At 36.9% G+C, this 282,700-nt stretch overlaps 20 protein-coding genes, 2 long non-coding RNA genes and 1 other non-coding gene across 46 annotated transcripts; 10 read left to right on the top strand and 13 right to left on the bottom strand.

Moving 5' to 3' along the window:
• Window positions 1-81,236: 81,236 nt before the first annotated feature.
• Window positions 81,237-83,017, top strand: LOC6580332 (probable cytochrome P450 6a14). Its single transcript, XM_032730177.2, has 2 exons — window positions 81,237-82,430; window positions 82,497-83,017. The coding sequence occupies exons 1-2, from the start codon at window positions 81,314-81,316 to the stop codon at window positions 82,910-82,912; spliced, it is 1,533 nt and encodes a 510-aa protein (XP_032586068.1). The 5' UTR covers window positions 81,237-81,313; the 3' UTR covers window positions 82,913-83,017.
• Window positions 83,018-84,563: 1,546 nt separating this feature from the next.
• LOC6580331 (cytochrome P450 6a22) lies at window positions 84,564-86,411 on the top strand. The gene is made up of 2 exons (XM_002006143.4): window positions 84,564-85,757; window positions 85,816-86,411. The coding sequence occupies exons 1-2, from the start codon at window positions 84,692-84,694 to the stop codon at window positions 86,238-86,240; spliced, it is 1,491 nt and encodes a 496-aa protein (XP_002006179.1). The 5' UTR covers window positions 84,564-84,691; the 3' UTR covers window positions 86,241-86,411.
• A 621-nt stretch (window positions 86,412-87,032) lies between these two features.
• LOC6580328 lies at window positions 87,033-94,448 on the top strand. Its single transcript, XM_044011232.1, is given in 7 exon segments — window positions 87,033-88,141; window positions 88,203-88,623; window positions 90,249-90,592; window positions 90,595-91,347; window positions 91,406-91,827; window positions 92,561-93,662; window positions 93,726-94,448. Coding segments are annotated over 7 exon segments (4,542 nt in total). The 5' UTR covers window positions 87,033-87,060; the 3' UTR covers window positions 94,145-94,448.
• A 76-nt stretch (window positions 94,449-94,524) lies between these two features.
• Window positions 94,525-96,359, bottom strand: LOC6586905 (probable cytochrome P450 6a21). Its single transcript, XM_002012471.4, has 2 exons — window positions 95,206-96,359; window positions 94,525-95,149 (listed from the first exon to the last, which is right to left on the bottom strand). Exons 1-2 carry the CDS (start codon window positions 96,299-96,301, stop codon window positions 94,731-94,733), a joined length of 1,515 nt encoding a protein of 504 aa, XP_002012507.1. The 5' UTR covers window positions 96,302-96,359; the 3' UTR covers window positions 94,525-94,730.
• Window positions 96,360-96,762: 403 nt separating this feature from the next.
• On the bottom strand, window positions 96,763-98,594 carry LOC6586903 (probable cytochrome P450 6a21). Its single transcript, XM_002012472.4, has 2 exons — window positions 97,458-98,594; window positions 96,763-97,401 (listed from the first exon to the last, which is right to left on the bottom strand). Exons 1-2 carry the CDS (start codon window positions 98,551-98,553, stop codon window positions 96,983-96,985), a joined length of 1,515 nt encoding a protein of 504 aa, XP_002012508.1. The 5' UTR covers window positions 98,554-98,594; the 3' UTR covers window positions 96,763-96,982.
• Window positions 98,595-98,728: 134 nt separating this feature from the next.
• LOC6580326 (probable cytochrome P450 6a21) lies at window positions 98,729-100,661 on the bottom strand. Its single transcript, XM_002006138.4, has 2 exons — window positions 99,482-100,661; window positions 98,729-99,413 (listed from the first exon to the last, which is right to left on the bottom strand). The coding sequence occupies exons 1-2, from the start codon at window positions 100,575-100,577 to the stop codon at window positions 98,995-98,997; spliced, it is 1,515 nt and encodes a 504-aa protein (XP_002006174.1). The 5' UTR covers window positions 100,578-100,661; the 3' UTR covers window positions 98,729-98,994.
• A 1,872-nt stretch (window positions 100,662-102,533) lies between these two features.
• Window positions 102,534-104,980, top strand: LOC6580325 (probable cytochrome P450 317a1). The gene has a single exon (XM_002006137.4). The coding sequence runs from the start codon at window positions 103,020-103,022 to the stop codon at window positions 104,589-104,591; it is 1,572 nt and encodes a 523-aa protein (XP_002006173.2). The 5' UTR covers window positions 102,534-103,019; the 3' UTR covers window positions 104,592-104,980.
• A 1,227-nt stretch (window positions 104,981-106,207) lies between these two features.
• Window positions 106,208-146,977, bottom strand: LOC6580324 (KN motif and ankyrin repeat domain-containing protein 1). 7 transcript variants are annotated; one of them, XM_002006136.4, is made up of 12 exons: window positions 146,388-146,977; window positions 144,173-144,593; window positions 126,618-126,661; window positions 120,130-120,401; window positions 119,529-120,048; window positions 111,851-112,263; window positions 109,588-111,020; window positions 108,070-108,537; window positions 107,265-107,511; window positions 106,986-107,198; window positions 106,667-106,867; window positions 106,208-106,599 (listed from the first exon to the last, which is right to left on the bottom strand). In XM_002006136.4, coding segments are annotated over exons 2-12 (3,975 nt in total). In that variant the 5' UTR covers window positions 144,175-144,593; window positions 146,388-146,977; the 3' UTR covers window positions 106,208-106,437. The 7 variants fall into 7 exon arrangements, with proteins under 7 accessions (XP_002006172.2, XP_015019667.1, XP_032585442.1 ...); XM_015164181.3 differs by lacking the exons at window positions 144,173-144,593; window positions 146,388-146,977 and adding an exon at window positions 129,803-130,270; XM_032729551.2 differs by lacking the exons at window positions 126,618-126,661; window positions 144,173-144,593; window positions 146,388-146,977 and adding an exon at window positions 121,415-121,511.
• LOC116804049 lies at window positions 135,495-136,173 on the top strand. The gene is made up of 2 exons (XR_004364057.2): window positions 135,495-135,969; window positions 136,044-136,173. It is a non-coding gene; the product is annotated as an uncharacterized LOC116804049 (long non-coding RNA).
• A 2,837-nt stretch (window positions 146,978-149,814) lies between the features above and the next one.
• Window positions 149,815-153,665, bottom strand: LOC6580322 (alkyldihydroxyacetonephosphate synthase). The gene is made up of 5 exons (XM_032729705.2): window positions 153,138-153,665; window positions 152,933-153,019; window positions 151,629-152,817; window positions 150,482-150,586; window positions 149,815-150,409 (listed from the first exon to the last, which is right to left on the bottom strand). Exons 1-5 carry the CDS (start codon window positions 153,254-153,256, stop codon window positions 150,002-150,004), a joined length of 1,908 nt encoding a protein of 635 aa, XP_032585596.1. The 5' UTR covers window positions 153,257-153,665; the 3' UTR covers window positions 149,815-150,001.
• A 514-nt stretch (window positions 153,666-154,179) lies between these two features.
• LOC26528180 lies at window positions 154,180-155,023 on the top strand. Of its 2 annotated transcripts, none has more exons than XR_001449281.3 (3): window positions 154,180-154,576; window positions 154,629-154,806; window positions 154,876-155,023. It is a non-coding gene; the product is annotated as an uncharacterized LOC26528180 (long non-coding RNA). The 2 variants fall into 2 exon arrangements; XR_001449283.3 differs by having other exon boundaries at window positions 154,864-155,023.
• A 1,883-nt stretch (window positions 155,024-156,906) lies between these two features.
• LOC6580321 (protein lap1) lies at window positions 156,907-161,142 on the top strand. Of its 2 annotated transcripts, none has more exons than XM_044011159.1 (6): window positions 156,907-157,313; window positions 157,452-157,700; window positions 157,759-157,894; window positions 157,952-158,241; window positions 158,302-160,263; window positions 160,326-161,142. In XM_044011159.1, exons 2-6 carry the CDS (start codon window positions 157,545-157,547, stop codon window positions 160,500-160,502), a joined length of 2,721 nt encoding a protein of 906 aa, XP_043867094.1. In that variant the 5' UTR covers window positions 156,907-157,313; window positions 157,452-157,544; the 3' UTR covers window positions 160,503-161,142. The 2 variants fall into 2 exon arrangements, with proteins under 2 accessions (XP_043867094.1, XP_002006169.1); XM_002006133.4 differs by having other exon boundaries at window positions 157,433-157,700.
• Window positions 161,143-161,965: 823 nt separating this feature from the next.
• Window positions 161,966-164,095, bottom strand: LOC6580320. 4 transcript variants are annotated; one of them, XM_032729707.2, is made up of 3 exons: window positions 163,899-164,095; window positions 162,757-163,840; window positions 161,966-162,575 (listed from the first exon to the last, which is right to left on the bottom strand). In XM_032729707.2, the coding sequence occupies exons 2-3, from the start codon at window positions 162,788-162,790 to the stop codon at window positions 162,037-162,039; spliced, it is 573 nt and encodes a 190-aa protein (XP_032585598.1). In that variant the 5' UTR covers window positions 162,791-163,840; window positions 163,899-164,095; the 3' UTR covers window positions 161,966-162,036. The 4 variants fall into 4 exon arrangements, with proteins under 4 accessions (XP_032585598.1, XP_032585597.1, XP_002006168.2 ...); XM_032729706.2 differs by having other exon boundaries at window positions 162,757-163,843; window positions 163,899-164,093; XM_002006132.4 differs by lacking the exon at window positions 161,966-162,575 and having other exon boundaries at window positions 163,157-163,843; window positions 163,899-164,048.
• A 129-nt stretch (window positions 164,096-164,224) lies between these two features.
• LOC26527206 lies at window positions 164,225-165,259 on the bottom strand. 2 transcript variants are annotated; one of them, XM_044011160.1, is made up of 2 exons: window positions 164,926-165,259; window positions 164,225-164,865 (listed from the first exon to the last, which is right to left on the bottom strand). In XM_044011160.1, the coding sequence occupies exons 1-2, from the start codon at window positions 164,984-164,986 to the stop codon at window positions 164,309-164,311; spliced, it is 618 nt and encodes a 205-aa protein (XP_043867095.1). In that variant the 5' UTR covers window positions 164,987-165,259; the 3' UTR covers window positions 164,225-164,308. The 2 variants fall into 2 exon arrangements, with proteins under 2 accessions (XP_043867095.1, XP_015019662.1); XM_015164176.3 differs by having other exon boundaries at window positions 164,225-164,871; window positions 164,926-165,243.
• A 9,978-nt stretch (window positions 165,260-175,237) lies between these two features.
• LOC26527535 lies at window positions 175,238-177,425 on the bottom strand. Of its 2 annotated transcripts, XR_006357906.1 has the most exons (4): window positions 177,266-177,425; window positions 176,499-177,210; window positions 175,848-176,439; window positions 175,238-175,789 (listed from the first exon to the last, which is right to left on the bottom strand). XR_006357906.1 is itself a non-coding variant. In XM_044011161.1 (3 exons), exons 1-2 carry the CDS (start codon window positions 177,321-177,323, stop codon window positions 176,660-176,662), a joined length of 609 nt encoding a protein of 202 aa, XP_043867096.1. In that variant the 5' UTR covers window positions 177,324-177,421; the 3' UTR covers window positions 175,519-175,789; window positions 175,848-176,659. The 2 variants fall into 2 exon arrangements, 1 of the variants encoding a protein (XP_043867096.1); XM_044011161.1 differs by having other exon boundaries at window positions 175,519-175,789; window positions 175,848-177,210; window positions 177,266-177,421.
• A 137-nt stretch (window positions 177,426-177,562) lies between these two features.
• Window positions 177,563-180,235, bottom strand: LOC26528547. 2 transcript variants are annotated; one of them, XR_006357938.1, is made up of 3 exons: window positions 180,124-180,235; window positions 178,261-180,009; window positions 177,563-178,198 (listed from the first exon to the last, which is right to left on the bottom strand). XR_006357938.1 is itself a non-coding variant. In XM_044011221.1 (3 exons), exons 2-3 carry the CDS (start codon window positions 179,268-179,270, stop codon window positions 178,589-178,591), a joined length of 603 nt encoding a protein of 200 aa, XP_043867156.1. In that variant the 5' UTR covers window positions 179,271-180,009; window positions 180,124-180,235; the 3' UTR covers window positions 178,525-178,588. The 2 variants fall into 2 exon arrangements, 1 of the variants encoding a protein (XP_043867156.1); XM_044011221.1 differs by lacking the exon at window positions 177,563-178,198 and having other exon boundaries at window positions 178,525-179,157; window positions 179,237-180,009.
• A 4,627-nt stretch (window positions 180,236-184,862) lies between these two features.
• Window positions 184,863-187,782, top strand: LOC6580319 (fas apoptotic inhibitory molecule 1). Its single transcript, XM_002006131.4, has 4 exons — window positions 184,863-185,456; window positions 185,566-185,631; window positions 187,180-187,500; window positions 187,575-187,782. Exons 1-4 carry the CDS (start codon window positions 185,319-185,321, stop codon window positions 187,764-187,766), a joined length of 717 nt encoding a protein of 238 aa, XP_002006167.1. The 5' UTR covers window positions 184,863-185,318; the 3' UTR covers window positions 187,767-187,782.
• A 2,591-nt stretch (window positions 187,783-190,373) lies between these two features.
• On the bottom strand, window positions 190,374-216,962 carry LOC6580317 (atypical protein kinase C). 7 transcript variants are annotated; one of them, XM_044011168.1, is made up of 10 exons: window positions 216,643-216,962; window positions 215,171-215,530; window positions 214,979-215,099; window positions 196,386-196,436; window positions 196,219-196,304; window positions 194,271-195,227; window positions 194,016-194,210; window positions 193,066-193,187; window positions 192,119-192,245; window positions 190,374-190,524 (listed from the first exon to the last, which is right to left on the bottom strand). In XM_044011168.1, exons 2-9 carry the CDS (start codon window positions 215,378-215,380, stop codon window positions 192,158-192,160), a joined length of 1,830 nt encoding a protein of 609 aa, XP_043867103.1. In that variant the 5' UTR covers window positions 215,381-215,530; window positions 216,643-216,962; the 3' UTR covers window positions 190,374-190,524; window positions 192,119-192,157. The 7 variants fall into 7 exon arrangements, with proteins under 7 accessions (XP_043867103.1, XP_043867104.1, XP_043867101.1 ...); XM_044011169.1 differs by lacking the exon at window positions 193,066-193,187 and adding an exon at window positions 192,369-192,484 and having other exon boundaries at window positions 216,643-216,960; XM_044011166.1 differs by lacking the exons at window positions 214,979-215,099; window positions 215,171-215,530; window positions 216,643-216,962 and adding exons at window positions 200,347-201,316; window positions 202,403-203,085.
• A 443-nt stretch (window positions 216,963-217,405) lies between these two features.
• Window positions 217,406-238,800, top strand: LOC6580316 (mastermind-like protein 2). Of its 3 annotated transcripts, none has more exons than XM_002006128.4 (6): window positions 217,406-218,022; window positions 226,088-227,123; window positions 234,600-234,833; window positions 235,772-236,020; window positions 236,186-236,665; window positions 236,749-238,800. In XM_002006128.4, the coding sequence occupies exons 2-6, from the start codon at window positions 226,140-226,142 to the stop codon at window positions 237,673-237,675; spliced, it is 2,874 nt and encodes a 957-aa protein (XP_002006164.1). In that variant the 5' UTR covers window positions 217,406-218,022; window positions 226,088-226,139; the 3' UTR covers window positions 237,676-238,800. The 3 variants fall into 3 exon arrangements, with proteins under 3 accessions (XP_002006164.1, XP_015019654.1, XP_015019655.1); XM_015164169.3 differs by lacking the exon at window positions 217,406-218,022 and adding an exon at window positions 220,169-220,516; XM_015164168.3 differs by lacking the exon at window positions 235,772-236,020.
• Window positions 238,801-239,876: 1,076 nt separating this feature from the next.
• LOC6580313 (SH3 domain-binding protein 5 homolog) lies at window positions 239,877-254,809 on the top strand. The gene is made up of 5 exons (XM_032729597.2): window positions 239,877-239,976; window positions 240,288-240,520; window positions 252,460-252,522; window positions 252,585-252,762; window positions 252,818-254,809. The coding sequence occupies exons 2-5, from the start codon at window positions 240,479-240,481 to the stop codon at window positions 254,032-254,034; spliced, it is 1,500 nt and encodes a 499-aa protein (XP_032585488.1). The 5' UTR covers window positions 239,877-239,976; window positions 240,288-240,478; the 3' UTR covers window positions 254,035-254,809.
• On the bottom strand, window positions 243,329-243,410 carry Trnal-aag. The gene has a single exon. It is a non-coding gene; the product is annotated as a tRNA-Leu (tRNA).
• Window positions 249,648-255,554, bottom strand: LOC6580314 (SAM50-like protein CG7639). Its single transcript, XM_002006127.4, has 5 exons — window positions 255,383-255,554; window positions 251,307-251,863; window positions 251,133-251,244; window positions 250,130-250,688; window positions 249,648-250,066 (listed from the first exon to the last, which is right to left on the bottom strand). Exons 2-5 carry the CDS (start codon window positions 251,798-251,800, stop codon window positions 249,915-249,917), a joined length of 1,317 nt encoding a protein of 438 aa, XP_002006163.1. The 5' UTR covers window positions 251,801-251,863; window positions 255,383-255,554; the 3' UTR covers window positions 249,648-249,914.
• A 389-nt stretch (window positions 255,555-255,943) lies between these two features.
• LOC6580312 lies at window positions 255,944-257,454 on the bottom strand. 2 transcript variants are annotated; one of them, XM_015164167.3, is made up of 3 exons: window positions 257,304-257,454; window positions 256,800-257,242; window positions 255,944-256,738 (listed from the first exon to the last, which is right to left on the bottom strand). In XM_015164167.3, exons 2-3 carry the CDS (start codon window positions 257,037-257,039, stop codon window positions 255,989-255,991), a joined length of 990 nt encoding a protein of 329 aa, XP_015019653.1. In that variant the 5' UTR covers window positions 257,040-257,242; window positions 257,304-257,454; the 3' UTR covers window positions 255,944-255,988. The 2 variants fall into 2 exon arrangements, with proteins under 2 accessions (XP_015019653.1, XP_002006161.1); XM_002006125.4 differs by having other exon boundaries at window positions 256,800-257,454.
• Between the last annotated feature and the right edge of the window lie 25,246 nt (window positions 257,455-282,700).

Here is a 282,700-nt window from a genome sequence, read left to right as displayed (position 1 = left end):
TGTTGCTGCTGCTGTTGCTGCTGCTGTTGCTTTTGCTGTTGCCGTAGCTGTGGGCGCAATGCGTTTAGCTTTTATTGGTATTGCGGCGTATGTCATACCATCTATATGAATTGCCTCAGTTGCTGCTGTTGCCAATGGATTCAATATTGCTGCTGCTGGTGTTGCTCCTGCTGCTGCTGTTGCTGCTGCTGTTGCTTCTGCTGTTGCTATTGCTGGCTTCAGTTTGTTGGCAGCTACATCAGCTGTCGTCAGCACTTGACCCTTTTGGGTTTTTATGGCGTCTGCTGTTGTTGTCGCTGCATTCAAATTGCTGCCGGAAGCGATTGCTGCCCACGCAGAGCTTTGACTTGTAGCTGCCGCTGGCTTTGCAGTGCCAGCATTCACACTTGGCAGCAGCAATAATTGCTCGCCGGCACTGCTGTTGCTCGATTGTTGTTGCTGTTGCGCCTGACAGCGCCAGCAGCAGGCCAGCAGCAGCAGCAGCAGCACCTGCATCAGCACACCTCTTGCCACTCTGAACAACATGTCGGCTGTTCTGCTCACTCTCACTCTCGCTCCGTCTCTCTCTTTCTCTCGCACTTTCTTGCTGTGTGTGTGTGAGTGCTCAATGTGACGGCATTGGCAACCGGAAAAATAAAAAAAAACAGGAGAGTGTGAAATGTGACCAAAAATTTCTTTTCGTCGAGCTGCTAAATAAATTGCAATTAATTTCAACAAACAACAGCTTAAAATTGCTGTTGGGCAACGACTTTTAATTAAGTTGCCTTTGCCAGCTGAAATTGATGTGTCCGCTAATTCCGCACGATGTTGCTGTGGTTGTTCCTGTTGTTGTCGTTGCTGTTGCTGTTGTTGTTGTTGCTTCTCTTGTGGGCAAGCATTTTAAGGCATCTCAAATTTGTTGTCGCTCCGGTCGCATGCTGTTGTTGTTGTTGTTGTTGCCGCTGTTACTGCAAATAAAACGCAAAACTCGTTGAGTAAGGCAGCAAATGGCAGGAAAAGAATGAAAATAAAATAAAAAATACTAAAAAAAGGAGACGCACAAATAAATAAGCATTTTTAAGTGAAACTGAATTATAAATGTTGTGCACTTAAGCAAATTTAATGAACAGTAAAAAAGCACATCAAAATGAGCCAAACATTTGTTTATTTCCCATTTCACACTTTGTTGCGTGCTAGAAATGTTTACAGCCAAACTAAAGTCCGGCCTGAGACTGAGACTCTGCCTCAGCCTCAGTCCTCATTGCCTACACTCAAACGAACCTGAGCACGTAGTGGATGCTGCTCAGCGTGGCTCAGCCCTATGAAGAGTAAATGTGCCCGGAATTAAAGCTACAAATTTTGAGCATAAAGCTACCTTGAATGACAGACTATAAAAACATTATGGTAGCTCGTAGTTAACAAGAAAAAATTGTTAAAACTGTTTCCCTTTTTTGCAGCAATCCAAATTTTAACGAACTGCATTTTTTACAATTGCCTTCATAAAACAAAATATATATACGAAATTTTTTTTATGAATAAAAAAAAAATATATATATATAACTATACATCAAATAAGTAAACAAAAATTAAGTTATATAACAAAAACAAAAAATTATTAATAAATAATATGAATTAAAAATAATTATGTTAAATTATAATTTATGAAATTTATTGCATATTATAAATGATAAAAATCAACAATGAATTTCCTTGAAGACCATTATTTTAAAATTTAATAAACTTTATGAAATATAAAAATTTATAATAAAGTTCGTTAGTACATTTTTTTTATTTTATGCATATAAATCTATATAAATTTATATAATTTATAGTATATTTATGAATTCATTTATATTTTAATAAAATCGGTTTTAGTTTTGCATTTACTTAAAAAAAAAAAAAAAAAAAAAAAAAAAACAATAAAAACAAAAAACAAAAAAATTTAAATTTATTATAAATTAATATTTTATTTTTTAATACAAGATTAAATATATTATTATTGTATATTAAATTTTTATACAGGCATTTTGAATAGTTTTGTACAAATATATTTACAGTATATATTTTTTTATATAATAATAATTTAGGAAAGAAATATTTTGAAATTTTCAGTATATACATGAATACATACAACTTTTAAGAAATTGCACAGCATAGCAAAATCAAATATACAAAAAAAAAATGGAGACTTAGTTAAACTCACAATTTATAGCTAGAAAACATCGTTATTATTTAAGAAATACTTAAATACTGTCAATAAACTTTTGGGAAACTGTCAATAAACAATGCCCAAAGTTAACGATAACTGCAATATAAAATAGGATTCCATAAATTTGTCATATTTTCTTAAGAGACGTCTCATAGTCAGTCGAGTGTTGACAGGGCTCATAGCAATGCTGACACATAATGTGGATAATGTGGATACACATACGTAAAAAGAGTGCTGAGTGGACAGGATGCTCGTTTTCAAATGGAGCTGCCTTAGGCAAATGCGGACATCCCCTTTAGGCACTAATATGAAATGGCAGAGGTCTCTAATAAACCAGCAAATGCGGGACCCCAACTATCGGGCCGGAAATGTCAGCAGGAAGAGCCACAGCAACAGGATGACAGGACAACCTTTGCCTAGTTAAGTGAATCAATGCCAATAATAGATGGAAAGCCTGTCGCTATGTGTCACCTGATATTGGCCAGGTGACATAATCGCGACGGAAGTCCAATTACAAGCCAATTAAAACACGATATGCTCATTATGCTGGCTAAATAATTAAGAGAGTGCGCAGCGGCTTAGTTTCGCATTCAAGGCCTTGTCGCGTTCCCCATTTAATTAACTTCCCATAAAGGCTAATTGCTGTTCGATGGGAGTTTTGGAAGACATTAACATCGCATAAAGATAAAAGGTGTTCGCTGGCCTTCGAAATTTACTGTTATTAGTGCGTAAAAGCGTAAAACTTTCGCACTCTGCATTCAGCGATACGCGCAGTGGCATAAAGTGTAGCCTACTTTTAAGGGTCGTCTTAAAAATGCCAGCGATTAACAGGCCATATCGGGCGGTGGCACGCCCCTGGCCTATGGCCCTTTGGCCCCTGAGCCGTAGGGGAATTGCCCACATATTTTTGGCACACAATATAAAAATACCATTGGCGCATATTTTTGGCTGGGCTCTGACATAATCTTTAATACAACCACCCAGCCAGCCACCCAGCCACCCAGCCACCCACCGGCCGACTGCCCGCCTGCCTTACTGACTCACTGTGCTCTTATCTGGAATACCTGACATGCCTGTGCTGCTGCTCTTTTGCCCCAGCCTCGCCAGCCAGCGGAAGTATTTTTGTTTACTCTGCACCCGAGCGAAAATAGCGACGGACTGCGCCTCCCCCTCCCCCCGTGCCATCTTCCATACATATATTCCGTGTACTAATACTCTCTTTATTGAAACGATATGGGCAAGGTCGTATACGTGTAGGCGTCGACTGGCGTGTGCGTCTACAAATCGCCGAGACGTGAGAATAAATTCCATTTTCTGCACGTGTGTGAGTGTGTGTGTGTGTGTGTGTGTGTGTGAACTAATGAAATATGTTGCCTTCAAATGGCAACTAATGAAACGCAGTGGCCATCGGCCCAATTCCTCATTCATCCATGTAATTTTAATTAAACTTGACAATTTTCCTACTACTGTTGGCTCTGTCAGCCGCAAGTCAAACAATTGACAGCTGTTGGCCATTGTGCCATGGCGACCAGAAACCACATTCGTCTGCCACACAAATGCATATACATATATGTATATGATATGCGATACAATGTACCATATGCACGATGATCCACACTGATTGTAGCCGGAGGCTCTGTTGTCTGTCAATCAGCCGTAAATGTCTGCAGCAACAGCAGCAGCAGCAGCAGCATAGCAAAGCAGAGCAAAGCAAGCTTCTGATAATATGATGCATGGCATAATAATGAACACGCGAGATGTGCGCGTGGCATCCGCTTCCCTATTAACCCATTGCACTGTCAAAGCAAACACTGAGCTACAAAATCGTTGAAGTGGGACGATAAAATAGTGTAGTTTCATGTATAAAAATTATATAAAAAAATATAATTTTTGTCGTTAATAAAAAATAGTCTTGTGCATTAATATAAAATTAACTAAAAATAAAAAAATAAAAATAAAAATTAAATGAACAACAAAATGATGTATAAAAAAAAAATATAAAACATATTAATATTAATATTCAATTTAAAAATTTTTGGTTGACAATATAAAAAAAAATAAAAAAATTAAATAAAAAATATAATAATGTATAAAAAATATTTATTGATTCTATAATTTTTGATTGACATTTATAGTTATTGTTGTGAATTAATAAAATAATAAAAAAAAAATATATATAAATAATATATAATAATATAATATATATATAAATAATATAATAATTAAGATTAAATAATATAAAATAATAAATATCTAATTTTTACCAAATATATTTTTTTACATTGATTAGCCACACAATTCCCATAATTAAATCAAATAGCAATATACATTACTATTATCATTATTATAAATATTTCTCACATAAACATAACATATATTTTCCTGTAGGCCAGTGTAAGCCGAAAAGTTTTTGCCAGCTCAATAAATGGAAATTCAAAAGTTTTGTCTGGCTTCATGCCAATTAGCATAAGCGAGAATTGATTTGTAGAAATTTACACAATTGAGTGAAATGTTTGTCGTGTTCACATATTTGCCATGCGATTAGCAAAAATCAATTAAAAATCTATGAATAAATGTTTAAATTAGCAAAGCTTTGAAGTACTTGTTATATAAATACCAATTAGTGCAGTCAGCAGAAGCCAACAAGCTTAACATGGCATAAAGTAAAGCCCTTTCAGCTCTTAACGGTCCCCATTGATGCAGCAATTACAGCAGCTAATGGCCAAAACGAGATGCAGTTTATATTAAAAGTATTCTGTTTTATTTTTTTACTTTTCTTTTCTTTTCTTTTCTTTTATTGATTTTAAGGCTGCTGGAAAATGTTTGAGATGTATATATATGAAAAGTGCGGACGTCGAACTTATAATTTGGTGTAGCGAATGGGTATGTGCACGCAGACACATTCAGGTAATGGAGTCGTAACAGTTTGGCCATGTTTTTTTATGCGAAAATTAAGCAGAAAGTTCAGTTAGCTGTCGAGCGAGAAAGGACTGGAACAGTGAAAAGGCTGCAGCAAATGCAAAATTAATGCGCCCGCTCCATTAAAGGCAGCCGCGTGGCATAAAACAGCCGCGCCACAGACATCATCATAACGGCCACAGGCCACGGGCCACGGGCCACGGCTCGAGCGAGCTCATTTAGCCGTTGCCTCAATTATTGAAATATTATTTATAAGCTCAACCCAAAGCAGTTACCTTTTCGCACGACGGCAAAAGGTGGAGGAATCGGGAATGACGATGATGATGTGCGAGAGGCTGGAGGCGGGAGGTCAGATGGACCTCGGTCAGCTCGCATGACGTATACGCCGCGTAATGTGTGGCACGTGACCTGGGAATAGAGCGGTCAAAAGGGTCGCTCTCCTCAGAGCATTGACCACTTAATGCATGATTATCTCTAATGAATATGCAATGCGCATAAAAACAGTTTTCACCCGCAGGCCTTTGCCTCTTTTTCTCCACCCCCTTTATCGCTGCTCTATCTGTGGCCGCTCGCTGCGGCTGAAAGTAATAAAATTCATATAAAATATTTCTGTAGTGCGGTAATTTGTCATTTTCAAATTGTCGGAGGCGGCGCCGGCGACGGTGAGATGAGCGGCGCCTGTGAGAGGCGTCAAATGCTTTATATCTACATATAAATAAGCACATAAATCAGTGACTAAATGCTGTTGACACGCAGCGCGGGGCTCAATGCGAAATGCTTGTAAAATTATAATTAAAAAAAATTAATTTTAATTTATGATAAATGAGTTAAAGCGACGCCTAGGCTACAGTTTTGTTTTAATGAATATTAAAGCATTTTCGCACTGCGGTTTGAAGAGTAGTGAAAGAGGATAAAGTTATATAACTTTTATATTTTGTTAATATAAAAATTATTTGAGTGAATATTATAGATTTTTGCTTATTTTATTTTACCGCTTATTAAAAATTGTGTATGTGAAATTACATAATTGATTTATGGTTTATGAATCTCTTAGTAGTGGCAGCTCTGACCTTCTGTAAAGTCCTTATATAAATTTATTTATCAACTAAGCGTATTGCAGTTAGATAACAAACAAGACAAGTTCAATAGCTTTGCTTCTAAGAAAAGTACAATTAAATGCTAGCTCAGAGCTTTTCCCAAGTTGAGAGTCAGGAATAAGTTTAGGCTCTCAACATGTAATTTCTTCTCAATTAAAAATTTATTGGACTTTTTTTTTATCCACTATTCCTTCCTTGAGATCCAATATATAGTATTAAAACATATTCTACGAAATGAAATATTATTTATCTGCCATCTTTAAAATTGATAAAAAAAAAAGAAAAAAAATTTATATGTATTATTTATTATATATGTATATAATATACAATAAATTACTTAAATACTTGAATTATTGTGGACAGACCACAATTATCGTCGAATTGCTATCGAATTTTGGACTCGGGCAAACTTTAAGCAAACATTTCTCTTGCTTGCGTTTTTTTCCATTTAATTTCATTTGTTATCAGTTTTATTGTTTCTTCAATTAAAAAGTTTTCATATTTATCTTATTTGCTTCCGCTGTGGGTCGGCCACTCGCTGTTGCGAATTTAAGGCACAGTTTTAAAGCAAATTTGGGCAACTTCCGCTGTCAGAATGGCGACACAACATGCAAAAAAAGAGAGAGAAAAAAAATGGAAAAGTTGTGCGAAAAGTTTTAATTAGCAGCGGCCAATAGGGAGTAGCGGCAGCGGCAACAGGAAAGTGAAAATCCCCGAGGAAATGGTGCCAAAAAGCAGCATTAGCCGCGCATTGGGTGAGGAAACACCTGCTTCAGAGCTCAACTCAATTTTCAATGCGTAAAAATAATGAAAATGTCGGCAACACAGCTGAGAGAGTGAGAGGGAGAGAGAGAGAGAGAGAGAGCGAGAGCTTGAACTGTAGTTGAAGTGTTGCAAAAGTTGCGAAGCGTCAAAAGTTTTCACTAGTTGCGGATTGCGTTGGCAGCTGCGCGACGCATTAGGCGGTTGCTTATTTGAATTTGAGAGATCAATTTCGGCTGCCAGTGTCAGCAAAGAGTCTGGAGAGCCATTGCCACTGCCTTGCTATGCAAATAATTGAGACCCGAGCTAAATTAATTTTAATTTTATAGACCAATTTGAAGCAAACCGTGCACGCTTATTGAAATGTTAAGTAAGTAAGTTTTAATTTGCCCAAAGTTTTCTAAACCGAGCAGCAGCTTTACATATGCTTGTGGTAAATTGTTTTTCTAGGAATAGCAAAGTTATTTTGGCAAAATTCTATGTACCTTTCAAGGTTTGGAAGAGCGAATTCGTTGTTATTATGTTTTACCTTAATTTTGAGGCATTGCCAAGTTTGTAAATTTCATAATGGCTTTCTGGGAACTAACTCCTTGATAGACTGCATAAGTTGCCTATAAAAGGAGCTCAAGTAAATGTTTGATAACTCAATCACCTTTTCAATGAACTCACTCAAGCATATGCATGTCGAATAGACTCTGTTTAACGTATGTATTATCAGTGAATACATGCAGTTCTCACTTTTTCATTGTGTCAGCTCGACAATATTTAAGATATTTAAGACAAGTTCTAGCAAAAGTAAACTTGAATTCTTAAATTCTAATACATTCAACTGCCACACACAGAGCCCATAGTCGACGGCCTATGCATCGATACCTGTGATTTACTCACTCCTCTTGCTTCCCCGACACACACACACACTCACACACACACACATAGATGACATACGCATTATATCAAGCGCTGACAGTGTATAGGAGGATATATCGTGTGCCGCTTCAAGCCATAAACTGCCAAATACTGACACTGGCGGCATTCCGTTGGCTGGCTGCCCGATGTCTGCTGCCTTCGGTTCGCTGTGTAGTAAACAAATTAATCCAATTTTCGGAAAGCTGCGCCTTGGTCTGGGCCGGGGACTGCAAACTGGAACTGAGACCCAAAGGAAACTGGCCTCGGGCATAAATTAAGTAATTAAGTGCGTGGGCCGACGCATTTGCCTAGATGTTCACTTTGTTAATTGATGCTGCGTCAAAGCGTTTATTTAGTGCTTAAGTGCGCATATTTTGCTAATTAAATTGTTGTTGTTCAGCTTCGCATTATATTTTTGTTTGTTTTTCAATGTATGAAATGTGTAACAGTCCATTCCGCATGATTGATTTGTTTGTAAACAACAAATGTGTCGCAAAAGTTGGCAAACAAGTTTAAATACATTAAGAGTTTTATTCATTCAATTTTTTTCCTTAAGATGAAAGGGAAGCCAAAGCAAAGTGGCAGATGAAAGAATGTTCAAGAATTTCTCGCGGCAGGCAAGGAAATTTAATCAAAATTAATCGCATTACATAAATGGATTTTAAAGAATATGTTAAAGCACTCGACGATCCTGAGACTCTTTCCATAATCATTTCTTGTTTAATAAATTATTTGTTCAGAAAACCGACTAGACTAACTGAAAGTCTTTCAATAATTTTCATTTCATGATAAATTAAATAAGAATTTACAAAATATTGTTGATATTGATTTTAAATATTTAATAATTATAGAAAATTTAATTACATTTATTTTCATTTAATATTTAACTTTGTTTAAAATCAGTGAAGGCATTTATTATTATTCATTTATTTTCAATACAATAAAAAATATATATAAAATTAAAATATATAACTAAAAATTTGATTAAAAAAAAAAAAAAAAATATTTAATTCACCAAAATTAAAAATATATATTTTTTAAACATATTTATTACTGTTAAAAAAAATATAAATAAATAATGTTGAAAAGATTAACAGAAGTTATTTAAAATGAAATACTATATTTTTGTTTACATTTTTATTATATATAGAGTTAATTTCAATTTCTCAAATAATTACCAAGACTTGAATTCGTGAAAATTAATTATGCAACGTGGGCTGTTCAAACGCCTTTCGTCTGTAATTTGAAAACAGTTCCCGGACGAAGGCACAAACGAAAATTTACGCATTTGCCAAGTTGACATGTGTGCGCACATGTGATATGATTGCTTTTTGCTCAGACACGAACTCAAATGAAATTTCGAATTTCAAACACTTTTCAGCGAACGTCGACTTTGTGAAGAGCACGCCGAACTCATTACGGAAATTACTCAACACAGAGCAGGAGTCGGTCGGACGGTGGAAGGTAAACGCTTTCTGCAAGAGTCGGGAGGCTCCATGCAAATGATAGGCCCATTGAAGTGAGCCTCAATGTCGGAGCTAAGTAAATAAACAAACGTTCCCCCATCAGCAGGCGACAAGCAGCGAGGGTCACGCCCACCAATTAGTGCCACGACAAAGACGCCAAAGGACGACGCGCCAGAAGCATATGGGCAATATTTGTGGAAGATGCTGCCACAGTTAACGAGCTCCGCCTGCAAGCAGGAGACAACGAGCAGCGACTCCCAGAATGCCAGCGACTGACTGATGGCTGGGCAAGTGGAAGCCACCGATGCGGCACAGTGGCCGAAATTTATTAAATTTTACTAAACTAGATAAATTCTTGATAAGCTTGATTAATATTTGATATTGTTTTGTAGGCAGTTGAGAGAGGCAATTGAGGGAAGTCGACTAGGGAATACGCTTGTGGGGAGTAAAAAAATATTTGTATATATATAAAGCATAGAAAGTATTATTCAATATACATACTAAAATAGTAAATATTCATACATGTAAATATTAAAACAAAAATATTTGGTTATGTAAATAAAAAATTAATAAAAATGTAAATAATAAAATTAAAAAATAAATTTCTGGTAACCAAAAAAAAAAAAAAATCTTAAATATTTTATTATGTAACTAAATATAATTTTAAAATATACTCTTCTTCTTCAAAAAATAAAAAATAAATAAATAAATAAATAAAATAAAAAATAATAATATTAATAATAATTAACTAAAATAAAAATTATGAAATATACTGAATATGTAAACAAAAATATTTGGCTATGAATATAAAAATAAACAAAAATTTAAAAAAATTTAAACAAAAATAAAAATAAAAATTTATGGTAACAAAAAAAAAAATCTTAAATATTTTATTATGTAATTAAATATAATTTAAAAAAATAAATAAATTTTTATGCAAAAAATAAAAATATAAAATAATATAATAAAATAAAAAATAAATAAAAATAATAATAATAATAATAAATAACTACAATAAAAATTATGAAATTTACTGAATATGTACAAATTAAAAATAATGAAATATACTATATAAAAGTATACAATAATACAAATTATAAAAAATATTTTTATATATTTTAGCAAATATATTGCTAACAAGATTTATATATCATAAGAATTGCGGCAGCTCAAGGATATTGCATATCACCTATATCTACCTCAAAGCATTCCACACTTTCACTTCCAACTTTCATTCACAAGCTAAGTTTCTGCTCTACATTTCTCTGCCCCACCCCACTGTACTGCCGTGGCCTCCGCTGCAATGGCATTTATATGACAGGCGAGGTAAGTTATGCTCGATTGGAATCACTGTCGCATGCCACAAGAGGCAGTCAACAGCGAAATCGCTCTGCACTCTTCGTGCTCTGTGCGTTATCAATTTTTAATTTACAAAGACTCTGTCAAGGACTTGCACTCGCCTGCTCTCGACTGTCTCCTGCCGGCTGTCTGCTGAGCAGCTCAAATTGTGGCCTGTTTCACTAACACTACTGAGAGAGAGAGAGGGAGAATTTGAGTCCTGTTTGTTGTTTGTTTGTTTGTTCGCACTTATCGATTCGGTCTCGGCGCTGCTCAAGCGAACATGCTAAAGTAGATTGGCGCTGATAATATTGAAATGATATACACGGCACATTAAATGGATTATTTAATGTTGTCACTCTTCCGTATGCCTGGCAAATGGTGCGTACAGCTGATAGCTGTAACATGGCCAAGTCCCCTTCACCCCCTCGCGTGCTGCCACGCATCTGCTGTTCTGGATTTTGTATTAAAGCCGCAGCCATACTCTGGATTACACACGGGGGAATCGTTCTTATTTTTATTTGTCTTGTGTTTTTTTCTCCCTCTGCCTCTCCCTCTCACTCTCTTCTTTTGTTGTTGTTGCTGTTGACGGGTTTGTCGTCGGCATTTGCTGTTTGGTTTGGCTTCAGGGCTTCAAATGAAGGCTAAAGTTGATTGTGCTTGAAATTGGGCCGCTCGTATGGCATGTGCGTGCCAGTTGCTGTAATTGCTGATATGCTCTTTACTCAGCCAAAGACAGAGACAGTGTGAGACAGAGTGAGAGAGAGAGAGCAGCAGGCAGCTAACAGACACAGCCACAGCCACAGCCTGTTACATGGCTTGTAATAATAAATTAGGAAGCAAAGTTTGCGAACTCCGACTGCGGCTGACTGACTGCCATTCAGCCTACAGCCAGCATTCTTGTGGTTACGCTTGTTTTTGTTGATTATGTTAAGGTGATAAGCACTTGGCAATCCCCTGGCATTAGCAAAATAGTCGCCCACCTGTGGCGCTGCCCGCACCTGCCGCACCTGCCCGCACCAGCGCTTAGTATATCAAAATCCGACACGACACTTGATTGCAGCTGTCAATGGCATTAGCCAGCGTTCGAGTGTATTAGGCATGATTGCTCAGTGACAGATTAAATTAGTTTTAGATTAAGCAATTTGCATACTCTCTCAGTTGGGCGGCTGCTCATTGGATCAGAGCATTAACTTGGCCCCGGAATCAAAGAAATTATTTATTCCATTCCGGGCAATTTGATCGGTTTTCTTGCCAATTTATCACTGGCTCAAAGCCAGCGTGCGACCTTTGACCTTGCACACACACACACTCAGAGAGAGAGGGAGAGAGCGAGAGGGAGCATCATTTGTAATCCGCTTGCAGATATGTTTGCTATGCGGCACGCATGCTCTGCCCTGCCATGCCCTGCCACGCAGCATAATTAACCATATTATTCAAGTCTATCAAGTGTAATTCGAATAACAAACTCTGTCATTTTTCAGGCTTGCTCTGGCAGGCAAACAAACTGAGCCACTGAATCACTGAGCCACTGGGCCACTGTGCCACTTGCCCGTGGCGTGTGTGTACTTAGCGTCTGATCTATTTATGACCCTGGCCAGGGGCGTCCTTATAAATTATGCAATTTATGGCACACACACATGGCTAATGCGAGCTCTTTAGCCTCGGCTTGGCTAAAAGTGAATAATAAATTGTGGATAAAATTCAAATGCGACAAAATAAAAACATTGTGGAAAGTGTCGCAGAAAAAAAAATAAATAAATAAAAATAATATTTATAATAATAATATATTTAATGTTTAATATTTCAGGTTTTCTTTTTATTTCTTTTGCCAGCTCAAAGAAAACATTTGGTATTTCCATTGAGCACTCGCTGCAATTTGTAGGCTTTTACACTCGACCACGATTCTGTGGCCAAATTCAATGCAAATAATTCGCCAGCTGCACAATGGGAACAGGACATTGGCATTAGGTCCTTTATTGTTATTGCTGAGCTGCTGGCTGTGCCGAAACAACACAAAGCCACACCCAGACACGCCCACATTCAACTAAGTTTGGTTTATTCAATTACATTGAAATGCAAATGCAGCCATAAGCCCGAGAGCCAGCTGGCTCGCCGTTGACTTGAGCTTAGCTTAAGCTGTCTCTGCCTCAATGGCCATCATCGAGCCACATGAATCTGATTTTTACTACACCTTCGCCAGCTGTGTTCCGGCGAGTTTTTAAAGTTGGTGCTCCAAGTTATTATAAATGATAATTGTGATAGATGTGCGATTCTCAGAGCACTTAAATTTCATGAATTTTGTGAAATATGTAAATTTACCAAAGGTTATTACATATGTCTTTTAATAAACGATTTGTTTTAAAAACTCATATAGAGAATCAAAGTCATGCTGAATACTTAAAGTTAATGGGTAAGAAATGCCTATATATATATATATATACTTGTATTTCTATAAAACAGCTTAATTTAATAGCTTCCATTAATGTAGAACAAGTTTTTTTTTAGCCCGAAAGTAGCTGCTATAAATGCTGCCTACAAAAAATGCTTGACCAACGAAATCGAATTATTTCTGTTAGTTATTTTATCTATTCTTTTATTTTATTTTATTTCATTTTTTTTTTTTTATAAAGCTTTATTTGCCTTGAACATATTGTTGTTACTCATGTTTTTATTTTATTTTATTTTATTTAAAGAAATTGACAAAACTAGAGTCAACTAAAAGTATTCAAATTAAACTATCAGTATTTAATTAAATTTTATGAATTGATTTGAATTAAATTATTATTATTGAATTATAATTTTTTAAATTAATTAAATTAAATTATAAGTTTGAGAGACTTTTTATTTTCATGTGGAACAAATGAGCTGCAACATGCATAGGCAAGGTATTTCCCTTTAACATAATTTCTTTTTGTAAGATGCCGCTACTATATTTTAAATATTAGAATGTAACTAACTGATTATTAATTGACTAATTCACTGTTATACGGGCTGGTGCTATTAAATATTATTTAAATATTTTATTATTTTATAAATTAAATTAAATTTTGTATCTATTATTAATTAGTTATTATAATTTAAATTATTCAATTTTATTTGGGCTGGTGCCATTAAATATTATTTAAATATTATTTGTTATTAATTACTATTATAAATTATATTTAATTTGTTTTTTTTTATAAATTAATTAATTAATTAAATCATAATTTAAATCATTCATAAGTTGACTCTCAAACTGCTTGTTAATTAAATTATTAAATAATATAAAATATCTGCAACATTTGGTTTTATTGAGAATATGTTTATGCAAGCTCAACTATTAAAAAAAATTCCTAATAATTAAGCTCCTTATTAGTTAATCTCATAGCATTGTCAACACTAAGTATATAGAAAACAATCGGCGATCAATAATTATTCAATGCGCTATAGATTTCATCGAATAAGCGTCCGTTATTTAAACTGTATTTTATTTAATTCATTTAATAAATAGCAAATTATAAATCATTAAACAGATATGCTTTACCAACGACAGCAGAAAAATGAATAAAATTCTTTTGTTCATGCCAAACATTTCTTTCTCGCTTTTTTTTAATCAAGTGAACTGAAACATTTTCCCATTGATTCCCGCATTTCACACACATTGTCACATTCCGGCATAGCCACGTGGACTGATTGGACACAAATTTAATTAACATTTCGATGCGTGGGCAGCTGAGGGAAAGTTTCACGTCCCCGAATTGGGATTGGGGATTCACTTAGTGCCATTATGGTCCATTTATTATAACATTTTCAATATTTTCACTGGCTCTTGTGATAGCTGAATGGCAAAACTGCTGCTTTTCACGTCATTAAAATATGGCAGCCACGTGCTGGGCTTCGCTGAGCTGTGCGCTGTGAGCGGGCGTTAATCTGTGGCAGGCTGCTGTTAAATGCCGACGGCGGGCAACTTTAAAGTGCCATAAAAACGGATGCCATAATAAATATTAATGGGGAAGGAGCGAGGCTGAGGCGTAGGAACTTGGGCTGAGGCCGACGCTTCGGGTAGGCAAACTAACTGTGGCATTTGCGTTCCGGCCTAGGCTAAATGTGAGCTTCCGTTTCCGGTCCCGAAGGCTGCCCGCAGGTCCCCAGCTCCCGCTGCCACTGAGCGGCGCTTTCTTCGCCTTTGTTTACATTCACCGTCAAAAATATTTATTTATTTGCCGAGCATACAAAACGCGCGCCCAGGGCATCATTTGCATTGAAACACTTTCATTGTTGTTAATCTTTGGCAGTCGCATATAGAATTTAATTAAGGCAATGGGCCCGCATTATTCAATTCCTGATGGATCGCATCACTCAAGCTCAGGCCAGGGCTAAAGAAAAATGCGTGCGCCCAAGTGTGACCAGACTTTTTTGCTGCCTACGAAGACCCACAGCAAAAGGTTGCCAAGTGATTCCTCAGAGTTTGCCCTTTGCCCGAATTCAAATAAGTATGCACTTGATTACGATGTGGCAAACGAATTGTGCGTGTGAGATTCGACAATGAGTGAGTGATTTTACTTAACTTACAAATACACACTCACACACACATACACACGCACACAATCGAAATCAAAACCCAACTGCAACAAGAATAGCCTTTTGTAAGATAATATTCGCAAACCCAAGCGAACGACCAAGCGGATTTAATTTTCTCAACATGCTTAAATATATATACATCAATATATTATATCTATATATATATCTCCAGTCCTAAGGCAAACCGCTTTAAGCTATGATTAAGATATAATGAAGAAAATAAAAGTGCGAAAATTTCACATCCGTCGCCAAAGTGTTTGACAAACGAATATACGAAAAGTAAGCAAAACGAAAGATGAAAATCATTTAGATATTTTCCCAGTCGGTTTCTTGAACCCTTGAAGTTTGCTTTTCATTTCTATTTATACTTATATGTTGGCAAACTTAAATTTAAGCATAATTTAATTGGTTGGTTAACTCTTTAGGAGTTAGCTCTTTAAATAAACTTTAATATTTTAACAAGTTTAATGGCAATGAAAGGGAATTCCTTTTTTTTTTAACTTTAGAAATTTAATTTAAATGATTGAATAATGAAAAGCTGGAGTAAAATATATAAATAAATTAATATAGCAAATAAATGTGAAAATTAATATATATTGAATATATTCAACATTGAATAAATATAAAACAAAATATTTAATTAATTAATCAAATAAAAAAAAAAAAATAAAATAAAAAAATATAAATAAATATATAAATAAATAAAAAAATAATATAATATTTAATATAATATTTTTCTTTATTTTTAAAACAGTGTATAAATATATTATTAAAATTAAAATCGAATCGAAATATGTTAAAATAATAAATAAATAAAAAATATATATATTTTTCTTTAATTTATCTCTTCATGTTGAGCTGAAAATAAAAAATATATAACTTAAATAAAACAAAAGTAATAATAATATATATAAACGCACATACATGAAGTGCCCCACAAAATAAAACAAACCTCATTTCAGTAGCAGCTGTTCGCATTCAGCCTTCATTTTAAAGCAATACAAATATTTCGTGCATTCCCCAGAAATATATGTATAAGAAAACTTTTGAGAGCAATATTAAAAAATCGTTTCGTTTGGCCAAACGACTGGAGCTTCAAACATTAATTTCGAGTAAGTCTCAGCATAAACTCTCGCTTTAACATATAATAAATTGGGAGCAGAGGCAAAGGCATTAAGAATACTTTCGGCTGCTATCCACACGTAGGCAGATAAAGTGGCAGAAACCACTTTAAATCCATTTTCACGGCTACTTACACCCACATCAGAGGCCGGTCAGCTCCAAAACTTATTCCACACACACACACAGCTATAACATACACACACACATAGAGCAACTACGTGGAGCTCCACAAGTTTGATGCGACAAAACTTTTAGAGCAACATCTAGAGCGGGTTAAAAGTTATTAACAAGAATTTACCTCTTAGCTTTAATTATGCCGGGGGCTGAGTGAAACTTAAGTCGGCTCTGAGCTAACACCATCTCTGTTCCTATATGTATGCCAGAAATGTACTACGTGCATATTAAGATCTGCTCTCGCTATTAAAATGCGTTCAAAAGTGCTGAAGCAACAATTTGGGTCTTAGCTTTGGCTTTAGCTTTGGCTTTGGCTTTGTCGTAGCATTTGTGTATCCACGGCTGACGGCTTCGCAGCCGAACGATTGTGAACTGCCCAATGGCCCAAAACTAATGGGCTGTCAATGTAGACCTGCGTATGAGAAAGCCCGATAACAGAAGAACACTGAAGCCAGTTGTCAGTTGCTGCTCAGCTTTGGGGATACCCTGTGGCCTTAGGAGACCAACTTTATAAGAGAACTGAATAGAAGTTGGGGTCAAGTCTTATATCCTTTGGACTCTGTGGATCTATTCGACTATAATTTATAAGAGAACTGTAGAAAAATTTTAGTCAAATCGTATACCCTGTAGACTTAGTTCACCTGATTTACAAGAGAACTGAATAAAAGGTGGAGTCAAATAAAAAAATTTTTTGCAACTTTGTAGAGTCATAGGATATAAATTTATTGAAGAGCTAAATAGAAACTAAAGTTTATTTGAGTTATTAATATTGAACTAAATATTTAACTATAATTTTGAAAAAATTTGAATATTAAATATTTATTTAACAATTAGATATTAGACTATAATTGTTTTGTATTATTATTTTTACTATTTTTAATTATTATTATTATTTATAATTATAAATTATTATTATTATTATTATTATTATTATTATTATTATTAAATTAATTATTATAATTATAATTATTATTTTATTGTTATTTTTTATGTAATGTAATAGCTTTCATTTAGATCTTTTAGTATTAAATTCTAAATAGCCCAAACTGTATAGCCAAGCACAAAGCTTCTTTTCATTTATCGTAACTCATGTTAAAATAACAATATATTTAAAGCTTTATTGAAATAAATAATTTTCCAAGCTGCAATAAAAAATTTTATGCTTCGAGAATTTACTATAAAATCATAAATTTCAATATAAATTCTCTTTAGAAATTTTGTGGGATCAAACGTTAAGAACAATCAGGCTGGAAAAAATAAATAATCCGCTGTAATAAATAATCCAACTGCTTACTCACACCTACAAAAAATATGTTCACAAATAAAATAAAATACATAAACTTAAACATTTTCAACTTTCTAAGGTGCAAGTTTTAAAATAATTTCAATAGCAACTTTAAATCCTGATACGCATGCATTTATTTTTCTTTTATTAGAGACTATTCTGATCTTCTTAATCCTTTTTGCTTGTTTTACAGGGTATAATTCATATAAAAATATATATGTGTAATATATAATATATACATATATATACATAAAAACATGAAAAAGCTGATTGCTGTGAAAAATTGCATAGTGCAGCGGGACAATCAGTGATGTGGAAATGCTGGTACTTAAAGCAAGGCGCAAATGGCTGGGTAATAAATTTTAGTGGCTTGCGCGTGACAAACTCATTAGGATTGACAACGAGGGGCGGCCAAAGGGAGGCGTGAAAGGGCCAAACGGGGCTCTTGCTCTTGCAGCTCGTTAACCCAAAAAGCAGAAAGCGCTCTTGGAGAAATTCACACAAATTTCGAAATTAAGAATGGCGCCGGCTAAAGGCAAAGGCCTATGAAATATCTAGTTGAAGTGAGTACATAAGCTAACATCGCCTATGCCATATGCTCCTCAATTCGCCTGACCCACAAATTGTTGCTGGCCTGCTCCAATTAACAATTCGCTGGCGCATCAATCATAAATTTCATCAGTATTCAAATTGTTTGGCTGAAAAGATATTTGCATAAAGCATTCCATCGCAGCCGCTGATAAATTAATTTCATTTTTTACTCTCGCACATCTATCATATCACATCCACGCATAATTCTAAGCCGGAAACAATATATATGTATGTATATATGAATGTTGGCTCTGCCGTCTGCCTAAGCATTCCTTCAATTTGAATTGCCATAAATCTGCTCCTACGATGGAAAGCCAAAATTAATAGACCAGAATTTATTTTACTTGTCGCACGGAATGCGTGGCAATCTTCAAAGAAATTTGGCACCAAATCTTAAATATCAATCACGTTGGTCACGAAACGTGTTATTTAGATTAATATATTTTTTGCGGCTCTGTGACTAATTAAATACGTGATTTTAATCATGGCTCATTAAACAGCAAATCCTGATAAGCATATATTTATTGTATTGTATTATACGGACTTACCGTAAATATTAAATATCAAATGTTTTTATGTTTTAATTAAACGTATGATTTATTCATATTTATAAAAATCATTTTTTCACTCTGCAATAAATATTCATGGCTTTAAATTCAATTTATAATTGCATTTTTTTGCCTTTTTATTGAATATTAATTATTTAGTAGCAACTACATTAATGAGATTTAATTAAACGTGCCAAACGCATTTTGCACTTTAATTACAATTTATTATCTCTTAATAAATTTTTTTTTGATAATATATATATATTTTTTTTCACTATTATTTGTTTTATTTTATTTGCTAAATAAATTTGGTTTTTGATTTATCAACATTTATTTTGTTCGCACTTGACTTAATTTTGTTTAATTATTTTTTTTTTTTTTTTTTTTCACTATTATGATATTTAAGTTCTGCTGTTCGTCTTCAACTTCATTAAATTTAATATAATACAATAAAGTAATATAATCCAGGACCCGCAACACCGTTCGCCTTCGAATCGCGTTCAAGACTGTCGCGGTCCTGTTAGATAAAGCGAACAGCAGCCGACGACGCTTCGTCAGCGCTGCTGTTAACGTTTGTTTTGGGAAATTTTAACAGTGCTGTTACGAACCACGAAGCTGTAGTCACGATTGGCTGATAACAGTGAGTGTCTTAACAGTGGCTGTAGCAATGCACTTTAACATAAAAATGTAACAAGCAGCTAGACTAACATTGCTGTCATTTGCTTGAACTTTGTATTTACATTGTGAGCCTACTTGAACTCAGATAACATTAAATAGAGAAAAAAACAAAAGCTGAGTTTGTTTGATACATGACAATGTGACTTCAACAGACGTTTGCTATTGTGGAACTCATTATGATTAAATACTCCATCCAGCATCTGCATAATGCCCATCACTCATACGCAGCGTGCTCTGTCCAGTGTGCGGCAATGCAAATCAACTTACACATTAAATGGCCGCGTTTAGCATTAACGCTGTTAACGTCAAACGGACATGATATATACATACACATACATATGAACATAATTGATGAGATCGGGATAAGCGACAAATGCGTGCGAGCCATTCATCATTGCTGGGCCGGAAACTTTTATGTTCACCAAAAAGACGCGGGCATAAATAAAATGGCTTCTCAGCCGGCATCACAGTTCGCTTGAAGTTCTCAAACAAATGATATATGTGTGTGTGAGCTCGTGCCAAGTCTGCTTAAATATTTACGAACTTACAAGACGACTGCGAGCTTCAGCATTGAATTATAGTTGAAAGTCTTTAGCTAAATGGCATCAAATATTTAAAGGCTCGCATAAATTGTTCAATTTGGCTGCTTCCTGCTGGGGCGAAAGCAATTGAATGCTTTACTATAACACTCATGCAAATTGTATGGCGAATAGGAAAAATCTTTTTAAAAAGCATTATAACTGTGAATTGCTTTTGCAAAATCTCTTTTGAGTAAATCAAATTTAATTGTTGTTTTCTTATGCTTTTCATTGTGCGCAAATTGCGAATCCAAGTGATAATTTGCAGTCCATTCAGAATTCTGTTGCTTAATAATTATTTTGCCATTGCACATTTCCACTTTCCACTTGACAAATGCAGTGGCGGATCGGTGAGGGGCAGCGGGAGGGGGAAGAGAAGAATGCTAAAGAATGTTGAATGCTTAACGCGCAATTAAGCAGGCAGACCGGGTAAAGTGCGTGCCAATAAACATTAAATAAATATTTACCCAAGGCATGCCAGGGAGACCAGCACGCAGACTGATGGACAGACAGACCAATTGACAGACGGACGGACGAGGCTGGCAGTCAACCTAGCTGTGGCGCGAACGTGCGCGGCGTTAAATACTTTTGCACGTCGATGTCAGGCACGAGAGCCAGAACAACTTAAGAGGGCGACAAGCAGCTGATGATGACTCGCACCAGAGGCAGAGGCAGAGGCAGAGACAGAGGCAGAGGCAGAGTCAGCCTCAGTCGACTGTCCATCCGTGATGTGCTTTTTGTTGACAGCATAATTACGACGATGACTGCGAACTGCTGGGACGCCGGGCGGCAGTGACGCAGCCAAGAGCGAGCCGAGCCAGTGAACAAACACAGACAAGAACTTCAACCTGAACTCGGACATTGAACATTGAAGCTGTCAGGGGCCATTAGAGGCTGGCTGACCGCCAGCACTTCGCAGTTCATTTCTTTGCATGTGTGGCCGATGCCCACCTGCGGTACACGCAGGAGCTTGTGAGGCTGCCAATTTATTTGCTGTCGCGCACAAAGGTGTGCTTCAATTGTCTACATCGAATACGAACGTTGACCTCAGTACTGAGCATATGTAATAGGGCATCAGGGCATCAATATGGCAGTTTAACTGATCTTTGCGTAGAGCTAGGCTAAACATTTAACACAAAAGAGATAACTTTAAGTTTAAAGTAAAGACAAATTTACCTGTTGGACAACACAGAGACAGAGAGAGAGAGAGAGAGAGGGAGAGAGTGAGAGTGAGAGAGAACTTTTGGGATAGTTACTCCTATGTGTAAATTTAATGCAATTTGAGCTTAAATAGCTTAAAAACATTTTAAATTCAAGTAAGCAAATACTAATTTTTTTAGCTCCAAAGTTTTAAAAATATTTACATATATTTTTTTGAAATATATTATAATATTTTACAAAATAACGTAACAAACCTATTGTAATTTTATGTATATAAATATAATATAAAAAATATATTTATATATTAATATTATATATATTAAAATTAATATCTCAATAGGTTTGTATTTTTTGTGTTTTTTATATTTGTATTATATTTAAATAAAAAAAAGTTGAGATTGAGATTTTGATTAGTATACGATTATTTTATAGAAAGTTCTATAAATAAAAATATAAAAATTATATATATAATGAATTACTAATTACCATATATTTCAGTGATTTTGCATATAATTTTATGATAACATAATAATACTTTAATTTCATTTCATTTAAATATAATATATACTTTAAATAAATTGCCAAATTCTACTTTATTTTTTCTCCACAACAAACTTCAATTTTTGCCCATTGTACAATGCCTATAAATGTGTGCATATTGTTTAGCATAGGCAAATAGCCACATTACAAAGCAAATAAAAAAGCCCAACAAAGCCAAATAAGCAAAATTTCCTGTATGATTTTTAATAGCTGATTGCAGTATTTACGAGCCGCATGCTCAATAGGGCAAAAGGATGTCAATTTTTTAACCAAACACAATCTCCCTTGGGGCTATAAACCCTAATATATATATTTACATTGGGACACATTTGTAGAGATTAACCCACAAATTATTTATAATTCGCTTTTCATACTAAACTCTGGAGTGAGTGACTAAAATTTCTCCATTCTCTGGAAAATACTCAAATTACATAATTCAAAATGTGCTATTAAATATCATTAATTTGCATATAATATATATTGCATATTTCAGCACTCATTAAAATACGACATTTATTATTGTTGCTGATTTATGGCTTATAATTTGTTATATTGATGTTGCCCAAAAATGTGTGTAACAGACAAGAGCAGGTATTTTATAGACTGCGAATGTACTGCTAGTATTACATTCAACTTAAAGCATTAGGTAACACTCAGACTCCTTTCAAAGGCATCTGCTGTTGGGTCAGCCCCAACGGGAGCAATCTTACTTGTTTAATTTGCAGCTCGTAAAGCGCCCACTACTCAAGTAGCCAGTTGCATTTGTGTGCGAGGTCAGCAAGTACTATGTGTGTATGTGTCTCGGCACTGTGCGGCTATCTGGGCAAAGTACAGACAATGTCCAAGCCACGAAAACATGGAGAAAAACGACCAACAAAATTCGGAGTTGTGTGGTCAAAAGGTTAGACATGTCCTGCTATCAACTAACAAAGGGACCCTAAACAAAAAACTAAATAAATAAACTGGGTACTACTTAGACACACACACACACATACACTCACCCTTTCATATGAAATTCTGTGTATGCGCGACCTGGTGCAAATGACACACGAAAAGTTTTTGTGGGCAGCGTGGTAAAAGTTTGTCCGGATCGTCGGGCAATAATCATAATCGCAGACTCATGAAGCTAATGCAACCGTTGGGGCGTCCGCCCTAGCTGTATGCCACGCCCTCGCAATCATGATTGCAACGAGCTCCTGCACACGCTGCACAAGGACAACAGCCGAAAATAATTGGGCACCGTCTAAAAGTTATTAATTATAGCTGCGCTGCCCTTTGAGCAATGCAAATGCAGCTCGTTTGGCTGCTTTGGGCCAACTCTTGTTCGCTTGCAATTAGAGAGCATAAGGATAGGGATAAAGGTTTCTATTGTGCATAAGCGATGTGTGGGTGAGGGGGCGAGGGTGTGAGATGTGGATATACATGCTAGTAAATGTGTGTGTATGTGTATGTATGTGTGTATGTGTGCCCATAACAAGTACAAATAAGACAAAGTCCTTTGGCAATTTAACACACTCAATTTGGCAAAGCAAAGTCTGCATTAAGGGAGTACGGTAAAGATTTTATAAACAGAATTAATAGTAATTAAAATGGGCTAAGGCTATATGAAATGGCTTAGCCTCTTTTTAGTTGGTACTGAAAGCAATTTAAGTGCCCTTATGATAATAATCATCTGAAATAAATATTATTAAATATTATATTTGAATCGTTTGAAAATAAAAATGTGGATCAACGCTAGTATACAGATTGATAGATAGTATTTAAATAAAATTAAATCTGAATATATATAGAAAAACATTTAATTTAAATATCGTTATTTATCATTCAATCCATATGCAAAAAAAAAAAAAATGAATGAATAAATAAAATAAATGAATAAATAAAATAAAATAAATAAATTAATAAAAAAAAAATAAAGTAAATAAAAATAAATATATACCAAAAAAATATTAATAAAAAATAAAATAAAAAATAAATAAATAAAAATTCAATTAAAATATCAAAGAAAAAATAATTAACAAACAAAAAAGTTACTAATCAGTAATGTTTTCTTATATTTATTATTATAACAAATCGAGTTAATTTGTTTATTTCGTGCCCAATTTCTACCATTCCCAAAGCTATAAAAAAAACATGCTAAATCTAAATATTGTACATCTAAAGAACCGTAAAACTTAAAACCTAATCAAATTGCCAATCTTTAACTTAAAAGCTCTATTATATATATATACACAATCTCAAATACTCTCAACTTCTCAACTTTAATCTCCAAAACAAATGAAAAACTCAGCCAGCATGAATCATTTTCAATTACTTACACTAATTTACAGGCAGATTTCGAATTCAGTTTCGGTAGTTGAATTTCATTTCCGCACAACAATTATCGTAAAAAGCACTTAACAGCTGCACATAATAGAATGTTGCACTCTGCATTTCAAAACATTTTGCACAAATGTTTTTATCCACATTTTGTTGAAATTTTACCCAGCTGAATTTTGCATATGCAAATGCAGAATCTTCGCTCTGTTTGCCAGCTTGATTATATTATGCATATATATACATATATATGTATGTATTGCAAAAGTGAGGGTATATGCAGCTCTTGTAAATTAAATGAAACAGCTTGGCATGGCAGCTGGACAGACGCAGCGACAGTCAGTTGTTCAATTTAGCCAACAGCCAGTTGAGGCTTCCTCTGTTTCGCTCTGTTTTGAACTCGTTAGAATCTAAGCGGCAGCCGGAACGTGTCTGGAATTTTGGCAGCTGGAGTCGTTGTAGCCCCCAATCTACCTCTCTCTCTCTCTCTCTGTCTTTCTATGTCTATCTCTGTCTGTTATTTTTGTTTTTTTTTTTTTTGTTTTTTTTTTTTTTTTTTTTTGAACTGAACACAAATTCTTATATTTTAATTTAAATTTTAAAATTGCGCGTTTGCTGTCATTGCAACTATGGCCAAAACTGTGATTTCTGCAAGTTATTTATTTTTAACCATAGAATATATTGAATGGGAGTTTTAACTATTTAATATTGTAAACTTATCAGTGTCGTATAGATATACGCGCATAATGAAATTTTTCCAATTTTTTTTTATTATATTTAATTGGACGGCACAAGTTTTCCAATTTAACAATGAAGCCTAGCATATTTATATATATTGTTCATCTTTCTATGTATATTTTTTGTAAAGGTGAAGCACATCATATAACTGCTTTATATATTCATAATAAATAAATAAATTCTCATATTTATAAATCCCTTCTAATAAAAAGAAGAAAGCCGCCAGTTGCTTTCTTATGAAAATTGTGTGGAAAGCTGCCATGGGAAACTTGGTCTTATTTTTTAATGGAAATTTCAGGAATGTTTGAGCATGTTCGAAATACTTTTTATAGAGCATGAGCAGTAGATTTGCTATATAATCCTGCTCAATCAGCAGAGCTTTACTGCCTCAGCTTTCGCTTTTAAGACCAAAATTCCTTAATAATAATGATTCATAAATTTTTTTTTTTTATCCAAATTCTTCTCTCTGCATCAATTTTTCTATAGCTGCAGCCAATAAATTTAATATAAATTATGGGAATACTTCAAAAATCAGAAACAATTTACTTCCAGCTCAACGTTTCATATTCACTCATTATTATTAGCATAAATTTCAGAAAATTTGTGATCTCCATTAAAGTTCTATTTGCCATGAATGAGGATTTTCGTGTAGCTTTAATTTGCTGAACATGTGGCATTCTGTTATCTTCCAAAAATGGACATCGCGTCGAGTTGAACCTGTGCACCGACGCTGTCCCACGCCACAGCATTAGCTGCCGCTCGAAAGCTTGTTATCATTTGCATAAATAGCCCTGCAGAGGAGACAGAGAATACAGAATACAGAAAACAGAAACAGGTCAGCGGACTGACCAGAGGCAGCCAGTCAGCCAGTCAGCCATACAGCCAGCCGGCCGACCGGTTGGAGGCTGGGGTCAACTCTCGGCGCTCGACTCTGGTTTAGTCAACCCAAATCACAAAATATCCTAACATATGGAGCCATCGGCTTTAAGCTTATATTTGCTACAAAACTGGCGCCAGAGCGAACTGAGCTTGGCGAATGGGTGAGGCAGAGGGAAGGAGCGAGAGAGAGAGGACTGCTCCTGTGGTAGATGAATGTGTGGCGACAAATGCTTGGGAGGCAGGACACTCAGTTGTCATAAAACTGTCAGCTCGTGCAGACACAAAAAGGCAAAATCTGCGATAGGTTCAAAGATATGCTCAGAGCAAACATGCGAAACTAGATAAAGATTTGCATATTTTAAAAATGAAATGTGTCCTTAATTGCGACTGCTATGAAAAAAAAAAGAAAATAAAAAATAAATATGTGGATATATATAAAATATGAAAATAAAATATATTTATGGATATATACATTTTTTTACGACTAAAGGAAAAGCCCTGCTTGTAGCTAAAGCGAGTAAGAGATTGGGTATAAGGAGATATACTTTAAATATAAAATAAAAAAATTAAAATAAATAAAATAATATATATGTACATTTTGTACATTTAAAAACAAAAAATTATTAGAAAATATTCCCTATTGTTACAGTATCCACTTTTTTTATTAAAAAAAAAAAAAAAAAAAAAAAAAAAAAAAAAAATAGATGTAGCACAATATAAAAAAAAAAATAAAAATAAAAATAAAATTAAGATGGAGCTCTGATGGTTTAGCTTTTATTTAGCTTTGAGGTGGAGTGTAAAGGGGGCGCTAACCTGACGACGCGCAGTGTACTTGAAACAATTATAATAAGCCGATAATAAATAAAAAAAAAAATAAAATAATAATAATATAAAATAAACTTAATAACAAAAATAAATGAAACATAAATCTAAAAAATAAATTAATAAAAAATCGGTAAAATAAAAAAAGCTTTGCTCAGGTTTTTTTTTTTAAATTTAATCTGTTAATACTGTAATTCATTTTTCAGTAGCTAAATAAACACTGAATAATATGTGGAATTGTTTATTGAAAGCAATTCGAGTTTGCAGAACAATATCTCTGCATGCGCATATATATATATATCCATTTATTTATGCATGCTTTGTAGCATGTCAGAGTTCTTACAAAGAAATAATTTGCATTTAATCCCGTTGCCATAGAATAGCTCCCTTTGATATTTAACTTGTATGCCAAGTACTAAGTATTTAGTTTTATTTAATTTGCGTTTGTTTTTTATTTACCGTAATGCAGTCGCTCGCGCGAAACACTCTCATTTCGCCGGAGTTTCGGGTGCCCGAAAACTTTGTTGCAAATTAATTTGTATTAATTGTTTTTTCGTTTCTCGTGCAAAGTTTTTGGTTTACATTTCGCTTTACGAGCCAACACTTTGGCCGACCGAACTAACTCCAGCAACAATAACAACAACAACAACAACAGACATTTTGAGCAACTAGGAGAAAAACAAGAGGAACTTTCATTAGAGCACCGCTCGTAGATGGGGCTTGTGGATTGGGATTGGATCTGGATCAGGGCGGTTTTAGTGTGGTTTAGTGGCAACTTCTAATGAAATTCGCTCGACTTGTTTCCTGTTTATGGCACGCCCGCCCACAAACTTTGCACATTATGCAGTCATTGTTTTTGTTTTCGTTTTTGCGGCTCAGTGGAAATGATATTGGGTGTGCTCCCATCCGGCGTGCAGTGGGTCCAGCTCCGGCTTGTCTCTGTCACTCAAATGATTAAAGATTTCATTTTATGACTGCTGCCTGGCTGCGTTTCGCTCAGCTTACTCTCAATTCGCTATTGGATGTTGGATGTGGCCTGTCGTCTGTCGTCTGGTGTCTGCTACTTTTTGCAACAATTTATCAACATTCAAGGTTGCCCGCAGCAGTTGTAAAAACTTTGCCATTCGCCACTGTCCCGTTCGCATTAAATTTCGAATTTAATCAACTAACACTTTGGACGAGCGTAGCGCAATCCCACTCATATTTCATTGTTGCCGTGACCTTTGAATATTCAATCGAGTGGAGCAACTCTTCTGCTCTAATCGAAGGTCACGGCGTAGCCCAGCGGGAATGATTGATGTGCGACATTTCAGCACAGCTAACTGCGCTCAGTGCGTAGGCGGCACAGCAACTTTTTAGACAGCCGGAAAAGCCTAAGCCTACGACTTTTCCACTTGCCAGTTGCCACTTTTCAGTTTTCACTCGTCACAATAGTTCGAAATTTGACAAGAGCACTCGGGCAACATTGTTGATAAGTCGAGAGTCTCTCCACTTTCAATGGCCCCCGGCTCGGGGATTAATTATGCCACATATTCCCAAGGCTCTAAGCCAATACAGAGACAACTGCGCTATGCAAATGTCTCAGAGTTCCCATTTATTACGGCTCTACTATATCATGAATCATGTTTCATGTTTTAATGAATCCTCGAACACAGAGCAATATAATCATTGTGACTCGCAAGAAATTGCTACGCTCTGCGAAAGTTACCGAAGCGTTGATAATTTGCTCGAAGTCAGATTAAAATTAATACCTATATTTGTATTTGTTGAGGCGAGTCCTTACGTTAGCCTATCCTGAGGGCTTGAAAGTACTTGGAAATATTGCAACTAATGCCAAAATATGAAATCCATTTGCTTATTATTATATCTACATATATATATACTCTAATATATAGTTTTAAGGATATGTATATGTAATGTTAATTATTATTCATGAATACATTTGTTTTCATTTGTCGATACACAAATTGACAATTTATCTTGAGGGTTTCGAGTAGTTGCGAATATTCAAGGAGTAGCTGATGTGATTAATGTCAGAAAATGAAATGCATTTACTTATTAGGATTTCCATAGACAATATCATAAATATGTATATGTGCTTGGGAATGTTGTGTTAATTATTATTCGTGAATACATTCATTTCCACTTCGATGAATATTTCTTGAGGGTTGTTAGTGCTTAAATATCTTAAGAATGAGTAGATGCTGCTATTAGGAGTCTAGTTAAGGATTTACTTGTTCTTATATCAGTCTATCAATGCACCCACGTAGCTATTAACCCATCTACTTATACATCAATCCATGCATGTATTTACCTAACTACATTTCTATCTACATAGTATATATGTATTTATTTATCCATTTATTTATGGATCCACCTATTCGTCTGTATCTGTCTATCCATGGATCCACCTATTTATTTATCTATCTTTTTAGTTATCTCTCTATCTACATATGTATTCACTTATACGGCTATGCTTATCTTTTTATCTATCTATTCATTTATTTATCTCTCCATTTATAAATTGACTTATCCCATTAACACTTTTTTAAATTCATTAAATATTCTTAATTTCTAAGTTCTTTAAAAATATATTCAACCCAAATTACCATGTCTTATAATTCATTATCTAGAACATGTCTTTAAAATTCCCTTTCATTAATCAACGAAAATCATCTCACTGAAACTCTTCGAAATTAAATTGCAATTTTTGCTTAAAAATTGTTAATTATCTTGAGCAGATTGTAAACAGCTTTCTACTTCTTTTTTTTTTTATCGTAAATTGCCTCAATTTTGCCAGTGCATCTGAGCAGCAAGCAATTAATAAAGTTAAGTGAATGGGCCCACTTTTTGCCAGTCAAGTTTATGGGCAATACTTTGAGCACGCAAAAACGGAAACTTTTGTCAGTGCCCTAGCAACATATTAAACTCCTGCTCCCCGGCTCATCAGTAGCCTCTGCTACGGCTCTACTGTGCCCATCTCTCTCTCTCTCTCTCTCTCTGGGTAAACAACTTGAGGCTGACTAGTTCATAATTTCCGTTCGGAGATGACGAAGTGGTTGTTTGAAGCTGCTTCCGTGCATGCATGCAGTTGAGCTCCATAACAGCCTACCCCACCATAGCTCGGCTGCAGTCAAAACTTAAATTACATAATTTTAGTTATATGACTTAACATTTATTTTTGGTTTCCTGTAAAAGCAATGCCTAGATCAAAGTGTGGAGCCAGCGCAGACACAAATATTTATACATATGCATATATACATACATATATGCATGTACATATATGTTAATGGGCAACATTTTGCAGCAAGACCTTTTAATGAGCAGCTGAAGGGAGCTGAGTGCTGGGACGTGTCAGCCAGCTGAACGAGCAACTTGTTGTCAGCGTTCACACCCTAACGGAAATTCATTGTCTCTGCATCATCTGCATGTTGGCATTGCATTTGTCTTCTGGCACTCATTTGGCAGGGAGTGCGCTCTACCTCCCTCCCTCCCTCCCTCTCTCTCTCTCTCTCTCTCTCTCTCTCTCTCTCTCTCTGTGTGCTTGCATACATTTGACATGGACGCCCTGTCGGATGGTGGAGCTGTTGAACTGGGGCCACAACACTGGCTGCTGCCAAATGAAGACAAATTCAACAAGCTGGCTGGCCGGGTCGCATATGCACCCATTTTTATGGACTTGCCGTACACCGAGGCGGCTACTTAATATGCGCATCCAGCACGTAAACACGGCGGGCAACAGCTACAGGGGCTGCACATTGAATATCAAGGGTCGGTTTAAGAGCTGAAGCTATTGCTGAATGTATACAAAAGATGTTTAAAAGATTTCCAGCAGATCTCTTTAGTTCGCACTAGCTAAACAGATTTGTTGGCCAGCCAAATGCAGAATTTTAATCGAATTTATTGGCAACCGACTTAAACTAGCCTGCACATATATATATATGTGTGTGTGTATATATAGGTGTGTGTATGGCTCTGTATGTCAGTCTCCCAACTGAGCCTTAAGACACACCCGCTGGCGCTTACCGTTGCGCCATATGCATAATGCACCAGGGCCAATGCTGCGTATACGTAATGCCAATGCCAGCTCAACTGAAAGTGTGCGTGAAATGAAAACACCAGCTTCACTTTATATATATATATATATATAATTTTTTTTTTTATATGTGTGTGTGTGTGTGTCTCAGACGGAAAATGGAATTTTCCATTACATTGGCTTTTGCAATCATATTGAACGCTCTGTGCGCATAAATTGAATTTGCTCGCAGTCACTTATATACAATGTGGCGAGTGCAACAATTGTTGTCACTGTCCTTTGAGCTGCAGAGCGCATCTGGTATTTGGTCAAGTCTCGCTGCTGCAGCCGCAACAGTTGTGGATATTAATCAGCTAAAGGACTCGCTGGACTGCCTGCCAACCGAGCAGCGTCTAGCGGCAGTTCGGCAATCAGCCGAAGTTGACTCTTCCATAAAACACTGCACACGCTGTATAATATTTCTTGGCGCACATATGGTGAAGTGGGTTTATGGGACAACATGTCTGTTGCATTATGTCACATGCCAAGCGAACGACGACAGTTCGCTTTTGACCTTTGACTCTGCATGTGACACACATTTTAACACAGCTTCCTACAGACCGATTGGGAATTGGCCAAAAATGGCTTTACTGCGCGCAGCTCCATTTTCATTTTCATTTTCCTTTCCGCTTTACAAGCAATTTTTTCCGCAATTTATCAAAGCAGTTAATCTCAACTAAAAATTGGATGACTAAGCGCTGAGTCTTGTTGCTTAAATACATTTTTAAATTTGTAAAGAATGATTTTGGTTAGATTTTTTAGTCTATTTAATATGAATATGAAATGTGAAAAGTACATAAATTTTTCATAATGCAATAAATATTAATTTAAGTAATTAATAAAGATATATTTATTTTATTAAAATTAAATTTATAAAAGTGCCTAATATGTTTATATTAAATTAAATGTTAATTTTTAAACTAAATTTAATTATATTTATATAAACTAAAATTTATTTAAATTTGTTTTTTATGTGCAAAGCAAAATATACTTTATTTGCTCATTTTAAATATTAATATTGATTTTGGAGCTTAATTTAAATATATAATAGAATATACAGTTTCGTTTTAAAAATCCTAAAATTTATAAAATGTCAAATAACAAAATACTAAATTTTTCTTTTAATTTTAAAACTTAACTTACAATAATAATAAAAAGAAAAAAATACAAAAAAAAAGGTCCTATATATACATAAGTATTAAATTCTTTAGAACTACAAGTTTTCACCTCAATGTTATTTTTTGAAGATTTTCCACTTCCACAATCATGCAAATCGAAACATTCTGTGTATATCCTAGTTGCCTGCCCCAAATTTAAGTAAACTGAAATATTGCTTTAAGGCATCAAACTGTGAAACGAAAATCCCAATTTCGAAATCTAATTTCGTTGTGTCAGCTGCACTAAAAATGCCAACCAATCACACACTGGTTTTTGTGCTTTAAAGGAAGAACACTTCTATAAATAAACTCCATATAGAAATGTGAATATTCAAAGGAATTCGCTTTATAAAACAATACAAGCAAAAATTAGCAAAATTCTGTTATACAAAACAAGCTGAAAACATACAATGAGAAAGAACGTGACATGAGCATAAATGCATTTTAATTGATCTGAACCACAACTGGGTTTTATTTTTTTGTCAGCAAATAAAATGAGAAAACTGGAGTAGGCGATTAAATATTACTGACTAGCTAGTAGATACCCTGCAAATAGTTTTAAGCAATTGTTAAATATTATTTATATATTTATTTATATTACTCTTCTCCCTTTAATTTTACTCTTTAAATATTTACATGAATTTTAACCAGTTTGTTAACAACATTTTTTTAAGACTTTTAAAAGTAAGGATGTGAAGTATATAGCTAAATCTTCCACACACATTGAAGATAGCTAGGCTTATAAATTGCCTACGCTTAGAGAGGAACACTGCGACAGTTCCTGCAGATTAAGACATGTTTTATATACTTTGTAACACCTTTGGCCTGCGGCAGTTTATGTAAATAAATCGACGAACATAAAATGAAAGTCTGATTTATTAACCCGTTTGTAAAACAAACGCAGCTCAACCTGTGCCACAAATCCAAAGCCTGAGCCAGAGCCAGAGCTGGAGCCAAGGCTAAATTTGTTTCGGCTTCGGCCAACCACAAATCGAACACCAAGAGGGATTCTTCAATGTCAAAGCGAATTGATGTCTGGCAAAAAGCCAGCAACGCAGCAAAGATTAGGCCACAAGCGGAACGTGTCAAACAGTATAAAAAAGGCAAACAAAATAAATAAATAAAACAAGCAAAAAAAAAAAAAAAAAAAAAAGAAGAAAAAAAGAAGGTAACTCTGCTGAAATTGAAGGCATTTGTTGTTATTTGTGCAGATGCCAGCATCAAATATTTATCATTTTTATGGCTGCTCAATGGCAGCTCTGCTGTGCAAACAAGCGCATGCAAATGTTGTGCATTCCATATGCTCTTTATTCATGCATGCAGCACAACTATTTGTTAAACATGTGAAATGTATCGAAATCCGTGCACATTGCTGCAAAACTAATTCAATTTTCTCGCCCAGCTGAAGCGAATGCATTTAATTACGTGTCAGATTTTATGTTCATTCAATTATGAGAGTAAAAAGGTAAATGGCAATAACAGAACCCGAATTTGCATTAGAAATTTCACTTAGTGCATTCACTTAATGGCACAGCTATCTATGATTACAGCGTATCATGCAGTCAGGCGGAGCAGCATTAGCATTGGAGTTACTTGAAATATATATATATATATTTTTGTAATAAACAGCTGCCCATGTTGTGGGTTTCAAATTGCTGTTCATTGCATTGACATTAGGATATTCAAATATTTTTAGACAGCAAGACAAATTGCGATAGCTCAACTCGGTAATGCCAAACAAATTGCTAACAAGATTTCTCATCTACAACAACAACAACAATAACAACTGAGGCACTCAAAATTCAGCTATGGGCCAAAACAAACATCTTGATTTTTATTAGTTCTGGGATTTGTTTGCGGCTGCCCAAGTTTAATTAACTTTTACAGCTGCTTTGCCATCGAAATGCCAACGATCCAATTGAACAATCAAAATAAAAACATTCAATGCGCCGAGCAAGATAAACAAAGAAATTCATTCAAAAATATTGACAAAATGGAGAATTCAAATTGCATTTTCAAGCGCAATCAAATGAGATTCAATTTAATTGACATTCTCGTTGAAACTCTGCAGAAATAATAGAAATTCAATATAAAAAAAATATATGTATAATTCTTTCTATTTCTTTTATTTCAGTTCATAAGCAGCTTATGTGCATGCGAGCTGACCTTCAAGCATCAATCAAAGCAATATGATTTCGATTTGATTAAAATATCGTGCATTAATCAGGCGCACGTTCAAATATGCTCTTTGAACAAAAATCCTTTTGTTCCTCGTGTTGTTAATAGCACTCAGCAAATCATTATCTTGACGTTGTCTAATGTGTCATTCATAATTCAGCAGCCTAACGGGCTCTCTCTTCTCATAAAAACCCAACCAGATGAGCTCCCAAACTGAATTGAATTGAATTAACAGCGCAGCGCTGTCTTAGCCGCCTTGAGCCCGAATATGTCAATGGGCTGCCTGGCCTAAGCCCCAGAACTCATTTATGCTGGCAAGCTTTTGAATATTCATAATTTATGGCCGGTAAAACGTAGCAGAAACAAGGATTCTACGCCAAACTGAAGACCAAATACTCTTTGTTAAAGTTTGTCAGATCAACAAAGTTGCATCTGTTATATTATATATATCTAATTGCTGTTGAAAGTTGAACAAGCTGGAAATGGAAATTATTTTCTATTATTGTAAGTGCGCAAGAAAAGAAATAAACTGGAGTACTTGAGCTCAACGACTCTCATTACACTGATTAAATTTGTGTCATCTGCTCTTATAGCCACGCGTATATCGTTAATAAATTTTATGAGCATTTGACGATCTAAAAGGTTTATGGCAATATCAGCTGCCATTAGACATCAGATGTCAATTCACTTTGCGAAAATTATTGTGAGGTAAAAAGAATTACATTTTTTTATGGCCCATTAACTGGAAAATATTATATTGTTCTAAATATAAATTTCCATTAGTATTATGGAGTACCAAGTGCTTGTTCGCCACAAAATATTGCACGGGCCCAAGCTAATTTCATTATTTTCTTTATATAATGATTTAAAAAAATTTTAAGTACTATAAAAATTAAAGTTTAATTTACTGGAAATTTTTTTAAATATTAATATAAAGAATTATTTATATTTTTATTTATTTTTAAAATTTTTGTATTTATTATTTTTTATTATTAAAATATATATTTGTATTTTAATTTTTATTTATATTATTATTAATTATTATATAAACAATATCAATAAAAATCTAATTACTAAAGAGATTCGATTGGTCAAACTCCTTTCTAGATATATAGAAAACATCACTATTATAAATATTTATATTTTATTATCTTCACTTTCGTCAGTACAACTCTCACACACAGCAACCCAATTAGTCAAGCATCTTTTATAGAGAATTCTATATTCTCTTTATACTTAATATATAAATCTTTTTGTTGGCCTTAGCTGCTTAGCGCTTGATAACATTTCTGATTGCTATAAATATCTACTTACGTATATTGTCAGCTATTAGTGCGAAGATGACGCAGTATACTCGATGCACTTAACTGTTTGGTAAAAAGAAAATGATGCATTAGTCCAGAAGTGTAAAGGTGAATGAAAGTTAATAAATGAGAAAAAATTACAAGGAATCAGACAGAGAACAAATACGACAAATTGTAAGTGTATTAAGTTCTTTAAGTATAACAAAATCTGAAGTTTAATTCGTAAGAATCTCGTAATATTCTTGCCTTACTATGAAACTCCTACGAATTGCACTTTGGATTATTAATAATAAAATAATTCCGAGATTTTGTCATTTCCTTTGAGGCTCAGAAAACTAACTATGAATCGCACGAGTTCTCATCGGATCGAACTACGAGTGCCGACTTAGCTTGATCAAGCCGATGTGATGTGAGAACGAGAGAGAAGCATTGGGAGAAAAATTCGTGTATTTTTTGTTCTTCTATTATTATGGGCTGTTGAATCAATATCAACAGCTCAATCAGAATAATAATATTTGTGTACCTTTCTCTTTCTCTCACTCCCACTCACATACTCCCTCTCTACGTCTCCCACTCAATAAATCTTTAGCAAATCGAAAAATTGAAGGCGAACTTCCGCTCTGAAACCAAAGTTCTAAGCATAGCTCTGGTTACTGCTCCCAAATGCAGCAATATTTTAGGATTACTTCATTTTATTTATAGCATAAATAATCATACGTACACAAATACACAGACACATAAGCATGTGTACATATATTACATGATAAATATATTGCATACTTTAGTGCTTTTGGACTGCCAAATAAATATGGTTGGGGCATGAGCTAGAATTGCATTCTTGTGGACATATTGCATTCTCTGCTATTCGCTTGTTTGCCCTGAATAATAATTTAATACATTTTAGATAATTTTACATATTTTGCAAAATGAATTTTCTATTTATCGCTCCTCTGAAACTGTTTCTACTTTGTGAAAACAACTGAAAAACACTTGAAAAATTCTCTTAAAATTTGTCTGTGCGCTGCTCACACTTGACTTAATTCATCAGTTAGCCAGTGAGTGAGTCAAACTATTTGCACTTTTAGTTCCAGAAGTGCCAAAGCCACGCCCTTTCCTATAAATCTAAACAGCCCTATGCTCACTCCTTCTGCATAGTTTTTGCTGTCGACCAGAATTATGCTTGCAATAAATCTTTGGCTGCAATCTTGAATTCCTGTGCTGCTCGCAGTATTTATGACCTGCATACTCTGTGGCCAACAGCACGAGTGGCTGGAGGAGCGGCTTGTGTGTCTGTTAGTGGTGTGTTAACAAGGTTAACAGCTCTGTGGGTATCGGCTAGCAGGTGCACATGCACAGCCCGCACAAAATTAGGTTCAATCAGACTTTTGTTGCGGCAATGGCTGAGCATTGACTAATAATGTTTCATTTGTGGAAACTCTTAATCTGTGGGTCGCAGAGAGAGAGAGTAAAAGAGAGAGAGAGAGATAGGTTTCTATACATATGCACAATTTATCTGAATAACTGCCCGACTAAACTGTGCTACAGTCAAGCATTCTAGTCTCATGCTTGCTTAAATTAAATCGGAAGAGTAAACATTTTTTATCGAAATCAACAAGCATATGGATTACGCAAATGGAGGATGCAGTTTATAGACGCATAACTGTGCATCACACATAACAGTTGTTCATAAGCGCTGCCGTGCTGCTGTGTTGTCAGGCAACTGCTAAACTACTAAGCACAAAGTGGCATGAATAACGAGCGTTAGCTGAAAGCCCATACACAATATCAAACTGTCGACTGCACACGTACACAGGGCACACACGCACACATAGGCAGGCATACATGCGCTGCAGGCGTTCATGTGTAAACGTTTTTTGTATGCAGTATTCCACAGTTTTGTCGGGGCACAACTGCCATAACGAGGCCCACACATATACATAGATGTATGTATATATACATGTATGTATGTATATAAATTTATATCAGTGACGTGTTTGACTTTTATGAGCTCATATTGATATGATGTAGAAATTATTTTCATGGTCGCCTGACTTTCAATGCAAATGGTCTGTATGTATTTGCCAGTATTTGTACCATATATAAGTAGGTATATTCTATCTTTTCATAGACTAGTCATATAGAATTTAAGTACAGCAACGGCCTCTGCTCTGGCAGATAAGCTTCCGCTTTGTTATGCTTGCCCATTGGCTGCCTGCTTATATGTGATTGACTGCGTTTCGAGTTGACAGCGCAGTGAAGCAGAACCGCCAATTACTATGATAATATACGTTCGTTTTGACACACCCACGTACACACGCTCACACGCACACAGACACGATTGGGTGTTGGCATTGTCTGTTTCCGTTCTGCAAAGATGGCACTCTCTGGCAACTCGGGCAACAGAAAGTGCCCCAAAAAATGGCGTCGCATAAAAAAGCATCAATTGGCGACACGTTACACTGACAAATTGCTGAGCTATACCAAGGCGCATGTCAGACACGATGGCTAGCCAACTACAGAGCCATGTTCTCACTGTAGTTGCTGTAGTGGCCAATGCTGACTTTAAATGAGCAATATGAATCGCGACTATTGTCTGGCAGGAATGGACTTGAGAAGTCACAGTCCATTTGATTTCAATGTCATATCAACGATTTGCTGCTTTCTAGTTGAAGCTTTAAGAGTGTCGATTAGCGCTAGAGAGAGATTATATAACAATCACTATGCTGAAAGAGTTGGAATTTATTTGATCTATTAAATAACTAATAGCATGATTGGCTTTATTAATTTTATGTTTTGCCAACAGTCATATGTGATATAATTAATTTTTAATTGTATACAAATAAATTATATAAATGTAGGGTAAACAAAACAACTAGCATATTGGAATCGCTTATTAATTATTTAACAAATAACTTGATTTATATTTTCGATTATAACTGTTATTTTAATATATAAAATATTCACAGTTTTATTTTTAAAAATTCTTTTTTTTTTTTCTATATTGCCTGAATCACAATCGATTTTCAACAATTAATTGAATGTTAAGTATTTTTTTTTAATATCCCCAATAAATATTTTACAATATTTCATGAAATTATCATGTAAACGTAATTAATAAAATTTTTATTTATATTATTTTTTAATGCAATAACAATATTTTTTTAATATTTTTTATTTTATAAAACTAAAATATTACACTTTTATTAAAAAATTCCTTTAAAAATAATATTTTAATATTTTTTAATATTAAGTTTATTATAATTATATATTTTTCCACTAATAATGAAAATTCCCTTAGCATCCTTAATATTTATGTTAAATGTAGAATATCAAATTAAATTAGGTGAACAACATTTTTGTTAGCAAATTAATGGGAATTACAAAAGCATCGCTGTGCCAACGAAGCAAATAAATTCTAATGAAATTCCCAGCAAGATTTCGCTTAATTCCTGGCAACATTTCCAGCGAAGCAGTGCACATAAATTGCCTTAAAGTCTCAGCATTCGCCCGTCGATATCTATGTCAAGCAAAGTACTGGGAATGTCAGAGCATTTCCAATCGAGCTGCTGAATTGCTGTCAAATGTGCTGCATGGAATTTAATGCGTCCCCCAGGAAAGTGTATCACTGCTGTGAGTTGTTCTTTCGCTCTCTTCACTCTTGATATTCTCTTCCGTGTCCTTTGTGCGACACGTAGCCAGCTCTCCCTGTGTGTGTGTGTGTGTGTATGTGTGTGTGTGTCTGTGTCTAAGTTGTGACTTTGTGCAGCAGTTTATGGCAATCACAGAGTCGCAATTGTGTTGCAGTTGTAAACTAAAAGATTTACAAGCTGACAACACAACTTTTAAAATGCTCAACAACAACTCGTGTTTGGCAGCTTGACCTGAATACAACAGACTTTTTAGAGTGTGCCAATGGTTATTAGCTTATGTATATGTATGTATAAATTAAGCTTTTTTGCTGTAGTTGTTAGATGTTAGTGTGCGGTGTTGCACAAAATGAGTAGACTTCAATAATCCCGTGGCGACGACCGACGTTCTTTATTATCAAAAATCAACTAAAGTACAGTGACATAAATTCTTATATCCAAAGCTAGCCCTAAACCCTGATTATGCTGACATTGCATATTTACGCGAGGCATCGCATTACTTCGGGCAACAACATTGTTGCGCGTTGGAGCCACTGCTGCTGTTGTGCAATATCCGCTGGGAACGGCTACATTCATGCTGACGGCGCGTGATCAATCTGAACATTTATGTTTTGCTGGTCGATTGTGTTAACTCCTCCCCCACTTAGATGAATGACGTCCTCGGCTTTCTTGAAACTGTTAATTAATGTTTGAAGATCACGTTGACGTTTGTTCCTCTGATGTCTTTGATAGAGTTTCATCGAAGCGTAGCAGGAGAGTAAAAGGATGGCCACGGTTAGCCCAGATACTATTGGCCTTCTTACTAGCCCTTCCTCTAGTTGAGCAATATCCCGCAGATTTTTTATGCTTATCTTCTGCAGGTATGGCAGGCTTGGTATCTCTTGGTGGTCTGTTATATTTAAGAGCGCAGATACCGCTGGTCCCGGGGATTTCCTCACGTAGTTTTTTGGTTTTGGTATACGGTGTTGTTTACCTTTATCTTGTCGTCAAAGGTAAGGAGGAACGTCCCTTTTACCATCTGCTCGTTGACTGTAGCTGCTCCGTCGTTGATGATGATTACTCCATCGTCGACTATGGTTAGAGGTTCGAGGTGGCTGGGCCGAGTTGAACAATGTGCGGTGTCACCTGAGTGTAGCTGTTGAGCGCATGTTGTGTAGGGTGACTTCTTGCAGAACGTTATTGTGAGGGGCTGTACTACAATTTCCTATTGATATTACATGATTTCCACAGTCAGCTAAATTGTAGTCTTCGGCGAAATTTATTATGATGCCGTTGTGTTGGACAGGGTATACGGTTAATTTTTTACATACTATGCTAGGCTTAGGATATCTTATAATGAAATGTAGAAAATTTTCGCTTAACAAAACTTTAATTTGAGATACTTCCATTAAGTCAGTAATAGTGATATTTATAGAGTGTTCATTAACAATGTTTTTTAAATCAGTGGAATCCAAAATGGAGGGGTTTACAATTCCAACCTTTGCAAGTGTTACTGATAGTATTAAGGTTTTTAACTCTGAGATAATTATTCTATTTCTTGTTAGCAGCGTTTCATATAAATGCTCTGTGTCTACTTGTTTTACTTTTGTGTTTTTTACTAGGAGGTTTACGGTGTCAGTTAGCTTATTAATTTGTTCCTGCATTTTTGTGTTTATGGTTATCTGCCTATTTTCTGACTCTACAAGTTCATTCTGTGTAAATTTTAGTTTCTCGAAATCATCATGGTCTGGCGTGCCAGCTACGACCTTTAGAACGGTGCCTAGCATATTGATACTCCTAGCATGTCTATGGTGGACATTTACTGTAGCTATTAATGTTTCTATATGTTGTATGTCTGCGTCTAATAACATTCTCATATGTGATCGGGGGAAATGGTTTGCTAATTCTTTCGTATTTTTTACTATTTCTGAGTATAGGGTAAGGTTGGTTGAGTGCTTCAAGTATTGGAAATCCGTCCAAATGGTTACGTATCCGTCCAAGATCGGTATGTAGTCCATGTTAGTATAGTCAGTCAATTTCGCTGTTATCGTTGTAGCAAAAAGAAGTATAGTCCAAATCCTAAAAAAGATAAAAAAGGGAATTTAATGTTTTGCCTATCTTAGATTGTCCTTGTGGACCACCCTCCCTTTTATTAAGACTGTTGTCCCCAAGTCTGCGTCAATTTTGCCTTCGTTGTATAGTGGTGTCAGTTTGTTCCCTAAGCGTCTGTTTGTTTTTTCCAAAACTGTGTCGCCTATTTGGAATTGTCTATTGTGTCTTGTTTCGTTTACTCTATTTGTTAGGAGTTGTTGTGCCTTTTGAATTTTATTTCCTATCTCTATTTCGAGTTCTGGGGAGGATGAGTGGATTATATCGATTGGTCGTTTGTCCGTTACTGAGTGAATTGTATTGTTATATTCGATAGTTGCTTGAAGTATCGTTTCAACAGTGTCAGTAATTTTCCTTTGAGCTGTTAGGCATCTTGCAATGTCACCGAGGGTGCTATGGAATCTCTCGACTTGTCCGTTTGATGTACTATGGAGTGGTGGGGCATTTACGATTTGAATGTTATATTGATTGTTTAGCAGAGATTTTATTGTTTCGGACTTTATGGAGGGCTCGTTATCGCAATAGATCGTCTTGGTATGCCGGTAAAAATTTACAAGTTGTAAAATTGCTGATTGTATGTCAATTATTGTCCTTGAAGCGATGGGTTGAACAATTGCAAATTTTGAAAATTTATCTATGCACGTAAGGGAAGTATTTTTTATTGGTTGAGTATATGTCTATGTGTAGTATTTCGCCCATATAGGAAGGTATGGGTGTTTCTCCAAGTATTTGTTTTTGTGGGTGACGATTGTACTTAGCTGTTTTACAAATTTTACAATTTGAAACAACTTCGTTCGTTAATTTTGTCATTTTCGGAAAAAAATAGTCTTGTAAAATCTGCTTCACATTTTCTTGGGCTGCTCTGTGAGCCCGATTGTGTTCTGTTGCAATTATTTCTTTCTGTTCGTTTTTATCAAAAATGTCATTTACTATGTACTTTGTATATCGAAATGTTGTTGTTGGAAAAGTTTCTATTAGTTTATGTTGTATGAATGCTAATATTGGTAACTCGCAATGGATTGCATTTACGACATCTTTTTTGACTACATCGCAAACTCTTTTGATTAACGAGTCTCTGTTTGAGAAATGAATTGTATGTCGGATTTTCTTACCAAATAGGATAACTGTACGATCAGAGGCTATATTATTTTCTTCTATTATAATTTGGTTTTGGAAACAGTTGATTGGTTTGTCTGTTGTGTCTATGGTGTATGTGAGCGATATTTCGCTGTGAATTGTGGCTCTGTCTGACTGTACATCGTCCTCTAGGGCATGAATATTATGCCGTGACAGTGCGTCCGCAACGTAGTTCTCCTTCCCTGGCTTGTAATAGATGTTTGCGTTATATTCATCTATAAAAGCTTTCCAACGCCTGATTTTTGCGTTCGGGTTTCGGTCGGATACTGCAAACGTCAGAGGCTGATGGTCCGTAAAGATATTTAAATTTTTTACCCCATATAGATAATTTCGGAGGTTTTTTAAAGCCCAAACTATTGCAAGTAGTTCCCTCTCATTTGTTGCAAAGATAAGCTCTCTATCCTTTAATGTTCTTGATATCATGGTGATTGGTTTTCCACCTTGTGACAGAACTGCCCCAAGACCAGAGGATGAAGCGTCCGTTGTTAAATCAAACGGCTTCTTGTAGTCAGGGTAGAGCAACATTACATTTTCGGATGCAAGAACCTCTTTTAGCTTCTCGAATGCCGCATGTTGACTCTCGTCAAATTTTACTGGAATTTTTTTGGATTGTCCGGCGCTCACTTTGCCATTTTGGCCTTTTAAGATGTCGCTTATAGGTTTTGCTATAGACGCGAAGTCCTTGATGAAACACCTATAGTAGCTTGCCAACCCAAGGAATGATCTGACGTTAAACAAAGTTGTTGGTACTTCATAGTTACGAATCGCTTCAACTTTACTTGGACATGTCTTTATACCATTACTTGAGACTACGAAACCTAGGTATTCTACACTTTCTTTGAAAAAGTGCGACTTTTCTGGTGAAACTCTCATGTTGGCCTCGTATAGTTTATCTAGGACCCAGGCGATATGCTTGACATGGCTTTCCATATTTTCAGAAAAAATGATTACGTCGTCTACGTAAACATAACAAGATTTTCCAATTTGCTCTCTGAGCACATCGTCAATGGCTCTCTGAAAAATACTAGGTGCATTTTTCAAGCCAAAAGGGAGCCTGCAGAACTCATACTTTCCGCTTCCTACAGAAAAGGCTGTTTTTTCTCTATCTTTTTCGGCAAGTAAAATCTGGTGGAATCCGGATTTTAAATCTAGTGTTGTAAAGTACTTTGCTGTGCCTAAGTTGGATAAAATGGAGGCTATATTGGGAATGGGGTATTTGTCATCTATTGTCTTTTTGTTTAGTTTTCTGAAGTCTATAACTAAACGTTTCTTTTTTCTTCCCTGCTCGTCGGTACCTTTTTTATCTACAACCCACACGGGGTTATTGTATGGTGACTGGGACGGACGTATTATACCGTTTTCTAACAGATCTTGAGTTTCTGTGTTTACGAATTCTGATACGCCCATTGGGTATGGATATAATTTTGAATAAATGGGATTCTCGTCCTCTGTTCTAATAGTTGCAATGACATTTGTATTATACGGAAGCGCTTCATTTGGTTCCGCAAATACTCCTGCTCGGGCTTTGAGCATTGTTTGAAATTCCGTTGTTATAGCCTGAGGGGCTTCTATTTCTTTGACACTTGTGAAATTTACGGCTGGGCATTTTAGAAAGTTAATGGTCTCAGAACCATAGTTTGTTGTTAGTTTCTTATTTTTGAAGTCTAATAAAACGTTGGTTTGGTTTAGTAGGTCAAGTCCGATTATACCATCGAATGTCGTGAGGTTTGGTAATAAGAAAAATGTTGTCTTGGTATTAAAAAGGTGCATTATGCATTTCTTGTCAACTACGTTGTGGCCATGGATTGATTTTAATCGAAAGGGTTTTTCTACCGGCGTAATATTTTTTTAGTTCTTTTAATGGTCTCACGTAATTCTTTGAGGCTCCGGTATCTATTAGCAACTTTATGGTTTTCCCTGCTATCGTTCTCTCTATGAACGGGAGCAGGGATTTATTCCTAAAAAATTGACCTGGTCGTATTCGTCCAATTCATTGTCAACGTCTTCTGTCTCGGTTTCTGCGATCGCTTGGTATTCGCTATTGTCCTGCTCGTATTCTGTATCTTCTGTTCCTAGGTGGTTAACTCTTTGCTGTTTCGGTCCTGTGAACCGTGCGCTACCGCTGTTTGGTCGTTTGTTTGCCTGTCCCTGGTTATTGTAGTTTTCGTATTGAGTGCGTCGTTGTTGATTTGGCCACTGAGTCTGTTTCGAGAAGGTCGCGTTTTGTTGGTGTTGCGTAGCCTGTCTGAAGCGAGAAGATGAGTCAACGTCCATTGGTTCTACCTGTTCTTGTCGTGGTGAGAATTCTGGTCTTTTGTAGTGTGGGCTTTTTCCTGGTTGGTTGTGTTTTGGGTCTTGAGCTAGAGTCTTGTCTCTGACTTGCTGTCTTTGTTCGATCTTCTGCGCTTTTTCTTCTATACTGCGGGCGAAATTTGTGGCGAACATATAACGTTCATGATTTGACTCAACTTCTTGAGCCAATGCCAATGCAGAGGGAAGATCAATTGGTCTAGCTGAGAATAGGACATCACTTAAGGCCTTCCTGGTTCCTGAGATGAATACTCGCAGGGCGTCTGCTCTATATTTCTCATTTAGCGAAGAGGCAACGGTGGTGTCGTAGGTCATGATTGTCTTATTTATAAGTAAAGTCAGTTTCTTTTCTACCTCGTCGTAGTACTGCAGTAGTGTCAAATTTCCTTGGCGGAGTGTTGACATCTCCTGTTCAATTAAGTATATCGGTCGTTTGTCGGAGTACGTGAAATCTAACCGATTTATAATGGCCTTAAAATTTAGAGGAGTGTCGAAAGAAGAGAGTACCATATCAGCAGCGTTCTTAATTTTGTTTCTTAATATTCCCAAAGCTTGATAATGCTTTGAGCTACCATCGTATTTCTCATATACCTTGTATGCGATATGCGCAGCCTTTCTCCAAGATACATAAGTTTCGCTTTTTTCCTTCAAAGTCCGGGAGGGACTTCATGATGTCAAGGGTTTCGTTGCAAATAACACCTATTTTGATTTCTGCCTCCTTGAAAGTTTCTACCTCGGGTGCGCTAACCTGTACTGAATTTATACGTTGTTCAATTTCGTTTAATTTTCTATCAAAGCTATCTTTTTGAGCAGCTAAAGCGCTTGCGACTGCGCCTTCTACTATAGCTTTTAATTGATCTGAATTCAAAGCCATTTTTAAATTTTCTGTGTTGTAAATTTTTCGAAAATTTGTTATTAAATCTTGTATTTCACTATCACTCATAGGGCAAGTAAAGACAGGGAATTTTGCGTGCTGCGTTTTTTGTTATTAATAATTAATATTTAAAGGTTGAAATTGTATTTTTATTTGTTTTTACTCCTTAATTTCTTTTTTTGAATGAACACTCTACTCACATGTTCTTATATTATGTTAGTAGACTGTATGTTGTGTGTTTCTTCGCTGATGAGCCGCTTCGTGGTGGGTGTCTTCGCTGCGTACTGCTTCGTCTAATGCTGCTTTCTTTTTTTCTTTTTTTCGTTTTGGTTATGCGTTTTAGTTGTCTTGCTGTTTTTTTTTTGCACTTGTGGGGTATTTATCTCACTGAATGCTTGTTTTAATCGAAGTTTTAATTTCGTTTTTTTTTTTTTTTTGTTTTTTGGTTCGTTTCGGTTGGGCGCCAATTAAGCTTTTTTGCTGTAGTTGTTAGATGTTAGTGTGCGGTGTTGCACAAAATGAGTAGACTTCAATAATCCCGTGGCGACGACCGACGTTCTTTATTATCAAAAATCAACTAAAGTACAGTGACATAAATTCTTATATCCAAAGCTAGCCCTAAACCCTGATTATGCTGACATTGCATATTTACGCGAGGCATCGCATTACTTCGGGCAACAACATTGTTGCGCGTTGGAGCCACTGCTGCTGTTGTGCAATATCCGCTGGGAACGGCTACATTCATGCTGACGGCGCGTGATCAATCTGAACATTTATGTTTTGCTGGTCGATTGTGTTAACTTATATTTACCATGCGGATGCCAGTCAGAGGGCGAGCTCAGAATAATGAACTGTTGTCTCTTGAATTGTGGCGGAAATTGTTTAATGTCAGCAAGCAAAATAAACCACAATTTGTTGCTCAAATGATTTAAATTTAAATTTTATAAAGTGATTTAAAAATGATTACTCATGCTTAGAGTTGAATAAAGGAGTTATTCAGAGACAAGTGAACCACATGGAGGCGAAGACTATTACAGCTAACCATAATATAACTTATTCAAAGTTGATAGTTTATATATTTGTCCACTAACATTTTATAATTTATAATTCAATTTGCAAATAAGTTTGTAATAGATTAATAGAAATTATTTTACAACCCTATCTTCATTTACAATTCTGATTAATCAAAGTATATATACTATATACATATATGTATTTTTATTATACTCATTCATTTTTTATTTTATTTATTTATTTTTGTTTTTATGTCTGTTACGAATTGACCGGGCTACCTAAATTCAGCTTCTCAATCACTTCCTTTCTATAATATATTAATTTAATGTCAGCATCCATCATCCGCGCTGTCTTCTACATTTTTACAAAAAAAAAAAAATAAATAAAATAAAATAAAAATAAAAAATAAAAGAAAAAAAAACTATATTCACTTTTATGCATTCACAATAACTTCCGACTCCATTGATTTTCATAAAATGGAATGAATGCATCTAATATTGACTGCAGCTGTAAAGGGAATAAAATTCCAAGGGCGACATTAACATGAAATTGCTCAATTCATATCATGCAGCACAGCTCAATTAATTTTTATCCAGTTACTGCTATAACTGTGTTTGTTCAACTATTAAACACTAATGAACGCACAATTCAGAATGCACTGCAAAACGCTCAGCGTTGAGTTTCGCCATGGTTTTACACCATGGATTTTCATAACATGTGATGACATTTTTGTAGCTCTAAAATGGCCAAATTTGCTTCGTTTCTATTATTTCAATCAAATGTTACAAATTTTGTTGGCAAATTTGCTTGCATAAAATTTAATTAAATAGTCATACTACAGTTTGCTATTGAAATATTTTTTTGTAATTAAAATATACTTTTGTAAGTAAAAATATGTAATAAATTCAATATAAATATGACGAGAGGAAAGCAGAAAACTAAATGTTTCGATAGCGTAAAAGGGACTTTGAAAAGAAAATCTAATAAAAATTTCACATAAAATGACTATCAAAACCATTTTCGATTCGCTAGATGAAGAAGCAAACAAGCAATACGAATGCTGTCCACATGTATGTCACTCTTTATAGCTCTTTTAAGTGAGCGTATTAAAAGCTAGATTTGACGGGAGAAAATTGAATCGGATATCACTGTATCCGGCGTGTTGAAGTTCCCAGAATATGTTCGTGCTTGATTGAGAGCATGTTTTTCAAATAAATTTATTTATGCTCGGTTTGACATTCATACACACACACACAGACACAGCTTGTACTTAGAAGCTGACGATGAATGGCTCATTGATGAAATTGAAATAGTTAAGCTCTGGCTGCGGCTCATTTATCATGATTTGGTTTAAACTTTAAGCAACTGTCGCCTTGCAGTCGGGGGGCTGTGAGCTGTGGAGGGAGGCGGTAAGGGCGGCAGCGAAATCTATTGAAACTTATCGCATTTGGCTTATATTTCGAACTTTGCTCTCTGATGCCGAGAAACTGATTGATTCGCATTGTACCAAATAAAAAGTGGCCAATGACCAAAGCGAGAACTTTGACTTGAATGCTGAAATTGATTAACGATGCCCAGGCAGGCAGTCAGGCCGACAGCTAGCCAGCTAGCCAACAATATTAAGGCAATTATAATGCAGTCAGTCGAATCGCAATATAATAGCATTAAATGCAATTACATAAACGATTTTACGCCACAAACTGTTGCTACAGCTTGGCCTTACCCATTGCAATACATTTAATTGCAGTAATTAAAATAAGTTGAAATGAAGAAGCTAGAGGAGAAGAGTTTAAAGTTTGAATGTTATTTAAGATTAATTATTCAAGTAATATATATATATAGAAATATCCGAGTATTGATGGAAATAATATAAGCTATATTAATTGTATACTTAATATTTTATATTTTATGTTTTATATTTTGTATTTTATATTTTATATTTTGTATTTTATATTTTATATTTAATATTTAATATTTAATATTTAATATTTAATATTTTATATTTTATATTTTATATTTTATATTTTATGTTTTATATTTTATATTTTATTTGAAATTTTTTATTTTAACATTACTTTACTTATATATTTCATATACTACACATATTTATTTAATAGGTCCACCTTGCATTGTTTTGCCTACCACAAGCACAGTCTATTTAAAGTCTGAATATTTATTCGCAATTTTTGCATTTGAATGTCACTTGTCAGCCGGGTCTTAACAAATGTGCAGCAAAAACAAAAAACAAGGAGCTAACAGTAAGTCTCAATTTGCACATTTAAGCCAAGGTTCATGCCAACAAACAAGCCAAAAACATGAAAATGCGGCACTTGGAGAGCTTAGCACACATTTGCCTGACACTCGCTGTGCACCACAAAACGATTTAATAGGAAAGTTTTGTTGCTTTCGTTTTAGTTTTCTATTTTTTATTTTATTTGCCATTGCAGTCTTCGTGTTGAATCCATTTCGCCACAATGCAAATTTAATGAGCTGCACACAATTGCATTTGTACTATTTGGCCAATCTGTGTGTGCAGCAAAAAATTGTAAAATGAGCTGCTGTATAAAGGATTTGATGACAATAGTAAGACTTGGGAGCTGCCATAAATTCATGATTTGATTCTATCATCGTCTGAGCTATGCTACGAGGCAGAGCAGACTACAATGAACCCTTTTCTGAGAAAAAAAAAAGTATACCAAAATATGAGACGATTTTTACTGATTATGTTTCTTGCAAACGAAAAATATTTCTCAGAAAATTGCAATAAGATAATGAACCTTAGCTAACTTATTTGGCCGTCTGTAGGAATAGTATTGAATGCTTGTTCAACGAAATTGTAATTAAGCATGTTTTAAACATAATAAAATATCAATTACTAAAAATTCTCTTGTATATTTGAAATTAATACTTTACCGACTAATTTAAAAAAAAAAAAAAAATAAATAAATAAATACCTAAGCTGGTGAAAAATATATGGCAAAATTTATGACAAATAAATATTTAAAAATAGAAATAAAAATAATAACTGTCAAAGCTAAAATATCTAAGCCGCAATATAAAACTACTGTTAAACTGTTTATTTAATGAATCATGAATGAAGTTTAATCCATTCGCATTCCTTTTTCAATATTTATTATATAGTTGCCAATATCTAACCAAATCTAATCTTTAAGAAAAAAAAAAAAAAAAAACATTATGCAAGGTATAAATATCTAGCATCTCTCAGACTGCTTTCTGTGTATCGCTCTGTAAAAGAGATTGAGGAATGATAAAAATTACGCTCGATGCCAAGCGATGCATAAGCAGGAGCAACATACGCCTCGACTGCTTTGAAAATGATACAAACTGCATTCCATGCGGCAGTAATGACAAAGCAGCAAAGTTTGGAATTTGAGGCAAACAAAAATGCAAAAGGAAAAAAAATATTTGCGTATGTCAAAGTGGAAAGCAAATATGGCATGCGAATCTCTGGCAAGAGAATATAAACTGCAACAGACGACTTTTAACTACTCACACACACAAACACACACACACACACATATGCGAAGCGAGAGTGTGAATGTTTGTGTGAGTTTCAGACTTTATATATATGCCGGCACTAACAAGAAACGGTGGGCAGCAAAACAACTGGCATGGCATGGGAGCTAACAGCCGCTGTTCACATTGTTGTCATTTGTTCAACATGTGCTGCAGAGCGCACCACAAGACTGGCTAGCCGCAGGAGAAGGGAAAAAACTGTGTCAGCATACTGCCAGAAGTTGCCGCTGTGAACATGCTAGGAGAAATGTGCTCTGCCCTGCTCAGCAGGTATGCACGAATGCACTGATTAATTGAGAGCAAAACCCAAATATTGTGAAAATTTCGAAATAACTTTAGTTGAGCTAGTCTCTACTCTCCCGCTGTGGCCAGGATTGTCAGGATTGCTATGGCAACCATTTGATCGACGGCCTGTCAGCGCAAGAAAAAAAAGCTAATTAAAGTTCACATAAAATTAAGTCCAAGAATCCCTTAGTCATGCTGTCCAGGCAGTAACAGCACAAAAGTCAAGAGACAAAAATAGCCAGGTCTATTAAAAAGTCATTGCCTTTACGAGCCAAGCGTGGCCATCTTGGCTGATGATATAACAGGCATGCATGGCACTCAGACATACGCAAATACCCTTTATTAGCTGCTCGTCTGATTGCCAATTAAATTCAAATTATGCTCTAGACGACTTTCTTGAACCAAGCACGCAGCAAAGAGATCAAGAAATCTAGCTTTAAAGCCAACACACATCCGAGACATTACTTATCAAGATGAGTTCTCATCTAGTTTAATAAAATTTAAATACCCTGGGAGAGTGTATAAAATGCTGTAAATAGCCACAACTTTTCGACAAATTGTTATTTAATTGTGCGTCACAAAATGACAAAATCTGAAAGAAAAAAAAAACAAAACAACAACAAAATTAAAATGGAGGCACATTAAATAAAAGATAATTAAAAGCAGCGTAGCAAGGGAAGGACACTGCCACAGGATTAGGTGGTAATGGCCGGTACAGAAATGACAACTCCTGCTGCTGCTGCTGCAGCTAAAAAGGACACTAAAATGAATTAGGGTGACTGAATTAAAAAGCAAAGACACAACTTGACCAAAAATTCATTACAGACCCGAAAAGAGACCCATTAAAATCAAAATATATTTTAATGCCATTTAACGACAGTAGCTGAGAGTTGCTGAGAAAGTTTTAGTTAAAATAAATAATTAATTAATGCAATAATAAATAATGCGAGGATATATAAAAACCTGATGCTGTGCTAGTTACTAGACTAAATGAATGAGTTGGCATTTTAGGGAGAAGTCGCGTGTGTGAGCGAGAGAGAGAGAGCGAGACGACTATAAACTGTTACGGAGCGTAGTCCTGGGTGTTACTGAGTGAAAGCGAGAGAGCTGCTGAGGTGCTTCGCATGGGGTCGCTTTGATTTCGATAAACGAGAAGAAAGCGCCCTGTTATAGAGAGTCAGACAAAAGAGATCTGGAAAGGAACCTAGCCCAAGATTGTAGGAGAAGTAAGAGCATTTTAGTAAATGAATAGAGCGACAATCTGTAAATAAAGAAGACTTATAATAGAAGGGGGTAATACTAATACATATACTATACAGCTACATTTGTATTTGGGGCATAGACAAGAAGTCATTATACTTCTTATATATTATGTATTTTATATATGAGCATATCCCCTAAAAAGTCTACATTTCTAGTAATTATTTTAATTATCTAAAAAAAAAAAAAAAAAAAAAAAAAAAAAAAAAAGTAGCTTTTTTTTAATAAATATTGAGGAGTTGTCCTGGCATAAACAAATAGACAGTTCATTATTCTTTTTCTTATATATTTAGTAACTGTTGTATAGGAATGAAGTATAGACAAGAAGTCAATTCATTTTACATCTTCTTATATATAGTATAATTTTTGTATATACTTGAAGTAATCCTTGCCTAGATAAAAAGTCAATTCATTATCCTTCTCATATATAGGCATTTTTATTTATATGACTTCCAGTGTAATTTATGTAAATTCACTAATTTTTATAGAACTGCTGGGTATCTGCCTAGCCAAATATAAATGTCAGATAAATGTTTGCACTACTCCGCAATAGCTGAGTTATTTAACAACTTTTAAAAGCTTAAATGTTATGCTACACTTAACATTTAATTAAGGTTTAACATTTTTGTAGAATCATTTAAGCTAAGCAAATTGTCGAAATGGCATTTCAAATAATTTCGAAAATGCATTTTGCGTAAATATGCAGCATATTTGTTAAGGCAAATTATGAATTATTTTGCTGCATTGGCCAACAATTAAATGCTTACCGTTAAATCAAGTGTAAAGCCAATATAAAATTGACAATTTGTATTTACAGAATTGATTAAATCAATGACAATAGCAAAACACTTTGAGCTGCGCTGTTCAAGGAGCAGTGCAAAAAGCCAGTAAAAAATTACATATATATACACATTTCTAAATATATTTATATATATAGTTTATGTCTCTGTCTCTTGTTCGGGTTGACTGCCTGTTTGTTTATTCTAGCTTGTCTGGCTTCAGTCGCTGCAAATTGCAAACCGCTTAACGACAATTGTCGCGCCAACAATGAACAATCATTGCATTCAGGGCATTAAAGCCAGATAGAAGACATGAACAATGTCCTTGGCCATGGCTGTGCCGGGGATTTGTATGTGAAATGTCTTAATCTGCGCATTTCTCTTTTAGCACTCGCCCATGGAGTGAAGCGAGCAGAGTATATTTGTTTTGTGCACCAGCCATTTGTCTATTATAGCCGGCTTACCGCTGACCTCTTTGGACGGATGACGCTGTTAATTATATTTATTCCAAAGATAGATGGCTAATAATTAAGCTAAGCACTTAAGCGCTTAGTTAATTTCGCAAGAATTGCATTTGATTCAAAGTTACGGCCACAAGCCAAATAGAGCAACTCAATCTAACTGAGATTTGTCTAGAGACTGAAAGACAAACAAATAAATGTTTCATAAGCACTCTAGTTTCAATATTTGCTGAGCTTTGTCAGGCTGCGGCTACCACGTCGTATGAGCAATATAGCAAACTACAATTTTAATTAACCGTAGCAGGAAATGGTTTATGGCCTTCATGTGGTTATCTGCAAGCTCAAGATTCTAATGTATATTAAATTATGTATAGCATATTCTGTTTAATTAGACTGAGTGCAAATTTGCATATGCTATGGCAGCAGCAGCTGTTGCCCTTGGAATGAGTGAAGGAGTTTGAGAACAATGCACTAGGGAATATCCTCTGCCTAGGGGACATATATAGCTATTTTATGAATTACACATTTTAATTAATTTCAAAGAAATTACAAGTTAAGCTGAATCAAGAATCTTATAGATGGCAATAGATATATGAATATATTTCGAACCTTTTCATTAACTCTACATACCTATAAACCTTTTTAAAGGTCTGATTTAGGTTTCTGCTCGACAGCCAATTTAGTTATTGTGCTAATCTTAATGTGCTTTTAGCACAGTGAGTACAAGCACTGCATCTGTTTATGCTCTCCCTTGAGTTGTTAGTCACAAATTAGATTTAGCCCGCATCAGATTCCAATTTATGTAACACATTTAGGTTGCTGGCAGGTACAGAGGTCCTGCTACTCCTGCTGCTCCTGCCGCTGCTGCTGCTGCTCCTGCTGGACCCTCAATATGTCAGTGCTGGCAAATTTATTCACCTGATATGAGAGAGCCTTCTGCCAGTCGGACTAATATAATGCCAAATAAGCGAGCATGGTCAAACAGTAGAGCGAGCAGCGAGCATTGACTAAAACCTGCTGACAGAGTCGAGGCCCAGGCAACCAGCTCACCATTGCAATGGATTGCTGGGCTTGGCGTAGGACGAGGCAGGCATAAATTAAGTTGCCCCAAAATCCACATCTTCATGATTTACGTACGCACTTTAGGTGCACATGTGGGCTATGTTTGCCTTAATTGTTCATATTGCACCCAGTTCTGTTCACTTTTGCCCCATAATCACATGGTTAATTCTGAGTGTGTGTGTGTGTGAGTGTGAGAGTAAATGATTGTGAGTATAGTGTGAGTGTGTGCAGTCACCACTATTTACACGATTCAGTCGCTCTCAATTATGCCTATGCGGGCCTTACGCAACTCTATCATGCAACGCCATGGGCAACTTGCCACATGACTAATCGAGCAACAAACTTGAAGCAGCAATGACAAGCAAACACAAATTACTTGGGCATTTAAAGACTTAAACATCAATTGAAATAGAGTTTAAAAGGAAATGAATGAGCTGAGACTGCAGTTCGTTTGGCAGATCAATTTTAATCAGTTACAGTTATACATTTTTTAGACCAGAATATACGTATCTCTAATTTTTTTCTGCGTAGAGAACATACATTTTTATCTAAGTTTGAAGTGCCTATAAAGATCAAATTTGGCATATTTTGAGGTGAATGCATTAAATATTGAATATTTTGTAATCGTCTGATGAATGCTTTAATATTTAAATATTTTAAATAAAATAATCTTTACTTAAATTATTTGAATAAGAAATCGTTTAACTTAAAGCAAATTCTACTCTGAAAAAGATATGATCTAAAATCTAATGCTTCCAAATATTTGCATATATTTAAATGGGTCCAGTTCTATTTGAATATTTTAGAAAGCACAAAATCTTGTATATAAAGATATCAAGTCTTCAAGTAAATTACTTAAACTGAGAATGGGAACAGGATAAAAAATAAATAATATTTGTATATAGTTTAAGTTAAGGCTTTATTTAGTAAAAATGCCATAATTTTTTAATTTATTTAATAATATTTTATTTAGTAACAATTTGAAGAAATCTCTATTTGTCATATTCCGCGGTAAATGCTTTAATATTTAAATATCTTAGAAAGCAAGAAAACTTAAGTTAATTGCTGTGAAATATTATTATTTCTAATTAGAATTTGTATATGTATTTATTTATATATAAGAAAAAAAAAAAACCTTGTATGAACTACATATATAGCTCACCATTTTATTTGAGCTTAACATAATATTACGCTAAACGAGCAGAGCAGCTTATGTCTGTATTTTGAAGGGTAACCTTTTAAAACAGCTCGCACTTGACATGTGAAAAAGGTTCTCAGTGGACAAGTGTCAATGCTACTCCCAATCCCAACGGCACACACACACACATACATAGAGAAAGACAGTGTGCGATGCGGCAGAGATTTATGGTAAAGCGAGTGGTGCACGAATTTGGGTAAGTCTGTGTAAGCATGAAAGCCACAGCTTGCTGGAAAATCTCTTGCTTGCCAGCTCAGCTGAGTGAGCTTGTGTGTGTGTGTGTGTGTGTAGACAAGTCACGCACTTGACGCAACGTGCAACTGGCGCAAATTACATGTTTATGTGGTATACTTTTCAGCTTAAATTAAAAGTGGCACAGCTTTGAAGCCAACTCATGCTTAGCAATTAAAAATGCCGGAAAAAAGACAACCACAAAAAAAAAAAAAAAAAAGAAGCAACCAAAATGTTGACAAAATCAGTTTTGGGCTGTGAATTCAACGGCCGCAGCTCCAACACGTACGACCATAAAAATGGCACAAAATGATCATCAACTCTCCCCCAAATGGCGCATTGTGGCATTTACTGCGGGCTAAGAGACATGCATAAACCCAAACCCGAACACAGATCATGCAAATCATGATGGAAATAAAATTTTTGCTGCTCGCCCGACACACAAACAATTTAATAAAAACTCAAGTTGGGTAGGAAATTTACATGCTTCACAGCACTTGCCTCACAGATACTTGGCATACCCAAGTCGACGTCCCCAGCTGCATTGAAAACGTCTTCTTTGTCTGTTCTCCAGATTACGACAATAGTTAAAGTTTGTCTCCCACACACACACACACACACACACATACACCTAAGTGAGGCTGTGCTAGTGTATACGTTAGCTTTGTCTCTTGTCGCTTAACTTTTGTGATAGCATTGTCTAGGCTGCCCTCAATGTCTGCTCTCTCCTTCTCTCTCTCTCTCTCTCTCTCTCTCTCTCTCTCTCCAAGCAGGCAGCACATTTTCATTTTATTTGTGCTCTCAAAATCGAATTTGTTTCACAATTTCGTTATAGGCTGTGGCTGCTGCTGCCAGACAAGTGCTGGCAACCACGACGAACGGTTAGCGGTCTAAATAAATGTTAATAAGCTCAAGTCGTTGTACTTTTCGGGACTAAGACTCTTGTCAAATCCGATGAATGCAAATAAATTATACTGTTATTCAAATCAGACCCAGTTAGCTAAACAGCCAGACAGATTTGGCTAAACAGTGTTTGTCTACGCAGCGCTTTAACTTTATCGAAACATTTCGAAACACTTAATAGAAAAGTTGATGTTTGGAATTTGAAAATTGCTAAAATTGCGAAAAGTTAATTGCCAAATAAATGCTATTCAGTTGTTTTCGTTTGCTAAATATTTAATGGCCATTTGTTGCATATTTTACAAGTACAAAGTTAACTTAAACGGCAATTTATTAAAGCACAAATACTCTGATATTTGCTATGTATAAACACTTTTACGGTTTTCATAAGCATTTTTCGTTGGTTTAAAGAAAAAAAAATGTAAGATACCTAAGATTAGATTTAATAAAATAAAAATTAAATAAAATTAAAAATACATATTTTTTATTTATTTAAAAATTTAAATACATCTACATACTTTATTGTATTAAAAATAGTAAATTAACAAATAATTAAAAATGCATAAATGTAATGAAAACTTTTTTTTATTAAATTATAATATCTGTGAGAAACTATTACAATTATATAAATTAATAAAGAAATTAAAAAAGACCAAATTCTATTATTAAATATTTTATATAAATTAACAGACATAGATAAAAATTAAATTGAATTTATTATTGAATTAAATATATTATAGCTTAAATATGTAAATGAAAATGATTCAACACTTTGAATTTAAGTTAATACTTAATTATTATTATTTTAATTATTATTATATATTGATATTAATTTTTATTTAAACACAAATATTGTGCATATAAATTTTGTTTTTATATTTTGCCTATTTAATTACAAATTATTTTTTGTCTATTTAGCTTGCTTAAAAACCAATTTTTGTTATTTTTAATCCCTTTGCAACATTTTTAACAAAATAATTACTGCAATAACTCTAAAGTCAACTTTATTTTATTTGAAGATGAATATATCAGAGACCAAAAACAAATAAATTGTAGGACTAAAGCATGAATAATATAAGATTTGTATATTTAACATGAACCGAGAGCGTTAAGGGAGAGAGAGAGTAAACTCACTTTAAAAAAGAAAGCAATTTTAATGAATTGGACCATTCAATAAAAAAAAATTAATGAGCTGAACAGTTTAATGGGATCTGCAATAATTGTCCCTGAAAATCAACGAAATAACATTCATGTCTGGTCTATAAATATAAGTTTTCCAATTTACCCATTTAAACGAATCAGCATCAAATTAAGGATATCAGCAGACAACTTGTAATATGCAAATTATGAATCTTTCAAACAACAATGGAATCATATTAACGCAGACTATGTAAAGCGGACAGCAACAGCCAACAGGCAACAGCCAACAGGCAACTGCCAACTGCCAGACCAAATTTGAATTACACAAGGGTGATATATTACACCTGCGGTGAATATTTCATCGTGACCTCATTGGCGACTGGCGGAGTGGAGGGGCAGAGGGCGGCGAACAGGGCAAAGTTCATATCAAATATACAATTTCTTGCCCGACCAAAAAACCAGAAAAAAGCAATCATTGGCAAACATAGGCGGGGGACGGGCGTGAGGCAAAAAAGGTGCGAAAGGTAGAGATAAAATATGAGATAAATGTTGAATACATTTAGATTGAGTGCGAAGAGCCGAAGGAGGGGGCAGGGAGGCGTGCAAGATATTATAGCTGGCTGCGCTATATAGGCGCAAATATGCGTATAATCAGCTTATTTACGCATGTTTATTATATGTTTACAAATATTCAATTTGTAGAGTTTTGTAAATTGAATTTAAGAGGATAGTAAACAAATTTTTTATTTTTATTTTTTTTTATGGCGAGCAGCAAGCTGTTTGCCGACTTATAACTTTAAGCTCAAATTTAATGCAAATTTCCAGCGCGCCAAATTCACAATTATAAACGTCGACTTCTCATCGTGAAATTTACATAAATTTTCACAACTTTATGCGGCTCAGACCCGCCGGCCTTCCTCTGTCAACCCTTCACTCAGGGAGCTTTCAACAGCAGCACTCAACCCCAACTCCCTCACTCACCCACTCTCATGCACTCTTTTACCCATCCTCTCCTTCTCACTCTCGCCGTCTGTCATTCTGTGTGGCCATTGTCCTTGTTGCTCTTGCTTTTGACAGCCTTATTTACCGTGAAAATACAAATACTTTTTCTTTTCTCTCTGTTATTTGAGCAGCGCCAACTGGCATCACTTTTTCCCCAAGTGGCTTGTTTGCTTATAGAATTTACAATTTTTTTTTTTACACCGACCCAGCTCAACTGTCTTCCAGCTGAAAGCAAATGCTGCACGGCAGCTTAATGCTCAACAGTGCAGCAACTGCTGCAGCTACTCCAGCAGCGCTTATAAATCAGGTTATTTTCCCCATGTATTTTAAGGAATTAGTACGTGCTACCTGGGCGTATTCGCAATATGCATTTGTACAGAGGTATATATACCATATACATATATATATATATATATATATATATGATATAAATTTTCAGACAAATTAAAATGCTTAAAAAGGAAATTAGCTACTAATCTGCTTACTTTTATTCATGTTTTTATTTATATAAAAAATTAGAAATATATAAAAAATTCAAATCTGCTTATTAATAGCAAAGTTAAATAAATTTCCACATGATAAAAATCTAATATTTATATTACGATGTCGCGATTTCTCTTTAAATGCTTACATTAAGTCGTATTGCTTTGTAAAACTTGAAGAAATTATCTAAATTAGATTTTTGCCCTTTTTTGTTTTCCTTTCATTTTCATTACATTAAATTTAAGTACAAATTAAATGTAAATTATGAGACGTTTGTTTCTCTTCTCTTTATACCAATTATCAATTTTTTTTTTTCTATTCTTATACTTATTCTTCTTCCCTTCTCTATATAAATTCGTCTTGTATTGTAGTTGAAAATAATTGAAATCGATTTTTTCTTTTCTATTTTGCTGAGAGTAGCTTAATAAATTGATTGTAGATTTTTAATATAAGATTGTCCCATGTGAACCCAATATGACTTTTTCCGCCTATTACTTCTACTTGACTAACTTGCGCATCCTTTAAATCTGAATGCCGGAAAATCAAGCTGTAATCAAATGATTTGAACGTGTGTTTTGTTGTCTGTTTCTCTATAATTTTATACTAGATAACAAATTAAGTCGAGTGTCTGCAGTTAATTTAAAGTCATTTTTTGTGCGCGGACAAGCGTGACAAGCCCGGACCCGGTCCGGTCCGACCCGGTCCGGCTAATATTTTCGAGTAGTTTATTTTCGCGCAGCAATTAGTGCGCCGAGCATGGGAAGCTGCAAAATAATTTCACGACTGATTACACCGAGGACACCAAAACAGCCGGAATATTCGTAATTGGAAAACGATGTCAAGCAGCTGTCCGTTCCGTTTTCCAGTTCCGGCTGCGAGCGACGAAGGGGACGCTGTTCAAGTTGAAGTTGTTTCTGCCACTCCACACTCGACAGCTGATTAATTAACTAAAGGCAAATCAAGCAAATGGCAAAATCATGCGGCAAAAAAAAAAAAAAAAATCCAAGGAAAATGAGCAAAACATGAAGATAGACAGAGCTAGACAGATCTGGACAGGGACATAAAAGAGAGGGAAGATTTGTTAATTAATTTAGCAAGTCTGTGGCACTCGCTCACTCAGCTTCACTACTCGCATGCAGCTGACATTGTTCAAACTTCATTTTTGCCTTTAAAGCACAAAAAAGAAAAAAAAAAGAAATAATAATAATATACCCACACACCAAGAGAAAAACCGCAACAGACTGTAAAAATTCAATTCAGCAATGAAAGCCAAGTTTTTCCTGTATTCATTCGCCCTAATGGCAAACAAAAGCATATCAAGGCAATGAGCATGTTCAGGCCTTTAATGTCCAATGCTGCCACCCGCCCCAACTAACACACATACATACATCTAGCCATTTGATAGTGTTCATTCTTGATGTGTGCGTGTGTGTAGGCCTTGGCGCCACTTAAATGTTGCGTATGTGGGCTAATATAAAAAACGAGCCATATAAAATATATATAAAAGTGAATATATGGATAATGCAGTGGCGTAGCTCTTGCTCTAAGAGAGCATACAGTCAAAGGGGATGGATATGTATTCATGTGTATATACATACATTTGCATTAGCTATTTACGTATATTACATATAATAAATTATATATACCCCATTAAACATTATTACTTATTGGGTAACGGAATTTTTTTAACATTCCGAAAACTTTTTTAAATTATGTTTTAACAACCATAAATAAAAAAAATATATTCAAATATTAAAAAATAAGTAACAGAAAATTAATATATTGAAATAATAAAAATATATATATATATATATATATATATCTTTAATGTTCATTTATTATTTTCTATGTATATAAATTAATAACTAAAAACTTTCGCCTTATCTACAATAAATGTATTATATTATGAATAAATGTATTATATATGCATTTAATATTATTTTTATAATTTTTGTATGCATTTATTTATTTTATAATATATATACTTTTTAATCATATGTACATTTTTATTTTTATATATTATTTATATATATTTAATTATTTATATATTTATTTATAACTTCCATTTTTGTTTTTATTTATATTCCATTAGGCAAACCTATATGGATTACTAATTAAATAATGGAAAATATATTTATTTTAGAAATTTTCTGCTTTGTCTATAGAAATTCAACAAATCCAGCTGAAGTGCCATTAGAGCTCTACTATAAATAATTAAAACACTGTGCTAATAATTTAATAAACAGCTTTCAGGCCAACTGAAAATCGAATGAAATGAAAAATTAATGACTTCCCAAATTAAAGTACAAAAATTAAAGCTGAGCCGAGATAACGTTTCCACTACACAGCTAAGGCCCAGGCGATTCAGACGCTTCCCCACTGATAGAGCCCCCCCTTGAGGGTAGCTAGCACCCCACGCTTGGCGCTGGCGAAAACAGCATTTCCCATTTCCCAGGCTGACTGTGGGCATACTTACACTATACATAAGTGCCGCATGTTCAGCATTTGTATGCTGTTTTATTGCACTACGTTAAAAGGCAAAGCAAACGAAAACGAAAACGAAAACGAAGCACAAGAAAAAATCCAGGCCGTGACCATGGCTCCAGTCTCTCTGGTTATATAGGAGTTGCTCGATGCCGCAATCGTATTATGTGCCACATTTAACGCCCAAACAGCTAAACATTTCACTCCGATACTATCATTTATTTTGCCATCCACTCGCGCAGTATTGTTGTCTCTGTGCGCTGACTATATCTCAATATTCTTTAGATTCCAATTTCAGTTGTTCGACGTTGCGTATACGCATACGTGTAACTGTCGCTTGGCTATTTTATGCAATGCAATAAAAATCAAATGCTTTGTGTGTAAGCCTTTCGAATTCGCTTTCGCTTTCGCTTTCGTTTTCGTTTGTGCTTTGACTCAAGTTTCGATTGTACCTGCGGTTGACTGCGACGCCAGCTGCAAATCGATGCGCAGTCGTAAAATGTGCCAAATTTACTGCATACTTTTTTGGGCGACTCTATCTGACTGTGTGGGTGCCTGCTTGCCACATTTTTACACCCTTTTGATTGGCCTTCGTGCAGATTAAAGCCATATAACGAAACGCGTAAATTTTACGCTTGTCACGGCGTAAACGTTTAACAGTGCGTATGTGTGATTGGCGTGCCAGCTCTGCGCTCTAATTGAGTTTGCATTAATTATTTGCCAATGTTACAGCGTGCTGCCATGCAGTGTGGCGGATTATGCAATGCCCGAGCGATGTGGCCGACGACTGTTTAGTAGATTTCCCTTTTATTTTTTTAGAAAATCAGCATAGCTCAACGCACAGTGGGCGTTTTGCAATTAAATGTTAATCAAGTTAATTACGCGTGAATTTAATGACGACAAGCTGACCGAACGAGTGCACAGCAGCGGATCAGAGCAAATAAATAAGGCAAGTACTTTTTACCTGAGCAAGCGACTTTGTCTGTGACTTGGCAACGGTAAATAAGCTGCAATGTGGCGGGAATTTATTAAAATTCCATTGCCCGAAATCAGAGCAATGTAGGAGCGTTAAATTTTACGAGCAGCCATAAAAAGCAAGCAGAGCCGGTCAGCAAATGCCTCACACACACACACACACACACACACACACACGCGCATACCCATGCAAAAGAGCAGCTCAGTTGGCTGAGACTCCTGTTGCAAGTGGGAGTGAGGCTCAGTGGGGCGTAACACAACAATAGCCAAGTTGAGGCTCTTCAAGCCCAGCCAGAAGTTGGCCAACTCTCGAGCGACGCTGGCCAAACAAACAGCCAACAAACTGCAGCTGCACCGACCAGGACCAGACACTCAATGCCTCCTGCACTTGACATTCAAGTGCAAGTGAATCGAAGCGCTGAAATGGCTTTAGTGTCGAACCGATTTAGTGTCTAGCAGCCCAGCGCCTGACCCACATTCATTGGCCAAAAACTTGCTGCCCCAATCCCCCCGCAGGCACTCAGACCTCGATGTGAAGCACACAAAAATTAATGAAGCTTTGCATAAAGTTTACTTTTCTCTGTTTTCATCCTTTTCACTTGCGAAAGTCTGTCTGCGGCCTTGGGAACTTATCCTTGTTAGTTGCATGGCAAAGATTAACCTTTTTATTTACTTTAGAGAGTATTCCATCAGACAGTATAATGGACGGCATTTAAATCGTAGAGCAATTTAACGTGTGCTCAAGTCTTTTAATCGGGCTTAGTTTGCGTTGCAGAGTTAGTTAGAGTTAGTATAGTAATTAAATGAATTCGGGAGCTTATAGTAATACGGTTGATACAGTTCGGGTTACATGCGGTGCATTGTTTAGGGATAATTAAAATCAACTAAATAAGCAGCTTGGCTTATCTTAAAGTTTTCAACTATTGGTGACTCTGCTTAGTATAAATTAATCTACTCTTTGTTTACTTCCCATTAATATGCATTTTAATACGGAGTGAAGATTTAAAAGGGTCTACTCATACTTGAGGCGTTCAGCTGTAAACTGAATGGCCTACGTGTTGAAGCCATGATGAAGACCGTCCTCAAGTTGATTGAGCTGTTATTTATTTTATAATTATTTAAGAGCACACTGCTGCTGTATTGTAGAATAATGAAAGAAAATAAAAATTAAAAAAAATAAATAAATAAATAAATGTGAAAGTACAGAAATTATATAATAAAAATACAAAATATATAAATGTGAAATGAAAAAAAAAAAAATAAATAAATATATGTATCAATCAAAAATCAATTATGATGCTAAATCATTTGAATAAATTAAAATAATAAATTTAAAAAAAAATAATAATAAAATAATATATAATATATAATATATGTATATAGTATAAGTAAAATAATATAAACACAAGATTAAGAATATATAAAATATATTGTTAATCAATTAAATTATATAATAAAAATAAAAAATATATAAATGTGAAATGAAAAAAAAAAAAGAATTATATGTGTATATGTATAAATCAAAAATCAATTATGGTGCTAAATCATTTGAATGAATTAAAATAATAAATAAAAAATAAATAAAATAATATATAATATTTATATAATATATGTATATATATATAATATATTGTTTAATTAATTGAATGCATTATATACTAAAAACTATTATAAGCATAGCTCGCAAATAACTGTTAATGTAGATAAACGGAAAAATACATACACAGTACCCACTCGCTCTGAGCGAAAACATTCGTGTTTTTTCCGCTTTCGTCTTTGGTTGAGTTATATGCGTGATGTTCTTTAAAGAGCCTCATTTGGTGAGTGAAACGATTAGCGCTCGCACGATAGTACTCAGTGAGTAAGAGATAGCTTTCACTTTCGCATACATTTGCACACACTCTCACTCACGTAGGCTGAGCAGAACCCTCGCTTGCATACCAACACATACACAAAAGCCCTTTTGCTGCATTGAGCTCTTAGAGTAAAGAGAATGGAAAAGCCGAAAGAACCCGACTGAGCTTGATCGATCTCGTTGAATGTAAGTTGCAAAACCGTCGCACTCAGAGTATTTTGTCAAGGAGAGAAAAACTTTATATATACTAGAGAGCTCTGATTATAAATAGGAAAGGCCGCCTTTGGAACTGGATCAGTAATTCAGTGCTCGCTGCGCTAGCTCTCCCAGTGCTTCTTGATTGATTTTTGTATTAAAATTATATATATTAAAAAATTAATTCATATTATAGTATAAATAATAAAACTTTTCCATAAATATAACAACAATTCTATATTTGCCACACTTCTTATTATTTATTTATATGGGACATTTTATTCTTAATCAATTTATTATTTATTTTGCTTAGCAGTAATTTTGTTAATTATAATAACAAAATTATTCATTAAATAAATCAATATTTTTTTTTATTTGCTAACGTCAAAGTCTTATGAATTAACTATAATATTTCAAATTTATATAGTTCATATTTATTTATTTATTTATTTTTTTTTTTTTTTAGTATTATTATTAACGAACTCATTTTGGCATTTCATATATAAATTGTTTGTGCAATGTGCAGAATCCGTAACCGGATTCTACGAAATTCTCTCTGCCATTTCCCCACACACTTCTTTCCACATTCAAGCTATAGCTGAGTACGTGCCGCGCTGTAATCATGAATCTCGATTGGGTTGGCCAAACTGGCTGCACGAGCGCTAATTGTAAACCTGTCCATGCTGTGGCAAAGGAATGCGACTGAGATCCTTTCAGCGCTGTCGCAAGTGCGGCAAACATTACACGGCACGGAAATGCAAATATTTACCGTTTGTGAGGGCGGGCGCACTGCTTCAGATTGCTTCTTCGTCTCCGGCTGCGATTGGAATTGGAATTGGAATTGTATGTGGAATGCCGTGAAAGGCGTGGCATGACAACGCGCTCGGAAATCACGCAGCTCGTGTACTACATTGAATTTTAAATGAAGCCGCGACTCATGCAGAGTGCACAAACAAAGGGAATTATTGCAATCGGGTGGGAGTGACTGCATAATACTCGCTTGTATTTGCTGTGTCCCTTTACAGATCCTATACAATTTATGGTAATCAATGAAAGTCTTTTGGCTAGCAGTGCCATGTAAAATTTTTGTAAATATTAGTTCCAAAAGCGTTTCATATCTTGCCAAAACCAATATACTCTCTCTTTTGTGAGCAGCAGAAAAAATCAAAGGGACGCCGCACGTGAATCCGTTCGAGTCGAGGCTCTCAGACCGTAAACTGTGCTGGAGACAGCGAAAAGCACGCACGGACCACAGCCCCTGCACGTCAAATGATATGTTTACGGAAGTGCAAGACAAATCGGAAGAACGGCACAAGAAACAAAACAGAAAGTCTTTGCCCGCTGTTTGAGACCACTCAAGCCAGCAGCACACACATACACTCACACACCCACTCACTCTCCCTCACACACACACACACACAGACATCCCATGACCACATTCAGGACATAATTGGCGACGTGTGCGCGTTGCCGTTGGCGCCGCCTGCACATTTAATGCTTATGAAATTCTCAGCAGCACTTTCAGCTGTATAGACATACATAGTACCATACAAGGTCTGCCGCCCCTGCAACCAATAAGCGCGTCCTCTTGCACAGCTGAGCCAAGCGCACCACCAAATTATCAAACACATAAAATTATGCCAGCGAGGACGGACGCTGTGAGAGTAGACGACTAAGAGATACTATAAGGAAAAGAGATCGGAGTAAATTATATTTCTTGTTAGAAATATTTGCAGAAAAAGTTGTTAAGTGATTGAGTTTTATAGTAAAAAATAAAATATATATATTTAATATATATAAAATTTTACGTAATTATATTCAGAAATTGCTAGATGGGAGTTTAGGCTAAAACTAGTTTCTAATGAGTTTCATTTATATTTAGATAGTTATTAATTTAGTCTAAATTCATATTTTCTTTTTGCTCATTTATATTCATTTATATTCCCTCGATTCACACTCTTCAGCCAATAGACTCACTCCCTATTCAATCACACAGGGTACAACTGCAAACCCATAAGCAAATTTTCTCAAAAGAGGAGCCAAAAATGTTGCACACATAATATAAAATTTATTAAAAAACAAGTATGAGTGCCACACGCCAAATTGGTTGACTAAGAGATATGCTCGACCTCATTGAATTTCTGATTTCTCATCTATGTTAAACATTAAAGCAAGTCAACAGTTATATAGTTATAAAATAAAAACAAACTTTACGCAATGTTCAGCACTTTGCCAAAATATTTTCTCTTGATTTTTTTTTATTTTTTTTTTTTTCCAAAAATTAAATTGTTTGACTCTAACAATATTTGCACACACTCGCTTCAGTTAACTTAAGTTATGCTCACAGCACAATGTCCATGCATTGCATTTACTTATTCTGAAAAGAAAAATGAAAATGCAAGTACGGCCGGAAAAGTTTTTGAAAGAACAGCAGCCGGCACTCAGTGCGGCAAGTTCCATTTCATATTCTGTTGCTCGACGTTATGCGAGTTGCTGTTCAATTTGTAATTTTTACGAGCTGCTGGTGCAGCAGCTGCAAGTTAGCTGCGATGAGGCAACACATGATGAGGGTGTTGCACTGGTAGTTGTGGAAAGTGCACTACTATCACGTGACAAACGACAGCAGCAGCACAACAATAACTCTCAAACATGTGCATACTTGTTAGGATTCACTCATGTTACACAAATACTTTGGCTAACCAGGATATCAAAAACAAAAAAGAAAGAGAGGGAGAGAGAACAAGAAAAGAAAGAGTTGCACAATTTCGTACGTTGGCACTTGTTACCAGAAAATTGCATTTTAAATGCTCAAATAAATGTGAGTGAGCACAGACTCTGAAGAATTTTAAGCATAGTTGAGTAAAAAGAAAAAATAGCAGAAACTAGAGGGCTCTAGTCGGAGGTAAGAAATTACTCAGACTCTGTATGGAGCTGATTTTACAATTATTATACAGAGAATAAATAATACACACACTTAAGCAGGGGTTCAGTTTGAGCGTCTATGTATGTGCCAAAGCACACAGCCCTCTTCTATTCTGAGCGTAATTACAAGATATATTAATGAATAATAAAAAATACTAGCACTCAGTACATTTATTACGGAAAAATACCACACAATAAGAGGGATTGATTATGTAAATTAGAATTTTGTTTGGTATTTTAATTTTTCTTATATGTAAATGTAGCTGTTTATCTCTTATATATATTATCTACATATATATTATCTATATATACTACATATTTTATCTCTTTATATATATTACATACAGACTTTAATGAAATTGGCTCGCCTATTACAGCAATTTTCATCAAATTTGTTTACGCTTTAAAAACATTTTCAGTGAGTTCAGGGTATAAAGACAAAGGCAAAACAAAGCAAGCAAGAGCAAAGCCTTCGACGCACAGTAGCACAGCAAATATGCAAGTGAGCAAACGAAATATTTCGAAATAAAGGAAAAAAAATAGTTGAGTGCTAAGAGTCAGGAATATAATTCGTGGGAAATAAAACTATAAGCCTCTTAAAGTTAACGTCTCTTACCAAAAAAGGCATTCCTTTTTTGATGGTTCTTCGAGAGAGAAAGGCGCTGACATAAATCCGTAAGTCTTTCAAAATAATGGTAAATTCAACAAAGAATGAAATTGTTTTTTTTTTTTTTTTTTTTTTTTTATTTAATTTTTCAGCAATAAGAGCTTATCTTTAAAATTATAATTTTTTATCATTTTATTGCAATAGGAATATTTTTATTAGATTCAATTTCAATCGAGTTAAGATAGAAAATCATTTTTTGTTATTTAAAAGCTTACAGGAAAACTGTGCACTTTTAAATAATTTTCTGAGAGCTGAACTTTGTTATTCAACAGTTTTGTAATTGAGCAAAATATCCCAAGCAAACAAAGCTTTTTCTCATTTACTTTCATGTAATCCTTCTAAAATGAAGTGAGCAAAATATTTTCAGTTGTTTTCTGCTTCAGCGTTCCGAGCTGAGATAATTTTGTTTGGTTAGATAATATTTTTCTAGTTCACAATTTGATTTATTTCCTTTTAAATCAACTCTTAATGCATCTGTAAGCCCTCTGGCAAAGTTTCAAATTGTGAATAGCTGGAAATGAATGCGTTTTCTGCCTTACTACTAATTGAATTTGCATTCGCATTGTTCCTCATTGCAGTTGTAGTAGTTGCTAATTAGCAGCAACCGTGCACTAATGGAATGCGTTTCTCTAAAGTTGCAGTCAGAAACAGGCAGATAAGACGAGAGTAATATGCATTTGATTAAAGATAATAAGGGGTCATGTTGGATAATGTTAATTGCACAGAATTCAAATTAATAGTATATTAATGCTACTATGTATTATTATTATTTAATAATCAAAATATCTTTATTTAACTTTTTTTTAAGAGCATATATACAAAAAATATATAATATACATTTTTAATATAATTTCGGAATTCTATCTCAATTATTAAATAAACTACATACTATAATTTTAGCATTATACAATAAAAATGAATATCGTATTTTTATAATTAACAAAGTATGCTATAATGATAAAAAAAAATTATTTTTCATTCATTTCACAATACATTAAAATCAAATCAAGTATATGAATAAAATACAATAAACAAACAAACAACAAAAGGCCGACGATTCCTCTGAGTAATCTTACTTTATTTAATAGTTGATGTATGTTAATATATAATATATAAGGATATGTTTATACAATTTATATAAGCTCTCAATTTTCAGCCAATTAATAAATTAATTAAAAATCACTAAAACTAGCCAGTCTATGTTATTGTAAGCTATTCAATTTATTTATTTTAATTTTATTTTTATTTATTTATTTTTTTATTTTTTATTTATTTTTTTTTTTTTATGTGGCTTGTTCATCTATTAAGCCAATTTAATTTAACGTTTTATTATCAGGCAATTTTCTTGGGATATAAACTTCGACTTTCTTGAAATTCAATGCAGCAGCCACAAATAATTCCAATATGCTGCCCAAAATTGACTTTTTATTAAGGCTGGCCTAATAATCTGAAGTGCTCGACTATACTATATGCGAAAGCCAAAATCTCGATGCGCTAAGTCAATAACAATAAATTCGGCTGCCTCACATAAATTCCAGCCCTGAAGCACGCAACCAAATATATATATTTTCTTGTATACATAGTATATATAATAATATATGTCCTATGTCTATGCAATACATTAGAGCTATCAATAGTAGCTACCACTCGCACGTGTTCGTCATAAATTCATCTACACGCCCTTTCCAGGGCCGCCTGTCTCTCGGTGCACTGTGCAAAATGTTTTACACAGTACCAAATTAATTGTGGGTAAACAACAAAGTGTTTGACTGAATGAATGAATGAATATGTTTATGTGAACAAATGCAAACAACCCCAAAACAAAATATTATATATTTAAATAAATATATTAATAATATAATATATTGTATTATTCAACGCTTTTCAATAAACCGCAATTGGATATAATAAAAAAAAAAAAAAAAAATTGTTGTCATGTCATGTTTTTAGATACGCTTCGGGCTTACATTTGATATCCCTAGACAAAAAGAAATTTTTTGCAAGAGCATATATTCCATATATGTAAAAACAACTTTTTGCTTCAATTCCCATTTCATATTTTTCAAGTTGTTTAAATTTGTCAGAGAGATATCGTTTGTTGCGAGAGAGATGAGCTGAAAACTGGTGGTAAGGTCAGCTGTGCATTAAAATTCACAGATTAAAAAAATACTTAAAATTTAATAGGTTTCTTGTTGGGACCTCAGTATGATTCGGTTTATTTATAAGCCATCAATCAATCATGACACTAAAGAGAATTTTAGGACTTTAAACTCTGTCTCTTGCGGCACTCAAATTTTGATTAGCTTAATCATTAATCATTGCACAACAACATTTATTCATTCATTCGAATATCATAAATCCAATAAGGGGCTTTCAAATTGTAATCAATAAAAGATTACTAATTACCTGCTCAGAACTGTCAGCTAAAGACAGCAAGACTACAATTCTGCATTTTTAATATATGAATTCTTACAGATACAGATACAGATACAGATACAGATACAGATACAGATACAGATACAAATCAAATGGCGAAATATTTTGTATTCATGTTGCAACAAATGTCTACATAAAATTAAAATAAATTTACACTAAATTACGTTGATGTTGCCAAATGAAAATAAATATAAAAAAAAAAAAACAGTTGCACAAACAAAATATAAATTACTGAGCATAAAAAACTTATGGAAAATAAAAATTCTTCGATAAATATTAAAAGCAAAAATTAAAAAAATAAATAAATAAATAAATAAAGACGAGATTGATTTTAAATAAATAGAAACTTTTTTATATAATTTATTTACGTATGTATAAGACATTTGAAATGAAATGAAATTATTTTTTGAATTATTCTATGATTATTCCAAGGACTTACCAAACTCACAAAAGAATGAATTTAAGAAGCTGGAGCACTTCAGCAGTTAATATTTTTATTTGATTTAAACTTATTATTTCTCTGCAAAATTATCCACTGTTTGTTTACCCACTGAACTCACTCACTTTGCTGTCGCATTTTTTGACTGGTTGTTCTCAAATTTTCGAGCCTTTAAAACTTTAAGATCGCCCGAGGACAATGAGCACAAAATATCTTTGCATACAGGGAAACGCACAAAGGATAACGCATCATAAACATGCCGCCTCGCAAGTGGGCGAAGAAAAAAGACGGCGCTCAGCGCTTTGCTTCATGAATAATTCCATAGGCCCGGTTTTGCTTTTGACAGTATTTGCTTACGTCCTTTTGCATAGGAATACGTTAATACGAATTACGAAAACAGCGCTGCGCTGCGCTTCCGTTTCACTCTCACACACACACACGTCAGACGATCACGCGGCTACGCTGCATACTGAGCGGCGCCGTGCGCAAGTGTCCCGACTCGACTGAGCTGGGGGGAAATTTTAACAGAGCTAGCAAAAGTGAAAGCCATGCAACACGTGTCCGAGCTAACAGCGTGGACTGTTAACAGCCGAGCCCTAGCAGCTGTAACCCACTGACTTACATTACAGTGCGTGCGCTCTTAAGTTTTCAACAGACTCTTGTGGCTCTTAAGGATTCGCTCTGTTAGCATCGCTGACAGGCAAATACATTAGCACATTTATTTATTAAACGGAATATATTTTAATGAATGTTGCAACAGTTTTATGTCACATACATGCATAACGCATCACCTCACACGCACACACACACGCACTCATATAGTAATATGCAGAGCCACATATATTATCTCATAAATTCATGTCAAAAAGGGCCAAGGCTGGCACAGCCAGCCTCAGAAGCCACAGGTGTGGCAGCTGCAAATTAAGTTGCACATATAACTCAGCCACCCGTGTCGCAAGCCAAGACACCCTCAAGGAAATTGCCTGCTTCCCTGTGCGTGTGTGGGTGTGGCTGTGCGTGAATCATATATCTACTGCCACCTCCTGCTCGTCGCCTTCTGCTGCTTCGCCTCACTACATCGCTACAATTTGTGCGTTAAAAGTTGGCTCGCAAAATATAACGTATACGACCCATGTCATGTACTTTACAATTGTTGCTGGCTGCGTTTGTCATTATAGCAAACGACTTTGACAGAAAAAGCATCGCACATAAATTACTACAAAAAAAAAAAAGAAACAAAAGCAACAGCAGCAGCAACAACAGCAACAAAAAGGGACAGCAGCTGGCCGTGAGGCAGCTTGTGAGATCCGGCGAGAGGCCGCTGCCAGGCATTGTCTAAAGCCTCTTAAATTATGCCATTACAGTCGAGCAATGTCAACGACTCTCTGCGGCGTGTCAAAGCAGACGGCGACATAACTCGCCAGATAATTCAGTTATAACGCGCTGCACTCTAAATGTATCTGCAGTGTCAACGAACGTGTTATCCACATCCATACGACCCAACCGGACTCGCACGTCCATTCCAATGTCAATGGAGCTGAGTGGAGCTCCTGCAGGCCAAATTGCTGATATGTCTCTCTAGAGCTCTAAATGATAATTGCAGTGAATTGGCAACTTAATTTGGCTTATCAATTGCATACGCAAACATCCAGCCAAAGGCAGCGACATACAAATTAAGGCTTTCGGCTTTGGGCTGTCTGCTCGACACATTGCCAATGTCCAATTTGGCTGACAACACGCACAAAACACCAGAAAGGTGACACAAATATGATTTAAATATCAAAGCCTGACAGCACAGAGCAGAAAGTGTCAAGAAAAAACCCGACAGCGAAATATGCGACAGCTGAAAGCAAATACATAAGAAGGAATATGAAAAAAATTAAATTAAAAAAAAAATATATATAAATAATCATATAACATATATAAGCTGAAAGCTGATGAAGTTTAGGACATACTGTGAATATATGAATATACATGCCATATATTCAAATTAATATATGTCCACCTATTTATATAAACAAATAAATCTTGAATGGGTTCCTCTCCAACTCTTGTAAATATCTAAATTTTATAAGCTATAGCTCCATTACAATACAAGTCAACTTATAAGTCAGAGTATAAAAGTCGAGCATGACCAGCAGCCGCTGACGTCTCCAACTTAAGAAGCGATACACAGTTACTTTGCTGTCAAACTTTGGGAAAACTGTGGAATATACAGCTTTCTCATGCTAGGCACTCCCTTAAGTGGCGTAAAAAAGTTTTCAATAAATCAATAGAAGAGGTCAACAGTAATTCAACTAACAAATTTGCTGGCTATCAAACTTTAGAGACTGCAACTTTAACAACCGATTGTCAAGCTACCTATTGTCCTAGATATATGTACGGGCATATTATTTTTTAACTTGAATGTAAAGTGTTCTTATATTCAAGTCACTAGCTGCAACAGCATCTACAATATTTGCTTTTAGACAGACAAATGGACGAATAGCAAGACGACAATTGCAGTGAATCAATATGCTATATATTCAAAGAACTATCAAAGAGCCAACCATACTTCGAAATCAATTGCGTCAAAGTAAATATAAATTGACTTTGTTTCGATGAGAGCAACTTTTGCCTTGACTGTGGCTTTGACAGCAAGTAAATTCAAGTTTAAGCTATTGGTACTATAGAATATGGTAATACCAATGATGGACTATTTTTTAACATACAGATAAAGGAGAAAATACAAAAATGAGAAAATACAAAAATGAGAAAATTCAAAAACGAGAAAATACAATTAAACGGGCAAATATAAAAATTATTTTTTATTTAAAATTAAGAAGACCAATCCTGTAATGCAAAAAGAAAAATAATAATAATTTAATTAATATTTAAAAAATATATATTTATAGACTTATGTAGACATATATTAAAAAAACATTCAATTAAAAAAAAAAAAAATAAATAAATAAAAAGAATTCAAGTGAGAATATAAAAGATCTACATATTTTATATATTATATAATAAATATAATACATAATTATAAAATATTTAAAGTATATCTGCATAAAAATATAAAATAATTATATGATGCTAAAATGTCTTATATACATATATATTTATATCTATATTTACCAAGATTTCGCTTTTAAAATTTTTATATAAATGATGTATATATATATGATATTTGTCTAGACTTACTACTACAATTACAATTACTACTCACATTCAAAATTTCAACGTATAAAATGCAGCAAAAATTGCAATTGGTTCTCACACAAAACGTAAGGAAAAAAGAGAAAAACAAAAGTGTAATATATGCAGATTTTATCTGGTTCTTTGTTGGTAACAGGTTTTGGCTGCTCGGCATGCATATATTGATATGCAAATCATAAAAAATATGAAGACAGCTCGAAAATATATGATTGCAGTAAAGTTTTCTGCACGAATGCGAGCAATTTCATTTCATTCCGGAAGAGAAAGAGCTGCAAACTAAAAGTAGAGATTGCTCATACGACATACATACATAGAACTGGCTGAAAGTCCTATAAAATATTGAGCAGCTAAAGCGGCACGTGAGCTGTCTGCCTGGCATGCATAGCGAATTGGCTGTCCGGGTCTTTGGATCGATGTGAGCGCGGCTGCTGCACAGGTGAGCGGGAGGCGGAACGGGAAGTGCAATTGGTGCACGGCCGAGCGGGCTTTGGGCTGAGGCAAACCTGACATAATGAGCACAGACAGACGGTGTGAGTGAATTGTTTTAGCCACAAGCCAATTTCGCCACTCAATTGAGCGCAGCGAGCCAGAAAGTCAACAGAGAAGCCAACAATGTGACTGAAGACTCGACCGGATGGCGGCATCAAGGTGTTCAGCCAGTAATAGTCGCCGTCTGATGGCCCATTGGCAAATTGGAGTGCATTAGCGACAGCTTCTGGCACTGCTGCCATCCTGGCATCCTTTCGAGGCATCTGTGCGTGGCAGCAGCAACACGTGCCGCACTGTCGATGACAACTCTTTCTCGCTGCTCGCGCTGACGATGGCATTGTCAACAGCTGCACTTCAGCTGGTTCACGTGCCCGTGGCAAGCAGCCAATGCATACAAAGCGCCAAGTTGCGCATACGCCATGCATGCCAAGCCGAGCTAAGTGCCAACCCATCAACTCATTAATCAACGAGCGACAGCAACGGCGACAGCTGGCAATGGCAAACGGCAAAGTCACAGCTCATTCAGTCTAAGCCTTGACTGACACTGCCAAAGGATCTCTGCCAATAGGGGCGACGTGACCTGCTGCCACGCCTCACCCACCCACACACACACACACCCCATTATTCTCATTCCCACTGACATTTGCAAAGCGCACTTTCATTTGTTTTGGTCCCACACACGCACCCTGCATGAGTTCATTTGACAGCCTAATGCGTGGACAGCAAACGATTTGCAAAATTGATTGTGTTCACACATTCATTTGCCGACTGCCACTAATCTAAGGCGATTCGGGTCAAGCTAAATGCTTACGCAATCAACAATTTCACAACTGCGCTAGATACCCTGCAAAATAGAGTGGCAGCAATTTCAAATATATTTAAATAAAATGCTGAATGTTAAATTTTATCAGACATCACTTTTTATTATAGAGAGTATAAATGTTAAGAAATTATTATTTGTAGATAGTTAAGAAAGTTTAATGCAAACAGCATTTTTGACTATTTATGATAAACTCTGCAATAAAATTAAACATACATATACAACATATTTTCAACATAATTATCAGATAAATAAAATAAAAAACATAAGCTAATTCGAACGCTAATAAATTCCCAAAATAATAATAATTATACAAATTCCAAATTCAAATCACAATCCCTACCCTTAAGCCCGTATGCACAGTGGACAGGGTATGTGCTTAAATTAAACATGTTGTAAACAAAATTACCATAAATTGAAAACACGTTTATATCTATTTATTTTAATTTTTTTTTCTCCGCTGTAGCTGCCAAATGCCAAATATTATTGTTGGCGCTTAGTTACGCACAATTTGCCAATGAAATAAATGCATTCAATAAATTTTGCAGAAATAATATTGGAAATAATGAAATTGGAGTTTAAATCGTGTTTTAAGCGAAACAAATTACAAAATGTTTGCCCAATTCACTGTGAACAACAATAAACGATGACAAAGCAGAAATGCGAGAAAGTGTAATAAATTATATGTTGCCGAAAAAGTTTCTATACTACTTTTTATACACTTTGACAACGAACAAAAAACTTCGCTAGAAAAAGTGTAAGAAAAGTAAGCAGACATTGAAAAGAAAAAAATTGATTTGTTTAAAGAAAGACAAAAAAAAAAAAAAAAAAAAAAAAAAAAAAAAAAAAAAAAACTTGATGAGACTTTGCGCATCATTTAATATAAATATTCAGAATATATATATGCAGAAATAAAAAATTAATTTATCATCTATTTCACGAATTTAAAAAATTAATAAAATTTTTGTATATATGTATATCATTATAATATTAAATAATAAGCGTATTAAATCTACCTCGAAGTACACAGAAAAACCAAATCCTCTACTTTTGTTTTCCTTACTAAGCCATTTTGTTCCAGTGGACTGCGCATCATGGCCAGGTGGAAATGAATTTCGCTGTGTTTTGATTTTGCATTTCATTTTCAATGGCTCGCGTTTTTCTCTAGATAAATTGCTTGAGGCAACCCAATAAAAAGCATAAATAAAGTGCTTGATAAGTTTACAAAACGCTTTGTCAGCTTGAACTTGGCAAATTTGTTTCTTTTCCCCATTTTTTCACCCATATTTTTTGTTGTAGCTGGACACCTTTTCCGCTCAACTAATTAGCAATTTATGCAGTCTGGCTGCCAGGCCATTTGTTGGCCAAAGCACCGTCCGTGGATCGTAAAAATGAACACCTTTGCCGTTGGCCATTCTCGCCCGGGCTGCCCGGAAAAGTATGCTACGGCAAATTGGTATGCAGAAAGACCAAGTGACTCTCAGCTAAGCATAATGAATTGTGACCTAAGCATGATTTATATAGACACAGCCCATAAATCTCGGCTTTATAGCGAAATACATAAGAATAAGTGTCAAGTGCAACGACTTCATACTACCCTAACCAGGTCAAGATGATATCTAAATCGTGAGCTAAATACATGCTAATTGGACAGGTTAAAAGAAATGCGAATTTAATTTTTCGTTAGTTATTTTATTTATCTCATATATTTGCTGAGATACTCCTCTAGCTAAAATAGCTGTGCACAAGCCTAATTACCTACACACTTTACACAGAGAGTCTTGCCGAAGTCTTTTGCTGACCACAAACTGGATTTTGACCTTTCGGCCACAATATAGGCTCATTAGTCAATGTTTGGCAATTTGTTGGGAATCAATAATAAATGTAAATAACATAATGACCTGTTCTGGCTCTCTTCTATCTAATAGTGATGATGATGATGGCATCTATGCTGACGATGATGATGATGATGATGTCATCAACGCCTGTGAAGTAATCGAAAATTGGAATTGTTGCAAGTAAATTATGGCCAACTGTAGCTGGACACGCGCTAGTCAAATATAATTTAACGCCACATCATGGCAGCTGTTCGCCGGACAAGACAACGCCGCCAATTGGCCAAAAATCAATGGAAGTGCTCGCTGCCCACAATAGCTGCGGCTGCTCTGCCACGTAGCCAGCATCATCAGTGGCTGAAATTCTGTTTCGCTCTTCGTTTTCTGTTTGTTTTTTTTTTTTTTTTTTTTTTTTTTTTTTTGCTGCCTATTGACAGATGGCCATCTGCCATGTTGCAATTATTTCGCTGTCCGCAAATGGAACTAAAGCACGAACTTTAAATCGCATGTTACTGTATTTCACTACATTTTCCAGAACCAAATGGAACTAGTTCCGCTGGTTTTGGTGTGCTGCTCGCAACATATTTATTTGGCATTTCATGCTGCTAATTAGTGCATTTGTTCGCTTACAAACTTTGCTCTCCTGCTCCGTAATGTAGCGCCCTTAGGGCTAACACATCCGTGACTGCACTGTCAAATTGTGCTGCAAAAAAAGTTTTCTCGACTGCTATATTATCCTAAACTCTCTCGCCGAAATAGCTCCGCCGACGCGCACAGCTGGCTGGCAAAGTTCCAAGGGCTCTTCTGGACCACTTTATGGATGTAACACGAGAGATGAACAAATTTTGCAGTTGCATTTTAAGTGTTTGACTTCAATTTGCAAATTTATGTTTGACTTTTAAAGTGCTTAAAGCCAAATAATAAAAATTGATTTGACTATAAAATATGAAATATAAAATATAAAATATAAAATATAAAATATAAAATATAAAATATAAAATATAAAATATAAAATATAAAATATAAAATATAAAATATAAAATATAAAATATAAAATATAAAATATAAAATATAAAATATAAAATATAAAATATAAAATATAAAATATAAAATATAAAATATAAAATATAAAATATAAAATATAAAATATAAAATATAAAATATAAAATATAAAATACGAAATATAAAAGAAATAAAATAAATGCATACAAATATATATCACATTGTAACGCTCTGTGCTCGATGAGCCCGAATATCATGTTTCATTTGAACATATTGTCATCTGCGCCTTTGCGTGCTCAGATCAATATTTGGAGCAGCCTCAGCCATTGACCATTACTTTGAAGTGGTTGTTCAGCTGGGCAAGCGAAGCCACCACCAATTTCGCACCACAATTCAACGGAGCAAGTGACACATTAAATTGCTTTTGGCGTCCCATTGGCTTGCCTTTGTAATTTCCCCAACCAATTTTATTGGTTACACCCAGGCAGAACTAGGAAGCGTTACACAAAATAAATTATCTCTACACAGAAAAAAAAAAATGTTTTTATATATAAAAATAAATAAAAGTTAAGCATGGAAATAAATGTTCGCTAGTAACTAACCGAAACGATCTAAATAAAAATCTTGTGCTGCAGACGGCTTTAAGTGCACACAAATTGGATTGTCAATTGATGCCAAAGTCTTTACTCGCACACTTCTAGAAAAGTTTTTTCGGGCAGCAATAAGCATCATAAAAACCCAAATATTGCCAACAAATAAATAATTCATGGGCAATGCCCTCGGCTATTGGGCTAAAGGCTTAACGAGTGCGAAAATTTTATTTTTCCTCCAGCAGAAAAGTTGGCCAAGCTCCGTTGGCTGAATCTTTAATCAGATTCATTGCTTTCAGCTTCGTTTAAGCTGTAAAAGCGGAGTCTTTTATGGCAAAGTAGATACAAATTTGTTAAGTGGCTCTAAAATTACTAGCAATTACATTTATTCATTTTAATTTTTCATATAATGAATTAATTTTTTTATTGCATTATTTTTATATAATTTTTAATATAAATTAAATATAGATTTTTTCATATCCTTATTTATCATATTCTCATCTCGGCAATTAAGCTTGAGTCATAAAAGGGCTTCGAGATGCCCCAGATATATTAAATTGGGGAAATAAAAAAGATTTATTAGTATGCAAAAAAGTTGATATTACTTAGAGTTTAATCCGCATACGTGCTGCTATATAACGGCTCATAAATCATACACACATTTTCCCCATTTCCATTCCTCAATTCGATTCAATAAATCATTGCATTAGCCGCTTTGTCCAGCCTCGTTATCGAGGCTTCAAACATTTTGTAGATTTTAGTTATTGAAATTATGAAAATCCAACTGGCTTCTCGCCTCAGCAGCTGCAATAAAAAATTTGGCGTCTAGACACTGAGCTTAAAGCCATCCTCAGATTGCACGCTTTACTTTCGATTTGTCCCGCTGTGAGTCTGATGCGACCCACTTTATGGGCAGTTTGGTCAAAACGCAGGGCTACACTTTTTTTTATGTCTATTCGAAAATGGCTATGGCGCATTAGCAGCATAAAACAGGCACTGGGCATTAGGCCAAATCCTTTAAGTACCAATACACTCATACACACACACACATACACACATAATGTGGCACACACAACGGCTTTTTATTAGCGTGCACGTGCGAGTAGCAGCCGGACGCCCGACGGGGGGAGCGCGAGCCACTGAAATCAGCGGGCGCCGCTCGAGCTTCCGGCGATGCTGCCCATCAAAATCAACGTTTTATAGACCTCTAATCGCTTTCGCATAAATTTGCGCGCGATTTTGTAATAAAGCCGGACACCCCGTCTCGCTGCTGCCAGTCAATTGGCTCCACCTGCTGTGCCGTTGGCGGACTTCGATTCGCAATTTAATGTGAGCTTCATAGAGTTCACGGAAGATTTGAGTTACCACGGGACAAATTTAATTAAAACAATACCGAAAGCCAACACAAGCAAGGCAAACAACACACGGCACAAAACGAAATCCAACAGATTGCTGAAAAAAAGCAGCAGCTGTCATTTCAATTGGAAAGTCGCAAACCAAACAGACTTTAATTAAAAAATGTCATCCGTCTCTAGCTCGATTACCAATTATTTACCAATAGACAATCAAAGGTGGACACACCTGAAACGGTGTGAATCCATAAGAAAAGCGAAGAATTTTGCATACAATTGAAAGTGAAAGATAAAGTTATTTCATTCGAAATTTTCTGTCTCTTTCTTTCTTTTGCAAGTTCTTTACATTTTAGTATGAGTAATAATTACTTAAAACACCATAATAATTACAACAGAAAACACTTTTGTGTCATATCTTATGCGAAACTGGACTAAGACCTACAAAGTTAATGTTCATGATTGACTAACTTTTCGCTTTCCCATACTTAATCTAATCATAACAGTTGTATTAAATGTTTGAAATGAAAAGTACAACAAAAACTCTAAGCAGATAAGTCCTATTAGTTAAGTCCACACCTTGTGCTTCTTATCTGTCTATTATAAAATTTCAAAAAAATACATATGATTTCTACATTTCATATATATATGTATTCTTTATTTCATAGTATTTAAAAGTATTTAATAATATATAAGTATTTTTAGGTTATTATTTAGTAGTATGCATATATACTCTAAATTTAATAAATATTATGCATTAAATAGTATTTATAATAATATATTATACATATATAACATATATTAATATTTATATGCATTTAGTGATATTAATATTTATTTATACATTTTATATTTATTATATATTGTATATTTTTTTATTGCATATTCTACATTGAATAATATTTACATGTCTTTTCTAAATATAATTTTCCTACTCTTACTATTTAAAGAGAAAGAACGTAAGAAATTTATCTATCTCTCTGCCTAGGCATCTGAACCTTACTTCCACACTTAGCGTAAAGCTTCCAAACCGGTTTCGCCCCTTTATAAATAAAAGGGTAAACAAATCAGATATTCATTTCGAATTCCGCTTTATAGAGAACCTATGAGCTTCGAGTGTTTGCAAACCGCACTCTCTCGAAGCTTATCAAGCTGTGCTATGCATAAATAGAACAAAAAGCTCGTATATGAATTCAGTTCTCACTCGACGCGTGCCTAATTCACTTCAAACTGTAATTAAAAATATTATTATTATACATTCGCCATGCTATTCCTAACGATCGCGCTGCTGGGCGTGGTGCTGGCGCTGCTATATAGCCTCTATCAAAATACGTACAGCTACTGGGAACGCATGGGGGTGCCATACGAGCAGCCACTGCCAATAATTGGAAATATGAAAGGCATCGGCTCAAGGCTCCATTTCCGCGACATCAATCAGCGGATCTATGATCAGTTCAAGGGCAAGACACCGTTTGCCGGCCTATACATGTTCTTCAAGAGGGTCGCCTTCATAATCGACCTGGATCTGATCAAGCAGCTGTTGATCAAGGACTTCAATGTGTTTCAGGATCGCGGCATTTTCAACAATGTGCGCGATGAGCCGCTGACCGGCCATCTCTTTACGCTCGAGGGCGACGAATGGCGCTCCATGAGGCACAAGTTGACGCCTGTCTTCACGTCCGGCAAGATGAAGCACATGTTTGGAATAATTGTGGATGTCGGCCGTCATCTGGCCGACACAATGGACAAAGAGGTAGCGGCAGCAAGCGCTGAGAAGGGCGATGTGGAGATCAAGGAGCTCTGTGCTCGCTACACCACAGACGTGATTGGGAGCTGCGCCTTTGGCCTGGAGTGCAACAGCTTGGCCGATCCCTTTGCCGAGTTCCGGTCCAAGGGCCGTCTGATCTTCGAGAATCCGCGTCATCCCCAGATTATTCAGTCCTTCATCTTCACAAATCCGAATCTAGCTCGAAAGATGCATTTGAAAGTGCTACGCGATGATGTGGCGAACTTCTTCATGACGGCTGTGCGATCGACGGTCGATCATCGCATCAAGAATGGCATCAAGCGCAACGATTTCCTCGATCAACTGATCGAGCTGCGCGCCGAGAACGAGGAGGCAGCACGTCAAGGCAAAGGCATTGATCTGTCCCATGGTCTGACCATCGAACAAATGGCCGCCCAAGCCTTTGTCTTCTTCATAGCTGGCTTCGAAACCTCCTCCAGCACAATGGCCTTCTGTCTGTACGAATTGGCACTGCAGCAGGATATACAGCGGCGACTGAGGGAAGAGATCGAGACGGTGCTCAAACAGACAGCTGATGGAGAGCTCACCTACGAAGCCGTTAGCCAGATGAGCTATTTAGAGAAAGTGCTTGCAGGTAGGAAAACTAAAGATCAATCCCATATTCTACTTTAATAATCGATCCCTCATCATTTTCATTCAGAGACTTTGCGTAAGCATCCCATTCTGCCCCATCTGATGCGACTAGCGAAAACTGATTACCCAGATCCTGGCACAAACCTCGTCATCGAGAAGGGCACCTCCATAGTGATTCCTGTGCATAACATTCACCACGATCCTGAGATTTATCCCCAGCCAGAACGCTTTGATCCAGAACGCTTTGAGCCAGCTGCCATCAAGGCCCGTCATCAGTTTGCCTATCTGCCCTTTGGCGACGGACCTCGCAACTGCATCGGCGAGCGCTTCGGTAAAATGCAGGCTAAAGTCGGCCTAATCTCCCTACTGCGTCGATTCAAGTTCAGTGTTTCCGAGCACACTGAGATTCCATTAAAGTTCAATAAGCGTAACTTTTCGTTGTCCACCCAAGATGGAATTATTCTGAAAGTAGAGCGTATTTGATGAGCCGCGATTTAACCTCATCATATTAATCTGACTATAATTACTCGCTGATGTTGAACTTAAACTGAATAAAATCTTAATTTGTTCATAGTGGTTTAACAACAATTCAAAATGTTTGTGTATTCGCGATGAGTTTGCCAAAAAAAAATATTAAATAAACAAACGGAAGATAAGAAAACATGAGTAAGAAACCTGTGGGGGCCACAAATTAAATAGCACAGATAACGACTTAATACCAATAAGAACGTTGACTGTGCGGTAGGTGCATATATAATTTTTATTTTGGAAAGAAACAGAGGAGAATGTGAATAATATAATACAAATAAGAAACTCATCAGATTTGAATGTATTAGTGAGAGTGGATAAGAATATTTGCTCTGAGTACAACCAACGGATCTTTAGGACAAAGCCCAATGCGGCTCTTAAAGAATACTCTTCATGCTTCAGCTCCATAGCTGCTCTGACATAGAGCGCCTGGAATGAGTTGATAACATATTTGACACTACCATCAAAATATTTTGGCCAACCTACCAATTGCGATTCTCGTTTTGCCACTTGCCAAGCTTTTTGCCATTTCGTCTATTACAACTAAAGCTACAGCAAATAACTTGGACTTCAATCTTTTTACTCATAAGTTTCGTTTTCAATGGAATTCAGAATAATTGTTAAAATGTTGCCATAGGTCAGGTACTAAGATAACGGTTATTTGCAATACGCACCAAATTGATGAAATATAACAAATTGTTGTATCCACGCGAACTCAAACTTTGCAACTAAAAATAAACTTGATAAGCGAAAAAGCTCAATTCGAGCGCCAGCACTTGACGAACCTCATATTACTCGCTTTGTTATTGCTTCGTTGTTGCTCTCTGCTTCTTACTCTCATTCACTCTCTCTCTCTCTTTCTATCTGCCTACGCTTGTTCGATATTCGTCGAGAATAAATGAAACGTGTAAACGACTTTGTGCATTCATGCCGACGCACACACACACACATATGCATATGCACGCCAATAGAGTGAACTCGCAGCTCAATATACCCTGTAGATAAGTAAAAATGGGCTTGTACTCATATTTAATTAAATATTACTATAATCAAAATTTCTATTCAATATTATAAGCTATAACTTGCATTTTATTAAAATATAAATATTCGACAACTCAATTTAATTATTTCCAAACTTTTGACATATAAAAATAATTAAAATTAAAAAAAATAAATAAATTAATACGAATGTAACAATGTAATCAAAATAATGTATAATTATTTACATCAATAAATTGCATGCAAGTCCGATTTATTAATAAGTATGCATGTATAAGTAAAATAGAGGGTATTTACTAGCTGACCCCCGCTTTACGCGATTGCCGCCACAAAGCGAATGTAACTGTAATTCATGGCATTAGTTCTCTCACCCGGCGCCTTGTGTGCAATGCCGTTATTGCAATGCCATTATTCAAGTTGAAGGCGCACTTTTCAGCTCTCTCTCCCACTCTCTCTCTCTCTCTCTCTCTTTCTATTCGCTCATCACTCTCACTGTCAAATGGAACTGCTGAGAGCCAGCCATTTCCAGTCACATACATACATACATACATTCACGATCATCGGCAAGCGTCGCTCTTCCAGGGCGCCAATTAAACGAAGCTATCTGCCATAGAGTTGTTGTTTACATTGAAACGCACTTTGTACTCTGCTCAGAGCAGCTGATTAGGCGCTTCTGCGGAGAACAGATTCCGACTCAGACTCAGGCTCAGATCAGTTGAAAGTGAAACGCACAATATGTTGGACGTAATTGCCCTGCTGCTCGTGACGCTTGCCGTCAGCTTCTGGTTCGTGCGCACACGGCTCAGCTATTGGGCACGACGTCGTATCAGCCATGTGCGGCCCAGCTTTCCCATGGGCAATCTGGAAGGCTTTCGCAGCACGAAGCACTTTAAGGACATTCTGACGCCGCTCTATGACAGCTTCAAGTCCACCGGAGCACCGTTTGCGGGCTTCTACTTTATGCTGCGACCAGTGGTGCTGGTGCTTGATCTCGAGCTGGCCAAGCAGGTGTTGATCCAGGATTTTGCCAACTTCGAGGATCGCGGCATGTACCACAACGAGCGCGATGATCCGCTCACGGGACATCTGTTTCGCATCGACGGCCCCAAGTGGCGGCCACTGCGCCAGAAGATGTCGCCCACCTTCAGCTCCGGCAAGATGAAGTTCATGTTCCCCACCGTCAGCGCCGTGGGCGAGCAGCTGGCGCAGGTGTGCGGCGAACTGGCCAGCAATTCCATTTGCGGCATTCTGGAGATCAACGAACTGATGGCCAGGTACACCTCGGATGTGATTGGCAACTGTGCATTTGGCCTGGAGTGCAATGGACTGCGCAATCCGGAGGCCGAGTTTGCCGTGATGGGACGACGCGCCTTTACAGATCGGCGCCACAACAAGCTCATCGATGGCTTCATCGAAAGCTTCCCGAATCTGGCCAGACGCCTGCGGCTCTGCCAGATACACAAGGACATCACGGACTTCTACATGCGCATCGTCAGCGATACGGTCAAGGAGCGCGAGTCCAAAGGGATTGTGCGCAACGACTTCATGAATCTCCTAATCGAAATGAAGCAACGCGGCGAACTCACGCTGCCCGAGATCGCGGCGCAGTCGTTCATATTCTTTGCCGCCGGCTTCGATACCTCCGCCTCGACCCTGGCCTTTGCCCTGTACGAGCTGGCCAAACAGCCGCAGATCCAGGTGAAGCTAAGAGAGGAGATCGAGCTGGCACTACAGGCACACGGCGGACAGTTCACCTACGAGTGCATGCAGGAGCTGCGCTATATGGAACTAGTTATAGCAGGTAGATCATATTTGAGATATGAGAGACAGAGATATTAATTGATTTTCCATTACCATAGAGACGCTTCGCAAGTATCCCACATTGCCGCATCTCTCGCGCGTCTCCAAGAAGTACTATGCGGCCAAGGGCAATCGACACTTTTATATCGAGCCCGGCCAGATGCTTTACATACCCGTCTATGGCATACATCACGATCCGGCACTATATCCCGAGCCGCACCGGTTCATACCGGAACGCTTTCTGGCCGACCAGATGGCCCAGCGACCCACGGCATCCTGGCTGCCCTTCGGCGATGGACCGCGCAACTGCATCGGCATGCGATTCGGCAAGATGCAAACGAGCATCGCCCTCTTCCATCTGCTAAGACGGTTTCAGTTCAGTGTCTGTCCGCGCACAGAGCCCAAAATTAAATTTCAAAATTCGAATCTATTGCTGTGCCCAGCGACGGGCATTTACTTAAAAGTTGAAGAGCTTAAGAAATAAATTGTAATGGATTTTGAATTCCCATAAATACGTTAGCTACTTAAATACATTTATTTTATATAGTACATTATAGCCATAACTATATTGACCACTGCCTGATAATGGATAATGTTCTTTAAAAAATCTAATATTAAAAACATTAAAATAAAACTAAAATAGAATTTTCTCTGACTTTTATATGTTTTTTATTGATTCTACAATATTAATGTACTAAAACATAAGAACATATACATATGTATATATGTAAGAAAAATTTAACCTAAATATACATATAAAACTTAAAAAATATATATAATTATAAAAAATATAAAATTTGAATCACGTTAAATTTTTAATAATTAAATAATAACAAAATAAGTATTTTTCTTTAAGATACAAAAACAATGTACATTAAATAGTTTCATATTTTACGACTAAGTAAGATTTTGCTAAATTCATTTTCCAAATACAGGAATACAATTTCAATTTCAACTGCTCAGTATAATATTGCGACTTTTCATACTCTGAACCTAGTTAGATTAGATAAATTACTGACAAATACAAATGTAAGCTTACTATGTACGAATATAATTAAGTCAACAATTATTGAAAAACTAGTATTAAGTATATAATCAAAATTAGTTTTCTAATAGTTCGCAACTTTATCATATTCTCTAAAGTGCACTTTATGATCAAATTACTCTCTCTCTCTCTCTCTCTTCCACTCCTTCTCACCCTTTGCTCATTGCTCATGGGAAAAGCTTTTTGAGAAATAGAGCTTTTGCCAATAAATATCGCGTGCTCAGCGAATCATTCACTCAGTGTGCATCGAGGTGTAGAAATGTCGACAATTCTAGTGCTGATCGGAATCATTGTTACCCTGCTCTATTATGCAGCTAGACATAGGCACAACTATTGGAATCGCCGTGGCATTCCACACGATGAGCCTAGGTTCCCGAAAGGCAACATTGCCGATTGGCAGACGAAGCGCCAATTAGGCGTTATCTTCAGAGACTACTATCTGAAGTACAAGAACAGAAATGCGCCCTTCGCTGGCTTCTATTTCTTCTTCACGAAGACTGTGATTGTCACTGATATGGAGCTGGTGAAGCGTGTATTAATAAAGGACTTTAGTAACTTTGAGAATCGGGGCATATTCCACAATGAACTCGACGATCCTCTGTCCGCGACACTGTTCAGCATTGAGGGTCAGAAGTGGAGGCAGTTGCGTCACAAGCTGACGCCCACCTTTACCTCCGGTAAGATGAAGAACATGCAACCGATCGTTCTCAAAGTCGCCGAGGAAATGGCGAAGATCTTCAAAGAGAAAGCGTCCACAGCCCAGGTCCTTGAAGTTACCGACTTGGTGGGACGCTTCACGGCCGATGTAATTGGCAACTGCGCCTTTGGGCTCGACTGCAACAGCCAGCGTAATCCCGACGCGGATTTCGTTCGCATGGGCAAACGGGCTGTGACGGAACGACGATATCGTGGCATATTGGATTTCTTCATATTTGGCTTCCCAAAGCTGGCACGTCGCATGCATCTCAAGATAACAGTGGAGGAGGTGGAGGAATTTTATTTACGCATCATTCGTGATACCATCAAATATCGCCTTAGCATGGAGGAGAAGCGTAACGACTTCATGGACATGCTCATCGAAATGTACCAGAAGCAAAAGGCGGGCAACACAGAGGAGGGTCTAACCTTTGAGGAGTTGGCCGCACAGGCATTCATCTTCTTCGTAGCCGGTTTTGAAACCAGCTCCACAACCATGGGATTTGCTCTCTATGAGCTGGCCCTGCATCAGGACATACAGAACAAACTTAGAGCGGAAATCAACGAGGTGTTGAGTAAGTACAACAATGAATACACCTACGATAATGTGAAGGAAATGAAATATCTGGAACAAGTTGTCATGGGTAAGTAAAATCATATATCTTTCTATAATAACCTGAATACAATTGGAATATTTTAATGCAGAAACTCTACGAAAGTACCCCGTGCTACCCCATCTTACCCGAAAGGCCATCTCAGACTATTCGCCTGGAGATCCAAAACATTATATTGAAAAGAACACCTCAGTTGTAATACCCGCTTTGGGTATACACTACGATCCCGACATCTATCCGGAGCCGGACAAATTCAAGCCCGAACGCTTCACAGAGGCGGAGATTGCCGCTCGGCCAGCCTGCAGCTGGTTGCCGTTCGGTGATGGTCCACGCAATTGCATCGGCTCACGCTTTGGCATGATGCAAACGTCTGTGGGCTTGGCCCACCTGATAAGGGACTTCAAGTTCAGTGTGTCGCCACAGACCCAAATACCCATGAAGTGGGTCACTAAAAATATACTCTTGTCAGCTGAGAACGGCATTTACTTAAAAGTGGAAAGAGTATCAATATAGAAGCAGAGACTTAAGTTTAAGGAATTTTACTCTGTTATATGTTCAACAGCAATGTTAAAACTTTAACATCAGTGTTATATCTTATAATAGCAATATTTTATCTATTTTTGTCATTACTTTTGCTCCCTTCCAATCTAATCTTGCAGACAGAAAGGTATCAACTAATTGTAAAGCTCTAACCTTATTCATTGATAAAGTTCTTTTCTTGTTGCCATACATTTTTTTGCTTGTTAATAAAAGCATTGGTCCTTAACAGCTGTGAAGAATCGCATAGTATTGGGTAGCGAGAGAACGGCGAGCAGCAGAGCGACACAGCCTGGCGTCGGACAGGAGCAAACGGACACTGACAGAGAACAACACTGAGAAATCTAACGGTGCTCATCCAAGGTAACGGAGCCTCTCTACAGCTAGTGAGCCAGTCTAGTGGCTCACTCATAGCAACACGGCACATGACATACGGACAGTAAGAACAAGCGACACCATAACTCGCGACAGCAACAGGTAGAGAAAACATAAGAAACCACAGCAGCAGCGCTCACATTAATGCACCGGCAGAGGAACAGTAGAGAACAGCGCACAGAAAACTAACGGCGCCCCTCTGCAGCTGTCACACGTCACACATACTGCAATAATACGGACGGCAACAGCTTGGCGCGCGACATCAAGAATTATTGCATAGACGAATGCAACGATCGGCTGCGCAGAGCAGAGAGAGAGAGAGAGAGAGAGAGAGAGAGAGAGAGAGAGCACAGCAGCAACACAGAGCCCAAGGCGCATAGCCACGCAGAGAGCTGAAGCTCACTCACTTTAACTCGAGCACGCGAAGCGAACGAATGATAAAGACTCTTGCCTCCTGCTGTGGCTCGCCGTGATGAAGGGAAGGGAGGGAGGTATTTGTTGGGCATGCGTCGATGCGAGGGATAGTTGGTGCGAGTAGGATGTTTGGGATAGCAGAAAAGTAAAAAAGTAAAGTAAATCAGTGAAAAGCCGTGATTATTAATAAGTGAAGTGGGCAGGTGTCTCAGGCCTCTATGATGCACAACAGATCCCTGAGACCCTCTCTGAGCTTTATATTATATGTTTTGTTAAAACATTAAATTAAGAAGAGTGCTATCCGTAAGAATAGTAATAGTTACTTAAAATTATTTATTAGATATGAAATAATGTATATTCGATTGCTTGTACTGCTTGTGCTGCTACGCCTCCAAGGAGTCGAACCTATTTTTAGCTTATTGGTAGAGGACGCTACCAATACTCAATTATCCGAATTTTTAACATGTAGAAGGGTACATTCTTAAAAAAAAAAAAGGTAAATCAAAAACGATGATTTAATACTGATGTGGGCACTTGGATGTGCGTTTAATAAACTAGTATGCGCAACCGTTTATTCGTAGAACTCTCAGTACACTAAGTTACAGAAAACTCTAGGCAAGCGCTGTTTTCCTAAAGTTAGACGAATGAGTGTAAGCAAATAATGCAATGAGTCGCAAGTAATTAGACTGGTCCCGAATCTAAAGAACATATGTAGGTATAAAACTTCAACTTAAACTTAATATGAGCGATTTTGACCCAACACAGAGCTTTTGCTCATAAATATCCCGTGCTCGGTGCATCATTGACTCAGTGTGCATCGAGGTGTTGAAATGTCGACAATTCTAGTGCTGATCGGAATCATTGTGACCCTGCTCTATTATGCAGCTCGACATAGGTACAACTATTGGAATCGCCGTGGCATTCCACACGACGCGCCTAGGTTCCCGAAAGGCAACCTTGCGGGCTGGCCGACGAAGCGTCAAATGGGCGTCATTTACAGGGACTATTATCTGAAGTACAAGATTAGAAATGCGCCCTTCGCTGGCTTCTATTTCTTCTTCAGGAAGACCGCGGTAGTCACTGACATGGAGCTAGTCAAACGTGTGTTAATAAAAGACTTTAGTAACTTTGAGAATCGTGGCATATTCCACAATGAACTCGACGACCTCTGTCCGCGACACTGTTCAGCATTGAGGGTCAGAAGTGGAGGCGATTGCGCCACAAGCTGACGCCCACCTTCACCTCCAACAAGATGAAGAACATGCTGCCCATCATTTTGAGCGTGGCCGAGGAAATGGCCAACGTCTTCAAAGAGAAGACGTCCACAGCCCAGGTCCTTGAAGTTACCGACTTGGTGGGACGCTTCACGGCCGATGTAATTGGCAACTGCGCCTTTGGGCTCGACTGCGACAGCCTGCGTGATCCAAACGCGCATTTCGTCCGCGTGGGTAAACGGGCTTTAACGGAGCGACGGTATCATGGCTTGTTTGATTTCTTCATATTTGGCTTCCCAAAGCTGGCACGTCGCATGCATCTGAAACTAACAGTAGAAGAGGTTGAGGAGTTCTATATGCGCATCATTCGCGATACCATCGACTATCGCCTGAGTACCAAAGAGAAGCACAACGACTTCATGGACATGCTTATCGAAATGTACTATAAGCAAAAGGCGGGCAACACAGAGGAGGGTCTAACCTTTGAGGAGTTGGCGGCCCAGGCATTCATTTTCTTCGTAGCCGGTTTTGAAACCAGCTCCACAACCATGGGATTTGCTCTCTATGAGCTGGCCCTGCATCAGGACATACAGAACAAGCTGAGAGCGGAAATCAACGAGGTGTTGAGTAGGTACAACAATGAGTACACCTACGATAATGTGAAGGAAATGAAATATCTGGAACAAGTTGTCATGGGTAAGTAAAATAATATATATTTCTATAATAACCTGAATACAATTGGAATATTTTAAAGCAGAAACTCTACGAAAGTACCCCGTGCTACCCCATCTTACCCGAAAGGCCATCTCAGACTATTCGCCCGGAGATCCAAAGCACTACATTGAAAAGAACACCACAGTTGTAATACCTGGTTTGGGTATACACTACGATCCCGACATCTATCCGGAGCCGGACAAATTCAAGCCCGAACGCTTCACAGAGGCGGAGATTGCCGCTCGGCCAGCCTGCAGCTGGTTGCCGTTCGGTGATGGTCCACGCAATTGCATCGGCTCACGCTTTGGCATGATGCAAACGTCTGTGGGCTTGGCCCACCTGATCAGGGCCTTCAAGTTCAGTCTGTCGCCACAGACCCAAATACCCATGAAGTTGATCACCAGAAATATATTTTTGACACCTGAGAACGGAATTTACTTAAAAGTGGAAAGCGTATCAAAATAAAAAGCGGCAATATTATGTCTTTAACGGCAATGTTATAACTTTAACATTAGTTATATATTTATCAGTCACGTCATGTAGCTATCACTGCTGTGTAAAACTCTTCTCTTCATTACTGATCTATGTAAATAATGTATGTAAATGTATGTATATTCATATAGAGTGCATATATACTTAGAATTGTAGAGGCGTTTGCTTTAGCAAATACATCAAATTACTTTCTGAAAATCTCATTAAGAAAAGGCATATGGGCTTTAAACTGTAGAGGGTCTGCTTTAGCAAATACATCAAATTAGTTTTTAAAAGTTTCATTTAAAAAATGCATATGGGACCGAGGTCGATCGTACTTTTACATAGCCCATAACCATAACTCATATCCAAGCGCACACATTAAAGTACTGGTCAGGGTATTTTCTAGTCGTCCACTGCTGACAAGATCATGCATACTTGTTTACTTATAACTTATTACCATAAAGAATTTTGGTTTATGTATCTCAAGTATTTTGATAACTTAAGTTCAAAGTTTTCTATTTACAAATATTTTCCTAATAAAATTCGTTGTGCCTATGTAAAAACTCGCTCGATTTGTGTGTTTAGCTAGCCGAGCATTATATATAAAGAACTTTAGATGAACTCAGTGGCCAACATCATAAACTTATATGGGGATCCTGACCCCCTAAACGTGCCGGAGCAGGCGCTATAAATGCCACAGAGTTATAGCTCTGCTACCTAGTCTAAACTATTTCTTCCAACTGATATGTCCGCCACAATTTCGCTCATCGCATGCGTCCTGGTCGCGTTCTATCTGTGGATGCGGCACCGTTTCTCCTATTTGAAACGACGCGGCATTGCGCATGAGGATCCCCGGCCAGTGTTTGGCAATGTTTTCGGCTGGCGAATCACTCAGCACACCTCGCAAATGCTGCAGAAGCTCTATGTGAAGTACAAGGACTCTGGTCCGCTGTTCGGCATATATTTCTTCATGAAGCCCGTGTATGTGGTTACGGATATGGATCTGTTGAAGCAGATCTTCATCAAGGACTTCAGCAACTTCGACAGCCGAGGTCTGTTCTACAATGAGCAGGACGATCCCCTCTCGGCGCATCTCTTCGCCATCGACGGTCCCAGGTGGCACAATCTGCGGCCACGCCTAACGCCCATCTTCAGCGGAGCAAAGATGAAGCTGATGTTCCCATCGGTGCTGCGCATTGCCCGCGAGCTGTCCAGAGCGGTGCATGAGCGGTGTGCCGGACACGTTGCCGCCTTGGAGGTGACCAAGCTGCTGGCCTGCTACACGATGGACACCATTGGCAGCGCCATCTTTGGCCTGGAGTGCAACAGTTTGCGCGACGCCAAGGCGCCCTTTGTGCAGATGGGCCTGAACGCGATGCTGAAGAAGCGCATCGACTACCTGTTCTGCTTATTCTTTCCCGAGCTCAGCCTCAAGCTGCACATCAAGCGGACGCCAGCCGACGTGGAGGCTTTCTACATGCGGCTGGTCAAGGACACCATCAGTCACCGGGAGGCGCACCATATTAAGCGCAACGATCTCGTTGACATCATGGTGGAGATGAAGCAGAAATACGAGCGAGGCGACACAGCCGAGGGCCTGACCATCAACGAGATCGCCGCCCAGATGTACGTCTTCATTGTGGCGGGTTTCGAGACGACGGCCACAGCTCTAGTCCTAGCCCTGTACGAGCTGGCGCGGCATGAGGACATTCAGTGCCAGCTGAGGGAGGAGATTGAGGAGGTCATTGCCAATTACGGAGAGAACGGAGAACTCACCTACGAGGCCATGCAGAAGATGAAATACCTCGAGCAGGTGATGTTGGGTAAGTAGAAGGGAAAGGAATATTTAATGTCATTTTCTCCATTATCACTCGATCATCTCGCAGAAACCCTTCGCATGTATCCCGTTGCCTCGGAGCACCTGCGCCGTGTCAATGAACACTTTGAGGTGCCCAACTATCCCAAGCACTATTTACCAGCTGGATCTCAGCTGATCATACCCGTCTATTCCATCCATCATGATGCGACCTATTATCCGGAACCGGAAAAGTTTCAGCCCGAGCGCTTCACCCAGGAGGCCATACAGCAGCGACCCACCTGTGCATACCTGCCCTTCGGCCAGGGGCCTCGCATCTGCATTGGAATGCGGTTCGGCCGCATGAAGCTGGCCGTGGGTCTCATCACGCTGATACGCAATTTTCGCTTTAGCCTAGCGCCCGACACCCCGCAGCCGATGCAATTCAAGAATCACTCATTCCTGCTGCACCCCAAGGAATTCCGGCTGCAGTTGGAGCCATTGAGCTAGGAACCACGGTTAAAATTTCTAGTTATCTAGTTTATTTATTTTACCATTCATCTATTTTTATAATTTTGCTTTATTTTTAAACTTTTCTCTAAACACTCACGATTGATAAGAACAAATCAAGCGTAATACTAAATTTAGCAGCCAAACTGGTTTAACATGAATGCTGATACTGAAATCAAATAGACGCAACGTTCTAACGATCAGAGCGAGAGAGAACGAGCGGGATAGAGAGGCAAAGCGAGAGAGCGAGAGTAAAGCTCTTAAAAGCTCGACACTTAGCTATTCATTCTCTCCCACTTCGCATACAAATTGTGAATGAACTTTAGCTACTGTAGATACTTAAAATTCCACACAATGACAATAAAAAAAAATCATATGTTTATAAACAATAAAAAATATTTGTTATGATACGACGCAGTTTTATACAATTGTAAAAGTGACATCATGCATGTTATTTTAATAAGAATGTTAAATACATTCTCGGATCATATTCATAAATACTTCCAAAATTGCTATACAATTATAAAATATACTACCATTATGCCTAAAAAATAATAAGCAAGTCTGATTTACTACTTTTGCGGCATTACACTCGCTCTACTTTCAGGTAAATGCCAGACTCGCTTCCCACCAGGAAGGTCTTCTTGTTATATTTAATGGGAATCATTGTCTTATCGCACACTGAAAACTTAAAGTGCTGTATAAGCATTGCGAGACCAATGCGAGCCTGCATTTCTCCAAATCGCATTCCTATGCAGTTTCGTGGTCCATCTCCGAAGGGAAGCCACTCCACAGAGTCGCGGTTCTTCACTTTTTCCGGCTCAAAATTATCTGGGTTGAAGCGATTCGGTTCCGGATATAGCTTCTCATCACGATGCATAGCTGCAGACGGTATGACAATTGTCATACCCTTCTTGATCACATAATTTGGATATCCAGGTACCACGAAATCCTCTAGGCACTCCCGATTCAGAACTGGAAGAACCGTGTATAGTCGCAGGGTTTCTAAAAAGAAGTCAAATTTATTATTAAATATTTAGTTATTTTACAGTCTTGCTTACCCGATATGACTTGGTTCAAATACTGCATATCTTTGATACACTCATAGGTAAGATCCCCATTATGCTTGGCTAGAACTTCTTTGCACTCCTCCCTCAATCGATCCTGTATATCAACATTCTGGGCCAGTTCATAGAGGACGAAGCCCATTGTCGTAGAAGAAGTTTCAAATCCAGCAGCAAAGAAGACAAAAGCCTGAGCAGCGATCTCCTCAATTGTCAGACTCGTGTCCTCTCCTGTTTCGGTCTTTAGCAATCGATTATTTTTCAAGTCAATCAGTTGATCCATAAAATCATTGCGACGAATATTATTTTTCTCCCTGAAGTCAACAGTTTCTCTAACGATTCTCATAAAGAATTTTTCAATGTGTTCTGGTGTCATTTTCAAATGCATTCGTCGAGAAAAATTCGGAAAACTATTGAGGATCGCAATTCCCAGGGCTCCATGGCGCTGATCGCTTAATGCACTACGACCCATGACACGGAACTCAGCTTCAGGATCCTTAAGACTGCTGCACTCAATGCCAAAGGCGACGCTACCGATAACATCCGTGGTAAACCGAGCCAGCAGCTCTCTCACCTCAATCACCGAAGACTTGTCTGCCATATCTCCAAAGACCTCGACGAACTCGTGGCTTATCTTCACTACCGTGGGAAACATGTACTTCATTTTGCCAGACGTAAATGTGGATGAAAGCTTATTCCTCATAGATCTCCATTTATGGCCATCGAGTAGAAATAGCTGCCCAGAAAGTGGGTCATCCTCGGGGTTGCTAAAGAATCCTCGATCAGTGAATTTATTGAAGTCCTTTATCAGAATGTGTTTCACCAGGAAGGGTTCCAAAATAAATGCAGCTGGACGCTGGAACCAATAGAATCCGGCAAAAGGTCCAGTTCCTTTGAATTTCTTATAGTACTGCATCCAAATGTCCAGAAATGATCGTTCAGTCTGCACGCCCTTAAGGTTGCCCATCAGAATGTGGGGCTCCTCGCAGGGAATGCCCGCATTTTGCCAGTGCTGCATATTGCGATGCATTCGCAAATACAGATAGCCCAAGAGGGCAATCACTGCCGTAAGTAATAAAATTCCGATAGCCATGGTCGTGCCCGTTGCAAGCTAGCACTCACGATAAACTGAGAGCAACAAAGCTGGGTTTTCATATTAAATGCCCGTCCGAAGCTTTCATTGTGTACATTACAATACCAAATACGGGTAGCAAAAATAGAATTCCGACAGTAAAAGCTTTTTTATTCAAGTATATCAATTGTAATCTTATACATGCTTGTGATATATATAATGCAAATATTTTTTGATATTGTTTATATCATATTTAATATTTATATATATTGTATTAAATATAAATATTTCATGCTGCACCCATTGTATAATACTAATTATCAAACGGCATAAATCCGGGTGCTTATCTATCATTGATTGCGCTCTGGGTGTGTTGTATTGTACGCACTGCCAATCGTACAGTGGGAGCTGTTAGGATTTTGAGTTAGAAAGTTGAGTTATTTTATATATGTAGAATTAAAAAATTAAAAAACCGACTGCCATGCAGAAATTATATATATAATTTATATAGTAAATGTAAAAATATAAATAATAATAAAAATACAAAACAAAAACATCGATAGTTAACCATAATACCATTCCCTTTAGTCTCTTATTGGCCTACTACACTTAATACACCAAGAAGTTCACATGTATGTCTTTTATAATTTCTACAAAAATATTTTACTTTGAACAATATGCTTTCGCTGCCAAACCTGCTGCTTAAACTCGCTCTACTTTCAGGTAAATGCCGCCCTCGCTAGCTATCAAAAAGCTTTTTTTGTCATATTTAATGGGTATCGTTGTCTTATCGCACACTGAAAACTTAAACTGCTGAATAAGCATTGCAAGACCAATGCGAGCCTGCATTTCGCCGAATCGCTTTCCAATGCAATTTCGTGGACCATCTCCGAAGGGAAGCCACTCCACCGAGTCGCGGTTCTTCACTTTTTCCGGCTCAAAATTATCTGGGTTGAAGCGATTCGGTTCCGGATATAGCTTCTCATCACGATGCATAGCTGCAGACGGTATGATAACAGTCATACCCTTCTTGATCACATAATTCGGATATCCAGGTACCACAAAATCCTCTAGGCACTCCCGATTCAGAACTGGAAGAACCGTGTATAGTCGCAGAGTTTCTAGAAAAAAGTAAAATTTATTACTACGTTTTCAGTTATTTTACAGTCTTGCTTACCCGATATGACTTGGTTCAAATACTGCATATCTTTGATACACTCATAGGTAAGATCCCCATTATGCTTGGCTAGAACTTCTTTGCACTCCTCCCTCAATCGATCCTGTATATCAACATTCTGGGCCAGTTCATAGAGGACGAAGCCCATTGTCGTAGAAGAAGTTTCAAATCCAGCAGCGAAGAAGACAAAAACCTGAGCAGCGATCTCCTCAATTGTCAGACTCGTGTCCTCTCCTGTTTCGGCCTTTAACAAACGATTGTTTTTCAAGTCAATCAGTTGGTCCATAAAATCATTGCGACGAATATTATTTTTCTCCCTGAAGTCAACAGTTTCTCTAACGATTCTCATAAAGAATTTTTCAATGTGTTCTGGTGTCATTTTTAAATGCATTCGTCGAGAAAAATTCGGAAAACTATTGAGGATCGCAAGTCCCAGGTTGCCATGACGCTGATCAGTTAGTGCGCTACGACCCATGACACGGAACTCAGCTTCAGGATCCTTAAGACTGCTGCACTCAATGCCAAAGGCGACACTACCGATAACATCCGTGGTAAACCGAGCCAGCAGCTCTTTCACCTCAACCACCGAAGACTTGTCTGCCATATCTCCAAAGACCTCGACGAACTCGTGGCTTATCTTCACCACCGTGGGAAACATGTACTTCATTTTGCCAGACGTAAAGGTGGATGAAAGCTTATTCCTCATAGATCTCCATTTATGGCCATCGAGCAGAAATAGCTGCCCAGAAAGTGGGTCATCCTCGGGGTTGCTAAAGAAGCCTCGATCAGTGAACTTATTAAAGTCCTTTATCAGAATGTGCTTCACCAGAAAGGGTTCCAAGATAAACGCAGTTGGACGTTGGAACCAGTAAAAGCCTGCAAATGGTCCAGTTCCTTTGAATTTCTTATAGTACTGCATCCAAATGTCCAGGAAAGTTCGCTCAGTTTGCACGCCCCTTAAACATCCCACGATAATGTTAGGTTTCTCGCAGGGAATTCCTGCATTCTCCCAATGGTGCATCCGTTGGTTCATTCGCAAGAAGAGGTAGCCCAAGAGGGCAACAACTGCCGTAAGTAGAATAATTCCAAAAGCCATGGTCGTTTCCGTCGCCGACAAGCATTCGTGGCATACTGAGAGCCAGACTGAATGCGGGTCGCTTTTTATCGGCAGATAGAAACTTTCATAGTCTGCATGACAGTACAAAATGCTGGTAGTTATGAAGTATTTTTACTGCGATTAGCCAAAATTATCAATAATGGAAATGTATGAATAAGTTTATTATCTATAGTACAATAATTTTATTGTTTTATTTAAGTGTTACACGTGACACTGGGTCTAATAAAAATAAACAATGTTTTGGTATACTTATGACTATAATAAGTGATCAATTACTAAAAAGAATTTAAATTTTTGTTTCTATGTTTGTTTGAAGACATTCACTTATCCATTTAGTCCATTGCTTCCTATACATTTTATTTATTGCCAAAGTCTTTTAAGTAATCTTTACTATTATAAATACATTTGTGAACACACTTTTTAGACTCGCTCTACCTTCAGGTGAATGCCGCCTTCGCTGGATACCACGAAGTTCGTTTTGTCATATTTAATGGGTATCACTGTCTTATCGCACACTGAAAACTTAAAGTCCTTAATAAGCATTGCGAGACCAATGCGAGCCTGCATTTCTCCGAATCGCTTTCCAATGCAATTTCGTGGTCCATCTCCAAAGGGAAGCCACTCCACAGAGTCACGGTTCTTCACTTTTTCTGGCTCGAAATTATCTGGGTTGAAGCGATTCGGTTCCGGATATAGCTTTTCATCACGATGCATAGGACCGGCAGGTATAATAACCATCGTGCCCTGCTTGATCACATATTTCGGATATCCAGGTACCACAAAATCCTCTAGGGCCTCCCGATTGAGAATTGGAAGAACCGTGTATAGTCGCAAGGTCTCTGAAAAAAAAAAAAAAAAAATTTATTATATATAACAAAGTTTTTATATAATTTACTCTCCTGCTTACCTGATATGACTTGGTTCAAATACTGCATATCTTTGATACACTCATAGGTAAGATCCCCATTATACTTGGCTAGAACCTCTTTGCACTCCTGCCTCAATCGGTTCTGTATTTCCACATTCTGGGCCAGCTCATACAGGGCAAAGCCCATTGTCGTTGAAGAAGTTTCAAATCCAGCAGCAAAGAACAGGAAGGTCTGAGCAGCTATCTCCTCAATTGTCAGACTCGTGTCCTCTCCTGTTTCGGTCTTTAGCAATCGATTATTTTTTAAGTCAATCAGTTGGTCCATGAAATCGTTGCGACGAATATTGTTTTTCTCTCTGAAGTCAACAGTTTCTCTAACGATTTTCATGAAGAACTTTTCGATGTGTTCCGCTGTCCCTTTCAAATGTAACCGTTTTGCAAACTTTGGAAAACTAGTCAGTACTGCGATTCCCACTAAACCATGGCGTTTATCAGTTAGAGATTTGCGACCCATAACGCGGAATTCCGCTTCAGGATCCTTAAGACTGTTGCACTCAATGCCAAAGGCGACATTACCGATAACATCCGTAGTAAACCGAGCCAGCAGCTCTCTCACCTCAATCACCGAAGACTTGTCTGCCATATCTCCAAAGACTTTGATGAACTCGTGGCTTATCTTCACTACCGTGGGAAACATGTACTTCATTTTGCCAGACGTAAAGGTGGATGAAAGCTTATTCCTCATAGATCTCCATTTATGTCCATCCAATACAAAAAGCTGCCCAGAAAGTGGGTCATCCTCGGGGTTGCTAAAGAATCCTCGATCGGAAAACTTATTGAAGTCCTTTATCAGAATGTGCTTCACTAGGAAAGGTTCCAATACAAATGCAGCTGGACGTTGGAACCAGTAAAAGCCCGCAAAAGGTCCAGTTCCTTTGAACTTGTTGTAATGATGCGTCCAAATATCTATAAACGCTCGCTCAGTTTGCACGCCCTTCATGCTTCCCATTAGAAGGCTGGGTTCCTCGCAGGGAATGCCCTTTCTCTGCCAATAGTGCATGCGTTGATGCAGTCGTATGAACAGATACCCGATCACTGCTATCAGCGCAGTAAGTAGTAACGTGACGACACCCATAATGAAATGAAATTTGCTGTTCTTCAAAATTAAACTCAGTGCGTGTAGTGTAAGCAAATGCTCGTACACCACTGAACTCAAATGGTTGCCTGCACGGCTTTATAACTCGCTATCTCTATTGTCACAATGATTTGTATTATGGTATCGCGTGAAGTATTACTGGTCACACACAACGATCATTACTTTGGCCCACCTTCACGGGAGTCAATGCTTACTCATTTTATTCTTAAGTGTTATCAGTAGACATTTTGAAGCTTTTTTTTTTTTTTTTGTTTTGTTTTGTTTTTGTTTTTTGTTTTTTTTTTTTTGTTAAAGTTGGCTAACTAGCCAGACATATTAATGAGTTAGCAGCGCCATCTTGTGGCAAGTAGTGGAAAAAACTTTTTTAGTCTTACTTAACAAAAGTGGTTTGGGTTTGCTTTTAGTATGGAGCTGCTTGATGATTGACTCACAGTTGACATAAAATCCGATTTGGCTATTTATTGAGTCTTAGGGACAGCAAACTGATTCTTTTTAATTATCTATCTAACAATCTTAGATAAATAAATGAAATCAAAATTGTCAATTAACTATAAAAATATCAAAACTGTAATAGTAATAGTAATAAGTAATATTTTGAAATATTGTAAAAATATACCATTTCATTAATAAAAAAAAAAATATAAATAAAAAAAAAAATTAAAAGAAAAAAACACTTAATAATCATTTATCTTACATTTTTTCGAATTTACTGACTGAGAGCACAAATTCTTTTCTTATCAGCAGCAATATAAACGTTACGCTAATATGGAATGCTAGGCTAGGAATGCTCATCAAAAGCGAAGCAAGCTCTGCTAGCTTCATATCTGATTACTCACGATGCACGTCCGACTCCTGTGAATAATGTATACAAGCTCTATAAGGCAGTCAATGACAGCATTTCTCGTTAAGCTACGCGCTCTATACGTTGCGTAGATACGGAGAGCCGGTGCGATAAGTTGGCCAGGTGAGGCTAAGTTTTTTGGCTCACTGTGATATATGTATGTTAAGTCATTTAAGTACACACAATTGTTATATTTACCTACAGTGATCCGGCAACGCTGCCAGTATTTACTTTTTGTCGCATTTTATTTTGACATTTGATTAGATTTCAAGTGCGGATAACACAATAATAATGGCAGTAAATGAACTAAAATAAATTTCTATATTGTTTATTTTTGTTGGCAACATCTATATGAATTTTTATAACAGTGAGTAGGGTATATTTTTAAACATTAAAAACTATTTTGTTAAGAATGAATAAATTAGATAAATATATTTATTTCATAATTTTAGAAACCCCAAATTATTTTACCTAATTTTACTAAATATAGTTTAGGATACCTCTTAGTCGTTCATCTCCTTTGCTTTTGTTGTAGCATTAAAGCGCTAATTGAATGTTAAATTCAGCAGGTCACCTGAACAAGTACATCGCGAGTAATTTCTAGAGAGTAATTTTTGAAGAGCACTCGAATAAGTTTGCTCAGATTAATCTAAAGATTTGTAAAATGCAGCTAAAATTAATATAGAGACCATGACTAAAGTTAAATTACATTATAAATAAATAAATACTAAGGAATGGACATTCTTCGAGTCGATAAGCTAAATTTTAGCATTTATTTGGCTTTGCTCATCGTCATCAAATAGCTATTTGACTCGGTGCAATTAGTTTATTGCTCGACTTTTAATTGAGATAACCCCACCTCAAAGCGAAATTTCCAAAGGTAACAACTGCTCTTTTATCTATAACAAAAGCAACAAAATAAAAGGTGTACAATGAAGCTGATAACAAACGAAAATGAACTTTAAATTGATTTCTGTCCGCGCTGTCGCACAGACTGACGAAATACCCTACACTGAGAGACAATTGCGCTGAGCTAGATTATTTGTGCTTTATTATATGTTTATTTTTATTTATTTTTTCTCATGCTCGACTCATGGATTCATCCTACACTCGGAGTTACTCACATTGCGACTGCGATTGAGACTGGCCTCACTCGAACGCCCACTCGCAGCGCATTTAAGCCAAGTCAGGCCATAAGCAGCAATGGCTGTAGTGTAGCGCACTCCAGGCCCCAACACTCACTCCCCCCATTCCCTCCTCTCAAATGAAAAGCTCACTACGGCGCGGAGCGTATCGTAAATATGTTTTACTCAATTGCACTCAGTCGAACGGCGCGCTTTGGTAATGAACGTAACAGATTCAGCTTGTCGCTGAGAACGCGTTCGCGACTCGCATTAGATCATTGACGGATACGGCTTCCGGCCCCGAAAAGAGTCACTGGCCAAAATTGTGATATTGTGATATAATATACATATATATATATATACATATATATGTATCTGATTATAGCTGTGTATAGTGCGTGTCTATATGTATTTGCGGATCGCTAATTGCCGTGCACAGCTCAAAGCGCAGAAAACATGAAAATGACGGACATGTGGATAATTTTTATGATATTAGGCCTAATCGTGCTCTGTCTGCTGATACTGCTCGTCATGGCCGCGCGTTATCAGCGCGACTACTGGCGCTATCTGGACATACCGCACGAGAGGCCGAAGAAGCTCTGGCCCATCATCAAGCAGCTCGCCACGCAGTCCCTCAGCACCGACGACATGAAGGTCGCCCACTATACGAGCATCTACAACAAGTTCAAGGGCAGCGGCCCGTTCTGCGGATTCTATGCGCTGCTGCAGCCGCGTGCTCTGGCCCTTGATCGCGAGCTGATACGGCAGATCATGATCAAGAATTTCTGGAATTTCAATGATCGCGGCATTTACTGCAATCAAAAGTCGGATCCGCTGTCGGGCGATTTGTACGGCTTGCGGGGCAACAAGTGGAAGGAGATGCGCCAGAAGCTCGATCCCTGCTTCGAGCGAGACCGCATGGCCTGGCTGTATGACAGCCTCTACGAGGAGGCCGAGCAGCTGCTGCTGACGGTCAGCAGCACGCTGATGAAGCAGTCCCACTCGACGCTCCACATACAGAAGCTAATGCGACGCTACGTGCTCTCGGCCCTGGCCAGCTGTGTGTTCGGCGTGAACGCCGAGCAGCGGCAGAAGTACTCGCTGGACGAGTTTGAGCAGATGACGGAGCTGGCGCTGAGCACACGCAAGCACGGCTATCTGATGAATCTGCTGATGATACGCTTTCCCAACGTCTGTCGGAAGCTGCGGCTGCGTCAAACGCCTAAGGCGGCCGAGGACTACTTTCTGAGCCTGCTCGAGGATATTGTGGCGCAGCGGGAGGCGGCGGGGGAGCGGCGACAGGACTATCTGCAGCTGCTGCTGGATATTAAGGCCGTGGAGCTGACCACGCACGAGTACGAGGCCGACAAGGAGCTGAAGGCGCATCTGCAGCACGAGCTGGCCGCCCATGCATTTGTGTTCCTCAAGGCCGGATACGAGCAAACCGCCAATACGTTATCCCTTGCTCTCTACGAGCTGGCGCTCAACCCGGAGGTGCAGCGCGAGTTGCGCCAGGAGCTGAAGGAGGTCATGGCCAAGCACCAGAACCAGCTCAGCTACGATTGTGTGCAATCCCTGACGCTAATGGGCCACGTCATACTCGAGACGCTCCGGATGCATCCCATCACGCCGTACATAATGCGACGCTGCCTCAACGACTACACGGTGCCGGATCACATGAAGTACACGCTAGCCAAGGAGATATTCGTGATCATCCCGACGCACGCCATACACAACGATCCCGAGTATTACCCGGAGCCGGACCGATTCAAGCCCGAGCGCTGGGGCAGTCCGCGCGACTCCTTCAAGGAGCAGAGCACCTGGTTCGGCTTTGGCTCCGGGGTGCGGAACTGCATTGGCATGCAATTCGCAGAGCTGCAGCTGCGCGTGGCACTCGCTCTGCTGCTGCTGGAGTTCGAGTTCAGTTTGAACTCGAGACGCCCTCTGGTCAGCCTGCAGGACGGCATCGCGCTGCAGCTGACGCCTCTGGGCGTGGTCGAGCCCGGGCTGGAGGAGCGTGCGGTCTAAAAACGAGTGTGACTACGAATAATGAATTTAATATGTGAATAAAGTTTAGTTGGACTTGAAGAACTCCAAGTGAAGGAAATGAAGGAAGAGATGACGATCAAATGAAAAATAAAAGCAGATTAGCAAAAGCTTAACGATATTTAAAAGTAAACAGTGGATATAATTTATAATATTAAATAAATGAACTAACTATATAAAGAGTAGATGAATTTAGGAAATCTAATGATATTTATATTTAAAATGGTTGTAGAGTTTTAACTATTAACGACAATATCGAAATATGAAACTATATGAAAGTATTCAGATAATTAACTGGGATTAAAGAATAAGATATTTAAAAAGTCAAATTATAATTTCATAAATAAATACAAAGCATAAGCAAAAAGTATTAAATAACGTTAAAGTTCTTAGAATATTCAAATGAAAATTCAAAGAAATAACTTCACTTAAAAAATAAAAATAACAATAAAAATATATATAAATATTATAAATAAGAAAACAAAATTTGCAAAACAAAATTGAAATGTTTAAAAGGCATAGAAAAGCTGAAGTGAATATTTTAAAAAAAAAAGTGTATAAAAAATGATTGCATGGAAATTTATAAATGAGATATTCACGCAATTACTCAAAGCTAAAAATAAACATCAAATTAAAAATTGAATAAAAATATCAGGAAGTAAAAATTTCAGTAAATTACAATAAAAGGGAATATATATACATATATATTAATTATATACACATATATATTAATTATATACACGAGTAACATACAAATAAAAAAATTAAAGAAAAAATAATTTGAAAGTTAAGTAAGATTAAATATGTATTGGAGTGAATATTCAAATAAATTACCAAAATTATAAATATCAAATAAATTCACTGTGGAATTCAATAGTATTATAAAATAAAATAAAATAACAATTGGAATCCCCCTTGCTATAAAATCCGAACTCCAGTTAATATCCGTGAAAAGAGTTGATTGCAGTTAAGCACAAACTAAACATAACATAAATTTTATTTATTTAAAATGCTCTAAAATATGTAGTTGATCGTCAAATGAATACATATACAGATATATATATACTATTAAATACAATATGCCGCATTAAATTTGAATAGACGTATACTTTTTGACTAAATTGGTGCTACGCTTGGGTAGCTAAAACTCCCATAAATATTTATTTATCAACCACATTTGTATTTTTATACATAGATATATTATATTTTTAAATTTTATTGTAAGTAGCTCTGCAAAAATAATTTAATTACATTTTAATTTATTGTTTACAATTGTGTTTTGTTAAAGTTTTCCTCTTTTCGTTTCTTGCATTGTCGTTTGCTGATATGGTTGCTTTATGGCTGCTACTGTATGTAGCCCAGGTTAATGTAGTAATTTTTTTTTATTTATATATATTTTTTCATATATTTAGTATTTTCTTAAGAGAAATTGTAAATTATTGTATACATTAATTAATATTTGTAATTAAGTTTTGACAATTTTCCATTTGATTTTAGTTGCATAATTATAAAACTTAGATTTAATTATGTAATTCTTGCATATATTATTTTAAGTTGTGAGCTTTTTAGACATTAAACAAAATTAATAAGAGAATAAATTAAATACAACTTAAAGTTAATATTAAAAAGTATTGTTTGCGCCTTTCATTTGTTTGTGTGAGTGTTAACTATTAGCTAAATTATGAACAGTTTTGTTTGTTGGAATGGTTTTTTAGCTACTTTCCCTAGGCAGCGCTACGAAATGCTAATTCAAAATCTTACCACTAACGTTTTGTTCGACATTTTGGCCGCTAATACAAAAATGGCTGCCCGGCCCAGCCGCTGCGCCTCACTTTGGCTGCTTGGGGCGCGCGGGCAAGGGCAGAGACTTGCGTACGGGCTCCCCACGATTGGGCAGCTTGCTGCGCAGCATTTGCTCGTGCACGTACAGCAGCAAGCCCACGTCGCGATGTCCGGCCTGCCAGGCGATCTTGAAGGCCGTGCTGCCATCCTGCATGGGAATCAAGTGGGAAGTGATTGAGCAAAGGAATTGCTGAGAGCAGACATTGAATACTCACCACATCCTGAACCAGTGAATCGCATTCCGGCTGCGACAACAAATGCTTCACAATGTCCACACGGCCGTGCTCGGCGGCGCACATCAGCGCCGTGCTGCCATCCTCATCCTGGATGTTGATATCGGCGCCGGCCTCGAGCAGCATTTCGACCATGTCGCTGTTACCATGCGACACAGCTAGCATCAATGCGGTTTGGCAGTGCTGCAAGAGTTGGTTTGGGACAAAGGATCGGGCATGAGGTGAGTTAGTGGGTGGAACAATCAATAGTAACGTATGAGTGATGCAATGCCAATCGACCAGGTGACAGGCCTTTACCTACCTTCTTGGCTCGTATGTTGACATCGGCCATCTGAAACAGTCGCTCCACGACTGTCCGATGCGCCGCTTGCTTCAGCTTGGCCAACGAGACGAGCATGACGCACGTGTATCCCGCGTTATTCATTTGGTTTACGTTGCAAACCTTGGAATCCAGCAGTATGGATACGACGTCAAAGTTGCCATGCGAGACCGCATAGTGCATGGCCGTGTTGCCCTGAGGGAGAAGAGGGAGATTATATTAATATTTGAGTTAAGGTCGCACTGAATTAATCCTGCTCACATTGCTATCGGAGAGATTGACACAGTACTCCAAAAGTGGCACCGACAGAGATTCAAAGTAGTCCAAGTAGTCCTCCACCTCGTGGGGATTGGATGTGGCCGTGCTGGATATGCGGAACCAGTGGTCGCTAATGGTGGCCTTGGATGCCTTCAGGCTGAACGAAGTGATTGGCCGAGAGCCCAGCTTCTTCAGCAGCGAATCATTGATCACTTTGAGGGCCTCCTTCAGCTCCTTGGCCAACTCAGATCTGAGGGTGAATAGAAATATATAAGTATATAAATACAATGTTACAAGAGAATATTAATAATTAATAGAGCAATTAAATAAAATTTTAAACTAAAAAAAAAAAAAAAAAAAAAAAAAAAAAAATCATAGAAACATAATTTTGATATGTAAAAATTTTAAAATAAAATAATAATAACAATAAAACCAAAATATATACATATATTTATAAATTAAATTATTGATAAATTTATAAAAATAAAAGAAAATAAATAGCTACAAAATAATAAAAATAATTTATATATCAAAAATTAATGATACAAAATAATAAATAAATAAAACAATAATTTAAAACTAAAATTATAATAATAATGAAACAAAAAATATATATATTTTTAAATTAAAAAATTGAGAAATAAGAAAAATAGATTAATAAAAAATAATAAAAATTATTTAGATATAAAAAAATAAAAAATTTAATTTTAATAATAATAAATAGAAATAACAAATATTTACAGAGAAATTAAAAAACTAAAATAGTATATAAAACAATAAAAATGTACATCTCCGTTCCCAAACTCACTTTTGCCTGGGCTCCGTTGGCGCCTGGGCGAGCTGATGCAGCTGTGCCTTGGTGGGCGGCCGCTCCTCTTTTGTGCTGTTGGGCTCCGCATCCTCTGTCTTCCGCTCGATGACGGTCACCTGGGAGCCCTCGCTCTGACTAGACTTGAGGGGCGTGCTGGACTTCTTGCGCGCGCCCTGCGATATCTCGCGCTCCACGTTGGAGTCACTGGACGCTTGCTCCGGCGAGGCGGACTTGGTGCTGGTCGTCGTCGTGGCCGACGATGTCATCAGCGGAGCTGGCGAGGCATCGCGCGACCAACTAATGCTGACACGCTTCTCCTCGCGCACAATCAACTCGTCGTCGCCCATTTGGGTGAAGTCCAGATCCTTGGACGTGGAGGTTGACTTACTGGACGGCTGTTTGATAAAGCTCTGAGACTCCGGCGACGCGTCCAGCGCAGCGCTCGGCGGCTTCTCCTGCAGCGAGCTGTTGACGGAAAAGAAATGAAGTTAATGAAAATATTGACAAATTCGAGCCAAGGGCGACGCACGTTAGGAGCAGCACGGAGCAGCCGCTGACCACCAGCGGGTAGCAGGTGAAGCTGCTCAGCCCAGAAAACATTGAAAACACCATGGGAAGAACGAAAAGCCAAACAATAAACAAAAAAGTCGATAAACGAGGCGAAGCTGCAAACGCGCCAAAGCAAAAGCGAAAACTGTGCCTGAAGGTCAATGCGACTGGATTGCCACATTTCGGGAATTCGGACTCCGAATCGGAATCGTTGCCCGCAGTGCGCATGACACGCATTTGCCTGTGCTTGGTTTGTGACTTGGCTAAAAGCTTGCAGTGCAAGCTTTTGTGTGATACAGTGGAACAAATGTTGTAGCTAGGCGGAAAAATCTAGCCAAGTGGAACAAAGCTATTTGAATGGTAATTATTTGTTAATTTGTTATTATATTTTGTTAAGCGAAATTTACGGCGGCCAAATAGTTTTTTTTTTTTTTTTTTTTTTTGAGAACGAGAGCAATCACTGAAATTTGCGGCACAGTGGAACGATACATGTTACTATTGTTGCTCTAGAACAATTAGTAACAAATAAGAACGTTGCAACCGGACGTTACGGACTACGGTACCAGCTTAATTTTACAATATGCCACGCCCCCAATTGGTAAGTCTATATAGTTTATAATTTAGCAAAACTATAGAAGCTATCGGTAAATTTTGAGTTTCTGACTTTGACTTGCAGTGCGCCTACGCGAGAAGTTAAAAATCAGAAAATACATTTTCCAAATTGCCACGCCCCTCGAAATTTTTAAAAAGTCAATGAGAGGGTGTACGAGGAGGAAGGCGAGATGTATGAACGGAGGGACGGAAGGAGAGCGAGACATAAGGCGGAACGGACGAGGATTGAACTTACACATTTCCCTCTTCAATGAGTATAATAAATTGAATTCTCCTACTTCTACTCATACTCGCCTTACCCCTCTCTCTACCCCTTCCCCTACCCATCCCCCTTACCCATTTCCGCTTACTCACCTCAGTAGCGTTTTTCCTTCCGCCTTTGGACTCTTGGGAGTCGCTGCTGCTCCTGCGGCCGTTGGCAGCGTGTAAGTATTCTGCCGCTGGAACTGCTTGCGCACCGGGCTGGGACTAGTGAGATGTTTGGGGCGCGGTATGCGTGAGTCCGCCGATGAGGAGCGGCGCACCGTGGAAGTGGTGGAGGAAGCAGCTGTGGGCGTAGCTGCTGCAGCTGTTGGGGAGACGGGAGCCAAGTCGCTGGTCTCCGCTTTCGAGAAATCCTTGGCCAGCACCTGGATGGCCTCCTTGCAGGAATCACAGTAGTTGGCCGCACAGGCGATCGAGATGTGCGGCTTGACGATGTCGCCACAGCCGACGTCTCGCTTGCGCACCTGCTCCGTGTTGCAGGCGGAGTGAACCGTGAGGCGCTCCGGCTTGACCAATGGCGACGGCTCAGTGTTGCTGCCGGTGTGGCAGGTCGTGGGTCGCACGAGTGGCGCCATCAGCTGCTCGGCCTTGACGCTGCTGCGTGTGAGTCGCTGCAGGCCGTTGGTGTCCGTCTGCCGGCTGGTCGCCTCCACGGGCGCGCATTGGGTGGCCATCTGCTGCTGCTCCGGCATGACCTGAGCTCCGGTCGAGCGAACTGTGGCCGTTGTGGTTTGACTCGATGCCGAGTGGACTGAAGTGGAGAGCGTCTGACAGCCGATGGCCTTGCGCTTGATCGCCAGCTGCTCGTGCTCGCCGAGACTGAAGGTGTTGCTGCGTCCCGGCAGCAGCTGAGCTGGCTTCGGCCTCTCCAGCGGCTCCTCGGTGCCGCAGCTGACGCTGACGCTGCGCTTGGTAATGGCACACTTCTCGCAGAGCACGTCCGTGATGCGGTGCTCCGAGCTGCCCACGCTGCGCACTTCCGGCTGGCAGCTGGTGAAGCTCTCCCTCGTCGCGGGCTTGGCGCTGATGCTCACATTGTGCTTGAGCACCGGCCGCTCCGGCACCGTCTGCATGCCCTTCTCCCGCTGCTCGCGCTGCGGCACATACATCTGGGTGCCCACCGAGATGAGCTGCCTGAGCCGCTGCTGCCTCCGCTCGCCGATCGCCTGCTCGATCCTCTGCTTCAGCTCCGCCTGTGAGTAGATCGCCTCCGCCTGCTGCGTGGCCACATCCCGTACGCTCAGCTTGGCGCCCACGGCCGCATCCCGTGTGGCTGTCACCTTGCCCGCTGCCTGCGTGGCCACATCGCGTCGTATGATGCTCGGCGAGCTGGAGCTGCTGCGCATGCGCGCGCCCAAGCTCTCCAGCGAAACGGGACTGATGCGCTGCGGCGTAAACTGCACGGGTGAGCCGTTCTTGACGCCCGGACTGGGCGGCGACGGCGTCTGGCGCTGACTGCGCAGCAGCTCCTCGTTGCGTCGCTGCAGGCGCTGCTTCTCAGAGCGGAGCGAATTCAGCTCCAGCTGCAAGAGGAGACAGAATTTATTAGTTTATATATGTATATGTATATCCATTGCAAGTCTGCATGATTACATTTATTCCCAACATCATAGTACTGTACTAAAAAAATGTATTCTTTAAAATATAAATATCACACTTTTCCTTTTAGTATAGCATATTTAAGTAGTTTAATATTTTCACTGACATTTACACTGACAGTAAAATATTGTTAAATTTGTATACTCATTCACGAAAGTGAAATGAGTACATTGGCTTTTTTTATTTATTATTATTTTTTTTTTTTTTTTTTTTAATTATTATGCTTTTGATATATTGAATATTTATTTACATATATGTATATATTTTTATTATAATTATTTAATTAATACTTAATTTTGTATATTTATTAACCTTATGATTAAATTAATAAATATATTTGTTTCATTTTAGTACATATTTTTTTTATTTTATGTATTTTTTATGTTTTATTTATTGATTTGATGTATATTTATTTATATTTTTATTATTATATTTTTTATATATTTTATTAATTTTATTTTTGATATTATTACTATTTATATATTTTTAAAATTATTAATATTTTACTTTTTTTTTTTAATTTATTTATATTATTATTTTTAATTTTATCATTTTATTATATACGTACCTATTTAATTGTTCTATATATTATATATATTTTATTTATTTATATTCATTTTTGTGTATTACAAATTATTATTATGCTATTATTATTTTTATTATATATTATATATTATATATTTTTTATATTTTTCTGTATTTATTTCATACAAATTTACTTTATTTATATTTATTTGATTTATATTCGACTCACCTCCATGTCAGGTATGACCTTGACCTGTTCCTCTAAGTCCTTCAGTCGCTTCAGGCTCAGCGCCATTTGCTCGCGTATCTGGCAGAGTGCCTGCGCATCCGCCGTGGTCTGCCCAGCCTCGGAGCTGGCGGGCGACTGCAGCGGGCTGGCAGAGTCGTGTCCATTGGTCTCCTTGGTGCTTTTGGGCGTGGCCGTCAGATGATGGCGACGCGGCGGCGGCGGGGGTGGCGCGGCCTTGACCTGCTCCAGCTGCTCCACCGGCGACTTGGCATTGGCCGCCACCGTGGCCAGCACATAGCTCTCGTACTGCACCTCGCCGGGACTGGGCCGCTGCTGCAGAGGCAGCGTGTTCGAGCGCTGGAAGAGGTGCGGAGTGCTCGAGCGCGGCGAGCGGTTGCCAGCCATGCAGGAGTCTATAAAAAGATGCAAATACAGTTTAGACCACGGCTCACTTTTGACTAACTTCTCGGCAGGTTACTTGCTCTGTCTATGGATTTGCTCAAAACAATTTTAATTTGCAGACTTGCCATAGACGCTCACAGTTTGCTACTGAAAGCGCGACGGCCGAAGAAAAAAAAGTCACTCGCTTGCTATTTTAATATTTTAATATTAGTGATAAAACAATGTTAATACATATCTATCGAAACTGTGCCACAGCGCGCATAATTCGCACACACAATGAACGAAGCGAAATAAATAAACAAACTGCAAACTGAGTGTAAATGCCAAAAGACAGAAGGCAAAAGCCACAAGCCAAAAGCCAAAAGAGACTTGGCCGTCTCTCTCCCACTCTCTCTCTCTCTGTCCTGTGTGTGCTTCTGCCTGACTGCTGATAAGTCGGGGCGCCGACTGTTGTCGCTATTATTATTCAATATTGATTTTACCTACATACAGACAATTTATTGCACTCGTTTGTTTATATAAGCGACATCGTAGCCTCCCGCCCGACTCGGGCACTGCCCGACTTCCATTTCAATTGATAGTGGCAAATGCTTATCTCCAACTAGTAGTATCATATATCTACGATCTGGCCATGAATCGCTGACAAATGCAAAAAGTGTAAAGTTGAAGTGTTGTAAGTGTTTACCAATGAATAAAAGTTAGTTTTTTTTTATAAATTTTGTGCATATATTTATTTTTATATATTTACCTGCCTATAAGTAAAAGAAAATTTCGAAATGTATGTAAAGCTTCTGTCTTTTACAGAGCACTGAAAAAACATTCCATTCTAAATATATACATTTATAGCTTTTCAATTTATCATAGTTCGATATCATCTTCTCGTTAGATGATCTGTTAACTGAGGTACATTTGCATCATGAATAGAACAATATAAGTGAATACTTCTCCCATTGTAAGTCTTCCATTTTTAGAATTTCTACTTCAATATAGTTTGACTAGATATGTTACGAGCAGTTGAGTATCTTTTCATATATTTATATTATATTTATATTTTTTTTACAAGACTTTTACTTTTAACTTTAATATATGATTGTTGGAAGAAGTCTTACAATAGATTATTAGCTCATTGTTCAACTTATTTTTTTGACGGTGCATGCTTTCTAAACTTTGATAAAATATATTAAATTAAAATCTACTCTCAAATAGAAAAATTACATAAAAAAAAATAAATAAAATAAAATAAATAATAAATAAATTAAATAAAGATGTAGTCATGAATTAGAAATTAGAATTAGAAATAATCAATAATTTCGTAATGAACATAATATAATACTGTGAAGGTAATAATAGACAAATTTTTAAATAATTATTGATCGAATATGAAGTTTATATTTGTATTATGCAGCACTACTATTTTCATGACCTCGAGTGTATATGTATTAGAGAATTTTACAGAACATTTGAAGGGTATGTTGGAAATCTAAGAAATAAATTAGCAAATAATTCATATTCCACAATTGAATTACTTGTCTATGAAAATATCAAAGTTAAACCCAAAATATAAATAAATATATATAATATTTATATATATGTAAATATTTTAGTTGAAATTGCAAGGTAAATATTGCTGTTTATGCATAAGTCCTAAGCACTCACAAGCCAATATGCCGCAGTAATAATTCAAATTGAAACAAAAATTCTTGCTGCGTGTACGCATGGCTTTCTCAGGCACTGTCTTTCGACAGTTGTTACTCATCGCTTTTGCCGGCTGCCAAGTCTTTTTTTATTGTCGCTGCTCCATTTGCTACTATTACTTAATTCTGTGCTAAGCGAGCGACTTCTGTGCACTGAACTCTGGCTAAGAAGATTTAAATACAGAAAACAAAAACAAAATGAAATAAAAATAAAATAGCAGAGAAGATTTCTATTTTGTGCGCGCTGTGCGCTGCCAAGTTGGCTCAGCTGTCGAGAAAGATGGTCAAGGCAAGGCTGGCCGCAAGGGGCGCAAGTCGCGTGTTTGGTAGCATTGACCGGGCCATAATTAATCAGTTTTTATGGGCCAGAAAATTAGCGAAATGAAAATCAAAATGCCGCCCAGCTCTGCCCAGCTAATGTCCAATTTAATATAAATATATATATTTATAGTATCACATTTGGATTTCCCCCTGTGGCTAATCAACCTACAATCATTCCACCAGGTTTTCAATGGACTTTGCCTTGACGTCGTCGACTTTGTTTTGATCTTTCGAGTTGTCTCCTTGTTCCGCAATGTATCGCTAGCTGTGGCAAACATTGTTGTTGTTGTTAGAGTTGTTGTTGTTGTTGTTGGTTGACTTTGATTTTTAGTTTGTTAATAGCACAATTATTTCGAACAAAAGCAGCTACGCAATTAAGAGCACATTCAGCTGGCAGTCAAGGCGGCTGCCATTGAACTTTGTGTTAATGCGCGAAAAATAAAATACAAAAAACAAATAATAATAATAATAATAAAAATGTAATTTATTAACAATTTTATTGACGACCTGGTTTGCTTTTTCGTTCGCTGTTAATTGAAGCATTGCGGTATTAATTTGATTTGATTTCTCAGCTATCAAGCAAACGGCTGGCACATTCACATCACAAATCGATGCGAATCGTACGGACGTCATGCGTTATCTTTCACAGTGCTGCACAGAATTCTGTGCACCACCATTCGCAACTCACTCTGCATGAATTCATATTTGATTCGCTTCAAAATCGTTAGCATTGGCATTGCAAGTTGAAAAAACTGTTTGTCGAATTTATGCATGTATTTTTTTTTTTTTTTTTTTAATTTATTATTATTTATTATGTTGTCTTTTTTCTCTTTTTTTTAGATTTTTCTCTTTGATTTTTTTTCTTTTTGTATTTTCCTCGATTGATTTATTTTTATCATATATTTTCACGCAACTCCTACGCAAATTCGTGTATTTTTTTGTGCTCTCCTTTGATCTCTATTAGATTATTCATCGTTTTCCGGTATAAAATTAGAATTCAGTTATTTACTGTAGTTTAATTGCTTCGATTACACGTAGAGTTAATCAGAAATTAATGTTTTTTATCAGGTTGTTCTATAAATAATATTTTGGTTCGTTGGTTTTTCGGCGTTTGTCGATGCTCGTACTTTTTTTTTTTAATTAATTTTTTTTTTTTTTTTGTCCGTCCTCACGTTTCTCGCTGATTAGTTGTTAATTGATTTGATTTTAATTATTTTTTATTGCACTTATTTTGCATATTCTAATTTAATTACATATCTGGCTACATTCGGTTTGATTAAATTATTCGTTTAGATCATTTCGCTGGTTTAATTGCTTTTTATTTCGCTGCTAGACACATTTTTTTTATGTTTTTCGTTCGAAAGTCGTCGACAAACTGCGCTGAGATTTTCGAGCTGCTGGCAGCAGCGTAAAAGCAACAAAATTTATTTAGCAACAGTATTTTATTTTGTTATTATTTAACAGCTCTTGTGGCAGAGCAGCGCAGCGCAGCAAAGCACAAAAAAGAAAAAGAAATAAATTGTTATGTATTACTAACAAAAAGGAAAAACAGCGAGAATAGTATATTATACTGAGAGAGGCTCGCGAGTGGAGAGCCCCAGCGATAAGGTCGACGCACGCTCAGCAAACACAAATTGTACAACAGCAACAAATAGAAAAATAGAAAAATCAAATAAAAATAAGAAAACAAACTAGACAACAGTTTGCAGATAAGCTAAATGCATATTATTAAATGATAATGCTGATTATTATGATGACGCGAAGAGAGTATTTGGCAATACATATACTTGTTCATATATTGAGAGAAACATATATATACATATATTTAGATTTACACATAAGAGCGGGGCCACTGCGTTTCAAGGTGGATCTTCTCTTTGGGTTGCCTCATCGTTTTACAGACAAATATTAACACGTTTTATTTGACTATTTGCCTATCGATTCGTGTTCGTATTCAATATTTGCCTTGCATAGACTTGACATATCATGCTTTATGGTTTCAATGAAAAAACGCCCCACAAATTTGTGGGGCAGTCAATCGATCAGCTGTGGGCAATCGATCAATTTATAAGCAATTTGTTATAATTTTAAAATTTGCTAAAATGTGTAACTAAATATAGAGCAGCATATAAAACAAGATAGCTCGAATATTGTTGAAATATAGATAAGCCTATATAAGCTAATGTTTGTTTCTACTTATGAATTTTTTGTTAAAAAGTATTGCACACTGGGCAGGGCTTAAAAATATTTTCAAGAGCAGTCCATCACTCAGAGCGCTATATTTTGCAGCTCCTGCCGAATGATCAATGATTAAGCAATTTCTAACTAGCTAAAAATAAATTTAGTAATGTTGCTAATAATTAATAATCATAAGAAAAATATATCTAAATTTGATATACCAAAGAGTAAATACTTTTTAAGAAATCGGCAGTGGAATGAAGATTTTAATGAAGTCATTTATCTTTCAAATTAATCAGCCAAAATGTAGCTAAGGTCTAAGCAACAGCAACTCTTTATAAATAATAAAAAATATATATGCTTCTTAAAAATCAATATTATATAAATTTATAATTATATAATCTGAAATAAATTTTACTATTTAATTAAATACATTTATTTGTAACAAAATACATTTTTTTCAGAGTCTTTTGTAATTTTAAAAAATATAAAACTGTCTCAAATTTGTCTACATACTTATTATTATACAAAATATATGTATGTAAAATAAATATGTAACATGCATATATATTTATTATATTTATTATATGTATGTAAAATAAATATATAATATTCATATACATTTATTATATTTATTTTTTATCTAAGTTTCATAAAGAGCTTTGACTAATTATACACAGAACATTTATAATCTATAATTTTTCTTTCGTGAGAGTATCTTGAATCAAACTTTGCAAATTTTCAATTGTTCTCGATGTACTTGTCTAGACTTGCTTTAGGCCTCAAGGTTAGCATGTATGTACATGATATCTCATTTTAACATTTTGGCATTTGGTTATTATTAGATAGTTTGCTGGGCTCGTCTCTCAGCTCGGCGTCAATTGTCAAGATTTCTTTTCTTTTTTTTTTTTTTGGCAAGCAATATTTTGGCAACGCGTATTTGATTAAACGCAATTTATAAGCCATTTATTACGAGCCTATGCAAACGCTATTAAGGTGCTCATATATCACATATACAAATATATATATATTTATATTTATACAACAGTTATCATTAATCAATGTCAGCTCTATGCTCCTGGGCCAGCTGAAAGGTCCGCGAGCAAAAAGCGACAATTTGATTTGTTTATGTTCGGCTGAATTTCTTGCATTGCGTTTTGCACACTTTATGGCAAATTTATGGCATAAACAAATACAAGAAAAACGAGCTAGCAGCTTAAAACACAAAACAAAACAAATAAAAGAAACAACTGAATAACTACAACAACAACAACATTAGCAGCATTTGCATGCAAATTGAGCGCCAAATGCGCATTTCAAAATTGATTTAAGATACGAACGCCTCGAATCGCCTTGAAGTTGGTTGTAAACTCCAATTGAGTTTGAAATGCCAAAGATGCAAAGCGATTGTATCTGCACTGGCCATAAAGTATCTGTATCTATGTATCTTTGCCTATGCAGCTAGCTCGACGCTTTATATGCAGCTTAATGTCTCCCGATTGGAGGCAGACCAGACACTTTTCTGGGCGGGGCCCGACGCAAAATAAAATTGAATTATGTCGTGGCAGCTCGCTTTTTGGAAGCACATTTAAATATTGCTTTGATCTGAGCTGTTTGCGTGTCGAGTTGACAGCTTCATGCGTTATGCAGCGCTATAAAAAACATGACTGTACGATGGGATGGTGAAAACTTCACTCAAATTAGTGGAGAGCATAAATTAGATTGACGGAATATATTCTAAAGGATTTTATATATGTTTGACCTGCAGATGTTTTGCAGTTTTTAATAAAAATTAATAAAGAGGCATTTTCTGTTTGAATTTAAAAAAAAAAAAAAAAAAAAAAACAAAATAAATTTTAATAATTATCATATGAAAATAAATCCTATGTAGAAAATATAAACGTAGAAAATTAAAATGTATATTATATATTCAAGTTATATAATTTATTTTTATATTTATAAATTAAAAAAAAAAAATTATTTAATATCTTTTAGCAATTAATATTTAATATTTGTAATCTGTCTATGCAAATATCTATTTTTTTAGTATTGAAAATACTTTGAATTAAAAAGGAACATAATAATAATAATATATGAATATAAACATGTTTCGATATTTTTAAATGTAATAAATACTGTTTATATAAAAATTATAAAAAGAAGTAGACCAATTTTTTGATTTTTTTTATTTATTTATTTTTTATTATTATTTATATTTTTCATTTATTTATTTTTTTTTATTTATTTATTTGTTTTATTTTATTTTTTATTTTTATTTTATTTTTATTTAATTTTTTTTTTTTTTTTTTTTTTTTTTTTTTTTTTGAATAACCATAATTTCAACAAATTATAATGCCAGAAAAGGCATCATCATATTAACTTTTGTGTGAGATCTCTTTATTGCATGAAAAGACTTTTATTAAAAATATATTGCAAGTGAAATAAATATAATTTAGCAGCATATGCTAAGATGTTTTTACGAAAATAATTAATAATATAAGAAATACTATTGATCTTCGAATATATACCTAAATATATAGAGGTACTAATCCCACAAGAGAGATCTTCGTATTCATACTTAAATATGTTTATAGTGGTTGTAGTCAGACAATCAGACCCAAAAAACCCGCTAGTTAATTAAAAACATAGCCAACTAAAATTGAAGGCAATTATTTCTTGCGCTTGAGCGCAATTTCTGCTGTAATTGCAATTGTTTCATATAAGAAAATTTCAATTAAATTCATTGCACGACCACTGTAGGCCATATTTTTAATACAATTACTCATTCTATTCGCTCCATTGTGCAGGATTTCGACAGCTTGCAACAGTTGTTCAAAATTTTTCACACTTTCATGCGTTCAAGTGTCACACGCGCGGCGGCGTTGCTAATTGCTAAGAAAAGCAACGGCAAACGCAATCGCGAAATAAAAAGCAAAAGTATCTTAGAGATACAAGTGAAGTCGTCTGCCGACTATGAATCATGCAGCATTGGAACCGAATAGAGCAGAGCGAGCAGCCATGAGTATTTCCTCGTCTATTTCGAGACGCTAGACGCGAGCAGATATTCAGAGATATTCACTCACCTGCGGCGACATCAAAGTAACGATCCCACGTGCTGTGGCCCATGCGGCGTTCCTTGGCCTCCTTGGAGCCGTAGCCATTGTTGAGGCTTAGGCTCAGGCTGAGACTGTTGTTGTTGCGATCCATGGGAGTGGAGTGGGAGCCGCCGTTGGCATAGCTATAGGCGCCCGCCTTGCGCCGCTTGGTCGAGGCCCGCTCCAGCGTTCGCTCGAAATCGCTGCAGACTTCGTCGAGTGCCTCGTGGAGGAAGGCGCGTCGTTCCGGCGGACTAACGGCCGGACGGGCATGTCCGTAGCTGTGATTGCTCTGGCTCCTCGGTGACGGATAGATGCCCGCATCGCTCTCGATGCCGCCGCGCAGCGAGGAGCAGGTGGAGGAGGCGGTGCCGTAGGGCGACTCGGGGCGCGGTGCCAAACTGCTGCTACCGTAGCTGAAGCGTGGCACCGACGCCGAGCGCGGCCGATAGCCGGCCGACTGTCCGGCAGCGGGGCGTGGCGAATCCGGTTCGCTTTCATGTGCGGCCTGTGAAATGTAAACAGGTGACAAGTTAATCAAGTGCGAAATGCGCCTCGGGCAGATCAAAGCCCACCAAATTCGACTCACCTCTATTAGCTTGGGCTGCACACGGCCTTCCGGCTGCCAGTCGCTGCCAAAGAGACTCTCGAAGCCCAACATAAACTCCATCGACTTGCGCGAGCGTCGACGATCGCGTCGCTGCAGCTCCTCCTCGCTGGGCTTGGCATTGGCCAGGGCCTCGCAGTAGCGCACAAAGTCCAGGTCGATGTGGTAGCCATACGGACAGCAGTTGCAGCTGCGCACCGACCTGGTCAGCGTAGAGTTCGGGGTGCCACTATCACTGCCCGGCAATTGACGTGCTGCAGAGAGAAAGAGAGAGAAGCAGTGAGACCGGATGAGCAGCGCAAACAAAAAAATTGTATCTGAAATGCAGACAACGTGTATCTAAATGTCACTATCAAGGTCACGTCCGTCTGAGTTCGTCTGCATCTGATTCTTGGTATTGGCAACACACACACGCACGCACAGCCTCTTTGACTCTTTTGGTTTCTTTTCTTCTTTTTTTTTTTTTTTTTGTGTATTCTGTCTGCGTCTGGCTTAGTTTTTGTGTTTGGCAGGCATTTGGTAGTCCCTGAGCCACACCTGCCGCTGCTCTAAAACACGTTTCAGCTTTTTGGTAATCGGAGCCGCAGACGCAAACACAAACGCAGCAGCGCCCAAACGCAGTTCCCAGAACAGATTCGTCTGTTTGGCTCTTGTCTGATTCGTTGGCTATATTTATGCTTAATTGCGTCATATAATAACTAATTTTGCTTAATTTAGATAACGAACTATGCACGCGAGTCAACAGCAATTTGAAAGCCTTGACTTGCCTTTTATGCGGGCCCATTAGCTGCGCTCCTAGCAATTTTCAGTAATTTTTGTTTTTCAATTAAACATGATATTTATTAAAACCAAATGAGAAATTATTTCATTTTCATTCCATAATTACTATTATTAAACTGAGAATAGAGAAACTAAAGAACGTAATTTTACTTACGTCATTTACAAGATTTTTTATAAAAAAAAAAATAATAATAATTATAAATATTTAACATTAAAATAAATGTTCAATAAATTAAATTAAGAAAAAAAAATAGTAAAAAAAATATATAAATGAATAAAAATTCAAATAAATAAAAACTTAAAAACTGAGATAACGGTGGATTTTTAAATCTTTGCTGTAAATGAAAATTTGTGTCTCACTATAAAAAAAAAAAAAAAAATTATCTATTATTTCTATATAAGCAATTCCAGCCACACCTCAAGAATATACATATATCTAATATACATATATTTTAATTTATAACTTCACTCTCCCTGCCACACTCACTTGCGTCGCATAGGCGCTGCCGAGGCTTTCTTGCCTCATAGAACAGCCAGAGTACCGCAAACCATAAGAAATTCCAAAGCATTATCTATTGACCTTCGTCCAGTCGCGAGCCCCAAGAAAATCGATAGATTGAGAAATACGCGTAGCAAATGCCCAGTTTCGATTGGCCGACCATTTGGTGTGCACGTTCTCGACCCAACTGGATCGGAAAAGAATCAAAATTCTTGGTGTGCTCATCACTCAGTTAGTTGTAATTGGCGATAAGATACGCAGCATTTAGAGCGCTTATCAGGCAGCTAAACAGCGCTCGCATATCAAGCGCTCTTCACGGTGTCGTGTGGCGCCATCTATGTGTGACGGCTGCAAAGCTGAAATTCGATTTCGGTTTCGCTTTCAACGGCACTCAGTGGGCATTCATTCATTCATAAAAAGCGTGCAGCTCTTTGCCTGTGTGGGCGTTCTGTGGGCGACGCTTGTGAAAGTGTTTGGACAGGTTGCTCCAGTGCTAACCAGGCCAACAAACTGCATATTGATGAGCTGAGTGGCAACGCTTGTTTTACTGCTAATTAGCCACAGTCACGGCCACGGTCGATCGCAGTGGTGGGGGCGTAGGCCTAAATGAAGGCGTGGTGTTAATGACGCTGCTTACCGGCTTCATTATCATCGCTGTATTGGACACCCACACACCCACACACACACACACACACACACACACTGAAATCACAGCTGTTTGAGTTGAGTTTGGCATGTGCTGCGTTTGCCTTGTGGGCGTCGAGGAATGCAGTCTGCCTAATGTCGCCTAATTGGTGGCCAACAACGGCTCGTCTGGCTAAGTGCTTGTCTATGTCGCGTCAGCGTGTTGGCCGTTTTCAATTGCAAAACATGGTCGCCACTTGATTGACTGTTGTAAATGCTGTGCCTCGGCACGTGTAAATGGGCATGTGAAACGAGCTGAGTGCAATGCTTTTTATTTAAATACTAGCCATATTTCTCAAGCAGCACTTACAGCTGCTCACCAGCCCACAAATAATTAGCACTTTCCAGAGATGTGTACCTTGGCCGGTGCTAACAAGAAAACACTAAAAGTCGACAAAAACAGTGAAAGTTAAAGTCTTGCTTAGCTCATGCCAGCATAGCTGACAAATAGAAGCGCTTAGATCATCGGCTTATATATATATATTTGTATTCAAATTCTATGCATTTTATATGTGGCAGATATTAGCATATAACACAGAATAAACAAATCTATATATGTATAACAACTTTTGCTTTGACTGACTGATGACTGATTTATAATCAACTAATAGCGCCAACCGCAGAGTCAACCAAATTGAAATTTTCATCAGGTTTCGCGTTCCGAACTGTATGGTAATAGTGGCGATGAATAGTAAATATAGAAATATATAAATATTTTTTTATATAAATATAGAAAAATATAAATATGTATAAAAATATACGTATAAGTATAGAAATATATATCAATAAATTTGACTTTAGGCAATTTCAGAACCTGAACGTACGCATATTTATATGTGTGTTTTTTTTTTTTTTTTTTGTATATACAGTAGAATCCCGATAATTCTAAATGGGAAGGGGATACGATTTTGTTCGATTTACAAAGAAATTCAAAATTTCAAGAATTATTCAGAACGAATTTCTTTCAAGAGGATATAATTTTTTTCGATTTATCGTTATATTTGATTTAGCGGGGTACGAATTATCGAGACTCGACTGTATATAAATAAATAAATGTATGTATAAATGAAAATACAATATATATGATTATATATATTTCTTCTAGTTATGAAACAATTTAATAATTTTCATATATACCCTTATGAAAATAAATTTATAATTTTTCAATCTAAGTCTTATAAACTTGTATTGTTTTTATTAATTTCATGTTTTATGAGCATTTAAAGCTGAAAAAAAATAAAATAAAATAAAATGATACAAAAACTTTATGTTTACGAATACCCTATATAAATGTATTATCTAAAAAACTTCAGTATAAATTATATACTACTCTTCTCTGCGATTCTCATAGAATAATTTCACTGCTTGATTTTGTTATCTTAGGCAAACTTGCAAATCAAGAAATCTTTCAGTATGATAATAATTCATTTCCAAGATTAACTTAAAACTTAGCAAATCCTCTATTCATCACCTTTTTCATACGAATGACTCATTTCAAAAGTAAATAATCCAAAAGCCAGCTTCGGTTGCCCCTTCCATCAGTTATCGTTACATTGTGTGCTGGCCAACGTGAACAACTTTATTTACACGATTATGGGGGCACCATAAAAGGCGCCTATTTATTCGTACAATGACATAAATCGCGCACTCGGCACACATAAAAATTAAGAAATTAGCCCAATGGACAGGCAACAAACTGAGCTGCAAGTAAAGGTAAATTACGAGCATGCCCAGGCCTCTGGCCAGGCACGTAGACAGACTCTGACTCCGACTCCGTCTTCGACTCCAATTGGGCATCGATATGGCTGGCTTAATGGTGACAGCGAAACGTATTCAAGACAGACCCCGAAAACGAGGCATTATCATCATTATCACCATCGCCATCATCATCATCGAGTTGTAATGACTAAATCTTCTGTGTGGGCGTCTCGGACCCAGACCAAGACGTCGTCGTCTGCCCAGCATACGAAATGAAGCCGGCTTGTGAATGAATTTTCGACCGACAGCCAAGAGACAGCCACAGAGAAAAGGAGGCAGCAAAAAACAAACTGAAATTAAAACTGGTTGCCCGACTAATACATATGTCCGACTGATACATACATCATCCAATTTAGCCACATATGCTGGAGCAGTGGGGCTGACGCTGTGTCTGGGTCGGTATTTGTAGTGGGTAGGCGTTTGTTGCAGCTGCAGCTAATGAAGCTAACGGTGCAATGCCAACCACAGCAAAAAAAAAAACACAAACCACAACAGCAACAACAACAACAACAAATTGCCGTAAAGTGCAAAAATTTAATTATGCTAAACACGTGCAACCGCTGCACAATCTAATTTCCATGCCGCGACTCGAGTGACAGCAGCAGGAAAATAAATTCAGAAAATGCTACAATAATTTATTTTTATTGATACCTAGTGAAAATGGTCTATGTAAGCAGTCGATGGTAATTTATTTATTTTATTTATTTTTATGATTTTTGTTTTTTTTTTTGTTTTTTTTTTTTAAGAAAATTTGAGCAAAAGAAAGGAATCTGAATTTTTATGGCTAATTATACTAATTAACTCAAAGGCAGGTCGTTACTGTATAGGACCTAAAGTTCCCTTTTTTATCATTCTATGGCAGTGAATTATTATTTATCATTTATTAAGATTTATTTTCTAATTTACTAAAGATTAAAAATATGCTATATTGTCATTATATTATATTCTTATATCATGCTTTTCTTGGAATTTTAAGAGACTTGCGGCTTTCTTCTTCTGATATTAGGATTCACAAAATCGCAACAGCGTTCTACTTAACAGTGCCTTCAATCAGTAAGTAATCAGAGAAACAGCGAGCAGAGGGAGAGCAAACACAAGGAGGACGAGCAAAGGCAGCTCAGAGAGCTCAAAGAGCGATAATTACCTCCTTAAAAGTTCCATTACATACATATATACAATATACAAATGAGCTAATGAATTAGGAATTTTAGGAGCAACCGAGAAGGAAGAAATATATAATAATTTAATGTAAACAAATACTTTGATCAATGTAGATGTGGATTATCTAAATTGTGCGCAAATCAGAGTTTATAGCACTTTAATCAATAGTCAATCAAATTAATGACTTGGAATATACCATGAATATATAAGAATATCATATCTTTTACAAGAAATCTGAATGCTAATGTTCTTATATGAAAGCTGATATAAAGTCTGGCTTACATGTATATAAAAGATATAAAGAGTAATAATAATAAATAGGCTACACAGACTATACAGCATAGTCGTAGACATCACATAATTATAGGCTTCTTTTAAATCATTATTTAATGGCACTATGTTTACTTCATATCAACTCTTAAATAATATAAATAAAAAACTTCACATAATAAATAAATTTCGTTGGCAACAGTTAAGATTTTATAGGCGCCCAACTATAAAGCTGATTGGTCAACCAAAAGCCAAATCAGACGTTGATCACCCACTTTTATAAGCTCATATAACAGTTAAAGGAGCCTATAAAGACCTTTTAAAAAATAAATAAATATCCTCATGATCTGTCAATTTAAATGACTCTCTCTCTCTTTTTAGTGCATCAGCTATTTTTGCTTAATTGCTGCAGTTGTTCGCCCAGGTCTTCGCTTTGATTTGCTTTAAAGTGCTCCCCACGGAACGACTCGGTGGGCCAATTTATGGTTATTTTCTATGCATTTGATTATCCAATTAATGCACGGCTTCTTGGCTCTGGCTGCTATTATTATTTTCTTGATTATGATTCTCCACGTGTCATAAATTTTATGTGTAAACGCAACGAAATGAAAATGTAAATAAAAACGAAAAGAAAAAGAAAATACTAAAAATATTGTAAACTGCGTGTGGCTAATGAGCCCAATTTGGCACAGACTTGGCTCGTACTCGGCTGGCATTTACATTTCGTATTTAATTGGCTCAATTAACGCCTGCAAACCGGCCACGCCCACACACCCAAAAACGTCAACTCACATCCGCTGTCATAAGTTGGCCATAGCCAAATGAATGAATGAATAATGAATAAACTCCATCTATATCAATCAGAGCCCAAAAACCGGCTCTGGCTCTCGGGCTTAATTAAAAGTCAAATGCGAATTTTTGTGCGGCCAAATTTTGTGGAATTGCAAATATCGCCTGGAGGCGTAATCGACTTTGACTGTCGTCAAAGCCAGCTGACTCTCTTTCACGACACTGCCAATGGACACTGGAAAGTGCCTTGATTCCTGCATGTGCAGCCGATGCCAATCTGAGAGTTGCAGTTTGCCGCTGCGGCTGCTGTTGTTGTTGCTGTTGCTGCGACAAATTGACGCAGAGCAAAGACATTGCCATTTTTATGAACGGTGGGTGGGTGTTGCCGCCGTCATCGCCAATCTCTGTGCTCTGTGCGGGCGTCAAGTTGACCCACATTCAATTCCACCAGAGTGGCACTCATGTGGGCTTAAGCCGCGATTTTATGGCCAAATAAAAACCCACGCCCAGCCCCAGCCGCTTTACGTACCATTTTCCTCAATGAAGGCGCGTTGACTCCGCAAAACGAGTGACCTGCAAATGGAGTAAAGAAAAGAATTTATTATGGGAAATGCAAAATAGAAATAAACTTTTAGCAATTGCAATGATAGTTTATTTACTTATATAAAGCTAAATAATTAGCTCATGTAAACTGAAGTGATTTGATTTTAAATAATATTAAATTTTAAAGCTACCCTGGAAAATATAGTCTTAAAAATAAGATTATTATAAATACATAATTAAAAAAAATAATTAAATTAATTAAAAATAAAACAGTTAAATAAATATAAATGTAGAAAAGGCCTATTTCTCAGTCTAAACTCTTAAATTATTGTAAAATACCATTCACAAAAATCTGTAGTTAGTGAATTAAATTGAAATTGAAATACAATTTAACGTGTTAAGTCCGAAGTATGAAAATCTTAAACATATAAAAGCAAAGTCATCACGGATTGCATTATTTTATTCGCTCCAATAACCAACCTAGAAATAATTTTAGAAATTCCCATTTGCATTTTATATTTTCTATATATGCCAAACAATTTTCTTAACAACAATTTTCACTTAGGAAAATACATTCAACAATTTTCTCTTACATAAATATTGCATAATCCAACTATTCGAAAAGAAGAGCTAATAAAAATATATTACAGACAGACTTGGATTTGTGTTTATGCTCCGATATGACGTCTCGACATATACACAGAGATTTTTCCTCCTTCAGAGAGTCTTAGTCGATTGCTTGACAATGTTGTTATTCCCCCAGCTCGGAGGCAAAGACAAATTTATGTGTAAGCATAATGATACGTGTATCATAATCATAAACACACATATTAATTTGGACTGCGCTCCAAAAATAAGCGACGCCGTCGTTCGTCGTTCGTCGCTCGTCGCTCGTCGCACATGGATGCAACTTGACAGACTGGGCGAGGGGGGAGTAGCTGATGATCAGCTGCGGGGGAGGCGGCCTCTATGGGTCTGTGGCTCTATGGCGATGTCATGCATGCGATACGGAAAACCGCATAAATCAGTTGACGCATAAATTTTCATTTTACATAAATTTTGGAATCGAAATAAGCGCAATGTGAACAAAATTATGGCAGCAAATCGCAAGACGGCTTTCAACATGATTTGTTTATTTTATTTTAATATTCAGCAAACATTGTTGTTGCTGTTCTGCTTGTTGTTGCTGCCGAAAGCGTGGAGCAACATGACAGGCAATTAATTTAATAAGATATGCCCGCTGGCTGAGTCTACCCCCCCTTCACTCACATACAAGTCCCATTTTTGGGACTAATTGCATCAGGTTAGAGGACTTGGCCAAGCCAAAGTAAAAACAACAAATTATAAATAATTGCAGCTTCCGTTGAAACAAATGAAAATGAGAAATGCTGCACGCATGTACAATTTTCCAGGAAAAAAAAAAAAAGAAATGTATATGTATATATTCTAAATGGTGGGGCTGCAGCTAAAGGGGAGAGCGAAGTTCACTAATGAGTGCCTGAAATGATGAAATAGTCGCAGACCCTTGTGCTTGATGGCATGGCAAACAGATTATTGTGGATTTTGTGGCACGCATAGTTTCAAAGATGTTTCAAAATACCGACGACAACAGCAACAACAACACCAACAACAACAATGACAACAATGAGAACAAAAGGGGCCGCAGGCAAAACTCAAAATGTTGACAGCTTGATATATTTTATTATAATTTTCCTGTGTCGAGCAACTGCTGCAGCAGTGCACCCAGTGTGCAAGTGTGCTCAGTGTCTCAGTATCTGTATCCGTATCTGTATCTGCGCCTCAACTTAGTATCTGTGTATCTACGCATCTGCACAGCGCATTTTTGCTGCATTCTATGCGACAGCTGCCTTCAGCCCCTTGGCTAACAAAGCCAAGGCATTGATTTATTTATAAATCGTATAGATAAGTTCTATTTGAACAGTTGTCAATAGCCAAACAAATATTTGTGCACCAGAGCTTACACGCGTTTCCTGTGCGTTTTACACGCGTTCTACGCGCGTTTTCACAGGCTTTGCTCAACTTTTTGCACGCGGACCAACAAAAAATAGTTGATTGACAGCTTCTGTGGTATTTCAGTACATATGTTCAATTACAAATCAAAACATATTTTATGAGAAACTTTGAAAATAATATAGCAAAAAATACATAATTGTCAAATTCGCATTCAATGTTGTTATTATTTCTAAAAAAGGTTAAAAAAAAAAAAAAATTAATAAAATAAAACAAATTTAAATTAAATAATGTCTTAAAGTTGTTTGTAAAAAAAAAAAATTACAAAATGTATTATTCATTTTGCAATTTTATTTATATGACTTTATTTACTTTCAATAGTTTTTCATTTCGAGCAAAGTTTTTTGCTTAAATTTGTTGTTTCTTTTTTTTACAAATTTTATATTATATTTTATTATATTATTTATTTATTATATTTTTTACTATTATTATTTTTAATAATAATGTATTTCATGTAACTTAAATAATTATATTCTTTCCTTATTAATGCTTACATAATAATACTAATTTTTTAATAATAATATTTTATATATCTAAACAAAAATTGTTTACAACAAAAAGTTTTATTAGTTATTTTATAAAATATATATCAATAATTTCAATAAAACATAACAAATATATCAAGAATTTCATTCAAAACAGTCTACAAATTTTTGTTTATATTTATTTATTCAATTTTCGTAGTTTCATAAAGCTGTCAAAACCTATTTTAAATCCAACATACGCTGAAATGCTTTTAAAAATTGCATATTTTAAAGTCTTGCTTGATTTTGATAAAAAAAAAAATCTATTTAAGCAATCAATTTATCAAAGTTTTTGGCATTTTGCTTTAAGCCGCATAACAGGTTTTTCATTATCACCTCTGAGCAATTAGCTTGGGACTATGTCACATTTGATTTGTATGTTTAAGCGGTTCGCTTTGTTAGCCACATCTTGGCACTTTTGTGGGTCTAGTTTGAACTCACACTCACACCTTTAACTCACACCCACGTGGAGAGGCGTCGCAGCCGCCACATTGAATGTGTCTAACGAGCGATCTTTAATCTCTAAACAGCGCCCAATTAATTAGACTTTCCGGCCTCAATGTGGACCTAGTGGGGAGACCAACGCACAATATATTTATCTGCTTATCAGTATTACCTCCAAAAACGCTTGACGGCTTCCTGTTCCGTGGGTGTCAGGTGCGTTAGCTTTTGGGCAAACTTTGACTCATCGTACGACAGCAAATCGCCAGGTAAACTACCCACTCCGATACCAATATCACCAAGACTCACACTCATGCTGAATGGCTTCGCTTCGAGTCAGCTGGCTAATTAATTGGCATGCACGCTATTCTTGGCCAAATGGGAATTCTATGCCCGAAATTAATTAAATTTGATTGGCAGCGAAACGCCACGCCATGGCGACAACGTTCACTTCAGATTTGAATGCGAATCCGGGCACTAGAAAGCACATTGCATGAACTATTATTATTATTCACTTGCTGCACTCTCGGCTGACTCAGCGCCGTTACACACTTCACAAACACAAAACGATTTATTTTGTAAAAATGTTTTTTCTGCTTTTTTATATTATTTATTTAGTGTTATTTCGGTTTTAGTTCAACGTGAACGAGGCAACGCAACGCTCCGCGCTCGAAAATCGCTCGAATCGAACTGAAATGCGGCAGAGAAAAACTTTACGAGTTGCCGCTAAACTTTATGCTCTGTATGCATATGTATTTGTCTTGTATCTGTGTGTGTGTGTGTGTATTTGCTTTTATATATTGCTTTTTATTTCTATTTCTTTTATTTTGCTTGCTGACGGCCACAAAGAGCAGCACGACAGAACTTTGTTGTGTTTTGGTGTTTTTTCTTCTTCTCTCATTTGATTTTTGCTTTTGAGCCAACTCGAAGCTCAGCTCACAAATGGTAGAATTATCGATACGATAATTAATAAATATAAACAGCAGCAGCAGCAGCAGCTCAGCAAACCAGTTGAACAGTTCGCCAGAGTCGGCGTCGTCGTAACCTGTTGGAAACACCTAAACAAGCGTCATGCCCGATAAGCGCTTACAGCTAGCTGAGAGTATCTATATATCCCCCACTCTCTCTTTCTTTCTCTCCCTCTCTCTCTCTCCCTCTCTCGGTGTGCACACCCATTTGAAAGGCTGGCCACAGAAGCGTCGATATGGTTGATTCTTTTGCGCCTTCAATGCACATAAAAATGATTGATGAAGCCAAAAGGTGTCGCCTGCCTGTCGTAGGGCTGGCAACGGAGCCAGAGTTCACTTTGATGTTTCATGTTGCAGGCCATGCAAAGTCATTGCGTTTATATATATCAGCAACAACTCAAAATTACTATTTGTTAGAGACAATGTAACAGCATAATTATCGAGTCGCTCAATTTTAATTAGCAAAGTCATCAGACAACTTTGTCTATATCATACATACATACATATGTGCCATGAGTAAATATTGCTGCAAGAATCGAGTGCATTCGCCCACTTTGTAAACAGAAACGGCAAAGTAAATCCAATAAAAACAAGAACAACAAGAATTGACGCCAACTACTTCCCAATGCAAGCGCTCGACAGCAAAATGTTATTGTTGCCCCCAAAAAATAAAAAGCATGTGTAGCACACACACTCACACAAACACACACACACACACTCACACACACACACACATGACAAGCAGCGATAAGATAACACCCAAACACTTTCAGTCATTACAAGGTGTCAAACTGCATGTCATGCAGTCTGTCAGTACACGCACTACAATAGACACCGTTAACATAACAATGTGCCAAGAGCCCTTGATGTTTACACATTTGAGGCTGAAGAACAACTTTGCATTTGAAATTATATTTTAAATAAATGAAAATATTTTTCTTATTTATTTATTCACATAAATATAGTAAAGTCTTCAAAAACATATTTTAAATATATGTAAAAAGAAAAAATTTTTTTAGATATAAATATATACACAAAACAAAACAAAATATAATATATATATATTATATACAATATATGCGTAAAACAAAAATAAATATACACGTATAAATATAGCAAAATATTCAAACATATATTTTAAATAAATTTATTTTTTTTAAATATATATATACACACATTAATATATCAAAATATATTCCAGCATCAAATAAATATAAATTTATTGACTACTAAAAACAATAGAAACAATTAATATAGACAACAAGCACTTTGACAGTTTATTTTCAAATTTCATTCATTGATTAAAATCAGTTTGGAAAAAAAGATAACCGACATTGTTATTAGCTAACTGACATATTGAGCTCTTATGTTATTAAAATGTAAACATTTTAGGAGCTATTTATAGCTCAGTAAAATGTTTAGTAAACAAAGGAGCAGCGCAAATTTTCACATCGTAGCTGATTGTATTTAACAACTCACTCAATGTTTATCAAAGTAAAAAAAAAAAAATAACAAAAAGATCTTTACATCTATATTTATTGCAAAATTATTACTTGAATGAATAAAATGTATGTTTAATAAAAAATCGTTTAAATAATGAATAAAAATATTATACAAAGAAAACAAAATTGTGGTCGCTGTTGCTATAGCCAATGTGTACTGTATTATATATAATATGGGTAGATTATATATATTTTGACTCAGGCATAAATGAAACCTTTTGGAATATATTGTTATATATTTATATATATTATTATATATTTATAATATTTATATTTTATGTCAAAGTAGCGTTAACAAACATATGGTTAAATTTAAAAGATTTTATGATTATTTTAAAAACAGTTCATTTTTATTAAATCAAATTACTACTAGAATTAATAAAACGGCAATAATAATATTTAGTTTCATATTAATTACTATTCATATTAAGCCCAGCATCATATTGCTATTCGAAGTATTCATAAGCAACTTTAATATATTGACTTCCTATAAATTACATCTAGTATTTTCCTCTCTATGTAAATATCTATAAATAAAATACTAAGACAACTTTCTGTTCATCTCGTCGGACACAAAGCCTCAGCTATGTCAATTTCATGTTCAAATTGTAAATGAAACTGAATTGTTTGCCTACAGCCGCAATAATAATTATCAATGAATGGCTCATTATGGCTCTCTATTTACACAATTGCCGCCTTATAGGCGATGCTTAATATTTCCAATAGATTTCCATGTCACGTCGGTTATCAGCTTGGCGTCTATTGAACTGCAACTAGTCCATGAAATTGTTTTTATTTCTTCATTATTTGAAGGCAAACGCTTTAGTCAGTTGCATATTGATTTATGTGTTTGTTTTTAAATTTATGCTAATGTGTTCGTTCGATGGAAGCACGTCGGAATGAATATATTAAAATGCTTGAAATTTGAAGTTGGTTCGCCGAACTGTTAATGAGCTAACAGCAAAATTTCATGCTCCATGAAATTTCGTTGCTTATTAATTGTCGCGACCCTCGAGCCGAGACGTAGATACAAATTAGCTGCGACTTATTGGCAGAATAAATATTAAAAAAGCACAGAAACCCGATTCGAAAGAGATAAGTGAGCCGGTTATAATTCGCATTCATATATCGTATCGTATCGTATTTTTGGTATATGTATCTATGATTTCATAAACAAGTTTGGCCTGCGGACTTCGTGGCTTTTAATTATGCGTTAGAGATTTCTGCACATGGAAATCTCATTGCGGACACCGCAATAAATGTTTCAATAAATGACTGCAATTATTTATGCGTCACACCCAATCGATTTTTCGCCATGATAGCTGGCTGAGCCGGTGCCCGAGGCCTCTGCGGGTCTCAATTCTCCAGGTCTCAAGCTCTCCAGTTCTCCAGATATCGAAGTCAACAAGAAAATGTTTTATTGATGTGTTGTGGATAATGTAATTTTGTATTGTTTAAATTGTTGCCGCCTTGCTTGGAAGTCATTAATTTTTTTTTTTTTTTTTTTTTACTTGTTGGTTATTTTTTTATGTGCCTGCTTGACCGCCGGCGTGGATCACTTTTTTTTTATGGCGTTTGTCATTTTTAATTTTTTTTTCTGTTTAGATTTTACAACTTGTGCGACTCGACGTTTTTTTCACAGAAGCCCCGCAGAGCAATGGACTACTGTGTGGCTTGTAAGTTAGCTTGGGGCTTTAATAAAGTTGTCCAGCGAATGTCAACTGAATGACTGTCGCATTGAAAAAGTTCTTAACAAGCAATATTTTTATTAAAATTTTATATGTCTAAATAATTAATATTTTTCCCTATAATACAATTTATTACTTAGAGACTTTGCTAATCAGAATAATAATAAGAATAATAATGCTAAAATAATTTTTCAATAATAAAAATAAAAAAAAATACTAAATTATGAATAATAAAATTAAAATAAAATATATATAATAATGAATAAGAAAGCTAAAATTAAAATTTTTCAAATTTCAAATCATACAAAAAATTATACCTTTCAATGGTTTATAATTCAACAGAATAAATTAATTATCAAATAGAATTTTTGCAGCTCTAAGCAAAATAACAGTAGACTCTAGAAATTTTCTTTAATTTTATATATCAGACAAGGATTCAAAAAAGTATATTCCATAATCAGTCAATTCCAAAGAGTCTTTAAATGTGGAATATGTTTTCTCGTTTTATTGGATTCACACAATTTGAAAGAGGCCCCTTATAAGCTAGACAGCTCTTCAAACGTTGAGCCAGTATTAAACAGTCAATCACATCCGATTGCAAAATGAATTCATATGCCCTTATCTGATGGGGAAATCCCAATCAGAATCTAAACCGGTACTAATCTCTGATCGCATCTCATATAAAAGTCACAGCTCATGCGATCATTTCAGTAGTTCAACTGCAGCAGCAACAGGAAAAGCAACATTTCACTTCAAGATGAACTCTCTCAGATTTTTAGCCTTATGGGCTTTATTCCTGGCCATAAACATGGCTCAAGCCTATGCAAATTGGATAAACGATATTGGTGCAGAAGTTGTAAGTAGAATATATATAAGAAGTCTGTCAACATATTTCATGAGAACATTTTAATACAGGAAAAGTCAGGCAATGAAGTCGATGATATGGGAAAAGATCTCGTAAGTTATAATTTTCTAAATAGATAAATAAATAATCTCTAATAAATGCATTCCAGGATAAAATCTTTGCTCAAGATTTCTTTTCGCAGAACTAAAAAGACGAATCTGACTTGATGTTTGAAGTAATGGAAATTTATATAAATATGTATATGTACAACTTTTAGTTATTAAGTATTTGGTCGTCGGGCATACCCAATATGAACAACATTTCTTATAAAAGAAGCAACATATTAAGCTGATTAAGTATATATACATATACACATACATATATGTAAAGCACATTTATGAGCAATTGCTGTACTCTGCTTTGTTTGCTAATGGAAATGGAAGACAAGAATGCTGGAGTCAAGTTTGGAATAAACAACTATTAGAATGATACACTGCAATAGCATAGGAGACTATATGTGCATCATGAAAATGCCAAAGCTTTAGTTGTTGAAAATAATGTAAATATTAAATTAAATGTATATTTTTTTAAAACTATATTTAACTTTTATTTTCATTATTTATTATTATTAATATTATTATTATTATTATTATTATTATTATTTTTATTTTATTTTATTTATTTATTTTTTTTTTTTTTTTTTTTTTTTTTTTTTTTTTGTTAAATAGAAAATTTAAGTTGTTGAAAATATTGATTATTATTTATTTTTAAGTAAGCCAGTTAATTTTCATTAACTGATTGCTTCAAATAATAATAATATAATAATGAAAATAAGAGTTAAATATATTTTTTGTAAATATGCATTTAATTTAGTATTTACATTATTTTATAAGTATTAGCTACTTTTATCTCAAGCTTGAGTAGTTAAAAAAAAATGATTTGAATTATTTTCAATATTTATTTTATTTTAAATCTTTAAACAAGTTTTCAAACTCTTATTCAGATTCTTATTTTATCTCGCATTCAGAGTATTTCATATTCTATAAATCTAAAACACAAATTCTAATTTTTTTTTTTTTTTGGCAAATTGAGCGTTATCAGCTGCGTTGCGTCTGTAAAGCTACTTATTTATACGCCAACCAGATAAGACGACAGTCGTATAATTCCAGCAGCATCTGCATCATCGAAAATTGTACAAAAAAAAAAAAAAGAAAAGAAAGAAGTAAAAGCGCGATTTCAATATGAATTACAACGGTTTACTAATTTTAACGGTTATCCTGTTGGCTGTCAATGCGGATGTGGCCAACGGTGATCTATGGGACAGTATTAAGGATACCTTTGTAAGTTGGCATTCAGCATAAACCATATAGAATATATATACTATATAAAGATATTTAATATATATATTTTTTAGAACGATGCTGTCGACGCAGTTAAAGATTTGTTCTCCTAAGCTCAAGCCAAATGAATTGCATTGAAGGGAATTAAATTGTAAAGTGAATGTTTTGGTTATTGAAATAAATCAAATGTAAATTTCTCGTCTTTTTCATAGTTTTTTTGTTGCAGGCATTTAATTTGTTTGTGTGCACAGTATTTACGCTTGTTTTCCGCACAAGTGTGAAAGGCAGCTCCATCTTGATTTCCACTTAGAGCGATGTCTCGCTCTTTTGGGGTCATTTCAATCAGCACCTGTCACACGGTTCGAGCGTCGGCGTGTGAAGTATTTCGAGTTGTTGTCTGGCTGGCTGCGTCTAGACGACAGAGCGGCTCACATCGTTGTTGGAAATTAATTAAAAGAAATTGCTTTTGGCCGCTGGGCGGCTGTTGAAAACGTTTTGCTAGAACATCACTCAACACTTTCGCCCGCTAGACCAACGAGCTGGGATTTGCTTCGTTTTTTCATTATTCATCTCTCTCTCTCTCTCTCTCTCTCTCTCTCATTTTCATTTATGCCCGCGTTTATTTTTTTGCATATCGATAAGCGTCTAGTCGCGGCCCGTTGCAATCATAATTTATAATTTATACGTTTCGGCGCTGTTTATGGCAGGCTAACAAATTTCCTGCTGCCGCCCCATGTGGTCAGCAAACGGCGGCCAGCGCGATACAAGATACAAGATACAAGATGCAGGCGCAAGATACAAACGCCAAAGGCGGCTGCCATCAAGGCCGGCGACCCAATCGCCAGCTTATGACTGCCAAATGCCATGAGGCGCATAATCGAAAACAGAATAAACGCGTGCGCTGAGGCCTGACGCCTGCCCGGTTGCCCGGTTGCCCGGCTACCCTGCAAAGCCGTAAATTATGATATGCTGTACAGTGAAGCCAGCTGCGACAGCCGTGGGGCAGGCGGCATAAATATAGTATTCGAGTTGATTACAATCGAACGTGGACTAGGCTAGCAAAAGGTGAACAGCTCTCCAGCTCAATCATCTCAGTCATGATCATCGCTCGACCTGCCCACCCACAGTCGGAGCACATTTGCCAGCTCAGCTCAGCTCGGACTATTTGTCAATTATCGCATTGACCGATCCGCTGCCAGTTCAATCGCACGCCTCTGGACTGTAAAGCAGAGACAAATCCGCTTATTGCATCATGGCACAAACAATTTAGCACTGAGCGCTGATTACAGACAGCCACAAAGCTGAACTAAATGCTGTTACACTCAGCTACGGCATTTGGCTAACGCTTTGAGCTGCGGGGCGTATACGCTATTTGCATATGTCGCAGCTTGTGATGCGATGACGCCGCTTCATTAGGCACGGCACATGCATTGCATACACTTACCTTCAGCAACTCCTTACTCTCTGTTGCTCTGCTCGCCTGTGAATTTTATAACTAGTTCCCATTAAATTGTTAATAGATGATGCACGTTGTATATAATAAAAAAAGTTTATATATTCGCATTACGCTATTTGCTAATTAATCGATTTCGAACATGCTGACAATTCAGATGACTAAACTGCTAAATGTCAAATATACAGGGTATTTGAAGGCATTTGGAGAACAAGAAAAGCTTTTTCATTAATTTATTATTAATAAAACCAACAATTGCTAATCTAATCATTTCTTATATTATTAAAGTTTCTTTAAATATGATAAAACATTAATATGATTTTAAAATTGTTCATCAAAATGTTTATTAATTCATTTTTTTTTTTTATAAAATCTTATATTATTAATATAATTTTTAAAATATTTAAATTATTATTTAATTATTAAAATTATTATTTTATTACATTTATCAAAATTTAAAATTGATTAATTATTTAAAATTATTTTAATAATAAAAAATATAATAAATTATTGAAATAATTTTAGATAATTAATTTATTTAAAATTTTGATAATAAAAATTAATAAAACGATTGAAATCAAATAAAATTAAAATATTTTAAAATTATCAAAACTTTTTTATAGGTCAAAAAGTTTTTTAAAAAATAAGTCGAAAAATAAAAAATTTTAATTTTTGAATTAAAAAATTTTTGAAAAAAAAAATGAATGAATAAAAAAATTGCCTCAACTGCAATGCAGTAATAGTTTCTTTATATAAGTTTCATCTATACTCATTACTGCTCAATTACTGGATAGCTCCTAGTCGTGTATACCCGTTTTGCAAAAGTTGCATTTGGCTTTTGCCCGCTTGCCGCCAATTAATAAACATTTACGCTCTTTGCATTGATTGCCCGCCGGCGATAAGTTGAAGCGACTTTTAAGACCTGGGCGTACTGGGCTCCGTAATTGAATTTCAAATTTCAAATGCATGTTGGTGAAAGTGAGTTGCAAATTTCAATTGAGAGGTGCCGCGGCAATCGATGACGTCGACTCCAGAAAATGTGTTTTTGCTTCCTTTTTTTCATTATTACCGGCCAGTCGTGAGGGCATAAACAAAAGCAAAAAATAAGAAATAAAAAACTAAATTTACTCATAACAATTTCCGAGTTGAAATCGATTTTTTGATTTGTTATTTTTTCTGCTGCTGCGCAGTTGGCCAGCTTAGCTTGAGATCGGCTTATTGAGCAGGTGGAACGTTTCTAGAGGCCGTCAATAAATAAATACGTGTTGTATATGCAAATATTTGGAGGCCAAACGAATTGCCCCGAAATGGTGACAACTTGTAAATATTTTAAACGCCAGTCGTCTTTGGTCATAAGACACGCTCAGAAAACAAAAACAGAAAACATAATTTTGTTCAGCTCTGTGGTGGAATCTGGAAATCGTATTTGTGTCATATGCAAACGAGGCAGTGAGAACAGAACCGAGCAGAAATAACTGAAATTCGATAGCCCAAAAATAGCAACTATGTCGAGTGTAAATAATGAGTTGTGAATACGTAGAACCTCGTTGACAGTTCGCAGTAAGTCCGAAAACCTGTTCCACACAGAGGCGTAGGACAAAGGGATGCATGCCATGATATGATATCAAAATATCTGATCGTCAAAGAGAATGAGTTTCCCATAAGGCATTTGTACCTTTTCAATATGTCTAAAGTGCTGTAATAGATACTTCCACTCCTAGAACTAGAGCCTCAAAGCGCATGCAAACACTTTGTACATAATCATCGAGACACTTGACCGCAACACGAAATGGACCGCAGGCAAAACTGAAGTATTTTTTGTTGTTGTTTTTTTCAACACTTGGAATTGGGCCTGGGGGCATTATAATTATGCCATTACGGTTACGAGTGCTCATTACACTGAGCGAATTTCACGACAATGGAGCGCAGCCTTCAGTCGACCAATTATAAATGGACATTAAGCTGATGAGTGTAGAGTGCTATTCCGACATATGTATCTACACAATAGACAACGCGTCGACAAGTGACTCTCACAATTGGCACTCACTCGCTGCCAAACAACGGAAGTTGTCTCCAAGGCCACCTCGATTTCATTCATTCATTCATTCAAACAAACAACAAAATAAAACTCGACTTGAATTACTTGCAAATTGCTGGCTCAAAACATGGCAGGGCAGCTACTGAGATATTATTATATAAAAAAAAATAAAAATAAGACAATCTCAGGCAGCTGCTGTATACGAAATGAGCATCAATATTTATGCATACATTTTGGCCAGCTGCTGCCACAAATATGTGCAACTCAAGAATAATTGGGAACCCATTTAACAACTTTCCCACAACATATCAAAATTCAACAAGTGCAGCATCAAGTGGATTTCATATCATATAAACATACAAAACTAAATCAGCCAGAAATGCAAAAAAAAAAAAAAAAATGTTTATTTAAATAAAGACGTAATTGAAATGTAGTCGACGTATAAATACAGTTTTATAAATATTTAAATAATAAATTATTACATCTAAGATTGGACAATAATTAAAAAAAATATATATAAATAAATAAATATAATATATAAAATTAAAGACCAAATTGGAAAATAATCGTCGTAAAAATACAATTTTATAAATATTTAAATTCATTTCTGTATAATTATATTGTGTCTAAAATAATCATAAAAGAAAGAGTATATAAGATTCTAGACGTATGAATGCACTTTTATAATAATTTTAAATTTATTTAGTAGTATGTCCAAAATCATATGCAAGACATAAAGAGATCATAAATTATTTCATTAAAAAATTGAAATATTATTATTTTAATAATAAATTTTAATATTTAAATAAGTTATGCAATAATTAAACACATATCAGCTCTATTTCCCACTTCACACACAAATTTTCACATTAAAAATTTTACAAACAACATCTGTAGCCCAATATACCCTTTTGGTTAGGGCAAGCGCAACAATTTCTGTTGCCAACTGCATAAATCAAAATGAAAGCTCGAGTTACCAGGGCCAGAAACTGCAGAGGCAAGCGTTATTCCTCACGATGGCACTGATGATGGAACCGGCTGGCATAATAACAGAGAACAGAGCACTTCTTGGGCACGACGCAAATAACTTGCAGCGTGACTGGATAAAATGCCAAGCCAGCCAAAGCCAACCCAACTCAAGACACAGTCAATCGGACCCCTTTGGACCCCTTCGGACCCAGGCAATGGCGAGACACATCTGCCCAAGTTCCAAGTTTCCAATCGTCGCCGGTCGGCAAAATTCAAACAAATCGCTCAAACAATGCATCAACAAAAATCGAAAATAAGAAAAAGTACAACAACAACGAAAAGAAATACTATAATAAAATACAAAGCAATTTTTGACACGACTCGCGCAACTTTAGAGTTTTGTTGTTGTTGTTGCCTCGTTTTGTGTAACTTGCGGCGGAGATATTAGAAAAACCAAAAAAAAGAAAAAAACACACAATGCGTTTTTGGCTCGTCTCAGATTTCAGTTAATTGATTAGAAAAACGTGTGCATTTAGATAAGCTCCCCCAACACATGATGCTGCATAAATAACTAAGCACCCAGGTTTTAGTGAACATGTTTCAGATATTCTTTGTTTGTATTTTGAATACATCAAATATATCGACAAAAACAATAGTCTTGCTCATCTTTGGCTTATTTCAACTACGTCTTAAATACATATTAGGCCACTTGGTTGGTTTGGCTATTGACTATCTTACTATTAGCATATTTAAAGCTATTTAAATTTTGTGCCATAAAATGGGAAGTTTATTTGTAATTAGAAATGTGTTAATTCGTTTTTTATTTTGTTTTATGTTAACAAATATATTTTTTATAATTATTTAATTTTAATAATTTTTATTCCAGTAAAAAACTCCACAAAATTTTGCAAATTATATAAAATAATTTTTTGTAATTCCAGCTCTAGTTATTTTAATCACATTTAATATTTAGATTTTAAAGAAAAAATGAAAATTATTAGATTAGTAAAAAAAAAAAAACTAAAAAACAAGATATTGCAACAACTACAAATTTTCATATATTTTTTTTTTTAATTCAAATTGAATTTAATTTAATTTTAATGTATTTTTTTTTATTTGTTTTTGAAATAACTAACAAATTCAATTTCACATATACATATATGCAAGATATTTGCAATTTTATGCTCAAACAATTATTTTTAGAAAAACTCGGAGATATATGAAATGCCCATATTTTAAATATGTAGTCAAAGAAATAATATTATTTTCAGGTAGTTGTGAAAACCAATTTTTTTTTTTTTTTTTTTGCTTGCTTTAAGCTTGTCAAATTGGAATTGAAATTTAAAAAAAAATTAAATAAATTAAAAAAAAAAAATGGACGGTGGAATTCAAGCCAGCAGATTTATTTAATTTAATATCATCCAGGCAACCATATATATTATATCTGCAACTCATTTAGTGTCTCTTATTTATATGCACTTCAAAATGTTTTTCATAATTAATCTATTAGATTTTCTATGTGCGCCCGCTTTTCCGCCAATACCACTTGATCGCCGTGTTTGTAAGACCTGCATAAATTTGTTAGCTAACTTATTTAATCTACTCAGTCCGGGTAGCTCGTTGCTTTGCCGCTCATATTTTGGCTAATGGCTGACACTAAAAAAAAAAAAAAAAATGCTAAGCGACCCCGAGAACAACATAAAAAGCGGCAGTAGCAGGCACTGCAGCAATAATTGTTGTCGTTGTTGTTGTTGTTGTTGTTGGCTTGACTAGCGCACAAATTTGTTCACATTAAACTCAACGTTAGATTGTTTTTTTTTTTTTTTTTCATTTTTGCTTCGTGTGGTGTTTCTATTTAACTTTATTATTATGGCCTTTTGCACTCTAAACATTTATTGGCCGCTTGTTTATGATTTTGTGCTTGTTTATTTGTTTACTTTGTTAGCCAAGTTCGTTTGAGACAAGATTCCCAGTTGACCCCCAGCGTTGTTGTCGTTATTGTTGTATTGTTAATTCAGTTGTACGAGGCGTGGCAAATAGCCTGATGGATAATGCCACTCAGACGAGCCGACGCCGCCATTGCAGCCATTGCTCAACCACTTTAAGCCTATTAACAGCTAAGCAACTCAGCCAATGTGCAATGCGCTCGCCGCACACAGCTTATAAAAGATACTTTTTCAAAACTATGCCAACAACGAACCAAATGGAAAAAAAAACTCTTTTACTCGTAATGTGCGATCGGACAAATTGCCAAATAACTGAGTCTGAGCATAAAAAACCAATACTCCAAGTCGAAACCGAAGCCCGAGATCTTTGCATCAAAGTAGTTGCCGCCATTCAATGGGATGAAATGTGCCTTACAGTGGGTCAGAAATGAGAAAATAATGAAAATCATTCCCTAATAAACAATAAATATGTTAATTTCAAAGCACTCAGCTTGATGGCGCAATAAATGTTGTACGAAAGGGATGAATCAGTGAGGAAATTTAGGTGTTTATTAAATTAACATTGAATATGTTAATATGAGAAATTTTACATTTTAAAATAGCTAAAAATTCAGTTAAAATTCTGTTTAAATAAACGTTGTCTAAAAAGAATAGATGAAAACATTTAATCAAAATTAAGTTGAGTAGTTAAGAATTTTATACATTTTTCTAAAAACCTTAAACAACTATCAATATATTTAGTTGTTTATTAAATAAACATTACATATGTTTTTATGAAAAATTTTACATTTTAAAATAGCTGAAAATTCAGTAAAAATTCTGTTCAAATTAAAAAAATAAAAAAAAGTTGTCTAAAGAGAACAGATGAAAACATTTAATTAAATTTAAGTTGAGTAGTTAAAAATTTTATAAATTTTTGTAAACACCTCACATAATTATTAATATAATAGTATATCATTTTTTATGTTTTTATTAATATATAAAATATTTGATTATTATTATCTAACGTGTATTTCTGGAGATATAAATTTAATCTTCAATAAAATACTTTTTATATCAAGTTTCTCTTCATGCCTTTCAGATAAAATCTTAACAGAATTTGCTAATAATTTATTGGGCAGCCCCGCAGTCTTTTCTTTTTTTTTTCTTTTTTTTTGCAACTTCAGCATACTTTATGTAGCAGCTTAACCCATTGTGACCCATGGTATGGGCATTGGCACGCGATGCGGAGCCCCCGAGAGCCGCATTTTGTCTGCACATTGTTTGCGTGCCGCCTTCAGCTTATTATTTTTTGTTTGCTACTTAAGCAAACATGCAACATTTTGCCGGGCCAGGCAAAAGTATCTCTGAGATACGCGGCTGGCTTATTAAAATGCAATCAGCGCAGGAAGCAGTTACTGCTCACACACACATACATAGTTTATAGGTATATATATACTGATTTTTTGTTTCCCCTCTTTTGTTAACTGTTTGCTGGTTTTGACCATAAGGCGCAGTTGTTCCGAACCGCCTTCAAAACTATGCGCGGCATTTGTGTCAAACACGCGACCCAGTCGCCGTGGTTCCCCAAACAATTGTCGGGAGCCAAGCGACAATGAACAACTGGCAATGGCTGTTACCAGTTGCCAGTTGCCAGTTGCCGAGTTGCCTGTTGCTAGTTGTTGTTGCCAAAACAGCCGCCTGCCATTGCACCAAATTGGCAACTGGCTTAGAAAGTCAACAATTGCTGCTGCTGCTGCAGTTGCAGTTGCTGCTGTTGCAGCCTGAAAGAAAGTCAAATGCCATGTTGCTACTTACATGTTGCCGTTGCCAAGTTGCTGTTGCTATTGCCAGTTGTTGGTGTTGCTGTTGTCGCTGATTTTGTCGTTGCTGTTGCTATCGATGATGCTGCAACGGTTGCTGTCGCTGTGCGCTTTAATTAGCTGCTACAGGGCACAGCTGCACAACTCATCTTTAGCCTTTGACTGATTGGCAAAGTTTTGTTGATGTTGCTGCTGTTGATGTTGCTGTTGCTGCCTACCGGCAATTTTAGTTTCTTTTGATAACTGTGATTGCGCTCTTTGACGTGCTGTTGTCGTTAGCCTCTCGCCGTTGTTGCTGCTGCTTGCCTGTTGCTGTTGCTGTTGCTGTTGCCAATTGCATGTTAATTAAGCGCACCTTGAATGCATTTGCTTTCAGCTGCTGCTGTCGCTGCTGTTGCTGCTGTCGCTGTAGTTCACTGCAAATGTAAAGTTGTTAGAGCGATTGTTGCGGTTATTGCTGTTCATGTTTCGTTATGCTGAGCAGGCAGCTTTATACCTAACATTTGTTTTATGTCAACTCGATGAGCAGTTCAAGTATCCATTAGATAAATTACTCAAGCGACAGCCTGCATGACTCCAAAGACGTGAACATGAATCAATAATAAAGTCATGCACTAGACTGTGCAGTTAGATATTTGCTTTTCCTAGAATGTTAAGACGCTGAGATCTCATTGACTTGCAGTGATTAATAATTTAATAATACTAGATCATAAGCAAATTTTTATTTGCAGTAAAAAAGATTGTAAATTAAAGTACTTTAATATTTTTTGTAAAACAGAAAATGTTGTATAGCTTTTTTAATTTGTTTATTATTTAAATTATTTATTTGTGTCCATCACACCTAAGTTTTTAAAATCAATAATATTTGTTAAAATTACAATAGTTATAAGTCCATATTATATATTCATATATTTGCCAAATAATTGTTTTCATTTTCAAATTGAGTTATATTTTTATTTCCTTTTCAGCTTTACGACTCCTGCCTAAAATAGTTTTTTCTTATTTTTTAATTCAAGGCGAAATTATATTTGGATTTTTGAAGCTCCAAGAACTTTTATATCTTTTCGATGACAAATAGTTCGGATAATCCCGCAAAATGAATTTGATTTGTGATTCGTGTGAATATTTACATTCTTTTGCTGTTCAATCAAATTTTTATTCCAACATTTTAAAAATCTAAGCCATAAATAACTTCAAAATTGAATAATCAGAAAAAATGCATTATCTTCTTAAAATATCTTCATCAAAGCAAAAAATATTTTCAAGTTTTACGAGCTAATAAAATATATATGTATTCTATCAAATTTATTGGTGCTTTCTGAAATTTTAAAATTAGAATTTAACAAAATAAAGGCATAAAGAAGACTGGATTTTTTTATAATAAAATTATTGCTATATCAAAAAGTATAAAGTTTCTTTATTGCTTGCAACTTCTAGTTAGACGCAGCAGAGCTCCATTAAGTGCCTTAATCTTCCAGCCCACACAACGAGCGAAACGATGCCAACTATTTTTCAATTACAACAATTAAAAGTTTGCACTCATATCATGGCATTTGATTAACGAACATTTGGCCATTGCGCGTTTCGCCGCTTAGTAGCCTTAGTGGCCATAACTTGGCCAGGCAAATTGAGCCCACGCATAAAAGCCATAAGCCGAAACATTAAGAATCAAGTATTTTGCGTTGGTGTGCTGGCCAATTCAAGCGATTCTTTTAAGCCAAGTCCAATGCCTCAACAAATCAAGCAAACTTGAGTATGAGCTAGTAAATTTGTTTTTTTTTTTTTTTTGGCTTGGTCGTAAAAGTTCGAAAAGCACACGATATATAAAACACTTGAAAATGGCGTGGGTACGATTTTAGTGCGAATCGCTCTAATGACTCAGTGCGGAACAGGTCGAAGCTGAGCTCTAGGGGCAGAGATCACTGTAGTAGTCGCAGCATCTTCACAGTGAATGCATATGGTTGGTAAATTTTCTACCAGTCATTGCAGGTGTTCTGACCACTACAGAATTTCCCTTGAGTTTCTGCTGCTGTTGTTGTTGTTGTTGTTTATAATGCATTTTTAATGATTTAATTGCTTTTATATGTGTTTTACTATTTTTTATCCTAAGCTCTACTCGTTTTATAGCTGCATTTGTAATGGATATTTGTTTTTGTTTTCATTTTATTTTATTTAATTTTTTTTTGGTAGGTTTTCATGCGTCGACGCACCTGTTTCACTGTTGGTTGCTCTTAAAGGCAAAACAAAAGCAGCTGCCGCCAATTACAAGCGCCAAAACGTTTACAACTAATGGACACACATTTTTGTTGCATTTTTTCCCACACACACAGTTACACACAGCACAACACAACACAACACAACAAATGGAAGCCGAAACGGAAACCGAAAAACAATTTGATGTTGCAAGCGACGCGCACGAATCGTAACTGTTGCAGCCAGGCGATGAGAAGCTGCAGCTAGCTGCTGTCCGTAGTAGATCTTGATCTCACACACACACACACAGACGCAGACGCAGTCGCAGACGCACACAAAGGCACAGGCATACACGTATGCACACACTCCCGCGCTCACGCTCTCACTTTTTGTGCTCCTTGAATTCTCGACTCTCTATCTTTCGTTCGTACGCTCGCTCTCCCTCTCTCGTTTTACTTCGCCCAAACGAACTCCACATTAAGTTCTAACTCATCTCAAACAAAATCGTAACAATAACAAAATTCTAAGCACGTCGCGAATGCGATTGGCTTTGCCTTTGCCGTTTGCGCTTGCGTTTTGTTTGCCGTTGTTGTTAGCTCGCCGCGCTGCCCACAACTGAGCGCCAGGTGCTACGGCAACTGAGCCGCAGCCGCAGCTTAGGCGCGCGCTGCCGTCGCGACAGCAACGGCGACGCTGCCGGCCGCAGCAGCGCAGTTGTCGCGCATTCATGTGTGGTAGTTGTATAGGCTTCAATGGGTTAACTAACATGTTGTTGTTGTTGCTGTCGTATTATTGCCCCGTTTGCCTGCGCATGCGCCGTGTGAAACGGCCCGTAAGCCAGAATACACTGTACAAAAGTAATGTAGCTTTGCAGCGATTATTGAAGTATTTTGTTAAATAAAAACATTTTAATAAATGCAAAAAATGTTGATTTAAAAAACTAAAAAAATGTTAAGACTTTTTTTTAAATAATTATATATACATAACAAAATATAATTTAATGGAATAAATAAAGTCGAATTTTCGCATATTTGTAATCTCTTTATTTTTGTCTATTTCTAATCCTAGATTCCAGCTAATACAAACTAAAACTAGCATTTTACAAAATAATGTTCCTTTCGAATGAGCCACCCAAATACCTGTCACAGGTATAAATGAGCATCGGATTACAGCCGTAAGAGTCATCCTCTAGCGCACCTATGCTAATTTGAGTTAGCCAGCGCACAGGTAGACAAATCCTTAGCTCACAGCGTGCTGCACGCATCTCGGCAGCTCAAGGTTTCGCCGAGTTGTTCGTCAAAAACCAACAGAAATGGAAAAATGGGACCAGAACAAACCGGAGGCTGAGTAATGTGACAGTGCACGATGTGAATGGCCATTATGGGCATATGAATGAATACGTCTCTCCGCAGGGTGGACCCGGCCAACGTCTCTCTGCGCAGGACTGCAACAGCGTTCCGGACTGTGCCATAAATTTACCAGCTTGATTGTGTTTGACTTGAAGGCACTTTGTGGCATAAATCACAGGACACAGGCAAGCGTTGCCGGAGAGCGAAAGCAAGAGAGCCAGCCCCAGACTCTGAACACTAGAGACTGACCCAAAGGTTAATTGCTGACAATTTCGCTGAGGCTGGCACTCAAAGAAAAAAAGGAGAGAAACACATAAAAAGAGAAGAAGAAAACTTAAACAGCTTAGAGAGACCAGGCTTAAGTTTTGCACACTTCTCCGATGTTAATCTTAATTTATAGGTCTTGCATGCGTGCTGCCACATGTGAGTGTGTGTTAGTGTGTGTGTGTGTGTGTGTGCGTGTTGAAAGTCTTTTCGGGGAGTAACTAACATTTGCCATTGGCACGGTAACAAGACAAGACAGTCCGACCATCAATAAGCAGCTGCCGGCTGCTGACTGCGCATGCGCCTCATTCCTATTCCCATTCGCCTATTAACGAGCGCAAGGAGCTGGCCAAAAGAGATTTGCAAGTCGTTGTTGTTGTTGTTGTTGTTGCCATTGGCAAGCTAACGAAGTTGACAACTTGATGACATTTGATCTCTGGGCCTGAACGATCGCAACAACGACGCTGCAGACAGGCACAAAGCAAAGCCTAAGCAAAGGCAAACCGCAAATGACAGCGCAATGATCAGATGAGACGTTCAGAAAATCAGACGATCAGACGGGCAGACGGTCAGTTGGCTTGATTTTGGTCTCGGCACGCACAGCACAGCATTCAGATTGGATTCAAGTTGGATTTCCAATTGGAGTTAGAGCTGCAATTGGATTGCATGCACTCAGCAGGGGCGCTACACTATAAATCCTTAAGCAAAGAAACTACAGTTAAACGAGTTGATTTAAATGCATGATGAATAAAGTAGGTGTGGAATAAACTAGGTACTATATTTATTTATGTGTATATTATATTGTACAGCAAAAGATGGTCAATGATAGACTGCTATATGACATGATTTTATTAATAATATAAATTATCAATTTCATTTAGCATTTTTTTAAATTTCTGTAGAAATGTACGTCACGCGCTTGATATTTCAAATAAAGACGAAAATAAATGTAAATAGAAAAAGTCTTCATATCGATTTCAGAAACTGAAATATTTTAATGGTAAGAACGTGAATAAAATATAAATGTTTATTAGAAAAATTGTTACAAAAAATAATTAAGAATTGCATCAAAACCTTTCGTATTTAATTTAATAAAGCAATATGTTTAAAATTGTAGTTATAAATAATATATACTATTTTTTTAATTTAACAAAACATTAAATATAATATTATTTATAAAAATAGTTTCATATATGTATATTTTTAAATATGTAAAAAAAATTTTAATAAGTTTCCTGCAGTCGTAGCCCTCAATCGATATAATATTATTTTAAAAAAAAAAAAAAATATATATATATATATATATATATATATATATATATATATATATATATATATATATATATATATATATATATATATATATATATAATAAAAAAATAAAAATTAAGAATGAATAATATATATCACTTAATATTTGTTAAAATAATACCTGTATTTATAGATTTTTTGTATGTTGTTGTATGCTTCATATATAATTCCTGTGCAATAACTTAAAAGTTCATATATGATTTACATTTATAATGTATTTTACATACCACAATTGAGCATTTTCTGTCAGTCGTTCGGCAAGCCTCTCAGTTTCTTAGAAGCTCCATAAGCTTCAAGTGCCCTACACAACCGCCAGATAGTCATTTAGCCATTACCTCAAGGCTAACGCACATGCCGCTACACTGACACCGGCTTCGCAGACGGGTCTCCGGTAGAGTCAGTTGCTCTTTGTGGTTTGGCGGCAGGCAAGAGGCCAAGGCGGAGACCACCGGGCACAGCAGAGGGAGCAAGGATCAATGCGAACTCTAGTTATCTGTGGACTGTCAAAGTGCCAGCGATATTTCGTTATACAAATATTCCATTTATTTATCAAAATTGTAACACCCATACAAAAGTGAGCCCGACTTAAATTGCAAACCAAATGCGAATGGTTTAAAGCAGCTAGAAATGTTTCGAAGGTATTTGTTAAGAGATTTTGACTAGTATTCCTATATATGTATCTATATATAGATATCTAGAAATATACTCTAAAGTTTGGCTTTCAGAGCAGCGGTTGCTGCCGTAGGAGTTGTTGCTACTGTTGCTGCTGGCTTCTTCAGCTTTTCCAGCGCTGGCAGCAGATTCCCTGCCGCGAAAATGTTTCGTGGATCCAGATGCTGTTTGGCGGCACTGTAGAGCGCGCTGCCCGTCTCGGTCACCGCATTGCGATACCAGTGGCTACGTATTTTGCCTACACCATGATGATGCGACAGGGAGCCGCCGCAGGCCAAGATCTCCTCGCGTGCACAGTGCTCGATGGCCTCGAATACCTCCACCGGATCGGGTATGTTCAGGTAGCGGAATCCAAAGTAGAAGTATATGCACGCACCCGCATCGTATGTCTGCGTCACTCGCGCCGAGATCGTGTAGTGCACAATGTTATGCCTGGCACACTCCTGCAAACAAATTGAGTATTTGAATAGAGAACATAGTTGGAAAGGGGAAATTGTGAATTGTTTTCTACTAACCGCAACAACGCGCTGCTTCACACAGCGACACAACAAACTGCAGCGATCCCAGGGCACAGAGGTCTCAAATGATTCAGCCACAATGCCCTGATGCAGAGCAAAGTCCTGTAAAGAGTAGAAAAAGGATGTATAATAATTGAAGTAAAAAATATCTGGGATATCCTATTTTTGTATAACATATTAAAATTATATAAATTATAAATTCATATAAAAATAACAAATAAAATTATAAAATTAATTAAATAATGATTGAATTATAAATAAATATAGCATGAATAATAAAAATAAATAATAAAATAAAAATATAAATAATAATGAATTAATATAAACCTTAATTAGACAAAAAATCATTAAATCAAAAACAAAAGAAAATTAAATAATTAATTTTAAATTAACAATAATAAATAAATCATACATACGTTTAATGTTTAATATTATTTAATATTCTTCTTTTTTTTAATACCCTCAATTATATTTTGTTATTAAAAAAATTCTATAAAAAATAAAGTTTTTATGAATTTATGAAATAAAAAATCACAGCAAAAAATACAATTATTTCAGTTTGTATTTTAATTTAACGCCATTCGATTTATATCATATTTATGTGTAACGAAATGCTACAAATATAAAACTTTTAAATTTAGGTTCAGCAGTTAAAATTTAATTCTAATAAAATTAATTTCCTATGAAACATTTCCATTTCAAATATCAAGTTATACTAAGAAAAATCCAAAGTACTTTGACAATTCGCAGAACTTCATATGTACGACAACATTTCTAAAAACGTAAAGCCATAAATTTGAGTAAATGCAAAATATACAATAAATATAACAAGTAGATTCAAAGATTACACAGACTTTGTGGACATAAAATGTTATTTGCAATAAACATTTTTAAATATTTCATAACACTTACGCCACAGCAAGGCGGCAAATATCAAAGTTGAGATATATATCAACATAATAAAAATTTTAATTGTTGCCCAATGCATTATTTGCTTGTTAAGTAAAAATTGGGCGGACAAAATTACGTATAGACTTTCAAGATCATTTCAAATATATACCAAAAATTATATCGAATTTTGCTTTCAACAATACAAATCAACCAAGCATATATATAGAGCAGATTATATCTGCCAACTACTCACCCTAATGTAGGCAATGACAAAGGTGAATAAGTAGCCGCGCTCTCCGTTCTGGCCACCTGCCGGAAATCCCTTGTAGCGTGCGGCGATTTCATAGATGAGCGCCTCCTGGCGCTGCACATCCTTCTGCTCGCCCTCGAAGAGCAGCGTGGCGGCGCAAATGTGCGTCAGATCAATGCCCTTCCACACGGTCACATAGCGCTGCTTGATCGCATCCAGGCAGCTGGCCAGCCAGCTCTTCTCGGGCTTGAGCGCCTGGCCGAATAGGAACTGCTCATTGTCCATGAGACGCACCGAGGCGGGCTGGCAGCGACGCCGGGCCACCTCGCGCATAAACAGCACACCCTGCTCGAAGTCGGGAAACACCAGGGAGCCGTAGCGCTGCACTGGCGGCACTGGACGCACCTTGAGCACGACCTCGGTGATGACGCCCAGCGTGCCCTCGGAGCCGAGGATGATGTGATTGAAGTCCGGGCCGCAGCTGACGCGCGGCGCACTGCACTCCCGCTCCAGGGTGCCCGAGGGCGTGACCATGCGCACACGCACCACCAGATCCTCGATGTTGCCATAGACATTTTTCTTCATGCCCGAGGCGCGCGTGGCCACCCAGCCGCCCAGCGTACTGAACTCATACGAGTCCGGCTCATGGCCAACGGTCAGGCCCTGCTCGCGCAGCACGCGCTCCAGATCCTGACCCACGATGCCCGACTCAAAGCAAACGGTCAGATTTTCACGATTGAGCCACAGCATGCGATTCATCTGCGATGTGTCCAGCACACAGATCATGCGCTCCTCCTTCTGCGGGCAGGTGACGGCCCCCGAGACACTTGTCCCCCCTCCGAAGGGCAACAGCATCACATTGTGCTTGTGCGCCAGCCTCACCAGCTGCACCACCTCGTCGTGGCAGCGCGGCCACACCACCAAATCTGGTATGCGCTCAAATTTGTTGTGCCACAGGCTGTATATATCGTTCAGCGTCTGGCCGTGACTTCGCACCAGGCGATCCACACCCTCCTGGGAGTGCTCCACCTTGGTGCAGCCACGCAGCTCATTGAGGAAGGGCGCATTCTGCACGGGCTTCGGATACGTTTCCGGCAGCTGTGGATACGTCCTCTTGGCATCCAAATCCAAATTGAATTTACTTTTCACCCAATTCGTAAAGCTGGGCAACTCACAACCAGACAATGGGTATCTGAAATTAAAAGGAAATGGATTACTAAAAGGAATACAATTTTTAGAATGAACTACTGTTAATTGGTATATTTATTAATGAAAATATGACTCATGGACTCATGGATCTTACGTACTTGTCGCCTTTAAAGCAGATGATGCCCTGCTGTCCGTAGAACTGGGAATCGTTGTAGCCCCAGCCGTACCACTTGAGCGCCTCCTGGCTAGAGTGAGCAAAAACAAAAGAATTATAGAAGAATGACAACGGCAAATAGATGACAAACATACAGACATACATATGTAGATATGTATGTATGTATGTATGTTTCTATGCACACTCACCGCTTCTTGGGTATTACACTCTCCACGTGGCGGGAGAGCCGTGTGTCCAGCGCCAGGGACGTGCCCTCCGGCGGGGTCTCCGGTATTTGTGTAGTTACCGTATTACGCTTGGCTGCCATCTCACTGTGATGTGGACTAAGGGATTGCTTGATTGTGCGATTTGTATTTGCTTATTTGGCTGAGAGACACTTTGAACTAATAATATGAAATTATTGCACAGCCCGTTCGTTGTCAACTTCGTCGCTGAACGCAAAAATCGATAATTTGTTTTGATTTCAGGAAAACACTTGGCCTGCTATGTAAACGCAGCTGAGGTGCGGCCAGACTCACATTAAATTTGCTATCGATTGGTTAACTAATAAGAATTTAGTTAATACAGTACTTTAGTGCTAATATTTGCCTGTACTTTGCAATTGACTAAAAACTAAATTAAAATAGAAATTTCACTAAAAAAGAAAACACTCTGCGGCAGCTGCTGCACGCCCTTTGGTTTCGGTATCTCGACCACGTCTGTCATTCCCAATAAGAGAGCCAAAGTGAGAGCGCGAGAGAGAGAGAGAAAAAGAGAGAGAGGGAGAGATGGTTGGCATTGCTCTCTGCCAGCGATGCCAGAGAGCGAGCCGCAGCTAAAGAGAGCGCCGCCCCCCTGGGGGATGAGGCAGAGCGAATCGGTTATCCAAACGGTTACGGCTAAATAACCAAAACTAACAAATATAGAAAGCTATAGTCGGACTATAGTTGGGGTTTCAAATAGTTTTTATCTAATAATAATCCTTAAAAGCAGATGTTAATAAAACTTTCAGCGTAAAAAACATTATAGTTAATTAAATAAAATATTACCAATATCGAATTAAATATAATATAAATATTATTTAATTAGCTGTCAAGATTATAATACCTTGATTTGCCATTTTCAATGGGTTCAGGATATAAAAACTTAAAAACTTAACAAAATGGAATAGAAGCCCAAATTTCAAAGCTAAGCAATCCATGAACTTTCGAAGCACAAATTTTTGTAGGGTACTTCAGTGTATCCAGAAATTCATTCATTACAAAATTTTGTGAGCTACACTCCATTTGGCCTGTCTGATTTTTTTTTATTTTTAAATTTCCAAATTCATGTGATTTTTCGTTTCGTGTTCTATTGACAATATAGTGTTTTATCATGCCTGGAAAAAAGCGAAGCTCTTCGAAGAAACGGACTAGTTCCGCTGCCAAAGAGGGGGAAGCTAGTGCCGCTACGGCTCCCGAAGTTTCATTGGCAGCTTCACCCAAATTGTCCGAAATGACCGAGGCGAAGAAGAGCCGTACCAAGAGCAAGACGAAGACCAAGAACAAAAAGGAATAGACTCAATCCGACAATCACCAGGACAAATGATAAGCACCAATTATATTGAAACAGATGCATAGCAGCTCTATGGACACCAAAATCAGCTCAGGTATTATCTATTATGGGTATAAATTATATTTATTTGATCAACACTATTTCAGAAAAAATAACAGCACGATATATGGAAAAACCTAGAACAAGAAATTTGATTATTGAAAGCGTAAATGCTCTCCTCGAGAGCTGGCTTTATCAAAAATAATATTAAGACATTCTGGCCAGAAAGAGGTCGCCTATATCAAGGGAAGCCTTAAGCATTAACGGTAAAACCAACAGAACAAGGTGAATATCATATATAAAAGTTAAATATTTGGAATTAATCTTCATTATTATCTTAAGACACTGAAACAGTATATATATTTGACCAACATAGAATATCGGATCACAATATGCGTATTGAGTAGAACCCTTCAAGCATATGACGAAACACTAGAAGAAATTTAACATTGGAAAAAGTAGATCTGAACTCACATTAAAAATATAACCGGCAATCCACAAACCGTTACCGTCTTTCTCTTTCCTCTCTCTCTCTTTTCATGCTCTCTCAAAGCACATATTTTGGGGGTAGTTCTTGCCCATGTGTCAAAAAAGGGGGTGGCAGCTGGTAGCGTTGGAGGGGGGCTAAGTTCTCTTTATGTGAGTCATGTTTTATGTGTAGAAGTTTAAACACGGCGACAGGTGGTTTAAATTATGCATTAGCTGCTTTGCAAGCCAACAATCCGCTTAATAACTATGACCCCATTGAACCTAAAATAGGTGGAGCGCATCATAACTTATTTATTGTACGGGGGAAATATAACAGATGTATGTTAATGTGAAATTCAAATAATCGATCCCTATATAGACATAGTGTACATTGTAACTGATTTGACAGCCATTGTGCTCATTGTTGAAAATGATTCTAATTGCTTTCAATTACGTGTTAAAGTTTAAAGATAAATATGAAATTGCTCTCTAAAGCATATTTAGCTATCTTTTAAATAGAGTTTTTTTTTTTTTTTTTTATTTATTTAATTATAATTTTTTAATTTTAAATGTACTGTTTTTATATATTTCCTTTAACAAAATTTATTGAATACAATTTTTGCCTCTTACAAATATTTTTAAAAAATATATGGCCTATATTTATTTTAGTAATTTGTTGTCTTTTTGTTTATTTATTTATTATTTTTTAGTTTATTTTTATTTATTTATTTTTTATGTTTTTATTTAGATTAGTTTATTTATTTATTTTTATCTATAATTTTCAAAGATTATTTTTTATGAACTGCGTAATTATTAAATTGTTTGTTTTTTTTTTTATTTTATTTTAATTTTTTTCTTTTAATTCTTAATTATATTTGATTCATTTTAATTTTCTTTAAATTTTACTCTAAAATTTTTTTTTTCTTTTAATTCTTAATTATACTTAATTCATTTTAATTGTCTTTTAATTTTACTCTACAATTTTATTTTATTTTTTTATAATCACTATCTAATGGCCACAGTTTTCCTGAATCTATTTCCACTATTTAACGGACTTTTATTTAAATCTCAACTGCAGCGCGCGAGCTGAAAAACGAAACTGAGGCCCCGAAATCCAAATGCACTTTACCATCTTGTCATAGCGGTTAGTTAGTACATTTTTGCCTCTTTCGAATGCCAACGGCACGGACAACAACAATAATGGCAACAGCAATGTTTATTATGCGCTTATTGACACATCGCCATACAATTTTTTCAATTGTCTAAAGTGTAAATTCGTCAGAGGCCGCACGAAACGAAAAGTGGTCGCAGTTTGTATATTTTTCGCACTGCGCGCGCGCTTAAAGGGAGGGTCAAAGTTTTTAAATAGTGTTTCAAGTCTCGGTTTTATTTTCTATTTTTATTTTTTTAATTGTCGGCTTGGTCAAAAACCTGCAGTCGATGTGTTTGCAATCGAGCTTGAAACGCTCAATTTGCACTTCCTTTATTTGCACAGTTTTTGTTGGCACTTGAGATTAACAATATGCACATAGTGTTGCGCAGTCAGGAAGTTAAGGGTAAATATTGATTTGCAAATACCGATCAATTAGCAACAGCCACTGCACAAAAGTTTATGTTTTTCTTACTTGTCATTAGTTTTCTTTTCAAAGTTTAAATATCAATAATTCGTGATGGCGACATCTAGTGGGAAATATTAACATTACTCAACCTGCTTTTCAACACTGTCCGCATATATTGTAAATTGCTGTAATGTTGAAATATGCGATTCATTTATTAATATTCTGTTTATAAGTTATGAAAATGCTAACTAAAGTAATTACTGAACATACTTTAACAAACTTATATAGCAAATAATACACTTACACAATAGCGCGCACTTGACCAGCCATATATCGATTACCATCGGCACATCTATCGATACTTTTGTTGCTGTGCATTCCTGTGCACTGTGGCTGCTGCCAACTCGCAACTTGCCTTCAAAGCGAAAAACATTACAGAAAATCGAAATCAAGTGCGTAAATAAACATAAAATACAGGCAGGACGCGTAAATAGCGTAACGTAGCAACCGCTAAGGCGTGCAAGGTGCCGGCTGCCTAAGCAATCGGCTCCGAGCAGACGTAGCCTTCTTATTGTTTGGGCTTGTGCGTATGTATAAATATAAATCTATATGTATGCGTGTGTGTGTGTGTGTGCGTGTTGTATATGTGCTAGTATTGAAACAATAACAAGCCCAGCAAAATGCCAATGAATTATAACGGAGCAGCGTTCAATGCGGCCGCTGCCTTTGTGCTGCTGCAGCAGCAGAAGCAGCGATGATTCATAGGTAAGTTATGCGACGGGCTTACCGCATATTTAATTCTATATATGTATGTATGGACATAAATAACTCTATGTGTGTGTGGGCCTGGCTTACCGTACGTACGTACATATGTTTATTTGTAGCCCGCAATAATTGTTACAGCAACAACAACAACAATAACAACCGTGGCCGTGCCTTAATATAATAACGTAGAGCAATAAAACATAAAACAAACCATTCACACGAAACGGTAAAATGCCGCTGCTGTCCAAATGCTTCCCTTGCTTTAAATTTAAACGCGAAGAGGTCATCGACAAGCTGGACTATAGCAATACACCGCTCCAGGATGCCTTTCCCGAGGTGTGGCAACACGAGCGCACTCTCGAGGAACTGCATCTGAGCAATGCGCGGGTGAGTTGTAAACTAATAAAAAATAAATATTCATCTCATAATTGATTTATCATTTCAGCTGCAAACATTGCCACCGCAGCTGTTCTACTGCCAAGGACTGCGAGTCCTTCAGGTGAACAGCAACAACTTGGAGAGCATACCGCAGGCAATTGGTTCGCTGCGTCAATTGCAGCATTTGGATCTGAACCGCAATCGTTAGTTGTATAAATGATTATGTAAAATGCATCTATTAATGTAATTTCCCTTTGCAGTAATTGTCAATGTGCCGGAGGAGATAAAGGCGTGCAAGCACCTGACCCACTTGGATCTCAGTTGCAATAGCCTGCAGCGTCTGCCGGATGCGATAACATCACTGATATCGCTGCAAGAGCTGCTGTTGAACGAAACCTATCTGGAGTTCTTGCCCGCCAATTTTGGACGTCTCGTCAATTTGCGAATCTTGGAGGTGCGCCTCAACAATCTCATCACGTTGCCCAAGTCAATGGTCCGTTTGGTGAATCTGCAGCGACTTGATATTGGCGGCAATGAGTTCACCGAACTGGTAAGCGCATAATAAAGTAAAACTCAAATGCAAGGTAATCTAATTTTGCTTCTATTAAAGCCGGAGGTCGTTGGAGAACTAAAGTCGCTGCGCGAGCTATGGATTGATTTTAATCAAATACGTCGTGTGGCTCCCAATATTGGCAAACTGCGAGATCTGCAGCATTTCGAGGCCAATGGCAATCTACTGGACACACTTCCCAATGAGCTGAGCAACTGGCGGAATGTCGAGGTCTTGTCCGTGTGCTCCAATAACCTGGAGGCGTTTCCCTTCAGCGTGGGCATGCTCAAGTCTCTAGTCACCTTTAAATGCGAGTCGAACGGCCTCAGCGAGCTGCCCGATAGCATCAGCTACCTAGAGCAACTGGAGGAGCTGGTGCTAAGTCACAATAAGCTGATGCGTCTGCCCAGCACGATTGGATCGCTGACCAAACTGCGCTTCCTCTTCGCCGATGACAATCAGCTGCGGCACCTGCCCGACGAGCTCTGCAGCTGCAGCCAACTGAGCGTGCTGAGCGTGGCCAACAATCAGCTATCTGCGTTGCCGCAAAATATCGGACACTTGGCCAAATTGAAGGTGCTCAATGTGGTTAATAACTACATTAATGCGCTGCCCGTTTCCATGCTGAGCCTGGTGAATCTCACGTCTCTGTGGCTCAGCGACAATCAGTCGCAGCCCCTGGTGCCGCTGCAGTATTTGGATGCAAGCAGCAAGACGCAGCTGACGTGCTTCATGCTGCCGCAGGTGACATTCAAAATGCAGGCGCAGCAGCAACAGCAGGTCCAGGATCAATACGAATTCGTCTACGCGAATCATGCGCAACAGCCGCAGCATCCGTCGAGCCCATCACGTCGCATTTGCTTCGCCGAAGAGGCGACCATTCTAAGTGCCGGCGGCACCAATAGCAATAGCAACAACAACAGCAACACGAACACCAACAGTGCACCACATCCCGCGCCCAGCTACCCCGCCAGCTATGTGACGGCACCGCCCACTCCAGAGCAGCTGCCCGCTGGCAGCTCGGTGCGTCTGATGCGTTCGCCCACGCCCTACCCCAAGGAGCTGCGCCAAATGGCCAAGTACATGCGACAGGCGCAGGCGGCGAACGCAGCGGCAGCGGCTGCGGCGTCAGCGTCATCGAGTGAGGTGCGCGAGGCGCGTGTCGTGGTGCCCAATGGCCAAGTGGCCATGCCACACTGTGATAGCAATCAGGACGCTGTGGATCACACAGCAAGTGCAATATATGGCGTTGCGCCCGAGGCGGCCCACATTTATGGTGTCTACCAGCCGGCGCAGCAGCAGACGCCGCAAGAATATTATGGCATGCCGCTGGTCAATTACGATGCGCATTACCAGCAGCTCTATGTGGATGCCAACACTTTGCCGCTGCCAACGACGCATTTGTCCAATGGCACCGAGGAGAACTATGAGCTGCAGCCGCTGCAACAGCCACCGGCGGCGCCACCACCACGCATGGAGCCGCCGCCCTATCATATAGCGCGAGTGTATACAAAGAAGACGCCGGAAGATCTCACGCTCTACGAGTCAATGCGACAGCGCAAACACCAACAACAGCAGCAGCAACAACAGCAGCAGCAACAACAAATGCAGCAGCAACAACAAATGTCGCCAACACAATCGCTTTACGAGCAGAGCAACCAGAGCTATCAGGATGCACTAAACAGCAACTTCAAGACGACGGCAATCGGTGCGCAATCTGAGGAGCTGGACTACCAAAACAATATCAACATTGAGCAGCTGGAACTGCAGCAGCAGCAGCTGGAGCAGCAACAGGAAATTGATGAGCTGCAACAGCAGCAGCAGCAGCAGTTGCAGCAGCTGCAGGAAATGGATGACACGTTATCGCAGCACTCAGTCAACTCCACGGCCACCAACAATACGTCCAGGGGTGGTAAAAAGTCAACCTGGATATTTGGTGTGCACAAGAATCCGACTGTTAAGCAAGTGACCCTCAAATGGGAGCACAGCATTGGCTTCGATGTTGCCGAGCTGCTTAATCAGGTGAATACTTGCTGTAATATTATTTGGAGCTTCTAACTAATCATTATTCGGTTGCTTTTCAGGTGGGGATCTTTGTGAGCGCCATAACGCCAAATTCGAATGCTGCGCGGCTGCTGAGCCTCAACGATAAGCTGCTGGAGATCGACGGCTATGACCTGACCAATGCCAATCTGAGCGATGCCAAACGTGTTCTGCATAATTGCGGCACAGTTATTAACATAATGCTGTCACGCAAGTGACCACCCCATCCATACCCCACTCCCCCCATGCCTCTATATACCGAGACCGAAGACTTTTGCGCATTTTTCTAAAACAATTTTGCAATAAGCTAATTGAAATTTAGCGAACCATAAATATTAACAAATGCATTTCCAAGCCATAAACGTCCTTTGCACTGGCGCCTTAAACTTATAGTAATTAGAGTCACAGACGACATAACATAACCAGCTTCCAGTTGATGCATTTCATTTAGTTAGATACGATTTCGAATGTCATTTAAGATACGCGGCGAAGCGTTATGTATGTGTAATTCTCACCATTATGTTCTCAACAAATTGTATTCTCTCGTTGGTTTAAAACACATTGATTATATTATATGCGAAACGGTGGTTTATATTTAGGTATTCGAACTGTAAATTAAGTTAAATGTATTTCCCTTTTTCGCCTCTGAAACTGTTTTCAAACTTGTTACTTGATCGTAAATATTGTATTAAACTTGATAGCTTAAGTATTGATTAAGAATGAATTAGTTTTTCGTGCGGAGCTTCAAAGTGAAATAGTACTCAACTGGTATTCAAAGTAAAGCAATATATTTTTGTTTCTTTTCGGTTAATATATGTATATTTCTTGAAAACATTAAACATATTTATTTGTATCAAATTCGTATAGTCTATATTATGTTGGAGTCTTCAGTTAATATATTAATATTATAATAGACACATATACAAATATAGAAAGGTCGCTCTAAGTTTAGTTTTTATCTAAGAGTAGGCCTCTATTTTGACCGCCAGTGTAATTCATAGCAAACATATAGAACATTTAATAAATAGTGCAATTAGCGTTGATAATACGTACATACAATTACGAGTACCACATAAACAGCATTTACAACCACACTTAAATACATATATATAGTATATATATACATACAATATTTACAACTAGCGCCTATTTTACGCCCAGCGTTGTTTAAATTTGTTCCAAATTGAAATCAATATGTGCTTAGAATAAAGTTAAAAATATTAGCTGTTTATGTTAGTTGTTATGGAGCAGCAATATAAATTCGATATACATATATAAATATAAATCTATGTATTCTATATTTATTGTCTAGAGCAATCATTTTGTCTATGTAAAGTTATTCACTTCTTGAACAAATTGGCGTTGTGAACAGTATTATAATTTAGCAGATATTATCAATATCAAATTATGCGAGAGTTGAACATTTCTATATCTTTATAATACATTAATACATACCCACACATACACAAATACGGATAGCTTTAGGACGCACGTTACAAGAACAAAAATGTTATTTCTACGCGCTACAACAAATCATCCAGAAAAGAAATTTAAAAAAAAAAGAAGTTTATTCATAAAATAAAGACATGAAATTTTCACTTAAACTAACGTTCTGAATTTTTTTAAATAGTAAATATAAAAAATTTAATTGATTAAGATTTATAATTAAATTAATTATTTTAAGTCTTCCAACGGATTTCAGTATTCTCTATCTAAGTTCCTGAGTTAAAAACAATGTTACAGGTAAATGGCTTAACGTCTCCGATTATTTTCTACACGCTGCCTGTGTAAATAGAGCAGATAAGGAAATATCACTTCGCTTTCTTTCAGCCTTTCGGCTCGAACTGCCCTATATATAGCATTCATAATATAGGATTCTTCGGAATTATAGGCCCAATCGCCTACATTGCCTCTGAGAGGTCCAGTTACCACATACTTTGATATCCAACGTTCCTTCTTAAGAACTTGTCTAACATCACGCATTAGGGCACTTGCATTCATTGTCTGGTAAAATTTGTCTAGGTCAACATTCTTAGGCTCGGTTTTCTGAGCGCTCAAACATATAAATTGATAAAGAGTTGATTTATTTTCTCTCCTAATGACTTCCATTCCAACCCATTCCAGAGGATACTCGCCATTGACAACTTCCATTGGACTTGGATTTCCCACTAGAATTAAACTCAAATAATTCATGTAGTTCATCTTGATGGCATCTTGTTCCGGCTTTTTGAGATTTACGCCTTCTGTGGGATCCTCAATGAGCAATACTTTTGCTTTCTGCGTTGATAGAGCTTTTAAATGGTAAATAATTGGATATTTATTTAGTTATTGTTATTTTTTTTTTTTTATTCTCATTTATTTATTTATTTTTATTATTATTATTATTATTTTTAATTTTTTTTTTATTTATTTATTTTTTTTTTTATTTATTATTATTATTACTTTTTTTTCCATATACGAAATCTAACTTACGTCTTTCACCTTCAATTTCCGTTTCTTCATTCATAATTATTTAAACTATATTATTTTTCTTTTTTTTTTTTGGCAACGTTTGTATTGACTCTCTCTCTGGCTTTGTTATTGGCAACAGCCTTCGATGACGCTATATACGCAGCCAAATACTAAACATTAGTAATTTCGCAAAACAGTCAAAAGCTCTTCGAGAAAGCTTTTAGTTCCATCTAGATAAAGCTGCAATTAGCATGCTTTTTTTCTGTTATCTTAGACTATAAGTATATATTTTTATATTTAGAATCAGAATATGAATATAATTATTGATTGAACGTTTTCCATTGATACAAAGAAAGAAAATCCGGCACAGCTGACTGACTGACTATGACTTATGCCCAAAACAAAGCTTTACGAGCAACTCTTCTGTACAAAATATAAATAAATAGTATTTATTGCTCAACATAAATTTAGATAGGTAAAAAATACTTGTATGAGTAAAAGTTAATTAAGGTAATTAATAAAATAATTAAGTATTCCTTATAGAGCTTAATTCCTGAGTCAAAGGCAACAATGGCTTAACGTCTTGTATTATATTTTGCATATTGCCTGTGTAGATGGAGTAAATAGGGAAGCAATACACCCGATTCTCGATGCATTTCAGCAATCAGTGCATCATAGACTGCACGTCGAACATACATTTCCTCGTCATGGCGAGTTGGGTTAAGTTTGCCTTTAATAGGTCCAATCATCTCATACCTTGATATCCAACGTTCTTCCTTAAGAGTATTTCTCACCTCACGCATCAAGGCCTGTGCATTGATCGTTTGGAAGAAGTGAAACGGATTTGCATTCACGGGCTTTGTTTTCTGTGCGCCCACGCAGTAAAATTGAAAGCGAACGGGCTCATTTTCTCTTCTGAAGGATTCCATGCCAAACCATTCCAATAGATACGTGCCATCGGCTTCGTCTTTGGGCTTATGATTTCCCATTAGGAGTACGCTAAAATAGTTTTTGAACTCAACTTCCAAATCTTTTAATGTCTTTTCAGGCTTTTCCTGGTTGGAGTCTTCCGTCTCGTCTCCTATTGCTAATATCGTAGTGCTTACTGCTGCAAATATGTTAGATGTTAGCTTATATTTTGAGGGACATGAATTAACTCTTACTTGTATCCATATCTGCTTTATCGTTAGCCATAATATTGTATTTATTTTTTTATTTTGCTTTACTTCTGCAGATTATATCTTTTGGGTAAACAGAGAGACTAACAACAGGTCTCTCTCGTTGCTGCTGTATTTATAAACTGACGCTAAACATATGATTTCATAATAAAAACTTTGAAAGCTCAGCAAAAGCTTTTGGTAAAGTTATTCAAAACATTGAAGACTTGTTATAACAGACTTAACTACATATGTATGTAGATATGTACATATATACTATGCCCAAAAAAGTTAATCAAATTGTGACTCATGCAAATCAATTTAAAATCAAGTATTGTTATAAAATATATATCTGTTATATCTTTAAATACTATTAAATGGAAAACAACTTAAATCAAGCAATTATACAGAAAATTTTACGGTTGTTGAAATCTCTTAGAATGTAACCTATCGTTTACATATTGTTTGTGTAAATAGAGCAGAAACTGAAAGACTTTCAACTTTTGTTCACAGAGAATATCAAGGGCCAGATTGTGAACGTAGTAATCATCCTCAAAACAAGGGCGCGAGCGAAAAACTTTCGTTTTCTTGGGAAATTCCAATACATTCTTTGATATCCACTTTTGGTCTTTCAGTCGCTTTTTCAACTCGTGCATTACTGCATCAGCATAAAAAGTCTGGCCGAATACGCCATGCATACAGTCCATGTATATACCCGGATAGGAGCTGGGCAAACACTGAAAATGGTAGCGTCTGGGTTGATTATCTTCTTCAATTGTGTTCATTTCCAACACGTCCATCATAAAACGATCATTGGGCACACAGTTTCGACTTCCCAATAAGAGTTGACCAAAATGCTTCTTACAGTCATCATAAAAGACTTTTTTATCAAATACGATTGCAGGCTTCGTTGGCTTGGAGCATTCTCTCCGATCTCCAATGGACAATACTTTCACTTCTGACGTTAATAAAGCTACAACTGAAAATAGTCAACTTTAATATTTACAACAAAATTTTAAATCAATTAACTTACTTCTTTCTGCTTTTTTATTATAATCATTATTCATAATGGATTCAGGTTCAGTCTCTATCATTTCTTCGGTATTATATATCAAAGCTGACTAGCAATTTGGACAGTTCTGTCGCCGGTATAAATAAACAAACTGAGAGTGATATACAAACATTTCACAACAAATATCAACAAATCTATTCTCGATTGGAGCTTTTTAACATGGCTGCGTTATGAAATGCCGAAACAAAGCAGCACGAAGCACAACTTGTGACGTCACAATGTAAACTTGATTATAGTTTCTATATATATATATATGTATGTAGATTTTAAATACTTTTCGAATTTGACTTAAAACTTGTCGATCAACTATACAGCTTTTAAGAATTTAAATTTTCTCTAGATATATAATAAGAATATAATAATATAAAAATAAAAATAAAATAAGATAAATAGATCTTAAGCTTTGACTGAAAGGCAGTTCCAAAACGTGAAAAATAATGTTGTTTTTTTTTTTCAGTTTTAATTTAGATAATTAATCTATAAATGTGTTAATCTATTGATTTTAACAAATTATTATCGATGCTGCGTATTATGTGCATGTTCTCTGTGCAAGTACATCAAGTACGGAAGTACCTTCGCTCTTTGAATATTCAAGGCTTTGAAAACAAAACCTAAAATATAAAACTCCTCAGGCTTATAGGCATTACGGTATACGTCTCCTTTGAGTGGACCTACTATAGCATTCTTGGATATCCAATTTTCCTCCTTCAGGAACCGTCGCACATCACGTAAGACGGCATTTGCATTAATTGTCTGATAGAAGTAATTTAGATACGTATGCCTGGGCTTTGTTTTCTGTGCGGGGTAACAGTAAAATTGATAGCGAGTGGGCTGATTCTCGAAGGCGAAGGTTACCATTCCAAACCATTCAATGGGACACAGACCACTGACATCGTCGACTGGCGCTGGATTTCCCATCAAAACTAAACTCAAATAATTTGTGCAGTCCACGCTGAAACTATTCTCGATCGTAACTGGCTTAGCTTTTCTGCGACTTACGACTTCCTTCGGATCTCCAATGGCTAATACCTTTGTTGTAGAGGTCAGTGTCGTTAGAGCTTTACATGTGTAACAATTGGAATTTTCTTTATTTTATTATTGTCTTGCAATGCTCGAAATGTAACTTACTTGTGTCATCTTCTGTCTCCTGTTCGTTGTACATAATTATTTTGTTATATATATTATTTGTTGTGGGTTAAGTTTGAGTGCCTTGATTTTATTATTGTCAAACGTCTTCAATGCACTGCAGACTGCAAAATGATAATCATTAGTAATTTCACAAATCTAACAAAAGCTATCAAAGAAAGCTTTTAGTTCCAGATAGAAAACAACTGCAGTTTGAATGAAAAGCTTTTGAATGATTTTATATATTGTAATATTTATAATCAGAATATCTGGAATATTAATAAATAGGCTTAAAATGTTAATGTAAAATAAAAAATTTTGCAATATTTATATTATGATTAACTTTATCAGTTGTTAAAAAGAAAATACAATTGCAACACAGCTGACTAAAAAGCAAGGCTTCAAGCAATTAGCAAATTATACTATACTGAAATACTATACTATACAAAGTAATTATTCAAAGTGTTTCTTCTAAGTGTTTCCTCTAAGTCTTTTTCTCTATTTCTTCTATGTCTTTCCTCTAACTATTTCTTCAAAGTATTTTTTTAGTATTTTCCTAAATGTTTCTTCCAAGTATTTTCTCTAAGTTTTCCCTCTTAACTTAGCTGAACGATCATTAAATATTTACACACACTACTACACTTCACTTTACTAAGCACAACTGACTCCCACCAGGCCTGGACGACTGAAGAAATGCTGGAGCTGCTGCCCTTTATATAGGGCGACTCTCTCACACACACTACGACGCTCTCAAATGTTGAGCCCGGCGACAGGTAGAGATCGTTTTAATCGAGATCTAAATGACCAATGGGAGCAGTCGGTGCTGCTGCAAGCATTCTAGCTTCGTTTTACTTGAATACGAAACGAATACCATTGCATACATAACTTCGGTATCTCTTCGTTTCCCTTACTCTTGGTATGCAGACAGCCAAAGAGCGGAAATTTTAGCGGGGGGCTCCGACAAGAGCTTTATGGCTTGTTCCTATTTAACATACATTTTATAAAAAATATAACTTAAAAAAGTCTTTCTTTATTCTTTTAATTATCTTACCTAACTAATTTAATAAACCAATACACAAAGAAATAAATTAAAGATTTCTAAGAATTGTGCTTATCGTTTACATATTCCTTGTGTAAGTATAGCATAAACTGAAGTGCTCTAAGTCTTTGCTCATGGAGAATGTCGTGAACTATATTCTGCACGTAATACTCGTCTTCAAGGCAATAGTATGAACGACCAATGATTTTTCTTGGCATTTCCAGTGTATTCTTCGATATCCAATTGTGGTTTTTCAGTCGCCTTTTCAGTTCGTGCATTACTGCACTGGCATACAGTGTGTGGCCAAATATGCCATACTTCATAGAGCTACCCGGACAAGCGCCGTGATGACACTCAAAGTGATATCGTCTGGGTTGATTATCATTCTCGATTGTGTCCATTTTAAACAAATCCATCATAAAAATATTATTTGATACAAATGGAGTTCTATTCCCCAATAAGAGTTGGCCAAAATGCCCCCTACAGGCATCTCCAAAGATTTGCTTATCAAATTTGAGAGCTGGCTTCTTTGGCTTCACGTATTCTCTCCGATTTCCGATGGACAATACTTTGATTTCTGACACTGATAATGACATAGCTGAAAATAATCAAAATTTATTATTTTCAAATGGCAGAAACGAAATTTTAACTTACTTGTTTCTGCCTTATCAGTATTGTTATCCGCAGCTGGTTCTCTTGTTCTTGCAGTCTCTATCATTTCATTGGTGACTAACTCTACTCGGTTGAAATGCAATTAGAAAATGCCAAAAGCCCTCCGCTGCGCCGACAGAACTACTAAACTGAATGAATGTAATACAAAGATTTCACAATGAATGTGTTGAAAGTTTACATAAAGCTTTTTAGTAAAGTTACATTATGAGTAAGGTTCCATTATGAAAGTCCTGAACACGACAGCGCGATTCACAACCTGTGACGTCCCAATGTAAGCTTTAATATTGTTTTGAACATACATACATATATGCTTTAAATACTATTATTAGGATATATGTGTGCTTAATGTTAGTCTTAAGTCGTTTAAAGTTGTCTTATATTGCATGATTCATTAAAACCCAATAAATCAGAAATATAAAAATTTTGACCTGCTTTTGCTCTATAAGATCTATCAAACAATATTAATAGTCACCATACATATACAAGTTAACACAATCGACCAGCAAAACATAAATGTTCAGATTGATCACGCGCCGTCAGCATGAATGTAGCCGTTCCCAGCGGATATTGCACAACAGCAGCAGTGGCTCCAACGCGCAACAATGTTGTTGCCCGAAGTAATGCGATGCCTCGCGTAAATATGCAATGTCAGCATAATCAGGGTTTAGGGCTAGCTTTGGATATAAGAATTTATGTCACTGTACTTTAGTTGATTTTTGATAATAAAGAACGTCGGTCGTCGCCACGGGATTATTGAAGTCTACTCATTTTGTGCAACACCGCACACTAACATCTAACAACTACAGCAAAAAAGCTTAATTGGCGCCCAACCGAAACGAACCCAAAAAACAAAAAAAAAAAAAAAACGAAATTAAAACTTCGATTAAAACAAGCATTCAGTGAGATAAATACCCCACAAGTGCAAAAAAAAAACAGCAAGACAACTAAAACGCATAACCAAAACGAAAAAAGAAAAAAAGAAAGCAGCATTAGACGAAGCAGTACGCAGCGAAGACACCCACCACGAAGCGGCTCATCAGCGAAGAAACACACAACATACAGTCTACTAACATAATATAAGAACATGTGAGTAGAGTGTTCATTGCAAAAAAAGAAATTAAGGAGTAAAAACAAATAAAAACACAATTTCAACCTTTAAATATTAATTATTAATAACAAAAAACGCAGCACGCAAAATTCCCTGTCTTTACTTGCCCTATGAGTGATAGTGAAATACAAGATTTAATAACAAATTTTCGAAAAATTTACAACACAGAAAATTTAAAAATGGCTTTGAATTCAGATCAATTAAAAGCTATAGTAGAAGGCGCAGTCGCAAGCGCTTTAGCTGCTCAAAAAGATAGCTTTGATAGAAAATTAAACGAAATTGAACAACGTATAAATTCAGTACAGGTTAGCGCACCCGAGGTAGAAACTTTCAAGGAGGCAGAAATCAAAATAGGTGTTATTTGCAACGAAACCCTTGACATCATGAAGTCCCTCCCGGACTTTGAAGGAAAAAGCGAAACTTATGTATCTTGGAGAAAGGCTGCGCATATCGCATACAAGGTATATGAGAAATACGATGGTAGCTCAAAGCATTATCAAGCTTTGGGAATATTAAGAAACAAAATTAAGAACGCTGCTGATATGGTACTCTCTTCTTTCGACACTCCTCTAAATTTTAAGGCCATTATAAATCGGTTAGATTTCACGTACTCCGACAAACGACCGATATACTTAATTGAACAGGAGATGTCAACACTCCGCCAAGGAAATTTGACACTACTGCAGTACTACGACGAGGTAGAAAAGAAACTGACTTTACTTATAAATAAGACAATCATGACCTACGACACCACCGTTGCCTCTTCGCTAAATGAGAAATATAGAGCAGACGCCCTGCGAGTATTCATCTCAGGAACCAGGAAGGCCTTAAGTGATGTCCTATTCTCAGCTAGACCAATTGATCTTCCCTCTGCATTGGCATTGGCTCAAGAAGTTGAGTCAAATCATGAACGTTATATGTTCGCCACAAATTTCGCCCGCAGTATAGAAGAAAAAGCGCAGAAGATCGAACAAAGACAGCAAGTCAGAGACAAGACTCTAGCTCAAGACCCAAAACACAACCAACCAGGAAAAAGCCCACACTACAAAAGACCAGAATTCTCACCACGACAAGAACAGGTAGAACCAATGGACGTTGACTCATCTTCTCGCTTCAGACAGGCTACGCAACACCAACAAAACGCGACCTTCTCGAAACAGACTCAGTGGCCAAATCAACAACGACGCACTCAATACGAAAACTACAATAACCAGGGACAGGCAAACAAACGACCAAACAGCGGTAGCGCACGGTTCACAGGACCGAAACAGCAAAGAGTTAACCACCTAGGAACAGAAGATACAGAATACGAGCAGGACAATAGCGAATACCAAGCGATCGCAGAAACCGAGACAGAAGACGTTGACAATGAATTGGACGAATACGACCAGGTCAATTTTTTAGGAATAAATCCCTGCTCCCGTTCATAGAGAGAACGATAGCAGGGAAAACCATAAAGTTGCTAATAGATACCGGAGCCTCAAAGAATTACGTGAGACCATTAAAAGAACTAAAAATATTACGCCGGTAGAAAAACCCTTTCGATTAAAATCAATCCATGGCCACAACGTAGTTGACAAGAAATGCATAATGCACCTTTTTAATACCAAGACAACATTTTTCTTATTACCAAACCTCACGACATTCGATGGTATAATCGGACTTGACCTACTAAACCAAACCAACGTTTTATTAGACTTCAAAAAATAAGAAACTAACAACAAACTATGGTTCTGAGACCATTAACTTTCTAAAATGCCCAGCCGTAAATTTCACAAGTGTCAAAGAAATAGAAGCCCCTCAGGCTATAACAACGGAATTTCAAACAATGCTCAAAGCCCGAGCAGGAGTATTTGCGGAACCAAATGAAGCGCTTCCGTATAATACAAATGTCATTGCAACTATTAGAACAGAGGACGAGAATCCCATTTATTCAAAATTATATCCATACCCAATGGGCGTATCAGAATTCGTAAACACAGAAACTCAAGATCTGTTAGAAAACGGTATAATACGTCCGTCCCAGTCACCATACAATAACCCCGTGTGGGTTGTAGATAAAAAAAGGTACCGACGAGCAGGGAAGAAAAAAGAAACGTTTAGTTATAGACTTCAGAAAACTAAACAAAAAGACAATAGATGACAAATACCCCATTCCCAATATAGCCTCCATTTTATCCAACTTAGGCACAGCAAAGTACTTTACAACACTAGATTTAAAATCCGGATTCCACCAGATTTTACTTGCCGAAAAAGATAGAGAAAAAACAGCCTTTTCTGTAGGAAGCGGAAAGTATGAGTTCTGCAGGCTCCCTTTTGGCTTGAAAAATGCACCTAGTATTTTTCAGAGAGCCATTGACGATGTGCTCAGAGAGCAAATTGGAAAATCTTGTTATGTTTACGTAGACGACGTAATCATTTTTTCTGAAAATATGGAAAGCCATGTCAAGCATATCGCCTGGGTCCTAGATAAACTATACGAGGCCAACATGAGAGTTTCACCAGAAAAGTCGCACTTTTTCAAAGAAAGTGTAGAATACCTAGGTTTCGTAGTCTCAAGTAATGGTATAAAGACATGTCCAAGTAAAGTTGAAGCGATTCGTAACTATGAAGTACCAACAACTTTGTTTAACGTCAGATCATTCCTTGGGTTGGCAAGCTACTATAGGTGTTTCATCAAGGACTTCGCGTCTATAGCAAAACCTATAAGCGACATCTTAAAAGGCCAAAATGGCAAAGTGAGCGCCGGACAATCCAAAAAAAATTCCAGTAAAATTTGACGAGAGTCAACATGCGGCATTCGAGAAGCTAAAAGAGGTTCTTGCATCCGAAAATGTAATGTTGCTCTACCCTGACTACAAGAAGCCGTTTGATTTAACAACGGACGCTTCATCCTCTGGTCTTGGGGCAGTTCTGTCACAAGGTGGAAAACCAATCACCATGATATCAAGAACATTAAAGGATAGAGAGCTTATCTTTGCAACAAATGAGAGGGAACTACTTGCAATAGTTTGGGCTTTAAAAAAACCTCGAAATTATCTATATGGGGTAAAAAATTTAAATATCTTTACGGACCATCAGCCTCTGACGTTTGCAGTATCCGACCGAAACCCGAACGCAAAAATCAGGCGTTGGAAAGCTTTTATAGATGAATATAACGCAAACATCTATTACAAGCCAGGGAAGGAGAACTACGTTGCGGACGCACTGTCACGGCATAATATTCATGCCCTAGAGGACGATGTACAGTCAGACAGAGCCACAATTCACAGCGAAATATCGCTCACATACACCATAGACACAACAGACAAACCAATCAACTGTTTCCAAAACCAAATTATAATAGAAGAAAATAATATAGCCTCTGATCGTACAGTTATCCTATTTGGTAAGAAAATCCGACATACAATTCATTTCTCAAACAGAGACTCGTTAATCAAAAGAGTTTGCGATGTAGTCAAAAAAGATGTCGTAAATGCAATCCATTGCGAGTTACCAATATTAGCATTCATACAACATAAACTAATAGAAACTTTTCCAACAACAACATTTCGATATACAAAGTACATAGTAAATGACATTTTTGATAAAAACGAACAGAAAGAAATAATTGCAACAGAACACAATCGGGCTCACAGAGCAGCCCAAGAAAATGTGAAGCAGATTTTACAAGACTATTTTTTTCCGAAAATGACAAAATTAACGAACGAAGTTGTTTCAAATTGTAAAATTTGTAAAACAGCTAAGTACAATCGTCACCCACAAAAACAAATACTTGGAGAAACACCCATACCTTCCTATGTGGGCGAAATACTACACATAGACATATACTCAACCAATAAAAAATACTTCCTTACGTGCATAGATAAATTTTCAAAATTTGCAATTGTTCAACCCATCGCTTCAAGGACAATAATTGACATACAATCAGCAATTTTACAACTTGTAAATTTTTACCGGCATACCAAGACGATCTATTGCGATAACGAGCCCTCCATAAAGTCCGAAACAATAAAATCTCTGCTAAACAATCAATATAACATTCAAATCGTAAATGCCCCACCACTCCATAGTACATCAAACGGACAAGTCGAGAGATTCCATAGCACCCTCGGTGACATTGCAAGATGCCTAACAGCTCAAAGGAAAATTACTGACACTGTTGAAACGATACTTCAAGCAACTATCGAATATAACAATACAATTCACTCAGTAACGGACAAACGACCAATCGATATAATCCACTCATCCTCCCCAGAACTCGAAATAGAGATAGGAAATAAAATTCAAAAGGCACAACAACTCCTAACAAATAGAGTAAACGAAACAAGACACAATAGACAATTCCAAATAGGCGACACAGTTTTGGAAAAAACAAACAGACGCTTAGGGAACAAACTGACACCACTATACAACGAAGGCAAAATTGACGCAGACTTGGGGACAACAGTCTTAATAAAAGGGAGGGTGGTCCACAAGGACAATCTAAGATAGGCAAAACATTAAATTCCCTTTTTTATCTTTTTAGGATTTGGACTATACTTCTTTTTGCTACAACGATAACAGCGAAATTGACTGACTATACTAACATGGACTACATACCGATCTTGGACGGATACGTAACCATTTGGACGGATTTCCAATACTTGAAGCACTCAACCAACCTTACCCTATACTCAGAAATAGTAAAAAATACGAAAGAATTAGCAAACCATTTCCCCCGATCACATATGAGAATGTTATTAGACGCAGACATACAACATATAGAAACATTAATAGCTACAGTAAATGTCCACCATAGACATGCTAGGGAGTATCAATATGCTAGGCACCGTTCTAAAGGTCGTAGCTGGCACGCCAGACCATGATGATTTCGAGAAACTAAAATTTACACAGAATGAACTTGTAGAGTCAGAAAATAGGCAGATAACCATAAACACAAAAATGCAGGAACAAATTAATAAGCTAACTGACACCGTAAACCTCCTAGTAAAAAACACAAAAGTAAAACAAGTAGACACAGAGCATTTATATGAAACGCTGCTAACAAGAAATAGAATAATTATCTCAGAGTTAAAAACCTTAATACTATCAGTAACACTTGCAAAGGTTGGAATTGTAAACCCCTCCATTTTGGATTCCACTGATTTAAAAAACATTGTTAATGAACACTCTATAAATATCACTATTACTGACTTAATGGAAGTATCTCAAATTAAAGTTTTGTTAAGCGAAAATTTTCTACATTTCATTATAAGATATCCTAAGCCTAGCATAGTATGTAAAAAATTAACCGTATACCCTGTCCAACACAACGGCATCATAATAAATTTCGCCGAAGACTACAATTTAGCTGACTGTGGAAATCATGTAATATCAATAGGAAATTGTAGTACAGCCCTCACAATAACGTTCTGCAAGAAGTCACCCTACACAACATGCGCTCAACAGCTACACTCAGGTGACACCGCACATTGTTCAACTCGGCCCAGCCACCTCGAACCTCTAACCATAGTCGACGATGGAGTAATCATCATCAACGACGGAGCAGCTACAGTCAACGAGCAGATGGTAAAAGGGACGTTCCTCCTTACCTTTGACGACAAGATAAAGGTAAACAACACCGTATACCAAAACCAAAAAAACTACGTGAGGAAATCCCCGGGACCAGCGGTATCTGCGCTCTTAAATATAACAGACCACCAAGAGATACCAAGCCTGCCATACCTGCAGAAGATAAGCATAAAAAATCTGCGGGATATTGCTCAACTAGAGGAAGGGCTAGTAAGAAGGCCAATAGTATCTGGGCTAACCGTGGCCATCCTTTTACTCTCCTGCTACGCTTCGATGAAACTCTATCAAAGACATCAGAGGAACAAACGTCAACGTGATCTTCAAACATTAATTAACAGTTTCAAGAAAGCCGAGGACGTCATTCATCTAAGTGGGGGAGGAGTTAACACAATCGACCAGCAAAACATAAATGTTCAGATTGATCACGCGCCGTCAGCATGAATGTAGCCGTTCCCAGCGGATATTGCACAACAGCAGCAGTGGCTCCAACGCGCAACAATGTTGTTGCCCGAAGTAATGCGATGCCTCGCGTAAATATGCAATGTCAGCATAATCAGGGTTTAGGGCTAGCTTTGGATATAAGAATTTATGTCACTGTACTTTAGTTGATTTTTGATAATAAAGAACGTCGGTCGTCGCCACGGGATTATTGAAGTCTACTCATTTTGTGCAACACCGCACACTAACATCTAACAACTACAGCAAAAAAGCTTAATTTACATATTAAAGTTCCCAAATTATTAGCAATGCAATAGTGAGTGGCTCGTAGCTCATTTATTTATTTTTTACATGCTGCCTGTGTAAATAGAGCACATAGGGAAATATGGCCTGCCATCGTCTACGACTTTCGGCTTGATATGCCCTATAAACTGCGTTCCGAATATAATTTTCCTCGGGACTATAGCCCCAACCATCTAAATTGGCTTTCAAAGGTCCAGTTAGCACATATTTTGACAGCCAATGTTCATTCTTAAGGATTGCTCTAACCTCCCGCAATAGGGCATATGCATTAATTGTCTGATTGAAGAAATATAAATTGGTATTCGTGGGATGAGTTTTCTTTGCGGGGAAACAGTAAAATTTATAAAGATTGGGTTGATTTTCCCTCCTAATGGTTTCCATGCCAAACCATTCAATTGGATACTCGCCATCTGCCATGTCTTTAGGTATTGGATTTATCATTAAGAGTTGCCTTAAATAATCTTTATAGTCGGCATTCAAATTTCGTATGTTATTTTTCATTTTAGCCCCTTCATGTTCTAAGGCCTCCGACTTATCTCCTATAGCTAATATCGTTGAATTCATTGCTGTAAATATGTAAGATGTTAGTTAATTATATTTAGAGAAACGTTCATTAATTCTTACTTTCATCCATTTGTACTTTTAATTTAGATATAATAATTAATATATATATATTTTTAATCCTTAGACTATATTTGTTGAAAATGAACACAGAGGTTGACAACAGGTCTTTATACTTTGTGCTGTATTTATATACTAAATTTGCCGCAGAATATATGATTTCATAAGAAAGCTTAGAAAGCTCAATTACAGCTTTTGAAAGAGATACCTTTGTACATACATATATACATTCTAATATCTACTCTGCGATTTCTCAAATTAAGTTCAAGTTCAACATTTTTTACTTTAAGCCCAGAAAATAAATTTAATACTAAATTGTTCATATATATCTACGAACAGAGTATCATATTGTATGCAATTGTCTTTAAATTTATCTTGTTCAATAGTTGTCACTTCAAACAAATCCATTTTAACGTTTGTATTGGCCGGAGCCAGAAGGTGCTCGATTTCCCAATAAGAGTTGACCAAAATGCTTTCTACAGTCATCCAAAAAAAACTTGTTTATCGAATTCTATTAAGGGCTTCTTTGGCTTAAAGTGTTCTTCCTGATTTCCGATGGATAACACTTTCACTTCTGATGCTAACAAAGCTACAGCTGAAAATAAGTTAACTTTAATATGAGACAAATAAATAAAAAGAGAAATTTTAGCCTACTCATTATTGTTGTCCATAATTGATTCAGTTTTAGTTTCATCCATTATCTTGGCATTATGCATCGTTTTCAATACAGTTATATTTCTTTTTATATAATATATCTTACAAAGAGCATATACTATTGGATGGAAATGCTTATATAGAAAATAATTTTACGGTTCTTAAAATCTATTCTTATGCCTTTCACGTACATATTCTTGGTGTAAATATAGCAAAAACTTAAATATTTTGAATTTCTGTTCTTGGATGATGCCAACAATCATATTGTGAATGTAATATTCGTCTGCAAAGCGATAGGTCGACCGAGTAAGATCCGTTCTCCTTGGCAATACCAATGTATTCTTCGATATCCACTTTTTGTCCTTCAGGCGGCTTCTCAATTCGTGCATTACTTCGTCGGCATACAGGGTCTGGCCGAATACGCCATGCTCCACATACTTACCCGGGGAACCACCAATATTACACTCAAACTGATATCGTCTGGGTTGATCGTCTTCCTCAATTGTTTTCATTTCGAACAAATCCATTACAAACCAATTATTGGACGCAAGGGGCGTTTTACTACCCAATAAGAGTTGACCAAAATGCTTCCTACATTCATCATAAAAGATTTGTTTATCAAATTCCGTTTCCATCGGCTTTTCTGGCTTCAAGTATTCTTCCTGATTTCCAATGGACAACACTTTGACTTTTGACGTCACTAAAGCTACAGCTAAAAGAAATCTAACTTTAATATTCTAAATTGGAATATAGAAACTGTAACTTACTTGTTTCTGTCTTATCAGTATTGGTATCCGTTAGTTGTTCTTCATCAGTCTTCATCATTTCTTCGGTATTATTTATCACAGTTAGCTAGAAAAGCACTACGATAATTCAGTATCATTCTCGTTCGCCAGCATAAATACACTGAATGAATGAAATACAAACATTTCATAAAAATGCGTTGAAAGCTCCTACGAAGCTTTTTTGCATGGTTGCATTACGAAGTGCCGAAACGAAAAAGCGCAGATCAGAAGCTATGACGTCACAATGTATGAATATATTATATATTACATGTATTTAAGAAATTATATATTTATTTACAATAGCTCAAATATAATCAGTTTAATATAGTATCAAGTTTTGTACAGAATTGGTACTTTTTTAAAATAATTATTATTTATTTTACTTTACTGAAGGTATTTATTTATGCCTATTTCTATGTAAGAATTGCAGGAACCTAAAGAGTTTCGGCGCTTCTGTGTTCAGAGCATCCGAAACAACTTGCTGAATGAATTGATCGGAGCTGTGGTATAGACTACGATCGAATTTAGTTCTGAGAGGTGTTTCAATGACGTTTTCTGATATCCAATTCTCACCAATTAGTCGATTCCTTACAACCTCCATGATTGCCTTTCCATCGAATACCGGCTCAGAGAAAATATCACCCGGCTTGTAAATATTCCCATGCACCAGATAAAAATGATAGCGCCTGGGTTGTTTATCTTTTTTAATACTAGTTACTCCAAATCTATCCACTCTATTCCAATCTTCAACAACTTCGATGGCTATTCGGCTCCCAGTTAAGAGCTGGCACAAATGTTTTCTGAAACTCTCTTGTAAAATATCCGCGTTACGATTCTCAACAGATTTTTCACTCGCTGTGCTTTCGTCATCTCCAATTGATAATACTTTTTGAGTATATGTCAATTTAGCTATGGCTGGAAATGTGCATCATAAAAATCAGATATCTTCTATCTATCTTCTAAAATGCTCGTATTACCTGACTTTTCTTCAATTTCTGTTTTATTGATTTCCATGTTTACTTTTCGCTTACGTTTACACATATGCATCTCACTTTGAAATCGTATTGCTATTTATTCGTACATGTACATATATATATGTATGTAAGCTACTCTCTTAAAGCTTTTCGTATCATTATTATTTTTTTTAAGTTTGTTGTTTACATCCAACAGCTGTTCGCTTGAGCTTACAGTAATGTTTTCGTGTAGATATATTACGTCCTCAGAAATGAGAGATCTGTAAGTTTGTTGTTTTGCTTATATTAATGAAAATTTTAAAATATACATAAAGTACAGCTATTATTTAATTTATTTACGATACTTCTTATTTTGTACATGTTCTCTGTGACAGTACAACAGGTACGGTAATGCCTTCCTTCTCTCAATATCGAAGGCCTTAGAAATAAAAGTTTCAATATGAGTTTGCTCAGAGCTAAAGGCACTAGGAGTTAGTTTTGCCTTCAGTGGCCCCATTAAAAGATGTTTAGACATCCAACGTTCCTCCTTCAAAAATCGCCTAACATCGCGCAAAATGGCATTTGCATTAATTGTCTGGTAGAAGTAATATACATTAACGTGCTTAGGTTGGGTTCTCTGTGCGGGAAAACAGTAAAACTTATAACAAGTAGGCTGATTCGCTTTGCGGATAACTTCCATTCCAAACCATTCAATGGGACACAAGCCGCTGACATCGTCGACTGGCGTTGGATTTCCCATCAGAACTAAACTCAAATAATTGGTGCATTCCTCTTTAAATTGTTTTACCTTGTTGGAATTATTATTATTATTTTTAGTATGTTCCGGGCTTGGGCAATTTATGACCTCTGTCGGATTTCCTATGGCCAAAACTTTTGTAGTCGATGTCTGTGTCGCCAGAGCTTTAAATGGTAAACAATTGGAATTTTATTTATATATTTACTTTTTTTCTTGTCTTGCAATACACGAAATTTCAATTACCATTTTTATCTTCTATCTCGTTTTCGATATTCATATTATTTATTATTATTGTAATTTTGGAACTGCTCGGCTTGACTATCTGTAGCTTTCTTATTGGCAACAGTCTTCGATGACGCTATATATACACTGCAGCCGGCCAAATACTAATCGTTAGTAATTTCGCAACTGTGGCAAAAGCTTTCAATTAAAGCTTTTCGTTTCAGCTAGATAAAGCTGCAATACACTTTTATGCTATCAGATTGGTCTTCATATATTAGAATATTATCGATAATTTCTGTGTAAAAATATTATGAAATTAAGCAACCTTTTCCATTCTGCATCAAGTGCTTCCGCAACAATATTTTGAATATACAAATCGGATTCGAGGCGAAAGCCACCATTACCGTTTGTTTTCAGTGGAGCTTCTATGGTATCCTCAGATATCCAGGTTTCCTCTTTTAGTCTATTTTTCACATATTTAAAAGCATCCTTTGCATTGAATGTTAGGCCAGATATAATCATATGAGATCTCCAATCGTTGCCTTTTAGACAGTAAAAACGATATTGACTGGGCTTATTATTTTTCATAATACGAGCCGCACCAAAGTTATTCACTGAACTCCCTATTACAATAGGCTCGAGGGGACTTTTAATACCCGTTGTTAGTGCACACAAACGTTTTCGAACAGCATCATGAAATGAGTTTTCCTTGTTTTCTTCTGACTTGTCTCTAATTAGGTCTTCGTCATCTCCAATTGACAGTACCTTGGTCTCGGGCTTGATTGCGGCTACAACTGCAAATAAAACAAATTAGATGTGATGAATTTGTTATACAAATTTCAGTTATTCATCAAAATGTATAAGCAAGTGTATTGATAGAGAATTACTTTATTTTACTTTCAAATTACCTGAGGTCTCTTCAATTTCCGTATTACCGCTTTCCATTACTGTTTTTATAGACATCAACAAATCCAACACAGCTGACTGACTGAAGCGTGAAAACTAACTTTGTGACTGTCAGAAAGCTTTTGGGTTAACTTGAACTTGAAGTTAAAAAGCAGAGATCATGAAATATAAAAAGCTCACCAAAAGCTTCCTAATTGTTGACATTGAACAGCTGTTCACCTGAACGTTTGTGGATAAGCAAAATAAATAAACAAATAACAAACCAGCCCTCAGCTATGATACAAACTAAATATTTGATCTATTTTTATTGTAAATGAATAAATTTAATATAAAAAATATATTCTACAATCAAATTCATATTAGTTATAGTTTAATAATGACTCAAATAAAAGCTTTCAGTTTTAGCCAAAATAAATACAATTAACTATGATAAAGCTTTTATGAGTCAGTGTGATTATTGACAGTCAGTAAATCATTCCATTTCTATGCTTAATTAATACATGTACACAAAATTTTATCGAGTACTTATTTATAATTTCTATGTAGATATTGCACGAACCTAAAGATTCTTGGCGATTCTCCATAAAGTGCTTCGGAAACAATTTGTTGTATATACTGATCGTAGGCGTACGGCTCACTACCAAGTTTGGCTTTGAGCGGTGTTTCAATGACATTTTTGGATATCCAATTTTCTTCTTTTAATCGATCCCTGACAACCTCCATGATGGCATTTCCATCGAAGACAGGCCCAGAAATAATCTCACCCGGTTTGTAATTGTTACCATGCAGAACATAAAAATGATAGCGCCTGGGTTGATTACCTTCCTTAATGCTAGCTGCGCCAAATCTATCTACTTTATCCCAATCAGGGACAACGTCAATGGGTGTTCGGCTCCCAGTTAAGAGCTGACAAAAATGCTTTCTTAAGTTCTCTTCCAGAATATCTGTGTTGCGGTTCTTTTCCCTCGCTGGGCTTTCGTCGTCTCCAATTGATAAGACTTTTGTCTTGGACGTTAATTCGGCTACGTCTGAAAATGGATATTATAACAATCTGCTTTGTTTGTTGTATTGAAATCGTTGTAGTACCTTTTGACTTTTCTTCAACTTCTATATTGTTATTTTCCATGTTTATTCTTCACTTATTTCTCTTACAGTACAAAAGCTAAAGAGACCGCACAGCTGACTGGCTGAAACGCCAAAACTAAGTTTGTGACTGGCAAAAAAGCTTTTTATTAGAGAGCAGAAATAGTGTCGGACTACCAATTTCGTAACAAATATATGAAAGCTCTGTAAAAGCTTGTGTTGTTTTCAATTAAATTGTTTATATCTAACAGCTGTTCTGATTTGCGCGCTTTCTACGTATCCACAAGAGGTAGATCTAAAACTAGAGAGTAAGAGTACTTGTTTTGCTCGTTTAAAAGATATACGAATGTATTTATTTAATAATTTATAAAAATAATGTAAATTAAACTAACATATGGAGTAATCTAACATATGGAGTATTGAGGATTTACGATTCGGCATGTAGCGCTCTGTCGAACAGAAGCTGAGCAACGAGCATGGGATATTAGAGAATGCAATAGAAAATTGCTCTCAAATCTAAGCGTAGCAACACATATAAACTTAATAGAATAGATGACCGAATTTACGAAGTGGTCTCCACTTGTTCTTGAAACGAAATGAACGCATGTCGATACAACGCGAGCAGCACTCCGAAGCGAAAATTAAATTAATTTAAGTGAAATTAAAACAGACCTACTGTTATTATTTAATCTATTATTAAATGTGTATGAAATATTCAAAATATTTATATGAGTATATATGTACATATATATTGAAAATTAAATAATTTCATTTAACTGAAGTTTGGAGTGTTACTTCTTAGGGATTAATTATTCAAATAAAAATTAATAGTAAAATTTTATAACGCTTGCTTTGTATCATAAAAAAAAAATTAAAACTTAAATGAAATGAAAGATTTAATTGCAATATACAAGGAGAGCATGTTGACATTATGTTACTTACGTATGTATATGTATAAGAACATAAAGTAAAGGATTTTGCTCTTTGAGTTTAAGACGTTGTGATTCCATCAACTAGTTCTCCAAGCCGTTTTGAACATCCCCAACCACTTGAACTCAAACATGTGTGCTCTTCATAGATTGTCGTAGCTTATCGCAACTCACTCAGAGAGTATACAAACATTTCTTTTAGTCTCAAAGTATATTCTCTGGATGTCAAATTTGCACTTAGCATTAAGTAGAGTTAAGTCCCTCGACTCTGGCTGTCAAATCTCTTAGATTTCTATTAGCAATGATACTAATACAAATAAAGTATACTATAGGATAGTCATATATGCTGATTTAATACTAGTCTCTGTCTTCTATTCATCATCCATTCACTAATTGCCAGAGACATGAAAATTTGATGACGGCTTTAAAGGCTGAATGGAGTCTTTATTTGATTTACTATTTTGATTACTTTGCCAAAAATCTATATGTACCGTAATTACACTAAAACATATTTAAGCCTTCACACATACATATACACATACACCCACACACACAAACAGAAGCTTTAAGTTCGTACCATGAGGTTTTTGCCAGTTGGGGGGCCTTGTCCTTGTCATGTCTCGCTTCGTTATCTCCCATTGTCGTGATTGTTGATGTTCTGTTGTTGTTGTTGTTGTTGTAATTGTTGTTATTGTTGCTGATATTGCCGTTTTGGCGGTAACAACAATAACTACTGTAAAAGTACACACATCGACTGCAAGCGGTTTGAAAAGGCGCTTTTCCATTGACCTTCGCGTGTGGAAAATGCCAGCTTTTTTCCCTTACTTTTTTTTTTTTTTTTTTTTGTTATTTTCATTTTGTTCTCTGTCATATATCCGAGCACCCACACAAAGGCTCTCACACACACACACACACACACACGCAGACACAATCGAAGTGCTGAGAATAATCGCCAAGGCCCGAATTTGACATATGATGTGCCTGCAGCTCCGCTGTGTGCCAAATACATTTATCAATACTTGTTTTTGTTTTGTTGGGCTTTCTTTTTTCCCCCCTTTTCCCTATTTTTTTGGCGAATTGAAATACAAAACTAACGCAAACTGTCACACTATCTGCCCAGGCGTCTAACCAGCTTGAGCTACACCCCGATGAGTCCACCCCCTGCCCTTGGAGCCGGTCATTAGCATTTTTGGCGTGTATTTACGGCCGCAAAATATTACGCCATAAACATGACAGCAAAACAAAATGCGACAAATTTGCTACGCCCCGCTCAACTGACGAAAAGAAGTGTGCAAGGAAGAGAGAGAGAGAGAGAGAGTGTGTGTACCGGGCGTTTGTTGAATGCCCTCAAATTTATGCCACCCCACCGCGAGTAATATAATTGTCACATTTATATGTAGAAAGCTGTTGGCAGATAGTCCAATAGAGAGAGGGAGACAGAGTGAGAGAGAGAGAGAGGGAGCACAGCACAAAGTAGAGCGCAGCCAATTGGTATGAGCAACCGAAAAGTGTTGTCTTACGCTCAATTTGAGGCAAGGCACTAGGCACTAGACACTCTTGGCTCTATTCAATTGCAATGCGTTACGAGGACAGCTAAGCGAAGGATGTGGAGCAATGCACAACTCACAAATACCCTAACTGACATAAATGAAAGCAGACTAAGGCGATGCAAGTTGCACAGGGAGAAAAGCGGAGCTACTTAATCTAATTCTAAGATGATATAGGTAATGATAATATGTATTACGTATATTAATATAATTATTAATTATAATATTAATTACATTAATATTATTATTAATTTTAATATTGTCTATATTAATAAATTAAAATATTAATTTCAATTTAGAAAAATTACGCACATATAGAACTTTTTATTACTAAATTTAACAAACATAAAAATTGTATAAAATTGATATGAATATTTATATTACCTAGATTTTTATTTTATCATGATATTCCATTTTCCATGGGGTCCAGGCTATAAAAATAAATAATTTGTAGGTTCTTAACAGATTGAACAGTAAAATAAACTGCTATATAAATATATCATATAATTGAGTTCCCACACTTACCAGTTGTATTCGCAAGATGAACAAAATCTTGTTGTCCTCCATTAACTTTATCTCTACTATAGTTCCTTTTCACCCATCCAGCCACAGCCTGCTTGAGTATACTTCCAGGGTATATCAATATGTCATCAAAATCACTTAATTATATAGATTAGTTTTTATTTTGTTCTCGCTTTTGTTATGCGGCTTTCAATTGATTGATGATTACCAATATTTTGTTGACTACTAAAGCGGCTCTGTCTTGGCATAATGCCAAACGCATTAAATAGTTAAGCTACCCACTTAGCTCTGGCCATAACAATTGCATAGTTGTCGGCGCTTGGGGTCTGTTCAAAAAGTAAAGTTTATTTTTATGCTCAACGTCGACGACGTCGGCGACATGTGTGCAAATGTTAACACACAGTCAACACACACACACACACAGACACACACACACACGCATACACACGCATACTCATAAAGAGAACAGAAGTGGGGCTTAGCCCGACACATCAACACACTCACACGCACACTCAAAGTGAAACAAATCAACTCTGTTTTGGCGCCATGCGGTGCTCCTCAGCCCTACTCTGACTCTGACTATGGCTATGACTATGGCTATGGCTATGGCTGTGGCTGTGGCTCCGGCTTTGGCTGTGCACTTTTTCTAGCCACAACAGAAAGAGCCATCGACAACGCAACTCGACCAGAAACCGACCAGACGCGGGGCCAACAACAACAGCAACGACAACAACAACAACAACAACTATACAAATTTTCTTCAGTTCCTTCGCCATTATTGTGTGTTGTTTAGTGTGCCATTGACGCTGAATGCTAACGGTTCGCGTTGCCTGCCTGCCGCCGCCAAAGCGCTGACAAAATATTAAAAAAAAAATACAAAATAAACGTAGCACAACTAGTTGGGCCAAGTGTAAAGCGCTTAATAAGCCCTAACTATAACAACTATTTCCGTAAATCACTTGGCATTTCAATTGAGATTCTAATCGACGAATTTGATTTGCATTGTGTAATCTCCATTGGGTTGCTTGCATTTTGAGTGCATTAACTAAAAAGTATTTAAAGAGAAATCAGGAATATTATTAAGTGAAATCGATTTTTAGTTGCGGCGGCCCGGCCATGTCGTTTCTGTCGCCAACGCTGCGCATGGAAAATCTGTCAACGGTGCCCATCATGAGTCTGGATCATGTGCCCGAGGCGCAGCGCTACAACAAAGACAACATCGTCGCCCAATGGTGTGCGCCCATCAATGGCAAGGTTCAAATCAATTCCCACTAAACAATCTAAGCCCCTCTGCATGTTGATTAACATTTAATTAACTTTTATTCGCTCTCTCTCTCTCTCTCTATCCTCTGCTCGCTCCCAGATGTATCGCATCGAACTGGAGCACGGCACCACAAGTGGACGCCGCATGATCTGGGTCAATGGTCGGGTAAGTGGTGAATGCACTTTCCCAGCACGCCCCAAATAACACGGCAATTAGTCATGAGGCCACGAAAAAAAAAAATAAATGAATCGCTATGCATGTTTTAAGTTATGCACTTATATTAAATTGGTGAACTACACTTTTCTATAATTTGTACGACAAAAGTTTGGGTAATTCAGTTTAACTGTGGGCTAATTTCTAATAACACTTTGAAGCTATTACAATAATAGATAGCATTGTTTTTTATGAAAATTCATCATAAAATGTCAAAGTTCACAGAAAACTCAACTGCAGTGAGTGACGGAACTATTTAAATGTGGAGATAGAGACCAAGGTTGTGAAGGAAAACTTTTCTATTCTAAATAAAACAACGGAATCATATAAAGTTATAACATTTTCCTATTCAAGTTCAACTAAAGTGATTCCTGAAGGGATATCAATTGTTATTTTAATAAGTCGACTTAAACTTTTTTATTGCTTTTACATATATAAAATTAAAAAAAAAAAAAAAAACTGCTAAAGACCAGAAGAGATTCAACTTTGTAAAATATTACAAACAATACATATTAGCCATTATATATATTTTATCCAGAAATTTCAGTCTATAAAGATTTAAAGTTGAAAGTTTTAAAAGCTTTTTAAAAAGATAAAGTATATGTTTAATCTAGAAATTTTATTTAACATTCAAGCATTATTGACTAAAATTCATGAAATAAAAAAATATATATATATTTTAATTAAAATGCATTTTTTAATACATATTTCAAAAAGTTAAATCTCTTTTCTAAAAACAGGAAAAATTGTAGTCTTCCAAGTTTAGTCTTTACTTGATTTTTTTTTTTTTAATTTTATATAATATAAAGTAAAAATTTGCTAATCAAAGTGGTAATACCAAGAAATACATTATTGATATATAAATTTATATCTATAAATTAAATTTTTTTTAAATCCAGAAGTCTAAAAATATTTTTAAAAATAACAAAAATTCTCTGTTATTTTTGGCTAAAAATCTTATTTAATAAATCTTTAAAGATTTCTTGGGTAGGTTGAAAGTTCCTAAAACATTTTAAAAATATAAAATAATATATATTTTTTTAATCAACAAATACTCGTTAATAATGATTTCAAGCGAGACCTGTAGATTTTTGCTGTAGATTCTGAGCTGAATGGGATCAATCTGTCATTATATTATCATACTATTTCCCTACAGAAATATAACGTACATATATTTAATTACTTATTTAATAATGCTCACCAACATTTCAACTAAATATTTATATGTATGTATAGATACATAAAATAAAGCTTAAGTATATGTTTTGACATCCCTTTACTTGCTGCACGGTATCTCTTAGTCCAGCATTGCCAAAGAAAACTGTCTCCCTTTCTCTTTTTGTTTAACCTCTCTTCATTGCAATTTGCTGACTTGCAAAACTATAGAAAATCTGAGTCAAACAAATTACACACATGAAGCCCTACTATTAGTTTAATTGGAAAGGTTTCAGATTCTCCACTCTTGTTAATCCTCTGCCTCTGCCCGCTTGACTTTTGCAGGAAGTGCTGCGTCGCGATTGGATGTTTAAATTGGTGGGCGAGGATACGTTTGATATCGATCAGGCGCGCTGCATTATACGGGTCGATCCAGCGCCAGGCTTCAAGTACGAGTATTCACTGTACATAGACGGCAAACCGCATGCCCAGTACACCGAGGAGCTGACACGTCAGTATCGCCTGTGGCTCTGCACCTGTGGCAGCGGCAGCGGCGGCGGCGGCAGCGAGCAGGCTGGGTCAACGGATGCGTCGCAGGAATACCGCATTATGCTCAAGCTGGACACGCTGAGTTTGTATGTGAACGATGAGCTGCGCGAGGAGACGGTAAGTGAACCGGATGCAGGCCGAAAAACGAGGCTGCCTATCAATCACGTCTCCCCTCGCTTTACGCTTTGCAGGCCGTCTTTGTGGAGGGCGGCACCGACACCAGCTTCGTGCTGCAGGACACACCATTTGTATTGCAGGCACGCTCCAGCGGCAACAAACACGACGGCATCGTTCACACACTGCTCGTTAACGGGGTGCCCGTGCCGGAAGCAAAGATACAGCAAATCATGCAGGAACCCGTCTCCATACTGCAAACTAACTGAAGTCTCCTAGTAATCAGAAACCAAAAACAAAAAAGGGATCACAATTTGCATTTGTTCATACATCCTGCGGCTAATATGCAAATGTTAATTGCAAATGTTTTATATCCCAACCCCTCCCAGCCCCTCAACATAATGAAGTTGAAAGTGTTAAAAGTTTTACTTACACAATAATTTATTCGTTCGTTTATATGCATAATTGTAACGCAAATCGCAAATCGTTTACGTTCTCAATTTCATTTGACATTTTGCTAGCATTCAAAGTACTCAAAGTGCATTTAGTATAAAAATGAGAAAACACAAGATACAAATAACAGATGAATAAATAAATGTATCAAAAAACAGCGTGTGGCAATAGGCATACAAATATTACTAAAGTCAAAAAATATATATGTATTTGTATATTTTAACAAAATAATCAAAGAAAAAAAATCTAAGTGTAAACATATTACTGTATAAATATAGTTGTTTAGAAAAGTTTTGCCGTCTGTAATTTAATTTGAAGTTTTGGAAAACTTTTTTGGAAAATTCCTTTTAGATTTAAAACCATTTTTTTTCATTTATCCATTCATATGCTGACTCTACATTTCATTTTGTTTACAATTAAAATATGTGCATACTAAATTTATTCAGTGTATCGACTTGCTTTTTATATAAATGATTTACTATGTTACGCTTTAATTGATTGTTTGCTATTATTTCTGTTTAATTGAAAATATGCTGTTGGAATCTTTGTATTTGTGTTTAATAATTTTAAATTGCTTAGTGTTTTGTCACTTTGAATACAATTAACAATTTAACATTTTTTTTTTTTTTTTGTTTCGTTTTAATTTGTTATGTATCTTTTTTCAAAAATTGTTGTAGATAATTAAAAACACAATTCATTTAACCGTTCATTAAATTTAAAGCAACACAATGATATTTTGTTTAATTACTAATTTAATTCTGTTTTTCTTTCGTTTTCGCTTGCTTGTAATATGTCTACTCATTTAAGGGTTATAAAAACATAATTTACAATTTTATTTAAATATATATAAATATATATATATATTAGTATTAGTATTAATATGTTAAAAACTCACGCAGTGCCAGAAATATTGGAACCATTTTCTAGGGTACACACACAAAATTCGCGTGCTTTGAAAATAATTCAATTTTGATTTGTTTCACAACGAGCAATAAATTTTGGGACATGAATACAAAATAATCGTTTTATTGCTTGCTGAAAATCTCATACTTATATGTAGTTTACAATAATTTAACAACAATTCGTGTATAGTAAGTACAATGTGTGGAATGTGTGGGTTGGAAAACGTAAAGTTTCTAATACTTAACAAAAACAGAAAGAAATATTGCCAGTAAACGATGCACGATGACGATTTTTGTGTAAACTTTTTATAATAATACAGAAAATACATAAATTATCATTTGCTTAGAAATATATATATATATATATATTTATATTTATATTTTATATATATATATATTTTTTTTTTCTTTAGAGCGATTCAACATTTGTTCCTGTCATCAAATTTTGATAATTAATTTTATTTGCTTTTGATAATTTTTGCCAGTTCGATTAGGTCTAGACTTTAATGCATTTACTGCTTACACACATAATCAATTTATCATTATCAATTTGTTGTTGTTGCTTTTAAAAACCGTTCTGCTTACTAACACTAACACACACATACATTTTACATAATAATTACGCGCTTAATTATAATCGATTGATTTTCCTTTTCTTTTGTCAGTAGTTTATCTATCTGTTTTATTTTTTTATTTATTTCTTTTTCGTTTTTGTTATTTGTAGTAAAATTAAATGTCTCGCTTTTAAATATTTAAAAATTATATGTATGTGTGTATATATATATATTTTGTTTAGATGCGTATGTATGTATAATTTTGTAGATTTATTAGCTAAAAATTTTGTTGCATACTTTTTTGGGTGAACGTTGCTGAAAGTCTTGCATTGAGTTATGAAATGTTCTCTGTTGCTGTTGTATTAATATTATTATTATTATTATTATTATTATTATTATTATTATTATTATTATTATAAATTTCTCTTCATGTTGCATGCATAGATTTTGCCTAGCTTGCCTAGGTGCTTAAATAGTAAAGTAATCATTTGTAGTTTAGTGTAATACTCGCAGCTTGTGACAGTTTTCATTTCATTTCTTTTCGATTTTTTTTTTTCTTTTTTCTTTTTGGTATGAAAGTAGTTTGCTTTAAGACATTTGTTCTTTATGTAGAAGATTATAACTGTTTAATTTTTTAAATATATATTTATTTTTGTTTTGTTTTTATTTTTTGCTTTTTGTGTTTTATATATTTGAATTATTTTTGTTGCACTTTCTAGCTGTTGTTGCTGTCTGCTATCTGCTGCTCGTGTTGCTGTTCAATATCTAATTCGTTATTTTAATTAGTTCAATGGAAGGCAAAACATGTGCTGTAGTAGACTTTTATTATTATTTGCTTGCATTTGATTATTATGATTGTTATTGTTACCATTATGATGATGTTGCTGCTGCTGCTGCTGCTGTTGCTGCTGTAATTGTTGCAATTGTTGCTGTTGTTGCTGCTGCTGGTATGGATGATATTGCTGCGCCTGTGGCAGCTGCTGCTGTTGCTGCTGGCGATAGTGTTGCTGCTGGCTTATATTATTATTGGTATTGGCTGCGCCTCCCGCACTATTCAAATGCAGGAGACTCAAATCGTCAGCCACAGAATCATAATCACTGGAATCCTCGCCATAAAGCTGCAATAATACAGATTATTAGTATATATATATTTTAAGAGTTGCAAAATCTATATATGTATAAGAATATCTATATATAAGAAACATAGCTCGCAAATAACTGTTGACTGTCTCTGACTGACCGACAAAAAAAGTTTGAGAGCAACCAATTGCTTCGGTTCTTCAACGAGTTCGTTGGAGATCGGACAGAAAACTTTTTTCCGCTCTGATTTTTCCCTCGCTCTCATTGAACGAACGCCAATCGTATCGTTTCCCAATTAATGTTCGTGAAAAGAGCGCCACACGAATAGTTCAGCTCCAAGCGCTCAACAGAAAAACGAAAAGAAACGAAGGCTCTAGCTCAGAGCAAGAACGATTGAATATGATTCTTGTGTTGATTTCTCGAACAGAGCGTAAAGAGTATAACGGCGCAGTGATATTCGGTGAGCTATGATTAGAAATTACTATTAAATTTATGTAGTTTTTTTTTTTTTTTTCTCTTAAGCTAATTTTCTTATTTTTCGTAATAATACCAATCAATAAATTAATTTAATTTCAGCATTTTATAAATTTATTTTAATATTAATATTTAAATTCTAGTTTAATTTGATAAATATACTCAATGTAATTGCTCGATTTTTTTAGACTTTCTATATATTTTTATTTTTATTTTATTATTATAGAATTCATATTTATGTAATTTATTTTTTTATTTATTTATTTTTTATTTTATTTATATTTTATTTTATTTGATTATATTCTATAGATTTATAACCCTTTTTTTTTAGATTTTATATTAAAAAACTATTATTTTAATTATTTGTGTCATAAATTATTTATATCATAATTTTTAAATTCAATATATCAAAAAAGCTAACTTGTAAATTCTAATTTAAATTGATAATTATATTTAATTTCAGTATTTTATAAACTTTATATTGTACTTTATTTAGTCACCTGGGAACGCTCTATTATATTTCATACTGTACATACACCTACAATCGCTGACAATTCATTCTCTCTTTTTACTCCTTTCATTTTTCATACATGAAACATGCTAGATACATGCCCCACCTTTCTGTTCCACCTGTTCCTACTATTGTCGAGCAACATATGCAAATAAATGGCTAAAAGCGTTTTTGCAATCGTTGACTCAACCTACACCTCTTTTATTTTACTTTATGTAGTACATTGTAACACACAACAAACCCAATTTCGTACTACCTGCACATGTTAGCTAAATGAATATACCTGGTAAAGCTTTTGCAAAGAACTTTGTATGCTTGTCAAACAAACAGCTCGCAATTAAAGTTTATTTGAATGACATAAACAATGTGAGCGCACAATGGAACTTGATATAAGAAGAGCAATTGCTGAAGAGTCTAAATTAAAATAATGAAGCCAGGGTTGCTTTAAGACTAATAGCCATTTAAAATAATTTAAAATCTACAACAAAGAGAAACTAGAACTTGTTTAGTCAACAATCAGTAAACATTCCAAAAACTTTTCGATCTACATAGCCTTGGAAAACAATTCCGATCCCTAATGGAATTCATTAAATATTTATTTTAAGACTTTACTTAACCAAATTTGATATCGTTTATCTCTCACTTACACGCATATTATACGGATGCAAATCACACGTCTCGTGGTGTCAGACGCAATCCTCCAAGGACATGAGCAAGGGGTTGACATACTCAAAGCCCTCGAATTCCGATTGATCGATGTTGCCAATGACATGGCTAATGGGAAAAGAACAATTTATTAGTGAAATTCAAATTTGAGTGCTTGTTAAATTATCAATGTCGAATTGGATAGAAAGGAATACCAAAAATGAAAAAGAAAATAGAATGGGAAAAACTTACTCATCATCTGGAGTCAGCTGCACTGGTTCGCCCGTAAACTCGATCGGGAAATTGGCCAAATCACGATCAGAGTCTAGGCGTGGCTTGAATGGAGGCGAAACCTGTTTGCGTTCGAGCTGCATGAGGTTGAAATTGGCATGTGTTTGGTGGTGCGTATATTGAGATAGAGAGAGAGAGTGTATGTGTGTGTGCGCGCAGGATATATATGCAAAGATAGTAAAAATAATATGATTATAGCTAAAGATAGTGCCAGCCAATTTCGGCAAACGTAAAAATCAAATTCAATAAGGCTCAGGACACATTTCAAATGCATGTCCGTGTGAGTTCTATGTGTTTGTGTGTGTGTGTGTGTGGGTGTCTGTCTGTGTGTGTTTTCATGATGATAATGATGATAAGTAGATAGAGCGAGCGGGGTAGGGGGAACGTGTGTTCTTTACTGATAAGAGAGGGGACAGCGGGCGGATACACAATGTGGCTGAGAGCGAACATTACCTGCTGTTAGTCTGACCACTAATGCTATGAAATTATTATTTATTTTACAGTTTATATATTTTTTTTTTTGGGGGGGATATTGTATCATGCTTCGTGGTACAATTAGAAAAAAATAACCAAAACTAGAAAAGGCATTGTTTTTTTTCTTGTTGTTTTTTTTTTTTTTTTTTTTCATTTCATTTTGTTTTCTTGACACAAAACTTACGGATCATCTGGCGTCAATTCAGCCGGTTCTCTGGTAAATTGAACGTCAAAGTTTGTTGTCATATAAGGATCGCCAGGATCCAGGCTTGGTATATAAGGCGGTTGTACCTCCTTTTGTGCAATCTTTTCATACACAAAATTATATATAGTAAACACTTAGTATTATAAATGACAGCAAATGGCTCAATATTGATAAATAGTATAACCACAACATTAATTAACATAGATTTGGAACTTTTAGTAAATTGAGATAAAGTTCAATAAAATGTTTGTTCTGTCTCCAATTTATGAGGTTCTGCTGATTATAATTGCCTTTCTTCTAGTTACTATAGAATATATTGTAATTATTATTATCGATTTTTTTTCAACTTGCGGAAATGCCAATTTAAAAAAAAAAAATTATATTGTGTTTGCCTTTTTCTTATCTTTGTTTCGCTTACTTATCTATACCATAAATATCTATCTATATATAAGATACGTTTACGATAACTCTCTAACTCTTTCTTTTTCTCATTTCTCTTAACAGTTAAATTTTGGGATTTTTTATGACAATTGATCTAAATCTGATGTTTGTAATTGTTGTATTTTGTATGATAATTTAGAAAGCTCATTAAAGAGATAGAACCATTGGGTTTACAAGCAAAGTAAACTACATTAATTTCAATTTTCTCATAATATCAATAAAAAAGCTTCATCAACAAAAACTTTCCTCTTCACAAACATTGAAAACATGGTAAGCTCACATGGGAATAATAGACCCTTCCACTTCAACTAAACAAATATTTAAAATTATTTTCAACACATCAATGGGAGATGTTCAAAAAGGCTAAATAGTTTGAAGCACAACGATTATCATCATTATTACCAACACTGACATCATCATAATAACACACAGTCACACACACACACAAAAAAACACATAGAGTCCACATAGGTTGGCCTTGGACTTACCATCTCCCAGTCGATGACCTTGAAGAACGGATGATTTACAATATCCATGAAGGCAGACTCACGATGGCAGCCCAGGCGATCAGCGGGATTCTTGTTGAGGAAACCTTTCAAAACGGAAGCAGCCTTGACGCTCAACGAGCGCGGTATACGTATGGTCTTCTCCAGAATCACTTGGAACAGATAATCCTCAGTGTTCTGCAAATGGCAAACAGCATTTATTAGAGAGTTACATCATGATAAGTCAATGGAACTTACCTGATCTGGATTCTCGGAGGCGCCCGCAATATCGAAGGGACTGCGTCCCGCGAGCATCTCGTAAAGCAACACACCTAGCGCCCACCAGTCCACCGAGAAGCCATAGTCCTCGCCGCGCAATATCTCTGGCGCAATATAGTTGGGTGTGCCGCAGAACGTTGAGGTCGTGTCACCGGGACGAATGCCCTCCTTGCACATGCCGTAATCCGTGAGCTTTATGTGGCCCTCATGATCCAGCAGCACATTGTCCAGCTTTAGATCACGATAGATGATGCCCTTCTCGTGCAGAAAGTTTAATGCCAGACTAATCTCGGCAGCGTAGAAGCGGGCATGCTCTTCGGGCAGGCGACGTTGTCGCTGCATGTGGTACATCAAGTCGCCGCCGCGCACAAACTCAATGACAAAGAAGAGGCGCGAGGGTGTCTGGAAGCAAGAGTGCAGACCCACGAGGAACGGATGATTGGAGGCTGTCTCAAATACATGCTTCTCCGTTTGCACCCAGTCAATGTCCTCGTCGTCGGTGACCAGCGCCTTCTTGATCACCTTCATCGCATAGATGCGACGCGTACGCCTCAGCTCCACCATCAGCACCTTCGCATAGCTGCCGCGTCCAATTACGCGTATCAGTTCAAAGTCATTCAACGAATACTGACGCTGTGTGGCCGGCTCCATGGAGTCCTCCGGCGGTGGCGGCACCACAATATGCGCATGCTCGTGCGACTCGTACGCATCGCCAGTGCCGGCAACCGCCTCGTATGGCAGCGGCGGCAGTGGCACCGGCATCGGATCGTTTGCCTCCTCGGCGCGCTCCTTGACCAGCGGCTCCGGCTGATCGGTGCACTGCTTCTGCACCAGCTTATGGCACTTTTTGTGCACCAACAGCTTGCACTGTATACACTTGAAACCCTGACGTCCCAGGCCCCAGATGCGATCCTGGCAATACGCACAGAAGGCACGCTGCAAAAGGGGAATACAAAAGGGAATTAATTATTATTATTTTTTCTTACTATTATGTATAATATATTAAATAGGATTGATAATATTATTAAGCAAAATTAAATAAATGTTGTATGGATAAAATTACAATTTTATAAATACTTTAATTTTCTTCATGTAAATAATAAAATTACTAAATTTTGCAAATTATTAAATATGATCTTATTTATTTGATTTATATTTAATAATTTTTATTTTTTTTAGAATTAATGAAACGCATTGCCATGAATAAACTTTAAATATTAATATAATAATTTGTAATACTGATTTAAGCATATTTAATAAATTGCAAGAAATATTTAATAATTATTATAATTTAAAAATATTTTTCCTTTATAAATAAAATATTAAATATTATTAAATTATTTTAGTTATTTAAAATTTGGAATATAGTTTTAATAAAAAAAAACTTATTCAAGAATTTTATTTTATTTTATTTAAAATTTTTATTTTTATTTTTTAAATAATTATTTAATATTTTTTTACTATTTTTAATTGCTTTACTAATTTTTTAATTATATTCAATCCATACTAAAATATTTAAACTAAATATTTGTTGTTCATAAATCGAATATTGCATTGATTTAATACTGTACAATTTTATCTAGAGATTTTTGATTATATACGTAAAACAAAACAATGATAATCATTATGTGAAAGTGTCTGCCTTCTGTAATTTATTGATAAGGAAACTAAAGTTTATGTAAAAATTTAAAACAAATTGTGTAGCAACTGAGTTTTTGCCTGTTGGAAAACTATTTAAATTGTTGTTTATAAAGTCGACAGGTGAAGCAAAAGATATTTCGATTAATCATAAATATTAGATCATCACAGTATTGTTTGTTATTATTATTGCTCATTATTTCACTTGATTATGCATGCCTTTTTATTGCATTTAACCAGCGTGCAATGCTCTATATTCATTAGATATCGAGCATGTGGGCAAACTTACGCGATTGAAACGTTTGGCCTGGAAAATGTGTCCATTGACGCGATATAATTTTCGCCAGCGGCGGGCGCCTCTTCTGTAGATGCTGCCTATATAAGACGGAAATGGAGATCATAATTAGAAAAGCAAACAATAAATCGGATTGCATTCACATCTGGTTAGCTACTTACGATCTTCGCCATCGCAGGACAAGCCGGGCGCTTGAGGAACATTCGGAAATACTGCAAAGATACAAATTATGGAAAATGTTAATTGTTAACTGTTAGTTTATATACAAATATAAATGTTGAATAATTGTTGCCAAATTGTTCACTTTCAATTATTTGCCATGCTTACGGCCATTTGCTTTGCCCATGTTCGAGTTTGGCCTTATCAATTTAATTGACTGCCGGGGCTTTAAGCCCAGCAAATTGAATTAATCTTTTTATTATTAAATTTACTCTACATATACATATATTTTTATTGTATCTATCTACTTTTTGTTTTACTTATAAACGGATTTTTGCCCAGCCACATTTGCCCAGTGAATTGTGTGTCTGATGTGAGTTGTTAACATGACAGAACCAACTCCATGACTGAGGCGCACAAACAGTAAGCGCTCGACTCTTATCTCCCGGAGTCGACGGCCACGCACCATGTATAAAATACAAAATACAAAATACAAAATACAAAATACAAAAAAAAAAGTCAACTACAACCGGCGAGAGCGCTGCGCTCTTTGAGCAGTTTTTCCAAGTAATTGCCTCAGTTAATTAAGTTTTCCGTACAGGCAAAGAGACAACAGAAGCAACAAACACAACGATTCCCTCAGTGTCTAGTGTCTCAATTGAGCTCAATTGTTCGCAGCACCAAAGAGTTGATGTTGATGATGACGATGACGATGATGATGATGATGATGATGTTCGCTACAGCTACATCGATCGTATTCAATTGGTTCTTTCATCATTTGACTTGCCACAAGGCCGTAAAATTGTGACAATCCGTACGGAGTAGAGTCCATGCCTTGCATTGACCTAGAATTCTCAGTTTCTAATGCCATATCAGCTATCTATCGACTGCCTACATTACGTACGAGCGTACATATCTGGTAGGCGTTTATCTGCTACAGATACATATAACTGTTGTTGTTGCTGTTGCTCTGTGTTGCCAGCCTTATCAGCCGCACTGTGATATGGATGACAAAATTTGTTTGGCTTGTGCTAGGTGTATGGGTGTTGTTCTATAGCCAAAGCCACAGACCCAGGCACACTCAATGCCCTCAGATAACACTGTAAATTTATAGAGCCGATGAAAATATTGGGAAATATAAGTAGCTTGCTTGCCCACTGAAGGCGCGGCGTAATGCAGCAGTTCGTTTAGTCATTGAACTAAGTGGCTGGGCAAGTGTGAAGGTCGCGTACTTATGTTAGTATGTGTGTGAGTGTGTGTGAATGTGTGTGTTCCTGTGCAGTAAGCGGAATGCATGTGGTATGAATGTGTGGAGCGTATGTGGAATTTATATGGTCGGCAGGTGCACTGCATTTATACGCTGTACAAATTGTATGTGGAATATATGTGGAACGTATTTGGTATATATGCGAAACAAATGTATAGGACATATAAAATGCATGTGTAAGGTGTGATAAAGTGTGTGAAACACATGTGGAAGGTAGGCAGTTTATATGAATATGCCATATAAAAGAAATACATGTGGAATGTATTTGGGATGTTATAAGCGCGTAGAGCGCATGTGGAATGTAAGTGGTATGCTTTTGCACTCGCTATGTAAACTGCATTTAGAATATTTAGTGAGTGTGGAACGCATGTGGAATGTAGGCAATATGCTTGAGCTATATGAAAAGCATGTGGAATATATGTATATAGCGCGCATTTGTGGAACGCATGTGGAATGTAAGCGGAAAGCAGGTGCATTATATATGCTATATTAAATGTCTATAAAATATATGTGGAACGTATTTGGTCTGCACTTCAAACACCTGACATAGTATACAATTCATGTGGAGTCTATGTGAAATGTAAATAACACATACAATGGCAATACCAACGCATATTTCCAAACACTGATTACTGATGCTGATAAAACAAATATACTTATAATAAAACAAAAAAAATCGTAAAGCTGAAGTAAAGGCCATTAGCTGTCAATGAGTCTATTATTGATTCATAAATACTTCCACACTGATCTCACACACGCGAATGTGGCATCAAAATAGAGACAGCCATTGACACTTTAAGTGGCTCCATCAGATCAATACTAACACGAGACGCCGCCGCTCATAAAACTGGCCGTTTGGCTGCTGTAAATTTGGGCCGCCTCACAGAAACCGCTCCAGATGATCATCGTGTCTCTGTGCGGCAGTTCAGCGGCGTCACAACTGTTGCCAATTAATATTAGTTAAACCACAGCAACAACAAAGCAAAGTGAAACAAATTATGCACAACAAAATAAAATTAAATTTATGAATATTTTGTTTTATTGCGGCACGCGACAGCCGTCTGAACCGCGCGAGCTTCAGCTGCGAACTGCGGCAAAGCAGCGAATCGCGGGCAAAAGAACCGAAATCAAAAAGTACAACAAAAGGGGCAAAAAGAACAACAACAAAAAGCCGCATAAAAGAAAACAGAATTAACAGACTCAAGAGGCTATTGAAATGTCACAAGAATCGGACAACAACGACGACGACGACGACGACGACGTGCAGAAGACTAATTGGGAGCAAGTGAGAGCGCAACGAACAAGCGCAGACGATAAGATCAGGGCTGGAAATTAGTGGTTTGGAAAGAAGTGCAAAATTCTTATTGGCATATTTCAAATAGGAATACAACTTAATAAGAAATAGTTAAAGATTCGCAAGAGACCTTTGGCTAGCATATAATACTGGTTTTGCAATCCAGTTATAAACTTAGCAGATTTGACAAAAAATAGAAATACTTAACTTCATATATTAAGTTAATAATCAGAGCAAGGTCTATTAAGAAACTGCTCTTAATAAAATGTATAAATTGTTTTATGATATTTGATAAAAATAAAATATTTCTTTAAGATCTAAAAATGCAGATAGCCTAAGAATGTATGAATCATTAATTTGTATGGTTATAATTAATAAGGTTAAATATATTAAGATAAATAAATATATATTTTTTAATAGCGAAAGAATTTTTAAAATTAGGGCATACTTTTATAAATGCTTATAAAAATAGTGGGGCGGTATATCATATTTCCCATCAATTATAATATTGCTATAATTACAATATATAATATAAATACAATTTTTTTTTCTTTATCACATATAAAACTATGCTCATAAAAGCGTAGTAAGACTTAAAATATTTTTATTTTTTAAAGAAAAAAAATTATTTAAAAAATTCTTCCTTAGGTATTCCTATTATATATTGGCCCACTGCGCATTTCCTAAACAATACACAGTATAAATAAATATACGCATTTATAATATATCTAGCATTATTAACTTAAGTTAAGCTAATAATAATAAAAGAGTCTATCACGAAATAAACGTGAATAAAAACGAGTTTGCAATACTTTCAAACAACGTTCTCTGCATTCAGGTTCAATCAAATAATATTCAAATGTGCTTAACTAACTTCAAAAAATTATTGCTATAAATATTTATGTTAAATTTTTAGCAAACGAATGTTTTCAATATTGTTTAAGGTTTTTCAAGTACAAAGCTCAGAAGATTTTTGAATTTATCTCAAATTAAAGCTAATAAATTTATAAATACCAAAAGAAAAATTAAATAAATATATTGTATTTCAGTTTGTATAAACCAAAAATGTATTTTATTCAAAATATAAAATATTCTACATATATGTTATGTATGTATATATCGATATATTTCAGCTTTGACACTGAGTTTTCATTACCCATTTATATCTTGAAAGATACAAAGCTCGAATCATTCTTTGAACATTCAGTAAAATGTAAATTTGGCTAATAAATTATGAGTTACAAAACATTTAAAAATAAAATAAAATTTATTTAAAATAAAAAATAGCTTTTATAAATATATATAAAAGTATTTGATATTTGCTTTGTCTCATTTTTTAATACTTGAGTGAGTAAGAGTCATAAGTTATTAAGAGAATCTTCGCTCAAACCTCAAACTATACCTGTTGCATAGGCTGGTTCGATCTCCTCCTCCGATTGCAGTTGATGCTGTGAGGGCATCTGATGCTGCTGCTGCTGCTGCTGTTGCGTAACGCCCATGGGAACCGTGGGAATAGGCACGGGAATAGGCAGCCGCTCGTAGTGGATGCACTCGTGATGGTATTGCTGATGATGATGGCCGTGGCCATTGTGTATGGTGCCCAGGACGCTGCTGCGTCCGCCGATGCTGCCGCCAGCGATGCTGCCGCCGGCGCCGCAGCCGTTTAGGCCGCTGCCAGCGCTGCCGCTATGATGGCCATGATGATAGTCCATTAGCATGCCGGGGCCGCCGACAGCAACAGTGGTGCCCATACCGACACCACTGCCGCCGCCACCACCACCACCGCCGCCGCCGCTGCTGCCGCCACCGGAGTCATCGGTGGTGGTGGTGTTGTGACAGCGGCTCGAGCAGCGACCCAGCGAACCGCTCCCGGTACTATGATGTCCTAGGCTGCCCATGTGTCCGGCATGGCCCATGACCAGCATGCCACCCATGATGGAGCCACCGCAGCCCTGGCTCGAATCCGAGCCCGAATCGTGCCCGGTGCAAACGGCACCAGCCGATCCCGGCCTGCTCAACGTTGCATGCGGCGGCGTCACGGATGCCGTCGTCTGCATATAGTGATGCGTATATGGATGCGGATGCGGCACATCGTAATCGCCGGTATCAATGTGACTGGCAGACATCATGCCAATGCTGCCGGTGCTGCCTGTGCCCACGCCTACTCCCACACCGCCCTGCAGGCAGCCCAACGATCCGTGGGCGCTGCCATGGTGACTGTGACTGTGATGGCTGCCATGGGCGCTACCGCTGCGACTGTGCAGCGAGACGCCCCTGGTCAGCGTATTATTGGCCGACTGTATGGAACTGACCACCGCGCCGCGGCACATGATGTCCGACAGCTGATTGGCCTGGATATCAAAGTACTTCGACTGTCGCACCCAAAAAGAGGAACAAATGTCAGTGTTGTTACGCCCGACTCCTGCGAGAGAGCTGTGCATGATTCATAACATTCGTTGCCTTGACTACCCATTCAATTTGTTGTTACATATTCCAATTACACCAACTATTTATTTACTTTACTGTTACTGCAATTTGCATTTTGACCTCGAAACTTCTTGGCTTGGACATCATTTTAAAAGGATTTATTTCGATTCAATGAGGAATTAAAATATTTGATGAAATGTATTTGATCTGTGCTAGATCAGAAGCTAAGCTAGTAGTAGTTTAGTATTTTCATTTTAAAATTTCTAAAAATATACTTTTCACAAGTTTAAGAAAAATTTCCTTCTTTTCACTTTAAAAATAGTTTGGAAATTAATTTTAGAATATTTTATACAAAATTTATATTTGTATAAGAATTTATATAGATTTTTTTAAGGAGATCCGCAGCATAAGAAGATAAACTAATTTATTTTGAACTAAAAATGTCCATAAAAAAATCTATAGATGTTTATAAAAATATATGTTTTATATTTATAGATTTTTTTTTGTATGTCTATTTATATATATTTTTTAAAGAATTTATTAAAATTTGTAGGAACTAAAACCTGATTTATTTTTACTGAAGGATTTATTTGGTCCATAGCAGAAAAGCGAGTATGAACTATATTGAAATGAGATTCTGAGAATATATTACCCGAATTTCAATATTAATGCAATATTCTGCTAATTTCAGATAGAATATATATCACATAATATATATGTGCTATATAAAATATATAAAAGGTATTATTCTATATTTATATACATCTTCAACTTCTTTGCTAACTTCTTTTATCTTTGCATCTCCTTTAATAAAGAAATTCTTTACTAAGAATTTCAGTTAATGATAAAATATAATATAAAAATCTCTCTACCTCCAACTATTTCTAGTCATACGCAATTGCAGTTAATTTTCTCTACTTATTCATCGCATATTTTTAGACTTTTCTCAACTTGAATGGATCTCAATTTTGTGGGCTACGCTTATTCTGTTTCCACCGTGCACAGCTCTGGTGCCCTGTTCATTGTAGTACCGTGTTCAGTACCTGCGGACTGTCCAGCTGATCCAGGGACTGTCTGCGTGCCGCGTAATCCAAGTGCGTGAGCAGCTGCTGTGCGGCCGGGCAATTCTTGTTTGAGTGCTGATGGAGATGCTGTTGCGAGGATGTGAGCAACGGCGGCGGCGGCGGCGTTATTGAGCCACACGGCGAACCCGGACAGGGACTAGAGCAGCGCGAACGACACGTGGGACTGTAGCAGAGAGTGCCGCCGCCGCCGCCTTGTTGACTGGCCGAGGGGGTGCTGGGGCAGGTCTGTGACTGCTGCGACTGTTGCTGCTGCTGCTGTTGCGGCTGTTGTTGTTGCTGCTGTTGTGGCAAACACGACGGCTGCTGCTCCTCCTCCTCCTCCTGCTGCACGAGATTCACTGGCAACGGCGTGCACTGCGTCAAGCGCCGTGGCGAGCGTCCACGATCCACTGTTGTGGCGGACCAATAGCCCCAAGCCATAATTCGCGTGTGTGTTTGTCGCTGCTGCTGTTGTTGTTGTTGTTTTTGCTATTTCAGTTTTGTACGCGGCGCGTAGAAAGTTCGCTTCGGTTCGGTTTGTTTTGCACTTGACTTTTACTGTTGCCGCTGCTTCTGCTGCTGCTGCTGCTGCTGCTGCTGCTGCTGCTGCTGCCGTTCGTTGCGATTAATTGCCGCAAATTTGCATAAACTGGCAATGTCAACAAGCACAACAAAGACTGAATTACAAAGCAAGGCAAAGAGAATGAAAACTTTTGACCAAATTACACAGTGAGGCAAGAGCGAAAAAAAATGGAACACATCTTAAATTTTAAGTGTTTAAATTTAAATGCAGTTTCAAAGTCAAGACTGCTCTCATTTGCATATCAATAATGAAAAATATCGTTTATGCAGCCCCTATTTTTAGAACTTGTATAACATAATATTAAAATAATTAGTAAAACTTTTAATGAAATCCCTACAAATTAAAACAATTAACTTGAATAAAATGTATAAAAAGCCCTTAACAAATAAATATATAATAATAATAATAATAATAATGAAAATAGATGTACATAAAAATACATATATAATAAAAAATAATTATAGATATTAAAAAAACAAATCAAATATATTTTGAAAAATATAAATAAAATATGTAAATAAAATAAATAATTTACAAATATATTACAAAATATTACATATTTTGAAAAATTAACCTTATGCTAACCAATTTCAGTCAACGAAAAAATTATAGTCCATTTCTTCAATTCATTTCAATAAATAATATTTAAGCAAATCAATGAAATATCCATTTGTCAACTTCTATCCCACTGTGCTGGGCCAAGTGCAAATTGTGCGGCACATGGCAGCGCACATAACAAACGAAAGCTACGAGAAGCGAGTATAAAAAAAAAAAAAGGAAAAAGAATAGAATCGGGACAAGGCCCAACTGCTGGTGCAGCTGCTGCATTTTACAGTTGAGCACAGGCAACGCCACGGGCCGCCTAAAACTATGCAATGCAAAAGTTTTCAAAGCCAAGCGACAGCTGCGCCCCCTGGCGTGCAAATTCTATAGTTTAAAATGATTGATTAAAAACTGCAGGCAGTGGGCGGTTCGGGGCGTTGCCGGCAGTGGGCGTCATGCAGACGCGGCTGTCGCCGCAGAAACCACACCTAAAAAAAACTATATACATATACATATATATAAATTGTGTAATAATGGGCAGCACAGCGCAACTACGAATGAGAAGAAGCAAAACTGTGCAAAGACGTGAAGGGAGCGCAGCGGCGTAATGCAAGCAAAACAGCTGACAACTCTGTTCAAGCGCGCACACAAACAGAAACTCGAGCACACACACACACACACACACACACACATGCATACAGCAGCCAGCCATACAATCACACAGAGACGCGCACACAAGCAGCGACGCTGCGACAATCACAAACAATTGAACCCAAGTCAAACGAGCGCACAAGTTGCTGCAAATTGTCAAAGGCGTGTGAAGGCCCAAGAAGATAGAGAGAGTCGAAACGATATAGAGCAAGAGAGCAAATCGAATTGGGAGAGACAAAGAAAGCGAGAGAGCGAGAGCCAAACTGCGCAGGGAAATTTTACTCCCAGAGCGCCCCGAGAAACTATGCAATATAATCCTCCCCAGTGCAGTCAAGTGTAAATAGAAAATTTCTTCAAGTGTATTGGTAGGTCACATCGAAACTACTTGACGTTGTTGTTGTTGTTGTTGTCGTCGTTGTCGTTGGTCTTGTAGCTTGTTGAGACAATTGAAATTAAGTACTCTACTTTCATGCATAATTCGCATGATTAACGAGGCGACCAAGGAGGCGGGCTCCCAGTGCAGCAGCAGCAGCAGCAGCAGCAGCAGCAGCAACAGCAGCCGCATCATCAGCATCCACTTGAGGCAAGTGGTTTGTGTCGTGACAAGCCAGTCGATCCCCACTTTTCTGCTGATGCTGCAAGACCTCAACCAATTGGGAATAGATATAAAGACCCACAGCGACCGAGAGCTCGTCCGGGTGGCCGTGTGTTTTGGGTAACATCGTTTGCTAAATATAAACACACTTCCCAGGCATTGTTTGGCGAGTGCAATTGGAGCATGAATATTGGTCGGCTCCCTTGGCTGGCGATGGCTGGTTGGCCGACTGCCTGTCAGAATGAACTGACAACTGAGTTGGTTAGTTGCACAGCATTAACAGCAGCCCCACGAACCACCCAGCCACCCACCAAACAGCGACAGTTTGTGCGGTAAATCAATCAGTGGCTAACCCCAGAGATCCTTTGACGCTGCAATAAACTCAAAATGTGAATATAATTTATACGAGAGACTCTGTACTGTACAGTTCTCCATGCCGCTGACAAAACGAGGTTAATCCTCGGAATAGAAACTTTTCCAGCTTTTCCACAATTAAATCATGAAACAAACTTTTCCACCCACACACATACACTGCCAAACAATGGAAAGTTGTGAAATTATGAATTTTTGGCTATTTGTCTTTTGTCTTGAAAAGGACAATATTTGATTCGTTAGCTTAAGAGTCTTTAATTATAATCTCTGCAATGGAAAAAGTGCTCCGAGTGTTTATAGCCGACGGATTTATGGCATTTAACAAGTTATTTATTATTGTTGACAAAGCTGCGATTCAAAGTTTTCAAATTAATGATCTAATTGCACATTGAGCTAAGAATAACTTTATACAATTATAGATTACGAAAGCGAAAACTTCAATATCTATGATATAGTTGAGTAAGATTTTTACATGTAATTGGAGTAGTTGCAAATATATGCGTAAATCTGATTATTTGCGGTCTTTTATGTAACTTTAATAATTTCCAGATTTTTTTGTATAATAAAATCTCAAAATTATTAGAGATATTTATTATACCCTTTCATAGTCTCTAAAAGGTTAAATTGCTTTTTACTAAATGTCAAGCGATAATCTGCCTTAATTAAATAATGATATATATATACATCATAATTTCCACATGTCAAGCCAAGCTTCAATAGGAAGACAAACATTATCTGAAACCAATATACCCTTTCACTTTGTAAATGAGTATTCAAAATTTTCAACCGTACTTTTAATTATGTGAATAGACCAATCTGGCAGAAGACCGCAACTACTTGAAAATGTCAAACAAAGAAATATATATGAATAAATGATTAAAATAACAACAAAATTAATCAATAAAGCCGAATATTAAAAGAAAATATGTTTTTAAATTAAAATAAATAATCAAAAATAAAAAAATTAATAAATAAAACATATAAATTAGAAATTAAATTTAAAATATTATATTAATATATTATATATATTAAATAAAATATATTTATTAACTACAAAAGTTTTAAGTTTTATTTTTAGTTTTGTAAATTAATATTATTGGTTGATTTGAATAAATAAAATAAAACACAACAGAAAATTAACTATGAATTAAATTAAAAATATATTTAATAACTATTAAAAATTTAAAGCTTTGCGTGTGTATTTTATTTCATTTTTAATATTGCTTTAAACTTAAAAACTGAACTCAAACTAGGCTGCTATTTAGTTACTTTAAAAAATTATTCTACTCTAATATACCCCTTTTATAAGTTGTTATTACAGGGTATAAGTCACACAAATAATTTAGAAACTTTTAATAACTTGAAACCATTTCCATTTGCCATATAATACTTTGAAGCTTCTACAACAAGCTCCAACGTAGCTTTACGGATTAGCACATTAGCAAACATTACTCATACGACACGTAATCGAAGTGGAAATTGATGTGAAGCATGCTGAGTGATACGTAATTGCATAAATTGTCAACAACAAACCTAACGAAACGCAATGCCTGCTAATGGCCCCAATCAATCAAAGAGATAGATACAGACAATACTAAGCAATAGGGAGGATAATTTGCGACAGCGCCCAAAACCCCTTAAGATAATAGATAGATAATTAATGCATTATGATATGCTTCGAGTCCATTATTATTGAATGGCAGTCAACGTTCACTGATTAAATGATGGCCGAGCCAAAGTATCAATTCAACAACAATAGCCAGCTGGCTAGCTGCGACGATGCTACTTCAGCAAATTGGCAAATCAACAATGCTTAAGGGCCTGCAAACAATGGCCTTACATCACACGGAGCGCAGTCAGCCGCTGATGTTTATCGGGACACGCCCCAGCGAAATCCACTCAAGTTCCAAGCGATAATAACGATAAATAAAACAACGAGAACGCGGGGCCATCTTAAAGCCACGTTCCGTGTATTGCTCTAGTGTGTTTCGTGTTCCGTTCCGTTTTGGCTATGCGGCAGCCTCCGCTCTGACCCATAGTGTTAAGCAACAACGAAATTTGCCTGCCAATGACGTCAGAGACGGCAAGGACCGTAAATTTGTAAGTGCTTGTGCTTGTGCTTGTGCCTGGGAGCCAGCTTGGCTGGCCTGGCCCAATGTTTGGCCATTTTGCTGGGCCACCTGCGTCCGATATTTTTGGACGCCTTCGCATAAAGCGGAAACACTTCGCACTGTAAAATTTCACGCCACAAATAAGAATGAACGAACGAAAGAACTCAAGTAAGAAAGGCAAAAAACAAAAAAACAAAAAAAAAAAGAGTCAGAAAAAATAATAGAAGCAACACTGAAACAACATTTATCCAAAGCAGCGCATGCTGAAGCTGGCCATGTCAAAATGTACGTCATGTGCATACTTAAGTAACGCTCGTGGAGGTAATTCGAAACGAGGCCGGACAGGAGGCCGGACAGGAGGAGGAGGAGCAGGCGGTGACGGGACGAGAGGTCGTTCAGGCTGTGCGGCTCTGCTCCGAGTGCTAACAATAATTTCATTAAGCCCAATGGCATCATTAAAATATGCCAAACAATCATAATGTGCCCAGTTTTGGGCCACAGCAGGGGATGAGGGATTTGAGGGGCGCTGTTCGAGCTAAGCTAGCCCCAAAAAGTATGCAATGTCAAAATGTAAATGTGTTGATTTGCTAGCGACAACAACAACAACAACAACGACAACGAGTTTAAATGGCAGCGCATTTGCAGGCGACAGCTTGGCCAACAAAATTTGTCGATTTTGGGCATTTGATTTGCACACACACACACACACAGCACACAAAGAGAAAGCAGAAAGAGAGAGAGGGAGAGGGAGAGAGAAAGGGAGAGTCTCGCTCGCATGAGAGCAAGAGCAAATTGTGCGCCCTGCAGCGTCTTGGCAACACACTGACACACATACACACACACACACACACACACAGAGGAGAAACACACACGTTGTGTGTGTTAGCCTGGTCAAGTAGCAAGTATTTGGGCATCTTTTTTGGCCTAGACAGCTTTCGGGCTGGTAATGCAGGCAGGCGACGGCGTCATCAACGCTTGGATGAAGTGCAAATGCCTGCTAGGGTCAAGTTTGGTGTGAGAAGGCCGCTAACACACACACACACAGAGAGAGAGAGAGAGAGAGAGAGAGAGAGAGAGAGGAGAAATATACTGATGTTTTCTTTCATTTTTTCAATTTTGCTGCCTTTGCCGCCTCAATGTCTGTCTGTCTGCTTTGCATGTTTGTGTGTGTGTGTGTGTGTGTGTGTGCTTGTTTGTTTGCTTGTGTCTGCTGTGGCACAGCAGCCGAAATAACGAATCAGCGAAGCAAATGAAAATCAATGATTCGATTTTGCTGCTCAAGCTGAAACTGAAGCCAACGACGATGAGGTGCGACGCTCACATCAACCGGATTCACAGTCGCAGCCCAGGAATTTGATTAAGTGACAAATGTAAAACATGACACATGCCTTGCGGGTAAAGCCCCAAATTGAAGGGCGACAACGCATTCTCCTCTGCCCGCAGATCAATTCGCTGCTAATGACAACTGACGAGCTGACGACCTAATATCTTAAGTCACAAAAATATATACATATATATATATAAATATTTGAGAAATACAAGTGAAAGCAGCTGATGCTTTATAGAAAGTTGTTAGCAATAAATTAAATCTCTTTAAATCAAATTTAAGATAAACCAGGAAGTTATATAAATTAATATATTAAAAATATATTTTTTTTATATATATAAGAAAAATTGTCAATATTCTGTACTAATAATATATTATTATTCCTGCACATATTCCATATCATATTATACAAATAAGAGGAATTTATTTAAAATAAAAATTTTTTAAGAAATGTCAATAATAATTTATCAAGCAGTTTCAGCTACTTTAAATAATTGTAATAAAATAATAATAATTTATTTGAATATTAATAATTGAATTTCCCAACCCATCAACTGTACTATTATTTATAATTCTCTAAATTAATTATTTAAAAAAATACAATCATAATCAAAGGCTCTGTACTAAATCAATTTAAATGAATGAATAGATTAACTGCTCTTTAATTATTATTTTTCTAAATTAACTACTTGACGATAATCATAATTAAAATTAATATTAATAATAGGAAATTTGCACATTGTTTAAAGTTTTGTATGATATGGAAATAAAAGACTTTAAACAATTACATTGTTAGGACATAAAAAATGTAAATATAATAAAATGTATTTTAAATTGAGTTGCAATAGAAAGAAAATAATAATAGTATTAATATGAATTTCGCAAATATTCTATATAAAATCAATTTCAATTAAAAACACATAAGCTGCTCTTTACTTAAAATATTTCTGATTCAACTACTCAATTATAATAAAATATATGTAATAAAAGTTTAATAAACTCAGCACACTTCATACTAAAACAATTCCAATTAATAAACACATCAACTGCTTCCTATTTAAATTTCTCTAAATCAAACAATTTCTATTCCCTGCCAATCCAACCTACAAACAACTGACTTAATTACACACTCCAATTCAACTTCGTAAAAATATTCCGTTTCATTCAAGCATTTGAATTATTCAAGCGATGCAAAGACCGCATAAATACAATAAAATATATTTGGATTTCGATTCGGATCAGCTCAGCATTCATACGCCCCGTTGCACACAGCAATGTGCGGGGGCGGGGCGGGGGCATCAACGACTGCAAACTAATCGAATAGCCAAGCCGATCCAGCCAACAAAAAAAAAATAATACAACAACAAAATATTGATATATATATATTCCCTTCGGCCAATTGATTTTTTTCATTCAATTTTTTTTTTACTTCGTTTTTCTTTCTTTTTTTGCAGCAAGAAGTTGGAGTTTTTAAAACAGAAATTAGCAAACCCTTTAGCTTGGCTTTTCACTTGGCTCTTTATGTTGACAATTGGCAACGTTTTAGTTAATTTCACTCAGTTTATATATTTGTAAATATATATGTTATATTATATTATATTATGTATAATTTGTGTGTGCGTGTATGCGTTTGTGTATTGGTTTGGTATATTTGCTTTTCGCGACGACGCGACGTTAGCAACAGCAGGAAAAAAACGCGAAGCTTTTTTTTCTTCTTTCTTTATGCGGCCCGTGTTATTCTTTCCGCACGGCACTACCAGACAGGCGAACAGTTACGGCGCGAGTGTTGCGACAGGACGGCGAATGCCGACGCAGTCCAAAACTTTTGCTAGGGATATTTTCGCACACACACACACGGATGGAGAGAAGGTCTATGTATGTGTGTGTGTGTGTGTGGGTCTGCCCGCTGTTCAATGTCAGGTGACGCAGGCAGCGGCAGCAACAACAACAGCAATAACAGCACCGGACGCCTTTTAAAGTTCTGCTCCTGCACTTGCGCTCAATTTCACTTCCTTTGAAACTTTGGCTGCCGCCCGCCTAGTAAAAGCCAAACGCCGGCGCAGCATTGCCAGCCATTGAGCGCACTCAAAAGCTTAGCTGGCAATGCTGCCAGCCTGCCAACCAGCCAGCCAGCCAGCGCTCAGCTGTTTTTTCCTTTTTGTGTTATTTCACAGTCACCGCTATTGACAAGGGAAATTTTCTCTCTTGTCTATCTCGCTCTGACGTGAGGGCATCTTGTATATCGACCTTATGTGTTTCAAAGCTTGTACGCCTGGATAAAGTTTGTCGTGTGTGTGTGTGTATGTTTGTGTGTATATGTGTGCATGTGGGCAGCGTTGCCATATTGCAGGCGCATAAATTATAACGACAGGCATTGAGATAAAGCGAAAAGCAACTGAGAGAAAGAGAGAGAGAGCGCGTGTACCAGAGAGGGCAGACGCTTCATTGTTAGCCGGAGATGAAACCGGAAGGTAGAATACAAAACACAAGGCAACCAAAACAACGACTTATAAAAACGCTAGCCTCACACACAAACTCATACACACACACACGGCCATTTACTAATCAACACACAGCAGCAACAGCAACAGCACCAGCAACAACAACTGTAGCAATAACAATAACTACAAAAACAAACATGCAAAGGTAGCAAAACATCAACAGTCGCGTCGTGTAATGCTTTTAAGGCGCTTGTATGAGTTTATGCATGTATGTATATGCATGTAAATGTGTGTCTCTGTATGCCACTGTGCGTGTGTGCTTGTAGTAGTAGTAGTAGCATAATATGTTAGCACACAGACTGGAGCCGGAGAGAAACCGCACAGAAAATGCTTTTAATACATTTTAAGCCGCATTTTTTCACACGTGGCTAGAAAACAACAACAACCTCAACAACAACAACAAGTACAACAAATCCTGGAAATATACATAGATAGAAATATGTAGAGGACAACCAGGAAGCCGGAATGCTGTTTCTGCTGCTAAAAAAAAGCACCTAAAACATTTCAAACTTTGTTGAGTGTTTCGCGGTGGCGAAATTATATCTGCTAGTTTTTTTTCCTCCTTCCATTTCTTTATGCCAGCTGAACTCAGTTTTTTGCCATTTACAGCAACCCAAAAAGAGAATATAGCGAAAAAACGACCACAAAGCAAACACCGGCCGTAATAACACGATAAACTTTCGAAGCATGAATTAGAATTTGAGCATTCCAAACGGTATCTCTATAAACCCCAACTTCTATTCATAAATCAAATATAGATAACGGTTAAGTGATAAGCAAACATTGAACTTTTCGGCTAGGAAAACTAAAAAATATATAGTTGAGCATAATTAGGGAAGTACAGTTTGTACTCGGTAACAACGATATTATTATATAATAAAATGTCATACAAAAAAACTCTAGAAATTTAAATAAAGATTTTGTTATCTTAAATATATTAGTTTTTATGCTTACTTTTATTTTAAATTTTTATATAGTATTTAATAATTTGTTTTCATCAAATTTGACTTTCTTATGAATATAAATTTTCCATTTATTATTAAAAAAAAAAAAAATAATACAAATAGTACCCTAATACTTATTTTATTTAGATTTATTTTTATATATATATATATTTAATTTAGCCCTCTTACAAAAAATTGGCAAAATATTGTACATATTTATGTATAATAAAATCAAAAGAGAAACTCTTTAATTTTTGTTAGAAAAAAATAAAACTTTACTTAAATAATTTTTACTTCTTTGAAATTCTAAAATTTCTCGTAAAGCTTCTATAATAAATAGACTCTTTACAGCCAAATTTTAAATTAAAATGTATTAAGAGTTAAGCAGCCCTTTTTTACTAATTGCAAGAAACCGAAAAAAAGTTAAAAGCAAAAGAAATAAAAACAAAAAACTGTAAGCCTGTAAAATGTTAATTTGGTAGCAAAAACATAATAAAATTCTGGTGTTGTCTCATTTTGTTGTTGTTTGTTTGTTTGTTTGTTGTTGTACGTGTTTTACAGTTATTTATTGTTGTTGTCGAAACATTTTGTTTTTGTCATTAGGCAAATTTCGAATGGGGCGAAAGCCAAAAACTTTTTGCGGCAAGGATAATTAAGCGCAGACAGTTAACTAAGCAGATGGAGTGCCTGAGTATGTGAGTGACTGAGTGTGAGTGTGTGTGTGTGTGTGTGTGTGTGTGTGTATGCTTTGAGGCGTGCTTGCACTGCCTAAGCAGCTCAAATACGCCGCAGAAAAATTGAATTTTTGAAAACGCAGCTAACCGAGCTGCCAGCAAACAATTTAATTATAATGAATTATAAACGAAGCCGGCAGCAGCAAATCGGGTCAAAGGGCAGATATGATGAGAGCAACAGCAACTGGGAAAAAAAAAAAAAAAAACATTTAAGAACAGCAGCGAAAAGACAGGAGAGATACGAGCGAAAGCAGTAAACTCTGCTAAAGGAGCAAAGACGAGCTGAAACATTTAGCCAGCAGCCAACGGAGTGTGTGTGTATGTGTGTGTGTGTGTGTGTGTGTGTGTGTCTATAGTGTATTTGCCTGCACAAGTTAATTAATATTTTATGTTATTAACATGGCCGACTGCTGTTTGAATTTGCGCATGCTGTCGGCCCACAGGGAGCTGCGGGCGTAAGCCAAAAGGCAATGCCAGCCACGGTTTATTGAGCTAATAAAGCAACGAGCAGCAGCAGCAGCAGCAGCAGCGGCAGCATATTGTTTAACCAGGCTAAAACTGTGCACAAAATTGCGGTTAAATTGTGCTACATATACCTAAAGGCCCAGCAGGCAAGGCGACCTACTTCAACAGGCGCCAATGAACGCCAACGTGTGTAATGAAATTTCTGAAATTTAAAACAAAATTATAGCAAACTTTTGCATAGTTTTTGCTTAAGCCAAACAAACGCAAAATGTGTGTGCATGTGTGTGTGTGTGTGTGTGTTATTTACTCGCCCCAACTAACAACATCCTTTTGGCAACATAAAACAAATCCCTTTTTAGCTATGCACACATGTACCTAAGCCACAATTCAAAGAATTGTTGTGGCCAAAAACATGCTCGTTTTATAAATTTACTGCTTAATTAACGGGTTTTGTTTACATTATTATGGGTGGAACTAGTCCAAGAAACCATTTAGAGTTGGTAAATGTAAATTCTTTCAATCATATTTAACTTTAAGATTTATTTATATTTTAAAGCTTGCTTAACTTATTTTATAAGATTTATAATCAGAGCTATACGCTCTAGAAAATGTTCCGAATATCATTTATATATCTTCACATTGGAGAAGGCATAAGAATTATATAATACTATAAATATGATTTTATTTAATATGTTAACATTGGAACTACTTAACCTTAATTATTAAAACTTGTATATGAGCATTTTAAGTAGGCAAACTGTAAGATTTTGATATATTTTACCCAACTCTCAAAAACTACCAATCTTATGAAGCTCTCTATAGGAATTGAATTTTGTTTTATAAACTATTGATATAGATGATATTTATATTATATCATACTTAACTATTATTTGTAATACAGTATATACATACAGTATATACATATTCTATAATTTTCGATAAGCACTTTTAATAATTACAAATTGAATCTGTAAATTAAATAGTTTTTTTACTTTCATAAAGCTTTTACTAGAATAAAAGAAAAACTCAATTTATGAACAGTTGGGGCCTAAAGACAGACTGCACCAGGCATAAAGCCAACTGGCGCACTTTAACTTAACTTGGCAAAATGCATTTAGCCAACACGTGGAGCGCATTAACAAATAAGCATTCCAAATATAATTTACAAATATATGCAAAGTTTGCAAAGGGGAAAAAAAAAAACAAACAAACTCTGTAAAAGCATAATCACATAATATAAATGAGTAAGTTTATGATTACTTGGAATAAATATATATGCACCTCTATAATATGAAAAGGATGCATAGATTTCATTCAGGTAAAGATAATAATCATAATTACAATCATTTATATTATAAGAAAAAGCTTTTATATTTCAATTACTTTGATAATGAAATGATGTGTGAAGTGAATATGTAAAAGTTTGAATATATATCTTTTTTTTATATATATATGTATTAAAATATCTGATTGTTTTTACATAGGTATTTCTAAGAATCTGAATATTTCTTATGCCTTACGACATCCAAGAATAAGCCACACGAGTGACACATAACTTTTCGCATTGTGTCTTCAATATTACGTGGAATTATAAAAACATCTTATCTTATTAAGCAAATAATGTACTTACAGTATAATAAATATATATTTATGTATGTATATCATATAATTATACATTGATATACATATATACGATAAGCTAAACTGTTTCACTTACCATGTATAACTAGCTGGGAATCGTAATTCATCTCGTATAATCGTATGGCTTCATTCAGTTCCATGTCCGTTGATATGGTGCACGGGTCATTCTCCTCATCGACCCACTTGATGGTAAAGGGCTATAACAGACAGTAAAACACAATTGTAATGAAATCAACATATAGATGAACACGAATATAATCTAAATCACCTGATCGATGGGAAAGCGACAAATATTGCGTATCTCATAGCATAGATCCTCGTAGGTAATGTTTTTGTCTATGGTCGTTATGATCACTTGACCATTGTAGGCAGTCTTCACTGTAATGGCATTTGGGGAAGCGCCCAGCAATGAAGCCGCATTGTTCAAGCTGCCAGACCCACTGCCATCGTTTAAAATTTGCGAGGGCATTTTCTGCATTGGGACGGAAACGTACAGAACGACAATTGAGACGGAGGCGTGAACTGATTGTCCGTAAAATTTATTGAGCGCTTCTTTCAATATCTAGATATATTTATTATCCTTAACGTTGTAGTCAAAAAACGAGCACAGAAATCACAGTTAACGAAACTGAAAGCATATAGAATTATAAATAAAATTATTAAAAAAAATATATTAACAAAAAAAAAGAAAAAAAATTATATTATACGTAATATTAATAAATAGATTTTATTTCGTTTTGTATTTTTAACATATTAATGTTATCTTGTTTGTTATGAGCTGCCTGGATTAAAATTATAGACAATATAATAAATAATATATAAATTTTGAATAATATTTTTTTTTTTTTTTTTAATTATATACTTTTTATATATACTTTTTAAAGTATAATAAATATTTAAAATTTCATTTTAACTTCGAGTACTTTAACAGATTCAATGTTATATTTAACAGCGCTGTTATGCAGTGCTTCAACATTGGATTAACAGCGTTTTTTCATTCTCTTTTCCCTCCAGCCCGCTGCAGATGCAACAACAAGGCACACACATACACAGCCACATGAGCACATGAACACACGCGCGCGTTAAAGCTTACGATGAAACGCTTTTCATCTATTGCTCTCGTTCAGAGCTTTTTTAATTCAAATCTCATTTTAGGATGCGCCACGCAGCTGTCAAATTTGACTTTTGAACCGCACCGGTTCAAGCTGCTGCCAACATAAACAAGATGCCACAGGTGTCTGTCTGTTGTTGTTGCTGTTGCTTGCGCCGTAAGTATATTTTTTATTTGCTGCCAACTAACATTGCAATGCCATGATTCATAGCATCAACTGGTAAAAGGCGTTACGCCCACTTCTCAGAGTAAGGCAAAAGAATAAAAAATAATGAAGAAAATTAGAACACAACACCAACAACAACAATGTTAAGCATACTTATTGCGCAAACACAACCCTCGGCCCACAAAACTGCGAGAATTTATACAGCTTTAATTAACGCCGTGCATTGACCAACTAAAAAGGCAGGCAGTCCAATACAACAACAACAACAGACCGAGAGCCAAGCCAAGCCAACAAATGCCAAAGCGTAGCCGCGACAACCTGTATTTTTTTGGTTCCTCTTTTCTTCTCTCTTTGACTCATTTGCATTTAGCAAATCTGCGCTTTCTTGAGTTTCTATTTACGTTCGTATTTTTTGCAAGACAATAAGCCGTCGCTTTACTTAATTTCACCTGATTATGCTTACTTTTGTTAGTCGTCGTAATTTGTTTAACCAAAAATGCCGCCGCACAAGGCAATAGCAATAAGCGCACTCTCACACACACTCACTCACACTCGCACACACACTTAGAGAAAATACTAAGGCGAACGGAACACGGCACGGCACAGAAACAGAAATCTTAATTGCAGTCTAAACTCAAAAGTAACACATAATTAAATAAAAACGGTTTAAGCGCACGCACTTTTTCACTTATTTGTTTGCCATCAATTTTGTTTAAATAATTGTAACATTTTATACAAATGCAACAAGTGTGGCTGTATGTTGCTAACGAATTGCGCTGTTTTATACTGAAAACTAATGGTGGGACTACAGACATTTAAATACTTATCGATGGCGCAAATTGCTCAAATCTATCGTTCAAAGTTCAATCGATTGTTGTTTGAATAGTGAATCAATAGTCATATTCCCTCTAATAAAAATGAAGAATTAATTGCATATCAGCACTAACCAGAGAGCACTCTCTGGTTAGTGATATCAGTTTAAAACACGAATCCTTAATAAAAATGAATATTCTATAATATAGAAATAGTTTTCAGGTTTTCATTTTTATTATCAATTAAAATCCATTTATGTATTATTTGTCATATTTTCTCTCATATATACACATTTTTTTATACAAAGATTTTTTTAAACGAATTCCGAAAAATATACTACAAAATAATAGCATGTTATCGATAACTCCAATTTTGGAATTGGTATTTTGCTGCTTTAAGTCTACAGCCAGTCTCAGTTATGTTTTTGTTTTCTTGCTAAGTGGTTGCGTTGGTTCGCGTCGCTTTGTCGCGCAGATCAGATTTTGTGATTAAAAACGCATAAATTAATGGATCATATTAATACATACAGCTAATAAATGTTTTTAATAAAAGCACAAAAAATTGTAATAATTAAATCCAATGTGAGCTGCGAGCACAAAATTAGTTAAAATAACGAGTTCACAACTAAGAAAATGGCGGCGTAGCAAACAATAAAAAGTAGCGACAGCAACAACAACTCGGGAACAACTACGTAAGCAGCGCAGCTTAATAAACTCTTTTCGGCTGCACAAAAAATTAATCTGGTTTTATGTTTTACTTTTATGAGTCGCGCGCGCGCCATTTGTATCTGTGCATTTGTGTGCGTGAGTGTGAGTGAAAGAGTGCTGGAAGAAAATACCATAAAAACAGGCAACGACAAATACAATAATTAATGCCCTGTTACAGTTTTTACATTTGTTTACTTTTGTGTGTCAACTTTCGTCGCGGTTGTGTTTTAATGTGATTAACTTGCTCTTTGTTATTGGTCTTTTTTGTTGGAAATTGAAAGAGGCAAACAGTGAGAAAAATAGCTTTTCCATACATACTAAAGGTAAGCGTTATTTGGTCCATTTTATTTTGTATTTTTAACAATCTAATTTACTAAACATTCAACAAATTTTCTAACTCTTCATTAACCGGCTGTTTTGGGTTCCATTGAACTATTGTGTTTGAAATGTTTTGTTTTGACACTCGTGTCCTGCTGCCGGCGTCGACGTCGGCGGCGACTGCGCCATCTGTCAATTTTGTCTGCTGCTTCTTATACCCTGTTGTATACAGTGGCTGCCAGCTGTTCGGGTCCTTTGTGGCAGAGCTGCCATACGCTTATGCAGGAAATTGGTTTTTGTTTCCAGACAATATGCAGCTGCTGCTGCCTCTGCTTCTGCGGCTGCATCTGCTTATGTAATTAATAAACCAACACGTGTCAGCGTCGGCTGCAGCAGCAGCGATGCGTTACGCTTGAGCGCCGCTACTGACGCGTGCTGCAGACAACAATGGCGCTGTGGCAACTCTGGCGCTGGCTCCGCTGAGCTCTGCTCTGCTGATGCTTGATATAATTTATTCCCCCTACTTGTTTTACAAAACGCGCTCGTCGGCAATTAAATGTTTAGCTGTCATTTACGCATTGTCTTTGGCAGTTCACTTGGAAATTCAATGCGCGTTTAGTTCAACTGAGCTTTGTACTCCGTTGCAAAGCACTCAGATTGCGCTATAAAGCTCATATAAATCAATAGAAAGCGCAGTACAAACATACGCACACACACGCACACGCATACGCACACACACATAGGCTCATAACTCACTTGCCATAATGGGGAGCGACTCTCGCTCGTACGCTCAATATGCAGAGATTTGTGTGGGAATCAAATGACTTGACGACGCGTCGTTGCCGTCGCAACGTAACGCAACGCAACACAACGTAAACGGCTCCAATGAAGTGTTAGAATTGTCGTTCATATGAGCGGGGGAGGGGGTAAACTGACAGCTTAGCGAGTGTTTCTGTGTAAGAGCGAGAGAGCGCTCGTAAGTGGTAAAAGCAGAGAGCATAAAGCTGAGAGCGGGAGCAAGAGAACGGCAGCGTGCGCAGGCCATTTAATAGAGTTGGAGCCTTTTTTGAAGTTTTTGTGTGAAGCTCGTGTGGAGCGCGTGCTCGCTCTCTCTCTCTCTCTCTCTCTATCTCTACTCTCTGACTTCGGCTCTTATTGGCCTATGCGGCAAACAAAGTGGTTGACTAGCCTGTCTCTGGTTATACGTGAGTGTGTGTGTTTGGATATGTTTTGTGGCATACAGCGCACAGTGGAATGTTTTCTGTTAAAAGAAAGCTTAATAGAACATTTTGATGTAAAAGTATTTAATATTTGATTATTTTCAATTTTCAAATTGAGAGCTTAAGCCTATTTCCATTAAAATATATAATATAAAAATATAATATATTAAAAAATAAATTCCGCTGTTGTAATTTGAAATCTGTTGTAGGCAGATTATTTCAAAAACTAAATCAGTTAAATAATTTCAAGCTGTAAATTGATTAAACAACTTTACTTTGTATGCTTAGCCTTGGAATTGAGTTACGTTAATGATTTGGGCCAAGTTTTACAAGTTTTCCCATGCTAAACACGACTGAATGCAAATTACAAACGATCATTAAGTTTTTCCCGCCTCAATGGATTGACCTCTACTTCTTATCATACCAATCTGGGGAAATAATAAAAAAAATAAAAATAAAAGCAATGACAGGTAGTAAATATTCATAAGGTATCTCATTCGGACAGGTTTCCGTTGCGTTCCAATTTCATTCGGTCCACTGTGCGTAAATTGTACAACTGGAAATGAATGCATTTCTCTCATCAGGCTGCGCTCCTTCAGGCGCTACAGTGCGGCGAAATTGTATGCACACGTCTATAATCAAAACGGAGACCGACTGTTGTTTCGTTTATTAACTAATTTGCCAGCAACAATAAATTGTCAGGCAACGGTTATTGTTTCAATTGCAACAAATTGGCTTGGTTTGACTTGGGATAAATAAATTGAGCAGAGTTTTGAGTGCCGCAAAAATTACGCGCACTCTCGCTCGCTCACTCTTTTACTCTCTATCCGCTCCATCTCTTTTCATCTCGCTCTCTTTTTGAACAACTTTGGCACTGTACAACCGGAGGACTTGGACGACTCGAACTTGAGCCGCGTTTTCAATACGCTTTGACTTGCGGTCGTCGTCGGCTCGTGCACGCTCGCTCCGCCTTTTTTCGGCTAGTTCTTCGTTTCTTTCAGCAGCAGCAGCCGCAGCCGCAGTCGCCGCAGCGGCAACTTTTTGCGCTGCCTTTTTCATATGCTTTACTTGTTTCGTGTGTGCGTGTGTGTCGGTATCAGTGTTGGTGTTTAGTTTGTGTGCGTGTGTTTGTGCAAAAGAAATTTGCACAGAATTTTCGGACGCGTTTAAATGCCACCAAATCTAGTGCAATTTCTACAAAATATATAATTAATGCTCATTTCAGTTGAGCTTTTGTGTACGCCATAAAAGTTGTTGCAGAAATCGACGTTTTCAAATGGTAATTATCATATTTTTGTCACAGTTGCGGATTTATATTCTGCAAATTTGTGAGTGTGTACGTGTATGTGTGTGTTACTGTTGGTGTGCTTGTGTGCGTGCGTGCGTAGTAGTAAACGCACTTTGCAAGTGGGTGGCAAGTGCTTAGGTACTAAAAAGTTCAATGTACATAACTGTAAATGCTCTCTGCCTGCCTGCACTGTCTCTCCTCTTACACTGGAACTTTTACAACCGTTGTTGTTGTTGTTGTTGCTTTGTTCGCATTGCTCGCTTTACAACTTGTTCGCGTATTTTGACCAAAAAGCAGAATTGATGGCCGCTTTTGGAGCTTTGCTGCGCTGCTGCGACGTGCAGACGTGCTGACAACCTTATTTGGTTTGTCTGTCAGTCTGTCCGTCTCTTCTTCTTCGGTGTGTCTGTCTGCTTGTCTGGTGCCATATGCGCTACGCATTCGCTTTGCATTAACCGTTAACTGCACGTACAACTAAATATGTACATATATACATACAGTGGTCGGCATAAGTATTTTGACAAAATAAATTTAATGCACCTTTGACTTTATAAAGGAATCCCTATTATAATTTCCTTTATATAGATAAATAATAAAAAACTTGACAGTTAGCTTTATTTTTAGAAAAACTTAATTCATGGAACCTGATTAAAAATAAAATCAAGGTATATGTTTTGTGGAAAAAAGATTTCCCTATATTTAAATTTCTTTTATATTCTATATTCTATATATAATAATACAAAATAATATAAAAACAGAATATACTAAATTTCTTTAACAAAATATATGGTCAAAAATCCATTTTATTTTGGTTAAATACTAATGCCGACCAGTGTATATTCACGTACATATGTATGTGGCTGAGTTCGTCTGCTCCGCTCACACACTCTCTGCCTCTCCCTCTCTCGCCCACACAATTGACACATCTTCGTCGTGTGTTGCATTTTACTCCTACGAGCTTTTTATGGGCTCTTGTTTGCTCCGTTCTTGGCGTTGCCAGATGAAACCTGAAACAAAACGCAAGACAATGCAATAACAACAACAACACCAGCAACGACATCGACAACGACAACAACTCCCTTTACACAGGCAAAACAAGTTTATACGGCCTGCGGCCATCGTTGGCTGCTTTTGTTGTCCTCTCCTCTGCTTTGCTTCTTGCAAGATCAACATCTCCAGTTATCGACAGGCAGCGACACCATCTTTTACTTTGTTTTTGTTGTCGCTGCTGCTGTTGCTGTTGCTGCTACGGCTGCTGCTGCTGCTGGCTGACAAAACACGCTACCAACAATGTACAAGTACACGAAAACTAAGACTCACTCAGTGGGGCGTGGCAAAGCGACCAAAAAAATATCAGAAATAAACTGAAAAGAAATGTAAGAAAAATGCAGCCAAAAAACTAAAAAAGAAAAGACTTTTTATCAGCCTTGCATTTTAGGGAAAGTATGGAAAGCGTCTCATGACATATGCAAAGCACCCGCAGCAGCAGCAAATATGGAGTATGATATGCGCTTGAGATACCCTGTGAAGAGCTAGAAAGAAAGACCTACAAAATAAGGAAATAAGAGTATAAAGACCTATTCTGTTTCGCTTTTCCATCAAGTTGTTTACGGAACAGACATTCAATTTGTTCACCCTGTGGTACTGCAAAGGATTAACCAAGAGCCGTTAGCATTTACTTTTCTATCAAACTGCATTGTAAATTTTAATTAAAGCTCGGCATTAGTTGAACAACTAGTTAATCAAATCAATTAAGTTTAAGCGCTACTAAAAGACTTTATGTCCAAGTTGTTCATTCGGTTCTGGGTATCTTAACAGGGTGTTAGAAAAACCCGTTGTCAATAAGTCGCGCTGTTAATGAAGTGTTGCCTGGGCGGTCCCTTTATCTAGCGTACTTAATGACACCCACACACACAGACACAGACATGGACACACACACACACACACACACTCTTCTACAATATCCCAGTTAAGCACCGTTAATAAACATGAGAACGAGACTCGCTTCATTTGATTTCAGCCGCCGCCGCCGCCGCCCCCAACTGCTGCTGCTCCCCTTACCCATTTGAAGTCCATGTCCCATTGCCAGTTCGCCATATGAATCTGGCCGTGGAGTGGTTGGTGGTCGAGCAGTCTTTATCGGGGGTGGCTGGGCAACATCAAGTTAGTTGATGTGTTGCCTGGCCTGATAGATTGGCCGTGTTGCCGTTCCGTTGCCGTTGCCATTTTATTGCGCTCCATTTGGCTGATTACTCATGCCAGTAAACTTTAACGGCTCACCGCGACAACACACGCCTAACGAACTGCAAATACACTTACGCACTCTCATTTCGCTCATAATTGAATTAATTAAATCTGAATATCAATTAAGAATTTTCTTTGAAAATTAGTGTATGGAGTTTTGAAGAAATGAATATAAAAGTATTTTAATTTCTGTGAAAAAAATTCTATCAAATGGAAATAAATTATTTGTCTACATTTTGAGATCTGCATAAACAAAAATTCAGCAAATAGTTCAATGCAATATTAAGAAACAAAAAGAAATTGGAATTGTAAAATCTAAATATTGAAGATTATTAAATAAAATCTATTATTTTTATTTAAAAAAAAATAAAATTATTTTAAAAATTTGATTTTGTATGAATTTATTATATGCAATCTGATTTAAGTAGAATCTTCACATAATAATTCTAAAATTTATTCAAATCAAAAAAAGAAAATGAAAATGGAAGAAAATCTCTTAAATTTAATGTGACTTATTCCAAAGCCAAGAAGATGTCGTTTCTAATTTCGGATAAATTCTTTAGTAAGAAAATTATAATTTCTCGACAACATGAGCTGTAAATTTATAGTTTTATTATGCTGTGAAATCTCTTAATGCGACATACTCATGTATAGCATTTGATGAGTGAAATGAAATGCATTTTCCCCCTTTGACTTCACCCCACAGTTGTAATACGAGAACTTATTTTTCTTATAGATAGACGAGAGTGTCATACAAGTTCTTATCGTAGCCCATTCAAAAAATTATTCAAACTTTATAACTAACTCTCAATACTCCCCCATTGAGTAGCGTATCAACTTTGCGGTCCCTTTGTGCTCGTTTATATGTATTCATGTCTGCATGTTGTCGGCGTCTGTATGTGTGTGTGTCTTTGTATGTGTGTGTTTAAAGCAATGGCAACCATAATTATTTTTAGTTGCTCAGCGTTTTTGCTGCTAACTTCAAAACCGCAACTCCGCTACATTGTATGTGCACACACACACACTCATCAATTTGTGTGTTTGTGTGTGCGACAATCAATAAATCTTTCAGCCTGTGCTGCCCTTTGTAATAGTTTTGTATTGTGTGCAGAGTTTCTAATAGGAAAAGGCCGCCCAAGCGTCCAATTGCATTTCCAATCAGTTTTTATGCTCAAGCACACACACACACATGCACACACATACACAGTTACATGTGTATATATGTACATGTTTGCACGCGCAAGTGTTGTTGCGCTCATTATGATTACTCACCACCCACACCCAGCACCAGCAACAACAACAGCAACAACAACAACAGCAATTGCAATAGTTTTTGTATTATTTACGCCAGGGGGCGCCCTGTGTGTGTCCGTGTGCTATGTTTGCAATTAAATGTGCAAGCAACAAAAGACTATGGCAAAATGTACTCATAAAAATGGGTAGTAAACAAGAGAAAAAGACGGGAAAAAAAATAAATAAAACGGGACACAAAAGAAACAAGACAGGCAAAACAGAAATTGTTAGCCCAAAATGCAAGCCGGCCGCACGGTTCAACAACATCTGCAAATGCAGCAGCTGGGCGAACGGGGTGTGTGGGTGACAACAACAACAACAACAACAGCAATAATAATAATAACAACAACAACAGCGGCAGCAGCAAATCGCAACCCACATTTGTATATCGTTCGCAGTTTTTGATATACTACCCTACTACAAACGCTGCTCAGCCTCTGCCAGCTGCCTCTACTGCAAACTCCGTTCAACCTCTGCTTACGCTGCCCTCTGCCTCAACTTAACTGTCCACTGCCATCTGTGCTTCGGTTCTGCACGCCTCGCTCTCTCTCTCTCTCTCTCTCACACTCGCTCGCTCTCCATTTTGTGCGCTCTCTCCTTTACTTTGAGCTGCGCTGCTTGGGCCTCTCCCGCGCCTTCGGCTGCAGTTTTTCGTTAATTTTCGTTTCACGTCGCATACATAAAAATTCATTAAAGGCAGTCGACGGGCTTGTAAATGAAATTTACTACTGCCACCGTTTTACGTGTTGTTGTTGTTGCTTTTTTAGCTTTTGCTCTGCTTTTTTGCTACGTTTCGCCTCTCTTTATACACCCACTCGCACACGCATACACAGATACGATATGAAATTTGGCACCTGCTTCTTGTGCTGTATTCGTTGCTCTTCTCAGTCGGTAACTCTGCTTCTCGGTGCATGTGAGTGTGTATGTGTGTGTGCGTGTGTGTGTATTTGTGTTTGCGTGCTTGTATCGTATACTACGTCGTCCGGCCGGGCCGGGCACAGCATCGAGTAGTTATTCGAACAGGTGGCCGTTGCTGCACTTAGCATGTTATCGATAAATGCTCCAGTCAATCGTTTTTGGCCTTTAACTGTTTCGCCAGAAAAGAACTGTGCATATTAAAGCTTAATTTCTGTTATTGCTTCCGAGTATTTTGCGGCTTTGTTCTCGCTAATGTTAATGACATGGCCCAGGCAGTAGCGCTGTTCGTGACTTTTGCCAGATTTGCGCCAGCGTCGCTGCCTGCCGCTGCATTTTTCAAGTGTATTATGACGTAGCGCCTAGACAAGCCGCAACTATAAGCCGCACGCCCTGTCTGTCCCTCCCCCAGCCGCCCTAAACGCAGCCCGCAGTCAACGAACTTTGACTTCGTCTCTGGCACTATTCTCTCTCCCCTTGTTGTTTGTTTTTAGTTGTGTTTGGTGAATGAAATTTGTAATACGATGCTACGGGCGCACAGTGGGTCACAGTTAATATGTATGTGTGTGTGTATATAAAACAACATGGCCTAAACTAGTTGGCAATAATACTTGGAGTCATATTTTATGTTCCTAGACGTGCTCTAATTTGGTAATTATGCTCATTCCTCTGAAGTGAAATGAGTATATTCGTTTGGTGGAATGTCCGTCCGTCTGTCCATATGACCGCAAACCATTTCGCCACTATTAAAGCTAGAGAAATTTTTAGCTTATCGCCAAGTTCTTTTTTGCCTTTGATTTTTTTTTTAGTGCTCCGTCGTACTACTGTGTTTTTTATGGCCATTAGTGCATATAATGCAGCCCACTGTGCAGCGCGCTGCTCGTGCCCTATGGCAGTTTATTGACTTGCCGCAGCAGCAGCGCGAGCGCATAAACAGTGTGACCCTATTTTTAGCTAGAGCTACGAAAATTTATGCCCAATTATGCAGATTTCCCATACTCCACGCACACATACATAGATATATATATAGAGTCACATCTGCTGCACATCTGGCTTTGCCTCCATATGCATATTTTCCTAATGCAGTTTTTATTTGCTTTGCTCTTGCAGGAGTCGCTGCAGCTAATTTGGCCAGCGCGGCCAGCAGTCACAGAAGCGCGCCATGCATCGCTCACTGAAGCCGCACGCATCGACGGCACAAGCTAAAAAGGTACAGCCGCCCACAATACCAGGAGATCAACAGCCGACGCCCGGCTCACCCCTTGGCGGACATCATCAGCCCCTGATACCGCTCTACCGCCTGAGCGGGCCACTGCGACACCATCAACAGCAACAACAGCAGCAGCAGCAGCAGCCACAACAGCATCTACAACATCTTCAGCAACTGGACGATGGGATTGGGAGCATGAGTGGAAGCAGCATTGTCTCGTCGCCCTCGCTGGAGGAGGGCGGCTTCAATCTGCCGCGCGAGACGAGCGTGGCGCTGCGCCTAAAGGATGAGCCAATCGTTGGCGCTGGAGTAACTGCAGCAGCAGCAGCGGCAGCAGCTGCAGGTGTTAGCTCTGGCAGCAAACAGGCTCCGGCGCAGACGACGCTGCCGCCCAGCATTGTGGCCTGTCCACCGCCCGTATTCTGCGCGACGCTGCGCGAGCCGCTTACCCACAAGGCGGCGGTCTACTATCACCAGCAGCTGGCGCTGCAGGAGGATCAGGGCATTGATCTGACCCAATCGCCTGGTCGCGATTCGCCCGGCTCATCGTCGGGCTCGGCCGGTTCGGGGTCGCGGCACAGCACCGCCAGCCTGGACTCGGGTCGTGCCTCATCATATTTAACGGGCGTCTCCTCATCGGGCGCCTCGATACGTGCGCCGCTCTCCTCGCCCCGCTGCAGCTCCGTCAGCTCCTGCTCGATCGGCAGCGTGGATCGGCAGCGCAACGATGAGCTCATCATCGATTGGCTGCTCGAAATGAAGCACGAGGAGTACGCCCAGCTGTTCATAGCCGCCGGCTACGATTTGCCAACAATTGCACGGATGACACCCGAGGATCTCACCGCCATCGGCATCAAGAATCCGCATCATCGCGAACGCATCAAGCAGCGCATCGACAAGCTGCAGGTGCTCGACAACCTGCCACACTTTGTGCCGGTAAGTAAACAAACAGACGAACCCAACCCATCCCAACCCAAGTCAACTCAACCTAGCAACCTAGTATAGTCAGACCGACCGACCGGTTCCGCTTTTCCCTATCTAATCAGCCGCAAAACTCGTGATATTTGCATAAAGCCAACTTAGTCATAAGTCAACAGATAGCAATTTGTCAAATTGGCATTAATTGCCGGCATACTAAAGGTGAAAATAGCTAGAGATGGGCACTACCCGACGATCGTAGCTCATTGAATACAGAACAGCCGGTCTCTAGTTAGTCTCTAGTTCACTTGGATAAACTTGGATAAAGCTAACAAGTTTCTCCATATCAGATGATCTTAGACTATCAACATAAGCTTCTCTCTCTCTCTCTCTCTCTCTCTCTCTCTCTTGTGCTATGATAGTGTGGTGTGGTAATTAGTTACTCGTATCTTTATCTTAAAACTTGTCCACTCATTAGAAGTTTCTCTTTTTTATGTAGGATGATCTCAAGGTGTGATATGTGGATTTAGAATCTTCAGCTGCGCATCGTTGCTTAAACATTGTTTTTATTGTCTTTAGAAAAAAAGCCTCGTTCATAACTGAAGAGCTGCTTAGAAACTTTCTAGAAGATCATAAGTTCTTTTTCAAAATAAATAAAACTAGGCAGTGCCTGACTAGGATGCCTCTGTCTAATTAATAAAATGAATTGTCTTATAATTTTTGTTCTCTATATCAAATGATTACTCTCTCTCTCGCTCTCTCTTTAAGATAATGTTGCACGGTAATTAGTTACTCGTATCTCATATCTTAAAGCTAATTGACCCAATAGAAGTTTCTCTTTTTCATGTAGGATGATCTTGAGATGTGATATATGGATCTATGGAACTTTATCTATGTTGTTAAGGAATTTTATGAGCTTTCAGTAGATAAAGATTTAATAAAATATAAATAGGAGCTCTCTAGTTGGGATTGCCAAATCATCGCTTCTTGCATAACGTTTGCTCTAGTTGAGCTTTCGTGATAAAATTTTCAAAGCATTATAATGCCATCCATATGTGTAGGTGTTCATTCCATGCAGTAGTTTTATGCTCTCTAAATTGTAATTCCCCAATCAAAAGCAGCAAATCTGAGCAGTAATTAAATCGAAAGATTTTGCTTAATCTGATTTCTAAATAGCCTCACGTATATGTAATTTAATAGCTTCCCACGTCTTAAATATCAATTAATATATAAACATATTCATCTCCCTTTTGTTTTTGCTCCCTTCGTAAGATCTCTCATCTCTATTAGCCAGGGATTGTCCCAACTAGTTCGCTGTCTGTCGCTCGTTCGCTTGTTTATTTGTATTTGTATTTTTTTTTTCGCAGCTTATCTTTTATATATTTCATTAAAAAGGCATTTGCAGTCCGTCGTGCTGCAAAAACTCGTTTCTCACATATTGTGAGCTCTGCTGAGAGCCAACCCCGAACCATAAAAAGCGCCGTCGTCAGCAAACTGTTATTCTCTTCTTATTATTTTATTTTTATTTTTATTGTTAATGAAAGAATTTCGTTTAATATGCGCACATTAATTCCCATCAACAATTCATTAAAAAAAACACTCGACTCTATAAACAGGCAACAGAATGCAAAATCAACGTAAACTCTGTGAGGTTCTCTCAAGCTTAACGTGTTGGCGCCTTTCGCAGGTGACATTTCGCAGGTGGCAAGGTGTGCGGGGCTTACGGATCAGCTAATACATTGACTCGAAACTTTTGCAAGGCTAATTGATCGACGGCGCGTTAACATTGAACATTGACAGACCAAAGTAGTCTCTATGCCTCTTAACAATTAATGGAACTGGGCTTTTGAGTGTCATGCAATTTCAAGATTAAAGACTGAACTTGAAAGATAACAAGCTGCTACAACTGATGATTAAGTCATTTGAGAAAACTAGTTTTCAGAAGTAATATATCAGAATAATATATAGTCAAATTTATATAAGTTATCCCTCACAAAGTAGTCGAGTCTCTGGATAAACATGTAAGACTCTAGCTTAACTTTCTTAACTTTGCTAATATTTAGAGCAAATTGACATTATCTGATATTACTTATATATATATATATATACATATATATCATGTGATTCACACACGCGCTTTTCAGAAGTGAAAAAGTTCCGCTACATACATATATGCATAACGTCGCCTTATCCACATCATTTTTGATGGGCGTCTACAATATCCGATTAAATACGTGACATAACCGAGTGCATTGCGATTGTCGTTTCGATATGCATTTCACGTGCAACTGAAACAAGCCCTCGACACAGGTTTCTCATAACCAAATGTGGTGCTCAAGCCCTCTTAAAACCCCATCCATGGCATTACAATAAAAGTAACTCACGAAAAGTCAAATATTAATCGCTTCTGATACGTGTTGACATTTCGTGGCACACTAAAAACAGTAACTAGGAAGAAAGTATATATGGGTATTATCATTAGTCATGATCGCAAAACTAATATATGGAGTGGCTTGCAATCTTTTGTGTTATCATGTTATCGATTGTTATCGAAATATGCTTTCATTTATTGTAGCTATAAAAAATATATAGCAGATTATATTGAAAGTAACAAAATTAAAACAAAGAGTAGTATTAAGGGGACTTTGCGCTTAAGATAAGAAGAATATGGTTGAATTAGTTATATATGTATATATAATAAATATTGTATCATATATAGAGTAGTTACTATTCATATAGTATGACGATGTCAAGGAAGGTTTGAGTGATTAAGTTATGACCTCATCTTTAACCTTATTTCATATATTATTATTATTTTATTGTTTTTTCCTTTAACTTGTCTCGTATATATTTGACTGCTGATGTTCTTCTATATATTTTAACAACATAATTTTTATATTTTACTATATCTTTTATCTTCCATATCATTTGATTTGTCTTCATTTCTTTATACTTCATATTCTCTCACATATTTATTCAGTCCATTGGATCTTTAATCTGGAAACTTTACGTCAAAATAAAATCTAATTCACTAAGAAAACATAATAGAACATTGTTTAAAACAATTACTGACTGCTTCTATATATTCTATAGGCTACCTGTGCTGTACTGAATCAGCTTGTAACGCTCACAATTATGACATTCTACAAACTGAAATATCGTATCATTTATAATGCGATAGTCATGCATTCAGCATGGATTTCACTTTAAAGTCCGCCTTCAATGGCAGCTTTATGAATATCATAAAAAATCAGACAAAGTCACTGAACCAGCGCCCACCCGCTCAGCTAGCCATAGTCCCCCCCATATATAATACCCTAGTTGTAACTGCATTTGAAGTCTTTCGTCTGATTCATTGATTTCGTCAGCCTCTCAAAGCTGAAAAGTCAAAACGCGCGCGCGCGCGCATTCCCCGCCGCCCACCTGCTTGGGCTGGACTTAATGCGGTCTGTCAGCTGCCCACCTGCCTGCATGCCATGCCAAGAGCTTAAAAAATGCATATGTTGTTGTTGTTGTTGCAGTTGTTGCCGGTTGCAAGCGCAACTTGAAATATCATTTATCGGCTATCTATTTGTATCTGCAGCTCTGCAACTCGGTCCACATTCCATTTTGTTGGAGCTCTCTTAATTGCTTGTTTCAAATTATAACCTATGGCTGATTGTTTGCCAGTTTTTTTTTGTTTTTTTTTCGGTTTCCATTATCTGCCATTGTATATCGTTAGTTGTTTGGCATTTGTTTAATAACCGATGGCTGACTGTATTTATGCATGTGCCAATATCTCGACCGATTTGCGACGCTTTTGAAGCTGTGCAATTTTTCAACAAAATGACCTCAGCTTTTAGTTTTGTTTAAACATTTTTTTTTTGCGCTTCGTTTGGGTTTTCAGTTGAAATAAATGAAGTAAGCGCGTTGCAGTCGGGCGTTACCGACTGCAGAATACTCAATCATAGTCCAAATGCTGTTAAATCTATTTTCCCAATTGCCACGCCCTTAATTGTTATATTTAAAAATATATAAAAAATAAATATTGTCAACAGTAATTTAGTGGTTAAATTTAGAGTTACTAAATACTAAACAAATACAGTTTTATTCGCGACTTACCACGCCTCGAATGGGCGTAGATATATATTTAATTTTTTGCTGTCAACGCGAGTAAACAATTCAAATTTCAACTCCCTAGGCCCTCAAACATCCCTGTAAAAAATTGGGAAATTATTTTACCAATGTGCCACGCCCCTAGTGGATTAGTTTATGGTTATGGCAAAGTCTTGACACTTCATAATTAATATATATATTTTTAAAATTTCAAAATTAACATTACACAAAGCCAATATACTAATTTCACTCTCGTGAATGAGTATACAAACCCGCCATAATATTTTACTAGCAGAATTTTTCAGTTGTTATTTGATTTGTTATGTTTGCTCTTTGTATAATGCTGCGTGACTGTTTTCGCATGTTTCTTGTTTTACTATTTTATTTTATTTCTATTTGCTATTGAGAGCTGTTACTCACAGTCTTTGGGTTCTCTCACAAAGCTCTCCGAAAACTATTGTTATTTATTCAGTTGATCTTGAGCGACAAGCACGCCTTGGGTGTGGCTGCAAACTTCACTTACATCATGCAAAAATCAATATTATGTATATATGTAATATATATCCAAGTATATATCATATATAGAGCTACAAACGAAAGCTTCATTAGCTCACATTCTAAAAAAAAAATATAAAAATCTAAATTAAGATATGAGAAAAAACAACCTCATCCGGCACTTTCTTTGGCATTTTTTTTTTTATCTGACGAAAAAGGAAATAAAGCAAAATACCTCAGACTCAGTGAAAAGGCAACAGAAATAGTTATTAAACAGCGTCAACGACATGTCGTTGGCAATCTCTGGGCCCGGCTCATACCTTTCCATAAGGCAAAAACAAAAACCGCAATCAACGCAACGACCTTGAGGTTTAGACCAAGCATTTGCTGCTGGCTGTTGTTGTTGTTGTTGCCGTTATTAGACACTCCAAATGGTATTTAGTTTTCGGCCTGACGTACTCATATTTAACTATATATACATATACAGCTACATATCTGTGTGTGTATTTTTTTTTTTTTTTTTTTTTTTTTTTTTGCTGAAAAACAAGTTTCTGACCATTCCGTTTTTGCCTGGCTGCTGTATGCGGGTCTATTTTTTTTTTCTTTTTCGGTGTCATACCATATGCTACCTGCTAATGAGTTTTCAAATTAGAAAACTAAATATATATACACACACACATACATATCTTCGGCATGTCGCCTGACTGACGTTAAATAAATATTATTTTTGAAGTTTCTGTGGCATCTGCGGTCGAGATGCTCTCTACAAATATTAAAATTTCATTAACATCTTTCGATTGCGCAGTCAGCTGTCTCAACGCTTGCTGATTAGAGTTGGAGCTGCCGATGATATAGAAAATATATGCAGATCTCTTTAAAGTGGTGCTTGGAGCTAAATAAATTATTTGTTTATAAACTATAGCTATAAACATGCAAACTTTTATTTATTTATGAAATATTGCCATAGATATGCAAAATATAAACAAGCAACTGAATAAAGCTGCATGTGTAAACAGTTATTCGATTGGCTTATAGCAAAGTCTGTAGGTAGAAAATCTAGTTAGGACAAAAACAGTCCACAGTAAATTCATTATATATATTTTTCGGTATTTTAAAGTTTTTACTCAAGTTTTTGCCTTGCGTTTACAGATGTTATTCAATTCTTGACACTTTTTCCAGCTAAGCTTATCTCTTACGTAAATTTTCCACAACAAAATTATATATTATTTATGCATCAATTCTTTAATTCTATATACCTTCTTAAAGCTTTTGTAAACAAATTTCAACTAATTTAAAATTGATTTGTATAAATTAACAATTAAAATACAGAATCGACTTTTCACTATATTTATAATAATATATTTCTGCTTAATATATATATTTATTTTATTATATATAATCCAAGACTCCATAAGTTTTCTATCTGCAATCCCAATCTCTTAAATATGGAAATTTTCCACAAACATAAATCAAGTTTATTTATAAATCTATTAACCAACTTATCTTAAAGTTTTAGTAAAAAAAATTAAATTATTTTGAATTTAAAATTTATTTTTGTGGAATTTCCATTTTAACATTTAAATAAAGAATTCATTTGCTAAGACATTCTATTTAATATGCTTAGGTCTCTATAGGTTGTCTATCGCAAATCCTATGGAAATTTTCCACAATAAAAATCTTGCTATTTATACAAGTATTATTTAACTTCTTTTGAAACTTCAGTTAAGAAAAAGTCAGTTAGTCCGAAAAAATTCTTCCAGCTTAAGCTTGGCTTTGGCTTTAATCCAACAAATGATTGGGCATTTATAGATAGATGTCATAAGCAATCAAGGAATCAATCTTAATAATAATTATTGAATTTGATTATAATTTAGCACTGTATTAAAACAGAGGCTATACCCTTGAAAAGTCTAGCTGAAATCAGTTTTCCATTGCCGTAAGGAACGGAACAAATAGCATTACAACAACAATAGCAGCAACAACAACAATTCCATTCGCTTAATTAAATAGAAATCAACGCCAATTTAGACAACAGGCAAAAGAGCAAAAGCTTCAAAAGTTATTAACACGTCAGATGAAAAAACAAGTATGAATATGAGTATGGTAAAAGCTGTAAGCACGACTAACAGATGCCCTAGAACTAGGCAATTGAATAGCAAAATTGAATGGGTAGAGGTGGCATTGATGATGAGTATTGCTTTATATAAGACCTGTTAGAGCCATCGATGTATATAGATCGATAGTATAGTATAATATACTAAAGAGACATACTCTCTATATTATGCAGCTGCAACAGGCTCTATATATGCTGCCTGTTTACAGGGTATACGAAATTGCTGATGCTGATGATTTTTGACTGCCTCTCGCTGCGTGTGTCTATGTCTATGTCTCTGTGTCTGTGTGTGCATGCCTGTCGCTGTCTCTATCTCGGTGTGTCTGCCTCTGCCTCTGCCTCTGCCCATGGCAGCTTTGGCTACCGTTTAATGGCAAACAGCGACGAGTTTTGTCTCTTTACCCGTTCCTTTATGTTTGTGCTTTGACGCGATTTATGTCATATCTTATCAATTACAACTGATTAGAGCCGCGACGAGCTCATCAGAAAGCGGTGTACAAAACGTACCACAGGGTAACATACATAGCTCTGCCCCGTGCCCCGTGCCCCGCCCCCCACCCCCTTAGCCCGCAGCGCTGTGGCAGTGGTATCAGCGCTTTGGCCTGGAATTGGTTCATGGACAAATTTGTAGCTTGGCTGGCTGCCCGCACTTGAGGGGCTTTCTCGCTGTGTTAATCAAGCGCGATTAGCCGTCAATATGGACAGACAGTGATGAAAAAAAATAAACATACAAAAAAAAAAAAAAAAAAAATACATAAATAAAGATGATTCTTATGCTCTTCCATGAACAGGGTTCAATTGAGGAATGGCTGCAGCTGTTGCGCCTGGAGGAGTACATACAGCCGCTGCTCGAGCAGAACTACAAGACAGTGCGCGATGTCACCCAAGTGACCTGGGAGGATCTCGAGGACATTGGCATTGTCAAGCTGGGCCATCAGAAGAAAATATTGCTGGCCATCAAGCGAGTCAAGGACATTATCAGCGGCAAGTGGAATCCCGGCGGCGCCAATGCCTATCAGCAACAGGTAAATTTATTATTTTAGACTTAGAAATGCCAATAAATAGCTGCGAGAGTAGTTGGGCCAGACTGACGAAGATGACATCAATTACTTAGATTTTGGGCATTATATCATATTTATTGCGTCAGCTTAAATATTTGTTTAATATTTATTAAATGCATGCTTAAGTTTTTTATTATTTTTGGAAGTACTTTTTTAATATTGCAAATTTAGTTTTATTATATATTTAGATTTTTTAAATTTATCTAACATAATAAATATTTGTTTAATCAATATGTCTTTAAAAAATAAAATAAGTTATTTAAAATGCACTTTCCATATAAATATAATTAAATATTCATTTTAGATTAATTTTACATATTTTAAAAAAATTATATTTATTTGTTGTTTAATGTATCTTATTTATTTAATAATTTCGTTTCAATATTTTTATTTAATTTATAAATTTGCAAATATATATTGATATCAATATTTTTTAATCTACATTTTTCTGTCAAGCCTATTTATATTTAAATTTTTGTAATTCTAATTTCTAATAATTATATTTTGTATAAAATTTGTTATGTAAATTTTATGCTTTGTATATTTGTAAACGTTTTTGTTTTGTTTTATATTAATATATTTTAGTCTATATTTTTCTTTATAGCTCTAATATCTATATTTATTTATATATTAACTTAGTTTTAATTAAAAACATTTTATTTTTTAATATTGCTTTGCTAATTTATTATTTTAAGTAGTTATTATTATTATTATTATTACTATTATTATTATTATTATTGTTATTTTTATATTTTTTAATTTTTTCTATTTAAATTAACTTTACTGTTTGCATATTTCTTTTTGTAAAATTGATTTTTATCGTTTTGCTTTCATAATTTTCTAATTTGATTTAATTTCCTTTTCGTTTCATAATAATTTGATTAATGGACGCGCTTAATTAGGAATACCAGCGCAAGCCCTGGCAATTCAACGTGCCCATACCCAGTACGCCATCCTATGTGCCAACGACGCGCGTCTCCTGGGACGACACAAAGATCTATGCGACGAGCGCGAACAGCGTGAATGCCTTGGCCAATGGGCTGAATGGCTGCCACAGAAGTGGCCTGGGCACTGCGGGTGGGGGCGATGCCTACTACTGCACGGGCAGCAATCACGAGTGCTGCAACGGCAACGATGTGGTGCTCATTAAGGTGGGTGGTTGGGTCGGGTTGGGTTGTGTTTGGGCTGGGTCTGATACTTGGCAAATATCAGTTGTAGGCGCAATTGTAGGCGTAGTCGTCCTTGAACTTTAAGTGCCGCATGCCAGTGACTAAATTCTCTCTCTCTCCCTCTGTCTCTTTCGCTGTCCATTGCAGGTGCGTCAGCCACGTGGCAAGAGCCTGGAATCGCTCGAGGATATCCACGACAACAGCACGCGCAGCCATTTGACCTTTAGCCACTATACGACCACGGACTATGGACATTTCGGGCCGCCCACGACAGCGGCCGCAGCAGCAGCCATGGCAGCTGCCGCCTCACTGCAACAGCAGCAGCAGCAGCAGCATCATCAGCTGCTGCAACAGCAACAGCAGCAGGCGGCTGCAGCACGTCTGCTGGGCAGCAATGCGGCAGCCATGGCCTGGCGACGTTCCTACGACGATGGCGACATAACACCCACCAACGATGCCACGCGCGAGCTGCTCTACGAGGAGGGCGGCGGCACGCTGCCACGCCAGCAGCGCGGCATACTGCAACGCGCCGTGCTGAATACGATGCCGCCACTGGAGCATCATCACTACATGAATGCGGCGGCGGCGGCCGAGTATGTGACAGCCGGTGGTGCTGATGGTGCAACAGTGAGTAGACGACACATAGAGTGGACAGAAAGAACTCTGGTGGCACTCAAATGATAACGCTTCCTCTCCTTCTTCTCTTGCAGTCCTATTTGAGCGGCAGCCCCTTGACGGGCAAGAAGATTGCGCCGGAGCCGCCGCGGCGTCACTGCAGCATACGCAATTCACGGCAGTTGAGCACGGATGGTTCGCAGCAGGCGCCAGTTGCCGGAGTGAACCAACAGCAGCAGCAGCAGCAACAGCAGCAACAACAACAGCAGCAGCAACAGCACATGTTCTATGGCCACACAGCACAGCACTGGCAGCAGCAGCAGCAGGCGGCCGGCCTGAATGGCCAGCAGCAGCCGATCTATGCCAACTATGCGACCATACAGCAGACAACGGCCGAGATACACTGCGAGAAGTATCATGACAATAAATCGAATTCCAGCATCGATTCGATTGATACGATACCGTTTGCCAATGAGAACACCGGCACCATCAAGCAGCGTCTGCTCAATCGCCAGGAGCTGCCGGGCATCGGCGGTGCAGCGGGATCGAGTGCTGGACATCATGCGGCCGGCACGCATCTGCATTCCTCCAGCTCCAGTTCCAGTTCGTCGTCGACAAACACCATTGCCAATATAGCGCACTCGTTCCACTCGCTGAAATCTTCCAGTTCGCTGCACGATGCCACAATGGCGCGCAGCGACAGCATGAATAGCACCGCCAGCGCTGGCAGCAGCGCGCTGCACTTGCGCTCACCCACCCTAGATATGGCCAGTGGTGCTGGCAGTGGCATCATTGAGTCTGCCTCATCACCAGAGCCAACAGCAGCTGTGCCAGCAGGAGTCACTTCTGCTGCTGCTGCTGCTGCTGCTGCTGCTGGACCAGCCACTGTCAATGCGGTGCCGCCAAAGGTGTCGGTCAATGTGCTCAACGACATTGGCAACATGTTGGCCAATTTAACAGATGAGCTCGACGCCATGCTCGAGGAGGAGAAGCGAGTGGGTCTCAATATAGACAGTGAGTAAGGGCAGAGGCGCGTTCCGCCATCGCAGCAGCAACAACAAACAATCCGAACACAGAAAGTTTCCTTAAGATGAACACCCGCAACTCGTGCCCCGAGCAACATTCACGTAGTGTAGCTGAATTGTTTGTAAACGTCAACGTAAACGTAAACGTGTAATGTTTTTTTTTAGTTTGCTGTCCCGCGTCGATTTACAGTTATGTTTTTATATCATTTGTCTAGTTCTTATTGATGTCTTAGTTATAATTGAATTGCCTAAGTCGAAAGGCTCTGCATAGGTGCATCAAATGTAGTTATATCAATAATTGGTCTACTTATGTTATGGCAGTCTTAGAGCTGAATTAAATTTAGTTAATTATTTGTTAAACTTTAAACAAATGGCAACACAAGTGTTGCTCTCACGTGTACAAAGCAATAAATCTATATATGTATTTAATTTTCATATAAATAAACAAAAAATAAATAAATCCAGCTAACTATCAGACATTCCAAACTTGAGAACTTGAAAATATAAATAAATAAATATGAATAATTGTATATTTGTTTTGGCTGCTAAGCCGCAAGCTGCAGCATAAATAGACCAATTAGTTAATGTCTAAGTTTAATAGTTTTTATATATTAATGACGAGGCCAGTTTTTTAAAATTAATTATGATTGATTTACACAATATTTAGCTGTGTATTAAATGAAACTCGAAAAACTACAACAGAAAAGCTTTTGAAACACGTATACTTTTGTACTTTCCCTATGAATGTTAACAAAAAAACAAAAGAAAACACAAAATTAAAAAAAAAAAAAAAAAAATCGAGGAATATTAAAAAAATAGCAAACAATAAGGAATATCTGAAGATAATGAAAAGTAAGCGCAAATTGCATATATGCAACACTTGCATAGTTAATATATATAGCATAAAATATATATATATAAATATATGTATACATTTAATAAATATTTAAACAAAATCATTTATATGGCAAGTATTTAGAGGTTTGATACTAAACAGAAAAAGAAAACGAAAACGAAAGAATAACAAAATGAAAATGAAACTGCAAAGCACACACAAGAAACAAACAAAACACAAAGTAATTAAAAAGTAACAACTATTTAGCAAACTTTTCTACTTAAACAAATGTTTAGTTGATACAAAATGGATTTTGTTACAACAACTAGAAATCAAATCAAACAAATATTTCAATAATTTCCAGCTGAACTCTTGAGTTTTATATATATTTTAAATATGTATACAGAACAATACAGAAATCTATATGAATGAATGTATAATTAAGTGTTATTCCATATAAACTATATATTAAATTCATTATATTAAATATAAACAAAAAGAACATTATAAATATATATATATATATATATATATATATTTAAAGATATATATTAGCGTTATATTAAGCAAGCGAAATACGGGCATCAATGCTAAATAACGTATAGAAATTCCGTGGTATACACTTCTATTGCCTTTCTTTATCATTTACTTAAATAAACAATTTTTTAGAGAAGAATTGAATTGTTTTTATTTTGATTTCGATTCGAACTTTTTCAGTTGTAAAACGAGTTGTATTGTTTGCGCCTAAGTTAATTTGTTTTGGTGCGCATATCATTATTAGTAATTGAAATTGAAAATTATATAAAAGAAATATACATAAACGTATACATAAATGCATATACATACATATATATTATCAAATGCAAAGGAAATCACACAACATGTAAAGCACATAATGGACAAAAACAAAACGAAAACAATTAAAGAAAATAAAATTTCATAGTAAAAACGTATGAAATTATTTTATTTACGAGTTTGAAGACAAATTCGAGGCTGGCTAAGTTTAAATATTGCGCCAACTTTTATCTCGTTTGGTATTTTTCATAAGCTATCATGAAATGTTTCCACTGGCCTGCTCCACACTTAATTCTTGCTTCTCTTTTAACATTTTCACTCCTCACATAACAGTATTACTACTAAGTCCCTAAATATATGATTAGTGTTGCAATAATAACTATGCATTTTATAAAATTAGAATGCTTGGTTTAGTTTGATTTTAATGCAAAAGCTTAAAAATATTAAATCACAAAATTACACATTACAGTGAATTATTCAGACTGTTAACATTGCTTTTTATCGATAGCTATCGATACATGTAAGCATTTATGTGCTATATCTATTGCTACTTCTTGCGGTCACACTGAGTCTGCTTTTCACTTACACCGCGTTCGGTCGCTCCGATAATTTTAAGATAGTCATAGAATTTATATCAACAAAAATAACAAAAACCAATAATAATAGAAGTGAGTGAGTGTGTGTGCGTGCGTGTATACAATTAATTGTATTTGTGTTTATATATATAATTGTAATTGTTGTTTAATTTATTCGCGTCTACACTCTGTACTTCTCTTACCCTCACGCTTTCTTGCATCACACAAACAACGCAGTACAACAAATACTATTATTATTATTATTTTTTTTTTATTTTGCTTAAATTGGTAAATTCCCAATGTGAAAAATATTTACATATTTTCGGCAACTCACACATAAACACAAAACACACATGCTAAAGCTCATGTGATTATATTGCTTAACTAAATTTTATCACGGGCAGAGCGAAAATAAATAGTAAATACGCTGGCCTATAAATGCAAGTGAAAATGCAAATGTATACTAATTGAAAAAGGCGCAAACAGAGCAAGCAACCGCAACAACAACCACAGGAGCAGCTGGCGACAAAAGTGAAAAGCGATTTCAATTGAGAAATTTGGATTTGGCAGGCAACAAATTTGCTCAGAGTGCAAAATGTCAAATACTGAAGACAGCGAGCTGGACCCGCAAATTCAGGTGAGCCCAGGGCAGAAATTGCACGTGTGTGCGAGTTTGGTGCCAGGCACCGCGACCAGCGCGCATAACAACAAAAGAGAAGGAGAAAGAAACATAAAAAAAAAAAAGAAAAACAACAATGCTCAGCTGTTGTTGCCTTGACAAGTTTTACTGTTGTTTTTGTTTTACTCTTGTCTTTGTAAGTTGTTATTGTGGCGCTCTCTTTGTTTACTGACGTAGTCTCTCACTCAGCACCTTTCTCCCTTCTACCCCTTACTCAGTGCTCACTATTAATTAGTTTGACAGTTGCTTAAGCCTTCTACAGGAAGGCGGCATTAGTTATTCATTGCACTTTTTGTTGCAAATTTACATTAACATTAACTTTTTTTTTTTATTGCATGCGCATTTTTTACGCTCGACTGCATTTTGTCGTCTCAAGCAATAAAAATCAATTTTCCTAACGTTTTGCCTGACAATTAAACAAATTGTTCGCTTCCTTTAATGAAACTGTTAAATATTCATGGGAAATGGCTGCCAAGAGCACACTTGACAAAACAACAGTACATTTCCAGACATCTTCTGTCGGTTCCTTTTTAGCGCCCTTTCAATGTCCTTACTTATCAAGTGCGTTCTCTGCCTTGCTGCCTCTGTCTCTTCCAAGTAATTGCATTTTACACTCCGTGCGTAATTCCAAACTCACATTCATACATATTCAATTGTGGATGCTTGTGTATGTATATACTGTACTTCATAAATATACGCTTTGTATATATGTATGTGGGTGACCATTCGATATGTTTGACCAAATACAAACTCAATTACTGCTGTGTGTGTGTGGCTTAGGTGTGGCTTATGCAGTGCAAGCGAGAACGCAACAGTCACATAGATATTCGGGGAATGGCAGCGGCGGCATGCATAGAAATTAAACGCTTTGGGAAATGCCAAAACGCCGACGCAAGCAGATGAAAACAAAAATGTGCAAATTATATGCCCAAAGCAAAATCAAAGTATTTCTTTCCTTTGTATTTATTTGTTTTCAAGTTGCCAGAGACTTGTGCGCAGTTTGAATAAATTAAGCTGAGCTCATGTTATTTGTTGTATTTTGTTGCTTCCTTTATGATATTCTTTGTTATGATGCAAAGATTGAGAATTTGTAATTATATACATATACATACATATGTATATGGAATCATATTATAAGAAAAGTATATATTCATGCTCAGCTTATTCGGTGCAGTACATTTCCATGAATAAAAATTTCTCATCAGTGCCATTAATTTCTCATTCGGCCGCCATTTGTCTATTATTATACACACACACATACAAAATAAATATCCCACGCTGCGTAAAAACGTTTACATTGATGTAGAGGCAAATCACATGCCTTTAATTTGATTGGAACGTTCGTCATGTCTGTGTACTTGTTATTGTGTGTGTGTGTATGTGTGTGTGAAAGAGAATTCACTCATTCATTCATTTGTATTATGTACAAAATTTAAGATTCTTCTAAACAAAAAACCTGTTTTTATGCACATAGCGAAAATTGCCGAATACGTCTTTAGGCACCTTCAATACTAAATATTCGTACACACACATACATACACATTCAATACATAAACACACAGCCAAATGATCATAAATATTTATTTGTGTCTTTGAGGTGCCTTTCTATGTTTTATGCACCACTTCCTCTTATTTTTTGCTACCGGCTTGTTAGGTGCTTCTACGTTTATCAATGAAATTTTTAGCGCGTGCAATTTCGTAGCTCGTTGTCTTATCAAAGATGTCGCCCACACGTCAATAGCGTGAGAATGAGAGAGGCCGACATGTGCAAAGAGAGAATGAGCAAACAAGTGTATAAATAGAGCGCAAGACACTTAATGACGTCTTACCTACCTGCGGCAGGCGTAAAACGAAGAAAGCAAATAGACTAACAATGAAAGAAAAACAAAAAAATAATAACAGCATAAAAAGCTTCTTCTTTATCTTCGATTTGGACAGCTGTTTAGGTGTTTATATTTGCGATCCACTGAAGTTGTGTCTCAAGTCTGCCTCCCACTCGTGTCAGGTGCCAACACGGGCAATGTGTAGTCATTTGTGTGGGGGAATTTTTCATGGAATTATCAAGCTTTCTTCGTCGTGAGCTATGAATTTAGTTAACACTTATCACTGATGGGCTAATACTATTAATATCTATATATAAGCGATAAAATATGAAATCACGTTTTTTTAAATAGCAAAATATGATTATTTCCCTATTTATTTATATAGAAAATAACGTCATAGTATAGTATAGACTTTCAATAAGTCATTCACATATATATATTACCTGCAATGAAATTCTGGAATCGATTATCAACGGTTTTGTATTGAATATTTTCATTTTAAATTTCAATATTTGCCGACAGTAAAATTTTTTGCCTTGTTCCAGTTGATAATTTGATTACGATAGGAAATTTAATCCATGTCTAGCCGAATATTTGCCTATGACTAATAAAGACACGATACCTGTATGCCTTTTTTTGTCAGCAAGGTGAGACATGGCGCGATATAGAGAACACGAAGACCTCTAGTGATTCACGTAATGCTCGCCTGACAAAGCCATTAATGTGCATACTTATATATAGTATACTAATGATTCAAAAGGAGAGTGCTGTAAAAGTAATTAACGGAAAACTGCTTAATTCACACGTATATTTAATTAACAATATATGTAGATAAGTTAATTGGCGAAAAATAAACAATAACATCTATTGTGTGCAGCTTAAATATTTTTATTATTAAAAAAAAAAAAATTTCATTTATTATAATAAATAAAAAAAAATCTCTTGGCAGCGGTGGGATTCGAACCCACGCCTCCGAGGAGACTGGTGCCTTAAACCAGCGCCTTAGACCGCTCGGCCACGCTACCATGTGGCTGGCCGCGTTCAAATACATTTCTCATGCTATATCGCGTTGTCGCTGTGGGCTTAATTATATTTATCAGGCGTACAAAAATATTTCCAATCTTATTGTTGCCTTTATTTATTTTTAAATCATAGGCAGCAATAAGTGATGGAAAAAAGATTTGAATTGCTTGCCACTTGTGCGACAATGGGCGAGGCTCCCACGCAGCGTTGTCGGTATTTTTATCGCTGTCACACCATCAGCGTGCGAGCAGACAGTGCGGCAATTGAAACTTGAATAAATGCTTTTTGTCTCGCTTGCACTGGAGTGCAGTAATTTATGAATTTCATAAGCTAAGATGATCTAACGGACGTTGTGAGGCATATGAGAAATGGGCTTAGTTACAGCATTTATGTATAATCATTGGCTCTGCCATTTTATAAGTTATTATTATATGTACATAATTTTAAAGTATTTTCAAGGGAAATATATAATTTTGCGACTGTATTTTCAATGTTGCTCAAATATATGACTTTCGCCTTGTTGTTTGTCATGTTTGTCTGCCTGTTTCTATTGTTTATCTGTCATGCTCATGTATTTTGATAGCATCACAGTGGCGCCTTCATCTCTATCATTCGCCTCTTCTCCAATGATGCACAACAGCAATCTCTGGCAAAAGTCGCCAACATTTCGCTCGCGGTTACCGCACACAATTTACATTTGCTATTTGTTGTGGGGCTTTTGCCTTAATTAATTCGTGCCGCAAGCGAAATGCACAGCAATTTTGTTATGTTGTTTATGGTTTATATAAGTAGAAACTGAAATCTTAATTGTTGGGCTTTATCTGACATGTTCATATAGCATGACGAACATGTTTCCCAATGGAAAAAAAAAAAAAAAACAACCAGAAACCATCTTATCAATCTAACAAAGTCATTAACTTGTTTCCGTAACAATTCGAAAGTTCAATTGCTTGAACTTTAAAAAGGGGTGGAAGAATGAGACTCTTATAAAATGCAGTTTCCTAATTGCTTCATCAATTTGTTTATCTTGAATCGATAAGGTAAAATGTTATCTTTGAAATGTGGGCAATAGATAGACTATAAAATATATAGTATTCATAGTCTTTATCTGCTTAACAAACAATCAATGTCAATCAACCCATGAAATCTGAAGTATTTCTGAATGCGGCACTTACGATTCCATCTCTGTTTATTTGATTCTAAAGATGTTGCAAAAATGTAATCTTCAATAAAATCAAACTTGTCATACTTTAAAGTAAAAAAATGAATCAGACTTATCGCTAAAATTCAGTATATTATAATTAGACTCCACTGTAGCAGTCAAAGCTTGTTGTTAAATGAGCAGAGTGAAAATACGCCCTCATTTGTCAAATATGAAATTAAAGCAAATTCCACATTTTTAGACATTAATCTCCATAATTTATCTTCGCTTTGATTGCCTTTCATATCTTATTCAAGTACATAAAGAATTTTCTTTTCAAGACCACATATTGAGCAATCCAAAAAGAAACTTTTGGTTTGACAGCATTCCACAGACTTTGAGAATCATAAACAAACAAACAGTTTATTCTGCTGTCGTTCAACTTAGCTGGCTTTCTACGCAGAAAAAAGCCGAACTCAAATTCTGTGAAAAAGCCATTAATGTAAATATGTATATATGTATGTTTGCTGCTATAGCAACATTTTATCCAATCTCTTTTGTTTAACTATTGAACACAAAGCTCATAATTTATAGACGTCTGACATCTCAGGCTGCCCACTTCAGACACATTGTATACCCTAGAATTGTTTGGCAAAGGGGGAAGATCATGATGTGGGAGTGTAGCTAAGCGACGATGGGGAAGGCTTCTATGTATGTAGTAAATATTTTGTGTATGTAGAGAGTAAATAACTGATATTGTATAAAATGCAATTATATATAAAAATTGATATTTGAATATCTATATTTATATTTATACATATATAGTGTTTACATTACTATAGAATATATGTATAAATTTCTGATCAAATTCTATGCACTTCAAATTCAATCATGAGTATTCCTGTTTAGTATCATTATAAAACATTATTATGCCTTAACTATCACAGATCGTCAGGGCATATGCTAGTCGTGTACTGCCAACACTTTTAGTTGTTAATTATCAGATTTTGGCCATTGGCTTCATGCTGTTGACATAACAATTTTTTGCTCTTTGTTGTTTTGGGTTCAAGTTTTAGGCTAATTAAAATTGTTGCGGTCAATTGCGTTTAACGCTGAGTTGCGGCAGCGCCCGAAGACATTTTTTGTTTCTCTTTCTTTTTTATATAACAGCACTTTCTCAGCACAGTCTCAGGCAGCAGCAGCAACAGCAAAGCCCAGGCAAAATGGCAACACTTGCACTAGTTTAGTTTTAGCTCTGTCAGCCCACTAGGGTGGAGCTGCGACTTTCTATCTCTCTCAAATTGACTGCGCAAAGTACATATGTATATAATTGATATATATACATGTCAGCATGTCCATATATTTGTCTATATATCATGTATATATTTAGCATTTGCTGTTAATGACGCAAAAGCGCTCTATCGAGTTGAATGTCCTTTTACACGTGCCCAACTCCTGCTCCTGCTTCTGGTTCTGCCGCTAAAACCGAATCGATGACTACGGCTTCCATTACGGCTCGCATTTCCTTAGCCACTCGCCAATGTTTACGCAGCAATGAGGGTGGCGCTGGTCAGGAAGTCTGCGCCGCAGTGGTACGAGGCCACCACAACTAGGTCAGGTCATGGCAGGTCGGGTCGCGTCGGTTGGGGTCGGCTTAGTGCGGCGTAAGGAGTAGGCTGTGTCGCATTGGGCTAGGCAAGTTGTTCGCAAAGCAGCAGGCAGGCATCACGCCACAAATCGGCAACAGCTGACTCCGTGAGCGTGTACGCCCGGCCCGAATTGAGTTGCTGGCGTCATTCGCTCTGCCTTGGCCAGCAGCTCGGGCAAATTAATAAGCTAATGATATGCCCAGTACTAAAAGAGTGGGCATTATTATATTTTTTACATATTATATTTTTTGTTACACCATTCAAATTAGAGCATTATCCAATTTGATCAGCTTGTCGGGGCTGAGTCAGCGCAAATAGAGGTCTGTAGGGCAGATGCAATAAGCTGATCCACTCAAACTTTGTACAGATGTTTTTATGGTAAAAGTACGTTATATATGTATTTAACACAAATACAATAATGACTGTCTGAAACATCTTACTTTTAATATGCAATATTTTTGTAATGAATCATATAAGAAATTTCTGGACAAAACTCTTGATATTGTCTAGGAAAATTTGTGATATAATTAATTAAATAAAAATCAGTTTAATAAAAAGAAATAATAACAGTTATTTGTAGACTATTTTTAAAATATTTCTCACAATCATTAAAATATATTTATTCCCATTTTGAATGCATAAACTTTGTAAATAATTTTTTAAATCATATGATATGAATAACTTTGGTTTAAAGTTATATTTTTCTTTTCAATTCATAAAATTTGTATGATATTTATATGCAAGATATGTTCTGGTGTAAAAACAAGTAAAAATGAGTATAATAAAAAAAAAAATCCAATTTATTGCTGAAATTATGGGGGCTCCTGTTTGTCTACCAAACATTTGACTCCTTGAGCAGGCAACACGTCATCTTGACTGGCCTTTAAAATTTACTTTTACTTACTTCTATATATACATATATGTTATCTTGACTGGCCTTTAAAATTTACTTTTACTTACTTCTATATATACATATATGTATATATATTTGTGTATGTGCCAGGTTGCGGTAACCTTTTGCATTTGATATATATAGTCTATGACTTAGACTTAAGTTTCGACTACATTTCACTCAGGCGACTTTTGACGAATACAAAGAGTAATGCCAGCAAATTGCGTGTTATTTGATCGTTAAGCTACAGGGCTCTTAGCCCTGCTTCATGTGATTTGGACCCCGTTAGCAGTAGAGGCTTTAACAATTTAGCATTTGACGTGTGCAACGATTAATCAATAATTTGTTGCTAAAAGTAGAAATGAAACTTCTGTTGAAATTTTGTTGGTGTATAAAAAGAGAGTTATGTAAATATAAAGAGAACATACAAAATAATATCGTTATAAAATAATTCTGTAATCAACAAAAGAAAAACAATAAGTACATAACGTTCCTTTATATAGAAATGTATATATGTTGCGCAAAGATTTATATAATTGAAATGTTGATTCATAATTCAGTAAATTTTTTCTCTCTCTGTCTTCTCTCTCCGTTGTTCTCATTTGTGTAGCAAAAAACAAGAATACGTCAAAATTTATAAGTAAAATTCCGAGACGTCATTCCATAAATTTACCTACAATAAATATTTGTATTGTTTGCTTCTTTTGCTGATAGTCAAATATTTTTGCTTATTCATATCCATAAGCAAGTACAGCAGCTGCTGCCTGCCAATGGTTGGTAAATAATTTATCAACTGGCTGGTTGGGGGTTTTTACTATTCAATTGCATTTTCATAGTTTTTATGATGTTCCACAGTCGCATTGACTCTTTATCCATTCGTATTTATATTTATTTTAAAGGTCTTTGCCTTTTGAGGGACCGCTGCACACGACAGCCGCTAGGGGGCGCTATGGTGTTAATGCACATTTTAATTGTTGCTAACTAAGCATTGTAATTTAGCTTTGTGTTTTAGGCTTCGTTGCATGTTGCACATGGAAATTGTTAGGAAATTGTTGTAGACCTGCCAAAGAAATGCGCTGAAAAAGTTTTAATTAACAAGCACGGCGAATGCCAGACGTGAATTCCAGGAAAGTTCAACTGTTGAAATTGTTGTGGGGCATGAGAAAACTGGTTTTTAGGTGATACCAGCCAAAAGGTAAGCTGGAACCGGTCCAAGCAGCTAGCGCGTCTGTGTTTAAATCAATCAGATTCCCGACTTGCCCTGCGCTGCGTTGCTCGTTCCACATACACACTCAAATACACCTACATATGCATATAATATGTATGCATCTTAACATGCCCCTTTTCGTATATCCGGTATGTGAAGAAATGCCCAACGGCGACGATAATCATCAAACTGGGACAAGCTTAATAAAAGCTGCAACATAAACATACATATACTACGAGACTATTGGATACACACACGCGGTCAAAATTCAGTTCAAAAATATCATAATTAAAACCAGTTTATATCGTTGCCGTTGTTGTTGTTATTGTTGTTGCGACCGCAACAAAACCAAAACAAAAACAAAAATTGTAACCGCATGCAGTTCAGCCATCCATGACAATGGAGCTGCTGGTGCACGCCCGCCGGCCACACAATACATTTGGGAGTTTTTAAATAAATTACCAACCAGCAGTAGTTCCTCGATACCACAGCAAGCAAGCCGCCAGCAAGAGAGCAACAACAGTAATAAAATACTTTAACGATACAACAAAGCATATCCAATTGAGCATATTTCCCATCTCGTTTATGTGATTTTATTTTTCGCCACCTCTGCATACACACATTCGTCTTAGGTGTATGGTATTGGCGCAGCTGACAGGCTGATACTTAATAATAATTAGTTTACATATTATTTTCCTTTTGAATAATAATGATACTCAAAGCACTTAAATGGCATGGGAAATATTCAATATAGATATTTACATTCAATTAAGCTATGGTATTTACGTTAACATAATTCTGTTCTGTTAAGTAAAATTTATGTTGTTAACAGCATGCTGTTAATTCTTATTTGAAGTAATCCAATTGCTGCTGTCTATAGCAATGTTACTTTGGTGGTGTGCGTTAGGTTGCGGCTCGCGTGTTCTCAGTTTGAGGTCGTGGGTTCGAGTCTGATGCTTGTCGGACAAAGACAGACAAAAACTTTAGGACTTTTATTTATAAATTTATGTTATGTTAAGAGTATTTATGATAATGAATGCCCCTAGGTTTGCTTTGGAAATTTGCTGCTCAAAAAGCAATTTCTTGTTTACATGGGGGCAATAGCAACACGTTTTGTTTCACTCCACGGAGGGTACGCGTTTACTTCATTGTTTAGCGGAGCTCTTCACTAGACCTATAAACGACATTACTATTTTTTTTTATTTATTTTATATATTTTATAATGTATTTAATATATTTAGTGTTCGTAATTTATGTATATTAATTATATTCATTCATTTTAGCTATAGTTGAATTCAAAGTTTTGATAATAATAAGCTCTTTACCGAATTCTTGTTCAGTTTAATACAATTGAAATTTAGCAATTTGTTTTTATTTTTTAAAGTTTGACTTTTTTGTATATACACATTGCTTATAAACTACACTTAATAAGAGTTCTTGTTTACAAATAAATTTTAGGATGAAAATGCATTGACAACGAAATACAACAAACTAGCAGAGTAACATTTAAATGTGACTATTGTTCGGCAGCACCATTAGTATTGCGCTTTTGTGTTCGTGGGGGACTCTCGGGCTTCTGGCTTCTATATAGGCTAAGTAACATAATTCCTCCTCGGTTTAAACGAACTCGTAGCCAATGCCAAACTGGAAACCATTCTGGGCTTTGTCAGTGGCCTGCTTTTGCAACGGGACACAGTAGTTCAGTTCGATGCGAGCGCGCTCCGCCAGCTTGACTGCTAGACCAATGCCATAGGCGCTGCGCATGTTGTCTGAAAAAAGAAAAAATTGAAATTAATTGAAAATATTCCATATCAGATTAGTTGTCTGCTTACCCAGTGAGAAGGAATTACTATTGCCCATATTGTAAAAGAAATGCATGCGAAAATGACTAGCCAGGCCCTTGAAGACGCCTGCAAACGGCAGCGGCGTCCACAGATGGGCGCCCGTGCACCAGAAGGTCTGCGCCCCGATGGGCGTGCCATCGATCACGGGTCCAGCGCAGCCGTACTTGAAGCCACGCAATGTCAGTGGACCGCCACAATAGAATAGATTGCTAATGGGCAGCACTGTCGTCTTTTTCGTCTCTCTGACGACGCCGACCCGTCCACAGAACTGGGCCACCAAGCCCGCAAATAACGGAACATTCACCTCCCCGTGCGCCGTGCTGCTCGTGTACGCAACGTTACCACCCAGGCCGCAATACTCGTTCACAGACTTCAGTAGAAGACCACGCGTGGGGAAGACGCTGGCATCCCGATTGTCAAAGATTAGTGAATAGCGCACCAGCGATGCCAATTTGGGTCCACAATGATCGCGTATTCCGAACGGCACCGATTTGTTCAACAAGCTCAGGTCCCTGATCGAGTTCTCATACTGCAGCGAGTGTGTGAGCTGATGGTTAAATAGAGAAACATTCAATTAGTATATGAGAAGAAAGAATGTTAATCCTATAACAGCTTATATATGAGTGGGAAATTTTAGTCTCTTAACAGCTTTTAAAAAAGTGAAATGTTAAAGCGTATTTTAGAAGCTTTTATATGAAGGGAAATGCTCCTCTGTTAACTGTTGAATTGAGCAGCTTGTATATGAATGCTCCAATTTGATCTCTTCTGTTAAAGCTAACAGCTTGTATATTATTGGGAATTCTCTTATTTTAGCTAAAGCTAGTTGATACAGCTGTTAGCAGCTTTATTTTCCTTCACAGGCAAATGTTAAAAAGCATTAAAATTAGTTTCTAGTTTCTTGGACTATTTTCACAGCTTTCTGTCTGTGTCGATTACATTCACTAAACCACTTTCTATCTATTACTGATTATCATCCTAAATGTTAACTTACATCAACGCCTAGCATTGTGTGTGCGCTAAAGTCCAGTAAGTAGCCCAAGTTGGTTGTCTGGAACGAGCTGATGTCATACCGATCTGTTTGCCTGAATACGCTGAACGATGCTCTATTTGGGTAGAAATTCGAAATGAATTTAAATCAATCAGTGTAGCTATTAGCAGGACTTACTCGGGTCGATTCTCGCGAAAGCGCGTGTGAAAGAAGGGTTTCCAGAACTTCAGCTGCAGATCGTTTGCTCTGGTGCTGCTGTAGCTGCCCTGCAGTGATATACTCTCGCCGCGTCCCAGTATATTCGGTATGGTCAGCTCGGTGCGCAGCGAGCCCTCGTTTTGGCCAATTTCAGTGCCCGCCGAGCCCATGATGCGTGTGAACTCTTTGCCCTTCAGCGTCACCTCATAGCCCTGTGGTGTGGCATCCGCACCTCTGCTAATATCTATGTGCACGCTCACATCCTTGAAGATGCCCAGCTCGTGCAGGTACGCTTTGGCTGCCATCGCCTCCAGCATCATCTCCTGAAAGTTGTTCGCCTTGAACAGGCCCTCGGCTGCTCGCATCACATAGTCATCGTGGGTGCGCTGTAATCCGCTCACATTCACCTTATCCACCCGGGCTGATATTTTGCTCAGGTCGTATTTACTGTTCGGATCCTTCGCTGTGGACATTTTGTGTTAGTGGGTTAATTCGTGGGGCAGATGTTGATGTGGGTGTTAACTGGCTGGCAACAACTGCAAGTGGAAGATGGATAGATTTACATGAGTATAAGTGTTCTACATAAAGAAAACATTGTTTGTTAATATGAATTGTTGTGTGACATTTAAGTAACATAATTTAAACGTTTGGCATTCAAATAAAAAATAGTAAGAGTATTTATGCTTGAATATAATAATTATAATAGTAATAAGAGAATATGTATAATAAAAATATACGTGACATAATTTACTTAACATATTTTTTTCCTAAATAATATTAACTATATAATTTAATAAAACATAGTTTAAGTAATAATCAATTCATTATTTTTAGTCATATTGAAAAGTTGTATTCTACTCTTTTCTTAAAGACATCATAATTTACGTGACATAATTTACATAACATACTTTTTCGTACATTTATTTAATTTATCAAAAATTAAGTCATTCTCTTTTATTATTAGTGTATGTATTATAACTATAATAAATGTGTTAACATATCATAATTGTCATAGAGACTTACATTAAAAAGAACATTATTTTAGTCCTATTAAATAAATAAAAAATTAATTAATTATCAAGTAATATTTATATATATTTACACCTAAACATATTCTCCTTTTTGCTTACAGATTGAACTAGAGAATCTCAATAGCGCTACGGATGAGATTAATAAGCTCGAAATCGAATTGGAGGTGATAATCGAAAGAAACCTTCAGTTGACACCATAATCAATATTTAAATTAATCATTAACAGGAGGCGAACTCAACGTTCCGCATATTGCTGAATGAGTCGACGCGCCGCTTGAAGCTCTCCTCCAAGAAGCTAGGCAATTGCATTGAGAAGGCGCGTCCCTACTATGAGGCGCTGGAGAAGTTGCGCGAGGCGCAAATCGAATGCCAGCAGGCGGCGGTCAAATTCCAGCGAGCGAATGGTGAGTGTGAGAATTCCATTGTTGGAATGCCTGCTACAGCAAGTGCTCTTTACAGAAATACATGCAGCTGCCAAGGAGACGGTGGCATTGGCCGAGCAGCGCTTCATGTCCAACTCTCACGAGTGGCAGTTCGACAATGCCTGGCAGGAGATGCTGAATCATGCCACACAGAAGGTGATGGACGCGGAGAAGCAGAAGGCCGACTGCCATGCCGAACATCAGCGACGCACGCGGCTCTTTCACTGTGCCGAACAGAAGCTGCAGCAGCTCGAGGATCGGTTCAGGCGCAGCATCAACAAGTCGCGTCCGTACTTTGAGGAGAAGCAGGTGTGCCAGGATCAACTGCAGACGCAGAAGAATCGCATCCAGGAGCTGCAGCAGCAAGTGAGCAATGCCAAAGCGACCTACTCGACGGCCTTGCGCAATTTGGAGCGCATCAGCGAGGATATACACAGGCAGCGCGGCGATTATCCAGCGATGAGCGGATCTCCGCCGCCGCCCGGGCCACGTGAGCCGGGCGTGGGCGCTGAGCTGAATACACCCACCTCCAGTACGTTGCCATCGCTGCCCGACTTCCAGCTGGAGCTGGAGAAGTGCGACTTTCCATCGATAGCGGGCAGCCAAATGTCGCTGGGCGGCGGCACAGCCGCCACGGCGTCGGCCGTGGAAACTGAGGACGAGGCCGAGGAGGACAATGTGTGCGACTACGATGAGAGCGGATTGGGCAACGAGCTACGCGGCGTGGTCGATGAGCGCCAGTTGGAGGCGTTACGTCAAAAGGTCAAAATACTCGCAGTGCGACCCATCGAGGGCGGCGACGGACAGCAGCAGAACGATGTGTGGGAGCACGAACTGAAGGCCACGGTGGACAAGCTCGATCATCTGATGATGCTCAAGGAGGCAGCGAAACACCAGCAAAATGTGCGAGCTAACTCCACAGAGCTACGCCCAGACTCACTGGGCGCCGAGGCACTGAAGCGCCACACCGATGTGGACGACGTGGACGCCAGGGATGTGGTCATCAAGATCAGCACTAGCGCCGTGCCCACAGTATCGATTACCCATAGCCTGCCCGTTACGCCGCAGCACCAGCCCGGCAGCAATGCGAGCTCGATCAAGAAGCTGCAGCAGCAGCTGGCGCCACTGCCATCCGTGAATGTGTCCATGCGGGAGCTGCCACTGCTGGCGCGACTCTCGAATGAGCTGTTGGATCGCAGCAGCGCTGCCATGGGCAGTGTGCGCAGGCAACTGCGACGCCGCTCTCTCGAATAGCAGCAGCAGCGGCAGCGACAGCGACTCTTTGAATCAAATTAATAGTTTGTTTATATTAAATGAATTGTGAAATGTCGTGAAAATATGGAGTGAAAATGAATGAAACGCATTTAGTTCACACACTGAGAGAATATTTTGAGTACACATACATGCTTAAATATTTAGCATAAATACATTTAGCATAAATATTACATCTATTTTCGTATATATTAAAATATCATAAATGTTTATTAAACGTTGAGTGTCCTGCATAATGTAATGATTGTCTCTCAACTTGTTAATGTATATCAAATAATTACTTTATGTCCTCTTTTTATGTGATTGAAAAACGAAAATTGTATTTTGTGTGCAAATTTCTAAAAAATAATGAAAGAAAAGAACAGGCACTAACAATAAGCAGCTTTAAGTTAATGTTTAAAACTAATGAAAACAAAAACAAAAACAAAAAGGAGAAAAAATTCAGAAACAACAAAAATAAATAACGCAACCTACTAATTAAAGAGCAAATGATAAAAATGGGCACATGCACTAAATAGTTTAGCCTAAAATAACACAAAATGGAATGAAAAGTTAAAATAAGAAATGAGAGAAATGCAAACGAAACGAATTCAATTAGCCGGTTAAATAATGTAAGGCAAGATTCTCAAATAGAAAATATTATGAAGAATAGTAAGCGCTAATTGTATGTCAATGATAAGGCAAACAATTATTTCCGCATACTTCAGAATACAAATTTCAATATATGAAACAAATAAAAATGTAAATTTTAAATTAACCGCTAAAACTGTCTTTTTCTTAACAACAAATTGCAAACACTTTATAACAGCTGACTATAAAGCTGCTTTAAGCTTGACTCTTTTCCCTCCAAAACGAATAAATTTTAGTTTATTTTCTGTGGGTTTTCAGTCAAAAATAGCTAAAAATTGAAAAAACTTTCTAGCTAGTACAGCAGTTGGCTGTTTCCCTCCAAAATATATGGCCCTTAGAAGTCAGAAAGCTGGGCATATAAAATGTCATATAACACAGGCATATTTCCCAACTCAACACACACAAGCGTAATTCTACGCAAGGAAATCCTTGTTTATAAAAATTTGTTTTTGTTTTCATTTAAAACCTGTTTCGATTATCAATTAAAACTTTGTTTAACAGACATTAAATTGGCCCCAGTTTAAAGGCTCTTTCGAGCAGTCCAACTGTTAGGCAATTGCAGTTCTGGGCGCCCGTAAACTAATATTAAGTATGATGTCATTTGCTGCCTGCAGTGCGGCACACAAATCTATAAATGCAAAACAAACTTGAACGCAAAAAAAGGCCCAAAAATTATGTAAGTCCACGCATTGTGTCTTACCTGTTTTACTGCCACTGCGTTTGTTGGCCACACGCGACACTCGAATTTGGTGAATTTCGTTACGAATATTGTATAAAATATAAACAAACTGAACGCCGTTATTTTCAGCTTAATTTTTAACCAATTTCTTTCGACTTGAACGGCACGCGTGCGGCACCAAATAATAATCAACTAGAGATGAGAGTTGTATGCGACAGATGTGCGTAAGTATTTGGTTAACTATCGGAAAGTAACAAGTTGCTATACACGCAATATAAAACAAAATAAAAACATTCAAATTTAAAAAGTTTTTACAGGGAAATTAAAGACTTTTAACATGTATTTCAAATAAAAAAATTCATATGTAATATTCATATATTATTATTTGTAAGAATTACAATGAAGTATTATGACATTACTCATCTCTAATTTAAGCAACTGCAGACAGCCTGTCTACGACTTCATGTGAATGGCAGTCAGTCTGATTTGCAAGTCAATTGCTTTTAACAGCTGTTTAAATCTCTGTTTCCCTCCAAAGTGTTTAGCAAACACAATGAATTCAAAAATCATAAACGAGAGAAATTTAAATGTAGACATGCACGGGCACTTATAGATATATTGAATTTCTTATTTCTTAGAATTATTGACTTTGGTGCACTTGATGCCATTCGATTGCAATTTTCGCATTATATCCATAGCAAGTTGCTTTTTTGGATCCACACCCCGGGTAGGACTTTCAACGGTGTTTTCTCGTGTATTACGACGCTTGACCTCCACGCCGCAAGCCCGCAGCTTGTTCAGTATTTCCTGTGTGTCGCCCCCTTTGGATGGACTCGTTGCTTGTGTGGTTGACTGGGATGGATTTTCAACTGCTGTTGGACAACTAGTTGCTACTGGTGCTGCTCCTTCTGTTGTTGCTGCTGCTGCAGCTGCTGCTGTTGCCCTGGCTGCTTCGGCAGCTCGGATGGCATCCATACGCCTCAAGTCCTCAACGATATTTTCCACAGTATATATTTCGTTTTTGATATTAGCTGTCATTGGGGGCATTTGTAAGGGGCCGCTCGATTTGTGTTGCTGCTGATTTGTGAGAATCGTGCGTGGAGTCTTGGGAGTGGAATGTCGCATTCGCTTGGCGGAGGATTCGGGCGACTCTGAATCCGAGCGCTTCGCCTTTTCGACATCTGCTGTTGGATGACGTGGGCGACTTTTGGCTACGTTTTCTTTGGCATTGGTGGGCGATTGGTGCGCCTTGTTGTTGTTGGGCAGTGGTCGACTCTCCTCGGTATACCAGCGCGGATCCTCGAGCTCGGCTTCCCAGTCAATATTACATTTCACACTGTTCACATGACGCACTGCGCTCGGCTCATAAATGTGCAGCTGCAAGAAATATTTACTTTATAAGTTTTAGCTTGTAGAAAAACCCTGTGGACACGCCTACCTCTTGCTTGCCATTGATCAATCTTGTCTCTCGTTTCGCTTCGTCGTAGTGCAGCTCGTTAATCGACGTGACTATGTGCCTGATGCCAATGCATTTGTTGAGATGCGACTGAAAGGTGTCCAGGCACAAATAATGACGCTGACAGGTTCGGCATATCAATATAAGACGCTTCTGCTGATCGTAGAATATTTCTCCGAATCGCACTAGGCGCAGGGATTTAGATTTTCTATTCCCGTTCATTTCTTTTTAGTTATATACATAAAAATGTATATATATTCTTATATACTTTCTTTTTTTCTTTTTTGGCAAATTAGCAAATTTGGTTGGTTCTTTGGTTTAAGCTCTCCTTTTGCTTTAAATACTGCTCACGTATTTCAATTCTCAGTTGGTTTTATTAATGTTTAAATATTTTGTTATTTTCTGCCTCTATCCGAATTTCAGTGCTAATAATTGTCAGATTAGTTTTGAATGCACCTGTATAGGTATTTTGAAATCAATTCTTACCAACACATTCAAATTCCATTTTTAATGAATGTTAGCTGGTTTTAACTTAGTTCGGTTATTGTATATTCTAATTTTATTTTCCAAGATTGTCAATTTGTATGTTCTGCTCGTAGTTAATTGGTGGTGGGAGACTGATACATGGAAATCGAGCTGCAGTTCGATATGCTTTCGATATACAGTGGCCGTGCGTGAATAATTAGATAAATGGCTCACGCGCAGTGTTGGTAAGCATTGACTGTTGGCTTTGGCGCGCATTTAAACTTGAGGTTAGAGCACTGCCAATGAATTTTCGTCTGTCAACTTATGTTCATTTGTTTGCTTTGCGCGCTTTCAACTTTTGTTAATTTTATTTGAATTTATGCAATTGCTATGATCTTGCATTGCTGTGTTTCTTTTACCTTAAATGGCAGTTGGCTTTTGTTGGCATTGATTAACGCCCATGCAATTGAAATTAAATCGCTTGCAAATGATTCGTACAGTTGATAGTTTTACGAAAAAATACTCGACAGCAAATGCCGCACCATTTGTTTGCCATTTTTTCACTCAGCTCTTGTCATATTACATACATACATATGTACACGGTCTGATTTTGATTCCCTGACTCCGACACTGTAGACGCAGGAAAAAAAAAGGAATCCCTTTTAATGTTTTGCGTGTCGCGGCACTTGTGCAATGTACAACCTTTTTTTTCTTTTTTTTTTCCAGCTATTCGCATGGGTCGTAAAAAGCGGTGCACATGTTTCGGATCACGTGAACACACACATGCACAAGCTGGAGAAAAACTTGGACCCATAATCACCTAGAAATCAAGCTTTAAAACTTGTGCCTCGTGTCCACTCAGTGTTGACATTAATGCTTATAAACTATTGGAACAACAGAAGCTAATATGCATGTTTTAGTGAGTTACACTAAGAAAACGACGATGGACGCCGCACGCACAGATGTAACGAGTCCGAAAGCAGGCAACACTTTTTGCTGCAGCTGCAATTGGATTTCTCTAGCATAAAGTTGCCGATGCAGTAGCATGCAATTAAGCAAGGATAGTCAGGCCGCTGCTGGACCTGGCAACTGGCAACTGCACCTACAGTCCACTACCCATTCCCATTGCTATTCGTATGCCCCAGGCCCCAGGCCCCATCTGTTGCCATTGCCGTTGTCGTTGCATGCTGACCATGCAAATTACGTTGCCCACAGACGCACACAGGCGCGCACGGCCACAGCCACGCACACGCACACGCACACGCACATTCACACATACATGCGAGTGCATGGGTACGCAGCCCTGTCACCGTTTGGTCGTGCGCTTGACTGATGCAGTGAGACAGGCAGGCAGCCAGGCCAAGAGTGAGCGGCTGATGGCCAGAAGCTAGTCCGCACCGAGTGCATGTACGGCCAAAGTTAAGTTAAATGGACTTGCGGTGCACTCAAGCAGCCAACATGCACACACACACACACGTATACATACATGACTTCAAGCGAATGCGTGCCTGTGCGTGTGCCTTTGTGCCTGTGTCTGTGTCTGTGAGGTGACTGGTCTAGTCCATGTCAAGGTAGCAGCTCGACTAGTAGATTAAATTAAACGCAGCAACATTGCAGCTGCAGCTGCAGCCCAAGGTGGAGCAACTGCAGCCAGGCAATGTAGAGGGACAACAACATTAAACGTGTTTACACCATGTCCGACCAGTTGATATGCCAACTGCTTTGAAATACACACGAACACACACACACACACAGACACACACAAGGACAGTCTGTTGGTGCGCTGGACAATAAACACTTGGAATGCCACAGCGTCGTTGTCAACTATTGCCACCTTTCCTATTGTTGCCGGTTTTTGTTTACAGTTTTTTAGAGAGGCGCGTGTGGAAAAAAATCACTGCATACTTTCAGGTGCAGCTGCTGTCATAATACAAAACAACGAATGGACCGGCAGGTGAAGGAAGTGGAGCGTGGCGGGAGGGGGCGGGCTCGCGAGCTGCTGTTTGTGCGCATTGTGCGCGCCCTGACTTTGAATTAGCCTTTGGCTTGCTGAGCTACACGTTGGCAGCGCACAAACACACACACACACACACACACACGCATACACACTCATACATACACAGATGCTTAGGTATACTACATTCATGTCAAAGTGCTGCATGGCTATGCAGGCTGCTGCAGCTTTGTCACAAATTCTCTGTGTGCTTACGTGTGTCTATGTGTATGTGTGTGTGTGTGTATGCCGTGGGGTCCAGCCAGTTTGGTTAGTTGACTTTTTAAAAACCATAGCACACACTTGTGCTGTCATTTGGCTGAGCATCTTGCAACAGAGCTGCAAAATATTGTTGCCCACTTGAAGCTAAGCACTGCGCACATCCACCTCTATTTAAGATTGTTGAGAAACTTTTGAAACTCTGGCGCACAAGTTATTGATATACCTCTCATTGACGGCATTATTATTGGCGAGAAATGGTTATATTTTTTGAAATATATTTCTATTATTCATTTTTGTAAGTCCTCCTGAGTATATCAGAAGGTTAGGCTCTATATAATATAATCTAACTGTGTTCTTAAGGTACTATACTTGCATTGTATAGATTCAACGCTTAAAATAAATATAACAAAACAAAAAAAAAAAAAAACATTATTATTTTTAAAAATTTGGTAAAATGTATGTATTAGGCAGAAGAAGCCGTTGCAGACCCTATAAAGTGAATATGCTTTTGAGCAGGGGAATGATATAGTCCGTCTAGTATCTATGTCGTGTCTATGTCTAGTCTATCTATCTATGTGTGAAAGTGTCGAGCACAGAACCTTTTGGAGCTAACTATATATAATTTTGTTGAAAAATGATTCAAACTCTTCCAAAATCGTCTCTCAATAAAAGGATTTGGCTTTAAATTAATTAAATGAAATGTATTTTAAAAGTATAAAACTTATGTATACAAAATTTTAATGAATATTTACCACGGTTTTTATTTTTTGTTAAATTTTGGATAACGTGCACAAATGCTATTAAATTCTCTAAAATAAAGCTCCGTTTTTTTTAGTCATTTTATTTTGTAGTCCCTTTATTGATATTCATATACATATATGACACACCAGACACATATTTGATGTCTCTAATCGAAGTCCCCATCGAAAGAGTTCGGCATTAGGACTTTGATTTATATAGCTCCGCATCTGCCTAAGCTGTTTAAGAATCAACGAATGCTCTTGTTTGTATTATTGGAGTATATAGATAGTATATAGATCCAATGATCGTCTTGGCTGCCTTTTTATACAGCTGATTGGGCAGAAGCATATGTAGATTTTAGCCAAGACTATCACTGACATTTTGGCCAACTTACAACTATTTTCGAGGCGAATCGCCATTTATGTGGTTGCAATAGCAATTCAAGAACTGGTCAATGCATTGCAATGCGATAACCTTGGCTAACAACTTTCAGTTTAGACTGTTTATTTCGCACTATGAAACACAATACCATCGGATAAAAAAAAAAAATAAAAAGAGAGGCTATTCAGATGCTGTTTAAACAGTTCACTATTTGCTTGCTTTAGTCCTCGTTTTGTTTACAGTTTTTAAGAAACGTTTTGCCAGTTGCTGCTTGCACTTCGTAAAAGGAACAACAACAAAAAAAGCAAAAGAGAATGAAAGCACAGAAGCAAAAAACAGCAAATGGCCCTTAGGCTGGCCGGCTTTCTATTGACCATACGAATCAAAGTTAACGGAAAACATTGCATTGCATTTTTCTGCTCCACCTGAGTTGGCAATGTCGTTTTAGCCATACGAATCAATGTCTTAATATTACGCTCATTTATTGACCAAGCGCAAACAGAGCAGCAGCAGCAAAAGTCAAGTAAAATTGCTAAAAACGCTGCAACTTGCCATGTATGTGTGTGTGGGTGTGTGTGTGAGTGTAAAGAAGACTGTAGAAAAATAGACAAATGCAGCTGCGCTCACTTCCTGGATGACTGCTGGCTATGGCTATGGCTATAGCAATGGCTTTTTGACTTTGCCATCGACATCGACGTCGACATTGACTCCTGCTCCGGCTGGGGCACCGGCTTTGGCAAGGCATAACAATTGCAGGAGATCGTCAATTTCCTGGCTGCCTGCAGGTAGCCAAGTTGATTACAAAGCAGTAAAATCAATAGGAAATGCAGTTAAATATTTTGCCAGCCGAAATAATTGCAGAGAACGAACGAAACGAAACGAACGCAAAGCTAAATCAAATATGAAATGTTCACTAGGGAAAGAAATATAGATAGAGAGAGAAAGAGAGAGGAGGAGAGAGTTAGACAGAGTAAAAAACATTTTATTGCCGCCTTCTGCCGCTGCTGCTGCTGCTGCTGCCGTTGTTAGCAGAAATTATTTAATTAAAAGCTGAGAAACTGAAGCTGCAAACTGAAACTGAAACTAAAGCCGTTGCGTCTGCTAGAATTTGCAGTTGGCCAAAAAGCAAAGACAGAGCGCCAAAACTTATGGCCCGGTGTGAAAAGTTTTGCAGGCCAAGCCCGAGCTTGGCTCAACACGGCCCGGAAAGAAAACAGGTGAAAAAGTTGCCTCACTCGTCTCGGCTGCCAGCTCAATGTTGGCAGCATTCAACTTGTTAAACAATTTTCGTATATACGAGCATTTTCGACAAGTTTGCGCTGTGTGCTGTGAAAAATCTTTAAGATATGCCAAAAGAAGCCCAAAACGTAAGCTTAAGCAGCAGCAGCAGCAGGAGCAGCGATGGCAGCAGCAGCAGGAGAAGCAATGGCAGCAGCAGGAGCAGCAATGGCGGCAGCTGCAGCAGTCAGCTTCAAGCTGCAACTACAGCGAGCTACAAGATACAGATACAGCTGCAGCTACTTTATGCGTCTGGTTGAAAAGTTAGGGCAGAGTAGCAGGAGTAGTAGCAGGAGCAGGGGCACTTCTTATAGATGGCTGTCTGCCTCAGCGTCTCTCTGTCTCTCTGTCTGTCCGTTTGTCTGTCTGTCTGCCTGGCTGGCTGGCTGGCAACTTTGCTAGACAATTTTTCTGCTACTTTGCATGTCAGTGCAAATAGTCGAAAAGTTACAGCGGGTAAGTTTTGCCAGTTTGAGCAGAGCCTCGTGTTGTCTTCGACATTTTGCAATTGAATTTCACACACACACACACACACATACACATACAGACACCCCAGGCACATGTGAGATGCCCAAGATGCCCTGTTACCTATACCTTTGCAGCTATCTATATCTTAGGGCAACAAAAAGAAACAAAATAAATAAAAATAGAAAATAGAAAAAAAGACGGTGTTAGTGTCTGTCCACACATACGGCTGGCTGCCCATTCAGATAACATTTGAGGCTATGCAATGGCATAAAGTGTGCGCTTAAAGGGCCGCCTATTGCCTATTGCCATATCAATGGCCAATGGGACGCAGCCAACAGTCAGTTGAATGCAACAGAAATATTAAATCGACAGCTTAAAACTGGGCTATAATAAATTGACGGCTTAAAGCTAGGCGAAAGCAAATGGCAGCCGTTGAGCAGAGCGTAAATGTAAATTATACGCATATATGGGTCAGCCAGGCGCCCATATAATCAATATCAATATACATGTATGTATGTATGTACATAGTATATATATATATATATATAGAGTGTCGCATTGTTAAGAACAAATGAACTGGAATGCTGTTTGGCCAACGAAACTCTTGACTAAGCCAGATGAATGCAATTTGGCCAAAAGAGTTTCACTCCACACTTCACTCAACTGCCTGAAAATTCTTTGTGGAAATACTTGCGTGCGGCAGTGTTAGCCCCACAGATTACTGGCAGATAATTTACCAGAAAAGTTGACAGCAATAAGCAAACCGCTGCGTCAACACAGACAATGCCAAATAGACGCCATCCAAATGGTAATCACACCAATAAGCGTTTGGCCCCTTGCTCAAAAGCAGGCGCTGGCAAATATTTAACCCGCAAGTGGGCTGCCAAAGCGGCGCAGCCCAGTGCAGCATATCGCATCGCTCTAACCCATTCAATTCCAATATAAACATAAACATTGCGGGGGTCCAACATTTGGCAAACACATTCGCATTTCCCATTTGCAGTTCGGCTGCAGCTTAAAGTGCAAACCGCGGCGTTGGTTTACAATTTTACCTCGCAATTAAATTTCTCTATGGCCTGGCAAATACCAATACACACACACACACACATACGCACGCACTCTGCGTGTTGGCATTCAAATTGGCGCTAAACAAAAATTAAATTGCAACGGCCACAAATGAAAATCGGAAAATTATCAGCTGCCAAGCAACCGGCAAATGATTTTAAGCCCATTTGCCATCGAGATTCTGCGTATGCGATTCCCGTGCTTATTGAAAATCAGAGCCGGATCGAACAAAATAAAACTACAACAAAATACTTACATATATACATATATACATACATATATGTATAGCAGCTGGCTGTATAGGAAACATCATGCGTCCGGTAAATTTGTCGATGTTCGGGTTTCTTTGCTTCCGCTGTCTCTATTTTATTTCAGTTCATTTTTTATACGTTCGCAGCGTTTGTGTAAATAAACGTTGTCCAAAAAGTCGACAGATTGTTAAAACTATCGCATAAAATCATTTTCAGTTGGACTCGCAAATATTAAAAAAAAAAAAATTGTTTTTGACGCTATTTGATGCCAAATTCAACTATCAGTTGCTGCGTTGCTTTTGCACTCGGCCTTTCTTCATAAAGTTGAGCATATAAATATGATATCCTTATTTATATAGAGCGTGATTCATTTAGAAAATACGAAATGGGTAGCAACGATAATTCATGTGCTGATGCCTTTTTCAAGGATCTATCAAGAATGTATGATAGCTTTGTCCAGAATTTATCAAAACTGTATCAAACATGCGTCAAGAACTTATCAGAAGCTAATCAAAAATTGAATGAGCGTGTCTCTAACATTTATGAGGACTTTATGAAGAATCAATCCAAATTTACTCCAGATTTTTTCAAGGACAAAACAAAAGATGATTAAGAATTTAGCCAAAAATGATGAGGAATGTATCTCGAATTTATAAGAAATTATTGCAGAGTTAATCAAGATTTTATCAAAAATGTATGAAAAACTTATCACGAGTCCAAACTAGAATTTATCAAAAAAATGATTTAGTATTTATTTAAAATTTATCTGGTATTTATCAAGAATTTATTGGAAATTCATCTGGATTTTAATAATATGCAATCAAGAATCTGTCGACAATTGATGAAGATTTTTTTTAGAATTTATTAGAAATTGTTCAAGAGCGTATTTGGACTTTATCGTAAATTTATAAAAAATCAATCAAGCATTTCTCAATATTATCCATAATTCATAAATTATTTTTTGGAAATTTATCATGAATTAATTAAAAGCGAACAGAGTATTTATCCAGAACTATTAAAAATTTCTTATATTCTTATATTGTTACAATAAACTGAAAATAGCTTAGTATCGATATAAAATTTAAGTTATTTGACTTCAAAGTCATGTTAAGACTTTTTGCTTAATTTCATTTCGTCAAACTAATGAATACCTAGCAATCTTTAATTTATTTTAGTCAAAACAACCAATTAATTATGAGCCTTTTATTAAAAATTTCATTCATATAATAGATGAAATTGTGTTAAAAAAAAAAAAATTATTTGTTTGCTGCATTAGTTTAGCTGTTGAATTTGGAGTAATTTGATTTTAGTACATTAAAGCTATTATGATCTAGAATATATACTAGGTATAGAGTACTGAGACTAAGATTGAGGCAGACGAGCATAGATTCATGGTAGATTTCCAAAGTCTTGCAAAGTCCACATATGCGAACTTAGACTTTGAGATTCGTCGAGCTCTAAACATTTATTAAAAATTCTCATATGATGTGACTGAGACGACTTCGGGTATCAGAAAGTATCCTTTTCTCCTGCTCTGTTCTTAGTGAGTTTCAGTAGATCTGCCGATGAATTTATTAGTATTTACAAAATATTTTAATTGATTTATTTAGTATTTTAAAAATTGAAATTGCCACATCTGACAGATTATTAAATAAACTTAATAATAGATTTGAAAATTGTCTAAAAATAAACGGACTTTTCTAAACTGAATGTTTTCCACATCTGAAATATGTTTTCAAGTCTATTTTCCCACTTTTCTCTCCTTATCAAGCAACTATTTTCCAATAAGCTCCGCTCTAAGTGCAGGCAAGTCTATTTTTACAACCAAAAAAATCAGCAATTTCCATTGTTAATGGAGGAGGCTTACGGAGCACTTGGCAGGAAACGATGTAATTGGCTATTAGAAGTTGTATACCCTTTGCAGGATTAAAGAGTCTAGGGTACACAAAGGCACAAATGACTGGGGAGTGGGAATGCGAAAAGGTGTGCAGCCACGTAGCACAAATATTTGTGAACACGTGTCCAATGAGCAAAAGTGACGAGCCAAAATGTTGACGGAGCGGTCGGAGGGGCGTGGCAGCGGGCAGGTCTATGTAACTGCAGCAGCGGCGCTTTTTGCTCTTCTATTTTTTTTTTTTTCAGTTTCTTTTTTTTTTTTTTTTTTTTTCAAATAAATGAAAAGTAAATAGCAAAGCGGACAGCTCAGCTGCAGCTTCCTGTGGCGGCAGCTGCCCGTCCGCCTGTCCAGCCGCCCGCTCGCTGACCCCGCGTGCTGTCAGCAGAAATATGAAATAAATTTTTAAGCACAACTCGAAAAAGGCGCGCACACTATTGGTGCAGGTCAAGCGGAGTCAACGGTTTTTTCTCTTTTTTCAACTCATGCAGCGAAAAGCCGAAAAGCGAAAAACCCAAAGTGAAACTTTCGGCACGTACTCATGATTCATCGACGGGCCAGTTAGGGCGACGGCCAGACAAGGGACAGGCGAGTTCAATAACTGCGATCATTAGCACCAGCCAACGGAAAACAGGGTTAGTTAGGTGGTTCCTAGAGGGAGGCAAGACGAAAAGGAAAGAGAGAGAGAAAGAGAGAGAGATATAGAAAGAAAGAGAGAGAGTGAGAGCGAGAGGTCATTAAAGGTTGTAGCAAATTTGAAATTTCATCAAAATTTGTCAACTTCAAAAGTAACTGAGAATTAAACTAAGCGAGCAGCCTAAGCCTAAGCTCGCCCGTATCAAAGACGCAAATTCAAATGTTTTTGGCGGGGGCCAATCAAAGTCCAGACGCAGAAACACAGAGAGCCTGGGCCGTGCACCAGACGCTGACTTGTTGACAGCTGAGTATATTCTTAATAATGCATATGCCCAAAAACACAAAAAACACCAAAGCAAAACATGGACGGCAACAGCTGTAAGAGTGGGAGCCAAGCTGAAGCTGAGGCTGAAGCCGGAGTGGCGGGAGTTGCAAAAATTTACAATTTCGCACGCCATAGCGCCTACAGAATGTCACAGCAGACGATGGATGAGGAGGAGGAGGAGGAGGAGGAGCAGGAGAAAGAGGGGAGCAAGAGGGAGACTGGTCCAGGCAGCAGCCGCCGTCGACGACAATCACAAAACAGACAAATCCTGCAACGACGACGACGACGACGATGGCGTTGGTGGCGACGCTGGCAGGCGATGTACGGAAGCATGTCTCTGTGTCTGTTACGTGCCACATGTGCGTCAGATGTGGCAATGATTTGCATCGAGGTGTGGCATAAAAAACAAAACAACATACGGCAAACGGGAGAGTTGCTGCTGCTGCTGCTGTTGCTACTGCTCCTGCTGTTGTTGGTAGTCGAGTCTGGTCTGGATGTGGGGCAGAGTTATGCGCTGCCTGTTTTTATGACACATATGTGTTGTGCTCGCGGGATGGGACAGTGATGCTGGCGTTGAGACCTTTACCTATATGCGAATTTCATAACAAACAAGCGAGCAAACGAACGAACGAACGAATGACTGTGACCAGGGAGAGCAACAGAGAAAGAGAGAAAGAGAGAGAGAGAGAGAGAGAGAGAGCGACACAGCGGCAGTTCGTTGCATGGGGGCAAATGAGGTTGACTTTTAGGGGGCGTGCTACACTGGCTTGTTTACTGTTGTGCCTCTGATAGGTCACACAATATAATTGAAATTTACCAGCCAGCGAGATTTTAATTAAGGTGGGTTAGGGCCATGCATTAAATATCTCTGATGAAAGCTCGAGTCGAGTCAATACGAAACCTAAAACTCACTTTTGAATTAAGAGAAGCTGCCATTGGCATTCCAATGGAAAACTTATTGGTTGTCAGCGTATTTAATGCGAATTAAACAATTTTTTAATTAATAATTTAATTTCACATCAAACGACTTTAATAGGGCTGCTTTTGACCACACGGCTTACGCGTTAAATTCGTTTAAGCCGGATATTGAAATCAGCAATTATTGCATATTTAATTCGTTTGTAATCAAGTTTCAATCAGTAATGTCAATTCAACTGTGCCGTTACTTGATATTTCCAGTCTTTGAAGCTTTATATTCTGCGGGCTTATAAACATTTGTAATAAACTTAGCTTGTTGCCATGTGAATGATGTTAATAATATTGTTGCTGAAATGGAAATTGCTATATTTAGTAATGAATATATACATAATATAAAATACATTATATATTTTAATGCAATTTAAAACCATTTTCGAATACCCTGACTTCCAAGAGACTAAAAAAACTGATGGTACTAAAATACAATAGAAGGGTGTCAAATAAGCAGTCCGGCAGACAAAAGGCATGACAAAAGCTGAATGCTACGAGCCTCGACAAAAGGTACATGCCAAAATCTGAATACTATGAAGCTTGAGGCAATTGATCCTCACGAAATAGAATAGAATCATGATTCCAAGAAATATAAATGCTCTTAGTTTCTGACTCACAGAACTATTTATCGGTTTCGATAACTATTTCGATAACTATTTATCGATTTCGATAACTTTTTTATCGATTTCGATAACTTTTCGATACCTTTTTATCGGTTAACTATTTATCGACCTCCGTCACTCGGATCAGACTAAGAGAGGCCCTGACTACGTTACATAAATACAATATCAATATGTGTGTGTGTGAATGTGACAAAAACGAAACATGAAGCTGGAAATTTGAGTTACACCAGCTGCATGACAAAAGCTGAATGCTACGAGCCTCGACAGAAGGTACATGCCAAAATCTGAATACTATGAAGCTTGAGGCAATTGATCCTCACGAAATAGAATAGAATCATGATTCCAAGAAATATAAATGCTCTTAGTTTCTGACTCACAGAACTATTTATCGGTTTCGATAACTATTTCGATAACTATTCATCGATTTCGATAACTTTTTTTATCGATATCGATAACTTTTTAACGGTTAACTATTCATCGACCTCCGTCACTCGGATCAGACTAAGAGAGGCCCTGACTACGTTACATAAATACAATAGCAATATGTGTGTGTGTGAATGTGACAAAAACGAAACATGAAGCTGGAAATTTGAAGTACACCAGCTGCATGACAAAAGCTGAATGCTACGAGCCTCGACATGAGGTACACGCCAAAATCTGAATACTATGAAGCTTGAGGCAATTGATCCTCACGAAATAGAAAACATAATCATGATTCCAAGAAATATAAATGCTCTTAGTTTCTGACTCACAGAACTATTTATCGGTTTCGATACTATTTCGATAACTATTTATCGGTTTCGATAACTTTTTATCGGGTTCGATAACTTTTTATCGATATCGATAACTTTTTAACGGTTAACTATTCATCGACCTCCGTCACTCGGATCAGACTAAGAGAGGCCCTGACTACGTTACATAAATACAATAGCAATATGTGTGTGTGTGAATGTGACAAAAACGAAACATGAAGCTGGAAATTTGAAGTACACCAGCTGCATGACAAAAGCTGAATGCTACGAGCCTCGACATGAGGTACACGCCAAAATCTGAATACTATGAAGCTTGAGGCAATTGATCCTAACGAAATAGAAAACATAATCATGATTCCAAGAAAAATAAATGCTCTTAGTTTCAGACTCACAGAACTATTTATCGGTTTCGATAACTTTTTATCGATTTCGATAACTTTTTTATCGATTTCGATAACTTTTTCGATAACTTTTTATCGGTTAACTATTTATCGACCTCCGTCACTCGGATCAGACTAAGAGAGGCCCTGACTACGTTACATGAATACAATATCAATATGTGTGTGTGTGAATGTGACAAAAACGAAACATGAAGCTGGAAATTTGAGTTACACCAGCTGCATGACAAAAGCTGAATGCTACAAGACTCGCTACATCAATGCCAAAGACTGAATACTATTAGCTTGTGGCAATACTGACCCTCATTGTTCACGAAATGATATGTGTACAATCATATGAATGGCTATGGAACTGTGCTAAACTCTTCCAGTGAATGTTATAAAACAAAACATTAAACTTGAGTTAAGACAACTGCATGACAGAAGCTGAATGCTATGACACTCGATGTAAGGAACACAATGCCAAAGACAATGGAAGTTTTGGAAATAATGATAAACATTTCTCACTATATAGAAAACATAATCAATCGTATGATAATATAAATGAAGTTGTAGAAATATAATTACTCCTAGTTTAAGTCTTCTAGCGAATGTAAACCAAAAGCTAAATGCTGTGTGGTTGCATGACAGAAGCTGAATGATATGACACTCGATGTAAGGAACACAATGCCAAAGACAATGGAAGTTTTGGAAATAATGATAAACATTTCTCACTATATAGAAAACATAATCAATCGTATGATAATATAAATGAAGTTGTAGAAATATAATTGCTCCTAGTTTAAGTCTTCTAGCGAATGTAAACCAAAAGCTAAATGCTGTGTGGTTGCATGACAGAAGCTGAATGATATGACACTCGATATCGATTTCGATTTCGATAACTTTTTATCGATTTCGATAACTTTTTATCGATTTCGATAACTTTTTATCGATTTCGATAACTTTTTATCGATTTCGATAACTTTTTTTATCGATTTCGATAACTTTTTCGATAACTTTTTATCGGTTAACTATTTATCGACCTCCGTCACTCGGATCAGACTAAGAGAGGCTCTGACTACGTTACATGAATACAATATCAATATGTGTGTGTGTGAATGTGACAAAAACGAAACATGAAGCTGGAAATTTGAGTTACACCAGCTGCATGACAAAAGCTGAATGCTACAAGACTCGATACATCAATGCCAAAGACTGAATACTATTAGCTTGTGGCAATACTGACCCTCATTGTTCACGAAATGATATGTTACATATCATATGAATGGTTATGGAACTGTGCTAAACTCTTCCAGTGAATGTTATAAGGTTAAGGTAGCTGGTTAAGGCTAAGGTTAAGGTTAAGGCAGCTGCGTGACAAAAGCTGAATGCTACGAGCCTCGACAAAAGGTACATGCCAAAATCTGAATACTATGAAGCTTGAGGCAATTGATCCTCACGAAATAGAAAACATAATCATGATTCCAAGAAATATAAATGCTCTTAGTTTCTGACTCACAGAACTATTTATCGGTTTCGATAACTATTTCGATAACTTTTTATCGGTTTCGATAACTTTTTATCGGTTAACTATTTATCGACCTCCGTCACTCGGATCAGACTAAGAGAGGCCCTGACTACGTTACATGAATACAATATCAATATGTGTGTGTGTGAATGTGACAAAAACGAAACATGAAGCTGGAAATTTGAGTTACACCAGCTGCATGACAAAAGCTGAATGCTACAAGACTCGATACATCAATGCCAAAGACTGAATACTATTAGCTTGTGGCAATACTGACCCTTATTGTTCACGAAATGATATGTGTACATATCATATGAATGGCTATGGAACTGTGCTAAACTCTTCCAGTGAATGTTATAAAACAAAACATTAAACTTGAGTTAAGACAACTGCATGACAGAAGCTGAATGCTATGACAATGGAAGTTTTGGAAATAATGATAAACATTTCTCACTATATAGAAAACATAATCAATCGTATGATAATATAAATGAAGTTGTAGAAATATAATTACTCCTAGTTTAAGTCTTCTAGCGAATGTAAACCAAAAGCTAAATGCTGTGTGGTTGCATGACAGAAGCTGAATGATATGACACTCGATGTAAGGAACACAATGCCAAAGACAATGGAAGTTTTGGAAATAATGATAAACATTTCTCACTATATAGAAAACATAATCAATCGTATGATAATATAAATGAAGTTGTAGAAATATAATTGCTCCTAGTTTAAGTCTTCTAGCGAATGTAAACCAAAAGCTAAATGCTGTGTGGTTGCATGACAGAAGCTGAATGATATGACACTCGATATCGATTTCGATTTCGATAACTTTTTATCGATTTCGATAACTTTTTATCGATTTCGATAACTTTTTATCGATTTCGATAACTTTTTATCGATTTCGATAACTTTTTATCGATTTCGATAACTTTTTCGATAACTTTTTATCGGTTAACTATTTATCGACCTCCGTCACTCGGATCAGACTAAGAGAGGCTCTGACTACGTTACATGAATACAATATCAATATGTGTGTGTGTGAATGTGACAAAAACGAAACATGAAGCTGGAAATTTGAGTTACACCAGCTGCATGACAAAAGCTGAATGCTACAAGACTCGATACATCAATGCCAAAGACTGAATACTATTAGCTTGTGGCAATACTGACCCTCATTGTTCACGAAATGATATGTTACATATCATATGAATGGTTATGGAACTGTGCTAAACTCTTCCAGTGAATGTTATAAGGTTAAGGTAGCTGGTTAAGGCTAAGGTTAAGGTTAAGGCAGCTGCGTGACAAAAGCTGAATGCTACGAGCCTCGACAAAAGGTACATGCCAAAATCTGAATACTATGAAGCTTGAGGCAATTGATCCTCACGAAATAGAAAACATAATCATGATTCCAAGAAATATAAATGCTCTTAGTTTCTGACTCACAGAACTATTTATCGGTTTCGATAACTATTTCGATAACTATTTATCGGTTTCGATAACTATTTATCGATATCGATAACTTTTTATCGGTTCCGATAACTTTTTCGATAACTTTTTATCGGTTAACTATTTATCGACCTCCGTCACTCGGATCAGACTAAGAGAGGCCCTGACTACGTTACATAAATACAATATCAATATGTGTGTGTGTGAATGTGACAAAAACGAAACGTGAAGCTGGAAATTTGAAGTACACCAGCTGCATGACAAAAGCTGAATGCTACGAGCCTCGATATAAGTACACGCCAAAATCTGAATACTATGAAGCTTGAGGCAATTGATCCTCACGAAATAGAAAACATAATCATGATTCCAAGAAATATAAATGCTCTTAGTTTCAGACTCACAGAACTATTTATCTGTTTCGATAACTTTTTATCGATTTCGATAACTTTTTATCGATTTCGAAAACTTTTTATCGATTTCGATAACTTTTATCGATTTCGATAACTTTTTCGATAACTTTTTTATCGGTTAACTATTTATCGACCTCCGTCACTCGGATCAGACTAAGAGAGGCCCTGACTACGTTACATAAATACAATATCAATATGTGTGTGTGTGAATGTGACAAAAACGAAACATGAAGCTGGAAATTTGAAGTACACCAGCTGCATGACAAAAGCTGAATGCTACGAGCCTCGACATAAGGTACACGCCAAAATCTGAATACTATGAAGCTTGAGGCAATTGATCCTCACGAAAGAGAAAACATAATCATGATTCCAAGAAATACAAATGCTCTAGTTTCTGACTCACAGAACTATTTATCGGTTTCGATAACTATTTCGATAACTTTTTATCGGTTTCGATAACTTTTTATCGGTTAACTATTTATCGACCTCCGTCACTCGGATCAGACTAAGAGAGGCCCTGACTACGTTACATGAATACAATATCAATATGTGTGTGTGTGAATGTGACAAAAACGAAACATGAAGCTGGAAATTTGAGTTACACCAGCTGCATGACAAAAGCTGAATGCTACAAGACTCGATACATCAATGCCAAAGACTGAATACTATTAGCTTGTGGCAATACTGACCCTTCACGAAATGATATGTGTACATATCATATGAATGGCTATGGAACTGTGCTAAACTCTTCCAGTGAATGTTATAAAACAAAACATTAAACTTGAGTTAAGACAACTGCATGACAGAAGCTGAATGCTATGACAATGGAAGTTTTGGAAATAATGATAAACATTTCTCACTATATAGAAAACATAATCAATCGTATGATAATATAAATGAAGTTGTAGAAATATAATTACTCCTAGTTTAAGTCTTCTAGCGAATGTAAACCAAAAGCTAAATGCTGTGTGGTTGCATGACAGAAGCTGAATGATATGACACTCGATATCGATTTCGATTTCGATAACTTTTTATCGATTTCGATAACTTTTTATCGATTTCGATAACTTTTTCGATAACTTTTTATCGGTTAACTATTTATCGACCTCCGTCACTCGGATCAGACTAAGAGAGGCTCTGACTACGTTACATGAATACAATATCAATATGTGTGTGTGTGAATGTGACAAAAACGAAACATGAAGCTGGAAATTTGAGTTACACCAGCTGCATGACAAAAGCTGAATGCTACAAGACTCGATACATCAATGCCAAAGACTGAATACTATTAGCTTGTGGCAATACTGTCCCTCATTGTTCACGAAATGATATGTTACATATCATATGAATGGTTATGGAACTGTGCTAAACTCTTCCAGTGAATGTTATAAGGTTAAGGTAGCTGGTTAAGGCTAAGGTTAAGGTTAAGGCAGCTGCGTGACAAAAGCCACTACGAACCTCGACATAAGGTACATGCCAAAATCTGAATACTATGAAGCTTGAGGCAATTGATCCTCACGAAATAGAAAACATAATCATGATTCCAAGAAATATAAATGCTCTTAGTTTCTGACTCACAGAACTATTTATCGGTTTCGATAACTATTTCGATAACTATTTATCGGTTTCGATAACTTTTTATCGGTTTCGATAACTATTTATCGATTTCGATAACTTTTTATCGATTCCGATAACTTTTTCGATAACTTTTTATCGGTTAACTATTTATCGACCTCCGTCACTCGGATCAGACTAAGAGAGGCCCTGACTACGTTACATAAATACAATATCAATATGTGTGTGTGTGAATGTGACAAAAACGAAACGTGAAGCTGGAAATTTGAAGTACACCAGCTGCATGACAAAAGCTGAATGCTACGAGCCTCGATATAAGTACACGCCAAAATCTGAATACTATGAAGCTTGAGGCAATTGATCCTCACGAAATAGAAAACATAATCATGATTCCAAGAAATATAAATGCTCTTAGTTTCAGACTCACAGAACTATTTATCTGTTTCGATAACTTTTTATCGATTTCGATAACTTTTTATCGATTTCGAAAACTTTTTATCGATTTCGATAACTTGTATCGATTTCGATAACTTTTATCGATTTCGATAACTTTTTTATCGGTTAACTATTTATCGACCTCCGTCACTCGGATCAGACTAAGAGAGGCCCTGACTACGTTACATAAATACAATATCAATATGTGTGTGTGTGAATGTGACAAAAACGAATCATTAAGCTGGAAATTTGAAGTACACCAGCTGCATGACAAAAGCTGAATGCTACGAGCCTCGACATAAGGTACACGCCAAAATCTGAATACTATGAAGCTTGAGGCAGTTGATCCTCACGAAAGAGAAAACATAATCATGATTCCAAGAAATATAAATGCTCTAGTTTCTGACTCACAGAACTATTTATCGGTTTCGATAACTATTTCGATAACTTTTTATCGGTTTCGATAACTTTTTATCGGTTAACTATTTATCGACCTCCGTCACTCGGATCAGACTAAGAGAGGCCCTGACTACGTTACATGAATACAATATCAATATGTGTGTGTGTGAATGTGACAAAAACGAAACATGAAGCTGGAAATTTGAGTTACACCAGCTGCATGACAAAAGCTGAATGCTACAAGACTCGATACATCAATGCCAAAGACTGAATACTATTAGCTTGTGGCAATACTGACCCTTATTGTTCACGAAATGATATGTGTACATATCATATGAATGGCTATGGAACTGTGCTAAACTCTTCCAGTGAATGTTATAAAACAAAACATTAAACTTGAGTTAAGACAACTGCATGACAGAAGCTGAATGCTATGACACTCGATGTAAGGAACACAATGCCAAAGACAATGGAAGTTTTGGAAATAATGATAAACATTTCTCACTATATAGAAAACATAATCAATCGTATGATAATATAAATGAAGTTGTAGAAATATAATTGCTCCTAGTTTAAGTCTTCTAGCGAATGTAAACCAAAAGCTAAATGCTGTGTGGTTGCATGACAGAAGCTGAATGATATGACACTCGATATAACGTACATCAAGTAAACTTGTGGAAATATTGATTAGATTATAATTGATCGCTAAACAAAAGGCATATTCATATGAAGTCATAGACTTCAACTCCTCCGTGAGTGGTACAAAAACATATGGATGTCTATGCCTGTCTATCTCTTCCAGATATAGACATCTATCTAAATCTATCAATGTTAATATCATTTAAAACCATAATTGAAATTGATTTTATTGTAAGCAATCTATGCTCGAGTGACCATAGGAACGGCGGCAGCATATATTGTATTGCGTTCGGCTTGCGACCTTTGCTAATGTCGCTGTATGGGCATCACATGTCGAAAATGCTAATAACACTTGGCTACGCTCTATGCTTGACGGCAATTTCTAATCATTGCGTTTTAGGCCAGGCTAAGCTCAGTAGCAGCAGCCGCAGCAGCAGCAGCAGCAGCAGCAGCAGCCGCAGCAGCAGCAGCAGCAGCAGAGGCAGCAGCTGTTGCTGCAGCAACTGTTGGTCTAAACTGGCCATTAAAATGCACGGCAACGATGCGGATAAGGGCGAAACACTTCCGGCTAATTCGCACTGGCAACAATGTCTCAATTTCTATCGGTTCTCGACTTTTATTAGAGAAGAACAGAAAAGAGAGAGAGAAAAAAAAAAAATGAAAATAAGTAACATAAACATAAGCATAAAATTTAATGCGAATAATAAAAGCAAATTAGCCACAACAAACGGTGGAGCGATGAGTGTAGCGGGGAGCAGCGTATGGAGCTCCAGCGGCTTAGCTTGGTGGGAAAAAATCCAGGCCTATAAAGAGAGCAATATATAAATACATTTATAAATACGCTTAGCATGGGTATCAATAATATTGACAGCCATCGACAAAAGCGAAACCAATAATAAGCTCATTCAAGTTCATGTAAAATGCTTTAGTGGCTCTGGGAAAGAGAGAGGGCGGCGCGTGGGGGCGTCTAATTGGCGTGCGAAGCAGTCAAGAGATGTGAAGAGATAAATTACGCGTGTATCTTTAAGGTCGGCCTACAACGAAAACTGTCAATGCGCGTTTATGTTTGTGTTTGGGCTTAGGTTCCGCTGCGGTCGGCCCACTAGATGTGCAGGAGGAGTGAGGAGAGGCGGTAGCAGTGGCAGTGAGTGTCGGATGGTGACAATGTCTGTGGAGCTGCGCTAATGAAATCAGACAACATTAACTGAGAGACACCGGCAGCCAAGACGACGACGACGACGAAACGACACCAAAAACCGAACCAAATGAGGGAGCGGTGCCAACAGGTGAGCAGTTGAGTGAATTAGATGGGCAATTGTTGCATGCAGAAGAAGCTGAGTTATGAGAAGGCATCTCTCTGTCTCTCTCCCCCTCTGTGTATGTGTGTGTGTGCCTGGCCAGGGGCTGTTAGCGTTTCATGTGACGGAACTTAAATAAATGTAATTTGTGTGGTTATTGACGGTGGTGAGCCATGAGGCCATAACGTAACAGGCTGCCTATTAAAGGCTATTGAATTTCACAGTGTGCGTGTGTGTTTGTGTGTGTGTGTGTGTGCCTATCCGAAGACGGAACCGGAAGCCAAAGCTCTGGCTTACAAGTTGAGCATAGGCATTTAATAAACAATCAAATCAATTTTATAGAAAAACTTCATAATTAAATAACAAAACAATTTGTCTAATATTAATTCAACATGCGCATCACAGCTGACTACAGCTGCTCCTGCTGCTCCTGCTTCTCGTGCTCCAGCGAGAAATTGAGGGCGCCTACCAAAAATCAATAATCAATGATATATGAACTTTAAGAAAATAATAACAGCTTGAGGACTAAGTTCTCTTATGTGTGTTGATAACAACGAAAAGCTATAAAGGCAATGGAGCGCGATCCATATACAATGTTCTGCCTCTTCTAGTTCTCCTTCTATTATTGCAGCTCCTGCTATAGCTGATATTACTGCTAATACTTCCATTTTAATCTTAGTACAACTACTCCTTTTTTAAATCTACTACTACAATTACTGCTCCTATTACTATAAGTACTGATTTAATTATTATTTATACTGCTGTTACTACTACTATTACAACTTTAACTATAATACAAGCTCATTAAGTATTGACTACTATTTCTATTTATATTTGTACTTCTTTTACTACTACTATTTGTATTGTTACTACTTTTTCTACTACTCTTTGTATTGTTACTACTTTTTCTACTACTATTTTTACTACTATTACAGCTTTTTCAACTGCAGATACTATTTTTTATGCTATTGTTCCAGCTTTCTTGCAGTACTTTCTCTACTAGTATAATTACTACAAATCGTATTACTACTACTACTGTTCCTGATACTACTATTCCTAGTACAAGTACTACTATGCCTGCTTAAAATAATATTATAGCAAGCTCTACTAAAGCTACTGCTATATTTCTACTACCACTTCCTAATGTGCAAACAAATTGCTTACTATTAGCTCAGCTGTCTACTTAAACATTTTCAATATCGTTGTTTCAATATATGCATTTTATATTGGTTCCCTTAACTCATAAATTGCTTCCAAAAACAACAAAAAAGTATTTTTTAATACAAAATATTTAATATCCTGTGCAAATGCAAATTGGAAATATTCTAGACAGTTTGTTCCCAATTTTTGTTGCTGCACGATTCCTGGAAATACAAATTTTGGGGAACTGACAATTTGATTAATTTATTCAATTCGATTTCGCTAGAATTACGCGGCACAGCAGCTAACTACTTGAACAGCTAACCGTATTATAAATTCCAAAGAATTTGTAAAATCGAATTTGAAATTAACTTCCATCTGGCCTCGCTACACTGTCCTTTTGAGTGTGCTTGTTATAATCTCTTGGCTTCAGTAAGCTCTCAAAACAGTTTTGTCGTTTCTGTTGTTGTTGTTGTTGCCGGAATCATAAGTAAAGCAAGAGCTTATCGCACAAAAAACATTGCTGATGAATGCATTGCTCGCTGCAGCATGTTGCAAGTTGCTCGTTGCCCGTTGCCCGTTGCCAGTTGTTCGTTTGCTGGCTGTAAATCCGCTAGCCAAGCAAAGCGAAGCGACAAAAACTTTTCAATTAGTTATGCTCACAACTTCATAATGCAAAGCCAAGCGGACAAACAGTAATACCGAATTTGCAAAACAGCCAATAAGTAATCCAACAAACAAACTATGAACCAACCGCCGTAAAACACACAAAAAAAGCTATTGAAAAAACTTTTTGGGTAAATTTGCTGAGCTACAGAATACCCTGTAAGTGATATTAAGTTGAGGTTGTTAGCGAATATTTAGTAATCTGCATTTTCAACTGTAAATTTCTGCAATATACCTAACTTTTTTTTTTTTTTACAAATTATTCATTAACTTTGTTTGCCTCTTTTGTTAAAGCAAAATTGTATGCATTAATTATGGCTTGCCGTATTGCTAAATAATTTAATACAATTCAATGCACTTGAGTTGCTTCAATTCCATTTCCATTTATCAAACGCTATAAAAACTGATAATCAGCTGCTTATCAATTAATCTGGCCGAATATCAATGAGGCGTGGCTAATTTATTAATGAATCATTTCCAACTATTGCAGTTTTTTTTTATAAAAATATATATTGTAATAAAATGCATAATTATTTATGCTCTAATTACAGTGATGCCTCCGGCAAATCCTATTATTTTATTCATCATCGGAATACTCCGAAAATCAATATATGCATTAAACTTCTTAGAACCTAAAATCAAAAACTCTTTTAAGCACATCTTGAATTCTTAAAAATGTTCTACACTTTTAATATTTATTATATATACTATATATAGCTCTCTGTGGACTATGCCTAACATAATAGTTATTTACTAATTTTTTCCAGTCCCTGATAAATTACAATCTGTTGCTTGGCTATTAAATTTGGTTAGCACACATGCTAATATTTGGATATTGCCATTACCTATTAGCTGCTTGGCCGCTCTGACAGCGATAGTCATATCAAATTATTATCAACTGGTGCAGCGTTTATGTGATTATAATAATTTCAGCATTTATAGTTTTTGATTATCATTTTTGTTTTTGCTATTTTCCAATAGGTTATTTAATTGATATTGTTCAAGGTTTGCCACTTAAATTTTATAGGGTATAAAAATGCGAAATGACAGCCATTTAATTTGCTGCTGTCATGCTGGCAATGAACAAAAATCCCAAATCTAACCCACGGGCCATCGTTGGTACTCAATAATACACACACACAGAGAGAGAGACATATGTGTGTGTGTTTGTGTATGTTTGGCTATCTGTTGTTAGTTGTTGGTTCACCACGCTTCCGTTTCCCTTTAGGCTCCGCTATAATGCCGTTATATCTGTTGGGCAGTTTTCGACTGTTTTATTTATTTGGTTAATTATGGCCGCTGAGCTGTTGCGTTGCGTTGCGCTGCGATGCGCTGCGGTTTGCCATAGAAAATAATGAAATCAAGCAAATAATACAATTACAGGATACACGCAAAGCGAAATACAATTACGCACAAATACAATTATACTTTTATCTGTGTGCATTTGTGCGTGTGTGTGTGTACACGTGAATAGTGGACAGAGCGTGAGTCTGCTCGCTTTGCAAAAATAATAAGCGCGTAATTATGCGAATTAGGCGACAGCAGCCGCATAAAATAAAGTGTAGCATACGCTCAGGGGCAGCTAGCTAAGCAAGCACACACACACACCCAGGAAGAGAAAGAGAGAGAGAGAGAGGGGGCAACACATGCTGCTCATTTAGCTTGTTGGAAAATGTTGTTAATATTGTGTGTACTTGCATTTGTAAATATACACAAGCAGCAGAGCTTTTGCTCTCACTCTTTGTGAATATACATATATTTTGTGAACAAATTAAAATGTATTTGTTTTTGAAAAAATCTAAATAAAATATAAGTACATACATATTAATATTGAATATATCTCTGGCTATATATGGCTATATAAATGAGCTGGCCTCAGATTTATATAGCACTTGTATTACATTTTAATATATGCTAACTATTGTTAGCTGATATCTAGTACAGCTGAAGCCATTTTTTATTTTATTTATTTATTTATTATTATTTTAGTTTTAAATAAAATTATATTTACCTTCTGTCCGTGACAATACATTAAATTAATTAATTAAATTTATTTTTATTTATTTATTTATTATTATATTAATTTTAAATAAAGCTAATAATTTCATAGTAATATTATTAAATAAATTAAGCTAAATGCTTTATTAAATTATAAAAGAGAAACTTCATAATATTAATAATAATAAGGAATAAAAAACATAATAATTTGACAATTGATATCTATTGAAGTTCTCTTGGATTTATTATAATAATATATAGAAAATAATCAAGATTAAAGCTTATGTTTAAATTGAAAAAAAATGGATCACAAAGTATACTAATTTATTATAGTTAAACCCCTTACACTACATTTAGGCTGCAGTATATTCTGGAATATATCGGTAAGACTGCAAATCTTTGTCAATTTTCTATATAGCTAGCCCATTAAAATCAAGCCAGCATGTCTTAGTCATAGCTTAATCTCTTAACAAAATTCCGTGGAATAGCGTATTCCCGCTTCGCACCGGCTTACACATTTTCTGTTTTTCTATGTTTACTGTAAGCCTGCAACGTGTTTGTATTTATTTTATATTATTATATTATATTTTTCATTTTAGTTTTAGTTTTTTTATTTTGGTAATTAGTGCTTATACTTATTTCTACATGAGCAGCTAGATATGAAAGTGTTTGCGCTGTGCAGGTAACGGGCAAAACACACAAACAGACACACACACACACATAGGCACATACACCATCACAAGCAGTGACGAGTGTTGCAACAACAGCGACAACAACTGCAACTGCAACTGCAACAACTGCAACTAGAGCTGTATTGCATTTTCAACAACATTTCAACAATTCAAGCAGCTGCAACGTGCCGGGGCAGCACAGAAGGCAACTAAGGCGCATAAGCGTCGTCATCTAATAAAAATTTAAAGCCATTATTGCCAGTTGCCCTTATAGCCAGGAGTCCCGCTCCGTCGACGTCGTCGTGCCAGTCGTGGTGCTTATAGCTCGTATGGAGCTTAAGGCAGACGCCCGTCAACTCCGCCAAAAACGCTCCCTCCCTCCCTCTCTCTCTGCCTCTCTCGCTCTTTTGCCTGCCTCGACTGAGCATTAAAACAAATTCCCAAGTATATTGTTTGAACAAGTCTCGTAGAAAACGTCAAATGTTAAATTGCCAATTTTTTGTTGTTGTTGTTGTTGTTGTTTTTTCTGTTTTGTTCGCTCTGGTTTTCTCTGTTTCTTAGCTGCTGCCTTGCTGGCTTTTCTCTCACTTATTCCGTAACTCTCAGCCCAACCCAAAGCCCGTTGCAGCGTTTGCCTTCTGGCTTGGCCAAGTCTTTCTTTGTGTGTATGTGTGTGTGTGTGGATTTTGGGAACAGAGCCCGTTGCCATTTCACTTTATTTGTAACAAATTCTAAGCTGCATTCACAATAGGCAAGCACCGCCTCCGCCCCTTCCCAGCCACCACAGACCGCTCTAGCTCTATGTGGCTATGGGGAGTGCAACAAAATGTTGCCAGCATGGAGGCGCTAAAGGGGGCGTGTCCATGCATAAATTGTGCACAGCTTTTGGGCCTTTTGGCCGGGGCTTTAGGTTTTACTACTTTTTGGCTTATATTTTATTTTATTTCGATGCATATTTGTTGCTCCTGCTCTCGCTGCTGCTGCTGCTCCTGCTTTGTGTGTGTGTATATGTGTGTGTTTTTTGTGTTCTGTGTTTGTGCCATGCAACATTTATGACATCAACAGTTCACAGTCAGAGCCAGTGGAGCATTTGCTGCCCCTCACGCCCTGCCCGTTTGGCCCTGTCTAGTTACAAAAGTCCTTTTATGACGTAAATTAATTTTGTATAAATTACATTTGCCATGCAAAAAGAATCCTGAGAAATTGAGAAACTGAGCAGGCAGCGCGTCAAGCCTCCA

Source organism: Drosophila mojavensis, unplaced genomic scaffold, assembly GCF_018153725.1.
Source record: "Drosophila mojavensis isolate 15081-1352.22 unplaced genomic scaffold, ASM1815372v1 contig_81, whole genome shotgun sequence".
In the NCBI taxonomy this organism is placed as follows: domain Eukaryota; kingdom Metazoa; phylum Arthropoda; class Insecta; order Diptera; family Drosophilidae; genus Drosophila; species Drosophila mojavensis.
This window is presented reverse-complemented; position numbering and strand designations above follow the sequence as displayed.

Bases quoted from the DNA above. Each gene is read 5' to 3' on its own strand.
- LOC26528547 (XM_044011221.1), bottom strand. From the start codon at position 179,270: ATGAATATCGAAAACGAGATAGAAGATAAAAATG. The intron at 179,158-179,236 runs GTAATTGAAATT...TACCATTTAAAG, and splicing joins CGAGATAGAAGATAAAAATG to CTCTGGCGACACAGACATCG.
- LOC6580326 (XM_002006138.4), bottom strand. From the start codon at position 100,577: ATGGGTGTCGTCACGTTACTACTTACTGCGCTGATAGCAGTGATCGGG. The intron at 99,414-99,481 runs GTAAGCAGGAGA...TTTTTTTTTCAG, and splicing joins TTTGAACCAAGTCATATCAG to AGACCTTGCGACTATACACG.
- LOC6586905 (XM_002012471.4), bottom strand. From the start codon at position 96,301: ATGGCTATCGGAATTTTATTACTTACGGCAGTGATTGCCCTCTTGGGC. The intron at 95,150-95,205 runs GTAAGCAAGACT...ACTTCTTTTTAG, and splicing joins TTTGAACCAAGTCATATCGG to AAACCCTGCGACTATACACG.
- LOC6580321 (XM_044011159.1), top strand. From the start codon at position 157,545: ATGCCGCTGCTGTCCAAATGCTTCCCTTGCTTTAAATTTAAACGCGAA. The intron at 157,895-157,951 runs GTTAGTTGTATA...TTCCCTTTGCAG, and splicing joins TTTGGATCTGAACCGCAATC to TAATTGTCAATGTGCCGGAG. The intron at 160,264-160,325 runs GTGAATACTTGC...GTTGCTTTTCAG, and splicing joins TTGCCGAGCTGCTTAATCAG to GTGGGGATCTTTGTGAGCGC.
- LOC6580320 (XM_032729707.2), bottom strand. From the start codon at position 162,790: ATGAATGAAGAAACGGAAATTGAAGGTGAAAGAC. The intron at 162,576-162,756 runs GTAAGTTAGATT...ACCATTTAAAAG, and splicing joins GGAAATTGAAGGTGAAAGAC to CTCTATCAACGCAGAAAGCA.
- LOC26527206 (XM_015164176.3), bottom strand. From the start codon at position 164,986: ATGATAGAGACTGAACCTGAATCCATTATGAATAATGATTATAATAAA. The intron at 164,872-164,925 runs GTAAGTTAATTG...GACTATTTTCAG, and splicing joins TAATAAAAAAGCAGAAAGAA to TTGTAGCTTTATTAACGTCA.
- LOC6580314 (XM_002006127.4), bottom strand. From the start codon at position 251,800: ATGTCCACAGCGAAGGATCCGAACAGTAAATACGACCTGAGCAAAATA. The intron at 251,245-251,306 runs GTAAGTCCTGCT...CTACCCAAATAG, and splicing joins TTTCGCGAGAATCGACCCGA to AGCATCGTTCAGCGTATTCA. The intron at 250,067-250,129 runs GTAAGCAGACAA...TTCTTTTTTCAG, and splicing joins TAGTAATTCCTTCTCACTGG to ACAACATGCGCAGCGCCTAT.
- LOC6580313 (XM_032729597.2), top strand. From the start codon at position 240,479: ATGTCAAATACTGAAGACAGCGAGCTGGACCCGCAAATTCAG. The intron at 240,521-252,459 runs GTGAGCCCAGGG...TTTTGCTTACAG, and splicing joins AGCTGGACCCGCAAATTCAG to ATTGAACTAGAGAATCTCAA. The intron at 252,523-252,584 runs GTGATAATCGAA...AATCATTAACAG, and splicing joins AGCTCGAAATCGAATTGGAG to GAGGCGAACTCAACGTTCCG.
- LOC6580324 (XM_015164181.3), bottom strand. From the start codon at position 129,942: ATGAGTGTGAGTCTTGGTGATATTGGTATCGGAGTGGGTAGTTTACCT. The intron at 126,662-129,802 runs GTAATACTGATA...CTCCATTTGCAG, and splicing joins GCCGTCAAGCGTTTTTGGAG to GTCACTCGTTTTGCGGAGTC. The intron at 107,512-108,069 runs GTGAGTTTGGGA...ATTCACCCTCAG, and splicing joins CCAACGGAGCCCAGGCAAAA to ATCTGAGTTGGCCAAGGAGC.
- LOC6580332 (XM_032730177.2), top strand. From the start codon at position 81,314: ATGCTATTCCTAACGATCGCGCTGCTGGGCGTGGTGCTGGCGCTGCTA. The intron at 82,431-82,496 runs GTAGGAAAACTA...ATTTTCATTCAG, and splicing joins TTTAGAGAAAGTGCTTGCAG to AGACTTTGCGTAAGCATCCC.
- LOC26527535 (XM_044011161.1), bottom strand. From the start codon at position 177,323: ATGATGAAGACTGATGAAGAACAACTAACGGATACCAATACTGATAAG. The intron at 177,211-177,265 runs GTAAGTTACAGT...GATTTCTTTTAG, and splicing joins TACTGATAAGACAGAAACAA to CTGTAGCTTTAGTGACGTCA.
- LOC6580331 (XM_002006143.4), top strand. From the start codon at position 84,692: ATGTTGGACGTAATTGCCCTGCTGCTCGTGACGCTTGCCGTCAGCTTC. The intron at 85,758-85,815 runs GTAGATCATATT...CCATTACCATAG, and splicing joins TATGGAACTAGTTATAGCAG to AGACGCTTCGCAAGTATCCC.
- LOC6586903 (XM_002012472.4), bottom strand. From the start codon at position 98,553: ATGGCTTTTGGAATTATTCTACTTACGGCAGTTGTTGCCCTCTTGGGC. The intron at 97,402-97,457 runs GTAAGCAAGACT...ACTTTTTTCTAG, and splicing joins TTTGAACCAAGTCATATCGG to AAACTCTGCGACTATACACG.
- LOC6580312 (XM_002006125.4), bottom strand. From the start codon at position 257,039: ATGAACGGGAATAGAAAATCTAAATCCCTGCGCCTAGTGCGATTCGGA. The intron at 256,739-256,799 runs GTAGGCGTGTCC...TATTTCTTGCAG, and splicing joins TGATCAATGGCAAGCAAGAG to CTGCACATTTATGAGCCGAG.
- LOC6580319 (XM_002006131.4), top strand. From the start codon at position 185,319: ATGTCGTTTCTGTCGCCAACGCTGCGCATGGAAAATCTGTCAACGGTG. The intron at 185,632-187,179 runs GTAAGTGGTGAA...TGACTTTTGCAG, and splicing joins TGATCTGGGTCAATGGTCGG to GAAGTGCTGCGTCGCGATTG. The intron at 187,501-187,574 runs GTAAGTGAACCG...TACGCTTTGCAG, and splicing joins ATGAGCTGCGCGAGGAGACG to GCCGTCTTTGTGGAGGGCGG.
- LOC6580317 (XM_044011166.1), bottom strand. From the start codon at position 202,876: ATGGCTTGGGGCTATTGGTCCGCCACAACAGTGGATCGTGGACGCTCG. The intron at 201,317-202,402 runs GTACTACAATGA...TGGGTGCGACAG, and splicing joins GTCCGCAGGTACTGAACACG to TCGAAGTACTTTGATATCCA. The intron at 194,211-194,270 runs GTAAGTTCCATT...TGCCATTTGCAG, and splicing joins CCTCCGAGAATCCAGATCAG to AACACTGAGGATTATCTGTT.
- LOC6580325 (XM_002006137.4), top strand. From the start codon at position 103,020: ATGAAAATGACGGACATGTGGATAATTTTTATGATATTAGGCCTAATC.
- LOC6580316 (XM_002006128.4), top strand. From the start codon at position 226,140: ATGCATCGCTCACTGAAGCCGCACGCATCGACGGCACAAGCTAAAAAG. The intron at 236,021-236,185 runs GTGGGTGGTTGG...TGTCCATTGCAG, and splicing joins ACGATGTGGTGCTCATTAAG to GTGCGTCAGCCACGTGGCAA. The intron at 236,666-236,748 runs GTGAGTAGACGA...CTTCTCTTGCAG, and splicing joins GTGGTGCTGATGGTGCAACA to TCCTATTTGAGCGGCAGCCC.
- LOC6580322 (XM_032729705.2), bottom strand. From the start codon at position 153,256: ATGGCAGCCAAGCGTAATACGGTAACTACACAAATACCGGAGACCCCG. The intron at 152,818-152,932 runs GTACGTAAGATC...TTTTAATTTCAG, and splicing joins ATCTGCTTTAAAGGCGACAA to ATACCCATTGTCTGGTTGTG. The intron at 150,587-151,628 runs GTGAGTAGTTGG...TACTCTTTACAG, and splicing joins TTGTCATTGCCTACATTAGG to GACTTTGCTCTGCATCAGGG.